The sequence below is a fragment of the Dendrobates tinctorius genome, unplaced genomic scaffold (assembly GCF_039654945.1).
Source record: "Dendrobates tinctorius isolate UK_male_01 unplaced genomic scaffold, ASM3965494v1 ptg000103l, whole genome shotgun sequence".
NCBI classification, from domain to species: Eukaryota; Metazoa; Chordata; class Amphibia; order Anura; family Dendrobatidae; genus Dendrobates; species Dendrobates tinctorius.
The window spans coordinates 8,664,931-8,953,288 of record NW_027361771.1 but is presented as its reverse complement, the minus strand read 5'-3'; the positions used below and the strand labels follow the sequence as shown (position 1 = coordinate 8,953,288).

At 44.6% G+C, this 288,358-nt stretch overlaps 2 protein-coding genes and 1 long non-coding RNA gene across 3 annotated transcripts; 2 read left to right on the top strand and 1 right to left on the bottom strand.

The window, feature by feature from the left end:
- The first annotated feature begins 53,451 nt into the window (after positions 1-53,451).
- LOC141100218 (uncharacterized) lies at positions 53,452-57,385 on the top strand. Its single transcript, XR_012234644.1, has 3 exons — positions 53,452-53,503; positions 53,590-53,671; positions 57,115-57,385. It is a non-coding gene; the product is annotated as an uncharacterized lncRNA (long non-coding RNA).
- A 36,268-nt stretch (positions 57,386-93,653) lies between these two features.
- ACSF2 (acyl-CoA synthetase family member 2) lies at positions 93,654-262,325 on the bottom strand. Its single transcript, XM_073588044.1, has 16 exons — positions 262,173-262,325; positions 221,911-222,106; positions 203,004-203,132; positions 192,975-193,028; positions 191,712-191,830; positions 171,254-171,416; positions 144,898-144,996; positions 144,665-144,813; positions 141,477-141,565; positions 131,959-132,035; positions 107,497-107,604; positions 104,438-104,589; positions 103,010-103,151; positions 102,825-102,935; positions 96,182-96,250; positions 93,654-94,138 (listed from the first exon to the last, which is right to left on the bottom strand). Exons 1-16 carry the CDS (start codon positions 262,262-262,264, stop codon positions 94,088-94,090), a joined length of 1,800 nt encoding a protein of 599 aa, XP_073444145.1. The 5' UTR covers positions 262,265-262,325; the 3' UTR covers positions 93,654-94,087.
- CHAD (chondroadherin) lies at positions 110,583-116,299 on the top strand. Its single transcript, XM_073588045.1, has 4 exons — positions 110,583-111,405; positions 112,357-112,520; positions 112,608-112,793; positions 115,759-116,299. The coding sequence occupies exons 1-3, from the start codon at positions 110,629-110,631 to the stop codon at positions 112,747-112,749; spliced, it is 1,083 nt and encodes a 360-aa protein (XP_073444146.1). The 5' UTR covers positions 110,583-110,628; the 3' UTR covers positions 112,750-112,793; positions 115,759-116,299.
- Positions 262,326-288,358: the final 26,033 nt, after the last annotated feature.

The window sequence follows — 288,358 nt, the reverse complement described above, 5'->3', positions numbered from 1 at the left end:
ATCCTGCAATGACCACTGCACATGTATATTATATATAGTCTATAACCACTGCACATGTGTGGTGTTCTATGTGTAATCCATATATCCTGCAATGACCACTGTACATGTATATTATATATAGTCTATAACCACTGCACATGTGTGGTGTTCTATGTGTAATCCATATATCCTGCAATGACCACTGCACATGTATATTATATATAGTCTATAACACTGCACATGTGTGGTGTTCTATGTGTAATCCATATATCCTGCAATGCCCACTGTACATGTATATTATATATAGTCTATAACCACTGCGCATGTGTGGTGTTCTATGTGTAATCCATATATCCTGCAATGCCCACTGCACATGTATATTATATATAGTCTATAACCACTGCGCATGTGTGGTGGTCTATGTGTAATCCATATATCCTGCAATGCCCACTGTACATGTATATTATATATAGTCTATAACCACTGCACATGTGTGGTGTTCTATGTGTAATCCATATATCCTGCAATGCCCACTGCACATGTATATTCCACTGCACATGTGTGGTGTTCTATGTGTAATCCACATATCCTGCAATGCCCACTGCACATGTATATTATATATAGTCTATAACCACTGCGCATGTGTGGTGTTCTATGTGTAATCCATATATCCTGCAGTGCCCACTGCACATGTATATTATATATAGTCTATAACCACTGCACATGTGTGGTGTTCTATGTGTAATCCATATATCCTGCAATGACCACTGCACATGTATATTATATATAGTCTATAACACTGCACATGTGTGGTGGTCTATGTGTAATCCATATATCCTGCAATGACCTCTGCACATGTATATTATATATAGTCTATAACCACTGCGCATGTGTGGTGTTCTATGTGTAATCCATATATCCTGCAATGACCACTGCACATGTATATTATATATAGTCTATAACCACTGCACATGTGTGGTGTTCTATGTGTAATCCATATATCCTGCAATGACCACTGTACATGTATATTATATATAGTCTATAACCACTGCACATGTGTGGTGTTCTATGTGTAATCCATATATCCTGCAATGACCACTGCACATGTATATTATATATAGTCTATAACACTGCACATGTGTGGTGTTCTATGTGTAATCCATATATCCTGCAATGCCCACTGCACATGTATATTATATATAGTCTATAACCACTGCACATGTGTGGTGTTCTATGTGTAATCCATATATCCTGCAATGCCCACTGCACATGTATATTATATATAGTCTATAACCACTGCACATGTGTGGTGTTCTATGTGTAATCCACATATCCTGCAATGCCCACTGCACATGTATATTATATATAGTCTATAACCACTGCGCATGTGTGGTGGTCTATGTGTAATCCATATATCCTGCAATGACCACTGCACATGTATATTATATATAGTCTATAACCACTGCACATGTGTGGTGGTCTATGTGTAATCCATATATCCTGCAATGACCACTGCACATGTATATTATATATAGTCTATAACCACTGCACATGTGTGGTGTTCTATGTGTAATCCATATATCCTGCAATGCCCACTGCACATGTATATTATATATAGTCTATAACCACTGCGCATGTGTGGTGGTCTATGTGTAATCCATATATCCTGCAATGCCCACTGCACATGTATATTATATATAGTCTATAACCACTGCACAAGTGTGGTGGTCTATGTGTAATCCATATATCCTGCAATGCCCACTGCACATGTATATTATATATAGTCTATAACCACTGCACAAGTGTGGTGTTCTATGTGTAATCCATATATCCTGCAATGCCCACTGCACATGTATATTATATATAGTCTATAACCACTGCGCATGTGTGGTGTTCTATGTGTAATCCATATATCCTGCAATGCCCACTGCACATGTATATTATATATAGTCTATAACCACTGCACATGTGTGGTGGTCTATGTGTAATCCATATATACTGCAATGACCACTGTACATGTATATTATATATAGTCTATAACCACTGCACATGTGTGGTGTTCTATGTGTAATCCATATATCCTGCAATGCCCACTGCACATGTGTGGTGGTCTATGTGTAATCCATATATCCTGCAATGACCACTGTACATGTATATTATATATAGTCTATAACCACTGCACATGTGTGGTGTTCTATGTGTAATCCATATATCCTGCAATGACCACTGTACATGTATATTATATATAGTCTATAACCACTGCACATGTGTGGTGTTCTATGTGTAATCCATATATCCTGCAATGACCACTGCACATGTACACTCACTGGCCACTTTATTAGGTACACCTGTCCAACTGTGTGTTAAGACTTAATTTCTAATCAGCCAATCACATGGCGGCAACTCAGTGCATTTAGGCATGTAGACATGGTCAAGACAATCTCCTGCAGTTCAAACCGAGCATCAGTATGGGGAAGAAAGGTGATTTGAGTGCCTTTGAACGTGGCATGATTGTTGGTGCCAGAAGGGCTGGTCTGAGAATTTCAGAAACTGCTGATCTACTGGGATTTTCACGCACAACCATCTCTAGGGTTTACAGAGAATGGTCCGAAAAAGAAAAAAAAACCAGTGAGCGGCAGTTCTGTGGCCGGAAATGCCTTGTTGATGCCAGAGGTCAGAGGAGAATGGGCAGACTGGTTCGAGCTGATAGAAAGGCAACAGTGACTCAAATTGCCACCCGTTACAACCAAGGTAGGCAGAAGGGCATCTCTGAACGCACAGTGCGTCGAACTTTGAGGCAGATGGGCTACAGCAGCAGAAGACCACACTGGGTACCACTCCTCTCAGCTAAGAACAGGAAACTGAGGCTACAATTTGCACAAGCTCATCGAAATTGGACAGTAGAAGATTGGAAAAACGTTGCCTGGTCTGATGAGTCTCGATTTCTGCTGCGACATTCGGATGGTAGGGTCAGAATTTGGCGTAAACAACATGAAAGCATGGATCCATCCTGCCTTGTATCAACGGTTCAGGCTGGTGGTGGTGGTGTCATGGTGTGGGGAATTTTTTCTTGGCACTCTTTGGGCCCCTTGGTACCAATTGAGCATCGTTGCAACGCCACAGCCTACCTGAGTATTGTTGCTGACCATGTCCATCCCTTTATGACCACAATGTACCCAACATCTGATGGCTACTTTCAGCAGGATAATGCTCCATGTCATAAAGCTCGAATCATCTCAGATTGGTTTCTTGAACATGACAATGAGTTCACTGTACTCAAATGGCCTCCTCAGTCACCAGATCTCAATCCAATAGAGCATCTTTGGGATGAGGTGGAACGGGAGATTCGCATCAGGGATGTGCAGCCGACAAATCTGCGCCAACTGTGTGATGCCATCATGTCAATATGGTCCAAAATCTCTGAGGAATGCTTCCAGCACCTTGTTGAATCTCTGCCATGAAGAATTGAGGCAGTTCTGAAGGCAAAAGGGGGTCCAACCCCTTACTAGCATGGTGTACCTAATAAAGTGGCCAGTGAGTGTATATTATATATAGTCTATAACCACTGCACATGTGTGGTGTTCTATGTGTAATCCATATATCCTGCAATGACCACTGTACATGTATATTATATATAGTCTATAACCACTGCACATGTGTGGTGTTCTATGTGTAATCCATATATCCTGTAATGACCGCTGCACATGTATATTATATATAGTCTATAACCACTGCGCATGTGTGGTGGTCTATGTGTAATCCATATATCCTGCAATGACCACTGCACATGTATATTATATATAGTCTATAACCACTGCACATGTGCGGTGTTCTAATGTGTAATCCATATATCCTGTAATGACCGCTGCACATGTATATTATATATAGTCTATAACCACTGCACATGTGTGGTGTTCTATGTGTAATCCATATATCCTGCAATGACCGCTGCACATGTATATTATATATAGTCTATAACACTGCACATGTGTGGTGGTCTATGTGTAATCCATATATCCTGCAATGACCACTGCACATGTATATTATATATAGTCTATAACCACTGCGCATGTGTGGTGGTCTATGTGTAATCCATATATACTGCAATGACCGCTGCACATGTATATTATATATAGTCTATAACACTGCACATGTGTGGTGGTCTATGTGTAATCCATATATCCTGCAATGACCACTGCACATGTATATTATATATAGTCTATAACACTGCACATGTGTGGTGGTCTATGTGTAATCCATATATAATGCAATGATCACTGCACATGTATATTATATATAGTCTATAACCACTGCGCATGTGTGGTGGTCTATGTGTAATCCATATATCCTGCAATGACCACTGCACATGTATATTATATATAGTCTATAACCACTGCACATGTGCGGTGTTCTAATGTGTAATCCATATATCCTGCAATGACCGCTGCACATGTATATTATATATAGTCTATAACCACTGCACATGTGTGGTGTTCTATGTGTAATCCATATATCCTGCAATGACCGCTGCACATGTATATTATATATAGTCTATAACCACTGCACATGTGTGGTGTTCTATGTGTAATCCATATATCCTGCAATGACTGCTGCACATGTATATTATATATAGTCTATAACCACTGCGCATGTGTGGTGGTCTATGTGTAATCCATATATCCTGCAATGACCACTGCACATGTATATTATATATAGTCTATAACCACTGCACATGTGCGGTGTTCTAATGTGTAATCCATATATCCTGTAATGACCGCTGCACATGTATATTATATATAGTCTATAACCACTGCACATGTGTGGTGTTCTATGTGTAATCCATATATCCTGCAATGACCGCTGCACATGTATATTATATATAGTCTATAACACTGCACATGTGTGGTGGTCTATGTGTAATCCATATATCCTGCAATGACCACTGCACATGTATATTATATATAGTCTATAACCACTGCGCATGTGTGGTGGTCTATGTGTAATCCATATATACTGCAATGACCGCTGCACATGTATATTATATATAGTCTATAACACTGCACATGTGTGGTGGTCTATGTGTAATCCATATATCCTGCAATGACCACTGCACATGTATATTATATATAGTCTATAACACTGCACATGTGTGGTGGTCTATGTGTAATCCATATATAATGCAATGATCACTGCACATGTATATTATATATAGTCTATAACCACTGCGCATGTGTGGTGGTCTATGTGTAATCCATATATCCTGCAATGACCACTGCACATGTATATTATATATAGTCTATAACCACTGCACATGTGCGGTGTTCTAATGTGTAATCCATATATCCTGCAATGACCGCTGCACATGTATATTATATATAGTCTATAACCACTGCACATGTGTGGTGTTCTATGTGTAATCCATATATCCTGCAATGACCGCTGCACATGTATATTATATATAGTCTATAACCACTGCGCATGTGTGGTGTTCTATGTGTAATCCATATATCCTGCAATGACCACTGTACATGTATATTATATATAGTCTCTAACCACTGCACATGTGTGGTGGTCTATGTGTAATCCATATATCCTGCAATGACCACTGCACATGCATATTATATATAGTCTATAACCACTGCACATGTGTGGTGTTCTAATGTGTAATCCATATATCCTGCAATGCCCACTGTACATGTATATTATATATAGTCTATAACCACTGCACATGTGTGGTGGTCTATGTGTAATCCATATATCCTGCAATGACCACTGCACATGTGTATTATATATAGTCTATAACCACTGCACATGTGTGGTGTTCTATGTGTAATCCACATATCCTGCAATGACCACTGCACATGTATATTATATATAGTCTATAACCACTGCACATGTGTGGTGGTCTATGTTTAATCCATATATCCTGCAATGACCACTGCACATGTATATTATATATAGTCTATAACCACTGCACATGTGTGGTGGTCTATGTGTAATCCATATATCCTGCAATGACCACTGCACATGTATATTATATATAGTCTATAACCACTGCACATGTGTGGTGGTCTATGTGTAATCCATATATCCTGCAATGACCACTGCACATGTATATTATATATAGGCTATAACCACTGCGCATGTGTGGTGTTCTATGTGTAATCCATATATCCTGCAATGACCACTGCACATGTATATTATATATAGTCTATAACACTGCACATGTGTGGTGGTCTGTGTAATCCATATATCCTGCAATGACCGCTGCACATGTATATTATATATAGTCTATAACCACTGCACATGTGTGGTGTTCTATGTGTAATCCATATATCCTGCAATGACCGCTGCACATGTATATTATATATAGTCTATAACCACTGCGCATGTGTGGTGTTCTATGTGTAATCCATATATCCTGCAATGACCACTGCACATGTATATTATATATAGTCTATAACACTGCACATGTGTGGTGGTCTATGTGTAATCCATATATCCTGCAATGCCGACTGCACATGTATATTATATATAGTCTATAACCACTGCACATGTGTGGTGTTCTATGTGTAATCCACATATCCTGCAATGACCACTGTACATGTATATTATATATAGTCTATAACCACTGCACATGTGTGGTGGTCTATGTGTAATCCATATATCCTGCAATGACCGCTGCACATGTATATTATATATAGTCTATAACACTGCACATGTGTGGTGGTCTATGTGTAATCCATATATCCTGCAATGCCGACTGCACATGTATATTATATATAGTCTATAACCACTGCACATGTTTGGTGTTCTATGTGTAATCCATATATCCTGCAATGACCGCTGCACATGTATATTATATATAGTCTATAACCACTGCACATGTGTGGTGTTCTATGTGTAATCCATATATCCTGCAATGACCACTGTACATGTATATTATATATAGTCTCTAACCACTGCACATGTGTGGTGTTCTATGTGTAATCCACATATCCTGCAATGACCACTGCACATGTATATTATATATAGTCTCTAACCACTGCACATGTGTGGTGTTCTATGTGTAATCCATATATCCTGCAATGACCACTGCACATGTACAGTGGGGCAAAAAAGTATTTAGTCAGTCAGCAATAGTGCAAGTTCCACCACTTAAAAAGATGAGAGGCGTCTGTAATTTACATCATAGGTAGACCTCAACTATGGGAGACAAACTGAGAAAAAAAAATCCAGAAAATCACATTGTCTGTTTTTTTTTCATTTTATTTGCATATTATGGTGGAAAATAAGTATTTAGTCAGAAACAAGCAATCAAGATTTCTGGCTCTCACAGACCTGTAACTTCTTCTTTAAGAGTCTCCTCTTTCCTCCACTCATTACCTGTAGTAATGGCACCTGTTTAAACTTGTTATCAGTATAAAAAGACACCTGTGCACACCCTCAAACAGTCTGACTCCAAACTCCACTATGGTGAAGACCAAAGAGCTGTCAAAGGACACCAGAAACAAAATTGTAGCCCTGCACCAGGCTGGGAAGACTGAATCTGCAATAGCCAACCAGCTTGGAGTGAAGAAATCAACTGTGGGAGCAATAATTAGAAAATGGAAGACATACAAGACCACTGATAATCTCCCTCGATCTGGTGCTCCACGCAAAATCCCACCCCGTGGGGTCAGAATGATCACAAGAACGGTGAGCAAAAATCCCAGAACCACGCGGGGGGACCTAGTGAATGAACTGCAGCGAGCTGGGACCAATGTAACAAGGTCTACCATAAGTAACACACTACGCCACCATAGACTCAGATCCTGCAGTGCCAGAAGTGTACCACTGCTTAAGCCTGTACATGTCCGGGCCCGTCTGAAGTTTGCTAGAGAGCATTTGGATGATCCAGAGGAGTTTTGGGAGAATGTCCTATGGTCTGATGAAACCAAACTGGAACTGTTTGGTAGAAACACAACTTGTCGTGTTTGGAGGAAAAAGAATACTGAGTTGCATCCATCAAACACCATACCTACTGTAAAGCATGGTGGTGGAAACATCATGCTTTGGGGCTGTTTCTCTGCAAAGGGGCCAGGACGACTGATCCGGGTACATGACAGAATGAATGGGGCCATGTATCGTGAGATTTTGAGTGCAAACCTCCTTCCATCAGCAAGGGCATTGAATATGAAACGTGGCTGGGTCTTTCAACATGACAATGATCCAAAGCACACCGCCAGGGCAACGAAGGAGTGGCTTCGTAAGAAGCATTTCAAGGTCCTGGAGTGGCCTAGCCAGTCTCCAGATCTCAACCCTAGAGAAAACCTTTGGAGGGAGTTGAAAGTCCGTGTTGCCAAGCGAAAAGCCAAAAACATCACTGCTCTAGAGGAGATCTGCATGGAGGAATGGGCCAACATACCAACAACAGTGTGTGGCAACCTTGTGAAGACTTACAGAAAACGTTTGACCTCTGTCATTGCCAACAAAGGATATATCACAAAGTATTGAGATGAAATTTTGTTTCTGACCAAATACTTATTTTCCACCATAATATGCAAATAAAATGAAAAAAAAACAGACAATGTGATTTTCTGGATTTTTTTTTCTCAGTTTGTCTCCCATAGTTGAGGTCTACCTATGATGTAAATTACAGACGCCTCTCATCTTTTTAAGTGGTGGAACTTGCACTATTGCTGACTGACTAAATACTTTTTTGCCCCACTGTATATTATATATAGTCTATAACCACTGCACATGTGTGGTGGTCTGTGTGTAATCCATATATCCTGCAATGCCCACTGCACATGTATATTATATATAGTCTATAACCACTGCACATGTGTGGTGGTCTATGTGTAATCCATATATCCTGCAATGACCACTGTACATGTATATTATATATAGTCTATAACCACTGCACATGTGTGGTGGTCTATGTGTAATCCATATATCCTGCAATGACCACTACACATGTATATTATATATAGTCTATAACCACTGCACATGTGTGGTGGTCTATGTGTAATCCATATATCCTGCAATGACCACTGCACATGTATATTATATATAGTCTATAACCACTGCACATGTGTGGTGGTCTATGTGTAATCCATATATCCTGCAATGACCACTGCACATGTATATTATATATAGTCTATAACCACTGCACAGTGGTCTGTGTAATCCATATATCCTGCAATGACCACTGCACATGTTTATTATATATAGTCTATAACCACTGCACATGTGTGGTGTTCTATGTGTAATCCATATATCCTGCAATGACCACTGTACATGTATATTATATATAGTCTATAACCACTGCGCATGTGTGGTGGTCTATGTGTAATCCATATATCCTGCAATGACCACTGTACATGTATATTATATATAGTCTATAACCACTGCACATGTGTGGTGGTCTATGTGTAATCCATATATCCTGCAATGACCGCTGATAGTGTAATACTGCATATTCTATTACATCTCCCCATATAATAGTGTCACACTGCACATTATATTACATCTCCCCATATAATAGTGTCACACTGCACATTACATTACATCTCCCCATATAATAGTGTGATACTGCACATTATATTACATCTCCCCATATAATAGTGTGATACTGCACATTATATTACATCTTCCCATATAATAGTGTCACACTGCACATATTACATCTCCCCATATAATAGTGTCACACTGCACATTATATTACATCTCCCATATAATAGTGTCACACTGCACATTATATTAAATCTCCCCATATAATAGTGTAATACTGCACATTATATTGCATTTCCCCATATAATAGTGTAATACTGCACATTATATTACATCTCCCCATATAATAGTGTCACACTGCACATTATATTACATCTCCCCATATAATAGTGTGATACTGCACATTATATTACATCTCCCCATATAATAGTGTGATACTGCACATTATATTACATCTCCCCATATAATAGTGTCACACTGCATATTATATTACATCTCCCCATATAATAGTGTAATACTGCACATTATATTACATCTCCCCATATAATAGTGTGATACTGCACATTATATTACATCTCCCCATATAATAGTGTAATACTGCACATTATATTACATCTCCCCATATAATAGTGTCACACTGCACATTATATTACATCTCCCCATATAATAGTGTCACACTGCACATTATATTACATCTCCCCATATAATAGAGTGATACTGCACATTATATTACATCTCCCCATATAATAGTGTAATACTGCACATTATATTACATCTCCCCATATAATAGTGTAATACTGCACATTATATTACATCTCCCCATATAATAGTGTCACACTGCACATTATATTACATCTCCCCATATAATAGTGTGATACTGCACATTATATTACATCTCCCCATATAATAGTGTGATACTGCACATTATATTACATCTCCCCATATAATAGTGTCACACTGCATATTATATTACATCTCCCCATATAATAGTGTAATACTGCACATTATATTACATCTCCCCATATAATAGTGTAATATTGCACATTATATTACATCTGTCCATATAATAGTGTAATACTGCACATTATATTACATCTCCCCACACAATAGTGTCACACTGCACATTATATTACATCTCCCCATATAATAGTGTGATACTGCACATTATATTACATCTCCCCATATAATAGTGTAATACTGCACATTATATTACATCTCCCCATATAATAGTATCACACTGCACATTATATTACATCTCCCCATATAATAGTGTGATACTGCACATTATATTACATCTCCCCATATAATAGTGTAATACTGCACATTATATTACATCTCTCCATATAATAGTGTAATACTGCACATTATATTACATCTCCCCATATAATAGTGTAATACTGCACATTATATTACATCTCCCCATATAATAGTGTAATACTGCACATTATATTACATCTCCCCATATAATAGTGTAATACTGCACATTCTATTACATCTCCCCATATAATAGTGTAATATTGCACATTATATTACATCTCCCCATATAATAGTGTGATACTGCACATTATATTACATCTCCCCATATAATAGTGTGATACTGCACATTATATTACATCTCCCCATATAATAGTGTGATACTGCACATTATATTACATCTCCCCATATAATAGTGTGATACTGCACATTATATTACATCTCCCCATATAATAGTGTCACACTGCACATTATATTACATCTCCCCATAGTGTCACACTGCACATTATTTTACATCTCCCCATATAATAGTGTGATACTGCACATTATATTACATCTCCCCATATAATAGTGTAATACTGCACATTATATTACATCTCCCCATATAATAGTGTAATACTCCATATTCTATTACATCTCCCCATATAATAGTGTTACACTGCACATTATATTACATCTCCCCATATAATAGTGTCACACTGCACATTACATTACATCTCCCCATATAATAGTGTGATACTGCACATTATATTACATCTCCCCATATAATAGTGTGATACTGCACATTATATTACATCTCCCCATATAATAGTGTCACACTGCACATTATATTACATCTCCCCATATAATAGTGTAATACTGCACATTATATTACATCTCCCCATATAATAGTGTAATACTGCACATTATATTACATCTCCCCATATAATAGTGTCACACTGCACATTATATTACATCTCCCCATATAATAGTGTGATACTGCACATTATATTACATCTCCCCATATAATAGTGTGATACTGCACATTATATTGCATCTCCCCATATAATAGTGTCACACTGCATATTATATTACATCTCCCCATATAATAGTGTAATACTGCACATTATATTACATCTCCCCATATAATAGTGTCACACTGCACATTATATTACATCTCCCTATATAATAGTGTAATACTGCACATTATATTACATCTCCCCATATAATAGTGTAATACTGCATATTCTATTACATCTTCCCATATAATAGTGTCACACTGCACATTACATTACATCTCCCCATATAATAGTGTGATACTGCACATTATATTACATCTCCCCATATAATAGTGTGATACTGCACATTATATTACATCTCCCCATATAATAGTGTCACACTGCACATATTACATCTCCCCATATAATAGTGTCACACTGCACATTATATTACATCTCCCATATAATAGTGTCACACTGCACATTATATTACATCTCCCCATATAATAGTGTAATACTGCACATTATATTACGTCTCCCCATATAATAGTGTAATACTGCACATTATATTACATCTCCCCATATAATAGTGTGATACTGCACATTATATTACATCTCCCCATATAATAGTGTGATACTGCACATTATATTACATCTCCCCATATAATAGTGTGATACTGCACATTATATTACATCTCCCCATATAATAGTGTAATACTGCACATTATATTACATCTCCCCTTATAATAGTGTAATACTGCACATTATATTACATCTCTCCATATAATAGTGTAATACTGCACATTATATTACATCTGTCCATTTAATAGTGTAATACTGCACATTATATTACATCTCCCCATATAATAGTGTAATACTGCACATTATATTACATCTCCCCATATAATAGTGTGATACTGCACATTATATTACATCTCCCCATATAATAGTGTAATACTGCACATTATATTACATCTCCCCATATAATAGTGTCACACTGCACTGCTCAGGTCACCCCCACTGTCCATACTTATAGAAACATACAGGCCATTAACACCCAGAAACTTATGAAGAACTTGCAGTCTTCATTGGCCCCTATCTCCTCCCTCTCCTGTCCTGATTCTGCATTGAAGCATTACAATGAAACACTTCAAAGTGCCCTGGATTAATTTGCACCCCCTATAAATAGAACACCACACACAGACGGCGACAACCCTGGCACACGGTGCAAACACGTTTCCTGCAGCGGTGCTCCAGGTGCGCCGAACGTCTGTGGAGAAAATCCAATCTACCCGAAGATTTCTTCCATTTTAAGTTTATGCTTAGAACATACAACACTGCCCTTCACCTCTCCAAACAAACCTATTTCAACACCCTCATCACCTCACTGTCCAATAACCCGAAACGTCTCTTTGACACTTTTCATTCTCTACTCAATCCAAGAGTACAGGCCCCAACCACGGAGCTCCGAGCTGACGATCTGGCCAATTACTTCAAAGAAAAAATTGACCAGATCCGACAGGAAATTATCTCCCAATCACCTCATACCATGCACTGTCCTCCCTCCCCCCTCTGCATCGAACTCACTCTCTGATTTTGAACCAGTCACAGAAGAAGAAGTAAGCAGGCTCCTTGCATCTTCTCGCCCAACTACTTGCACCAGTGACCCATTTCCGTCACAGCTCCTTCAGTCCCTTTCCCCTGCTGTCACCCCTCACCTAACTAAAATATTTAACCTCTCTCTCTCTCTTCTGGTATTTTTCCCTTCTCATTTAAGCATGCCATCATACATCCACTACTTAAAAAACCATCCCTCGACCAAAACTGTGCCGCTAACTATAGACCTGTCTCTAATCTTCCCTTCATCTCTAAACTCCTGGAACGCCTGGTCCACTCCCGTCTTATCCGCTATCTCTCAGAAAACTCTCTTCTCGACCCTCTCCAATCCGGTTTCCGCTCTTTACACTCCACTGAAACTGCCCTCACTAAAGTCTCTAATGATCTGCTAACAGCTAAATCAAATGGTCACTACTCCATGCTAATTCTCTTGGATCTCTCTGCAGCATTCGACACTGTGGATCATCAGTTCCTCCTCACTATGCCCCGTTCCATTGGCCTCAAGGATACCGTTCTCTCCTGGTTCTCCTCCTATCTCTCCGACCGCTCCTTTACTGTATCTTTTGCCAGTTCCTCCTCCTCTCATCTTCCCCTTACTGTTGGGGTCCCCCAAGGATCGGTTATAGGTCCCCTCCTCTTCTCCTTGTACACTGCCCCTATTGGTCAAACAATCAGTAGATTTGGTTTCCAGTACCATCTCTATGCTGATGACACCCAATTATACGCTTCTTCTCCTGACATCACGCCAGCCTTTCTAGAAAACACCGGCGATTGTCTAAACGCTGTGTCTAATATCATGTCCTCACTATATCTGAAACTGAACCTGTCAAAGACTGAACTCCTGGTGTTTCCTCCCTCTACTAATGTATCTATACCCAACATTGCCATTTCTGTGTGTGGTTCCACTATTACTCCCCAGCAACAGGCCCGCTGTCTTGGGGTCATACTTGATTCCGAGCTTTCCTTTGCCCCCCACATTCGATCACTGGCTCGCTCTTGTCATCTGCACCTCAAAAACATTTCTAGAATTCGACCTTTTCTTACCTTTGACTCTGCAAAAACTCTTACTGTTTCTCTTATTCATTCTCGTCTCGACTATTGTAACTCTCTTCTAATCGGTCTCCCTCTTACCAAACTCTCCCCCCTCCAATCTGTCTTGAATGCTGCAGCCAGGATCATATTCCTCACCAATCGTTACACCGATGCCTCTACCTTGTGCCAGTCATTACACTGGCTAACCATCCACTCCAGAATTCAGTATAAACTTATTACCCTCACTCACAAAGCCCTCCATGGCTCAGCACCACCCTACATCTCCTCCCTTGTTTCAGTATACCACCCTACCCGCGCCCTCCGTTCTGCTGATGACCTGAGATTAGCATCCTCTATAGTCAGAACCTCCCACTCCCGTCTCCAAGACTTTACACGTGCCGCGCCAATTCTTTGGAATGCACTTCCCAGGTCAATACGATTAGTCCCCAATCCCCACAATTTTAAGCGTGTCCTGAAAACGCATTTATTCAGACTGGCCTACCACCCCAACACATTAACCTAATCTATCCCTGTGTGGCAGAGCCAAAAGTTTTACCATAACCAGGTTCCCCGCATCATGTTCCCACATGCTTTATGCCTCCATTAGCCCTCTGTGTCTGTACTGTTACACACTTAACATTATGACTGGTCCATACAATCAGGGTAACTGTTACCACCCACCTTTCGTGTCTCCCTCTTTCCTCATAGACTTTAAGCTTGCGAGCAGGGCCCTCTTTCCTCTTGGTATTTGTTATAATCTACTGTATGTGATTATTGTTATGCTGTAATGTCTATTGTCTGTACAAATCCCCTCTGAAATGTAAAGTGCTGCGGAATATGTCGGCGCTATAAAAATAAAATTTATTATTATTATTATTATTATTATTATATTATATATAGTCTATAACCACTGCACATGTGTGGTGTTCTATGTGTAATCCATATATCCTGCAATGACCACTGTACATGTATATTATATATAGTCTATAACCACTGCGCATGTGTGGTGGTCTATGTGTAATCCATATATCCTGCAATGACCACTGTACATGTATATTATATATAGTCTATAACCACTGCACATGTGTGGTGTTCTATGTGTAATCCATATATCCTGCAATGACCACTGTACATGTATATTATATATAGTCTATAACCACTGCGCATGTGTGGTGGTCTATGTGTAATCCATATATCCTGCAATGCCCACTGCACATGTATATTATATATAGTCTATAACCACTGCACATGTGTGGTGTTCTATGTGTAATCCATATATCCTGCAATGCCCACTGCACATGTATATTATATATAGTCTATAACACTGCACATGTGTGGTGGTCTATGTGTAATCCATATATAATGCAATGACCACTGTACATGTATATTATATATAGTCTATAACCACTGCACATGTGTGGTGGTCTATGTGTAATCCATATATCCTGCAATGACCACTGCACATGTGTATTATATATAGTCTATAACCACTGCACATGTGTGGTGGTCTATGTGTAATCCATATATCCTGCAATGACCACTGCACATGTGTATTATATATAGTCTATAACCACTGCACATGTGTGGTGGTCTATGTGTAATCCATATATCCTGCAATGACCACTGTACATGTATATTATATATAGTCTATAACCACTGCACATGTGTGGTGGTCTATGTGTAATCCATATATTCTGTGATGACCACTGTACATGTATATTTTACACTGCTCAAAAAAGTAAAGGAAACAACAGAATATAAATCCAAGTAAATTAAACTTCTGTAAAATCAACCTGTCCACTTAGGAAGCCACACTGACTCACAATCAATTTCACATGCTGTTGTGCAAATGGAATAGACAACAGATGGAAATTATTGGCAATTATCAAGACACCCTCAATAAAGGAGTGGTTCTTCAGGTGGGGACCACAGACCACATCTCAGTACCAATGCTTTCTGGCTGATGTTTTGGTCACTTTTGAATGTTGGTTGTGCTTTCACACTCGTGGTCGCATGAGACGGACTCTACAACCCACACAAGTGGGTCAGGTAGTGCAGCTCATCCAGGATGGCACATCAATGCGAGCTGTGGCAAGAAGGTTTGCGGTGTCTGTCAGCGTAGTGTCCAGAGGCGCTACCAGGAGACAGGCCAGTACACCAGGAGACATGGAGGGGGCCGTAGGAGGGCAACAACCCAGCAGCAGGACCACTACCTCAGCCTTTGTGCAATGGGGAACAGGAGGAGCACTGCAAAATGACCTCCAGCAGGCCACAAATGTGAATGTGTCTGCACAAACGGTTAGAAACCGACTCCATGAGGATGGTCTGAGTGCCCAATGTCCACAGATGGGGTTTATTGAGGGTGTCTTGATAATTGCCAATAATTTCCATCTGTTGTCTATTCCATTTGCACAACAGCATGTGAAATTGATTGTCAGTCAGTGTTGCTTCCTAAGTGGACAGTTTGATTTACTTGGAGTTGTATTCTGTTGTTTAAGTGTTCCCTTTATTTTGTTGAGCAGTGTATATTAAATAGATAGAAGAAAAGTCAGCAATTCATCTTCCCTGTACTGTAAAATCACAACAGGAGCCGACAGGATAGAAGAGATGGATTACATACAGTAAATACATATAGAATATAAAGGTATACAGATGTTTGTGACAAATACAATTAGTACAGTGTGTGTGCAGCTTACAGCGCATGTATTTAATTAATAAAAGATTGTTTTTATGTTAAAAAAAAAAAAGGCGTGGGCTCCCGCGCAATTTTCGCAACCAGCAGAGGGAAAGCCGACGACTGGGGGTAGATGTTTATAGCCTGGGAATGGGGTAATACCCATGGAGCTTCCCAGGTTATTAATATCAGCTCATAGCTGTATAATTAGTCTTTACTGGCTATTAACCCCTTCATGACCCAGCCTATTTTGACCTGAATGACCTGGCCATTTTTTGCAATTCTGACCAGTGCTTTTTGAGGTAATAACTCAGGAACGCTTTAACGGATCCTAGCGATTCTGAGATTGTTCTTTCATGACATATTGGGCTTCATGTTAGTGGTAAATTTAGGTCGACAATTTTTGCATTTATTTGTGAAAAAAATGGAAATTTGGGGAAATTTTGAAAGTTTTTCAATTTTCAAATTTTGAATTTTTATTCTGTTAAACCAGAGAGTTATGTGACACAAAATAGTTAATAAATAACATTTCTCACATGTCTACTTTACATCAGCACAATTTTGAAACCAAAATTTTTCCGTTAGGAAGTTATAAGGGTTAAAAGTTGACCAGCAATTTCTCATTTTTACAACAAAATTTACAAAACCATTTTTTTAGGGATCACCTCACATTTGAACTCACTTTGAGGGGTCTATATGGTAGAAAATACCCAAAAGTGACACCATTCTAAAAACTGCACCCCTCAAGCTACTCAAAACTACATTCAAGAAGATTATTAACCCTTCAGGTGCTTCACAGGAACTAAAACAACGTGGAAGTAAAAAAAATGGACATTTTAATTTTTCCACCAAAAATGTTCTTCTAGCATCAATTTTTTCATTTTCACATGGGCAACAGGATAATATTTGTTGAGCAATTTCTCCTGAGTACACTGATACCTCATATGTGGTCATAAACCACTGTTTGGACACACGGCAGGGCTCAGAAGGGAAGGAGCGCCATTTGACTTTTTGAATGGAAAATATGCTCGAATATTTAGCGGTTGCCATGTCACGTTTGGAGAGCTCCTGTGTGCCTAAACATTGGAACTCCCCCACAAGTGACCCCATTTTGGAAACTAGACCCCCAAGGAACTTATCTATATGCATAGTGAGCACTTTGAACCCCCAGGGGCTTCACAAATTGATCCGTAAAAAAAAGTACTTTTTTTTCACAAAAGTTTTCTTTTAGCCTCCATTTTTTTTCATTTTTACATGGGCAACTCGATAAAATAGATCCTAAAATTTGTTGGGCAATTTCTCCTGAGTACACCGATACCTCATATGTGGTCATAAACCACTGTTTGGGTGCACGGCAGGGTTCGAAAGGGAAGGAGCGCCATTTGACTTTTTGAATGGAAAATTAGCTCCAATAGTTAGCGGACACCATGTCGCATATGGAGAGCCCCTGTGTGCCTAAACATTGGAGCTCCACCACAAGTGACACCATTTTGGAAACCAGACCCCCCCAAGGAACTTATCTAGATGTGTGGTGAGCACTCTGAACTCCCAAGTGCTTCACAGACGTTTATAACGCAGAGACGTGAAAATAAAAAAACTTTTTTTTTTCCAAAAAAAAAATTTTTTAGCCCGCAATTTTTTATTTTCACAAGGGTAACAGGAGAAATTGGACCCCAAAAGTTGTTGTTCAGTTTTTCCTGAGTACTTTGGTACCCCATATGTGGGGGGGAACCACTGTTTGGGTACACGTCGGGGCTCGGAAGGGAAGTAGTGACGTTTTGAAATGCCGACTTTGATGGAATGGTCTGCGGGCGTCATGTTACGTTTGCAGAGCCCCTGATGTGCCTAAACAGTAGAAACCTCCCACAAGTGACCCAATTTGGAAACTAGACCCCACAAGGAACTTATCTAGATGTGTGGTGAGCACTTTGAACCCCCAAGTGTTTCACAGAAGTTTATAACGCAGAGCTGTGAAAATAAAACATTTTTTTCCACAAAAATAATTTTTAGCCCCCAATTTTTTATTTTCCAAAGGGTAACAGGAGAAATTAGACCACCAAGCTTGTTGTGCAATTTTTTCTGAGTACCCCAATACCCTATATGTTGGGGTAAAACTACTGTTTGGGCACATGTTGGGGCTTGGAAGGGAGGGTGCACTGTTTGACTTTTTTAACACAAAATTGGCTGGAATCAATGGTGGTGCCATGTCGCGTTTGGAGAACCACTGATGTGCCTAAATAGTGGCAACCCCTCAATTTTAACTCCAACCCTAACCCCCAACACACCCCTAACCACAACCCCAACACACCCCTAACCCTATTCCCAACCCTAACCATAACCCTAATCAGAAGCCTAACCCTAATCCCAACCCTAACCCCAACATCCCCCGAACCCTAATCTTAAACCTAATCCCAACCCTTACCCTAATTCCAAACCTAAACCTAATTCTAACCCTAATAGAAAAATAAAAATATTTTGTTTATTTTATTACTTGTCCCTACCTATGGGGGTGATAAGGGGGTGTGATTTACTATTTTTTTTATTTTGATCACTGTGATAGGATCTATCACAGTGATCAAAATGTAATGAATGAATCTGCCGGCTGTCAGATTCGGCAGGCGCACTGCGCATGTGCCCACCATCTTGGAAGATGGCAGCACCCATGATCCATGGAGGAGAGACACCGGGAGCAACAGCGGGACTCGGAAGGTACCGGGAGGGGGGGAGGATGAGCAGATGCTGACGGCGGCAGAAGATTGCCTCCGTCAGTCCGTGGGGGGGTTCAGATAACTGTCTCCAGCCATGGCTGATGATATTTCAGCATCGGCCATGGCTGGATTGTAATATTTCATCAAATCTCATTGATGACATATTACTATCGCTCTGACTGGCTGTTTCACTTTCAACAGCCAATCAGAGCGATCATAGCCACGGGGGAGGGGCAAAGCCACCCCCCTGGGGTGAAGCACAAAGCCTCCTGTATCTGCAGGTCGGGTGACCATTCAGTGACCCCGGTCACCCGACCCGCAGGAACGCGATTTATACCATGATGCCTACGTAGGCGTTATGGGTCGTATTGGCACGACTTTTCATGATGCCTATGTAGGCGTCATGGGTCGGGAAGGGGTTAACACTCTAAAATAAATGACGTGGGGTCCCCCTACAATTAATAACCAGCAAATGCTATGCAGACAGCTGCGGGCTGATATTAATATCCTAGGAAGGGACCATGGATACTGCCCCCACTCTAAAAATATCAGCTCTCAGCCACCCCAGAAAAGGCGCATCTCTAAGATGCACCAATTCTGGCACTTAGCCTCGCTCTTCCCACTTGCCTTGTAACGGTGGCAAGTGGGGTGATAGTTGGGGGGGGGGTTGATGCCACCTTTGTCTTGCCAGATGACATCAAGCCGAAAAATTATCTTTTATTAAATACATGTACAGTAAGCTGCACACACACTTCACTAATTGTATTTGTCACTGACATCTAATATCTACCTATTTTATGTGTACTTACTGTATGCAATCCATCTTTTCTATCCTGTCGGCTTCTGCAGTGATATTACAATACGCTGCTGCTGAATTGCCGGCTTTTCTTCTATCTATATATCTATGTAATATATATATATATATATATATATATATATATATATATATATATATATATATATATATATATGTGTGTCACTGACATCTAATATATGTATTCTATGTGTATATATCTATTCTATCACTTCTATTCTAACCTGTCACGCTGTGATATTACTGTATGCGGCACATGAATTGCCGGCTTTTATTCTATTTTTCTATCTATTATTGTAGTGCTAAGATGTTAATGACATCAGGAATCCATATTGGTAGCCTGTCTTTAAAGACCCCTTTTAACATATAATCAGTAATAGTTTAGCTTTGTATTTTCTGTAATTTTCCCAACACAGGTTGACCCGGACCGTGGCCCTGGGTGTTCAATAAAAGAGGGATATTTACAAGGGATAAGAGTTTAGAAAGCTTGTAATAAAGTGTTCGTGACGCCACCTGTGGTTTCTGGTCAGAGGTGACTAGTGCTGCAGAGCAGATCCTCTGGGACTGATGATGATGCAGCAGAGTTGGTACAGCTCTCCACAGACAGAGCTTAGTCCCAGGGAAGATGTAATATATAGAAGATGGTAATTATGTAGTGTGGCTCCACTGAGGGTTCAGTCGCCACAGAGGTACTGCACCTCCTCCAGAGGTGTGGTACCCCACTATCCAGGTAAGGTGGAAACACCTGACCACACTCCAACACTTGCACTCCACACCACAAAGTAGTGTAGCAAAGCACCTTCGGCGGCTCCCTGCTTGGAGTGTAGCATAGCATCCCCTTGGTGGCTCCCTGCTTGAAACACGAAATGTGCTGGGAGGTGAGTGGAGTTTAGTTCACATAAAATAGCGGGAAGAGTTGAGTCAGTCTGTCAGTCTTTCATTATTCAGTGAGTGAGGATGTAGAAGCACAGAGAGTGAGACAGAGAAGATCCCCGGGAGAGGGATTGAAGAAGGAAGTGCTGCAGCAGGCCACAGTGATCTTGGTCTGCTGGCACAGGAAAGAGACAGAGAAAGGAAGCTTGAATCTCCATTGGGAAGAAGGATTAGCACGGAACGTAAGGAGAATAAGAGAACAAGGACCAGTGTTGTGAGTTCATTTTCCGGTCCACCAGTCATGAGTTCTCCTTCCAGGCTCCCTCTGGTGGTAATTGGAGGTAGTGAGGCTGATTTAATCAGTTGAAATCTGCCACCTGATAATGAGGATGACGATTGGACCTCAGGAATCTCAGACTGGATTTAAGACAGCCGACGCCCTAGTCTGGTGCTGGTGATTCCTTCTGGCTTGTCAGGTCTTGGTTTTCAGCTCTGTTCCAGTTATCTAAAGCTAAGTTTTTCTGCTAATGTTCACACTTGATTTTGTTGGTCTATTCAGTTTTTTGTGGTCAGCCAGCCCCGGCTGGGGCTGCGCTAAATTTCCACTCTTATTTATCTGTATTTGCCAATTTGCTTTTTGTCCCTTATTAGATTGGCCTCTTTTTGCTCTGTCTCAGAATATTTCAGAGTGCTGATATAGTGGGAGAAGTCTAGTGACTTCAGGGTTAATTTTGCTATCAGAAGTGTTGGACTTTATTTTTTAGGTTTTTTTTGCAGATTGCAGACAGTCATTCCTTTCCTATCCTTTCTAGTTAGTTTGGGCCCCATTGTTTGCTCAGCCTATTTTCCTGCCTGTGTTTGTGCTTTCATCTTGTTTCATCGTCAATACATGTGTGGGGGCTGTCTTTCCTTTGGGGTCTGCTCTGGGGCAGTTAGTTTTCCCCTTTTCTTGCTTCAGGCTAATTTAGTCCTCCGGCTGTGACGAAGCGTCTAGGACCATCGTAGGTACACTCCACAGCTGCTGCTAGTTGTGTGGTTAGGATCAGGGATCTGCAATCTGCATAGTTACCAACCTCTGGTTTTCTGTGACTTAGCTTGTTTTATATTTTTCTCCTCGGTGACCCATTCATAACAGACCAGGTTAGAGGAGAACCCTTTTCAAGTTCTAAGTGCAAGGCCGGGGTGCGGTCCCTGAGGTTGTACGGATACTAATGGTCCTGCAGCAGACACCGGAGGAATAGAAGTAGTGACCACTTTATTCCCACACAAGACTTCGGGTCACAACAGCAACATATTAGTGAGCCGGGACTTAGTAGCAAGGAGTCCCCGAAGCAGGCTACAGCTGTCTGCCGTACAAGTAGCGTTCATAGGAACATCTGACAGGAGGAACTCCAGTGTAACTCAGTACTAGGAGTACTTCATTCAAAGGCGCTATAAGAGGAGACGTTCAGAAAAGGTACATATGTTGGCAGAGTGTTGGAAAGGAGTACTTCATCTTGCCTGGAAGTTGGCTGGGCTCCTGACCCGGAGGAGTCAAAAATTCTTGAAAATTCTTGAAAATTCTTGGAGAACAGGAGAAGTGCCAGAAGACTGGAGAAGAGCAAATGTTGTTCCTATCTTCAAAAAGGGGAAGAAGGTGGACCCAGGCAACTATAGGCCGGTGAGTCTGACTTCTATACCAGGAAAGATCTTTGAACAAATTATTAAACAACATGTATGTCAATACCTGGATAAGAATGAAGTGATTAAACAGAGTCAGCATGGGTTTCTAACTAATAAGTCATGTCAGACTAACTTAATTTCCTTCTATGACGGTATCACTGATTGGGTGGATCAAGGAAATGCTGTAGATATAGTATATCTTGACTTCAGCAAAGCATTTGACAAAGTCTCTCATACAATCCTTATTGAAAAAATGACTAAGTATGGAATGGACAAGGCAACTGTTAGGTGGATTCATAACTGGCTTAGTGATCGGACCCAAAGAGTGGTCGTAAATGGCTGCACATCCAGTTGGAAGAATGTCTCAAGTGGGGTACCACAGGGCTCTGTCCTGGGCCCTGTATTGTTCAACATCTTTATCAACGATTTAGATGAAGGAATTGAGGGTAAACTGATTAAATTTGCTGATGACACAAAGCTAGGAGGGATAGCTAATACTAGAGAAGAGAGAGAGAGGATTCAAAAAGATTTAAATAAACTGGAGAAGTGGGCAGCAACTAACAGAATGGTTTTTAACAGGGAGAAATGCAAAGTACTACATCTGGGCAATAAAAATGAAAAAAGCATATATAGAATGGGAGGAATAGGGCTAAGTGACAGCACATGTGAAAAAGACTTGGGTATACTAATAGATCACAGACTGAATATGAGTCAACAGTGTGATGCAGCAGCAAAAAAGGCAAATGCAATTCTAGGATGTATTAACAGAAGCATACAGTCTAGATCACGTGAAGTCATTATTTCCCTCTACTCCTCTTTGGTCAGACCTCATCTGGAATATTGTGTCCAGTTTTGGGCACCACATTTTAAAAAAGACATCAACAAACTGGAGCAAGTTCAGAAAAGAGCGACCAGAATGGTGACCGGTCTGCAAACCCTGTCTTATGAGGAAAGGTTGCAGGATTTGGGAATGTTTAGTTTGCAAAAGAGAAGACTGAGAGGAGACTTAATAGCTGTCTACAAATATCTAAAGGGCTGTCACATTGTAGAAGGATCAACTTTATTCTCATTTGCACAAGGAAAGACTAGAAGCAATGGGATGAAACTGAATGGGAAGAGACACAGATTAGATATTAGAAAAAACTTTTTGACAGTTAGAGTGATCAATGAGTGGAACAGGCTGCCACGAGAAGTGGTGAGTTCTCCTTCAATGGAAGTCTTCAAACAGAGGCTGGACAGACATCTGACTGGGATGATTTAGCGAATCCTGCTTTGAGCAGGGGGTTGGACCAGATGGCCCAGGAGGTCCCTTCCAACTCTACGATTCTATGATTCTAGGACACGGCACGGATGCGGGCACCTGTACCTGCAACAGACTGTGAGTAAAGCTTTGGAACTACATGCCCTGGTGTCCTCCACTTATTCCTGCGCCAACCTGCCCAGCACGGCTACATCCCTCGCGCCTTACACTACACCATCTAAGTGTCACTTCACCTACACTGTCCTGGGACTACAGCCCTGCCTGTGGAGGGCTATAACATCACTGCTGCACCACACCATCTGTCCCAGAGGATCTGTCTGCAGCGTCAGCTTACATCTCTATTGCCGAACACCACAGGTGGCGTCACGAATCACTCATCATAAGCACACTGAACATTCCCCTTTTACAATGGGCGCCCAGGGCCACGGGCCGGGTCCCAGCTGCCGTGACATCACCCATTGAAGCTTATCGGGCCCGGTACCGAGTACCCCACAGCCCTGGGAGGGCGACCCAGTAGTATTTAGCAAAGGATGTAGCACGTGGCGCTTATTGCATATGGAGCGGGCATTCCAAAGTGCTCCAGAGAGAGGAAGCAGGGGGGTGGGGGTCAGTGACACAGATTTTAAGTGTGAGGGATTGCGGTAGTTTCTCTTAGTGTGAGAAAGGTGGGAGTGAGGATTAGTGGAATGTGGGTGGGGGGGCAGGATTGGGCGATATGTCGCCAGCAGTGAGAAATTCTGGATAGGATATTTAAGTTGCCGACAATTCCGCATTCCGCTCTCCTACAAAATCAGGCAAGGGAATCACAGAGTTCAGAAGAGTTGCATACTTTAGTTAGGGCTATAAACCTGTGGCCTGAAGGGGACGCCTGTGGGTACACACTGTGAATATCTCAGGAATTTCTCTGTCTTCACTGTTTGCTTCTCACAGCTGATGTTTCCGGACAGATGATGTGTACTATTGTTGGTGAAGTTTTTCCTGTGTAGCGTGTAATGTAAGTACTTTACTTTTGTAATTTATATTATGCAAAAGTGTACACAATATCACACTATTTCCTGTTTTCTGTAATCATTTAATTATTGTAATAAAATTAGTCACCTTTTTTAAAGCCGTATCCGAGCCCTTTAAGTAATTGGCAAAACAATTATTTATATGTGTGTGTGTGTGTGTGTTTTGACTAATATTTCCTTTGAAAATCATGTGTAAATGGCATAGAGAATTGCTCTATGTAAAAGCTCATGTTAAAATCACACTGCATTCAGATGTAAATCGGATGCTAGGTGTGGAGAATCGGATTGTACTCGCATGACACTCGTGCGACTCTCAACAGGGAGACTCGGACCGATTTTTCATACGTGTCACTCCGGCCTTATTACATCTGTGCCTGTACCTCAGCGAGACCCTTGTTAGGGTTTCCGTCCTAATGCTATGAAGGCCGTACCTCTGCGAGACCCCCGATGTGGTCCTCGCTCTTAATCCATTGCCTGCTGTCCACCTGCTTCCTGGAGAATGGCCAGCACATCCCATGGTATGAGATTAAGGCCGCGCACGTGTGTGCTCTCTAGGTCTCTTAAAGAGACAGCGCAGATTTTTCAAAAAGAGTAATTAGCCAATGGCAGCACACTGATTGCTATTTCTGGCCCCTCTGCCATAGGGAGGGCGCCGGTGCAACGAGTATCTACTCTTGCTAGTTATATTCTGTGTCTGCTCTTCTGCAGTATTCCGTCTAGTACTCTGCTTACACTGTTTCCACAGAATATCAGTGACCTGTTATTTGGCTATCCAGGATGACGTTTGTACCAGCTGCTTCAGTTCCGCCTCGTCCCACCACTTAGCCATCCGAATCTCTGCACTACGCCAGTTCCATTGGAGTCAGCTTCCACTTGCATACTTGAGATTATTCGGTCACCGTCAGTGCCAGCTTCTACCCGAATACCCGGCTCCCGCCGGTCAGCTCTACCATACTTATATATTCTGGTTACCCGTTTGTCCCACTGGGACAGCTGCCACGTGTCTAGGGTCTAACTGGAGGTGGTCCTCCCGGTACTCCATTCAGATCCTGTTCAAGGGGTCTTACTACGGATACCTGGGGCTCACTAGTCACACCCCCTTTGGAGCCCCCCGGACCGTGGTCCCAAGATTCCACTCAAAAAATAAACAAATGTGAACTTCACCACCTGTGCCTCCATTTCCATTCGTTACAAACCTAATCCATATATACTGCAATAGCCACTGCACATGTATATTATATACAATCTATAACCACTGCACATGTATATTATATACAGTCATGGCCAAAAGTTTTGAGAATGACACAAATATTATATTTTCACATGATCTGTTGGCCTCTGGTTTTTATGTGTGTTTGTCAGATGTTTTTATCACATACAGAAATATAATTGCAATCATATTATGAGTAGCAAAAGGTTATATTGACAGTTAGAATGAGTTAATGCAGCAAGTCAATATTTGCAGTGTTGACCCTTCTTCTTCAGGACCTCAGCAATTCTCCCTGGCATGCTCTCAATCAACTTCTGGATCAAATCCTGACTGATAGCAGTCCATTCTTGCAAAATCAATGCTTTTCTTTTGTCTGAATTTGAAGGATTTTGTTTGCCCACCCGTGTCTTGATGATTGACCACAAGTTCTCAATGGGATTAAGATCTGGGGAGTTTCCAGGCCATGGTCCCAAAATCTCTATGTTTTGTTCCCTGAGCCATTTAGTTATCACCTTTGCTTTATGGCAAGGTGCTCCATCATGTTGAAAAAGGCATTGTTGATCGCCAAACTGCTCTTGGAGGACATTCTGGTACCATTCTTTATTCATGGCTGTGTTTTTAGGCAAGACTGAGAGAGAGCCCATTCCCTTGGCTGAGAAGCAACCCCACACATGAATGGTTTCAGGATGCTTGACAGTTGGCATGAGACAAGACTGGTGGTAGCGCTCACCTGGTCTTCTCCAAATAAGCCGTTTTCCAGATGTCCCAAACAATCGAAAAGGGGATTCATCAGAGAAAATGACTTTATCCCAGTCCTCAGCAGTCCACTCCCTGTACCTCTTGCAGAATATCAGTCTGTCCATGATGTTTTTCCTGGAGAGAAGTGGCTTCTTTGCTGCCCTCCTTGAGACCAGGCCTTGCTCCAAGAGTCTCCGCCTCACAGTGCATGCAGATGCACTCACACCTGCCTGCTGCCATTCCTGAGCAAGCTCTGCACAGCTGGTAGCCCGATCCCACAGCTGAAACACTTTTAAGAGACGTTCCTGGCGCTTGCTGGTCTTTCTTGGGTGCCCTGGAGCCTTTTTGGCAACAAGGGAACCTCTCTCCTTGACGTTCTTGATGATGCGATAGATTGTTGACTGAGGTGCAATCTTTCTAGCTGCGATACTCTTCCCTGTTAGGTCATTTTTGTGCAGTGCAATGATGACTGCACGTGTTTCTTTAGAGATAACCATGGTTAACAGAAGAGAAACAATGATGCCAAGCACCAGCCTCCTTTTAAAGTGTCCAGTGGTGTCATTCTTACTTAATCATGACAGATTGATCTCCAGCCCTGTCCTCATCAACACCCACACCTGTGTTAATGGAGCAATCACTGAAACGATGTTAGCTGGTCCTTTTAATGCAGGGCTGCAATGATGTTGAAATGTGTTTTGGGGGATAAAGTTCATTTTCTAGGCAAATATTGACTTTGCAAGTAATTGCTGTTAAGCTGATCACTCTTTATAACATTCTGGAGTATATGCAAATTGCCATTAGAAAAAATGAAGCAGTAGACTTTGTAAAAATTAATATTTGTGTCATTCTCAAAACTTTTGGCCATGACTGTATATTTTATATAATCTATAACCACTGAACATGTATATTATATATAATCTATAACCACTGCACAGGTATATTAGATAAAATCCATAACGACTGCACGTGTATATTATATATAATCTGCTATCTCTCATATCATTCTCTTATTGACCCTCTACAATCTGGTTTCCGCTTTTTATACTCTACTGAACGTGCCATCATCAACAGCTAAATTTAATGGTCCCTGCTCCCTGCTGATTCCCCTGGATCTCTCTGCATTTGACACTATGAATCACCAGATCCTCCTCACTATGCTCATCTTTATCGGGCTCAAGGACACCATTCTCTCCTGGTTCTCCTCCTTTCCTTCTGACTGCTCCTTCACTCTATCTTTTGCCACCTCTTACTCCTCTCCTCGCCCCTTTACTGTTGGGGCTCCTCAGGGCTCAATCCTAGGTGCTTTCCTTTCTCTCTCTGTCCAATAGGGGCTGTGTATAAACAATCAGATTTGGGTCCCAGTAACATTTCTTTGCTGACAAGACCCAATTGTGCACTTCTTCATGTGACATCACCCCCAGCTTAATACAAAATACCAAGGATTGTTTGCTCGCTGTCTCTAAGGGCCCCGTCACACATAGCGACTCACCAGCAATCCCGACAATGATATCAACTTGTCAGGATCGCTGGTGTGTCGCTACATGATCGCTGGTGAGCTGTCAAACAGGCAGCTTCACCAGCGATCAGCGACGCCGAGCGCGCGGCGTCGCTGTGTACGTTAGTTACCAGTGTGCTGATGCAGGGAGCTGGTAACTAAGGTACATATCGGGTTTCTAAGCGGCGCACGTCACTTAGAAACCTGATGTGTACCTTGGTTACCAGCTCCCTGCATCAGCGCGCTGGTAACTAAGGTACACATCGGCTTTCTAAGCACTGCGCGCTGCTTAGAAACCCGACGCTTACCTTGGTTACCAGCGCGCTGATTGCTGGTCGTTGCTCTCCCGCCTGCCACACGCAGCAATGCGTGCTGGCCAGAGGGAGACCAACGACCCAAAAAAAGTCCTGACCTTTCCTGAACGATCAGCGATACCCGGCAGGGGGGCCGGTAGCTGATAGCTGTCACACACAGCGATCTCGCTGGTGATATCGCTGTTGCGTCACAAAACTTGTGACTCAGCAGCGATCTCGCTAATGAGATCGCTATGTGTGACGGGGGCTTAACTTTGTGTCTCCTCCTTCCACTAACCTTACTCTGCCTGACATTGAAATTACCTTGGAGGGTTCAACCATAGCTTCGAAGCAGCACGCCCACTGTCTTGGGGTTATATTTGACACTCATCTTTCCTTTGTTCCCTAATTCTGATCACTCACTAGCTCACGTCATCTTAAAAACATCTCCAAAATCTGACATTTTTTCACCTTTCAAACTGCTAAAACTCTTAGGTACCGTTACACTAAGCGACGCACCAGCGATCCTGACATCGATACGACCTGGTAAGGATCGCTGGTGTGTTGTTAAATGGTCGCTAATAAGCTGTCAAACAGGCAGATCTCTTCAACGATGCAGCAACGATCTGGCGATCCGTATAACGACCTCGGCAGTTGTTGGTACCTTGTCACACAGCAGCTGTCCTGACGATTCCCGCCTGCATCCCTGAGTTCTGAGTCGCCAACAAGGTCGCTCGTCGGCGTCAAACACAGCGATGCATGCTGGTCAGCAGGACGCCAACGATCAGAAAATGGCCCAGGACATTTGAGCACGATCAGCGAGATCGCAGCGGGGTTCCCGGTCGCCACTATGTGTCACACGTAGCGAGATCGCTGTTGTGTCACAAAATCGTGATGCAACAGTGATCTCGCTAACAATCTCGTTATGTGAGACGGGGCCTTTACTGTTGCTCTTATTCACTCTTATCTGAACTATTGTAACTCCCTTCTGATCGGTCTCCCTCTTACTAATCTCTCTTCTCTCCAATCCATCCTGAATTCGGCAGCTAGGGTCATATTTCTGTTCAGCTGCTTTACCGAAGCCTCCACTCTGTGTCAGTCATTGTAGGTGGTGTGCTGGGGGCTAATTTGTGCCCCGCATCCTGGGTACGTTTTGCATATAAAGTGTCATGTAATGTGATATTGTTTTACTGTGTTTTGGCAGGTCAAACAATGTACTTACGTTCGTGTACTGTATAAGTTATATACCTTTATGGGCTAGGGATAGAGATAGGGAAATATAATAATAAAGTAAGGTTCAGTATTAGTAAGGGGTAATATAGGATTTAGAACAGTGGGGAGCACTGTAGATTAGGAGATTAGATTGAGTTAGAATAAGAGCTAGTTAATAGAATAGGAGATCTCTAGTGAGAGGAGCTAGAGAAGGGTTAGGAGAGTGGGTTCCTGAGGTAGTTAGTAGTGAGTAGGATGGAGAACTGTTAAGTTGTGTAAAGAAACTGTGTTATGACAAGGGAAAACAAAACACATTCGATGAATATTACATTTTTAACTGATAAATATATGACTCAGACACCAGAATTATGGATTAATAATGGCCGCGATGTTTATTTAGGGTGACTTAAAAGGTTGATAATAAATACCAATCAAATACTTAAAAATACCCAGTACCAATAAATATGAACCACCAATCCACCAGTCCACCCAGACACCTGGGTGACTTTCCCCAAACGCCATACCTACTTAAGGTATGGCCCCCCCAAAACAACGCAGCCAACGCTCCACTATTGTTTGTAAATCCAAATTAAAGATATCTAATCCAATATCTGAAAGGTGAGTCATTCCTGTATAAACCAGGTATGAAACCTTCTAAATCAACATGCCTATAGGAAAAACTGTTAACCAGAAACATGAAACGTTCCATATTCTTATTGACCCTTTTTCTAATCTTTTCTAAGAAAGCTAGCTTAGGGCTAGACCATAAAAGCCTGGGTATAATGTCAGAAAAAACAAATGCAGTGTTGACAAATTTAAGTTTAAGAAATGAAATATCATTCCGCATTTCGGTCCATAAGGTCAAGAGACTTGGTTTTACCGAGATCATTACCACCGAGATGTATAATCACTATGTCAGGATGAGGTAACTTGCATGAAAGATCCAATAATACAGAAACTAAACTCTTCCATCTCATTCCTCTGACACTGTGCCAGAAAACACGGACTTCCAGGGGAAGAGTCTTGAGGAGATCATTTGCATATTCCCAGTGCCTTCTGGGATAAGCGAAGAGTCTCCGCGAGCTCAACGATCACTGGGTTTTGGCTCGCGAATTTTGGCTCATCTTTCATCGTTTTTAAGAAATCTCAAGATGGAAGAGGCCAGGAGCCATTTGGTGAGCTGCATTTCTTGCTACATGTTCACAGACTTACCAGTGGAAAAGCCAAACTTCACATGCCACAAATGCAAGCTTGTGTCCCTGTTGGAGGAAAAGTTGCAAAATCTCGAAGAGAGGTTAGCTACGTTGAAGATCATTAAGGAAGGTGAAGAGTTCTTGGACAGAGCAGAATTATCTCTTCATGTTACAGAAAGAGAAGAAATTCGAAGTGCACCTGAAGAAACAGAGGAATGGAGACATGTGACCCAGAGAAGCAGGAGGATCAGGAGGCAGTCAGCACCCATACTGCTCAGAAACCAGTACCAGGCTCTCACGCAGGAAAACAATGAAGAAATACATCAGGATAAGACTTTGCCAACAAACAGCAACCTTTTACGCCTTCAGAGTCCTCCTGGATAGAGAAAGAAAAATGTTGTGAAGAAGAAACGGAGAGTGGTGGTCATGGGGGATTCCCTGCTGAGAGGAACAGAGGCCGTAATCTGCAGACCGGATATAACTTCAAGAGAAATGTGCTGTCTTCCAGGTGCAAAAATTAAAGATGTGTCTGACAGGATATCAGGACTCTTCAGACCTACAGATGACTACCCATTCCTGCTACTACATGTGGGGACAAATGACACCGCAAGAAACGACCTGGAAACCATCTGCAGAGACTTTGAAGACTTAGGCAAGAAAGTGAAAGAACTGGGAGCGCAGGTGGTCTTCTCTTCCATCCTCCCAGTGGATGGCCATGGAACAAGGAGGTGGAATAAGATTCTGCAGGTGAACAACTGGCTACGTCGATGGTGCCGTCAGCAAAGATTTGGATTTCTGGATCACGGAGTGAATTACTTATACGATGGACTACTTGCTAGAGATGGGGTGCACCTTACGAAGACTGGAAAGCATGTATTTGGAAGTCGCCTTGCTACACTTGTAAGGAGAGCTTTAAACTAGAACAACATGGGAAGGGAAGAAAAAGACCAGAAAAAGCCATACACCTGACAAATGCTATTGAGAACTCTGCTATTAGAAGTGGAAAGGAAGAACAAAGACAAAAGAATCTAATTAATAAAAAAATTGGAGAAAGAGAAACCAATCACAAACTAAAATGTTTCTATACTAATGCACAAAGCATGGGCAACAAACAAGGAGAATTGGAACTACTAACACAGGAAAAGAAATATGATGTCATTGGAATCACTGAAACTTGGTGGGACGATACACATGATTGGAATACAAGACTAGAAGGATACAACTTATTTGCAAGAAACAGACTTGATAAACGAGGAGGAGGTGTTGCATTGTATGATAGAAACGCGTATATCTGCACTGAATTGCATTGAAGCTTCAGAGACTGGGAGTTCTGTGGAAACTGTTTGGGTAAGAATACAAGGACAGAACAATGGAAAGGACACCATTGTAGGCATTTACTACAGGCCGCCTGTGCAAGCGGAAGATATGGATGAACTCTTTATGCATCAAATGGCCAAGTTCTCCAAAAAATATGACATAGTTGTCATGGGAGATTTCAACTATCCAGACATTTGTTGGGAATCTCTCTCAGGCAAAACTAACAGGTCAAGGAAATTCTTATCCTCTCTTGCTGACAACTTTATCTTCCAAAAGGTAGGGGAGAAAACAAGGGGAACTGCTACCTTGGATCTAATCCTTATAAACAGGGAGGAAATGGTTGAGGAGGTAAAAGTGGCTGGGACCCTAGGAGGTAGGGACCATGCTATTTTAGAATTTTGGATAACTAGAGGAGGAAGACCTGTGAAGACTCAGACGTCAAGGTTAGATTTCAGAAAGGCAGATTTTAAGGGATTCAGAAAGAGAATTGGAGGGATCCAATGGCTGGATATCCTTAAAGACAAAAATGTCCAGGAAGGATGGGAAATCTTGAAAAGTGAAATTCTCAAAGCACAGTTGTTAACAATTCCGAAAAGAGGGAATAGGAAGCATTTAAGGAAACCAGGATGGATGAACACAGAACTTAAGCACATGCTAAAAAGGAAGAAAAAAATGTTTATAAAATGGAAAGAGGGAGGCATATCTAAAGAAGAATATAATGCTGTCTGCAGAACCTGCAGGGCACAAATCAGATTACTAAAGCTAAAAATGAATTGAGGCTTGCAAGAGATGTCAAAAGCAATAATAAATGATTTGGGGGATATGTCAAAAGTAAAAGAAAAGTCAAAGATGCTATAGGATTTTTACAGGATGAAAATGATGAAATGGTAAGACAGGATGTTGAGAAGGCCGAACTTTTAAATTCCTATTTTGCATCTGTTTTCTCTCAGAAAGGAAATGTAACATCAACTGTTCTTCACTGTCCTATTAAGGGAATAGAAGAATCCAGGATATCTATAAACAGAAAGATAGTGAGGAAACACTTAGCTAACCTAAATGAATTCAAGTCTCCAGGTCCAGATGAATTACACCCCAGAGTACTGAAGGAGATAGCAGAAGAAATTTTTGAACCCCTCTCCATAATCTTTGAAAATTCTTGGAGAACAGGAGAAGTCCCAGAAGACTGGAGAAGAGCAAATGTTGTTCCTATCTTCAAAAAGGGGAAGAAGGTGGACCCAGGCAACTATAGGCCGGTGAGTCTGACTTCTATACCAGGAAAGATCTTTGAACAGATTATTAAACAACATGTATGTCAGTACCTGGATAAGAATGAAGTGATTAAACAGAGTCAGCATGGGTTTGTAACTAATAAGTCATGTCAAACTAACTTAATTTCCTTCTATGACGGAATCACTGATTGGGTGGATCAAGGAAATGCTGTAGATATAGTATATCTTGACTTCAGCAAAGCATTTGACAAAGTATCTCATACAATCCTTATTGAAAAAATGACTAAGTATGGAATGGACAAGGCAACTGTTAGGTGGATTCATAACTGGCTTAGTGATCGGACCCAAAGAGTGGTCGTAAATGGCTGCACATCCAGTTGGAAGAATGTGTCAAGTGGGGTAACACAGGGCTCTGTCCTGGGCCCTGTATTGTTCAACATCTTTATCAATGATTTAGATGAAGGAATTGCAGGTAAACTGATTAAATTTGCTGATGACACAAAGCTAGGAGGGATAGCTAATACTAGAGAAGAGAGAGAGAGGATTCAAAAAGATATAAATAAACTGGAGAAGTGGGCAGCAACTAACAGAATGGTTTTTAACAGGGAAAAATGCAAAGTACTATATCTGGGAAATAAAAATGAAAAAAGCATATACAGAATGGGAGGAATAGGCCTAAGCAACAGCACATGTGAAAAAGACTTGGGTATACTAATAGATCACAGACTGAATATGAGTCAACAGTGTGATGCAGCAGCAAAAAAAGCAAATGCAATTCTAGGATGTATTAACAGAAGCATACAGTCTAGATCACGTGAAGTCATTATTTCCCTCTACTCCTCGTTGGTCAGACCTCATCTGGAATATTGTGTCCAGTTTTGGGCACCACATTTTAAAAAAGACATCAACAAACTGGAGCAAGTTCAGAAAAGAGCGACCAGAATGGTGACCGGTCTGCAAACCCTGTCTTATGAGGAAAGGTTGCAGGATTTGGGAATGTTTAGTTTGAAAAAGAGAAGACTGAGAGGAGACTTAATAGCTGTCTACAAATATCTCAAGGGCTGTCACATTGTAGAAGGATCAACTTTATTCTCATTTGCACAAGGAAAGACTAGAAGCAATGGGATGAAACTGAATGGGAGGAGACACAGATTAGATATTAGAAAAAACTTTTTGACAGTTAGAGTGATCAATGAGTGGAACAAGCTGCCACGAGAAGTGGTGAGTTCTCCTTCAATGGAAGTCTTCAAACAGAGGCTGGACAGACATCTGACTGGGATGATTTAGCGAATCCTGCTTTGAGCAGGGGGTTGGACCAGATGGCCCAGGAGGTCCTTTCCAACGCTACGATTCTATGATTCTAAAGGATAAATTCTCGGAGTGAGACCTCTGGCTGTCTCTCTTCCTAGCCCAGAAAATGAAAGAGTATCTCACTATCCAAACATAAACTGGCTCTGAAAGAGAGTAAATAGTTAACAATGATACAGATTTTGCCGAACATAAAACTTAAAGCGATTTGATTCCCATCTTCCTAAACGTTTGTCAGCCCCCCCCGTAATAAAGAATAAAATATAAAGGGGGGGTCCCATAGCCATACAGGCCGTAGATGGAGTATTAAAATTATTTATTTTAAGTCAGATTTTCTCCTCATAAAGTTATAATTTTGTCGTGGTAATCGGATTTTATGCAAGGTTTCTGAGAGGAATTCTTGGCGCCGTTTTTACGGGCCCTGATTGGTGGATTCAGATTTCAGGTGTATTTTCATTGGTTGATTTTGCTTTGACAGCTGTGGTGATAATACTGTATATAAATCCCTGTTTGGCAGTTTTTTCCTCACACAGCATTTCTCTGAAGAAAAAGAAGATTCCCTTCCCTCCCCTACTGTTTGAATCGAATGTCGTGAGGCTTATTTGTGGGAAAATCGCCCGCTAAGGGGCGGATTGTTTCTTCTGTGTAATTATTTTGGGTATTTAATATGGATTGGTTAATATTTATTTATTTAACCAAAAATAAACTCACGGCCATTTTTCATCCACTATTGTTGTTTCTGTGTTATTCATTTTAGTTATTTAATTAACTCGGTCTTGTATGGCCATGATCTTTTCTTCATTAAAACCAGATCTGGCTGCTTCGGTAGCAGCACTGATTCTAAATGAATGCGAAGATATCTTCAGATGACTTAAACCTAACTTAAATAAGCATTTCTTCAACAAAGAGTTAAATTGAAAGATGGTGACTGGTTCACCATTGGAATGAATAAACAAAGGGCCAGAATATGCTGGCCTTAACTTTAACCAATTTAAAACGTTGAAAACTGAGCATATGGAAGTATTGGGAATGGCATTAAGGCGAATAGAAGAACCTCTCCCAAGTTGGTCCGTTTTAGATTTACCAATGAATAAAATTATGTAGGAGTCCTCAAAAATGACATCTGAGCATAACAAACCAGAAGGCTCAGATTTCTTGGCCAAAACGACTTCAATCACTCTCAGCGCTGCAAAAAACGCTAAGCAAAAGGCTGTGGTAAAAAGAGAGCATTCAAAATAATTGAAACAGACAGACTTCAAAGCATTACATAAATCGATTAAAAGTTGAAAAGAAATTGGCCTCCTATCATCACTTTTGAATGTACCTTTTCTGAGACCCTTCAGAAATTGCTTTACCGGAAAATAATTGGATAACGGCTTCCCTCCGTATAATTTTAGAAAAAATGACACACCAGATATGTGCTTGGAAAGAGCTGAGTAAGAGAAACCTTTTTCCAACAAGTATTCAGCAAATTTAATAGCTGAACCAGAGGAAGTATTAATAAAAGAAAAACCAAAAGAGGTACATTTGCACAAGGAAAGACTAGAAGCAATGGGATGAAACTGAATGTGAGGAGACACAGATTAGATATTAGAAAAAACTTTTTGACAGAGTGATCAATGAGTGGAACAGGCTGCCATGAGAAGTGGTGAGTTCTCCTTCAATGGAAGTCTTCAGAGGCTGGACAGACATCTGACTGGGATGATTTAGCGAATCCTGCTTTGGAGCAAGGGGTTGAACCAGATGGCCCAGGAGGTCCCTTCCAACGCTACGATTCTATGATACAGAAAGAAAACCAGAGCTGCCATGCGGCTAAATAATTAGCCCATGTTCTATCCGCTAAAGACTGCCTTATAAAACAGGCTGACGGCCCTGGAAACAATCCCAGAGGGAAGGGGGGGTAAAACGTTGGTTCCAATTCCATCTCTGGAGCCAATTGTCGGAAGAGAGACCACTGTCGATGACAAATAGAAGTACAAATTAGTAAATTGTTACTAACTCCCAGCTTTGCTTTCAACCAGATATTATAATTTAAACAATGTAGGACCAGGTATCTGAGGATTTTAGCACAAAGCCTATTTTTGGAAGAAAGGGTATTAACCGCCAATAAAAACCCTTGACAATCTGAAACAATTAATAATCTTCTATTTTTTAAAAGGTGCCCCCATAAAATGATGCAAGAAAGCAGAGAAAACAGGTCCAAAAATAATTTGTCATCAGTTAGCCTGTGCAAAATCCAGTTATCAGGCCAAGACTGGAATACCCAATGTGAAAAGCAGATGGCGCTAAAGCCCAAATGTTTATCTGCGTGAAAAAGAAGGGGGACAGAATCAGCTGAATGAAAAAGAGACTGGAAAAAAGATCTACCGTTATACTTAGAAAGAAATTCTAACCAAATCTTAATGTCATCTTTCAAGTCAGAAGTAACCTTTAAATGAGAGGAGATTTTGACCCTTTCGTAGCGTCATACAATCTACGAGAAAAAACCATCGCCATTGGTAACACTCTCAGGGCAAAATTTAATAACTCTAACAGAGATTGAACCTCTTTCAAAGTAATTTTCTCTTTTTTGAGGACCATAACCATGGAATTTTGAAGTTTTGAGATTTTATCCAAAGATAACCTGCACTCCATAGCTGAAGAATTTATAGTAATACCTAGAAATTCTAGACACTTGGTGGGAGAAACCGTCTTATCTAAAGCTATGGGAATACCAAATTCACGACAAACATCAGTAAATGTATTAAGAAGACCCTGACATGTATCAAAGTTAGGAGTAGCTATAAAAAGGAAATCGTCCAGATAGTGTAGAACGCCTCCCGAAGGAAATTTAGATTGGACTACCCATTGTAAAAAAGAAGAAAATGACTCAAAATAAAAACATGAGAGGGAAAAACCCATGGGAAGACATTTGTCAAAGAAAAATTTATCGTTAAAGAAAAAACCTAATGAGTTGAAGCCGGAAGGGTTAACAGGCAGTAAGCGAAAAGCTGATTGGATGTCTGATTTTGGAAGAAAGGAATCTTTCCCATATAATCTCAAAAGATCCAGAGCATTGTCGAAAGACGTGTAATGAACAGAGACCAAAGATTTGTCAACTTCATCGTTTAGTGATGAGCCATGGGGATAAGAAAGGTGATGAATAAGTCTAAAAGAACCGGCCTCTTTTTGGGGACAACACCAAGAGGAGAAATGCGAAAATTAGAAAAAGAAGGGTGATCGAAAGGACCTGCAACCCTACCCAATTCAATTTCTTTAGATATTTTAGCTTCAGCTATTTCAGGGAGGGCACGAACAGATGGTAAATTATTAATTATAGAGCAACCAGTACCTTTGAAATGGGGGATGTGAAATCCGACAGAAAAACCTGATAAAAGTAGATCTTTACTCGCTGTGTCTGGGTATATGCTTAGCCACGGCAGTATTTTTTCCCTAATCACTGGAGTCGGGGCTCTTAAGAAAAATATCTTTGCCAGATGTTTGCTGAGAAATCTTATTCGCCTTCTTAAAACATTTGATTAGCGGGTGAGACCCACCACAAAATGAGCATTCATGTCTGTAGCGACAATTATGCATCCATTTGCAAGAAGATTCGTTAAATGCGAAGCAGAAGCCTTTCTTAGTTGAAGATGTAGTTTAACTGAAAATTGCCTCTGCGGGAGAATCATATTCAACCACAAACCTACGTCTTTAACCCCCCCATGAAACATTTGAATGAACTGCTAATTTCTGACGAAACGCTTCATCATATTTTAACCAAGCTAAGCCTCCAAAGTTCCTATAAGCCTCCAGTACAATGTCGATGTGTTGGAATAAACCACAACATAAATTAGGACTTTTCTCCCCAAGGACAGCGGCAAAAATTAAAAAGGCCTGCAGCCAATTGTTAAAAGATTTAATTACTGAAGGCTTCTTTTCATCACCCGAAACCCTATCATCCCGCTTGTTAACTTTCAGATGTTGGTCCTTATGAGAAGGAAGGAGAGAAAATAAATCAATATATTTCCCATTCCAAATTATCTCTTTGACGGAGGCGGGTAAATGGAACCCTAACGGTGAGAGTTCACAAATCATGGCCTCCTTCAAAAGAGACTGAGGAACACCTGAATGTAAGGGGTTAACAGAATGTGTCTGACTAGCCATATTAATGGGGTTGGATCTATTAATAGACACCAACGCTTCAGACACCACAGAACTGATTAGGGATTTTAGGTAATTCTGGGATACTGACAGGGGCACATGGAAGTTCTCACCCTGTCCAGAGATCGCTGTGTCCTGAGCTTGAGATGAGCTCCCGCTCAAGCCCGCTGGATGGGGCGAACGGAGCTGCAGAGGAACTTGGCCGGCAGCAATGTCTTTTTCTTCCGACTCAGAGGACCACCAGGCTTGTGAAGGAGCAGGGGCAGCAAGCGCATCTGTACGCCATGCGCTGGAGCTGCAGCCGGGAGTAGGAGCCGCTGCCCCCTCTGTGCTTTTACTGCTGAGGCGGGTCACAGCTGCGACAGCATGTCGATCAGCTGGAGGAGGTGTTGGCCCATGACGTCGCCGGGAGTCCCGCGATATACTGCGCGACACCCGGGCAGCTGGCGTCTTCTCATGGACTTCCCTCCTCCGGTTTCCGGGTAAATCAGACGCTGAGGGCGGAGAGTAGGGAATCTTCGGGTGACGCTTCCTCCTGGACCCAGAACGGCCAGAAGGTTCAGCTGAGGTAAGGCTTGACTGCAGATCCAGTGGCATCATGACAGGAGCAGGAGCAGAAAATTCACCCATTGCCTGGGCAGGATCTAAGGCTAGACAGCTCTGCATCCATTCGGCTCTGTCTTCATTGAATCAATTTCTGTAAAAGGCTCTCCATGACTGGTACGATGATGTAAATTTCTTTTTACCTCACAGAGTGAGGATAACTGACAAAACCTCTTTATTTATACTGAAAATTCTTGTCAACAACTTCCATTCCTCCAATCAGAAGGGAGGAAAAAGGCGCCAATAAAACAAGAAAAACTGGCTAGCAACAGCTCGTGAGTGACCCCACAGCTTAAAGTGAAAATTAACCTTTTTTAAACCAAATCAAGATAAAAGGGGATATGAAGTAAATAGCTAGAAATCTAAGTTAAAATAGTGTCTGTTTTCCCATGTGACCCCCCCCCTACATATGATTCGGGGGAGGGCAATCAGAAGCTGATCAATCCATGCCCTACGGGTGGAAAGACATGAGCAAGAGTGAATCAGAGCAGCATGAGGGAAATAGCTACTTACGGTCTGGAAAGGATTGGCAGCGGTATCTTTTGGTAATGGACTGGGAACACCAGGAAAAAGCAAGCTCGGCTACTCAGGAAGCTGCGGTACTGGAGGATACAGTACGGGAACACGTGGTATCAAGGAGGACCAGGGACAGCTTGGGGAAAGGAGTGTCCGTAACGTGTGAAGATTGCTGTTCGGTGTCTGTAACTAAACTGGATGAGCTAAGTAAAGTTGTTATGTTGAAAATGAACTTGGACTCTGATGATCATTGCGTGTCAGTGAAGAATATCTGAAAGCTGTTACCTGAGGAGGACTCTATTCCACAACGCACTACAGCACACATCAGAATGGACATTGTGTTTATGTTGCGCGGTCAACCACAAAGCCCTCCACAGTTCTGCACCACCCTATATCTCCTCCCTCATCTTTGTCTATCGCCCTACATGTGCCCTCCATTCTAAAACTGACCTAAGACTAGCATCCTCCATAATTCGAACCTCGCACCTCCGTCTTCAAGACTTCTCCCATGCTGACCCAGTCCTCTGGAATGCACTTGTAAGGAGGTGGGGGGACCCTCACGTGCCTCCTCTCCTCTGGTAGCTGCTCACAGGATTATGAGCGGCACCTCATTGATTATTAATGTGAAATGTAATGTTTATGTACTGTAATGTCATGTGTCTGTCAGGTACTGTGTATAGGCTTAGCATAGGACTGTAGGGGGATTAGAATAGAGGGGGGCTCATTAGAGATAGAAATTAGAATAGATAGGAGTGTTAGTTAGCATAGGGATTTAGCAGCTGGGAGGAGTTACAGGACAGGGAAGTGCAGAGTCAGGGATATAGGAATGGGACTTCCTGTATAGGCAGCAGAGCCTGGGCAGCCTTACCCAGGGCAAGGTGTGAGCAGCAGATGACGCAGACGGCCAGCCATGGGGATAAAGCTGCTATGGCAGTAAGGGGCCCCAGGCAAATAAGTGCCGATGGGCACCAGCCCAACTAGATCATCCTCAAGAGGGATCCAGGGTCTACGATCGGGGCAGGAGCAGCTGAGATGGCACTCCCGACACCTTTCCCAATCGGAACCGGACGAGGGGTTGACAGGGAGCTGGTGACGCTGGAGGTACGGTTGGGACACGGATTGTCCAAAGATACGGCAGAGATTGCCGGGAAAAGGGAGATGGAGCTGCTAGTAAGGATTGAGGCTGCCCGGATGGCAGGGAAAGATAAGAATATCTCTCTGTGTTTGACCTGTGCTGCCAGTGTAACAAATGCCCTTTTGATTTGTAAAGTTCAACTGTTGGAAAAGAACTGTGACTCTGAGGTGTTTTGTGCAACTTGGAAATACAGAACCGGAGTGACAGAGCTGGAAATGAATCTGACAGTGATAGTAAGTGTTCTCCTGCGAGCGCTACACATGCAGCAGAAGGGACATTGTGTTTTATCTGTGGGGCACCAGGGTGGGGGAACCATACAGCCTGTTACCACGACTACCACCCTGGCCGCCTTACACTACCCCAGACGATCCAACTGTTACTTAGACCCCACGTTTTAAGTGTGCTTTAAAAACACATCTCTTTAAACAAGCCTATCACCTCACCTCACTAACCTCACTCGTCCCCATCCTCCTTCTAAATATTATTCAGAACTTGCTCCCTCCTATTCATCTGTCTCCACGACCTCCATGCACTTGATAATTGTACCTGCTAATTGCACTTAAACACAATGGTTGATGACCGGATCATGCAGAAATATATGAAAATCCCTATTATAATTGCAGGATCTGAAATAACAAACATTTTTCACCTATGGTGCCCCCCTATGTTCTTGTAGAATGCAAGCTTGCGAGCAGGGCCCTCACTCCTAATGTAACTGTGTAACCTGTCTTACCTTGTATTGAATTTATTGTCTGTATGTCCCTGTTTAATTGTAAAGTGCTGCGGAATATGTTGGCACTATATAAAATAAAATTATTATTATTACTTAACCTAGTGCTTTGTTTACCTCCAAAAAATCATTCATTGCTGTACAAAAATGTATGCAAAAATGTACGTTTTTGCCACTGCATTTTTGATGCCAAGAGATGCAGAAATTTCTGCAAGCAAATACTCAATGTGCGAACATAGCCTTAGGCAGAATTAACTTTTAAGTAAGGCAAAAAGCCACCCAACCCTCACTTTTGCTTGGAAAATGTGTAGTTCTGGGGGGTAGTATAAGCGGGGGTCTATTTTACCAATACCGATCAAAATTGTGTATAGCAAATTGGTATGGAGATAAATGTATACTTATATTAAAACTTAGCTTTTAATGTTAAATTAAAATGAAAACTGTGTGTCAAATTAAGGTGCCAAATAAAATATAGTGATAGTGTCTGTGCAACCGTGCCCATAAAATAAATTGTATTAAGACGCCTCCTATTGTCCAGATATGAGCGGATTACAATCCTCTTTGTTGTCTATATAGGCCAGGTATTAATAATACCAAACACTAGCCAGAGAGCATCTCAATATAAACAACACAACACTTTTTAGAGGTTGTCTTAGGTACCTAAAACATCAGTCCTATACTCATTTCCAATATTTAAGGACAATTCTCATTAGAGTGCGAATCATATAAATAAGATATCTATTTCCCCAATATCAGATATCTATTACATTGACATATTTTTTAGGGTCAAAAGGAACAATATATCGCATCTATGGAGTCCAGTATAGTGTAGTGCCTATATTCCACCAAAATACTGCATATTAAATACTCTCATGATGCATTATTAATATGTCCTTATACTCATCTCATGTGTATTAGTCCTATACACTGATGCCTGTATATGCCCTCTTGTGGAAAAGGCCTCCAGTCTTTAAAAGAGCTTCATGTCTGTATTCATCTGGACCGCCTTAATCCAACGCCGTTCTCCCAACGCGTTTCATCTAATCAGGACTCATCAGGGGAGTTTGTGGAGTTCAAATAGACACATGGCGCGCAAATATCGCCCTCCTTTTATATAACTGAGCACCACATTGTATCCTAACCATTTCCGGACGCCGGGTACCTCATTTCCGGTCCCACCATATGCAAAGGCCCATCTCTATCTGCATGCCCCACTTCCTGGGCTCGGCTTACGGCCATTTACATCACTTCCGGTCTCGGAGGTGCAGCGTCATCATAACGTCGTTCACATGACAAATAGTATCCATGGTAACCCGACGCTGCATATCCTCCATCTGATCGCGCTCTCTGCCACTATCTCCCAATTGTATCAATAGATTTGTTGATCAATCATAATAGAGGCGGCTGCATCCAGATTAATATAAGAAATTATTCAGACTTTTTCAATTTGCTGAATACCCTATTAATGGATACTTTGCATGGATTCCATAACCATCTTTTCATTCACATTTATGATAGGGAAAAAGGACATATCTACAGTATCCCTCACCAGGAGAAAAATAATATGAGGAAATCAACTACAGGGAGTCATAATTCAATTGGTATATTGTTACAAAAATAGGGGTCAGTTAGTAGTCTGATCTAATGTTGTATGCTGGACGATGGACACCACGGATCTTCTTGTTATTAGAAGTATAGAGAGGGTGCTCACTAGGGCTCTCCCTGATAAGCCCTCTCTACCTCTTCCCTACCTCACGCGGAGGTTGGCACCCTATTAACCTGCGCAAGTGGCGCCCCCACTCAACGACGGCTCTCCCTAATATATCTCACCCTATTACTCCCTCCCTACAAGAAGGAAGAAAAGGAGAGTATATCGTTTAATCCTTTAGGGTGCATTGTCTGTAGGGTAAAGATCCAGAAAGTCTCTCTTTGGAGGATGTATTTATCCCAATCACCCCCTCTCTGATTTCTGGGTACCTTTTCGATACCTATAAAGCTAGCCATCTTGAGATCTCCCTTATGAGACTGATTAATATGGTTGGCTACCGGGGTATCACGTTTATTGATAGTATCCCTATGATGCTCTCCTACCCTTACCCTAAGCTCTCTCTTTGTTTTGCCAACATATTCTACACCACATCTGCACGTCATCTTATATATAACCCCTACAGATCTGCAGTTAATAAATTGATGTATGGGGTATATTTTTCTTGTATTATTACTGCAGAATTCGTTGTTTTTTTCAATTGAGGTGCAGTATTTACAGCAACCACATTTATAGCATCCTTTTGGTTGGGTGCCCAGCCATGTGGCGCTGTCAACATTTTTTGGGGTAAAATGGCTACGGACCAACCTATCCTTTAAGGAACGACCTTTCTTGTATGTAATCTGCGGGTGATTAGAGATAGCTCTTGTGAGGTCCTGATCCATACATAAAATCGGCCAGTGTCGGTCTATTATTTCTTTGATATCCTTGGCTCCGTTACAGTATTTTGTGATGAATCTTATAGTTCCATCATCCTCGGATTTCTGCCCAGGAGTGAGTAGGTCCTTCCTATCCCTAGCCAGGGATGTCCTATAAGCATTTCTTAGAATCCCATCCGGGTATCCCCGTTCTAAGAAACGAGATCTCAAATCATCAGCTTGCGTCTTATAGGTAACCTGATCCGAACAGTTCCTTCTCATTCGAAGGTACTGCCCCTTAGGGATACCTTTTTTCAAGGGAACTGGATGGTTAGATTCCCATCTCAGAAGTGAATTAGAAGATGTAGGTTTTCTATATGTCTTAGTCATAAGGCGTCCATTTTCACCCCGCTCAATCAGAACATCCAAAAATGGTAAACTACAAGCATTGACCTCACAGGTAAAACTAAGGCCTAGATCATTCTTATTAAGGCCTTTTACAAAATTACAAAAGCCCTTCTCATCACCCTTCCAGATTATAAAAACATCGTCCATGTAGCGAAGCCACAGGACAATGTTTTCTTCCGCCACTTCTGAGTGCTCTCCAAAGATGGCGTTTTCTTCCCACCAGCCCAGGAGCAAATTTGCATAAGATGGTGCACAAGGGCTACCCATCGCGGTGCCCCTGAGCTGGTGGAAGTACTTGCCATCAAATAGAAAAAAGTTCTTTGTTAAACAAAACTCGAGGGCCCTCATAACAAATGAATTGTGTTCCATATATTGTAAGCCTCTCGTTCTTAGATAGTAGTCCGTAGCCATTAAACCCTTCTCATGGGGGATCGAAGAGTACAAAGCCTCCACATCGATTGAACCCAATATCATATTGGTGTCCAACTCGATGTTGTCCAATTTCAATAGAAGATCAGTGGTGTCTCGTGTGTATGAGCTCAAAGAGATCACAAAGGGTCTCAATATTTTATCAACATATAGCCCTAAATTTTGGGTTAGACTTCCAATTCCAGAGACTATAGGCCTTCCTTTTAATGGTACCAGGCCCTTGTGAACCTTTGGCAGGGCATAAAAAGTCGCCACTACCGGGTGTGTCGGAATGAGAAAATCTCGTTCATTTTTATCAATCAATTTTGATTGAAAGGCCCCATCATCATATATAAAAGGAGGGCGATATTTGCGCGCCATGTGTCTATTTGAACTCCACAAACTCCCCTGATGAGTCCTGATTAGATGAAACGCGTTGGGAGAACGGCGTTGGATTAAGGCGGTCCAGATGAATACAGACATGAAGCTCTTTTAAAGACTGGAGGCCTTTTCCACAAGAGGGCATATACAGGCATCAGTGTATAGGACTAATACACATGAGATGAGTATAAGGACATATTAATAATGCATCATGAGAGTATTTAATATGCAGTATTTTGGTGGAATATAGGCACTACACTATACTGGACTCCATAGATGCGATATATTGTTCCTTTTGACCCTAAAAAATATGTCAATGTAATAGATATCTGATATTGGGGAAATAGATATCTTATTTATATGATTCGCACTCTAATGAGAATTGTCCTTAAATATTGGAAATGAGTATAGGACTGATGTTTTAGGTACCTAAGACAACCTCTAAAAAGTGTTGTGTTGTTTATATTGAGATGCTCTCTGGCTAGTGTTTGGTATTATTAATACCTGGCCTATATAGACAACAAAGAGGATTGTAATCCGCTCATATCTGGACAATAGGAGGCGTCTTAATACAATTTATTTTATGGGCACGGTTGCACAGACACTATCACTATATTTTATTTGGCACCTTAATTTGACACACAGTTTTCATTTTAATTTAACATTAAAAGCTAAGTTTTAATATAAGTATACATTTATCTCCATACCAATTTGCTATACACAATTTTGATCGGTATTGGTAAAATAGACCCCCGCTTATACTATTCGACTATTGGATATGGCAGGTTTCCTATCCACAGGGATAGACACAAATCAATGGATGAATGAGGCTAAGGACGTGTTTTCGGACGGTGCTTTCACACAGAAAAAATATATTCCATCATTCAGTGCAGCTTTTAAGGAACTTACTAAAATTTATAAAGAGCAAATTACGTCTTGGTGGGAGGTACAAAGTTTGGAAAACTACATAAAAGCAGGCATAGTACCTAGACACCTTAGAATATCTATTAATTTTGGCTATAGATACAAAAGCGCAACGTTGTCAGCTAAACTTGAAAAGGAAGCCACAGACAGCTCATTAAGATTGATGAGAATACTCCTAGATGAGGAAAAATCTATGTTAATTTCCATTAATGAACGCCTTAAAGAGCAAATAGAGGTTACAAAAAAATTTTCAGCAGAAACGGAATTCTCTGTAAAAGAAAATAGTTTACAGAATACTATTGAAAAATTTCAATACCATCTTAAAGAAAGAAAACATAAGTATTTTATTAGAGATCTACAAGAGTTTCGAGATAATAAAGCATATACGGTTGCTAATATTAAACCAAATAGACAACCTGAAACGGATATTTCATCTTCTGAGGCCGAATATTCTGACTCCGAGGGTAGATTTAAAAACAATAGGGGGAGAATAAGAGGCAGAGGAGGTATACGAGGAGGTAGAGGGGCAGGTCGGGGGTCACCACAGAGGGAACATTTTTTAGACTCAAATTACCCACTGAGAAGCCGATTCAATACCCGGAACCCCATTTGAATAACCAAATCGTTAATATTTCATCAAAACCCCTAAACAAAGAACAGATGGCGGTGTTAAGTAAGGGTATGTCATTTGTCCCAACCTCTGATTTTGTATGCTTTGAAGCCATCAAAGACCTTAATTTGTTCATACGTAAACTTAAATGGAAGAAATACTTCATTAATGCAGATAAAAAAAGCTGCACTGAATTAGGTATTGATGAGGACCTATTGGGTGATGTCAGATTTTTGTATCATTTGGGGGATGTGGACACTAATGAATATGGCGAAGGTCCTTTTACGGACTTTAAGAACAAAAGTAAACGGATGCCACCAATTAATAATGATATAAGTGCCATAGATGTTTTCTCTAATTTGGTCTCTAGGGACTTGATGGACTTAGAAAAATCGCAAAAACGAAGACCCCGTAATCTTACCAAAATTGAGATGGATGGTCTGCTTGAATTAGAGAGGGATACCACCAGGATAATTAAACCATCGGATAAAGGTGGTAACACAGTGGTGATGGATGTTACCCAATATAGATCTCTGTGTTACTCTTTACTGCAGAAATCCATGGGGTATGAGATACTCGAACGTAACCCCACAGAAATATATTTAAAAGAACTAAAAATGTTGGTTGATGGGGCCTTTCAATCAAAATTGATTGATAAAAATGAACGAGATTTTCTCATTCCGACACACCCGGTAGTGGCGACTTTTTATGCCCTGCCAAAGGTTCACAAGGGCCTGGTACCATTAAAAGGAAGGCCTATAGTCTCTGGAATTGGAAGTCTAACCCAAAATTTAGGGCTATATGTTGATAAAATATTGAGACCCTTTGTGATCTCTTTGAGCTCATACACACGAGACACCACTGATCTTCTATTGAAATTGGACAACATCGAGTTGGACACCAATATGATATTGGGTTCAATCGATGTGGAGGCTTTGTACTCTTCGATCCCCCATGAGAAGGGTTTAATGGCTACGGACTACTATCTAAGAACGAGAGGCTTACAATATATGGAACACAATTCATTTGTTATGAGGGCCCTCGAGTTTTGTTTAACAAAGAACTTTTTTCTATTTGATGGCAAGTACTTCCACCAGCTCAGGGGCACCGCGATGGGTAGCCCTTGTGCACCATCTTATGCAAATTTGCTCCTGGGCTGGTGGGAAGAAAACGCCATCTTTGGAGAGCACTCAGAAGTGGCGGAAGAAAACATTGTCCTGTGGCTTCGCTACATGGACGATGTTTTTATAATCTGGAAGGGTGATGAGAAGGGCTTTTGTAATTTTGTAAAAGGCCTTAATAAGAATGATCTAGGCCTTAGTTTTACCTGTGAGGTCAATGCTTGTAGTTTACCATTTTTGGATGTTCTGATTGAGCGGGGTGAAAATGGACGCCTTATGACTAAGACATATAGAAAACCTACATCTTCTAATTCACTTCTGAGATGGGAATCTAACCATCCAGTTCCCTTGAAAAAAGGTATCCCTAAGGGGCAGTACCTTCGAATGAGAAGGAACTGTTCGGATCAGGTTACCTATAAGACGCAAGCTGATGATTTGAGATCTCGTTTCTTAGAACGGGGATACCCGGATGGGATTCTAAGAAATGCTTATAGGACATCCCTGGCTAGGGATAGGAAGGACCTACTCACTCCTGGGCAGAAATCCGAGGATGATGGAACTATAAGATTCATCACAAAATACTGTAACGGAGCCAAGGATATCAAAGAAATAATAGACCGACACTGGCCGATTTTATGTATGGATCAGGACCTCACAAGAGCTATCTCTAATCACCCGCAGATTACATACAAGAAAGGTCGTTCCTTAAAGGATAGGTTGGTCCGTAGCCATTTTACCCCAAAAAATGTTGACAGCGCCACATGGCTGGGCACCCAACCAAAAGGATGCTATAAATGTGGTTGCTGTAAATACTGCACCTCAATTGAAAAAAACAACGAATTCTGCAGTAATAATACAAGAAAAATATACCCCATACATCAATTTATTAACTGCAGATCTGTAGGGGTTATATATAAGATGACGTGCAGATGTGGTGTAGAATATGTTGGCAAAACAAAGAGAGAGCTTAGGGTAAGGGTAGGAGAGCATCATAGGGATACTATCAATAAACGTGATACCCCGGTAGCCAACCATATTAATCAGTCTCATAAGGGAGATCTCAAGATGGCTAGCTTTATAGGTATCGAAAAGGTACCCAGAAATCAGAGAGGGGGTGATTGGGATAAATACATCCTCCAAAGAGAGACTTTCTGGATCTTTACCCTACAGACAATGCACCCTAAAGGATTAAACGATATACTCTCCTTTTCTTCCTTCTTGTAGGGAGGGAGTAATAGGGTGAGATATATTAGGGAGAGCCGTCGTTGAGTGGGGGCGCCACTTGCGCAGGTTAATAGGGTGCCAACCTCCGCGTGAGGTAGGGAAGAGGTAGAGAGGGCTTATCAGGGAGAGCCCTAGTGAGCACCCTCTCTATACTTCTAATAACAAGAAGATCCGTGGTGTCCATCGTCCAGCATACAACATTAGATCAGACTACTAACTGACCCCTATTTTTGTAACAATATACCAATTGAATTATGACTCCCTGTAGTTGATTTCCTCATATTATTTTTCTCCTGGTGAGGGATACTGTAGATATGTCCTTTTTCCCTATCATAAATGTGAATGAAAAGATGGTTATGGAATCCATGCAAAGTATCCATTAATAGGGTATTCAGCAAATTGAAAAAGTCTGAATAATTTCTTATATTAATCTGGATGCAGCCGCCTCTATTATGATTGATCAACAAATCTATTGATACAATTGGGAGATAGTGGCAGAGAGCGCGATCAGATGGAGGATATGCAGCGTCGGGTTACCATGGATACTATTTGTCATGTGAACGACGTTATGATGACGCTGCACCTCCGAGACCGGAAGTGATGTAAATGGCCGTAAGCCGAGCCCAGGAAGTGGGGCATGCAGATAGAGATGGGCCTTTGCATATGGTGGGACCGGAAATGAGGTACCCGGCGTCCGGAAATGGTTAGGATACAATGTGGTGCTCAGTTATATAAAAGGAGGGCGATATTTGCGCGCCATGTGTCTATTTGAACTCCACAAACTCCCCTGATGAGTCCTGATTAGATGAAACGCGTTGGGAGAACGGCGTTGGATTAAGGCGGTCCAGATGAATACAGACATGAAGCTCTTTTAAAGACTGGAGGCCTTTTCCACAAGAGGGCATATACAGGCATCAGTGTATAGGACTAATACACATGAGATGAGTATAAGGACATATTAATAATGCATCATGAGAGTATTTAATATGCAGTATTTTGGTGGAATATAGGCACTACACTATACTGGACTCCATAGATGCGATATATTGTTCCTTTTGACCCTAAAAAATATGTCAATGTAATAGATATCTGATATTGGGGAAATAGATATCTTATTTATATGATTCGCACTCTAATGAGAATTGTCCTTAAATATTGGAAATGAGTATAGGACTGATGTTTTAGGTACCTAAGACAACCTCTAAAAAGTGTTGTGTTGTTTATATTGAGATGCTCTCTGGCTAGTGTTTGGTATTATTAATACCTGGCCTATATAGACAACAAAGAGGATTGTAATCCGCTCATATCTGGACAATAGGAGGCGTCTTAATACAATTTATTTTATGGGCACGGTTGCACAGACACTATCACTATATTTTATTTGGCACCTTAATTTGACACACAGTTTTCATTTTAATTTAACATTAAAAGCTAAGTTTTAATATAAGTATACATTTATCTCCATACCAATTTGCTATACACAGTAGTTCTGGGGGGCCAGATCATGGAAGAGTGTTTCAAGGCTCTGTCCTGGCCTCAATGTTGTTCAACATTTCTATAAATTAACTAGATAAGGGAACTGAGGGTAAACTGATCAAATTTCCAGACAATGCAAAGCTAGGAGGGATAGCTAAAGGCCCTTTTACATTTAGCGATGCACCAGCGATCCCGACCACGATACGACCCGGTCAGGATCGCTGGTGCATCGCTAAATGATCGCTAGTGAGCTGCCACACAGGCAGATCTCACAGCGATGCAGCAGCGATACAGCGGACGATACTTTCCTTTCAGATGCGGTGATCCTGACGTCCTCCCGCCCGCCTCCACACGTCGCTCGTCAGCGCCACAGGAAGCCCAGCAGGAAGCGCCCGACGAGAAATGGAGCCGACCGATCTCGCGCGATCAGCGACAGACAGTGGGGGAGCCGGTCGAAGGTAAGTATCACACATAGCGATATCGCTAGCAATATCGCTATAACGTCACAAAATCGGTGACATTATAGCGATATTGCTAGAGATATCTCTATGTGTAAAACCCCGTTAACTCTAGAGAAGACAGAGAAAGGATTCAGAAGAATCTGGATAAGCTTTAACAATGGACATCAACTAATAGAATGGCATTTAATAGAGAGAAATGCAAGATTCTATATCTGGGCAAGAAAAACAAAAATTACACCTATAGAAGGGGAGGAATAGAACTAAGCAACAGCACGTGTGAAAAATACCTGAGTACACTAATAGATTACTGATTGCACATGAGTCAAAAGTGATGCAGCAGCAAAAAGGCAACCATAGTTTTGTGATGTATTAAGAGAAGCATACAGTCTAGATCACGTGAAGTAATTGTTTCCTTCTACTCCTCCTTGGTCAGACCTCATCTGGAATACTGTGTTCAGATCTGGGCACCACATTTTAAAAAATACATTGAAAAACTGGAGCAAATCCAGAAAAAAGCTGCCAGGATGGTGAGCGGACTGCAAAGTATGTCCTACGAGGAACGGTTAAAGGATCTGGGAATGTTTAGCTTGCAAAAAAGAAAAAAAAAGACTAAGAAGACTGAAGAGACTTAATAACGGTCTACAAACATCTGTAGGGCTGTCACAGTGTAGCGGGATCATCCTTATTCTCATTTGCACATGGAAATACGTGAAGCTATAGAATGACACTGAAAGGGAGAAGATACAGATTAGATATTAGAAAAAAACTTTTTGACAGTTAGGGTGATCAATGAGTGGAACAGGCTACCACAAGAAGTGGTGAGTTCTCCTTCAATGGAAGTCTTCAAACAGAGGCTGGACAGACATCTGTCTGGGATGATTTAGCTAATCCTGCATTGAGTAGGGGGTTGGACACGAGGTCCCTTTCATCTCTAACATTCTGTGATTCTATGGCACTGCACTCCAGATAAGAGTGCTTTTGTTGATGGACCATGGCTAGTTATATTCTGTTTTAAGGCAAGGCTGGACTAACATATAAGGGGTGCCTAGCTTACTCTAGGTCCCAAGGATATATAGGGTCTGGGAGACATAATGGTCACATGGAGTTTCCAGTCGTTGCAGGAGGAGGCAGAGCTGGCCCAGACCTAGAGAGCTGCAGCTGGCAGCACCCAGACCCAAGCTCAAGTAGTGCTATGTCATGATTGAGTCAGGCTTCCCTTATGATGCAAGTTGGTTAATTTGGTCATTTTTAATAAAATTGTCTAGAGTCATACTAAAGTAGATGTCAATGTGTTTAATTTGGCAATGGGTGGGGGGTGATGAGGATAGGAGAAGTATGTGAACACATTATGTGATGGCGTACATTTCAGGATGTCACTTTGCTCATGCAAAATGGTAAGTGCTGTGAATTCAGCTAATATAGATACAGTTAGAACTTCAAAATTAGGAAAAAGGAAGTATCAAAAATAGAAATTCCTGTCCGTCATTTCATGACTTAGCCATTTGCTTGTTTTATGGGGCGGTCCCTGGGATTTCCACGAGGAACTTGTCTTTGTATATAAGAGAAGCTAGGACCAAGAGGACAAACAGTTATGCGACTAAAGACAATGGAGGTGAGCTGCCTGACACCTTATCCAAACAGCTATATTATTACCCTATGCCTTGCTGGAGATAACAATATCCAAAATTTTATTTCCAGGATCCCTGGATTTTCCTGGGGAAAGTGCCTGCATATATTCATGGAAGTAAGAGAAGGATCACATGCGTCACATGGAATACAGGTGAGTGCTAGGACATTTTATGTGAACAGCTCAACTGTTGTGCGTAGTGGCACCAATATGGGGTGCTGTGCTTTATGCATTAGAAACAAACCTAGTGGCATGTGATTGGCTCCAAAATCTGTAATAAATGGAGTTGTCTTCTTCTGGATCGCTGGGGCACATTAATGAGTCTTAGCCCAATGTAAGATCCTTTCGTAGTCTTGAGGACTAGTCAAACTATCTGGGCCAAAATAATCCAAATCTACAGTGCGCATGCAAAGATTTTCTATTGGCTGATATTTCTCTGCAAGAAAATGGCCCAGATGTTCCACATGTGCATTGGTTGTACACACAGTTTATTGGGGGGCACTAAAGGTGGTCAAATGCAACATGCGCTCCTCTTGCCTATGACTCTGGCCACCAGGGTCGGCGTTAGGGGCAGGCAGACCAGGCAGCTGCCTAGGGCCCTTGCTCACCCAGGGGCCCCCACCTAGCGGGCCGAATCCCCCCGCCGCATTAAACTATACCGGCGTCTGCCGGTACAGTTCCATGCAATGATGGAGGAGAGAGCGTCAGCTGACACTCCCTCTCCCATCATTCCCCGCTCTGCCTCTGACACTACGGGTGCGCAATGATGTCATCGCGCACTCATGTGTGCCGGGAAGAGCAGCCGCTAAGGCAGAAGTAAGCCGGGAGCAGCGCGGGAACAAGTAGAGGTGAGGATTGTGGTTTTTTTGTTTTTTTTAACTATTGCTAACAGTGAGTACTAGACTGTAGGGCCATTTTCGGTGGGGGGGGGGAGATGTGGGCTGTGCTATATACTATGCGGGTTGTGTTTTATACTATGCGGGCTGTGCTATATACTATGAGGGCTGTGCTATATACTATGGGGGGTATATTATATTCTATGGGGGAGGTTGTGTTATATACTATGTGGCTGTGCTATATACTATGAGGGCTGTGCTATATACTATTGAGGGTATATTATATTCTATGGGGGAGTCTGTTTTATATACTATGGGGGAAGCTGTGTTATATACTATTGGGGGAGGCTGTGTTATATACTATTGGGGGTATATTATATTCTATGGGAGAGGCTGTGTTATATACTATGGGGGGTACAGTATGCATTATATTCTATGGGGAGGCTGTGTTATATACTATGGGGGTACATTATATTCTATGGGGGAGGCTGTGTTATATATTATGGGGGGCTGCATTATATTCTATGGGGGGCTGTATTAGATTTTATAAGGGAGGATTGCATCATACTCATTGATGTGGCTACATTATATTCTATGGGGAGATGGGCTGTATTCTATTCGGGGCTACATTATATTCTATGGGGGGCTGTATTATATTTATATTCTAAGAGGGGTGATTGCATCATACTCTATGAGGGGGCTACATTATACTATGAGGGGGGCTGCATTATATTCTATGGGGGTTACATTATACTCTGTAGGGTGGTTGCATAATACTCTGTGGGGTGGCTGCATTATACTATATGTGAGCTGCATTATACTGCATGGAGGACTATGTGGAATACATTATACTATATGAAGAACTATGGGGTGCATTATACTATGGGAAGTGAATTGTACTACATGGATGACAATGGGGGTACATTATACTATATGGAGCACTATGAGGAGTGTATTATACTATATGGAGGACTATGGGAAGTGTATTATACTATATGGAGGACTATGGGGTATATTATATTATATGGAGGACTATGGGGTGTGCATTTTACAATAGGGAGGACTGTGGTGCACATTATAATATATGGAGGACTATGGTGTATATTATACTAAACAAGCAAAATGCTGCCTATTCATCTAGTGATTAGATTGTTTATGCCGAAACAAAAATCATTGTTCTCAGCAGCACATCGCCGAAGTAAACTGTAGATATGCTGCTGATAACATGATACTGTCTGGGGACAGATTGATCCATTAGTGATCATTCTGTCCCCATCATTCTTTCTCAGATGGTGAAAAGAGGCCGGGAAACAAGTGTTGAATGATTTCAATATTGTCGATCACACTCATTTAGTGGCCTGAACTCAGCGCATGTAAATACAACCGAAATGCTTCTGTGTGATGTGCGATATGTCAGAATTTGGGGCCCCATTTTAAACTTTGTCTAGGGCGCCACATTGCCTAAAACCGGCCCTGCTGGCCACTTCTGATAGACTGCAGAGGTCGCCATTAACCTTAGAAACAATCTGTAAACAGAATTCTTGAGACTCGAGAGGAGAGGTATATTATAAAGTTTCTTGTTGTTACCCATTTAATAAGATTAGAAAACCCCTTTAAGTGCATACAGAGGCTCCAGTCCTCAATCTAGAATAGATCTATTGCTCTTAGTCATTAGGTTTTCTAATTTTTTATTGCAAAACCCTCCGCAAAAAGACTTCCAATGCATTCACTTTGCTATTTATATGAGGGGTTTTTGAGCTTTTTTTAATAACAGAAGAGGTTTTGAAAAATGACTGATGGGGGAAAAAAATGCATGTCACCTCTTTGAAATGGTTTTTATTCTTAAAGCAAAAATCTCCAAACCAATTGCTGTCAAATAAAAAAATTGCAAAAAATGTTTCAGGGAATAAAAATTTATTCTGACCCCCCCCCCCCAAACAAGGATGACGTCTTTTAGACACTGGAGTACCTGCCGAGTATTGCTAGAGGAAGATGCCAGTGCTGTTTTTCCTGAAACCTCTTCTTTAGCCTCTTTTCATAATTTTTTACGGTAGGTTTGCAATGTAACGTTATACTATGGAGCAGTGCCGACTAGCATGCATGCTGCAATTGGCAGCGTATCTCAGACGGTACACATCCATTCAAGTCTATGGGTGCATGCAAATATTGGACTGCATTCGGATGTCATCCGAGTGCAGTGCGATTCACACGGACGCGGGCAATGGAGGAGGTGGAGAAATTAATTTCTCCTTCTCCTCCACACCTGTACCGTGATTCTCTCATGCGAGAGCATCAGAGCACAGAGCACTGACACTTTCTGCAAAAAAAAAAAAAAAAAACACATCCCACAAAGGTCTATTGCCAGAAAACAATTTATGGCTCTTAGAATTTGGTGACACATTGCGGTGTTAAGAAGGTTCATTATAATGTTCTAAGGTAAGCTATGAGATTCTTTTTGGGGTGAGCTCAGATGCGGCTCTCCCATCATGGCCAGGTACAGCTGTGGCTTCCAAGTTGCAAAATTAAAACCGTATTTGATCTTACAGGGGAATTGCTCAATGTCTCACCTTCACAACCGTGCAGCTGACTGTTATGGCCGTGAGATTTTGCTGGTGAAAAAACTGTTCTTTGCGCAAAATCATATAATTGTTTAACCAGCAATGTGAAAACCACAGTATCACCGACCATTGGGTTCTTGGCCTCGAAGTGAAATGACGCTGGTTCTGTGTTTGCTGAGGAGGCCCTTATTCTTATTTTCAGAAGGATTTCGATATCTTGGAAGTAGCTACTCCCATGGGTAGACCTCCTTCGTGTGGACACTATGAAGATTTGGGCAAGGAAGCATACATTTTGGTGATCTTGTGTACCTCTAGTGTTGACAGTGAAGCAAGGACCTAGGTACAGTGTGAGGTGTCAGCCTTGTACTTTGCCATCATGGTTGGGATTGTGGCATCCTTACACTCCCGTGAAAATGAACAGGATTATTCATCAAGCTTGTTTCTTCTGATCAATAAATAATTTTCTGGTTTCAGTCCATGTTTTATGTCACATTGTTCAGAGTATATAATTTTTATAAGACATTGTCTTTAAAGGGAATCTCAATAGTTTTTTTTAATGTAATCTGAGAGCAGCATGATGTAGTGGCAGAGACAATGATTCCAGCGATGTTTCACAGAGACTAGTTTCACACTAGCGCTTTTGAGCGCAGCGACGGCCAGCGCACGGCCGCCGCTAAGCCCCGCCCCCTGCCTCGCCTCCGGCGGTAGCTCCGCCTACCGGCGCATGACGCTGCATGCGTCCTGCGTCCCCTATCTTTATCACTGGGGGCGCAGGCCGTGCGCAGTATGCGTTTGGCGGCGCATGCGTCCTTTTGACGGTGCGCCGACCTGCGCCAAACGCAACCTGCTGCAGTTTGGTTGCGCTCGGCGCACCGTCAAAAAGGCGCATGCGCCGCCAAACGCATACTGCGCACGGCCTGCGCCCCCAGTGATAAAGATAGGGGACGCATGCAGCGTCATGAGCCGGTAGGCGGAGCTACCGGCGGAGGCGCGGCAGGGGGCGGGGCTTAGCGGCGGCCGTGCGCAGGCTGTCGCTGCGCTCAAAAGCGCTAGTGTGAAACTAGCCTAACTAGGCTGCCGATTCAAAAAAATCAGTTTTTCATCAGCAGATTACTACAGGACTAGGTGTCTCGTGCCTCCTGGTCAACTGCTCTGTGTAACTCCGCCCCAACACAGCAGATTAGTAGTTTTCAGTCAATATATAGAGTACACAGAAAACAACTAATCCATGGTGTGGGCGGGATTATACAGAGCTCAGCATTCAAGAACTGCTAGATCTGCAGCAGAGCAGCTAGGGCTGTGTGCGATTATGAGAGCAAAGTGTCAGTCATTACATGTCTCATACTGGTAACTCCACCTTATATTTAAAATAAGCGCTGGAGGCAGATTTTCATGCAGATCAGTGTCCCACCCTTAGATCTTAACAGCTTACATATAACAAAAATGTGGATTTCTCTGGATTAAGACATCGGATCACAGGTATTAACCCCTTTACCCCCAAGGGTGGTTTGCACGATAATGACCGGACCAATTTTTTACAATTCTGACCACTGTCCCTTTATGAGGTCATAACTGTGGAACGCTTCCATGGATTCTGACATTGTTTTCTCGTGACATATTGTACTTCATGCTAGTGGTAAAATTCCATTCATATAACTTGCGTTTGCTTGTGAAAAAAATGGAAATTTGGCGAAAATTTTGAAAATTTTGCAATTTTCCAACTTTGAATTTTTATGCCCTTAAACCACAGAGATATGGAGCACAAAAAATTTAATAAGTAACATTTCCCACATGTTTACTTTACATCCGCACAATTTTGGAAGCAAATTTTTTTTCTTAGGAAGTTATAAGGGTTCAAAAAAAATTACTTCAGGTCCATTTTTTTTTTTTTTTTACCAAGGGTAACAGGAGAAATTGGACTGCAAAAGTTATTGTGCAATTTGTCCTGAGTACGCTGATACCTGATAAGTGGGGGAAACCACTGTTTCGGCGCATGGCAGAGCTCGGAAGGGAAGGAGCACCGTTTGACTTTTTCAATGCAAAATTGGCTGGAATTGAGATTGGACGCCATGTCACGTTTGGAGAGCCCCTGATGTGCCTAAACAGTGGAAACCCCCTACGAATGACCCCATTTTGGAAACTAGACCGCCAAAGGAACTTATCTAAATATGTGGTGAGAACTTTGAACCCCCAAGGGCTTCACTATAACGTACAGCCGTACAATTAAAAAATCATATTTTTTTCCACAAAAATGATGTTTTCACCCCCAATTTTTACTTTCCCAAGGGAAACAGGACCCTAAGTTATTGTGCAATTTGTCCTGAGTACGATGATACCCCATATGTGGGGGTAAACCACTGTTTGGGCGCATGGCAAAGCTCGAAAGGGAATGAGCGCCGTTTGACTTTTTCAGCGCAGAATTGGCTTGATGCCATATCGCACTTGGAGAGCCCCTGATGTTCCTAAACAGGGGAAACCCCCCAATTCTAACTCCAACCCCAACCCACCCCTAATGGGAAAATAGAAATAAATACATTTTTTTTAATTTTATTATTTTTCCCTAACTAAGGGGGTTTGATTTACTATTTATGGCGGGTTTTTAGGTTTGGCAGCTGTCACACGCTAAAAGACGCTTTTTATTGTAAAAATAGTTTTTGCATCACCACATTTTAAGAGCCATAATTTTTCCATATTTTGACACATGGAGTCATATGAGGTCTTATTTTTTGCGGGATGAGTTGATGTTTTTATTGGTACCATTTTCGAGCACGTGACTTTTTTGATCGCTTTTTATTCAGATTTTTGGGACGCAGAATGAACAAAAACCAGCATTTCATGAATTTCTTTTGGGGGAGGCATTTACACTGTTCTGCGTGCGGTAAAATTGATAAAGCGGTTTTATTCTTCAGGTCAGTACGGTTACAACGGTTATATAATTTTTTAATGTTTTGGCGCTTTTATGCAATAAAAACAATTTTATACAAAAAATAATAATTTTTGCATCGCTTTATTCTGCGAGCTATAACTTTTTTATTTTTTTTGCTGATGATGCTGTATGGCAGCTCGTTTTTTGTGGGACAAGATGATGTTTTCAGCGGTACCATGTTTATTTATATTTGTCTTTTTGATCGCGAGTTATTGCACTTTTTGATCGGCGGTATGATAAAGCATCGATTTTGTCTTGTTTTTTTTTTTTTTTTTAGAAGGGGTTCACTAAGTGGGGTTAATTAGTGGGACAGTTTTATAGGGCAGGTCGTTACGGATGCGGCAATACTAAATATGTGTACTTTTATTGTTTTTTTATTTATTTAGAAAAAAGTGAATTAGGGATTTTTTTAAAATTTCTTTAGGAATTTTTAAATTATTTTTACACTTTTTTTTAACTTTATTACTTTGTCCCAGTGTTGGACATCACTGTATAGTGTCAGATCGCTGATCTGACACTTTGCAGTGATCTGACAGGCACTGCAGGAGGTTCTCTCAGCAGGCACTGAAAAAGCCGCCTCCGTGCAGGACTCAGAAGGCCTTCGTGGCCATATTGGATCCGGGTGCCTGCAGAAAGGAGGCCCTCGGAACAACGCGAGCACATTGCGTTGTTCTGAGGGGCTCAGGGAAGCACGCAGTGAGCCCTCTCCCTGCGCGATTCTTCCCTATGCCCCGGTACACTGTGATCATGTTTGATCGCAGTGTGCCAGGGGTTAATGTGCCAGGGGCGGTCCGTGACTGCTGCTGTCACATAGTGCCGAATGTCAGCTGTGATAACCAGCTGACACCCGGCCGTGATCAGCTGCACTCCTCCCGTGAGCGCAGCTGATCGCAATGACGTACTATCCCGTCCATGGTCATACGGGCCTGGGTCACGTGGACAGGATAGTACGTCTAATGTCAGAAAGGGGTTAAAGGCATCCTTTTTTCAGCTTCTTATGACTTGCAGATTCCCTTTAAATGATTATAGCTGACCAGACACCTTAGCAATAGTAGTGCAGCTACAGGTCAAGCACCTAAGGATATGTTCACATGGTCAGGAACAGCTCAGTATTTGCTCAGGATTTGATGCAGGTGAAATCTGCACCAAATGTGCATTTGAGGTCACTGGCAGGTCGCCTGCGGCTTTTATGCATTTTTTACATGCCTTTTTTTGTCACTTGAAATATAGCTAATTGAAAGTTGGCTTCTGGGAAGGAAAAAAAAGTGATTCCCTGTTTGCAGATATATTGGGGGAAAGTAAACGCTGCCGGTTGGATGCTGCGTACATCTGCAGCATCAAACCCGCAGCGTCCATCTGTTACAGTATAGTGGATGGGATTTCAAGAAATTCCATGCCCACTATGTGTGTGTAAGGTTGTGAGCAGGAATGCGGGATGTAGTGACGAGACGTATGCAGAGCAAGGGTTAACAGGTTTATTTACAGGGGAATGTATTCAGGTGAAGGATTGTAGGATGTTGATAAGGAATGGGGGCAGAACTGGAAGAGTGGCAGGGTAGGTCAGGGATGAACAAAGTTCAGTAATAAAAAGGTGATACTTATCAGTCTGTAGTCTTCTTGGGTGCAGCTCCTCAGGGTTCCAACGGTGGCACCGACAACAGCGGCATGTGACGTCTCGGTTAGGTCTGTAACAGGCGGGGATCCAGCAGTGGCACCGACAACAGCAGCGCAGGGCGTCTCGGCGAAGCACTATCTAGCACGGCACGAAGTCTAGTGTGGGGAACCGCTGGAACGGGACTTCGCTCCGCGATGTACACAAGTCCTTGATAGCGAGGCTCTGTCCTAGCTGTCTGTCTCTCTCTGTGCATCACAATCACAGTGCAGCCTCTGCCTTCACTAGGGTCACCTCCTAGAGTGGAGGGTAGCAGGGAGCTGACAGTCAGTTGTCCACAAACGGTGGACCTGTATGCAGGGGTCTGTCAAGTATGCGGTCACTCTTGGGCAGAGCGTGTGCGGTACTATCACACCGGGTATGGCACTCGGATTTGCTCCGTTCTGCTGGCATGGCTCCACTCTGCAGGTGACAGGGGCTCCTTCCATGCAGCCCACCGCCAGACCGGTGCTTTCTGGTGGGGGAAGCAGAGCGTGCTGTCTTCTGCACTGCTCTGCGCCGGCACCAGACTGACCTTTTTGGCGCGCTTCTCCCTTTTACCCCTTGCTGCTGCGAGCGCTTTCCTGGGTGAGCAGGAAGCTCCGTCTCTCTCTCCTCCTTCCTTTCTGCAGCAGAGTAAGGTCCGCCTCTCTCAGACTTCCCCCAGACAGCAGGGGAAGTTTCGCCCCACTCGGGCTTCCCCCTGGGAACAAAGGATGCAGCCTTTCTAGTTCTGGACCCAGCATGCAGGTACCCATGGTCCGGTCTATCTCCTTACACATGTACAGACGCCAGCAGCCTCCCTGCAGAGACGGACATGCAATGCGCCTTTCCAGACCGCAGCATGTCAATTTATGTAGTGGAGTTGCTCCGTTTCCGCTGCTTAAATTACTCATAGACTTTCATTAGATGCCGTAAATCCGCATTATCTTCCTAGTCACATGTGTATTAAGTGCGGGAACGCAGCTTACTACACGTGTACCAATTTACATAATGGTGAATCTTGTGACACAGACGGAAGTACACGACACAGAAAGTGGAGGAAAGCACAGAGAGAGGTCCCTTCCTTTTTAATAAATTTTAATTTAAAAAAAATGGTGTGGGGTCCCCCCTATATATGTTAACCAGCCTGACTAAAGCAGACTACTGGGACTGGTATTTCAAGCTGGTAAGGATCCAATATCCATAAACTTTACCAGCCTGATAAGACCAGGCCACAGCAGTCTGCTTACTTTGGATGGTTTGCAAAAATAGTGGAATCCCCTCCAAAAAAAAACAAAATGGTGTGGGCTCCCCCTATATTTGTTAATCAGCCAAGGAAAAAAGCAGACACCTGTGGCCTGGCATTCTCAGGCTGGCGAGGCTCATGGATTTTGACCCTCACCAGGCTAAAAATAGCAGCCTGCAGCCACACCACAATTGGCGCATCCAAAGATGCGCTAATTGTGGCACTTTACCCGGCTCTTCCCACTTCCCCTGCAGCTGTGGCAAGTGGGGTAATATTTGTGGGGTTGATGTCACCTTTGAATTGTGCAGTGACATCAAGCTCATGACTTAGTAATGGAGAAGAGTCTATAAGACACCTCTCCATTATTAATCCTATAGTCACATTGTAAGAAAACACAGACACCCAGAAAAAAGTCCTTTAATTGAAATAATGACACAGACTCCTTTAATATTCTAAATTATACCATACTTTCTGCATCGCCTAATCCAAGCAAAGCCCTCAATCTCCTGTAATAAAAAAGATAAAAAAGCAACAGTATACCATAACTATCAGCAGAGAAGATATACAACCTGTACCACGACGAGTCAAGCTCTGCTACATCTGGATATCAGGTTGAACAGTGGCATTATGCCACCATTCAGCCTGACATCCAGACACAGCGGAGCTTGCAGCTGATCACCAGAGATAACTCTGTCCCCGGCGGTCACCTGCAATGCAGTTCACGATTAGCTGATGGTGAGAACTTGGCAAGTGACCGGAGATAAGCCAGTCCCCGGCAGTCACGTGCATGGCTGTTCTCGCTGTCAGCTCAGCTCTTCGCGAGAACTGCAGTGGACGTGAACTTCTGGCTATGGCAGAAGGTAAGACATTATTTAAATTAGTACACATGCGTAGTAAGCAGCGATCCCGCACTTAATACGCATGGGACTATAAAGATAATGCGGTATTACCGCATCTAATAGTCTATGGGTAATTTATGCTGTGTAGACGGAGAGTCCCCACAACATAAATAGACATGCTGCGGTCTGAAAAGACGCTCCGCATGTCCTTTTACGAAGGGATGCCGCGGGCATCTCTGAACGCATAGTGGAGATGCGATTTCTTGAAATCCTGCCTGCAACCAGGCATGACATCTGATGCTCGGAGGGAGCATTCATAATACATCATGGGCCTCCTGATGAACTCCTTTTACGGGAGGGAAACGCGTCGAGGCGATTTTTCATTGGCCATGATCTAAGTTCTTACATATTTGTCAATTTTGTTGATTTAATACTTGGGGATAGTGTAATTTGAGCCGGGTGATCAATGGCTTATTGTTTTTGGGCATGAAGCAATATGAAAATATGCTGTTATGGGGGATTAGAGGTAATAGCAGCGGTTGGTGATTTGAGAAATGTTTATTAATGCTGTTTAAGAATACTCAGATGGTTGTATATCTATTTTGATTGATACCTTACCCCCGTTATTTGAAACTGCCTTTGTCAAAGTACTATCACCCCGCCTACTATATATATTGAGGTGATTTTTCAGTGGCCATGAGCTAAGTTCTTACATATTTGTTAATTTGCTGATTTTTTTTTTTTTTTTTTTTTTTGGGACAGTGCAATTTTGAGCCAGAGCGATCAATGGCTCATTGTTTTGGGCATGATGCAATATGAAAAATGTGTTGTTGGGGATTAGAGGCAATAGCAGCGTTTTGTGATGTGAGAAATGTACATTAATGCTGCTTAAGAACATTTAAATGATTGTGTATCTGTTCTGATTGATATCTTACCCCCTTTACTTGCAACTGCCTTTGCTAATGCACTATTATCCCATACACTGTATACATCAGTTTGCAGATACATTTTTTTTTTATTATTATTATTATTATTATTATTATTAAAACATTTTTTGTCTTTGGGGGAGATTTTTTCAGGGATAATTCTAATTTATTACCCCTGTCTCCCTTGGCCATATGTTCTGACACCCTCTTTCCTCTTTCTGGGTGAGAAGTGTAGGGGTCAGTAAGGGTCAGCCCACGTGGAGCGGGGGCACCAGAGTAACGTAGGGTGTAAAAGCTCCGCTGTCAGGCAGGGAGACACCTAAATAGGGTTATTTAGACCCCTTTTCCTCCCAAAGCAAATGTTTACAAATCTGCCAAAAATTAGAGTTTTTTCCAGTTACTATTCCTTATATTTTTGTCTTGGTGGTTTGTGGCATGGGGTTATTATCTATTATATTTTTGTCCCCTGCCATCTGTTGTACTCCAAGCTGATGTCATTTAGATAGGAGTCAACAGGGTGATTAGGGAGAGCCGCTGAGGAGCGGGGGCGCCATTTGCGTATCAAGAGGGTGCCAACCTCCGCTGTCAGGTAGGAGAGAGATATAGGGCCCTATAGGGACAAATAGGTTTGTGACCCTCTACCTGACATTGGAACGACTCTCTAGTGTTTGTGGCTGGATTTTGAAAATCAGCAATAAGCCTATTTTTGTTTGCCTGTTTTTTGAAGTTTTGAAAACTTTTTAATGATTGGTTAATAAAGTATCTTTTAAGGATTGATTTTTTTGTATATGAGCCGTTGAATAATTAATCCAGAATTATATTTATTAAGAATTTTTGTCCCATCCACTATGCTGTAACATCTGGCCGCGGTGGGTTCGACGCTGCGGATGTACGCAGCGTCCAACCCGCAGCGTTTACTGACCATGGGAACATACCCTAACAGTCAGTGACAGCAAGGTCCCCAACTGAAAAGGCACAACTTTTTTTTTTTCTCAACTTCTTTTGTGTCAGAAAAGGGTTTTTCTACCTCAAAACCATGGTAGCCAATTACTGGCCACAGTAGCACGATAACAATGGCATGCTTTGAGGTACCGGTAGGGTCTGGTGGACACAGGAATAGTAGGTAGTTCTTATCCACTAGATGGCAGTAGTATACAATCTATAAGCATCACTCTCACCTTTACAACCATACCCAAGCAAGGAATCTCACTTTGCATGAGTCCTTCAGTGATACCCCTGTTCTGTATCAAACATCCCAGAAATGGCTCTTTTGATGGTTTCTTGTATAAACTTTCCATGTTCAGGTCTGGTTTGCGGGACAGTCTATTGTTAGTTTTTATGTACAAGCTGGTACAGACCAGAATCTTTGTCCATAACTAGTCAGACTACAGGGTCATAATTCCAATATAAGCTTAAAAAAAGTGACCAGACAGGTTTCTCTGGAATCTACTCCACCTTGTCCAGGCCGCAATGTGCTGTAGGTAAACGGAGATGTCACCTTCATAATCGTGAAGCCATTAACCCCTTCATGCAGAAGCTATGTCAGCCACATGCTGCCTAAACCTAATGAAAAGCTATATTACTATAAGATTAGGAAGACCTCATTGTAAATGGATTTATATGCATAGTTATCTGAAAAACCTGAGAAAAAAAATCACTTTTTCACACAGGGCCCTGTAGGTTTGGACTTCTTTTTCCCCTAATAATTATCTTTCAAATTAAATATACATACAGTGTGTGTATATATATGTGTGTATATATATATATATATATATATATATATATATATATATATATATAGTATATATACACATATATATATATATATATATATATATATATATATATATATATATATATATACATACACAGTACAGACCAAAAGTTTGGACACACCTTCTCATTCAAAGAGTTTTCTTTATTTTCATGACTATGAAAATTGTAGATTCACTCTGAAGGCAACAAAACTATGAATTAACACATGTGAAATTATATAATTAAGAAAAAAGTGTGAAACAACTGAAAATATGTCTCATATTCTAGGTTCTTCAAATTAGCCACCTTTTGCTTTGATTACTGCTTTGCACACTCTTGGCATTCTCTTGATGAGCTTCAAAAGGTAGTCACTGGAAATGGTTTTCACTTTACAGGTGTGCCCTGTCATGTTTAATAAGTGGGATTTCTTGCCTTATAAATGGGATTGGGACCATCAGTTGTGTTGTGCAGAAGTCTGGTGGATACACAGCTGATATTCCTACTGAATAGACTGTTAGCTGCTTTTTTCTTGCCATAATACAAATTCTAAGTAAAGAAAAATGAGTGGCCATCATTACTTTAAGAAATGAAGGTCAGTCAGTCTGAAAAATTGGGAAAACTTTGAAAGTGTCCTCAAGTGCAGTGGCAAAAACCATCAAGCGCTACAAAGAAACTGACTCACATGAGGACCGCCCCAGGAAAGAAAGACCAAGAGTCACCTCTGCTGAGGAGGATAAGTTCATCCGAGTCACCAGCCTCAGAAATCGCAGGTTAACATCAGCTCAGATTAGAGACCAGGTCAATGCCACACAGAGTTCTAGCAGCAGACACATCTCTACAACCATTGTTAAGAGGAGACTTTGTGCAGCAGGCCTTCGCTAAAGAACACAAGGAATGGACATTAGACCAGTGGAAATCTGTGTTTTGGTCTGATGAGTCCAAATTTGAGATCTTTGGTTCCAACCACCGTGTCTTTGTGCGACGCAGAAAAGGTGAACGGATGGACTCTACATGCCTGGTTCCCACCGTGAAGCATGGAGGAGGAGGTGTGATGGTGCTTTGCTAGTGACACTGTTGGGGATTTATTCAAAATTGAAGGCATACTGAACCAGCATGGCTACCACAGCATCTTGCAGCGGCATGCTATTCCATCCAGTTTGCGTTTAGTTGGACCATCATTTATTTTTCAATAGGACAATGACCCCAAACCTCCAGGCTGTGTAAAGGCTATTTGACCAAGAAGGAGAGTGATCGGGTGCTACGCCAGATGACCTGGCCTCCACAGTCACCAGACCTGAACACAATCGAGATGGTTTGGGGTGAGCTGGACCGCAGAGTGAAGGCAAAAGGGCCAACAAGTGCTAAGCATCTCTAGGAACTCCTTCAAGACTGTTGGAAGACCATTTCCGGTGACTACCTCTCGAAGCTCATCAAGAGAATGCCAAGAATGCGCAAAGCAGTAATCAAAGCAAAAGGTGGCTTGTTTGAAGAACTTAGAATATAAGATATATTTTCAGTTGTTTCACACTTTTTTGTTAATTATATAATTCCACCTGTGTTAATTCATAGCTTTGATGCCTTCAGAGTGAATCTACAATTTTCATAGTCATGAAAATAAAGAAAACTGTTTGAATGAGGTGTGTCCAAACTTTTGGTCTGTACTGTGTATATGTATGTGTGTATATATATATATATATATATATATATATATATATATATATAAAAACAAAAAGGAAATCCAGCAAGAACTCGGCAAACCAGGATCGGAGTAAAATGATGCTTTTCTTTATTTCTTGAACAAGGTTAAAAAGACGACCCACAAGGATCAGGAACCAGAGTGCATGGCAGAAATAAACGCAAATGGGACTACGCGTTTCGGCGACCTAATCCGCCTAAGGTTTGGACCGTGAAGAAGGCGGATTAGGTCGCCGAAACGAACTGATCGGCGAACATGTTTGGCGAACAGCGTGATGTTCGGCGAACCGAATCAAGCCTTGAAAGGTTCACTCATCTCTACTTGTATATGTCTAAAAACCTGTAAATAGTAGACCCACGCTCAAAAACATCAAGGTAAAAAGGCATGTATAATGATAGGTGTAACTAGGACCAAGAAAAGAAGCTATCAGTCTCTAATGAGCCCTACAAACCTGTTTTCCTACATAACTGCGGAGGCTGGCACCCTAACAAGATGCCTTGGCTCCCCTGTTCAACAATTACACACCTACACTAGATATTAGCAAGCACAAATGGTAGCTGCGCCAACATACCCATCAATAGTAGTTAAAATTCCATTAAATGATGAGAAAATAAAGGGCATTAGTTTATAAGGCAATAATCCTCATGACAATTCCACACAGAATATTAATATATTATAGAGAAGTGACATGTGTCCATCAATACATAACCATCACAAAATAGAAGTCCAGGAATATTATTAAATGCTTAGACTTAGATTAGTCTAAAGTCTTCATTGTTTTCACTTATTCCATGTCCCGACGCATCTCCATCCATTTTTGGGGGTTCATTAGGGGACCCAACTGAATAGAAGACCACAATAAATAGAAGGCAAAAGTATAGTCAGTCCATCAACAATGGTTTTACTTAGGTCTCCACCACAGGGAATTTTTCACATTGCTGGGCCCAATGAAACCTGTTCTGTCAATAAAGCAGAGGAGAATGGTAGGTAGCAAAACACACTGAGGAACTGCCATAGTGCACCAAGCATGTAATTTGTACTTTTCTGAAAAAGATCATTTTCTTGAAAGAAGCCCACAGATGTCGAAACCAAAAGTTTACTTCTTGTAAGAAAACACTGCCCTTGAAGGAGATAACTTACTTTAGCTTACCTTTGCTTTCATCAGCATCAAAATGCCTTTAGTGCCCATGACCCTGTTGCTGTTTTTCTTTATTGTCCCTTCGTAGACCCTTTTAATATCGCACGAAACAGGATTTGGGAATGTTTAGCTTGCAAAAAAGACTGAGAGGAGACTTAATAGCTGTCTACAAATATCTCAAGGGCTGTCACATTGTAGAAGGATCATTTTTATTCTCATTTTCACAAGGAAAGACTAGAAGCAATGAATGGGATTAGACACAGATTATTAGATTTTAGAAAAAACTTTTTGTCAGGGTGATCAATGAGTGGAACAGGCTGCCACGAGAAGTGGTGAGTTCTCCTTCAATGGAAGTCTTCAAACAGAGGCTGGACAGACATCTGTCTGGGAAGATTTAGTGAATCCTGCTTTGAGCAGGGGGTTGGACCAGATGACCCAGGAGGTCCCTTCCAACTCTACCATTCTATGATTCTATGAAATCTGCAGATATACAGACCAAGTGATCTTGCCCTCATCTGAGTCACTCACATCCTTGCTTATCTTCTGAGCATCACACCTCAACTTTAATCAATTGTATTAATGAATTATATCAGCAGCTGCAGTGACTTGATTGAGCAATGTACACTGGTTAAAAAAAATGGCGCAGATTTATAAACACCAATTTCTGGGGTACAGATCACCAATTCACAATTTTTTTCTTATACATACAGATGAGTTGTAAAAAGCTGAGGGTTTCAGAGTAAAAAAAATGTGACTCATTTTCATAGTTTTGTTTGCGACGTACTGTTCTTGAGAGCAGACTGGTGCACTACTTGTAGGGTGCATCAGCAGCAATAAAACTAGTCATTGAGTATAGGGGAACAGTAGGACATTAGTATTTACATTATTTACATTCTTCTATGTAAAGGTGATTACTAGTTTGGTAGAACAAGTTGAATGAAAGTGTATTGAACCTCACCCAGTTCATTTAAATTGTAATTAAGTTAGGAAGGAGGAGAACAGCAAGCCTCAGTTATAAATACAGCTCTGACTATGACCTGATGTCATTCCATGACTACGAGGTCCAAGTGCACAGCCTAAATCACATAAGGGCAACATACAGACGCCATGACCGGTGAGTGCAAGAGTGAGCTATCGTGAATTAAGTTACAAAGGTGACAACTTTTGATGTTAATTTTTGTATTGTTTGTATTGTGCGAGTAGAAACAACCGAGATATGACTTAATAAATAAATATCGAAGTTTGGGTGTAGATTTATTTTTCTTGCCACACACACCCATCATTAACTGTATAAAGCTTGCACATGATGCTTCTTTGGTTACATTTGTGCTGTTGGTTTTGTTTGACTGCTTTACTATTGAAATACTTCGTATTGATGCTGAACAGCTGGTTTCTGAGTAAGTATTGTGGATGATTCTTATGTGTACAATGAAAAAACAATATCCTAGCTTCTTCTGATTACTGTTGATGACCTTGTGAGTCAGTGATGTATAATTGAGGGCATCAAAGAAAAGTAGAGGCTTTATGGGTGTTGTGCTGTTTAGATCAGCAATGATAAAATCATCAAATCCGGCACCCAAAGATTTTGATCTTTTCTTTGATATCCTTAATATTATCCAGGCCGGTGGCAGAAGAGGGCCTCGTTGTATAGCCCCAACAACTTAGGTGAAAAGTGTTTTTTCTACAATGTATTTTTCCATTGTTTTTGTGGCTTTTAAGTTTCCAGCACTATCGGGTAGAATTATTGTTACCATGATACATTCGAGAAAAATTTGCATGGATGTGGGGGTCTCATGATAATTTCTGAATTGATGTTAAATTTATAATCTCATATGTATGACAATGACAGCACAAGTCTTTATCACGTAAACTGGAGTTATAGAGGGTTTGGTAAATCTGTGCTTTTTTACTTAACTACAACAACATAGTATACAACTGTTTTAGTATTAGTTACCTTTTGAGTGCATCATAATTGGCCAAATGCCAAAAATACAAAGTTAAGAAACAAACAGGCAAAATCTTTTTTTTTTTTAAAGCCTTTGGCTGAATCTCCATCCATAGTGTCTTGATGGATGAACTATCTGATGTAAATTAATCTTGTGCAAGCATAGATAGGCCCACCGTGGTCTTCTAAATTCTTATCATGATAGCATGAAGCCATTGAGTTACGGGTCTTCCTCTTAATCTTGTTCTTTTTATACTTCCAAGCATGATGTACTTCTCCAGTGAATGCGGTCTTCATATGATATGTTCAAAGCAGGCAAATTGTAGCTTAGTGATACTTGTTTTAGTTTACCTGTTTGTGACTGGCTTGATTTGTTTCAAAATTGATTTATGTGTTCTTCTTGCCATCCATTGCATTGATATCCTTCTCCAACACCAGATTTCGAAGGTGTCGATTCTTCTTCCACCTTGCTTATTTATCATCCACGTTTCATATAAATATGTTACCAACTAGAAGATCAAACTATGTACAGTGGGGAAAAAAAGTATTTAGTCAGTCAGCAATAGTGCAAGTTCCACCACTTAAAAAGATGAGAGGCGTCTGTAATTTACATCATAGGTAGACCTCAACTATGGGAGGCAAACTGAGAAAAAAAAATCCAGAAAATCACATTGTCTGTTTTTTTTTCATTTTATTTGCATATTATGGTGGAAAATAAGTATTTGGTCAGAAACAAGCAATCAAGATTTCTGGCTCTCACAAACCTGTAACTTCTTCTTTAAGAGTCTCCTCTTTCCTCCACTCATTACCTGTAGTAATGGCACCTGTTTAAACTTGTTATCAGTATAAAAAGACACCTGTGCACACCCTCAAACAGTCTGACTCCAAACTCCACTATGGTGAAGACCAAAGAGCTGTCAAAGGACACCAGAAACAAAATTGTAGCCCTGCACCAGGCTGGGAAGACTGAATCTGCAATAGCCAACCAGCTTGGAGTGAAGAAATCAACTGTGGGAGCAATAATTAGAAAATGGAAGACATACAAGACCACTGAAAATCTCCCTCGATCTGGTGCTCCACGCAAAATCCCACCCTGTGGGGTCAGAATGATCACAAGAACGGTGAGCAAAAATCCCAGAACCACGCGGGGGGACCTAGTGAATGAACTGCAGAGAGCTGGGACCAATGTAACAAGGCCTACCATAAGTAACACACTACGCCACCATGGACTCAGATCCTGCAGTGCCAGACGTGTCCCACTGCTTAAGCCTGTACATGTCCGGGCCCGTCTGAAGTTTGCTAGAGAGCATTTGGATGATCCAGAGGAGTTTTGGGAGAATGTCCTATGGTCTGATGAAACCAAACTGGAACTGTTTGGTAGAAACACAACTTGTCGTGTTTGGAGGAAAAAGAATACTGAGTTGCATCCATCAAACACCATACCTACTGTAAAGCATAGTGGTGGAAACATCATGCTTTGGGGCTGTTTCTCTGCAAAGGGGCCAGGACGACTGATCCGGGTACATGAAAGAATGAATGGGGCCATGTATCGTGAGATTTTGAGTGCAAACCTCCTTCCATAAGCAAGGACATTGAAGATGAAACGTGGCTGGGTCTTTCAACATGACAATGATCCAAAGCACACCGCCAGGGCAACGAAGGAGTGGCTTCGTAAGAAGCATTTCAAGGTCCTGGAGTGGCCTAGCCAGTCTCCAGATCTCAACCCTATAGAAAACCTTTGGAGGGAGTTGAAAGTCTGTGTTGCCAAGCGAAAAGCCAAAAACATCACTGCTGTAGAGGAGATCTGCATGGAGGAATGGGCCAACATACCAACAACAGTGTGTGGCAACCTTGTGAAGACTTACAGAAAACGTTTGACCTCTGTCATTGCCAACAAAGGATATATCACAAAGTATTGAGATGAAATTTTGTTTCTGACCAAATACTTATTTTCCACCATAATATGCAAATAAAATGAAAAAAAAACAGACAATGTGATTTTCTGGATTTTTTTATCTCAGTTTGTCTCCCATAGTTGAGGTCTACCTATGATGTAAATTACAGACGCCTCTCATCTTTTTAAGTGGTGGAACTTGCACTATTGCTGACTGACTAAATACTTTTTTTCCCCACTGTATGTGCTGTGTCTTCATCATCAGTGAAATATTCCTCGATTTGAAGACCTTGTCCAGTGACTTCATTGTTGATTTACCCATAGCTATTCTCATATTGACTTCCAATGTTGTCACTGCATCTTGAGTGATCATTGATCTGAGTAGTTTTATTGCTTTTCAACTTTCAATTTGTCGTCGTCCATCTCAAATGTGTCCTGGTCGAACTTGGCAGTAGTGACACACTTGTGACAATTGGCTAGAATCGAGAGTGGACACCATGTCTTTTGGAGAGCCGCTGATGTGCCCAAACAGCCGAAATCCCCCACAGGTGACTCCATTTTGAAAACATGACCTCTCAAGGACTGTATCTAGATGTGTTGCAAGCACTATGAGCCCCCAGGTGCTTCACAGAAATTTAAATCATTGAAAAAAAATCACATTTTTTCCATAGAAGTTCTTATAGCTCCAATTTTTTTTATTTTAGCAAGGGTAACAGGAAAAAAATGTACCACAAAAAAAAATTGTGCAATTTCTCCTGACTACGCCAATACCCCATATGTTGGAGAAAAATAGTTTAGTGTGCACGGCAGGGCTCGGAAGTGAAGGTCCACACCTTGACCATCTCAGAGCAGGACAAAGGCTTGCTTGCGATATAGAATCCTACTGAAGCTGCAGAGACCTTCTAGAACATTCCAGAAACATAATTCCATAAGGAGTTATGGAGATACTATATGTCCTAGCTGTGCATGTGTATATTTCCAAGAACCCCAAAACATGGCGAACGCCTGCTTGGGTCTTGACCCATTCTAGCACCCAGGGGTATGGAGATACATAGAACAGCTATTAGAAACTAGATAGCAAAGCTGTGTTTGGTCTTAACGCATATCAGGGGCCCGGTTAGATCCAATGGCGCCAAAACCGCCTCCCTAAGACCGTCCATTAGGGACTTAGGACACATCTTAGGTTGTGGAATTTTTAACTGCTAGAGGCTAGGAGGGGATTTAGGTTCAGCCCCCAGAGTGTAAAGCATGGCCTATTGCTTTTTTTCTACTAAAGTCGTGACAACATATTATGTGGGGAGAAGACAAGCAACAGATGGGACCACAAGCCACCCATATGGCAGCCCCTCCCCTAAAAGCCAGGCCTTTCATCTACTGGTAACTGACCCATATATTCTGCTTATATCTTTTGTCCAACCACTATTTGTATTTGCATATCTGACCATTACATATGTATAACCATATAGATTTATCCTCCTGTGAGATCTGGGATTAGGTGATCATTACGTATTGTGAATCACAGATCTTCCATTTAGCCTGTGTGCTTGGTTCCTCATATTAAATAAACTTTGTTTTCTCTGGTGCTGAACAGGTTAACAACTCTGTATGCTGGTTAGAGACATGCAGCTCCATCTCACAGCTGCTCCTGACTAGAGATGAGCGAATATGTTCGGAAAACGATCGCCAAACATAAATTTGGCACGAATATGGTACGTTTGGATTCGGGATCGGTAACACGAGCATCTTTATTAAAATCGGAACAAGTCGGTAACATTTAGTAAAAGTTACAGTGCCGGCAAAAAAAATCTTTACACTTGCGCATCAAAAAAAAACTTTACATATAAAATCCACATCATAATTTCACTTTTTAAAAGTGTACACAATGGGGGCGATAATAAAAAACTGTCTAATATTAAAGCTGGCTTTGTTGCAAATATCAACCAATCAACGCTCAGTTTTCACTTCTCTGGTAAAGCGAAAGCTGCACTCTGATTGGTTGTTATGTGAAGCTCAGCCAGTTTTGCTATTAGGCAGTCTTTTATTATCTCCCTCAGTTTTTTATTATCTCCCACAATGGGTCAAAAGAAGCTTAAAATGGAAGAGAAATCCCGTGCCTTGACTCTGCTCGAGAAGGGGGATTCGGTGATTGCTGTAGCTAGAGATCTGGGAGTGTCAAGAGAAGCAATTTATCAACTGAAGCGGTCGGCGGCATCATTGCCTCCTGGGATGGTACCACAGAGGAAGTCAGGCTCTGGTGCACCTAAGAAGACTTCACCAAGGACTGATAAGCTTCTGAAGTGTGAAGTGATGTCACATCTTTCTATAACTGCTGTTGAACTAAAAAACAAGTACCCTATGCTCCTCCAGAACATCGCAACTAGGACAATTCGTCACTGCCTGCAGAAGGACCTGGGTCTACCAAGTTGCCGTGCCGCAAAGAAGCCCCTGCTCACAGCAGCAATGAAGAAAAGGCTGGCCTTGTGTAAGAAATATCAAGATTGGACATCTGAAGAGTGGAGTAAAGTGATGTTTAGTGATGAGAGCACATTCAGGCTGGTCAGGGGAGGCTCAAAGGTTGTGCGTCGTCCGAGTACCGTGTCTCGTTATGACCCAAAATATACAGTTAAGACTGTTAAACACCCTGACAGTGTGATGGTGTGGGGTGCATTCAGTGGAAGCATGGGCAGGGCAGGTTTGTACTTCCTTCCCAAGAATGTAATTCTGAAAGCAAGCAATTATATTACTGTTTTGGAAGAACACAAGCTTACTTTTTGGGTCATACATCAGTGTGATTACTTTATGCATGATAGAGCCCCTGTCCACAAAGCCAAGGCCGTGAGAAAGTTTCTCAGTGACCATAACATTAACATTTTGGAGTGGCCAGGTAATTCCCCAGACCTTAACCCCATGGAAAATGCCTGGAATTTAATGAAAAACAAGGTTCAAGAGACACGACCCAGCAACATCAACAATCTAAAGGAGGTGATGAAGACACTGTGGGTAAACATGGTCTCCACATACTTAGCCAGCCTTGCTGAATCCATGCCTAAATGACTGCAGATGGTGATAAAATGTAAGGGTGACATGACAAAATACTAATAGTAATAAAATATCCACAATAAAACACTTGAATCCACTTGAATATTAAGATTTTGTGGTTTCATTGAACTTGTAAAGATTTTTTTTGCCGGCACTGTAGAATAAAAGACGACAATTCATGTGCCACGTTCAGTAAAATCACAGTGACAGGTTAGAATAGACTAGATATATACACATAAAATACATAGATCTATAGATGTTAGTGTCACATGTGAGCAGGTTGCGGGATGCAGTGACAGACCGAAGGCAGAGCAAGAGTTAATAACTTTACTTTAACGGAATACTCCACGCAGGGAGATAAACGGTTAACAGGGGGAGGAAACAGTTCAAAATGTAAATAGTATGTGTGGCGCCCCTGAGGCTCAGTCGCCACAGAGGTACTGCACCTCCTCCTGAGGTGTGGTGCCCCACCATCCAGGTAAGTTGGAGGCTCCTGACCACGCTCCAACACCTGCATCCCACACAACACGGTAGTTCAGCAAAGCCACATTGCGGCTCCCTGTTTGGAGTGTAGCAGAGCACCTTTGGTGGCTCCCTGCTTGGAACACGAAACGTGCTGGGAGGCGGGTGGAGTTAGAATACATAAAAGAGCGGGAAGGTTTAGGATTTGAGGTCAGTCGTTCAGTGAGTCAGAGGGAGTCACTTGGTGAGGAGTGAGGAAAGAAGATCCCTGAGAGAGGGATGGAGGAAGGAGGTGCTGCATCAGATCTCTGTGACCTGGGTCTGCTGGCACGGGAAAGGAAAGAAGGAGAAAGACATTGAACTGAAACCTGATCTTCCATAAGAAGGAAAGACTAGTACGGAACGTAGGAGTTAAAGGGAACAGAGGACATGGGTTAGGAGAGAACCCTGCCTAGAAGTTCAAAGCGCAAGGCCGGGGCCCGGTCCCGAGGTTGTATGGATACTAATGGTCCTACAGCAGACACCGGTGGAGTAGAGGGCTGTAAATGCACTACTCCCATCTAAGACTTGGGTGCACAACAGCAACCTTGATAGTGAGCCGGGACTCAGGAGTAAGGAGGCCCCGAAGCAGGCTACAGCTGTCTGCCGTACAAGTAGAGTTCTTGGGAACATCTGTCAGGAGGCACTCCAGTGTAACTCAGTACTGGGAGTACTTCAAACTTAAAGGCGCTATAAGAGGAGACGTTCAGAAAGGCACATGTTGGCGGAGCGTTGGAAGGGAGCATTCCATCTGGCCTTTAGGTTGATTGAGTCCCTGATCCGGAGGACACAGCACGGAGGCAGGCACCTGTATGTGTACTACAGACTGTGAGTAAAGCTTTGGAACTACAAGCCTGGTGTCCTCCATTGATTCTTGCGCCAATACACCCAGCACCGCTACATCTGGGTACCAGCTTCTACACCGCTTGTGCCTCTCCTCTACCCCTACATCTACACTGCCCTGGGGCTACAGGTCCACCTGTGGGGAGCTTCACCATCTTGGCTGCAACACACCACCAGCCCCAGAGGATCTGAACGCAGCGTCGGCTCAACATCTCACTTGCCGAACACCACAGGTGGCGTCACGAACTATTCCATTAATTACATTCCACCATTCAAACTTCCCCTGTTAATTGGGCGCCCAGGGCCACGGACCGGGTTACCGCTGCTGTGACACATCCCGCCGATGCCGGCCCGGTACCGAGTACCCCACGGCCCAAGGAAGGGCGACCCATATGCAGAGTTAAAAAGCAGTAGAAAGGGTATTAACAGTTCTTGTTGGGTCAACTTATCGTGTCAGTCGTTTCTCAGGACACGATGGATCCCAAAGCAGGTGATAACGCCAACAACGGCTGGTGTGGCGGTTGTCCGAGGAGGTTCTGACGGTAACGACGATCCTTCTTCTGGCGGCAGCGGTTGGTCTCCGGTACCTTCCACTGAGCCCCTAGTCCATATGCTGATGTGGCTGGGGGAGTGTGGGCCACCGCACTGTCTGAGCCCTCCGTTGTAAGGCAGATATGCACTGGGGAATCGGGGCGCAGATGGCAGTCCTGCACACGGTCTCTCAGACAGCACGCGCACAATACTCTCGAGCCTGGAGCATTTGGCACCTTTCGTCATGGCAACCAACGGACACACTGCACATCTCTCCTCACAGTCTCTGTCAGCGGCGGCAGCAATGCTCGGGCTTGCGCTGTACCAGTGCTCAAGGGCAGGAGCACTCACTTGTCCATGCTGCGCGCTGTCTGTTCCCACCAAATCTACCTGTTTCTGCACACGCTGAGGCTGTAAACCCTTAGCCCCACCCCCTGCTTCCGCATGCAAGGATGGGTCCGATTCCTTAAGCTTTCCCGCAGACAACAGAGGAGACAGCCCTGACAGTTTCGGAACCGTCACAGCACACACATATTATATATATATATATATATATATTATATATATATTTACGGTATATTACATAGAAGAAAAGCCAGCAATGCAGCAATTAGTAGAAAATTGCCCACAGCGCTCGCGCTGACGTCACATAGGTGAAGTCAGTTCATTGGCCGTGAACTCGCAGGACCTGTCTGACGGCACAACGAGCAGAACTTTCTCACGCTCGCGGTGCCCTCAGACAGGGAATAGTAGTTTACAGACAGACACTGAGCACAAGGTGCTTAGTGTCTACTAGATGACAAGCTGCATGGTTGAATGAATACACCCATCAGCCGCTCCTGCTCTCACTGTTATTAGTGGCAGCTGATGGGAGATGTAGTCCTATCAGCTGACACCAATGACTGGAGGTAAACTTTATATATCCGATCACAGCGGAGCGCTCATGCTAGGAACTGTGGCTCTCCGAGAGGCGGGGATATATTCACCGATCAGAAGTGCTATGCCAGTGTTTCCCACAATTATACAGCGTGGGAAACACCGGCTTTTGTGCTGTGTATGTTCAGCTATATTCGGTAATTAAATAGACGATTAAATCAGCGAATATTGCAAATTTGGCGATCGTGAGCCGAACCGAATATTGAAATATTTGCTCATCTCTACTCCTGATCTGCTCATTTTCTCTCTCTATAAAACTTGGCCAAACCTTCTAATTCCCACCTGTGAAAACTTTACTTCCTGGCTTTCTGGAGTTGGTGTGCTGAAGTTGGACTTCATAGTTGCTGCTGCAGACTGTTGTATGCTGGTTTTGGGTGTATGCTTTCTCCATTATATTATTCCCCTTTGTTTTGTACATTCCTACCCTTCCCTATATTCCGCTCTACCCTTAGTGTTTTTGTATGCAAGTTGTTTTTCGTTATGTTTGGTTTACATGTTTATTCACTAACATATCTGTCCCAGGCCTCCTGGTGGAGGAGACAGCTTAGGACATTAACAGGAGCATAGTAAGGTCGGAGACTTGGGACTCTCTACCTTCAAGAGTACCCCCCCGACAGGGATAATTAGGGTTCCAGTTCCAGGAACAGTTCGAGGCCCCCCTCCCTCAAAGACTGTCACAGCGACACCAATTTTGCATTCAAAAAGTCAAATGGTGCTCCTTCACTTCTGAACCCTGCCATGCGCCCAAACAGTAGTTTTACCCCAGATATGAAGTATCGGCGTACTCAGGAGAAATTGCACAACAAATTTTGGGGTCTATTTTCTCCTGTTACCCTTGTAAAAATAAAAAAATTGGGTATAAAGTAACATTTTTGTGAAAAAAGTTAAATGTTTATTTTTTTCTTCCATATTCCAAAGTTCCATAATTGTGAAGTACCTAATGGGTTAATAAACTTCTTAAATATCGTTTTGAGCACCTTCAGGGGTGCAGTTTTTAGAATGTCAAGTCTGGGTATTTTATATGGGCCCCCCAAAGTCACTTCAAATGTGATGCGGTCCCTAAAAACAATGGTTTTGTAAAATTTGTTGGGAAAATGAGAAATCGCTGATCAACTTTTAACCCTTCTTCATTTTTTTTTTGGTATGTTTCAAAAATTGTCCTGATGTAAAGTAGACATGTGGGAAATGTTATTTATTAACTATTTTGTGTGACATGACTATAGTTTAAGGGCATAAAAATGTAAAGTTTTAAATTGCAAAATGTTAAAAATTTTTGCTATATTTCTGATTATTTCACAACATATCGAACAAATTTTACCACTATCATGAAGTACAATATGTCACGAAAAACAATCTCAGAATAAGTGGGATGCATTCAGACCTATAACCTCAAAGTTGCACTGGTCAGAATGATAAAATTTGGCCTGGTCATGAAGGTGAAAACAGGCTTGGGTGGTAAAGGGGTTAATTGGATAGAAGTTTTGATGGGAGTGCTTCTTAATGTACAGTGGGTAGGGAAAGTAATCAGAGCCTTTTACATTTTTCACTCTTTGTTTCATTGCAGCAATTTGTTAAAGTCAAAAAAGTTCATTTTTTTCACATTAATGTGCACTCTGCACCCCATCTTGACTGAAAAAAAACAGAAATGTAGAAATTTTTGCTAAATTATTAAAAAAGAAAAACTGAAATATCACATGGTCATAAGTATTCAGATCCTTTGCTCAGTATTGAGTAAAAGCACCCTTTTGAGCTAGTACAGCCATGAGTCTTCTTGGGAATGATGCAACAAGTTTCTCACACCTGGATTTGGGGATCCTCTGCCATTCTTCCTTGCAGATCCTCTCAAGTTCTGTTAGGTTGGATGGTGAACAACCATTTTCAGGTCTATCCAGAGATGCTCAATTGGGTTTAGGTCAGGGCTCTGGCTGGGCCAGTCAAGAATGGTTACAGAGTTGTTCTGAAGCCACTCCTGTTATTTTAGCTGTGTGCTTAGGGTCATTGTCTTGTTGGAAGGTGAACTTTTGGCCAAGTCTGAGGTCCAGAGCATTCTGGAAGAGGTTTTCATCCAGGATATTTCTGTTCTTGGCCGCAGTCATGTTTCTTTCAATTGCAACCAGTCGTCCTGACCCTGCAGGTGAAAAACAGCCCCATAGCATGATGCTGCCACCACCATATTTCACTGTTGGGATTGTATTGGGCAGTACCTGGTTTTCTCCACACATACAGCTTAGAATTATCACCAAAAAGTTCTATCTTCGTCTCATCAGACCAGAGAATCTTATTTCTCATAGTTTGGGAGTCCTTCATGTGTTTTTTTTTTTTAGCAAACTCTATGCGGGCTTTCATATGTCTGACACTGAGAAGAAGCTTCCATCGGGCCACTCTGCCATAAAGGCTGATTGGTGATATTTCAGTTTTTCTTTTTTTAATAAATTTGCAGAAATTTCTACATTTCTGTTTTTTTTCCAGTCAAGATGGAGTGCACTCTGCACTGTACATTAATGAGAAAAAAAATGAACTTTTTTGAATTTACCAAATGGCTGCAATGAAAAAAAAAAAGAAAATGTAAAGGGGTCTGAATACTTTCCGTACCCACTGTAGTTGCTGCCGATTTGCAATGCATACTTATACCGTAACACTGACTACCCCATTTTAGACAGATTATGCATTATGCTTCATATCATCAGCCCTTGCATTTTTTCATATTGTTCTCCTTCCAGTATTCTTGTACAATTTTTGGGGGTTTTCTTTTTTTAGATGTTTTATAGCAAAGTCTATTCTGGCCTTTGTGATCTTGAGTGTTACCTCAGGATTTACATTCATGAAAGCGTCTCTTTATCAAGTATTAGGACAACGGTACATCCACCTCCTTGAGAGCGTTCCTAGATGTTGTAAAAGGGTTTTCTGCAATTATCCACTACCATACTCTTCCTGTATGATCTAAATTGTTTTACCCAAACCTAAAGTTTCTGTTATCACTCCAATAATCATTTTCTTTACGCTAATGATAAACACCTTCACTTGCATTGACCCCATTTGAACCAAATATTGAAAGTTCCCATAGACATCTGTTAAATGTAAACACATGGAATGAACTCCAGTTCCTATATCTCCATTTAATTGGTTCTCCAGCAGAGTTGAAAATGTACAGAACATTCAGTTACCAGTTCCTGGTCTGTGGTGTAAAGACTGATCTAAATAGCCGTCATAGCTGATGCAAGAGCAGCAGCAACACGAACCGCCCTGTTCCTCCCTCATCTACGGGGATTGGTTCTAGTACTAATCCGCTTAGTAAACCCCTTAGATTCTGCAGTCAATAGCATTCAAGGAATCTAGGTGGTTAGAACGAAAATACTCCATCTGTCACACATGGTCTCTCAGCGACATGATTGCTCATTCATTATAGGATCCAATTCAAAGTACTTGTTCTCACCCACAAAGCTCTCCACGGTGCGGCACCCCCCTTCATCTCCTCCCTCATTTCTGTCTATCGGCCTAGCCGATCGCTGCGCTCTGCAAACGACTTTCGACTAACCTCTGCACTAATCCGTACCTCCCACTCCCGACTCCAAGACTTCTCCCGTGCTGCTCCTATCCTCTGGAATGCTCTACCCCAAGAAATTAGGACTAACCACAATTTGCATAGTTTTAGGCGCTCCCTCAAAACACATTTGTTCAGAGCAGCCTATCACGTTCACTAATCAAAGTCATTCTATGTGTAAGTGTGCGTGTGTAGCCCATTCACTATCTCCATCCATCCATCCTTCACTCCCTCAAGATGGCTGGACCATCATTGTAAATACATCACTGTAAATACACACCTGTACTTTGTATCTCCCCCACCTCATTGTATATTGTAAGCTCTCACGAGCAGGGTCGTCTTATTTTGCTTTAATTATTGTATTGTTAACGTTGTTACTTATGACTTGTGTTTTGAAACTGTTAAACTGTAAAGCGCTGCGGAATATGTTGGCGCTATATAAATAAAGATTATTATTATTACCGATGAGTTGCTGTAGCAGTCAAGGCCCAATAACATTCCCCACAAATTGAATCTAACTTCTACAAAGGCATAGTTTATAAGGGAGCCAATAACCTCGACATGCTTAGCATGTTATTCTCCGCAAGGAGAAATGATACTTCTTGGATATCGGTCAGACGCCTCTCTCACAGCCAAACCAGATCTTCTCCCACTTTGCACTGATGAGGGGCAGTACCCCGAAACACAGTGTCTGCAAATGGAGATTCTGGCTTGGCTTTTATCCTAAGTCATGTAACTAGGCTCGTTAAAGGGTCAACATTGACTTTTAGGATTGCTACCTCCAATAGGTGGCACTAGAGTTCTAGTCCTCTTCCTCTCTGAAGAGACAATTTGCATAATTATCAGTTATTTACACACATGAATAAATAAGTAACAAAGCTTCTCCCATCCACTACAATGTTACTCAAGGACAGACACGGATTTGCACACTGATGTTATCCGTATGTGGTCTGTGATGTTCGTGTGTTTTCTTCCAAAATTATAGATAAAAATATTAGCCCATGTAAAAATTTTGCATGGACAAATGGTCTGAAAAGCCCCATAGACTAAAGGGTATGTGTTTTATCTGTCAAAAATCCAGAAAGAACACCGATGTGAAACACGGAAGTCTGAAAGAGGCCTAAGAGTGTGAGGGGACAAAATGGCAATTGTAATATTTGATTGTATAGCTATGATGTGTTTCCCTCCTCGTTACTTCAGTATTAGGACAATTACAGAATAGACATTGATAGATTACAATGGCCACAAACTAGAAGGAATGCTTGGCAATGAAGTAGAGACAATAAAAAGAATCTGTAAAAAAACTAAATAAACTGTAAATGAATCAATAAGAAATATCTGATCATGATCATGGAGTAAAATAGTACACATAAGATTAGTCAAAGATTTCACTGTCAAGCAGAACATTTATTAAAGACTGTACAAATCATTAAAAATGCTCGAAAAATAGTTTATTATTACTGATTGCTGCCAGATACAGATGGCTGTTCCTTCTCAGTTTGCCATCTCACTGGTATTCAACTTCCAGTCCAATAAAAATTTGACCTAATGCCAATAATAAGTCTATGGCAGGAAAAGGTATGTCTTTTTCCACAGTAGGCAGCAAGGGAATTTTCCTCTGTTTTGTGCATTTTGGAATTAGAAGTGTGAAATTATTTTCAGATGTCAATAGATTTGCTGCTAGAAGCCCAAGACATACTGTAAGCATAATGCAAGGGATTGCTCCTAGCCCAAAATATAGTGCCTCTAGCTTGCGTCTCTGATTTTGCGGGTTTTTGGTGTCCTTGCATTTTCTGCATAAGGCACTTAGTTGTACTTAAAGGGGTTGTCACCTGCAGCCGACGCCTAGCCATCCAAATCATTGGATGGCCCAAAGCCCGCCTTCTCTATCCCCTTCCCTTTTTATCTTTAATTGCAAATGGAAGCCACATCTGGCCATTTATGGTAACTAAAATATTAACAGTAAAAATGGTGATTAATGAACAGACCAAGTCAGCTACAGCAATAGAATCGAGAGGTTCATAGATATCCAAAGGTCAATTAAGCCCCATCATAAAACATGATTCACTCAACATTGAAATTGCAACACCAAGAAGGAAAAGTCATGGTATTCTGGAAATCACAAGATCAATGAACATGCTATATGCAAACGATGAAAAAAAAAATGGAAAGCACATGTCAAGAACACCTCAATTTATTCAGTATTGCATAAGAGTGGCACTTGCAGAAATCCCTGCACTTACATGACTTTGCTGCTATTAATGAGGCAATTAATGGTTGTCTGAGGTATCTTCTGCTAGGCAGTGTGCATTTGGGCACATAAGTCACCAAGATCTGCTGCTGGCAGCTACATTTGCAAAAGCTAAACATTGACATCCCATTGGTGGTGGGAAGAGGAGTCTTGATACACTGTGCAAGACATGGCAGTACATTTATGCCACGCAGACTGCTCACATAGCACCAGCAACATGCAGCCGTGCTGTCGAATAGAAAATCAGTTCCTGGGACACTGGCGCAATGGCCATACCACTGGTTACATGGCCAAATCATTGCAAAGCTGTGCTATTAGTGTACTTGGAAGGAAGACTATAGGGGTCCAGATACCGCACATTATACCACACCATAATCCCAGGAGTAGGTCCATTGTGTCGTTTCTTTCTGAAGGCCTCTTCATGGAGTTTTCACGTGATCACCAGATGGAGACAGGAGGCTGGAATAGGGCACTGGATGCTGGTATGGTGGTCTATCCTCTTGTGCAATGAGTTCCACATTTGCCTTGGATGCAATGATAGCCGAAGATTGGTTTGGAAACCACCTGGGCAAGGCTATGAAGAGGTCTTCACAAGGGAACATCACACTGGTAACTACTCATAGGATTGTGTGGCCTAGAGATGCTACCTTGGCCTGCAGCATCTCCAGACTTGTCTCCAATCGAGCACATCTGGGACGTCTTCAGTCAGCAATTGCAAAGGAAACAGCCACCAGCGCATCATGATGATTAGTACGCCCAAGTACATTCAACGTGGCAGAAAATTCCTCAGACAACCATTAATAACCTCACTAAGAGCAGCCAAGCCTGTGCATGGTGCTCATACTCTATGCTGAATAACTTAACATGTCTTAATGTTGTTCCTATTTTTTCATCATTTTCATATCATTAATAGACCATTTAGTGATCCTGCAAATTCTATAATTTCATGACTTTTCTTGGATATGCAAATTCCACATTGAAGCGTGTATGCCACACACTATCTGTGGAGTTTCTTCAGTTATTTATGGCTCTCGCTCTCTCTCTCAGGTGCTAACAGGGTGTCTTCGGCGTGCTCGCATACTATGTACTAGCGGCGGCTGCATGTTTCACATCTGTTCGACATCCTCAACACATGCAGGGATTACCTGCACAGTATTCGAGCACGCCGAAGATACTCTGTTAGCACCCAAGCATGCTCAGATAACACCTTATCCCAGCACATAAGCTCAACATTAAAAATAAATTATTGCATATTCACATGATAGATCACTCTGGCAGGCAGACGTGTTTCAGACCCCAGGTCATTGCAATGACTAAAGAAACTTGGCACACACTATATATAATTTCCAGTGAAAAGGTAGTTTTTAATGTACAGTACATACAGTATAGACGTTTTGGTCACGTTGACCTTCATCACAGTACTATGTATTGAACTGCTGTCATTTCCATTATGCTCAAAAGAAGGAGAGCCAAAAAAGGTAAGTGGTCCCCCCGGGAGTAGGGACAAAAGGCCCAATTATGCAGAGTCGGTCCGGTCAGGGTGCTGCATATGGGGCAATGACACAGCGCTTCTGACCCGCGGTGGACGCCGTGTCATTGCCCCATATGCTGCACCCTGACCGGACAGACTCTGCATAATTGTGCCTTTTGTCCCTACTCCCGGGGGGACCACTTACCTTAGAATCATAGAATCATAGAATCGTAGAGTTGGAAGGGACCTCCTGGGCCATCTGGTCCAACCCCCTGCTAAAAGCAGGATTCGCTAAATCATCCCAGTCAGATGTCTGTCCAGCCTCTGTTTGAAGACTTCCATTGAAGGAGAACTCACCACTTCTCGTGGCAGCCTGTTCCACTCATTGATCACTCTAACTGTCAAAAAGTTTTTTCTAATATCTAATCTGTGTCTCCTCCCATTCAGTTTCATCCCATTGCTTCTAGTCTTTCCTTGTGCAAATGAGAATAAAGTTGATCCTTCTGCAATGTGACAGCCCTTTAGATATTTGTAGACAGCTATTAAGTCTCCTCTCAGTCTTCTCTTTTGCAAACTAAACATTCCCAAATCCTGCAACCTTTCCTCATAAGACAGGGTTTGCAGACCGGTCACCATTCTGGTCGCTCTTTTCTGAACTTGCTCCAGTTTGTTGATGTCTTTTTTAAAATGTGGTGCCCAAAACTGGACACAATATTCCAGATGAGGTCTGACCAAAGAGGAGTAGAGGGAAATAATGACTTCACGTGATCTAGACTGTATGCTTCTGTTAATACATCCTAGAATTGCATTTGCCTTTTTTGCTGCTGCATCACACTGTTGACTCATATTCAGTCTGTGATCTATTAGTATACCCAAGTCTTTTTCACATGTGCTGTCACTTAGCCCTATTCCTCCCATTCTATATATGCTTTTTCCATTTTTATTGCCCAGATGTAGTACTTTGCATTTCTCCCTGTTAAAAACCATTCTGTTTGTTGCTGCCCACTTCTCCAGTTTATTTAAATCTTTTTGAATCCTCTCTCTCTCTTCTCTAGTATTAGCTATCCCTCCTAGCTTTGTGTCATCAGCAAATTTAATCAGTTTACCCTCAATGCCTTCATCTAAATCGTTGATAAAGATGTTGAACAATACAGGGCCCAGGACAGAGCCCTGTGGTACCCCACTTGAGACATTCTTCCAACTGGATGTGCAGCCATTTACGACCACTCTTTGGGTCCGATCACTAAGCCAGTTATGAATCCACCTAACAGTTGCCTTGTCCATTCCATACTTAATCATTTTTTCAATAAGGATTGTATGAGAGACTTTGTCAAATGCTTTGCTGAAGTCAAGATATACTATATCTACAGCATTTCCTTGATCCACCCAATCAGTGATACCGTCATAGAAGGAAATTAAGTTAGTCTGACATGACTTATTAGTTACAAACCCATGCTGACTCTGTTTAATCACTTCATTCTTATCCAGGTATTGACATACATGTTGTTTAATAATTTGTTCAAAGATCTTTCCTGGTATAGAAGTCAGACTCACCGGCCTATAGTTACCTGGGTCCACCTTCTTCCCCTTTTTGAAGATAGGAACAACATTTGCTCTTCTCCAGTCTTCTGGCACTTCTCCTGTTCTCCAAGAATTTTCAAAGATTATAGAGAGGGGTTCAAAAATTTCTTCTGCTATCTCCTTCAGTACTCTGGGGTGTAATTCATCTGGACCTGGAGACTTGAATTCATTTAGGCTAGCTAAGTGTTTCCTCACTATCTTTCTGTTTATAGATATCCTGGATTCTTCTATTCCCTTAATAGGACAGTGAATAACAGTTGATGTTACATTTCCTTTCTGAGAGAAAACAGATGCAAAATAGGAATTTAAAAGTTCAGCCTTCTCAACATCCTGTCTTACCATTTCATCATTTTCATCCTGTAAAAATCCTATAGCATCTTTGACTTTTCTTTTACTTTTGACATATCCCCAAAATCCTTTATTATTGCTTTTGACATCTCTTGCAAGCCTCAATTCATTTTCAGCTTTAGCTAATCTGATTTGTGCCCTGCAGGTTCTGCAGACAGCATTATATTCTTCTTTAGATATGCCTCCCTCTTTCCATTTTATAAACATTTTTTTCTTCCTTTTTAGCATGTGCTTAAGTTCTGTGTTCATCCATCCTGGTTTCCTTAACTGCTTCCTATTCTTCCCTCTTTTCGGAATTGTTAACAACTGTGCTTTGAGAATTTCATTTTTCAAGATTTCCCATCCTTCCTGGACATTTTTGTCTTTAAGGATATCCAGCCATTGGATCCCTCCAATTCTCTTTCTGAATCCCTTAAAATCTGCCTTTCTGAAATCTAACCTTGACGTCTGAGTCTTCACAGGTCTTCCGCCTCTAGTTATCCAAAATTCTAAAATAGCATGGTCGCTACCTCCTAGGGTCCCAGCCACTTTTACCTCCTCAACCATTTCCTCCCTGTTTATAAGGATTAGATCCAAGGTAGCAGTTCCCCTTGTTTTCTCCCTTACCTTTTGGAAGATAAAGTTGTCAGCAAGAGAGGATAAGAATTTCCTTGACCTGTTAGTTTTGCCTGAGAGAGATTCCCAACAAATGTCTGGATAGTTGAAATCTCCCATGACAACTATGTCATATTTTTTGGAGAACTTGGCCATTTGATGCATAAAGAGTTCATCCATAGCTTCAGCTTGCACAGGCGGCCTGTAGTAAATGCCTACAATGGTGTCCTTTCCATTGTTCTGTCCTTGTATTCTTACCCAAACAGTTTCCACAGAACTCCCAGTCTCTGAAGCTTCAATCTCTGTGCAGATATACGCGTTTCTAACATACAATGCGACACCTCCTCCTCGTTTATCAAGTCTGTTTCTTGCAAATAAATTGTATCCTTCTAGTCTTGTATTCCAATCATGTGTATTGTCCCACCAAGTTTCAGTGATTCCAATGACATCATATTTCTTTTCCTGTGTTAGTAGTTCCAATTCTCCTTGTTTGTTGCCCATGCTTTGTGCATTAGTATAGAAACATTTTAGTTTGTGATTGGTTTCTCTTTCTCCAATATTTTTATTAATTAGATTCTTTCGTCTTTGTTCTTCCTTTCCACTTCTAATAGCAGAGTTCTCAATAGCATTTGTCAGGTGTATGGCTTTTTCTGGTCTTTTGCTTCCCTTCCCATGTTGTTCTAGTTTAAAGCTCTCCTTACAAGTGTAGCAAGGCGACTTCCAAATACATGCTTACCAGTCTTCGTAAGGTGCACCCCATCTCTAGCAAGTAGTCCATCGTATAAGTAGTTCACTCCGTGATCCAGAAATCCAAATCGTTGCTGACGGCACCATCGACGTAGCCAGTTGTTCACCTGCAGAATCTTATTCCACCTCCTTGTTCCATGGCCATCCACTGGGAGGATGGAAGAGAAGACCACCTGCGCTCCCAGTTCTTTCACTTTCTTACCTAAGTCTTCAAAGTCTCTGCAGATGGTTTCCAGGTCGTTTCTTGCAGTGTCATTTGTCCCCACATGTAGTAGCAGGAATGGGTAGTCATCTGTAGGTCTGAAGAGTCCTGATATCCTGTCAGACACATCTTTAATTTTTGCACCTGGAAGACAACACATTTCTCTTGAAGTTATATCCGGTCTGCAGATAGCGGCCTCAGTTCCTCTCAACAGGGAATCCCCCATGACCACCACTCTCCGTTTCTTCTTCACAACATTTTTCTTTCTCCATCCAGGAGGACTCTGAAGGCGTACAAGGTTGCTGCTTGTTGGCAAAGTCTTATCCTGATGTATTTCTTCATTGTTTTCCTGCGTGAGAGCCTGGTACTGGTTTCTGAGCAGTATGGGTGCTGACTGCCTCCTGATCCTCCTGCTTCTCTGGGTCACATGTCTCCATTCCTCTGTTTCTTCAGGTGCACTTCGAATTTCTTCTCTTTCTGTAACATGAAGAGATAATTCTGCTCTGTCCAAGAACTCTTCACCTTCCTTAATGATCTTCAACGTAGCTAACCTCTCTTCGAGATTTTGCAACTTTTCCTCCAACAGGGACACAAGCTTGCATTTGTGGCATGTGAAGTTTGGCTTTTCCACTGGTAAGTCTGTGAACATGTAGCAAGAAATGCAGCTCACCAAATGGCTCCTGGCCTCTTCCATCTTGAGATTTCTTAAAAACGATGAAAGATGAGCCCAAATTCGTTGAGCTCGCGGAGACTCTTCACTTATCCCAGAAGGCACTGGGAATATGCAAATGATCTCCTCAAGACTCTTCCCCTGGTTTTCCGATTTCCTCTTTTCAGCTGCAACGGCCAAAACCCAGTGATCGTTGAGCTCGCGGAGACTCTTCACTTATCCCAGAAGGCACTGGGAATATGCAAATGATCTCCTCAAGACTCTTCCCCTGGTTTTCCGATTTCCTCTTTTCAGCTGCAACGGCCAAAACCCAGTGATCGTTGAGCTCGCGGAGACTCTTCACTTATCCCAGAAGGCACTGGGAATATGCAAATGATCTCCTCAAGACTCTTCCCCTGGTTTTCCGATTTCCTCTTTTCAGCTGCAACGGCCAAAACCCAGTGATCGTTGAGCTCGCGGAGACTCTTCACTTATCCCAGAAGGCACTGGGAATATGCAAATGATCTCCTCAAGACTCTTCCCCTGGTTTTCCGATTTCCTCTTTTCAGCTGCAACGGCCAAAACCCAGTGATCGTTGAGCTCGCGGAGACTCTTCACTTATCCCAGAAGGCACTGGGAATATGCAAATGATCTCCTCAAGACTCTTCCCCTGGTTTTCCGATTTCCTCTTTTCAGCTGCAACGGCCAAAACCCAGTGATCGTTGAGCTCGCGGAGACTCTTCACTTATCCCAGAAGGCACTGGGAATATGCAAATGATCTCCTCAAGACTCTTCCCCTGGTTTTCCGATTTCCTCTTTTCAGCTGCAACGGCCAAAACCCAGTGATCGTTGAGCTCGCGGAGACTCTTCACTTATCCCAGAAGGCACTGGGAATATGCAAATGATCTCCTCAAGACTCTTCCCCTGGTTTTGGCTCTCCTTCTTTTGAGCATAATGCAAATGACAGCAGTACAATACATAGTACTGTGATGAAGGTCAACGTGACCGAAACATCTATACTGTATGTACTGTACATTAAAAACTACCTTTTCACTGGAAATTATATATAGTGTGTGCAAAAGTTCTATATTCATATGATTACGGACTAGGATCCTACTTGCTGCACCACCACTTATATAGCTGTGCTAAACGGTTTTTGTATTGCAATGACTAAAGACCTGCGCCTGCCAGAGTGATTTCTCCCCCTTTGGAGTTGTGACTATTATGCTGTTCGTGATTATTTTTAAGATTTTTCAATAAAATTCAATTTTTATGGGATTTCTGAAGCTGAACTTTTTCTACCATTGATTGTTTATGGATATGCTGGAAGAAGCTGAGCACAGTATTTGTCAGCCCCCCAAAGAGAATGAATGAACCGACTGTCAAGCATGCACACTGCCGCTCCATTCTATCAAGGATAACAGTTACCTGCTGTGCAGATCAGTGATGGCCTGAGTGGTCAGACCCCACCGATCTATAAGTTATCACCTATCAAGTGGAAAGGGGATAACTTGTTTTCACCAAGCAAACCCTTTAAGGTTGGTTTCAGTCTGTTACTGCCAGCCCACAGGCTGCTGTTACAGAGCTTTACGGATGATTCACATGAACTATTTCTGGTGCATTCATTCTCGCTGTAAAAGTAAAAAAAAGCTGTCCAAATAATGTGACTAAAGACTACAGAGTTAAGAATAAGTTGCAGTGGGTTAAAAGCCACAACCTGGCCTATTTCTAAAAGTAAACTGGAAAGGGGAAAATATGACATCCAAAACTGCATGGAAAAACACTGTTGTAATAATGTAATTACATTTTTTTTTAATTAAAGATGCAATTCTTAAAGCTTTTCTGTAAAAATTCTGTAGTTAAAAAAGCAGCAGCACTAGTAATGGTACATGTGAATAATGCCATAACAGATCTATAAGTGGCCACTTCTCCAGTAGCTGGACTCCCTAAATAATCAGAGGTTTAGGTCATGTCTTATTAAAATACATATGAGAGAAAGAGAAGTGTGTAAAATAGTCAGGATCGCCAATTATAAAAATCAACCAATCTTTCTTAATATAACAGACAAGAATAGTAATATCATGCACGGGGGGGGGACCAAGCGTATCGCCACAGCACATGGCTTCCTCGGGGGTGATGCATTAAGTGTAAGGCTGTTACTTTTTCCAGGGTATTGCATTACAATTCCTCAACAACAGATATTTCATTATTTCTTTGTGGGTTACCTCAGCGAGCATATTAGAATTGCTTCATTAGACCGTACATGGGCATTTCTGAAGTTTGTTTTTTTTTTTTAACCTTTTTAATTTATTATGTCTTGTCACAGTTCCAACCCTCAGTGTCTGGTATACAGTTATTGACAGCTCAGCCATCCAATCTGGTACAGGTACAGTGAGGGGAAAAAAAGTATTTAGTCAGCCACCAATTGTGCAACTTCTCCCACTTAAAAAGATGAGAGAGGCCTGTAATTGACATCATAGGTAGACCACAACTATGTTACAAGTCTGTGAGAGCCAGAAGTCTTGCATGTGTTTAGATGATCAAATACTTATTTTCCACCATAATTTGCTAAATAAATCTTGCCAAATCAGACAAGGTGATTTTCTGGATTTGCGTTCTCATTTTGACTCTCATAGTTGTGGTCTACCTATGATGTCAATTACAGGACTCTCTCATCTTTTTAAGTGGGAGAACTTGCACAATTGGTGGCTGACTAAATACTTTTTTCCCCACTGTACGTGCTGAGCTGTCAGTGTGTTGATAGACAGCTCAACTATCCAATCTGAGACTGGGAGACAGTGGCTGTCTCCAAGTGTTCTTTATCCCAGGTGATTACCAGTCTGCTTAACTGAGACTAGACTTACAACCAGCTAAATGTGGTTTGTTTCCTCTGTGCCTTAAGTTCTGTATGTTGATCTTTCGTTGCCTGACTTTGGACCTCTGACCATCAGTCTGTATAACCCCCCTTCTGAAATGATCCGCTATCCTCCTGGTAATCTGACCCCGGAATGTTACCGGACTACGTTTTTGTCTGTTCCTACTCTTTATGACGTACCCGCCTGGCTTCTGACCTAGGACTCCTTGACTATCCTGACTCATGGGTTTGCCGTGAGAAGTGACTAGCGCCTCACTTGTCTGTTGTATTAATAAAGATTGGTTGATTTTTTTTATAATTGGTAATGCTATCTATTTTACACACTTCTCTTTCTTTCAAATGTACATACAATTAAGGTGTGTGGTTGGTGATCCCAATGTATGCTTGTTGTGCACTCAGTTGATCTTATCTATTACGTCAGATTAAAATGTACATATGTCCCCAGTGAGAAAGTCCAGCACCCCTGGCTAAACTGATGCACTGTGTTGCTCCTCACGCAGGGACAATAAAGCGAGAACTCATACATTGTCCTTCAGTATGACTATGCATAAACTTTGCCAAGGTTGATCCTTTATAAAATGACAAGGCAAACCGTAATCTGTAATTTGGTACATGATAAACTACATGATACCTGTGCAAGGAAATGCATGGCTTTGTTTTGAAATGTTCAATATCGAAATTCAAATACAAAATATTTGACTAAAAATCATTTAAAAAAAGAAGTAATCCGTATCAGGGACATTCATTTGATTCAGGCTTTGGGATGCAGTAGGCTGTGGGATGTGGCTAACTACACCACATTCAATCTTATTGTACTACCGCTTCATGTCTAGAGTTTAGTAGCGGATTTGTGTGTGAATGAGCCTGAGGTAATGGACGACACTACTAACTTCTCATAGCTGAGCACCTGATTGAGGCCATATCCTACTTTCGACAAGCCTACAAAAAGGGAGGAAAAGAGAAAGTATGGCATGATATGCGTGTGGTCATATAAGCATCTATAGGGAAAGACAGCGGCAGAAGAGGACGGCTGCGTGTAGCTCATGATTCCAGCTCCTTTTCCAATTCTCATCGTTTCAGCTGTTTCTCCATTATCTCTTTCAATTTAAACTTTTGGATCTAAAAGTGAAAGCAGACAGAACAGAAAAACCATTACAGGAGATGGACAGAAAGAAATGACAGAGCGCTATTGTTAAAACAGGTAAAAAATGGCTGTTGAGGGCTGAGCTGTGCACACACCATCATGTACCACTGTAAGGGTCTGTGCACACAACGTTACTTAGATGCCAGCCTTCCCTCATCAGTTTGCTATAGGCCAGCAGTGCCTATTCCTGAAGCATCTTCCTTGACGTTTTATGTGTCGTTTTTGTAGATGCATTGCCAGTGACTTTTTTTTTTTAATTTATTTCATATACAAGACAGTGGTAGCTTTCAGTGTATGCACTTACCCTACAGGAGTTATTTGACCATGACATTCCCACCTATATGCCATATGGACACCATAGACCGGGGATCCCCACTATGAACGCTTCTTTATGAGCCAGAAAGGAGAGCTGCTCTACAAGACTAGCTCCCACTCTACCAGATCTGGCATATCCGTACATTGTATGAAAAGCCATATTATATTATATTATATATATATATATATATATATATATATATATATATACACACTCACTGGCCACTTTATTAGGTACACCATGCTAGTAACGGGTTGGACCCCCTTTTGCCTTCAGAACTGCCTCAATTCTTCGTGGCAGAGATTCAACAAGGTGCTGGAAGCATTCCTCAGAGATTTTGGACCATATTGACATGATGGCATCACACAGTTGGCGCAGATTTGTCGGCTGCACATCCCTGATGCGAATCTCCCGTTCCACCACATCCCAAAGATGCTCTATTGGATTGAGATCTGGTGACTGAGGAGGCCATTTGAGTACAGTGAACTCATTGTCATGTTCAAGAAACCAATCTGAGATGATTCGAGCTTTATGACATGGCGCATTATCCTGCTGAAAGTAGCCATCAGATGCCTGTTCTTAGCTGAGAGGAGTGGTACCCAGTGTGGTCTTCTGCTGCTGTAGCCCATCTGCCTCAAAGTTCGACGCACTGTGCGTTCAGAGATGCTCTTCTGCCTACCTTGGTTGTAACGGGTGGCAATTTGAGTCACTGTTGCCTTTCTATCAGCTCGAACCAGTCTGCCCATTCTCCTCTGACCTCTGGCATCAACAAGGCATTTCCAGCCACAGAACTGCCGCTCACTGGATTTTTTTTCATTTTCGGACCATTCTCTGTAAACCCTAGAGATGGTTGTGCGTGAAAATCCCAGTAGATCAGCAGTTTCTGAAATACTCAGACCAGCCCTTCTGGCACCAACAATCATGCCACGTTCAAAGGCACTCAAATCACCTTTCTTCCCCATACTGATGCTCGGTTTGAACTGCAGGAGATTGTCTTGACCATGTCTACATGCCTAAATGCACTGAGTTGCCGCCATGTGATTGGCTGATTAGAAATTAAGTCTTAACACACAGTTGGACAGGTGTACCTAATAAAGTGGCCAGTGAGTGTGTATATATATATATATATATATTTTTTAGAAGAAATGCTATATTATTCCTGAAGTGGCTTTCTCTGAAAATAGCTGGGAAAAAGATAAGCCAGACATATGTAAAGAGATTGCATTCATGAGGTGACTCCATTAAAGGGGTTGTTTGGCCTTAGGGTATAGGTTTGCAGTCATTCTATGTGATTGCAGACTTGTGAATCCTCAAAGCAAACACTATACATTGTGAGGATTCTTCGGTGCTGGGGCCAGGAGTGGAAGGCATGTAACCGGAAGTATGCAATTTACATACAGGTGATCACATGCAAACTAGACATGAGTATTGAGCAAGGCTGGACAAGTCTAGTCAGAATGTGGTCAGAAGTACGCAAATTACATACTTGCGGTCATATCATCTCCCACTAGAGGCGCTGGCACAAGAGAGTCCTCACAGCGCACGAGATGTGACCATTCACATTTGTACCATTACGTCAGACAACCTCTTTAAGGACTTCCCAAAGAACAGTGGAGACATCCAGCTGTTAACTGGGGAATGTATCCATTTTCCTTTTTTGTAATTTTAAAAATTCAAAAAATGACAATATATAACAGCTTACCTTCCCAGAAACGGTAAGAGGATAGTCATTTACAAAAACAATGTAACGAGGAATCTTGAAATGAGAGATCTGTTGAGTAGAAAATAATTAAGCAGATGTATTATATTATACATACACAAACCAGTGCATACACAGTTAGGACCTGTTCGTGTGTTAAGGGCCTGTCACACTAAGCGATATCGCTAGCAATATCGCTGTAACGTTACTGGTTTTTGTGACGTTATAGCGATATTGCTAGCGATATCGCTATGTCTGATTCTTACCAGCGACCGGCTCCCCAGCTGCTTATCGCTGATCGCGCGAGAACCTCCTGGGCCGTTTCTCGTCGTCAGCTTCCTGCTGGGGCTTCCTGCTCTGGAGACGAGCGACGCGTGGACGCGGGCGGGAGGACGTCAGGATCGCCTCGTCTGACAGGTAAGTAGCGACCCCCGACCCCTGCGATGTCGCTGGTGAGATCTGCTTGTGTGGCAGCTCACTAGCGACCACTTAGCGATGCACCAGCGATCCTGACCGCGTCATATCGCTGATCGGGATCGCTGGTGCATCGCTAAGTGTGACAGTACCTTTACTCTTACAGGAGCTGTGCAGTGATAGCAAACACAGATTTAAGAAGATCTGTCACTTGTCATAAATATGCATAACTAGCGGAAGAGCCCGGCGCTGTTCGGGCATAGTAACTAACTACGGTTAGTTATAACAAGTTATAATGATTATCTCTATATATATATATATATATATATATATATGGCTGAGTGTAGAGCCCCGCCCACTCCACATAGCTACATTCACTATAATATCCCACATCATCCCGTCAGCCAGAGCCACCGGACTACTTTCCCTAATATCCCGCATCATCCCGTCAGCCAGAGCCACCGGACTACTACCCCTAATATCCCACATCATCCCGTCAGCCTGGGGTCAGAACCAGAGCGCTGAGTGGAACAGTCCTAACTTCCATACCAGGGATCCCTTTAAGAGAGGCCTGGGGTCAGTACCAAAGTGCAGAGTGGATTTGCCCTCACTTCCATACCGGGGATCCCTTTAAGAGGGAACATGTGCCTACGGGATGGAGGATGTGTGTTGGGTATATGGGCAGGGAGGGGGCGATTCATATCTGTCAGGTGCTTTCTGATCCTTTCTGGGGGGGGCAGACAATGGCTGGAGCTTATGTTTCCGGGGATGCTAGATTTCTCCCACCCGGTCAGTGTCTGCTGAGGTGTTGTCAAGTGGGAAAGCTTGCTCATAGCAACCAATCACAGCTCAGCTTCTTTTAACCCCTTCACGACCTTTGACGCCACGTAGGCGTCATGAAAAGTCGTGCCAGAACGACCCATGACGCCTATGTGGCGTCATGACTTTAAAGCCCCCCTGCGGGTCGGGTGACCTGGGTCACTGAAAGGTCACCCAACCCGCAGATACAGGGGGCTTTGTTCTTCGCCACAGGGGGTGTGGCTTCGCCCCCACGTGGCTACGATCGCTCTGATTGGCTGTTTCACTTTTAACAGCCAATCAGAGCGATAGTAATATTTCATCAATGAAAATTGATGAAATATTACAATCCAGCCATGGCCGATGCTGCTGTAGCATCGGACATGGCTGGAGACACCGATTCCACCCCCCCCACCGGCGATCGCCCCCCCGCAACTGAATGACAGCGGCGATCTGCCGCCGTTGTCATCATCTGCCCCCCTCCCATTCCCTCTGCTCCCCGCCAGCTTCCGATAACCCCCTCACCCCCTCTCACCTCCCCCGACACCTTCTAAGTCCCCCTGTCGCTCCCGGTGTCCGGCGGGTCCGGTTCATGGGCGCCGCCATCTTAGAAAATGGCGGGCGCATGCGCAGTGCGCCCGCCCGAATCTGCCGGCTGCAGATTCCATTCTTTCATTTTGATCACTCTCACAGTGATCAAAATGAAAGAAAAAGTAAATAAACCCCCCGATTATCACCCCCATAGGTAGGCACAACTAATAAAGTAAAGAAAATATTTTTATTTTTATTTTTCCATTAGGGTTAGGGTTGAAAAGAGGGTTAGGGTTGAAAAGAGGGTTAGGGTTGAAAAGAGGGTTAGGGTTAGGGTTGGAAAGAGGGTTAGGGTTAGGGTTGGAAAGAGGGTTAGGGTTAGGGTTGGAAAGAGGGTTAGGGTTAGGATTGGAAAGAGGGTTAGGATTGGAAAGAGGGTTAGGGTTGGAAAGAGGGTTAGGGTTGGAAAGAGGGTTAGGGTTGAATTAGGGTTAGGGTTGGAATTAGGGTTAGAATTAGGGTTAGCGTTGGAATTAGGGTTAGGCTTGTGGTTAGGGATGTGTTAGGGCTGTGGTTAGGGGTGTGTTGGGGTTAGGGTTGGAGTTAGAATTGAGGGGTTTCCACTGTTTAGGCACATCAGGGGGTCTCCAAACGCGACATGGTGCAACCATTGATTCCAGCCAATTTTGTGTTCAAAAAGTCAAACGGTGCACCTTCCCTTCCAAGCCCTGACATGTGCCCAAACAGTGGTTTACCCCAACATATGGGGTATCAGCGTACTCAGGAGAAATTGCACAACAACTTTTGGGGACTAATTTCTCGTGTTACCCTTGGGAAAATAAAAAATTGGGGGCTAAAAAATTATTTTTGTGGAAAAAAATGATTTTTTCATTTTCACGTCTCTGCATTATAAACTTCTGTGAAGCACTTGGGGGTTCAAAGTGCTCACAACACATCTTACATACGTTCCTTGGAAGGTCTAGTTTCAAAAATGGGGTCACTTGTGGGGGGTTTCCACAGTTTAAGCACATCAGGGGCTCTGCAAACGTAATGACGACCGCAGACTATTCCATCAAAGTCTGCATTTCAAAACGTCACTGCTTCCATTCCGAGCCCTGACGTGTGCCCAAACAATGGTTCCCCCCACATATGGGGTACCAGCGTACTCAGGACAAACTGGACAACAACTTTTGGGGTCCAATTTCTCCTGTTACCCTTGTGAAAATAAAAAATTGCGAGCTAAAAAATCATTTTTTGAGGAAAAAAAAATTACTTTTTCTTTTCATGGCTCTGCGTTATAATCTTCTGTGAAGCACTTGGGGGTTCAGTGTGCTCACTACACATCTAGGCAACTTCCTTATGGGGTCTAGTTTCCAAAATGGGGTCACTTGTGGGGGGTTTCCACAGTTTAGGTACATCAAGGGCTCTGCAAATGTAACATGACGCCCACAGACCATGCCATCAAAGTCAGCATTTCAAAATGTCACTACTTCCCTTTCGAGCCCTGACGTGTGCCCATACAGTGGTTTCCCCCCCACATATGGGGTATCAGCGTACTCAGGACAAACTGTACAACAACTTTCGGGGTCCAATTTCTCCTGTTACCCTTGTGAAAATAAAAAATTGCGAGCTAAAAATCTTTTTTTTTTTGAGGAAAAAAAATGATTTTTTATTTTCACGGCTCTGCGTTATAAACTTCTGTGAAGCACTTGGGGGTTCAAGGTGCTCACCACACATCTAGATAAGTTCCTTGGGGGGTCTAGTTTCCAAAATGAGGTCATATGCGGGGGGTTTCTACTGTTTAGGCACACAGGGGCTCTGCAAATTTAACATGACACCCTCAGACCATGCTATCAAAGTCAGCATTTCAAAATGTCACTACCTTCCTGCTGAGCCCCGACGTGTGCCCAAACTGTGGTCCCCCCCCACATATGGGGTAGCAGTGTACTCAGGACTAACTGTACAACAACTTTTGGGGTCCAATTTATCCTGGTACCCCTGTGAAAATAAAAAATTGCGGACTAAAAATATTTTTTTTAAGAAAAAAAAATATTTTTTATTTTCACGGCTCTACGTTATAAACTTCTGTGAAGCACCTGGGGGTTCAAAGTGCTCACTATGCATCTAGATAAGTTCCTTAGGGGGTCTAGTTTCCATAATGGGGTCATTTGTGGGGGAGCTCCAAACTTTAGGCACACAGGGGCTCTCCAAACACGACATGGTGTCCGCCATCGATTGGAGCTAATTTTCATTTCAAAAAGTCAAATGGCACTCCTTCCCTTCTGAGCCCTGCCGTGCGCCCAAACAGTGGTTCCCCCCCACATATGGGGTACCAGCGTACTCAGGACAAACTGGACAACAACTTTTGTGGTCCAATTTCTCCTGTTTCCCTTGTGAAAATAAAAAATAGCGTGCTAAAAAATCATTTTTGAGGAAAAAAAATGATTTTTTATTTTCACTGCTCTACGTTATAAACTTTTGTGAAGCACTTGGGGGTTCAAAGTGCTCCCTACACATCTAGATAAGTTCCTTAAGGGGTCTAGTTTCCAAAATGGTGTCACTTGTGGGGGAGCTCCAATGTTTAGGTACACAGGGGCTCTCCAAACGCGACATGGTGTCCTATAACGATTGGAGCAAATTTTCCATTCAAAAAGTCAAATGGTGCTCCTTCCCTTCCGGGCCCTGCCGTGCGCCCAAACAGTGGTTTATGACCACATATGAGGTATTGGAGTACTCAGGAGAAATTGTCCAACAAATTTTAGGATCCATTTTATCCTGTTGCCCATGTGAAAATGAAAAAACTGAGGCTAAAAGATAATTTTTGTGAAAAAAAAGTACTTTTTTTTTTTACGGATCAATTTGTGAAGCACCTGGGGGTTCAAAGTGATCACTATGCATCTAGATAAGTTTCTTGGGGGGTCTAGTTTCCAAAATGGGGTCACTTGTGGGGAAGCTCCAGTGCTTAGGCGCACAGCGACTCTCCAAACGCGACATGGCAAGCGCTAAATATTCCAGCATATTTTCCATTCAAAAAGTCAAATGTGCTCCTTCCCTTCCGAGCCCTGCCGTGCGCCCAAACAGTGGTTTATGACCACATATGAGGTATCGGTGTACTCAGGAGAAATTGCCCAACAAATTTTAGGATACATTTTATCCTGTAGCCCATGTGAAAATGAAAAAAATTAATGATAAAAGAAAATTTGTGGTGCAAAAAATAAAATGTCCATTTTTTCCTTCCACGTTGCTTTAGTTCCTGTGAAGCACCTGAAGGGTTAATAATCTCCTAGAATGTAGTTTTGAGTAGCTTGAGGGGTGCAGTTTTTAGAATGGTGTCACTTTTGGGTATTTTCTGCCATATAGACCCATCAAAGTGACTTCAAATGTGAGGTGGTCCCTAAAAAAAATGGTTTTGTAAATATTGTTGTAAAAATGAGAAATCGCTGGTCAACTTTTAACCCTTATAACTTCCTAACAAAAAAAAAAATTGTTTCCAAAATTGTGCTGATGTAAAGTAGACATGTGGGAAATGTTATTTAGTAACTATTTTGTGTCACATCACTCTCTGGTTTAACAGAATAAAAATGCAAAATTTGAAAATTGCGAAATTTTCAAAATTTTCGCCAAATTTCTGTTTTTTTCACAAATAAACGCAAAAATTATCGACCTAAGTTTACCACTAACATGAAGCCCAATATGTCACGAAAAAACAATCTCAGAATCGCTAAGATGCGTTGAAGCGTTCCAGAGTTATTACCTCATAAAGGGACACTGGTCAGAATTGCAAAAAATGGCCAGGTCATTAAGGTCAAAATAGGCTGGGTCATGAAGGGGTTAACCAGCTCTGGTGAAATGAGAGATGCTTAGTGATTGGTTGAAAGGAAAACTGTTGCTCGTAGCAACCAATCACAGCTCAGCTCCTTTTGAACAGCTCTGGTGAAATGAAAGATGCTTCCTGATTGGTTGGTGATACACACACACACATTCAGTTTTATATATATAGAGAGATGTTTTACCCAGTATAAATGATCTTCTGAATCTGGGTTCCTGGGATTTGCCCCTTCTTCCCTGTATTGAAATCAAATCTTGTTATCCAAGTGGGTATGGCTATCTCCTCTTCTCCATGGGTGTCTTTATGAGTATTACAAACCGTTGGCTAACAAGATTAGATTTGCATATAAAGGAGGGGTGGGGGCATATTTTAGGATCAAAAACGGAACGCCAAATTCAGGAGAACAGCAACATTTTGACCAGCTAAAACAATATATTGGCAAGTGGCAGGTCCACTTTAAAATGTTGTTCTATCCCACTTTTAATTGAAAAACAAAAACTATATACGACTATCTGCAGAGGAGAAGATCACACTGCTTTAAATAAAAGGGAAAAAAAAGAAAAGGGTAGACAACATCTTTAATATCAGTTACAATAACATGGACTACCATGACATGTAACCATCCGGTTTGGTTAATATAGCAAAGTTGCAAGAATACTTTGGACTTGGAGTCCATTGGATTCATGAGGGTGGGCACTCAATCCCACCTTTCCCTGCCTTCCACTCAACTGACCCATGGGTTATTGCATGGACAGCTGTCAGACATCAGTCAATGTTCCAAGCTCATTGTATTCTTTAATAGCTACTTTTGGCTAAACAGGAAGGTGACCTGTTCCTAAATAGGGCAAAACCACAGTGCCCAACTATTTGGGGCTTTTCTAGCGTAAAAAAAACCCAACTGGACGCTACAGTGGTCTGGCTTTAGAAGTTTGTCTAGTCTATGGTTACAAAGCTCAGTTCTATCTTATCTAAAAATGTTCCAGATCCGATCATTGGTCACAATATGATATAGTATCGTGTAGTATATGAAGCTGTACATTTGTGTTTCCTGTATGAGTTCATGCGTGCGCTCACCTTTCCTTTGCAAAATTCTTTGATTTCTTCTGCAGAACAATTCACATTGGGATGGATTCTGATAGCAGCACATATCTCCTCGCCCATCCTTTCATCTTCTATTCCAACCACCTACAACACAATAATTAACTGTGAATATTTAGAACAACCCGATGACCATTACTTGTCCATTTCCCACTATTTACCTGAGCTTCCCAGATTTTGGGATGAGTGTGCAAGAACTGCTCTATTTCAGCTGGGTATATATTCTCACCCCCTCGGATAATCATATCTTTACAGCGCCCAACAATTCGACAGTATCCAAATTCGTCCATTGTAGCTACATCACTGATAGAGAGAACACAGCATTGGTTTAGACCTTCAGTTGCAACACGGCCGGATTTCATGCCACTCATGTATTCCTCTCTTTCTGCCTAATATTTCCTAATGAGAATGTCCTGTATTCTCATCCAGATATTTGTGATGTACATTCACAGCCCTTAATAGGTGCTGGCAAGCAGGGTTGCCAACCTACTGTTTCACTGGACAACTCTCTTACTTTTTTTTTCTTGACAACTGAAGTTAAAAATCACGGACGGTCCTGAATTTTTATGGCCATAAGTCACACCCCTTTATAAAATACACGTCTTTATTACACCCTCAACATAATGCAAAAAAAAAAAAAAAAAGCCCAAATCCAGACTAAAAAAAACAGAGCAGACATAGTGTATATAGCATTAAGACAAAACATTAAATGTTGTGAAATTGTACATAGACATTGTGAATGCAGCTCTGGATGTGACTGGAGTATAAGATATGATGTAACTGCAGAACAGTGACTGCAGCATGATGTAAAAGAAAAAAAAATAAGTTTATATTTTTACAAATTTCTGATTTTTTTTCACTACCTAAATAAACAAAAACTATACATGTTTGGAATCTCCATACACACTCTGACCTGAGAATTATTTTGCCGGGTCAGCTTTACTATATAGTGAACATGGCAAATTAAATAAGAAAAAAAAAAAACAAAAAAAAAAAAACAATTGTGGAACTGCAGTTTGCAATTTCAACACACTTGGAATTTTTTTCACATTTTCCATTATACCCAATGCTAAAATGAATGGTGTTGCTCAAAAGTACAACTCTTTCTGGAGAAAAAAAAAACACGCCCTCATATGGCTAAAATTAAAAAAAGTTATGGCTCATAGATAAAGGGGAAAAAAAGGAAAATCATCAGGTAATGAAGCAGTTAATAGCCCTTAGAATACAAATAAGTTCCACAATTGGATTTGTTAAAAAAGTAGCTGTAGTATGATCAGACCTTGTCCCTGTACGGTCATACACAGCCAGTACACAGTACACAGCAGGGGCACATTTATAAGATTATCTCAGCACAGGGACATTGTCATTTACCACATCCAATTGTGGAACTATATAATAATTCCAAGATCTATTGATTAGAGTGTACTTGGTTCCTGGGGCAACCCCTTTATTAAAACTTCCAACTGCAGACAAGATGTATAGCAGAATAAACTTGATTTACGAGTTACACTTGGGCATTTCTATACTGTGCAATGTCCATAAGTCAAACTGGTGTCCTTTTCTCCAACAGTAATCTCACTGTCACTTACCCAGTCTTGTACCACCTCCCTTGGGTAAATACATCTTGGGTTTTTTCTTCATCTGCCCAGTAGCCCAGCATCACACAGTATCCTTTAATCTGCAGCTCGCCTGGGGTGTTCAGTGGGACTATTTGGCCTGTGTTGGTGTCTACAATTCTTGCCTGAAAGGAACAATCAGCATAAGTGTAGTGAAGGCTTCTTTGAAGAAAGCATGTTAAAGGGACGGTGTCAGCACAAAATGACTGCCCAATCCAAGTACAGGCACTTCGTGCACTCATGGCGGGACCAATCATTTGCCGTATTTTTCAGACTAGAAGATGCACCGGACCATAAGATTCACACAGGTTTTAGAGGAGGAAATTACAAAAAAAAAAATTTGAAGAAAAAAATGTGGTCAATTCTATACTAATATCCCCTATCCTGGTATATATGGTCCTCTCATCCCTATCCTGGTATGCATGGCCTCCTCTTCCCTATCCTGGTATGCATGGCCCTCATCCCTATCCTGGTATGCAGGGCTCCCTCATCCCTATCCTGGTATGCAGGGCTCCCTCATCCCTATCCTGGTATGCAGGGCTCCCTCTTCCCTATCCTGGTATGCATGGCTCCCTCTTCCCTATCCTGGTATGCATGGCCCCCTCATCCCTATTCTGGAATGAATGGCCCCCTTATCCCTATCCTGGTATGCATGGCTCCCTCATCCCTATGCTGGTATGCATGGCCCCCTCATCCCCATCCTGGTGTGCATGGCCCCCTCATCCCCATCCTGGTGTGCATGGCCCCCTCATCCCCATCCTGGTGTGCATGGCCCCCTCATCCCTATCCTGGTATGCATGGCCTCCTCTTCCCTATCCTGGTATGCAGGGCTCCCTCATCCCTATCCTGGTATGCATGGCTCCCTCTTCCCTATCCTGGTAGGCATGGCTCCCTCTTCCCTATCATGGTAGGCATGGCCCCCTCTTCCCTATTCTGGAATGAATGGCCCCCTTATCCCTATCCTGGTATGCATGGCTCCCTCATCCATATGCTGGTATGCATGGCTCCTCATCCCTACCCTGGTATGCATGGCTCCTCATCCCTATCCTGATATGCATGGCACCCTCATCTCTATCCTGGTATGATTGACCCCCCATCAGAAAAACATAAAAAAAAACCCAAAAACATAAACCATTATACTTACATTCCTGTGCTCCCTCGCAGCTTCCTGTTCCGATACTAGTAGCTGCTTTATGATTGTAAGCAGTGAATGGCAGTGACGTCATGCGCTGCTGACAAGCCGAGGACAGCTGCCGAAATACACACTGCTCTCCATGCAGGGACTATGTGTGTGGAGAGCAGCGAGTATTCATTTCTCTTTAATAGCGGACACACTGCTAGTCGCAGTCGCTGGCTTCCTGCAGCTGCCGGGCTTTCACATGTCCCCACTACTAAAAGGAATGAATATTCACTGTATTCCACGCCTATGGGAGTGGCGACCAGTTAATATTCATTCCTTTAAGTAGCGGGGACTTACAAAAGCCCGGCAGCTGCAGGAACCCAGCAGCTGCGGTTAACAGCGTGTCCGCTATTAAAGAGAATGGGCATGGAATGCAGTGAATATTCATTTTTCTTTAATATCGGGCAAAGGAGTTAACCGCAGCTGCCGGCTTCTTCCTCCTGTGACCCGCTTCTTCGCCGTTGCCACGCCCCCACCTCCAATTCCATAGCCTGTGCGGGTACATCCAGACTATAAGAAGCACCCCCCATTTTCCTCCACATTTTGAGAGGAAAAAAGTGCGTCTTATTGTCCGCATCTTTTAGGAACATGACAGCTGAATTGATCAGCTGTCATGGGCACCTAACAGCTGGGGATGGAATTGCGATCCACCTGCGACTGTTAACATGTTAAATGCTGCTGTCAATCTCTGACAGCGGAATTTAACTCGTGCTTACCGGAAGCGTATCACACACCCCACCTATGTCACATCATCGCAGGGTGCAGATGGGTTGGCATGACAGCCGGGAATCTGCAGAAGACTCTAGTGCCTTTCATTGCAGATCTCCTATGGTCGCCGGCCATCAAAAAATCGTATCTACCCCAAAATGGTAGTAATAAAAACGTCAGCTTGTCGAACAAAAAATAAGCCCTCACACAACCCCATATCCCGAGAAATGGACATGCTACGGGTCACGGAAAATGCTTTTTTTTATTTGCAAACTTTGGATTTTTTTTTTTTCACCACTTAAAGAAAAAAAGTACCTAGACATGTTTGGCGTCTATGAACTGGTAAAGAACTGTAGAATCACAATTGCAGGTCAGTTTTAGCATTTAGTGAACATGGTAAAAAAAAAAAAAAAAAAATTGTGGAATTGCACTATTTTGCGATTTCACCACTTGGAATTTTACCGTTTTTTTTGTACACTATTTAGTAAAAACAACGGTGTTGTTAAAAAGTACAACTTGTCCCACAAAAAACAAGCTCTCACAGCCATATTAACGGAAAAATAAAAAAGCTAAAAGGTTCTGGGAAGAAGGGGAGCGAAAAATGAAAACGCAAAAATTGAAAATCCCAATGTCATGAAGGGGTTAAAGAGTTCAGTGATTCATGGAGAGAGGAGTGTATCAGAAGAGAAACACTATGCGTAATGAGTCGATGTGGGGACCCTGGTTAGATACTCCTGGTTTTCCTTCCTACATACTAATAAGAGGTAGAGCGATCCTTTCTAGTCTCCATCCTCTTACACTTAGGCCTTGAGAAAACTTTGAAAAGAAGGAATAATCGAAATTATAAACCTATGGCGAACAGTCAATGAGAATCAGCTCTTGGTTAGATGGATGGATATTGTCTCTACTCATAGACGAATACCAATTCCTGTTGTTATACTGTTTTTGATTCTTTAACATTCATTTATATATATATATATATATATATATATATATATATATATATATACACAAATACCAAGATTGCCTTGAACTAATCTATAATAATAACTAATATGGTTTCAAGAAAGAAAAGGGAAAACTGTATGTAAAGTAATTTTATTTTTTTAATTATTTTTATTAAAGAGTTCAAAGACAACCTCACCTCTGTATGGGGCATAACATGACCGACAGTATCACATCTTCGAGTCAGATCATCAAAGGGAAAGCCAGCAAACGTCACCGGGCTGTTTTCTGTTGTGCCATATCCGATCTGTAACATAAAGACGTCACTGTGGTCTGGTGAACATGAAAGTCAGAAGAAAGGACAGTTGTGCGGCCCGAGCCCTGACTTGCAGGGGTTAAAGGTCTGTCCTGGGCCAGTGTTTGTGCACATTTCAGGGGCTGCTCTTTCACTCCCAATACATATTCCTGGATGCTTTCCAGATGCCCCTCCTTTGTCTCATAAGCAAGAGACATGTGGCAGCTTCATGAGAGGTCTGGGGGATTTTCTAGAACACTTCTGCAGCCAGATTGTAAGATGAGCAGGTCTTATGCGAGATCTTTTGGGTCAATCAAGAGGCTGTTGGGTGTTAAAGCGCGTAAACCTACAGAAATGCTGTCCTTTAGGGGACCATCGACAGGTAGACGTTGTGAAGTAATGCAACAAGTCAACGTTAAAAAAAGAGAATAACTGAACCAGTCATCTAAACGCCTTGAACCAGACAGTTAGCCCACAAACTGCCATTAATAGAGAATATAAATACTAATTTTGCCAAGAAAGTGTCTCCTGCTGGCCGAGCATTGGCTATACCCAGCTCCTACATAAACAGCATGAAGAATTCTTGCCAGACGGCAATGCATCAGGTCCTGCTGACTGCCATCTGTCCAGAGTGCCACCTCTAGAAAAACACAATTCTTTCTTATTAGGATGGGTATATGAACTGGGGTGCTAGACTTCAGCTTTCACACTGAAACCATTAAAGGCATTGTTCACACAGAACAGCTGCATTTTGATGGGGGTGATCCTCCCCTGGAAACCTGCCAAAAGAAATCAGATCTAGCGAAAACCCAGTCTGTGAACAAGTTCCAAGGGGAATCAACCCCAAACCAATGGAAGGCACTTACAGACTTTTTCGAGGGTCGTTAATACACATACTGTAGTTGATGGATGTAATTATACATTTCACTTTTTACTATATAATAGGACAGCAACTAATGTAACACATTTCTAGAATTTAATACGCACATCTCTAAAAACTATTAAAATGACATACAATCTGTAAAAACTGTGAATACTTTTACAACTCTTTGTATAGTTCCAATTCAAATGAAATTAAAACAGGAAAGAACTTTGCAAATAGTCATTCAAAGAATAACAGCACTGGGTCTACAGCTGCCAATGCCTTACTCCACTTACCCTCTATACAGTCCTGGTGTTTATTTGTGGTCTACAGCAGGGTAAACTTATGGGTCCGATTAAAACCTATGAAGCCCCAAATTGTTTTATTTTCTGTTTTTTAAATCAAGATTGGCTGCAAATTACTTTGTTATTTAATTTGAAAATCAATTTAACCAATAGAAACAAAGTGTTTGATTCATCAATTTTCACGAGAATTCAAGAGTAGAAAACTTCAAAATTGTGCAAAAATTCTGGCAAATTTTGCCGATTTTACAATACTTCAGGCCAAATCTGACAATTTTTAGAAAAGTGAGAGGTTCTGGGGCATGACCAAAACAAACCCGGCTTCACGACGTTCCTCAGTCCTTGATTGAAGTGACATTTCTGGCGGTGGCGCATGGCACTTGTAGGATGCACTAAATTCATTAACAGATGTGAGGTTCTTAAAGCACCAATGCTGTGAATTTTTTTTATTGCAGCGCTAGAGTGGTGAAGCCCCTGCACGTAGTCTTATACTTACCATATGCGGTCTTCTGCCGTTATCGGAACCGCTCGAGTTGGTCGGTCTTCAGTACTTTGTCAACTGCCGGATCCTAAGTGTTTGCTGGAGGGAATTGAAGGCTACTTATCAATGCAAGATTATGAGAGCCTCATTCTCACAGACTTGCATTGAAAGCCTATGCTGGTTACCTCTGACGTAAGGTCAGTCAGAACTTGTGGGCAGAAGATGGGAACGCGAGAACCGAGCAGTCACAGGAAGGACTGAAGAGAAGGCAGGTGGCGAGTATAATATTAGGTACAGGTATCTTATGTTAGCAGCACCACTTCAGTACTTTACGGAATTTTGCACATCTTACTGCAACACACAGCTGATTACGGTTAGTGTACAAAATGATGATCTTGATTACCCTTTAACAATAAATAGTAAAAATGTAACGTGAAAAATGGCTGTCAATCCTTTTACAACTGGAGACCCCAATATGTAAAATCTAAATAATCTGGTTTGTAAAGGTTGAATGACCAAGTATGACTTTCAAGAAGGGTTGTGGAGTTGTAGTTGTGGAGTCTGCGTCCATTTTGATGGAGTCAAGAGTCTGTATAAAATGGACCGGCTCCTAAAATATATATTAAATTGGGCACAGTCGTACAATGCAGTATGAGCTGTAAATGTTTCTATAACAATTTGGGAAAGTTATGAAATGTCCTATATATGTCTGTTCTGTTCCTGAGCTAAGGATCTGGGATTTAGCTTAGATGAATCTGTGCCACACTTTATGTTCATGCTCAGTAGTGACCAGTGATGTGGAGTCGTGGTCAGGGAAACTGGGGAGTCCACAGCCATGCTTTAAAGAGAATATTTTAGTTTTTTTGGAACTAATTATCAAAACTGTTCATGAAAAAAAACATTGGGAATAAAGTGACAGGTCTAAAAAGCAAAAGTGCACCAATGCCTGTATTTCTTAATCACACACAACTAATACTCTAGTATCTGTATGCTAAGAATACAAGAAAACATAGAAAAATGTCTGGTTGTATATTTAATCTAAAATACGGTATGTTTGAGGTTAAAACCAGACCTGAGATCAGATATTGAGAGGAAAGGGTGGGAAGGAACAAATTCTGAAAGCCGCTAGCTCTCCAATGCTAAAATTCTTCAAACACTTTCTGCCTCATGAAGAAAACTACTTTTAACAGGTACTTCTTAGTTCACCACCATGGGATTTATAAGATTCACATTCTGCTTCTCATAGTGGGTTAACTTCACACTCACCTCCCAAAATCTGCCTCCTCCACATCGCTGTTTGGCGCGGTCTGCCTTTTTTTTTTAATTTAATATGATATAAATAGGCCTGTGTGTGAAGGGTTCGCTCACATTGCCAGTACTCCCTGCTCGCTATGGAACATCTCAGTTTCTTGCTCATCCTTAGCGTGCTCGCTACTGTCTGCCCCATCCTGGAGGCATGTCCCACAAACTGTCACTGTCATGGAGGAGACCTGCAGCATGTCATCTGCTACAGCTCAGGGTTAACTAAGCTTCCAAAGATATCGGAGCAAACGCGTCTGTTAAACCTACAGAAAAATTTATTTCCAGTTCTAGCTCCTAATTCGTTCAAAGAAATGAAAGGTCTGGTGTCCCTGCACATGCAGTACTGTCAAATTCGAGAGGTTTCAAATGGGGCATTTCGAGGTCTGAAGAAACTGGTCTATCTGTATTTATCACACAATGAGATCAGTGTGATCGGTGCCGGGGCCTTTGATGAACTGACTGAGCTTACTTACTTATACATGGATCACAACAAAATCCTGGAGATTCCTAAGGGGCTGCTGTCACCACTTTTCAACCTATTCATCTTCCAAATGAACAACAACAAGGTGCGTGAACTGAAAGCAGGGACCTTCACTGGTGCCAAGGATCTGCGGTGGCTGTACCTGTCTGAGAATGACATCACTACACTGCAACCGGGATCTCTGGATGAAGTGGAAAACCTGGCCATCTTCCACATAGAGGGAAACCAGCTGAGCACTTACCCACTAGCTGCCGTTAGCAAGCTGAGGGTAGTAGAGGACTTTAAAATATCCCGAAACCCAATCAAAGTCATCCCAGACTATGCCTTCCAGTCCTTTGGTCGATACATGGAGTCTCTGTCATTGGACAACATGGGTCTGGAGAAGGTGGGTACTTAGCATTAAAAGGTTATTGCAGAATTCATTGTTATAAAAAGGGATCTGCTACCAGATTTTACAGTGTACTATGCATGCATTGTTCAATAGCATCCTTTTGAGGCTGGTGTACTTTCTTTGAAAATATTTGTAGAAATGGCTGTTTAATCCCCTTATCAATATTTGCCCACCTGATATTAGAATGCACAGCTAGATCTGGATTTATAAAATGCTCATTTAAGAAAACGTTCAAAATTAATTATACACTCATTCTGACAGACATATTTGAAGTATACCAGCCTCATCAGGTCCATTTAGATCTTCTTTATAAAATATGTCAGCATCTTTTTATTCCAAGCACATTACGTTAGATACAAATAACATACAAATGCCGGAATCAGCAGACATCTTAAGGTATCATGATAGAGTTAACTGCGAACCATCATACTCTAAACTTTCCTTCATACTGCTAAGGTTAGGGTATGTCTTTACCCTCAATAACAGTCTGTTTATTGACAAGATGTCTCATAAGCAGTCTCTCAGCGATTCACAAAGCAATCCTTGTCTGTGTCTCCATGGCCAGGAGGAGGGGACCTGCTGTGCTCATTGCAGACTAGTAAAAAAATGAAGGGAACATAGAGCAGCTCTCTGTAGAAGGTACTGAATTCCACAACATGCTATGTCAAGGAAAGCGAGAGCCACCAATTATGAATGGGCAGGTTGGTGTATGACTTTTTCCTTTTCGGAGTATGCCAGAGATTCTCTTCTACATAATGTCACAGGACAACCCACTATCAAAAGGTGGAAATTTCCAGTGAGATTCCTGTCGAAGGTAAGAGAAGGGTGGGAGTCCAAGGAGTGGGTGAGAGTTGGAGTGAAGGATGTGGACAATTGTAATGAGCGGGCAAGAGGCGGAATGTTTGTTCCTCAACTAGTAGCCAACTCCACATATTTTTGGTTTAGTTTTCAGAAAAAGCTTTTGTTGGCGTAACAACCTTGAAAAAGCTTAATATTGACGGAAACAAGCTGAGCCAGCTTCCTGCCAACGCCCCATTTTCTACCCTGCAAAATTTGACATTGGCAAATAATCCTTGGCATTGTGCCTGCCAACTGGCAGCTGTGAGAAGGTGGGTCTGCTCAACTTGCTTAGTTTATTAAAATACCATGATTCCCAAAACTCTAATCCAAACCTAACACTATTTGTTTGGAAACAGATGGATGGACAGTAGCCGCTCCCGCCCAGATGCCACTTGTGCAAGCCCAGCCCAGTACCGTGGGCAACAGATAAGAGACGTGGGAGCTTTTCGTGGCTGTAAACAACCAACAAAGAAAACTCGAAAGGGAGACCGTCATTAAGGGGGTATCCTGACTGCATGACTAGAAGACAGCTACATGAAATGGTAAGTGGTATGGTATACTTAGTCTTAGTTATAGATGCAATTTACATGCAAATGCAATCTGATTGCAATGCGATTTTAACATGAGCTTTTACATTTCTCTATGTAATTTGCACATAGTTTTCCAAGGAAATATTCTTCAAGATTCTGTCTCTATATGAGAAAGAGATTAGAGATATATACACATAGATGGGTGGATACATAAAGCTACATATAAATATGAGAGTGAGATATACTTTCTTTTTAATAAATAAATTCCTTTCAGAAAGAAAAAGGCTTGGGATCCCAGACATTTTATTAACCAGTAGAGGGAAAGCGGATAGCTGGGGGAAAATGTTTACACACGTGGTCAAAATTGTTGGTACCCCTCAATTAATGACAGAAAAACCCACAATGGTGACAGAAACTTGAATCAGACAAAAGTATTAATAAATCAAAAATCTATGAAAATGAATAAAAGAAAGTCAGACATTGCTTTTCAACCATGTTTCCACAGAATTTTTTAAAAAAAATAAAACTCATGAAATAGGCCTGGAGAGAAATGATGGTACCCTTAACTTAATATTTTGTTGCACAACCTTTTGAGGCAATCACTGCAATTAAACGAATCCTGTAACTGTCCATGAGATTTCTGTACCTCTCGACAGGTATTTTGGCCCACTCCTCAAGAGCAAACTGCTCCAGTTGTTTCGTGTTTAAAGGTTGCCTTATTAAGACGGCATGTTTCAGCTCTTTACAAAGATGCTCAATAGGATTTAGGCCAGGGCTCATAGAAGGCCATTTCAGAATAGTCAAATGTTTTCCTCTTAGCCTTTCTTGGGTGTTTTTAGCTGTGTGTTTTTGGTCATTATCCTATTGCAAGACCCATGACCAGCGACTGAGACCAAGCTTTCTGACACTGGTCAGCACATTTTTCTCTAGAATCTCTTGATAGTCTTGAGATTTAATTGTTCCCTGCACAGATTCTAGACACCCTGTGCAAGTTGCAGCAAAGCAGCCCCAGGACATAACAGAGCTTCCTCCATGTTTCAAAGTAGGGACAGTGTTCTTTTCTTGATATGCTTCAGTTTTCCATCTGTGAACATATTGCTGATATGCCTTGCCAAAAAGTTCAATTTTTGTCTCATCTGTTCATAGGACATTCTCCCAGAAGCTTTGTGGCTTGTCAAAATGTAGTTTGGCAAATTCCAGTCTGGCTTTTTTATGATTTTTTTTCAAAAACGGTGCCCTCCTTGGTCCACTTTGGCTCATACGATGGATGGTGCGATCTGACACTGATGTTCCCTGAGCTTGAAGTTCACCTTTAATCTGTTTAGAAGTTTTTCTGGACTGTTTTGTTACCATTCGTATTATCCGTCTCTTTGATTTGTCATCAATTTTCCTCCTGCGGCCACGTCCAGGTAGGTTGGCCACAGTCCCATGGAGCTTAAATTTCTGAATACTATTTGCAACTGTAGTCACAGGAACACCAAGCTGCTTGGAGATGGTCTTATAACTTTTACCTTTTAACATGTTTGTCTATAATTTTCTTTCTAATCTCTTGAGACAACTCTTTCCTTTGCTTCCTCTCGTCCATGTTGAGTGTTATACACAACATGTCACCAAACTGCACAGTAAATATCTGTAGCCCTCTATACAGGCCCACTCACTGATTCCAAGATTGTAGACACCTGTGATACTAATTAGTGGACACACCTTGTTTTAACATTTCCATTTTGTCACATTATTTTCGGAGGTACCATCATTTCCATCCAGGCCTATTTCATGAGTTTTATTTTTTTTAAAAATTCTGTGAAAGCATGGTTGAAAAGCAAAGTCTGACTTCCATTTTTTCATTTTCATAGATTTTTTATTTATTATTACTTTTGCCAGATTCAAGTCATTTCTGTGACCATTGTGGGTTTTTCTGTCATTAAACGAGGGGTACCAACAATTTTGACCGTGTGTATATAGCCTGGGAAAGAGGTAATACCCATGAAGCTTCCAAGGCTATTAATATCAGCTCACAGCTGTATACTTAGCCTTTTCTAGTTATTAAATAGGGGACCCTCCAAAAAATGACGTAGTGTCCCCTTATAATTACCAGCAAAGGCTAGGCAGACAGCTGTGGGCTGATGTTAACCTAGGAAGGGCCATGGATATTGTCCCCTTCCCAGACTAAAAACATCAGCTCACCGCCACCTCAGAAATGCCGCATCCATAATATGCGCCAATTCTGGCACTTAGCCTCGCTCTTCCCACTTGCCCTGGTGCGGTGGCAAGTGGGGTGATACTATTGGGGTTGATGTCACCTTTGTATTGTCAGGTGAACATACCCTGTTTCTTTTTCAAAAGGTATGTTCACTGCCCTTGCTACCTGCCAGTCTATTTCTGAGACTATAAGTTCTAGACCTTGTCTGCACAGTGTTCACATCATCAAGCAGGGAGACAAAACTAATCACTACACTCAAATATCCTTCTGCTACTACAATTGGGACACCAACCTTAGTTGGGCAGTTGTGGTGAAAAACTTACAACTCATCAGCCGTATTAGAGGCCGGCTCTTTACAAGAGGGAAGAGCTTACAGGGTAATGCGAGCAGCTTAAGGTCAAGCCCCCGAAGAACCCTGTGAGTACCACCCACATGGTAAAGACCGTAAAATTAGCGCTAAAATAAAAGGCCCATGTCCGTGGAACCATATGGTAGAATTAAAAAAAACAGACACCGAAATACTCATGGAATCAGTGGGAATAATTTAATATATAAACTGGCCACTTTTGACCTGGTGATAGGTCCTCTTTAAGGCTTTATAAGGATGCTAAACAAGCACAGTGTGAACGTTGCCAGAGTTTTTGGGCCACTTTCTTAAATTTAAATTACATGTGCAATGCACACTAAACCATGTTCAGTGGTACCAAGTAATATACACTTTATAAATAGCAAAGCTAACAAATTTCTGTAGTTACTACATATCTAATACCTCTACAGGTTAAACAGGCTCCTAATGGACCGTCTTGGTAACTGTGATGCTGTTGAACTACTGACCTGTAGGACGTTCCAGAAGAGCTTTCCACTTTGTCTCGATCCATCTCATATGTCTACATCTGCCGTTCAGACTCTGCATTTACCAAGCTACACCATTCTGTATGCAAGTACTAATGTGATCAGCTAAAAGCCATTGCACTGCTAATTGAGTGGCCTATGGGTATGTATATGTACAGCGGACATGCTATGCAACATATGAATATTTAGGCATATATTACAGATAAATGATACATTAAAGTTGATAATTCTATGTGTTAATAATGATATATAGGGAGAACGCAATAGTGCTGACACATGCGTGCCATATATACTTCAAATACACTATAACACAATCGTAAGTAACTATTATTGATTGTCAATATTCCTAATTATGATCTAAATACTGACTTGAGAACCCGTAAACGGAGGGTGCTCCACAGTTATGATGTACAGCGAGATATCTATAACAAATGACAAATAAATTAAATATAACAGAAAACAAAAACCCTGAGTGAACCGAAAGTAAGTTATTTTTGTTGTCTTAATAAAAAAAAAATGTCTGTATTATCGGAGGCAGGTGTATTTAGAACGGTTCTGCTTTCTCTACTATTAGGACATAGAAGATAAATCTACTGTAAGTTGCTCTCAGTGCCATCCTATCTTTTACAACACTCCAATAAAAACAAAGGAGCTCACATCTGGCCAAGTATTAGAAGGTTCTCTTGAAGATGAGCGACTCTTAAAACTTGAATTTTCCAGCTCCCTAAATTTTCCCACATGGCCCTCCATCCACTGCCATTTTGTTGGCAGTATAGCTCTGCAGACCGGGGTGCTGCTAAGTGCAAGGAGAGAAACCTGGAATACATCTATATTAGCAAGTGTCAATATATCATGTCCCCAACCTATTTGTGAAATAAGCATGGCATGGGCAACCCGGACTGCCATTTTCTGAAGAATTGCACTGTGAGCAGTCTCAAGGGTCACAGAGAGTGCATAAAAGCAAGAGTAACACCTAGATGGCAAATATTGGCACAGCAATGTGTGACCAAGTATCATTTATGCCTCGCTCAATCCTCCAGGCCGGCCAATAAATGCTATTTAGACTAAAGTCATACCACGTTATAAAAAAAAAAAAAATAATAATAATTTACATTTACATCCAGAAAAGTGGTACAATTTTTTTCTCACTTGCCATCCGTACACAATCCATTTTTTACAGCAGCTATTAATCATTTACATTTTCCGGTGTTACAGAAATGCAATGTATCCGTAAGAAATCAGACACTTTAATGTGGCTCCGTATGGCATCCGATTTATTTCTCACACCGATAGACTTAATGGGTGAGTCTCATCCGATTGTCGGAGGAAAATCATGCATGCTGCAATACTTTTCAGATTCAGACAGTTAAAAAAAAAGTGTTCATCTGCCCTACCCTATTGAATAACATTGCTTGTTGGAAGAAGTTGATCTTGGAAGATGTTTAGATTCCATTTTTTATTCATGGCAGTGTTCTTAGGCAAAGAACGTGAATGAGCCCACGCCACTGGATGAAACCCAACCGCACCCATGAATGGTCTTAGGAGGCTATACTGGTGGCATGACACAGGAAACATGGTACCACTTATCATCCTGAGACCAATTCATGAGTGGGGTTCATTTTTATCCAAAGTTGGCTCACCCACACTTTTGCCTAAAAATATTGTTGAGAATAAAGAATCTAAATATCCTTTAAGGGCAACTTCTCCCAATGATGCAGGAGCAATTTGGTGATGAACAATGCTTTGTCTGACATGATGGAGCACAATGTCACAGGGCAAAGTAATACCCAATTGACTCAGTGATCAAAGCATTGAAATTTTGGGTCCATGTCAAAGAAACTCCCCAGATCTAAATCAGATTGAGAACATGTAGTAAAATCTCAAAAAGTGGATGGACAAACAAAATTACAGAAATTGTGATAAACAAATTTTTGTCAGTCTCAAATGCTTTGACAACAACTATATACTAAGACTTTAAAAAGTTTTGAGCAGTTGACAAAAAAAAAAAAAAATATTCGGATAGAAAGCCTTAGTTAATTTTGGAGACGAGCGTTTCTGTTTTCAAGACCATTATCTTTTAGCCACACTGAGCATTTGCTCAGGAGGAGTAGATGTGTCAATGAATGATAGCAGTTTTACAAAAAAAATTTTTTTCAAGTGCCAGTATTTTTTTTTTTTTAATGGATTTAGGGCATTTTGAAGGTGCTAAATTCCAAAGAGGATGACAAAAAGTACCTTTGGTCTGTAAGAAGCTTGAATAATTACATACAGTTAGGTCCATATATATTTGGACAGAGACAACATTTTTATAATTTTGGTTCTAGACATTACCACAATGAATTTTAAACAAAACAATTCAGATGCAGTTGAAGTTCAGACTTTCAGCTTTCATTTGAGGGTATCTACATTAAAATTGGATGAAGGGTTTAGGAGTTTCAGCTCCCTAACATGTGCCACCCTGTTTTTAAAGGGACCAAAAGTAATTGGACAATTGACTCCAAGGCTATTTCATGGACAGGTGTGGGCAATCCCTTCGTTATGTCATTCTCAATTAAGCAGATAAAAGGCCTGGAGTTGATTTGAGGTGGTTGCATTTGGAAGGTTTTGCTGTGAAGGAAACATGCGGTCAAAGGAGCTCTCCATGCAGGTGAAACAAGCCATCCTTAAGCTGCAAAAACAGAAAAATCCCATCCGAGAAATTGCTACAACATTAGGAGTGGCAAAATCTACAGTTTGGTACATCCTGAGAAAGAAAGCAAGCACTGGTGAACTCATCAATGCAAAAAGACCTGGGCGCCCACGGAAGACAACAGTGGTGGATGATCGCAGAATAATCTCCATGGTGACGAGAAACCCCTTCACAACAGCCAACCAAGTGAACAACACTCTCCAGGAGGTAGGCGTATCAATATCCAAATCTACCATAAAGAGAAGACTACATGAAAGTAAATACAGAGGGTTCACTGCACGGTGCAAGCAACTCATAAGCATCAAGAATCAAAAGGCTAGACTGGACTTTGCTAAAAAACATCTAAAAAAGCCAGCACAGTTCTGGAAGAACATTCTTTGGACAGATGAAACCAAGATCAACCTCTACCAGAATGATGGAAAGAGGTAAGTATGGTGAAGACGTGGTACAGCTCATGATCCAAAGCATACCACATCATCTGTAAAACACGGTGGAGGCAATGTGATGGCTTGGGCATGCATGGCTGCCAGTGGCACTGGGTCACTAGTGTTTATTGATGATATGACACAGGACAGAAGCAGCCAAATGAATTCTGAGGTATTCAGAGCCATACTGTGTGCTCAGATCCAGTCAAATGCAGCCAAACTGATTGGTCGTCGTTTCATACTACAAATGGACAATGACCCAAAACATAAAGCCAAAGCAACTCAGGAGTTTATTAAAGCAAAGAAGTGGAATATTCTTGAATGGCCAAGTCAGTCACCTGATCTCAACCCAATTGAGCATGCATTTCACTTGTTAAAGACTAAACTTCAGACAGAAAGGCCCACAAACAAACAGCAACTGAAAACCACCGCAGTGAAGGCCTGGCAGAGCATCAAAAAGGAGGAAACACAGCGTCTGGTGGTGTCCATGAGTTCAAGACTTCAGGCAGTCATTGCCAACAAAGGGTTTTCAACCAAGTACTAGAAATGAACATTTTATTTACAATTATTTAATCTGTCCAATTACTTTTGGTCCCTTTAAAAACAGGGTGGCACATGTTAAGGAGCTGAAGCTCCTAAACCCTTCATCCAATTTTAATGTGGATACCCTCAAATGAAAGCTGAAAGTCTGAACTTCAACTGCATCTGAATTGTTTTGTTTAAAATTCATTGTGGTAATGTCTAGAACCAAAATTAGAAAAATGTTGTCTCTGTCCAAATATATATGGACCTAACTGTATTGTGTGTGGATATACTTGTGTAGATCATAGAATGTTAGAGCTGGAAGGAACCTCCAGGGTCATCGTGTCCAACCTCCTGCTCAATGCACTACTACAGCCGATAAGGCAGAGCCTGAAGGGCTACTCTTCTCCTGTGAATACGACAAACTCTGAACTGTTGGAAAACAACTTGATGACAAGATAGCAACACTTGAAATGTGATAATTATCAACAATTTGGATGGCTTCAACATTTAATTACAACATGTTGTAGTTAAAAGCTACACAAAAGGACGAACTATGGAAAGTTTTATTAAAAAACTGAATTAGTATGAATTACGCATTGCATTCATAGTCACAATTGTGCTTTTGTTCTTGCCTAGAGGAACACTGCAAATCACTTACACTTTCGTTAGACATGATACTGAACAGCTTCGATTGATCTCAGCAAGTCACCTGAACCACAGACTATGCCGTAGACATCACAAAGAAGAAAAAAGGCTTTTACAACTAATTCTGTACCCTTTTTAGACAACATTCAAGTGAATAGGACAGTGATTCTATATAATGCACCACCACCACTAGAAGTATAGTGGAGGGAAATGTGGACCAGACCAAAACCTGATGCAAATGTTGAAGAGTCTGTAGTGCTCACACATTACCACAGTCAATTCAAATGCCTTGACTTGTGAGGATGCCAACTGTAAATCTGTAAAAACCCCACAATCCAATATTAATGGCTTATCCTAAGGACAGGTCATACATTTATAAAGGCTGGGCAAACCCTTCAAGCTAATTTTGATTATCTCAGATCTTTTTACAGCTGAATGCTTAAACCCAGAAATGATAACAGTCTAGACCGATGCTCTAGAATTTAGAAAGTATTCAGCAATGTAATAATTCCCATAATGTTCTACATATGGAGCAAAAAACAGCTATAATTATAGGGATTGGTGGAGCATCTGTCATGAAGCAAAATACACTCATCAAAATTGTAACATCAAAGGAAAAGTGGTAGGAATGTGAAAATCACAGGATGGATAGACATGTTAATGATATGTAAATAATAAAAAAATTGAAACAAAACTTCTCAATTTCTTTATGCATCAAGTCTGAGCACCACTTAGAAATACACGAATTTTAATGACTCTGTATGCAATCAATGAGATTACCATCAAGATCCACTGCTGGCAGCATCCTTTGCAATTGCCGACCAATGACATCTAAGAGGTGCTTGATCAGAGACAAATCCATAGATGCTGCAGGCAAGCTAAAGTCATGTACGCTGCTCACAGTAGCACAATTAACATGTGACCTAGTATTGTCATGTTGAGAAATTGCTCCTGGGACACTTTCATGTTCCATAGTGAAGGCCTCTTCATGGAGTTGCCTATCACGACAACTGTCGGGTGACCGAGGCCCAGGGGTTCCTTCCCTATCCCTAACACTAGGGAGCACCCTAGCTTGCCCTACTCCCCGGGATACTTCTGAAGGTGAAGATGCCAGGGCCTCCACCTTTGCCTTATCTCCTGAGTTAGCCCTTCGTCTGTTCTCTTCTCCCACCCAGGGAAGAGGGGCACTACTGTGCACAGTAGTACACCAACCTGACAAACAAGGCAACACAAACAAGGATTAACAGAAAACTCCAGGCATACAAAATATTCACTCACATATAACAGAAGAATGCATCGGGGCGTGGAGGTATGAGAATAAACCAAAATAGAGAAGGATAAGGAATTACCACGCATTCAAACCAAGCAACAGTCACAGATAACGCCTCCAACTCTCCTTCTCATATGTATTCCTCTCCCTCCATTAGCCATGCAGCAAATACTAGCTCTGATGAGGATTAGTAACAGAGCCCAGATTATAAAGGGGAAAAGAGTGGCTAACAGAGCTCAACTTTTACCAAAGGGATTTCCAACATGGCTGATTAATCCCTGCTCTGCTAAAAGAAATAAACACATTTAAAATGAAAGAGAAGTGCTTCTTCTCAGTGACGGAGTAGGAGCAATCAGGTGCTGCGGTCTTCTGACTCCACACTGTCGTGGTATCCGTGTGACATTGCCCATGTGGTATCCAGACCAATCTTAGGCTATCATTGTATCCAAGAAAAATGAAGAGGAAAGATTTTCATTCTAGCTTCTACTGCAGTCTTGCCCTGTACAATGATAACCTTTGAGAGCAGTGGTGGGAGGTCAATGCAACACCTGAAGCTGGACACCTGACTAGCAGCACAAAAGGTGTGCAAATGCCTACTGATGTTTTGAATTGACACAGTTTGACACCTTAGGCTGGAGTCACACACAACGAATAAAAAAATCGGTCCCATTTTAACGGTCCGAAATCGCACAAAGGTATCTTAACCAGTGATGCGTTTTTGATGCGATTTATCTTCATTGATGCGATTTTAATCGCATGTAAGCATCCTTTTGACATCCTTCTGGCGAGATTTTCTCGCAGGAAAGCAAAATGGACATATAATGGAGCCCAATGACAGGTTTCCCCACACAAACTAATTAATAGATATAGACACAAATAAATATTATATATATATATATATATATATATATATATATATATATATATATATATATTTTATACATGTTATAGAGACACATTAATATATATATTTCTAGTTCATATAGTTCTTAATTGCAGAATAGCCGCTGACACATTAGCCGGCTTTTGTATAATTATGTTCCTGCCCGACATGAAATGACACATGGTTTACATATAGTTAACCATTTCATTTCATGTTTTTTATTTTATGTCTCTCACTATTAATTATATGAGGGCTTGTGGGTTAAATTTTGGGCTTGTAGGGGTTCATTTAAGGGGTTAATTCATTGTATTAAATTGCGGAGACTCCCGCTGACGTCACTGAGGCTGCAGGGTCCCCGTAATTTAATACAACGAATTAACCCCTTAAATGAACCCCTACAAGCCCAAAATTTAACCCACAAGCCCTCATATAATAGTGAGAGACATAAAATAAAAAACATGAAATGGTTAACTATATGTAAACCATGTGTCATTTCATGTCGGGCAGGAGAATGTTATACAAAAGCCGGCTAATGTGTCAGCGGCTATTCTGCAATTAAGAACTGTATGAATTAGAAATATACAGTGCCTACAAGTAGTATTCAACCCCCTGCAGATTTAGCAGGTTTGATAAGATGCAAATAAGTTAGAGCCTTCAAACTTCACACAAGAGCAGGATTTATTAACAGATGCATAAATCTTACAAACCAAAAAGTTATGTTGCTCAGTTAAATTTTAATAAATTTTAAACATACAAGTGTGGGTCAATTATTATTCAACCCCTAGGTTTAATATTTTGTGGAATAACCCTTGTTTGCAATTACAGCTAATAATCGTCTTTTATAAGACTTGATCAGGCCGGCACAGGTCTCTGGAGTTATCTTGGCCCACTCCTCCATGCAGATCTTCTCCAAGTTATCTAGATTCTTTGGGTGTCTCATGTGGACTTTAATCTTGAGCTCCTTCCTCAAGTTTTCAATTGGGTTAAGGTCAGGAGACTGACTAGGCCACTCCAACACCTTGATTTTTTGCCTCTTGAACCAGGCCTTGGTTTTCTTGGCTGTGTGCTTTGGGTCGTTGTCTTGTTGAAAGATGAAATGACGACCCATCTTAAGATCCTTGATGGAGGAGCGGAGGTTCTTGGCCAAAATCTCCAGGTAGGCCGTGCTATCCATCTTCCCTTGGATGCGGACCAGATGGCCAGGCCCCTTGGCTGAGAAACAGCCCCACAGCATGATGCTGCCACCACCATGCTTGACTGTAGGGATGGTATTCTTGGGGTCGTATGCAGTGCCATCCAGTCTCCAAACGTCACGTGTGTGGTTGGCACCAAAGATCTCGATCTTGGTCTCATCAGACCAGAGAACCTTGAACCAGTCTGTCTCAGAGTCCTCCAAGTGATCATGAGCAAACTGTAGACGAGCCTTGACATGACGCTTTGAAAGTAAAGGTACCTTACGGGCTAGTCTGGAACGGAGACCGTTTTTACTCCCATTTTTTCTCGCCCCCATAGACATGCATTGTCGAGTTCGATCCGAAAATCGGTGACAATCGCAGCATGCTGCGATTGTCTCGGTCAGAGGATCGGATGCGATAAAAAAAATCGCATGATGGGAGCTGCCCCATAGAATAACATGGGTTCGAATGCAATGCGATTTTTTATCGCATTGCATTCGTCCGTTTTATTCGCCAGTGTGACCCCGGCCTTAGGCTTGTTATGTGATTTCCAATTTCAGCTGTCAGACGACAGTAGTGATCATTATGTGCCATTCTTCCAATCGGATGAAACCAGGTTGGCAACACCACAGAGAGGCCTTCACTAGGTAATGTCACTCTCAGGGGCAGACATACCATTGGTGCAACCTGTGCAACGCCTCAGGGGGCCAAGATGTAAGGGGGCCCACTTATACCTTCAAAACAGGTGGAATTCTGCATTATGATGAGCTGTAAAACTGCACAGGGCCAATATGTTGTTCTTGCACAGAGGCCCATTTTTGTTTGCGTACAGTTTTGGGCACACTGGTCCTACTACCAGGATTATCATGTAAGGTGGCATAATGTTCAGAAGCCGATCTCTTGAAGTCTTCATTTGAACCACGCTAACAGCTCTGCATTACACAGACCTGGTTGTGCAACCAGTAATTTGACCATTTCTTCAAATTGTCCCAGGAGCCACATTTCGACACCACAATTCTGGGGCTGCATCTTGTTCGCACTATTGTCAGCAGCCTACATGGCCTCAACGTGCTATCATGACCTGCAGAATCTAAAGACTTGGCTCCCATCAAGCATCTCTGGGAATTCATTGGTCAGCAATTGCTAAGGGAGCTGCTAGAAGCGGATCTTGACGATTTGTGTGCCCAAGTGCATTAAATGCAGCAGACCTTTCTTCAACCATTAATTACCTCACTGATAGTAGCAAAGACAGGCAAGTCTGTAAATTTCTGCTCATGGTGCTCATACTCAATACTGAATAAATAGAGATGTTTTGAAAATGTTGCTTCCATTTTTTTCATCATTTGCATAATATTAAAATATCTATACATCCTGAGTTTTCCATAATTCTAAGACTTTTCCTTCATGGTGTAGCAATTTCAATGTTGCAGTGTGTAGTAAGTTGAAGCAATACAAGTGGTCCCTCAAATCACAATATTTAAGAGGCTTTTTCCTCTCAGAAAATCTTGGTCCCAGCCTCAATGGGTACAGATATATATATATATATATATATATATATATATATATATATATATATATATTCTGCAGCACTTGAGTCATGTAAATACACTACTGGCTGCAGCCAAACAGTGAGCTCAGCGGCTTTGAGCAGGGCATTCCACATACATGGGCAGAGCCGCTGAGCTCCTTACCTGGTTGCTGCATTGTTGACATGTCACCAACGCAGCCAATACTGGACACCAGGAGCAGCGGGAAAGACAAGGCTGGACCTGGAGATGGTGAGAAAATCTCATTTTATTATTTTATGACAAACTGTCGGGGTGCAAGATGTTCATTTTTTTTCTGGATGACCAGAAAGACTAGAAGCAATGGGATGAAACTGAATGGGAGGAGACACAGATTAGATATTAGAAAAAACTTTTTGACAGAGTGATCAATGAGTGGAACAGGCTGCCACGAGAAGTGGTGAGTTCTCCTTCAATGGAAGTCTTCAAACAGAGGCTAGACAGACATCTGACTGGGATGATTTAGCGAATCTTGCTTTGAGCAGGGGGTTGGACCAGATGGCCCAGGAGGTCCCTTCCAACTCTACCATTCTATGATTCTATGTATAAGTTGATATACAATGTAACGCTACGGAAAGCTGTTCTTCCTGAAACCACCAAGATGTCAAGTTCTTATCAAAAATTGGAAAATCACTCCTGAAATCACTGTTTATAATGAGGATAGGACCTTCTTCAGGGTCCTGGACAATACACACAATGTATCAGAAAAAGGACTTGTGTCCAAATGAGCAGCTGCTCCTGGTAAAGAGGACATGTAATACCGCACTACACTGTAAATGGCCAATTACTGTGTGAACTTCAATACTACAAGTGTTTTTACAAGTGAAATTCCTGTGAAGGCTGAAGAAATCCTCCAGCCAATAACCTGTGTGACAGATTACTCCTAACTCTGGCATCTTAAGTCCAGTGTGGTTTTATGTTATAGCCCATGAAAGACCAATGTATGTTGGAAATGTTGTAACCTGAAGGTTTGTACATTCAATTGTAAAGTAAACTGCTTGTGGACCGCCCAATGCCTTTAAAAGCAAACTTCTCAGCGGGTTTTTAGACCATAAACTAACATCATTTATATAAAGCAGCTGAAAACGTTCCTACCTTTGATTTATATATCCGTTTCTCCATTTTCTAGAAATCCATTGGTGAATGTTTATGTAACTGAGCTTGCAAATGCAGGGGCTTGGGCTGTACATACAGCGCTACGGCCTCTCTCCCATCCCGTGGCCAGCCTCCTGTCAATCACCGACAGGTCACCATGTGTGGCCTACTCCCCCGTCCAAGATCTTGCTCCAACACTGTAATTCCCGGTGGCATCCCATGTGTTGTAAGGTCCTGATGGTCTTGCGAAAGCAGGACTATATCTGCACATGCGCAGTCCTCGGGATTAACAGTGCCTGCACAAAATCTGTGGCAGAGGAGCAAGTCATGACGTAGACCCGTCAGTCATTGACAGGAAGTGAAATATGGAGGCGGGAGTGCTGGACAGATCAAGCCCCTGCGCTTGTGAGGTCATTTGAATAATCATTAGCTTATGGATATCTAGAAAAAGGAGAAAGATTTTATAAAACAAAGATGTGGACATCATTAACATTTCAGATTCTTTACGTAGATTACAATTGTTTAAGGTCTAAAAAACTGCTGACAGTGTCCCTTTAAATATTAGCCTGGTTTGTATAAAACTAAGAAAATACAGCAGATACAGAAAGTATTCAGACCCCTTTAAATTGTAGCAAGGCAGAGTGTACACTAATGAGAAAAAGATGAACAAAAAAAAACAAAAAAGAGAAATAAGAATATAAAGAATATACACATAACTGAACGAAAAGAAAAACATTACATTTAAGGCCTCTCTCACACTTCAGTTTTTTAGCATCGCTCATAATACGCCAAAAAAGGGGCGGATCCATTTTCTTCCCCCCCATAGACTTGCATTATTGTTGGATCTTGACTGACGGTCGTCTGTCACCCCCGTTTTTTGACGGATCCGCCAAAATTTTCCTGGCTGCCGGGCGGATGAGACGGACACTGCAACGTTTTTCTTCTTGACGGACCGCTATTTTCATGTGCGCATGCCCGGAAGCTTTGCTCCGGGATCATTTTTAACCCAGTAATGCCGTTCCGTTCTGTCTCTCTCTCGCTCTCTTTCTCTCTCTCGTTCCTTTAAAATTCAACCTTCGCCGGACCCGTCAAAACAACGGTCCGGTGCCCCACATTGCTGTCAATCCGCCGACGGATCCGTTTTCCGCCATTTTCTCGGATTACAACTGATCTGAAAAGCGGACGTGTGAAACAGGCCTAAACCCTAATGTGCTTTATTTCTTTTTTAACTATAAATGGCTTTGTCTTGGACAAAATCACAACATTTCAAGGGTTTGTCCACTTCTCACTCTGAACGTTTATCCTCTTAAACCAAAGACATCTTTACTCACCTCCTGCGTCGGCGCTGTTGCAGTGGTGACGGCACTCGCGATCCCGGGGCTCGGACGAGGTTGTTGCGACACGAGCCCTATGCCCCAGTCAGCACTGGCGTCACTGCCCCCACTTTGGAATGTATAAGTAACCAAGAGGGAGGAGTCAGAGCTGCGCCTGGCCGCTCACTTCCCCTTGATTGCTTATACATCCAAAGGCAGGGACAGTGCTCTGGCACCATTGTGCAGACTTCACACTCCACGGAGCCACCAATAATACAGTGGCATATTTACCAGTCCACCACCTCTTCAAGGAACAGGATTTAGCGGCAACTTTGAATATGCTATCAACTCATTTATGCCTAGCAGTGACACTATCGATTTGGTGAAAACAGACCCTACATTCAATTGAAAAGGCGACTTTGTGATAAAGGCCGATGTGGCCGAAACGTCGTTTGATGTCGCTTCCTCACTGTCAAGCAATAAATTTACTTCACATTAAGTACAATCAGCGTGTGCAGTGACTATACATTGTTTATGCCATTGTTGATTGGGCGTAGGGCTCGCATGTCATAAGCACTAGTGTTAAGCGAACATGCTCAGATAACGTCTTATTATACATGCTCGGGTGTTATCCAAGTATACTGGGTGTTCTTGTATATTATGTTCGAGTCCTTGCGGCTGCATGTCTCGCGGCTGTTAAGCAATCCCCGCATGTGCTCAGACTGTCTAACAGTCAGCATCGGTTCAGCTATTGCCTTAAATCATTCGTGTACTAAGAAATGATATTTATATTGGTCGCACCAGAACACCACCTTCTGGACATCTGCACAATTGTATTGAGCCTTTTAACAAATGTGACATTCCTTCATTATATTCTGCTCTGATACTGCCAGGTGAGTTAAGTGTCTGGCTTTAGAGTCCATTTTATGCAATGTAATACCATTTTTAGTGGTGGGCAAACACCTGTAGTGCTTCTCACATAATGATTTACTCTCCAGATTCAGTGATTATATAGTCTCGAGAACCTGAAATAACATTCAGCTTACAGCGCCTGCAATAATGCCATCCGCATACGTGAAGTCCCAGGTGGACTCTGTACTGGAAATTTAAGGAGCAGTTCCCTGCATGATTGTTTTCTGTTCTCCATGTGAAAACAGTCGGAGTGGCATGGCGTCTTCTAAATCGTGGGTCGCCAGTTGCAATGTGTTTGCAGGGAATGAGAACTGCAAACAGCCCCAAGACTGACAATATGTAGGCACATGGCACCAATAGTGCAGAACACAAAAAGCAAGTTCACAGTGATAATGAGGATTTACCACTAATTTAAATTTATTGTCGCAGTTGATCATTTAATCCATTTCAGAAAATGACCACAATTATTTTACATCCTATTTGTCCTGGCTCATATTATATTTAGAAGGACAGTTGGTTCTGATCTCTCCCTCCCCTTACATATATGAGCCATTTTTTCCAGGGCTTGCACACGCCAGCTGCCCCCCAGGATTCCAGACACCTGCTGACATGGGGCTGCTGGCAATATTCCTTGCACTGACTCAGGCATGTATCCAGCCACTGATTTACATCATGCCAGTGGTGCACGGTGACACCTTTCCGCAGGGCCGGACTGGGACTAAAATTCAGCGCTGGCATTTGAAGTTACACAGGCCCACTAGTCACATGGTGACTATATAATATCTTTGTACACTTGTAGGTTACAAGAAATGAGAGGAGATTAACACGACTATATAACATGTAGTCACAGCTGTGCACAGTATTTCAGCTCAGTCCTATTTATTGCTTTTAGGTACAGTACTCCTCCCAAAGCTCTGTCCCCTTTTGTACGTACAGTGACAGAATTCCTGGCAGAACTGCTATCCATTGGGCAACCAGACCCCCTGGTCATAGCCGCCCCTATCATACCTCCCAACTTTTGAAGGGAAAGAGGGAGAAAGACAGCGGCGCGTGCAGCTGCAAATTTTAGGCCACGCCCCGGCCACATCCATTTTGCAACTAGTCACACCCAACCGCACCCATTTAGCACTGCTGATCACACTGACTGGTACTGAGGGCACAGTGGCTGGCATTATGGGCACACTGACTGGCACTAAGAAAGAGAGAAAACAGAGAGAGAGAGAGAAAAAAGAAAACAGAGAAAGAAAGGAGAGCGAGAGAGAAAGAAAGAACAGAGAGAGAAAGAAGAAAGAACAGAGAGAAAGAAAGAGGGGAAAGAAAGAACAGAGAGAGACAGAGAAAGAACAGAGAAAGAGAGAAGTAAAGAAAAGAAAGAAAGAACAGAGAGAGAAAGAAAGAGGGGAAAGAAAGAACAGAGAGAGAAAGAAAAAAGAAAGATTAGAGAGAAAGAAAGAACAGAGAAAGAGAAAGAAAATGAGGGAAAGACAGAACAGAGAATGAGAAAGAAAGAACAGAGAAAGAAAGAAAAAGAGAGAAAGAAATAAAGAAAGATTCTATAAAGATACTATAGAAGCCCGGCTCCCATTGTAGTGCCCACCTGAGCCTCCCGATGCAGGACATATCATGATCCGCTCACATGGCCGGCATCCCCGATTCCAAGGTGATCCTGCTGTCTGCGCTGTCGGAGGACATGGTGATGGAACTGAAGCATTTCTAGTTCCGTCACAATCTCCTCTTGAAATTATCTAATTTCTGGTCAGCTTCCAGCATATCACTTCCGGTGGAACGTCATTTGTGAGTTTTAAAATGCTCCTCGGGGCTCCGCCGTGTACTCCTGTGTCCGTGGGAAAAGCCCGCTTTGTATGCTTCGTACATCCCATACACATATGGCTCTGCTCCATACACCTCGTACACGCGCGGCTCCGCTCTGTACACCTCGTACACGTGCGGCTTCGCTACATCTACCCTGTAAACCTCTCCTGACCCCACACATACTTACCTCATCCAGCACCATGACAACCAGCACAGCAGAGTCTGGCAGACACCAAGAGGCAGGGCTGTGCACACAGGACCTGTGATGAGGTCACATGAGGGGCGGGGTCAGGGGGGTCACATGATCAGGGGTATGACAAAGGCTCCTGATCATGTGACCCCTGACTCCTCCCCTCTTGTAACCTCATCGCAGGTCCTGTGTACAGAGAAGAGAGCAGGCAAGCAACACTGTGAGTGGCTGTGAGTGGCTGCCAGGGGGGGGGGGATGTGCGTGGCGGCTTATCTCCCTGCAGTGCGGGATTGAAAAATCCCAGGAGGGTTAGAAACTATAACCACCGTGCCCGCAGAGGGCCGGCGGCAGGAACAACAGCCAGGCCAGTGGCCGCATCAGCTGGCAAGCGGCCCACATGACAGCGGCCCAGCGGGAAAATGCCCGGTTAGGCATATTAACAATCTGGGCCTGCCTGTCAGCCCCTTACAGAACATAGACAGAAAGGCTTATAGCCGAGATACTTGGGGTAAGTAATGCCTCCTTTATATAAATAGGAGACAGTCAGCATGGAGAATAACCTGAATCCATAGCAGGTATGGCAAACTTTTACTCTTTACATGAGATCTTTTTCATATTCTGAATTACGGTACCAGATGCCCTGGAAAACACAGCAAGGCCAGAGTTTGGACACATTTCACCAAGACACCATGCAAGTGAGCAGATTCCATGGGGCAAGAAGAAGAATATATAGGATGTATTACCTTACATCATTTCTGTATTTTACATGATTGAGGGGAAACCCACTTTATAAACTAATATAAGGGTATGCATACACCGCGTATTAAAGATAATGGCAGTACTGCAAAGTTCTCCAAAGCGAAAACGCTTCAGGAAAATGCTGGTGGTCATTTTACTAAAGCGTCATTTCAGTAATTTTTGGCTCTTTGCTCTGTACTTAAAATTGTGTAGAGAGGGTGGCTTTCAACTGAAACCACCAGAAGAATGAACATGTCATTTGTTTTAACTTCCTCAGGATTTCCAACACGGCTGTGGAGTCGGTGTCCATTTTCGTGGAATCAGAGTCAATATAAAATGGATAGAGTCCTAAAATATATAATGACTTGGGTACAATAGTACAATGCAGGATGTGCGGTAAATGTTTTCCTAAGAATTTGGGAAAGTTATGAAATGTCCTATAAAATGTCTGTTCTGTTCCTGATCTAAGGATCTGGGCTTTTAGTGGAGATGAATCTGTGCTGCACTTTATGTGCATGCTCAGTAGGGACGAGTGCTGTGGAGTCAAAGTTGAGATGAATCTGTGCTGCACTTTCTGTGCATGCTCAGTAGTGAGGCAGGGTTGTGGAGTCAGGGAAAATGAGGAGTCGGAGATTTGGCTTACCGACTCCACAGCCTTGATTTCCAAACCCTGAATTGGCTAAGCAAAGTGATCCAAGATGGAACATGTACACAGCAATGTCATTTTGATATAGCTGTGCATTATGTCTATATAAATTTGGGAAAACCCAGTCAAGAGCTCCACATATACCTTACGTGTTCTCAGCTTGCAGTGCACTATACATTTACACTGGTATGAAAGTAAGCCATTCGGAAGTTTTATATTAGCAATATGAGATGGTAACTCACCAAAACATTTTTCATCACAGTCTCGGTGGCAAATTTCCTCACAATCTCCGGAGGGGCAATGGACCCAGCAATCACTCCTGCAATTATGATTAATGACAATTTATCACAATCTAGCTTTGTTGTAGACCTCATTCTTTTTTATAATAAACCATATTAAAAAGGAAAAGAAGATTTATTACAGCTTCATTTCGACTGAAAACAATCAACATAAAGGAAGTGGAAGAATATCATAAATATGCAGTTCATCCAGGATCTAAAGCCTATTACATTTCTTTTACATGGATTTCCAAGCAAATAATATGATTGATTAGACCACTGTGAGCACTCCAGATTACATTACATTGCCCTGGTTACATTTCCTGATAATGACATTAGCATTCTATTACATAAAGAGGACAAAATGCAGAGTAGGATGGGAATCAAGGAACTGGGTGCAGAGGAAATGGAAACATATTGGACGCACAGTGAGCCGAGGAAAAGAAGACTCACACGAAAGCAAAGCCATAAGCCATTTGTTGTGCCAAATACCAAGCTGTGAGGCTGAAGCAAGGTCTAATGTCTCTTTAACATGTGGTGGTATAGTAATAAATCTTTGCCGTAATTTTTTCTACAAAATGATTCTATACAATCCACTTACTGACTTGACTGGGTGAATACAAAGGTGGAGCGGTACCTATCCACCATTCCAAGATGGCTTTTCGTGCATCTGAGACTTCAATTCTAGTTCTGTAAAATCTTGAAACGCAACCATGTAACAGAAAATCTTAGTATGGTCTGTCCAGTATATTCAGACAGAAGTAATTTGACAAAGGTCACTCGCAGCTTTCTGCCACGGCAGACAAGCAAATGTCTGAAAAGGTTCTAACGGACCTGCAGCTCCATCATCCATGGAGAGGTCAACCTTCTCTAGGCTTCTTTCTCTTCATGGATGGTGATGGCATGCTTCTCTCAGCTATCTCCTAATCCTGGCTAGTAAAGGCACAATTCTCTCCTCCACAACTCACCCTCCTTGCTAGTGATGACAGACTACTCTCCTGTGGCTGTCTCCACTCCCTAATTTATTATTGTGCCACTAGTTCCTGCTACTTAAGCCACCACGTCCTGGTTGCCTGCTCGCTCCTCATTATAGGTACTTATAATATGCCTCAGACCACAATGGTCCCCTAGTGTGACAATAGGCCTGTGTGGGGATTTGTAGGCTTTTATGCTTTATGTAATGGCATATATCACTAGTTTGTGTATCACCGAAATTAACATGACATGCACACACTTAGTTTAGAATGTATGCACGTCAATTTAGATGATACAATAATTTTGATTTCCAGGATTAGGAAAAAAGTAGCTAATTTTTCCCTAAATTCCAGAAGACTTTAGTCCAGGAGCTGAGTATAGTAGATACATCTCATGGTACACATCTTATGCACTGAAGAAAGGCTGCTTTTTTCTTAAATTCTTGAAATTTGATTTAGACTGAATTTTCACCTTGAAGACATTGGCCATGGGTCTCCTGACTTGAACTTGAAAACCTCATATAAGGCCAAGAGGCTGTTGAATGTGGGTCGGGAAACTCGTGGCCGGTCCATGAATCACAGACTGTGATGCAAGTATGGGTAAGGCCAAATTCAGTCGAGTGGGTCTCATGCTCAGTATGGCATCTGTACGGCACCTACTGTTAGTCGGTATCCTAAACTGAACTACCAGCCTCCTATATGATGCGCAAGTCGTAGAAAATGCTTTTGATTTTTTGTTACTTGTGCGTAACAGTAACATGTGGTTTGCCTGGCAAACCCATGTTAGTAGATTAAATTTTGCTTACATGAAATGTGACTCGTGACCGTCATCTCTCAGAGCTGAATTTGCCTCTCAAGGTTAGACATGTTGGGGCCACAGCAATAAAAGAACTTCTGGTGACCAATGTTCTGGCAGGATTGAAGGTTCAGCCAAATAGGGAATGTACCATAAAGTAATTCTTGGATAATCACTACACAATTTAATTCACAGATTCCCTTTAATAAAGATTAAAAGGTTATGTGATATCAAAAAATAACCAACTGTTTAAATCAGGTTTTTATATAAAATTATTTTTTATATATTTTTTTTTCTCAACATTCCATATCACTATATGAAAACAAAAACTTCAGAACTCTTGCAATTTTCACACGTTACTAGAAATTACACTAGACTAACACTTCCTGTTCTGTAACTTTTCAGCAGTCTCATTATCATCCTGGACAGGATTACAATGAGAGCCAACATCTCCATAAGCAGCAGATATCACATAATAGCCTGACGCAGCACTATCCGACCTGACAACCATACTGTACAATAATACTCTACTAAAACAGGTCACAAACAACAAACCTGATTGACAGGTTTTGCTTCAGATTAAAGTAAACCTCTCGCTTGCTCAGGTAAACTGAGATAAATATCTTGTAAGTATCTGGGAGCTACCCCCATTCTGCTGTTTTTTCAGTCTTGTGCTGTGCTACGGCATTGCAGAGATATTCAAATTTGTTTCTTCTGGAGCACAGTATGTGAAATCTCTGCTTTTCAATTCAACTGGGTGTTTGTTCACAGTCTTCTCTGTAGTCGTACGCTTTCATCCCTTTTTTTTCAGATGCTGCCAAACACAACTCGACAGCACCTGAAACTACTAAATCAGCTGCTGAGCTTTGATTGGTAGCATTTAAAAGGAAGGGATGAAAATGCATGCCCCCAGAGAAGACTGTAAGCAGAGATTTCACATGGAGCACTCCAAAAGCAACAAATGTGAATCTCTGGACCGGATTGAATACCCTCCAAATAAATAATTGGGAATTTTATCAATGAACGGTTATTAAAATGCACATGTGTTATATGCCTCAAGGCCTCCATACACATTAGATAAAAATCTGCCAGACCAGTCAGATACTGTGGGAATGGCCAACCATCTAGTGTGTTACAATGACTAATCGTTTTCAGATAGGCTACCACCAGAGGTATCTGGCAGAAAACACAAGCATGTTTGGCAAAACTGAGTGTGCATGTAAATGGGTGTCACGCCTCCCTGCCGGCGCCGTTAATTACCTGCGCGATCCCGGCGTGTCCCCGCTCCACGGCGCGCTCCTGCTCCTGACGTTCGGTGTCCCCGGCGTCGGCTCAGTGCGCCTGCGTCCACCCGGTGCTCTGACTCCTGGGATCTGTGATGCGGTTGGCCCCGCCCCCAATATGGCGGCGCTCCCACCGTCTATTTCTTCTCGGCGTCTTCCCAGGTAAGACGCCTGTTTATCCGGTGCGGTGACGCTGTCCTCTCGGCCAGCGTTCACTCTTCCTGGAGGCCCCTCTCAGCTACCTTGTTTACTGTCTGCGCTACCTCTGGCAGCTTTCATGTGCTCCTTCTCTTGCTTGCTCTGTGTCCTAGTCTCTGGCCCTGCTCCTGTGTCTCCCTCCATACCACCATCTCTGGTAGCCTCTTTGTACCTCTTGTCTGTGGGTCTCCTTGTCTGTCCACTCTGAAGGTACTGTCCGCGCTGTTACTACATATCTCTCTCTCTCTTACAGCCTCCGTCTTCCCCTGGTCTCTACGTCTCCCTCGCTCCATTGTCTCCGCAACTTCCAGTCCTGCTACTGCCCAGACTCTCTACCTCTGTCTCCCTGTTACCTACCCCAGTCGCCCCTTTGGCTCCGGCTGTCACTGTTCCATCCCCTGTGGGCCTGCCCCTAACACTCCCTGTAAAGGGGGTGGCTCCACCTGGTCCACTCGTCCGCGGGGGCTCTGGAGCCGTGACCCAGAGGGTCCACTTCCGGGTTGTTTCAGTATCCTTTCCCATCATAGCACAACCGTAACAGATAAACAGGCCATGGACCCCGCTGGAGTCACAGCTACTCAGAAAGAGTTAGTTTTTTTTACGGGAGAATCATAATCATAATGTCCTTTATGAAATCTATGGACGCGCGGCTCTCCGCTCTCCAATCCTCTGACCCGGGTAACGCTGCTCAGCTGGCTGGCCTACAACAGGAGCTGGCGCAGCAGCGTGACACTCAGAATCATATCCTCAGCTACAAGGCCTCGGTGGATGGACGTTTACTTTCGCTACAGGCAGCAGTGTCGGCTACTCCTCCAGCCGCTGGTCCTCAACCTCTACCGCGATTGGCCAAACCACCCCGGTATAACGGTGACGCAAAACTATGCCGGGGTTTCCAGAACCAATGTTGCCTCCATTTTGAACTTTTGCCCCAGCAATACCCCACGGACCGGTCCAAGGTGGCCTTCATAATCTCCCATCTTGCAGGGGATGCTTTGGCATGGGTGAACCCTCTCTGGGAGTGCGATGATCCGCTGGTTACCCACTTGTTGTTTTTTTTGGATACCTTTCATTGGGTATTCGACAAGCCAGGCCGCTTAGCCTCTACTACCGAGTCCCTGTTCAGTCTGTGCCAGGGTTCTCAAACTGTGGGCCAATACGCCATCCAATTTCGGACTCTGTGGTCCGACTTGGGCTGGTATAACGAAGCGTTGGTGGGGGCCTTTTGGCGGGGCCTTTCGGGTCGTATAAACGAGCTCGCCGGTCGCGACACCCCCACTGCCTTTGAGGATCTAATCTCTCTGGCTACTCGAATCGATCTCCGGTTCCAGGAGCGAGCTCGTGAGAGACGGCTTGCGCGCCCAGGGCCACTAGCTCGCAGACCACCCAGTCCTCAACCCAGGGCTCTCACTTCTGCTTCCGCACCCGAGCCCATGCAAGTGGATCGCCTGATGCTCTCCGAACAGCGTCGCAAGGAGAGAAGTTCTCATGGCCTCTGTTTCTATTGCGGCAGTGGGTCCCATTTGCTCCGAACCTGTCTGGAAAACTTCTCCGCCTAGGTCAGGTAAGCGAGGCCTCCCTAGGTGTGCATGATACCTCTCAACCCCTTTCTTTGTCTGTACTCCTGCATGTTGGTGATAAGCGGGTCTCTTTGGCGGCTTACGTGGACTCAGGCGCCGCCGGAAATTTTATTAGGCTCGATGTAGTCACCAAATTTTCTGTCCCCGTGAAGACTCTTGAGAATCCGCAGGTCCTTGCATCTGTGGACAGTAACCCTTTGCAAGAGACCGTTACATTAGTTACGCATGAGATTGAGCTGCAGATTGGGGCCCTGCACAGAGAATTATGTTCTATGTTCTAGCTGGTATCTCTCATCCTATCCTTCTCGGTCTTCCCTGGTTGCGGCTTCACGAACCCACCTAGGATTGGCGTAATGGCAATATTCTGCGCTGGGGGGAGTCCTGTCGGGCTCGGTGTCTGCTGCCGATGCGTCCTGTAGGTGTTCCCCGTTCTCTCCCTGTCCCCTCCGGTCTGCCGCCTGCATATAGTGCCTTCTCGGATGTCTTCGGCAAGAGAGAAGCGGAGGTCCTTCCGCCACATCGACCCTATGACTGCCCCATCGAGCTCATTCCTGGTACCACTCCTCCCCGCGGGAGGATTTAGCCTCTCTCTCTCTATCTGAGACGCAAGCTATGTCCGAGTACATTCAAGACAACTTGGCCAGGGGTTTCATTCGGAAATCATCCTCCTCCTCGGCGGGAGCGGGCTTCTTTTTTGTGAAGAAGAAGGATGGGTCCCTTCGTCCGTGCATTGATTATCGTGGCCTGAACCGCATCACGGTGAAGAGCAAATACCCGCTTCCGCTCATTTCTGAGCTCTTTAATCGCCTGAGGGGAGCACGAGTGTTAACCAAGCTAGACCTGCGAGGAGCCTACAACCTTGTTCGCATACGGTCCGGGGATGAGTGGAAGACTGCATTCAACACATGGGACGGCCATTACGAGTATTTAGTCATGCCATTTGGCCTCTGCAACGCTCCGGCAGTTTTCCAGGAACTCGTCAATGACATCTTCCGAGATCTCCTCTATGTCTGTGTTGTGGTCTACTTAGACGACATCTTGATCTTCTCCCCCGACTTGTCTACCCACCGTCGAGACGTCCGCCAAGTCCTCCAGCGCCTCAGGGAGAATCACCTTTTTGTCAAGTTCGAGAAATACCTCTTTGAGAGAACTTTGTTGCCATTCCTTGGATACATCGTTCCGAGTTCAGGCTTGGAAATGGACCCAGAAAAAGTCTCTGCCGTCCGCAATTGGCCACGTCCTCTTGGTTTAAAGGCAATCCAGCATTTTTTGGGCTTCGCCAATTATTACAGGCAGTTTATTCCCCATTTTTCTTCGCTGACCAAGCCTATTTCGGCTTTCATCCGCAAAGGGGCCAACCCCAACTCGTGGTCCTCTGACGCTGAAGCCGCCTTCGAGGCTCTGAAGCAAGAATTCGCCAAGTCTCCAGTGCTCCACCGTCCAGATGCCGATAGGCCATTCGTCCTTGAGGTTGATGCATTCTCAGTGGGCGCAGATGCAGTCCTTCTGCAGAAATCCTCCTCTGGTCACTTGCGGATTCTTTTCTAAAACTTTCTCCGCTCCTGATCGAAATTACTCCATCGGAGACAGAGAACTACTGGCCATAAAGCTTCCCCTCGAGGAGTGGCGCCATCTTCCCGAAGGAGCCGTCCATCCAATCATAAGAATTTGGCCTATGTTCAGTCTGCCCAAAGGCTCAACCCACGGCAAGTCAGATGGTCTTTGTTTTTCGGGCGCTTTGATTTTGAACTCCACTTTCGGCCAGGGAATAAGAACATCAAAGCTGACGCCCTGTCTTGTTCATTTTTGCAGGTGGACAACGAGGATGGTCCTGCACATATCATCAATCCGGCCAAAATCCTTACTGTGTCTCTGCTAAGCGTGCTCTCTCCACCTCTGGGTAAAACCTTTGTCCAAAGTGGAGATGTCATGATCCAGGACGGGGTTTCACTTTGGCCCGTCCTGATCAGACTGGGGGTTAATTGTTCCGCCTCTCTCTGGCAGAAGGCGGGTATTTAATGCTCACTGGACCTAGGTCCGGTGTCAGTTATACTCCTGCCCTCGGCTGAGTTAGTTGACCTTGTGCGTACGTGTGCCTTGTGCCTGATATCTTGCTTGCTTGTTTGGTTTTGATCCGGTTCTGTCCCTGTTACGAGTTCTGCCTGTCCCTCTTGTACTGCGATACCTCTTCTCGTGTATGACTCTCTGCTTGTGACCCGACTTCTCTCTGCTCGTCCCCTTGGTACCACGTCGCCCTCTTGTGTATGACCTTTGGCTTTGTCTGACCACCCGTCTGTTAGTCTCTCCTGTGCCTCATTTGCCCGTACCGTGTGTGACCTCCGTTTTACCTGACTCTGAGTTGTTATATGGTGTCCTGTCATCTCAGTAAGCAGGACGCTAAGCCCCTCCCCCTTGCAGTCACATGACCATAGGTCCTGTGCCAGCTTGCTAACTTCAGTGTCCTCAGGTCCTGTGCATCTTTACTTTCCGGTGCTGACAGGATCCTGACACCGATAGTTTGAAGCACGCATTGTCACCTCTGTTGCCCTGCTCCACAGGTATCTTTTAGCACTGTTTCTGTACTCAGGACACGCGCACTGGCTCAGTGAGCAAGTGTAGTGCGGTGTTCCTGACAGGAGACAGGCCGAAGGTCCTGCGTTGGGGTCATTCGTCTAAATTTTCTGGACATGCAGGAGTCAAGAAAACTCTCTCTCTTGTCTCCCGCCACTTATTCGTGGCCTTCGCTTCACCAGGACGTGTTGGACTTCATCGCTTCTTGTCACTCGTGTGCCAGGAACAAAGTCCCCAGACATATTCCCTCCGGGCTCTTACTTCCGTTGCCCGTACCTACGACTCCGTGGACCCACATCGCTATGGACTTCGTCACCGATCTGCCACCCTTCTCCAGATGTACTGTCATCTTGGTGGTCGTTGATCGATTTTCCAAAATGGCCCACTTCGTTCCATTGCCTAGTCTGCCTTCTGCTCCTGAGTTGGCAAAGATTTTCTTGCTCCATGTCTTCCGACTCCATGGCTTCCCTCAGCATATTGTCTCAGATCGAGGAGTTCAATTTACCTCCCGATTTTGGCGAGCTCTCTGCGGATTGATGAAGATAACCCTCGATTTTTCTTCAGCTTATCATCCCCAGTCGAACGGGCAAGTTGAATGGGTAAACAAGGTCCTACCTACCTCCGGCATTTTTCCAACGCTCACCAGGATGACTGGGTTTCTCTCCTACCGTGGGCTGAATTCACGTACAATAATCATCCCAGTGAAGCTTCTGCCAAGTCTCCCTTTTTTGTGGTTTTTGGACAACATCCCGGCATTCCCCTTCCCGTTTCCCCCACTTCGGGTGTACCGGCGGCGGACTCAGAGTCTGTGGACTTCTCTCAGATTTGGAGGGACACCAAAGAGGCTCTAGAGAGAGTTAGTCGCAGAATGAAACGCTATTCCGACAAAAAACGTTTAGATCCCCCTCCGTATCTCCCCGGGGAGAAAGTCTGGTTATCCTCTTGGTATATCAGGTTAAAGATTGCCTCCTATAAGTTGGGTTCACGTTACATTGGCCCCTTTGAAATCTTAAGGCGTGTCAATGAAGTGGCCTACAAGTAGAAATTGCCCACCTCGCTGAGAATTCCCAATGTCTTCCATGTATCTCTCCTCAAACCTGCGGTATTTAACCTCTTCCACTCTGCTTCTTCTTCAAATCCCCAACCTAGCAGTTTTGAGAATGTAGCAAACTTAAGAATAAAACACACTTCACTGCGCTTATCCTAAAGAAGTAACAGTTGAATAAAGGCCAAAAAACGCAACAACCAAGGTTATAATTGAAATATAGCCTTTAACTGATGTGGCACACAGTTACAGATAAACAGCGGTGATGCTAAATTTACACAAACATTGTGTGAGTTAAGCTCATTGGCCCCTAGAAACTTCAGATGAATAAAGGTCAAAAATCACACACAAGGCAGAGATTACAATGGCACACACTAGCTGACAGATGGTGGTGAGGAAGTAGTTAAACAACGCTCATTGCACTTTAACCCACATCAATGGGGGACGACAATTTTGGACACTTACTTACAGTGATAAGGTGCCGGGTTGCCGAGTTCAGCTTTCAGGCAAGTAAGTACGGTAAGTGTCCAAAATTGCCGTCCCCAAGCACCTCGCTGATCGCTCTCTGAGTTGTATGGGCACATTAAAGGTAGGTTACTACAATGAGTTTTTGATGCTGCATATTTTTGCTGCACAAAAATGTAGAGTCTTACAGTTTCAGCAAAGTGGAAGGGATTTATGGAAATCTGGAAATGTGCTTCCTTGAAAAATGTCTGGTTAAAATTAACAACAGCTGAGAATGTAATGGTTAATGAAACTATATGGAGATTGTGTGTTTTGGATGGAGTTGAGAGCTTAAAGCTTAGAATGAGGGCATGCCACGAAGAGGAGTTTGCATTTATTTTTTTCCCAAAGAAAGCATATAGGAAATACCAGGCACTGGTCCACAGACACGGACCCCACAAATATCTGAGAGATAAATAATCGGCAAAACTTCTGGAAACTTTTGTCCTGGAATTTTATGTGAATGGTAAAGAAATTTACTCTCTAGTAACAAAATGAAATCCATAACCTGTTTATCATATTTGAGCCACATACCTGAGGTTAGAGTAGTAGCATGAGAAGCATAGTCTGGCTGTCCCAAAAGGTCTATATACATTGTAGGAGTCCCGTACATAAATGTGCATCTGTAAGAGATTAGGAGAACCACTCATGGAAATTCAGAACACACAGGCAGCCTTCATATTAACATTACATACTTACTGACATTTATGCATAGACGGTTCCACAGAAACATATTATATGTGCTACATCGTATGACTATAGTTAATTTGTATTCAGACAGATAAGTAATAAGACTATTAGGAATTAAATTAAACACAAAAAGGCAGTAATGTTTTAAGTCACTCCCGCCTACTAATATGCCGGTGGCGGAATGGTATCTCTCCCTATATTCCCTGGCTGGCTTCTCAAACTATGTTTTTTACGAAATGCTGGAGCAGTTCAAAGGACATCATACCTGGTAGCAATCATGCAGCCAGGCTCTGATCCATCCTGTCCGAGGTTTGAGCACCATGAATCAAGTGACAGGTAGTCTTTAACCCCTTCACGACCCTCGCCGTACCAGTACTGCTTCGCGGGAACTGCATTTCTGCCCGCAGCAGTACTAGTACGGCGGCACAATCACCGCGGCCTCACGCTGAGCGCCGCGGTGATCAGGTGTGGGTGTCAGCTGTAGGTGACAGCTGACACCCCGCAGCAATGCCCACGATCGGTGCTTGCACCAATCATGGGCATTTAACCCCTCTGATGATGCTGTCAGTAGTGACAGCAGCACAGAGAAGAATCGCGCAGGGATGGGGCTCCCTGCTCATTTCCATCAGAATAAAGCGATGCAATTGCGTTATTCTGACGGTCTCCATGGAGACCCCCGGCACCAAGATAGCAGCGGGGCCCTTCCGGGTCCTGCAGGGAGGTGGCTTCTCAGAGCAGGACCTGAGAAGCCTTCTTCCCCGCCTGTCTGATCACTGATCTGATACTTAGCAGTGGTTAAGTGTCAGATCAGCGATCTGACATTATATAGTAATGTCCCATACTGGGACAATGTAATAAAGTAAAAAAAAAAAACGGTAAAAATATATTTTTTAAAAAATCCCCAAAAAAGAAAAAAATTTTTTTACCAATAAATACATTTATGTAAATATAAAAAAAAGTACACATGTGGTACCACCGCGTCTGTAACGACCCGCACTATAAGGCCGGGGTCACACTAACCGACGCAAAATACGGTCAGTATTTTACATGCGTAATACGGATGAATGGCCCCTAAACAGTGCTCCGTATGTCATCCGTAATCAAGGTGTGGTCGCGTATTTTGCGCATGTAAGCATCCGTATTGAAGAAATTTTACTGCTATCATAAAGTACTATATTTTGTCTCGAGAAAATGTCAGAATCACCGGGATCCTTGAAGCGTTCCAGAGTTATTACCTCATAAAGGGACAGTGGTCAGAATTGTAAAAATTGGCCGGGTCAGAAAGGAGAAAACAGGCTGGGTCGAGAAGGGGTTAATGTAAAACATAATATTCTGGCTGCCTGCAGTCACCACCAGAGGGAGCAGAGAGCTTACTCTATTCTGTTAGGGCAGAGGTGTCCAACCTTTCTGACCTTGAGAGCCACAAGCACCAAGCTGGTAGACAGCCACGAGCCACACATCACGGACCCGCGAGCCACATGTGGCTCTCAAGCTACAGGTTGGGGACCCCTGTGTTAGAGTATCCAGCTGTTTACACATTAGATCATGACTCTGCATCGTCCGTAGAGTCCCATTTCATTCACTCATAGACATAAGTTCTACCACTCATATTGCTCTTTATTTTCTGAATTGGGTCTGAATCCTTTTAGCGGCCAATGAAGACGGCAAAATCTAGGCATTCTCCTCTTTCTCTTGCACCTCTTGTTTCTCTACCCTACCACTTGCTCTAGTAAGCCAGCCCCCTACCCGTCTAAAGGTACTGTCACACTTAGCGATGCACCAGCGATCCCGACAACGATATGGATCGCTGGTGCATCGCTAAGTGGTCGCTAGTGAGCTGCCACACAGGCAGATCTCACCAGCGACATAGCAGCGGTCGGGGGTCGCTACTTACCGGTCAGACGAGGCGATCCTGACGTCCTCCCGCCCGCGTCCACGCGTCGCTCGTCGGCGCCACAGGAAGCCCAGCAGGAAGCTGACGACGGTCTCGCGCGATCAGCGATAATCAGCGGGGGAGCCGGTCGGAGGCAAGTATCAGACATAGCGATATCGCTAGCAATATCGCTATAACGTCACAAAACCAGTGACGTTACAGCGATATCGCTATGTGTGACAGGGCCTTAACACTAATCGTTGATTTTGAGACGTCACCAATGATGTAACCACAGGGGGCTGGCAATCTTTGTTCAAACTTTCTGAGATCATTTGACCAGTGACAAGTTAACACAGACAGAAGGGGAGGCAGCCCTCATATGGCACTGTATTGTATTGTATGTCACTGCACAGGGACAAACTACAAAACCTGTGCCCGATAGGTGATGAAAAAAACAGAAATGCAAAACCAAATTATTAAGTGCCACAATTCCCAAGAAACACCAAGGGGCAATCATATGTGCTCCCTAAATACCCCAGTACATGTGCTCAGTACAAGTAAACCAAGTTTCAATCGCATTAAGGTATAGTAAAGATATGGTAATTACTCAAAACCACATTTCCAAGCTATCTGAAAAAAAAAAAAAGTCTCAAAATCACCTGGATATTAGGACTTAATGTTGAAACTGCTGTGTCGTCACTTGCGGGGGCAGCGCTGGTCTCTGCACACCGGGTATTCTTTTTACAACGAATACTGACAGTGTGCTCTCCTGCCACCTCATCTATTCTGATCAGAGATGGCGATAGAGCGCACTGTCAGTGTGTATATTGCACACAAGAATATACTGCGCATACATCGGAATTGACAACCAACAAATGCTCAGTAGAGCAGGGTCTAGCCCAGCCTCTTTAAAGGATATGACTGATGACGCTTTGTTCCAGGGTGGGCGTAGAGGCTGCGGCAATCTTTGGCCCCTGATGAGTACTCATTTGAGTATCCCAGCATGCAATGGGATTCTCAAAGCGTCAGCAAAAAGGTAGTAGTATATATATATAAAAAATAAAAAAAACAACCAATAAAAGCAGATAGATGGTGTAGTGTGGGAATAGTTGGGACTGTTAAAGTATATTAGAAAATAAATTATATTAAAGATTTATACTTCTCCTGTGATATGGCTTTCAATAAAGCTCGAGCATCAAAGCTTGGAGATGGAAAAACAATAGTCAGTCCATACACGGCCATCACAAGACTGCCTAACACGGAGCCCATGCAGTGGAACATAGGCACAGGAAGTGCCACCCGGTCTCCCTGGGATGGAAAAGAAAAAACACCAGTAAGTCTGTAGAAGAGTCTAAACATAAGTATGTAACAACTGTACGTATCTACTCTCACCTTCCTCCAGGTGAAGCCCATCCTCATCCCTACCAATCTTGCATTGTTTACAATATTGTGATGGCTCAGCGTCGCCCCTTTGGGATATCCAGTTGTTCCCTAAAAAAAAAAAAAAAAAGATAACCAAGGCAACTAAGTAAGCAATAAGGTCCCTCAAAAAGATCAAGTTGGGCATGTTTAACAGGAATCTGTCACCCGGTTTTTGCCAACTAAGAGCAGTAAAATGTAGAAACAGAGACCCTTTTTCCAGCGATGTGTCACTTACTGGGTTGCTTAGTGTAGTTTTGATAAAATCAGTTTTATCAGCATGAGAATATTACTGGAGGACTAATAAACCAGCTGCTATTCAGTCCTCCACATTCATGACCTCTGTATAATCCCGCCCCCACCACTGACTGGCAGCTTTCTGTGTATACTGTGCAAGGGCAGAAAGCTGCCAATCAGTGGTAAGAGTGGCGCTGTAAAGCTCAACATTCAAATAACTACTAGATTTGTAGTAAATAATAAAATGATTTTATCAAAATGACAGTAAGCAGCCCAGTAAGTGACACATAGCTGGAATCGGGGTCTCTGTCTCCATATTATGCTGCCAACAGATAGGATGAAAAATTCCCTTTAAGATGTTGTGCAGAGAAGTTGAACACTAAAAAAGACAAAATTCTATTTATACAGTATATGAGATAAAGGCAAGTATACAGAATTAACTAGACACATATAATGGTGATTATATGGAGAAAATGATCCTTCAACTTCTAAATAGAACACATTAATAAGGCTGGTGTTAGGCTACTTTCACACTTGCGTTGCACAGACCTGCATCGGTCTGCGCACGGCCACCGCTAAGCTCGGTCCCCTGCCATGCATCCTCCTGTTAGCTCCGCCTATAGGCGCATGACGCTGCATGCGACCTGCGTACGCTATCTTTAGCACTGGGTACGCAGGCCGTGTGCAGGTATGCGTTTTCCGGCGCATGCGTCCTTTTGACGGTGCGCCGTACGCACCAAAATGCAACACGGTGTGTTTGGCGCAGGTCGGCGCACTGTCAAAAGGATGCATGCGCCGGAAAATGCATACCTGCGCACGGCCTGCGTACCCAATACTAAAGATAGGGTACGCAGGTCGCATGCAGTGTCATGCGCCCATAGACGAAGCTAACAGGCGGAGGCGCAGCAGGATGCGGAGCTTAGCAGCGGCCGTGCGCAGACCAATGCAGGTCTGTGCAACGCAAGTGTAAAAGTAGCCTTAGAAAGTTGTCCTGCATCTTCATTCTGAAAGTTTATGGTTGTTGCTCCATTGGCATAGTACAGTAAAGCTCTGCAGGACACAGGGGGGGGGGGGTTAAATTCCTGCAGAGTCTGGCTGTGCCTCTCTATAGTCAGGTGGAGACTCTCCAGCAACAGGAGGATGCAGCACTGCTGTGAATGCTGCAAGAGGCAGCTTAGCGAGATGATCTGACACTGGGAGGAGCAATGCGGCGAACGCAGTGTTTAGGAAGAAGTCCACTATAACTGTGCGAGTCACAGGCGTGACAAAGTGTAGAACAAGCAAATGAGGATGTCTTCCTCTGAAGAGGACAGGTTACTTGTGTAGCCAGATAAGCAGCGACCTGCACACCTCATTTCATCAAGTCCTATGGTAGAGCCTAGCTGCACTTCTAAAAGAAGAAACACAGCACTAAGTGGGATTAAGACCCACAAATTCTCACAATATAAAGTAGCAAATCAGCAACTGAGAAGAATCATAAAACATAACCTTTAATGAAAATAATAAAAGCTACCAAAAGATGTAGAGAAGATAAAACACACTAAATCAAATGCCACAGACTAGAAGAGAGAGTGTCTGTATATATCTCAAAAACTGATCACACAGAGTATATACATGTGACTATTCCAAGTCCAGAATGTGAAAGGACTGGACAGAAAAAATACTTGGTCTGAGACAATGTAAATAGAGACCAAAGTCAAACAATGAACGGTTTCCTTATCAGAGGTATAAAAAAACCTCTACCCTGTTTAGGTTATCAAGGAATATGCCTATTGATATGTATAGAGGAGACATCAAAATACAGAATCCACAAACATTATGAGAAAAGGAAAGATCTCAACCCATGCGTAAGGAAGATGTCCTCAGTCAGAGGAGATCTGGTGAGATCTGCCTGTGTGGCAGCTCACTAGCGACCACTTAGCGATGTACCAGCGATGGATCGCTGGTACATCGCTAAGTGTGACAGTACCTTAACCCTCACAATAAAGGCCCTACAATGTCCCTGTGCAGCCCGACGCGTTTCGTCACTTATTGACTCTTCAGGGGACCTACTAGCACGTATTGGGCATGATAAAGTATACGGGCTGCCTCCTAAGATGACAATGGTTTTTTTATACCTCTGATAAGGAAACCGTTCATTGTTTGACTTTGGTCTCAGACCAAGTATTTTTTCTGTCCAGTCCTTTCAAATTCTGGACTTGGAATAGAGCCTAGCTGCACTCCCAAAGTGCAGAGTATCATTTTCTATTCAAGTTTCTGATTTTACCAATAAGCTCAGTGTCAGCTGCCGGTGAAATTGAGAGCGATGTCATTGTGTGGAGAGGAGGAGATTTCAGTTTCCAGGAGGACATTGGTTGTAGAAGTGTGTAGCTAGCACTGACAGTATTACAGAGACTATGGGCCAGATTCATTATTGCACATGCTCGTGTTTTGCTGAGTTTTTCGTTTGCATCATAATCATCTTCTTTTTACCCCTCTTTTAGTTGCAAATTTTGTCACAAATGTTCTCCGGTCCCCCCTGGAGTGATTTTTTTTTTGTACACCAGAAAAACAAAAATAAAGAGAAATCAGGAACAGCATGCGTGATTTGATTAATTGGGAGCAAAAAACGTCAGCGAATACCACAAGTCTGCAAATCAGGGGTTCAAACAGACTTTTTAATGACTTTTTCTGATCCTTCTCTGGATAAACCAGTGACCAGAAAGTAAATCATTAAAAACAATTTTAACCATACACCATTTTTAGTAAAAATACGATCTTTCTTAACCTCGAGAAGCTGCAAGGGATCTGAGTAATGATTTAAAAGTAAAAGTCACATACATAGTCACTTATCAATTGCCGAGCTGCTGCCTGTCTGACCGGCAGTATAATATGACCATCGATCGTTAAACGTTTAAATACCGGTTTAGACAGGCAGACCAAAGCAAATGATGTGCAATGCCACTGAGCGATCTCTACTAGCTCTGTGATATACAGTTGTGTGAAAAAGTGTTTGCCAGCTTCCTGATTTCCTATTCTTCTGCATGTTCGTCATACAAATGTTTCAGATCACCAAACAAATTTAATATGAGACAAAGGTAACACAAGTGAACACACAATGCAGTTTTTAAATGAAGGTTTTTATTATTAAGGGAAAAAGAAATCTAAACCTACGGGGCCCTGTATAAAAAAGGGATTGTGCCCCCCCCATAAAACATGAATTAACCTTGGTTTATCACATCTTTGGGAAGCAGAGTTCAAATTCCCACGCCACACGAAGGCCTGATTACTGCCACACCTGTTATCAATCAAGAAATCACTTAAAGCGAACCTGTCAGCAGGATTTTGCTAAGTAGACTACAGGTATTGTCAGATTTGCAGTGTTAAACTGATTAAAATGATACATGGGGTGAACAAATCCATCTTGTAGTTCTTGTGTAATCAGCGTTAGAAGTTTTCAGTTAATGATATGTTCATGCTCTGGGATGGGACTGTAGGCAAACTTTTATCTTCCTGCTCTAAGCCAGAGAAACCAAGGAAAGACTTGCCCACAGGCCGCCCCGAAGCACAAACATGTTCCTCACCATAGAGACAGAGAGAGAGACACAGACACAGACTGTTTGTGTTCGGGACAGGCCTGTGGGCAGGTCTCTTCTTGGTTTCTCTGGCCTAGAGCATCAAGAAAAGACTTTGCCTACAGTCCCGCCCTGAAGCACGGGCATACCATTAACTGAAATCTTCAAACGCTGATTAGACAAAAACCACAAGACAGATTTCTTCACCTCAGGTATAATTTTAATCAGTTGAAAACACTGCCAACATGACAATGCCGGTAGTTCACCAAGCAAAAAACCTGCTGTCAGGTTCTCTTTAAATAGGACCTGCTTGACAAAGTGAAGCAGACCAAAAGTTCATCAAAAGCTAAACATGCCACAATCCAAAGAAATTCTGGAACAAATGAGAAACAAAGTAATTGAGATCTATCAGTCTGGAAAAGGTTCTAAAGCTTTGGTATTCCAGCAAACCACAGTGAGAGCCATTATCCACAAATGGTGAAAACATGGAACAGTTGTGAAACTTCCCAGGAGAGGCTGGCCAAAATTACCCCAAGAGCGCCGCTACGACTCATACAAGAGATCACAAAAGACCCTGCAACAACATCCAAAAAGCTACAGGCCTTACTTGCCTCAGTTAAGGTCAGTGTTCATGATTCCACCATAAAAAGAGACTGTGCAAAAATGGCCTGTATGACAGAGTTTCAAGATGAAAACCACTGCTGAGCAATAAGAACATAAGACTCATCTCAGTTTTGCCAGAAAACATATTGATGATCCCCAAGACTTTTGGGGAGAATACTCTGGGGACTGACAAGACAAAAGTTTAACTTTTTGGAAGATGCATGTCCTAATACATGTGGTGTAGAAGTAACAGCATTTCAGAAAAGGTTCATAGAATGTAGAATTTTAGGCCATTTGTTTGTGACCTCAAGCGCACTTGGGTTATGCAGCAGGACAATGATCCAAAACACACCAACAAGTCCACCTCTGAATGGCTTAATGAAAATAAAATTAAGAATTTGACTACTCCAAAGTCCTGACCTCAATCCAATTGAAATGCTGTGTCAAGACCCAAAAAATGCGGTTCATGCTCGGAAACCCTCCAATGTGGCTGAATTACAACAATTTTGCAAACATGAATGGGCTAAAATTCCTCCAGAGCATTGTAAAAGACTCATTGCCAGTTTACACAAATGCTTGTTTGCAGGTATTGCTATTAAGCGTGGCCCAATCAGTTATTAGGTTTAGGGGCAATAATTTTTTCACACAGGGCTCTGTAGGTTTGGATTTCTTTTTCCCTTAATAATACTTAATAAGACCTTCATTTAAAAACTTAATTTTGTGTTTAGTTATGTTATCTTTGTCTAATATTTAAATTTGTTTGGTGATCTGAAATATTTAAGTGTGGCAAATATGACAAATTCTGCACACCTGTACTAGATTGCTTTGTGCACATAAGCTGCCAATATTCTCAGCAGTGCGACTTGAAGTTACACAGGAAAATGCACTGCCAAAAACATTGATCTCTTATGATGCGTAAAAGATCATTTTACCCAATGAACGAGTGGTTTGCTCGCTCATCTGTTTACACGTCACGATAATCATGAAATGAGCATTATTAATTACACTCATTCTCGATTATCTTGCATTGTACATGGCACTGATCACTTAAGGGAAACCGGTCAGGTCGGATAATGCTATGAAAGGGCAGATATAGTGTAAATCTGCAGGTTACTGGCATTATGAAGGTGCCCGGACGCTGCACAGAAAGTGCAGCAAGTTATTTTTTTTAGAAATGCACTTGATACTTTCCAATGCAGAAAATTAACAGATTTGATAAATAATGAAGAAAAACATACACAGAAGGAAAGAGGACATAATAGGGAAGTTGGGTGGGCCCATGAGAACTAGATCATAAGGCCAAGTCCCCATGTAATGTAAAAGCTGCATTTTCACCACTGGTTTTTTTTCTTGTGCAGAAAATCCAATTTGTTTAAGGCTAAGTGCACACGTTAAAAACACATGTGACATGCACAAATATGAACAAGTCGGTAAGACAACGTTAACACCACCCACTAACTGAGACTATTTTTGCAAATCTGTTTTCTTGTTGTGTCTAAGTGCACACGTTGCAGAAAATTTCTGCTCAAAAACCTGACTCCCTTCCCAGAAACCGCACCTTTTTTGTCTACGCGGTTTTGATGCGTTTTTTTCCGCAGCGTTTTCAAAACGCATTGAACAAGCCAGAAACGCGGAAAAATCCGCCAAATTAATGAGCATGCTGCGTTTTTTACCGCGATGCTTTTTTTCGCAGTAAAAAACGCATCAATATGCACAAAAAGTGAAAAATGCACAGAAATTAATGGGAAGCTTATTTTTAGCGGTTTTATACACAAAACCGCGTTGAAAGACACAAAAAAAAACGCTGTGTGTGAACACAGCCTAACAGTTCAAGTAAAGTGAATGTGAATTTACAAACATTCATTCTCACTGTGCATGTAGGCGATGCTATGGAACAGTGTGTTTCGGGGTATTTCTTTCCCATTGATTTCAATAGGGAACCTGAAAAACGCATATAAAATCACAATTGTGTATTTACAGTGGGTACAGAAAGTATTCAGACTCCTTTAAATTTTTCACTCTTTGTTTCATTGCAGCCATTTAGTAAATTAAAAAAAAGTTCATTTTTTTTCTCATTCTGATTTTGTTGATGTGACCTTGAACCTTGGATATATGGGTTAGGTTAGGCCGGGATCACACATGCGAGAAACTCGGACAAGTCTCGCATGTTGATACCCGGCACTGCCGCCAGCACTCGGGACTGAGTGCTGAGTGCCGGCGGCAGTGCCGGGTATTAAGGCTACTTTCACATTAGCGTTGATTAGCGCAGCGCTTCGTGCGCAATAGAAATTAATGCAAAAAACGCATCATGTGTTTTGCACGCGTTTGTGTTTTTTTAGGCGCATGCGTTTTAACCAGTTTCTAGCCATGCTAACTCTTAAAACGCATGCGTTTTGTAACGCAGACGTGTGCATGTCCATGCATACGCCTGCGTTCCCACAGACTGTAATACGTTTTGTCGCATTCCGTGCGCAAGCGGTTTTTTTACACCGTTGGACGGACCCAAAAATGCAGCAGGTTGCGTCTGGCGCGCCTAGGCGCACACCTTAAAAAACGCATGTGAACGAAAACGCATACAAACGCGTGCAAACGCTAGACCATGTGCGCCCCATGTTAAACATAGGTGTGCATGACGCATGGACGCACACAATGCGCTGCGCAAAAAAAGCTAATGTGAAACCAGCCTAACTGCAAGACTCGTCTGAGTTTCTCGCATGTGTGATCCCAGCCTAAGGCCTGTTTCACACTTCAGTTTTTTGTGTCAGATAAAATCCGCCAAAAAGGCGGAAAGCAGATCCGTTCCTAACTGATGTGAACGGATGCCACCGGATCCATTTTTTTGACAGATCCGCCGAATGAAGACTTTTAAAGGAACCGCTTGCCCGGGAAGGAGAGAGAGAGGGAGAGAGAGATATTTTATTCTGGCTGCCAGAAATGATTTCAGGGTTAAATTTCCACCTGACATCATTCCTCCGGGCATGCGCTGTATAAAAATGCGGATCCTTCAGCACAAAAAACGTTACATCGTCCGTCCAGGCATCTCGGTGGACGCAAAAAAATTGACGGATCCGCAAAAAAACGGATCCAACGGATGGCCATCTGTAAAGATCCGCCGGTAATGCAAATCAATGGGGAAAAAAATGGCGGATCCGTTTTTTTTAAAAAACGGCGGATTTTGACTGATGGTCAAAAACGGAAGTGTGAAACAGGCCTTAGGGTGCAAAGCTAGGGGTTCCATGGTGAATAACTATAATAGGGTTGGGGGGGACAAGAAACACCCACTTCTAGTAGTGATATTTATGAGGAAAAGGAGAGGAACAACTCACTATAGGTATTATTGTAGGTTTACAGTAATATGTAAATATATGTAGATACTACAAAATACTGTAACAATGCATCTAAACCTACAATCTGTTCATATCTTTTTTTGGGGTGGGACATGGTGAGGGCTTGTGCACATGAACCTTTAACCCCTTAGTGACAGACAATTGTGACTTTAATGACCAGGCAAAATTTTACAATTCTGATCAGTGTTACTTTATGGGGTAATAACTCTGGAACGTTTCAACGGATCCCACTGATTCGGAGATTGTTTTTTGTGACATATTGTACTTCATAATAGTGGTAACATTTCTTCAATATGACTAGTGTTTATTTGTGATAATACTGGAAATTTGGCAAAAATTTTGAAAATTAAGCAATTTTCAAACTTTTTATTCTTATGTCCTTAAAACAAATGTGTCACACAAAATAAATAACATTTCCCACATGTCTTCTTTAGATCTCCATAATTTTTCAAGCATATTTTTTTTGTAATCAAGCTATAAGGGTTAAAAGTTGACCAGCGATTTGTAAATTTTGTTGGAAAAATGAGAAAACTTTTTTTTTTTAGAGACCACCTCCCATTTGAAGTGAGTTTGAGAGTCCTATATAAAATAAAATATCCAAAAGTGACACTATTCTAAAAACTGCACCCCTCAAAGTGCTCAAAACCACATTCAAGGAGTTATTAGCCCTTGAGGTGCTTCACAGGATCTAAGAATATAAGAAGAATATAATGCTGTCTGCAGAACCTGCAGGGCACAAATCAGATTATCTAAAGCTGAAAATGAATTGAGGCTTGCAAGAGATGTCAAAAGCAATAATAAAGGATTTTGGGGATATGTCAAAAGTAAAAGAAAAGTCAAAGATGCTATAGGATTTTTACAGGATGAAAATGATGAAATGGTAAGACAGGATGTTGAGAAGGCTGAACTTTTAAATTCCTATTTTGCATCTGTTTTCTCTCAGAAAGGAAATGTAACATCAACTGTTATTCACTGTCCTATTAAGGGAATAGAAGAATCCAGGATATCTATAAACAGAAAGATTGTGAGGAAACACTTAGCTAACCTAAATGAATTCAAGTCTCCAGGTCCAGATGAATTACACCCCAGAGTACTGAAGGAGATAGCAGAAGAAATTTTTGAACCCCTCTCCATAATCTTTGAAAATTCTTGGAGAACAGGAGAAGTGCCAGAAGACTGGAGAAGAGCAAATGTTGTTCCTATCTTCAAAAAGGGGAAGAAGGTGGACCCAGGCAACTATAGGCCGGTGAGTCTGACTTCTATACCAGGAAAGATCTTTGAACAAATTATTAAACAACATGTATGTCAATACCTGGATAAGAATGAAGTGATTAAACAGAGTCAGCATGGGTTTGTAACTAATAAGTCATGTCAGACTAACTTAATTTCCTTCTATGACGGTATCACTGATTGGGTGGATCAAGGAAATGCTGTAGATATAGTATATCTTGACTTCAGCAAAGCATTTGACAAAGTCTCTCATACAATGCTTATTGAAAAAATGACTAAGTATGGAATGGACAAGGCAACTGTTAGGTGGATTCATAACTGGCTTAGTGATCGGACCCAAAGAGTGGTCGTAAATGGCTGCACATCCAGTTGGAAGAATGTCTCAAGTGGGGTACCACAGGGCTCTGTCCTGGGCCCTGTATTGTTCAACATCTTTATCAACGATTTAGATGAAGGAATTGAGGGTAAACTGATTAAATTTGCTGATGACACAAAGCTAGGAGGGATAGCTAATACTAGAGAAGAGAGAGAGAGGATTCAAAAAGATATAAATAAACTGGAGAAGTGGGCAGCAACAAACAGAATGGTTTTTAACAGGGAAAAATGCAAAGTACTACATCTGGGCAATAAAAATGAAAAAAGCATATATAGAATGGGAGGAATAGGGCTAAGTGACAGCACATGTGAAAAAGACTTGGGTATACTAATAGATCACAGACTGAATATGAGTCAACAGTGTGATGCAGCAGCAAAAAAGGCAAATGCAATTCTAGGATGTATTAACAGAAGCATACAGTCTAGATCACGTGAAGTCATTATTTCCCTCTACTCCTCTTTGGTCAGACCTCATCTGGAATATTGTGTCCAGTTTTGGGCACCACATTTTAAAAAAGACATCAACAAACTGGAGCAAGTTCAGAAAAGAGCGACCAGAATGGTGACCGGTCTGCAAACCCTGTCTTATGAGGAAAGGTTGCAGGATTTGGGAATGTTTAGTTTGCAAAAGAGAAGACTGAGAGGAGACTTAATAGCTGTCTACAAATATCTAAAGGGCTGTCACATTGTAGAAGGATCAACCTTATTCTCATTTGCACAAGGAAAGACTAGAAGCAATGGGATGAAACTGAATGGGAGGAGACACAGATTAGATATTAGAAAAAACTTTTTGACAGTTAGAGTGATCAATGAGTGGAACAGGCTGCCACGAGAAGTGGTGAGTTCTCCTTCAATGGAAGTCTTCAAACAGAGGCTGGACAGACATCTGACTGGGATGATTTAGCGAATCCTGCTTTGAGCAGGGGGTTGGACCAGATGGCCCAGGAGGTCCCTTCCAACTCTACGATTCTAAGGCAATGTGAAAGGAAAAAAAATGACCATTTTACTTTTTTTTTTTTTTAACAAAAATTTTACTTTAGCCCCAATTTTTTTATTTTCACAAGGGTAACAAGAGAAAATGGACCGTAAAATTTGTTGTGCAAATTCTCCTGAGAACGACGATATCATATACAGTGGGGCAAAAAAGTATTTAGTCAGTCAGCAATAGTGCAAGTTCCACCACTTAAAAAGATGAGAGGCGTCTGTAATTTACATCATAGGTAGACCTCAACTATGGGAGACAAACTGAGAAAAAAAAATCCAGAAAATCACATTGTCTGTTTTTTTTTCATTTTATTTGCATATTATGGTGGAAAATAAGTATTTGGTCAGAAACAAGCAATCAAGATTTCTGGCTCTCACAGACCTGTAACTTCTTCTTTAAGAGTCTCCTCTTTCCTCCACTCATTACCTGTAGTAATGGCACCTGTTTAAACTTGTTATCAGTATAAAAAGACACCTGTGCACACCCTCAAACAGTCTGACTCCAAACTCCACTATGGTGAAGACCAAAGAGCTGTCAAAGGACACCAGAAACAAAATTGTAGCCCTGCACCAGGCTGGGAAGACTGAATCTGCAATAGCCAACCAGCTTGGAGTGAAGAAATCAACTATGGGAGCAATAATTAGAAAATGGAAGACATACAAGACCACTGATAATCTCCCTCGATCTGGTGCTCCACGCAAAATCCCACCCCGTGAGGTCAGAATGATCACAAGAACGGTGAGCAAAAATCCCAGAACCACGCGGGGGGACCTAGTGAATGAACTTCAGAGAGCTGGGACCAATGTAACAAGGCCTACCATAAGTAACACACTAGGCCACCATGGACTCAGATCCTGCAGTGCCAGACGTGTCCCACTGCTTAAGCCTGTACATGTCCGGGCCCATCTGAAGTTTGCTAGAGAGCATTTGGATGATCCAGAGGAGTTTTGGGAGAATGTCCTATGGTCTGATGAAACCAAACTGGAACTATTTGGTAGAAACACAACTTGTCGTGTTTGGAGGAAAAAGAATACTGAGTTGCATCCATCAAACACCATACCTACTGTAAAGCATGGTGGTGGAAACATCATGCTTTGGGGCTGTTTCTCTGCAAAGGGGCCAGGACGACTGATCCGGGTACATGAAAGAATGAATGGGGCCATGTATCGTGAGATTTTGAGTGCAAACCTCCTTCCATCAGCAAGGGCATTGAAGATGAAACGTGGCTGGGTCTTTCAACATGACAATGATCCAAAGCACACCGCCAGGGCAACGAAGGAGTGGCTTCGTAAGAAGCATTTCAAGGTCCTGGAGTGGCCTAGCCAGTCTCCAGATCTCAACCCTATAGAAAACCTTTGGAGGGAGTTGAAAGTCCGTGTTGCCAAGCGAAAAGCCAAAAACATCACTGCTCTAGAGGAGATCTGCATGGAGGAATGGGCCAACATACCAACAACAGTGTGTGGCAACCTTGTGAAGACTTACAGAAAACGTTTGACCTCTGTCATTGCCAATACCAATTATGTGTACTTTTTTCCTTTATTCACAAGCACTACGTTTTGTGTGGCAAAACGGCTTTTAGTCACTTGTGTGCACCTTTTTGTGTGTTTTTATTTCTTTCACTTTTTTACATATTTTATGTAACTTTTTCACTTTCTTACTCGGTTCTACTGTGGGACATGTATAGTTTCCAGTTTGATCACTGGTCTCATATACTGCAGTACTTGTGTGCTGCAGTGCATGAGACTGTCAGTGTTTCACGGACTGTGCCTGTGAGACCCAGTTTATAGCTGAATCTCACAGGCCACCGTTCCCTGGGGTCATCACATGACCACAGGGTACCATGGTAACCATCGGGACCTGCGAATCTCATCAATGGTTACTAAGGGGGTCTTGAACCCCCCCTTGTAACCAATTAAATACTGCTAATTATAACACAATTTAGTACAAGTTATTATTACCCATACCCATGAGTTAGGTTTAGTAAATCAATAACTGAATAACCATCACCAAATTTACCAATGATAAATTAATACTCAAGTAAAAAAGAAGTACTTAAAGTTCAAGTAAAGCATAATATTTTATAAAATTATAATTTGAAAGGTGCTTAGATAAATAAAGTGCTGTCATCTTGCCCTTAGTTCATCAATAGGCTGGGTTCTAAACCACTATATTTTGGCATGCATGTTTAGCAACCATTAAATACTGGCTTTATCAGATGTGTGTCATGCCCGCCATGTCCGTTATGCCGCATGACTCCTGGAGCGGTGTGCACGTGCACCGAACTATCACGCCCGCCATGTCTGGTGTGCCGCATGACTCCTGGAGCGGTGTGCACGTGTACTGAATTCTCATGCCCGTTATGTCTCATGCTGCAAGATGCCTGGAGCAGTGTGCACGCGCGCTTTACCTCATGGCTGCACGCCGTTGCTAGGTAACCATCCGTTTCTGCTCTGATTCTGCAATCCTCTGTATTCCTGGAGCCCCAGATCATGTGACCTTTCCTATGTTCCATCGCTGTCTGATTCTGCAATCCTCTATGTATTCCTAGACCCCCTGATCTTGTGACCTTTCCTATGTTCCAGCACTGTCTGATTCTGCAATCCTCTATGTATTCCTGGAGCCCTGATCATGTGACCTTCTCTATGGTTCTGCCCAGTCTGATTTAGCAACGCTCTCTATGATCCTGGAGGATCTGAACTGGAAGTCCTTCCCTGATCCTGACCAGGAACTGCAGGTGCTATGGTGCTATATCAGACTGCCCCTTCCTATGGTCGGGGCCTGAGTATCATGTTGCTTCCCTGCATGGCTGCTTGGCCGCTCCCTGTATTCTGTGCCCCTGCACTCTGCCCTGTAGTGCGTCTCTGCACACGCTCTGCGCTTGAACTCTGTCTCTAGTCTCGTGCCATGTCTTGTGTTGTCTCTCGTGCCATGTTTGTCCTTGCCTTGTAGTTCTTCCGCTGTTCTCTGCCTGAGCCTGTTTCGCTATGTCTTGCCTAAGCTCTTCCTTGCGTTGTTGTTCGTCCTATGTTCCGTGTCTAGTCTCAAGGCTCCGCCTTGACCCGGCTCTGGGCTTCGGCCAATGCTCCGCTGCTAGACTCTGTTCTCTGGTGCTCTCTTGCACATTTCCATGCTAGTCTCAAGGTTCTCCCTTGACCTGGCTCTGGGCTTCAGCCTACGCTCCGCTGCTAGCTCTGTTCTTGCTCTGACCTGGCTCTGTGTTTCTGCCTACGTTCCGCACCCTGCCTAGCTTTGCCTTGTTTCTTGCTTTGCCTTGCCGTGTGCCCTTTGCCTGCGCCTGGCCTTCCTAGCCTCCTGCTTGTGCATCAGCCGTGCTCGTCGGTCAGTGACAGCTGTGTCACCTGCTATGCCCCAGTTGGGTTCGCTGGAGATTTACCCGCCCGTTTGTGCTGCAGCCCGTCCAGCTAGCCAGTGCCCCAGCCATGCTCTCTGTGCTTCCTTGCACTCACGCGGTCTCTGCACTGTGCTCTCCATGCTTCTCTTAGCATGTGCAGTCCCTCACCTGCCCCGTGGCATACCTCCCCGTGCTTCTGTAAAAGTACACGCAGGTCTAGCCTGTCGTGCCCTCTAGCACGTACAGGTCCTAGTCTGTACCCTGACCCTGGCGTGCCTCTCTGCATGCACAGGACTCTGCCTTGAACCTTGACCCTGGCGTGCCCTCTGCACGTGCAGGACTCTGCCTTGTACCCTGACTCTGGTGTGCTCCTCTGCACGCGCAGGACTCTGCCTTGAACCTGACCCTGGCATGTCCCTCGGCACGCGCAGGACTCTGCCTTGTACCTTGTGCCTTGGCGTGTCTCTACACACGCACCCTGTCTTGTATGTTGAACTTTGAACCCTGGCGTGTCCCCTACACACACACCTTGCCTTGCACCTTGCTTTGAACCCTGGCGTGTCCCCTACACACGCACCTTGCCTTGCACCTTGCTCTGGACCCTGATGTGCCCCTAGAACGCACCATGCCTAGAATCTTGCCTTGGACCTCGGCGTGTTCCCTAACACGCACCATGTCTGGAGTTCTGTCGTGCCTCCTTGCCTGAACCCTGGTTTGCCTGTCGGATGCCCGGAACCTGCCGATCGCTGCCAGAGATCGTAAGCCTGATGACTGCGGCCTGATGTCCGGAGCTGATGTCCGCAGCCGGATGCCCTGTTCCTGTCGATCGTTGCCAGTTGTCCGGAGTCCAATGCCATTGAGCCCTTGCCTGTACCCAGGCGTGCCGCCTGGCACGTACCATGCTATGGACCTTGGCGTGCCCTCGCACGCACCTTGCTGTGTTTTGCTTATCACGTTTTTGCACTGAATGTTATCCTGAATTTGCCTTAATGAAGATACCTTGAACTTACGTCTTGTCTTGTCCTGTTTCCTGCACTCGTACCTAGTGTCTACTTGAGCCGGCCGTCTGGTGCCAGCAGTCATGGTGGCTCACCCCCTTGGTCTTGCCCCTGACACTCCCTGTATAGGGGGTGGTTCCTCACAAGGTCAGCTCGCCCTAGGTGGGTGGGTGCCACGACCCAGAGGGTCCACTCTAAAGAAAAAGTCAACTCAGTGTAAGCTGACCTCGTCACAATGTGTTCTCACTCTTTGACATTTTATGGACATGGACATTTTGCATTTTACACAACCAATTTTTTCCTACCTTTGACCGTTCGTGCATTTGATTATGGGTATAGTAATAGGCGGTTTTTGATCCAATTACTAAGGCACGCATTTTCTGCAGCACTTTATTTGGTACATATTTAATTAAAAATTATTGATTATTTTTTATTTTTCGCTGCCTTTTTTTTGCTAGAACACTTTTGCAACTTCTATTTTTGGCAGTGTTACAATTGCATGTGTACATCCAGCGAGATACTATGAATATAGTCCTGAGGTGAATAGATGGAACAGACATGTTCATAGTTTTACTTGTTACTAAGCAGTACAGCAATTTCAGGAACTTATTTCTTTAGCAAGAGTCTCCATTTGCGTAACTACAGGTGCTTGTGCACCTTTTTCTACCACACTTTTTCCTTCCACTAAACTTTCCATTAATATGCTTGGCTACATCACTCTGAACAGCCAGCTTCTTTAGCAATGACCTTTTGTGGCTTACGCTCCTTGTGGAGTGTGTCAGTGACTGCCGTCTGGACATCTGTCAAATCAGCAGTCTTCCCCATGATTGTGGAGCTACTGAAACAGACTAATGGACCTTTTCATAAGCTTGGGAAGCCTTTGCAGGTGTTTTAGTTACTTATTCTAATTCACTGACATAATGACTTTTGGGTTTTCATTGGCTGTAAGCCATAATCATCAATATTAACAGAAATAAACACTTGAAATAGATCCCTCTGTTTGTAATAACTCTATATGATATATGAGATTCACTTTTTGTATTGAAGAACTGAAATAAATTAATTTTTGGATGATATTCTAATTTTGCGAGAAGCAACTGTAAATCCTCTACTGATGATGGCATTGTCAAATATCGAATGAACCAGACCAGCCTGTTGCTCACTAGATCCTGCTGTCCACGTTAGAGCTTATTCACAAGCTGCATTTTTCTCATGTGTTTTTTAACGGTTAAAAATACTGCACTCTACAGTATCAGCAAAGTGAATGAGAATTCTAAATTCTCATGTATACGACGCTTATTTTTTCCTTGCGGATTTGAACCATCAAAGCATTTTTTTCAAATCTGCAGCATGTCATTTCTTTCAGTGTTTTTCGCACATTCAAATATATGGTTAGTATACATTAATAAAGACAATGGGTTTGCCATTTCGCTGACTATTAGATTATGTTTGTCCTGTAGTTTATAGAGTTAGAAATCTGACATGTACAGACAGTTCTAACCCATAGAAGCAGCCATCTGTCTAGGGTTGCTCTATGTAATATGCAATATACTTGTCAATACAGCTTTAAAGGGATCCTGTCAGCAGGACTGTGCACAGTAACCTACAGACAGTATCAGGTTGGTGCCGTTATGCTGATTATAATGATACCTGGGTGATGAAATCTGTCTTGTGGTTGTGTAATCTTTATTTTCAGTTAAATGATATGCTCGTGCTCCTCGGCGGGCTGTGAGAGGTGTTCATGTGGTGATCTGATTAGGTATTCATGTGTATGGCTTCTGACAGGTTATTGATCCCTCACTGACCTGCCTCCTAGTTTACATACTACATATACTATTGCGTGGTTAGAAAAAAAAATTACATTAAGCATAATGGCTTTATGTAAGACTTGTAATCGGGTCAGACTTTAAGTTAAGGCTTGGGCTACACCATCTCTTCCATACAGCCAACCTTTGCTCGGTGTCGCTGCTACATCACAGCACAATACAAGTGAAAGGAGTCACATTGCAAATCCAAGCATAATTGCACTGCGTCAAGCAAGTTGCAAAAAACGACATAGCTGAACTTTTTGCTACTTGATTTCCACAGTTGCAGATGTTCCACACGGTCTCTATAAGTAAGAAAGCCATCTGTGCTCACCCTGCACGGCTCCAGCACCGCTTCTCAGCTCTGCTTCTGACCACAGCACAGGAGACCTCTGCAGTCAATCGCTGGACTCGGTGGTGTCGTGACGACCACATCAGCACCATTAAAGGCCCTTGCCACTGACTGCAGCAGTGATGTGAGCGGCTGTTGTGATGCCACCACTGTTGCTAGTCTACAGGTTTCAGGAGCAGCAGTAGAGTGCCATTGCTGAAGCTGTAGAGGACGAGTACAGCTGTTTTTATTTTTTTTTTTTTACTAACAGCAAACAAAGAGTAAAAAAAAAAAATATGCATGGAAACCCATTTAATGAAAACAAAATCTCAAGATGAATCTGTAAGAAGCTTTTCCTATTATAGAATTTAGGTGGCGTTACATTAACAGTGTGTTACATTAACGATGCTGGCAGCATTTGGGTGTTCAACTTTTAGATCACTTTCCATACAGTTGTTTTTTCATGCAATGAGCTGGTAGGTAATTAGCTCTCTGGTGGGAGGCATAAGCAGGGTTCCCTTCTATATAAATCCCAGCAGACTGACTCTAGCTGCCAGTGATTAGTTAGTTTCAGCTAGGCCTGGTCTTTGTGTATCCTTTTATCTACCCGTTTGCCTCCTGACGTAACTTCCCAGTACTGACCCAGCATGTCAACCCCTCTCGCCTCTGAGGTGCACCTACGGCCAACAGCCCTTCCGTGAAAGCAATTCAGATAGCAAGTCCAGATGCCATAACGAGGGTTCAAAGTTGAAGGCCGGAGTTCCTCTGGAATCTGCCAGACGGAGTGGATTCTGCGTAGTCTGTCCGTGCTAGCCCTTTTGGAGCCTGTGGCCTTTGACAGACGTATCGAATATGAATGAAGGACGGCAATCTTAAATAAAGGGGATCTGGTCCTTTCACCAACTAAGACATATTCCTCTTCAATAAAGTCAATGGTATATGTAAAAGTTTAAGAAAACCATTTTTTTTTTTCAATCTTAACACCGTTCCTACATAATTTAAGTAATGAACCATAAGTATCTGCATGCAATTATTATATCCAACAGGACTGCCTAAACATAATCAATGATACATGTTATAAGGTCAAGTATGGTCTGATCCAAAAACTCAATTCAACCACATGTTTCAAAGTATAAAAGTCCTGATGAGGATTAATATATAACCTGAAAAAGCCACAGTGTTTGCTGTAGATAAGAAGTGTTTGAAGCTGGCGATATCTAAGTCTTGTATAAAGAAAACTTCACAACGAGTGCAGATCAGAGGAAACATCTGATCCAAATATCATTCTGATCAATGGAAACAGGGCAAGAATGTGCTGCTCAATATGGTCAGCAATAAGGGAATCAGAACTGTATTACAGTGGGTTCACTGTCAGTAGTACACATACTTCTCTGTCCAATACCATGGTCTTTATTAGACTGCATTCACACATCCGTGTGTCACACTTTGTGATTCATGGACTGGACACGGTTTTCCCAATCTAATGGGCATATATGAGGCTGTCAAGTTTGGGTCAGGAGATCTGCAGTCAGTACTTACATCGCAAGCCTAACTCATATGAGCCTACAGTACATGATCACCAAGTTCTCACATCTCACCCATGCTACTGATCCATGTAAGGGATCCATCAAAACACACTACCTTTTCAGAGCCATTCATATGGGAACACATATTATTGATGCAGTGAGTACATGTACCCCCATTACAGCCCCACCCAACCAATGTGAATTGATGTGAAGAACAGTTGCACATACAGTTGTGGCCAAAAGTATTGCCACCCCTGCAATTTTGTCAGATAATACTCAGTTTCTTCCTTAAAATGATTGCAAACACAAATTCTTTGGTATTATTATCTTCATTTAATTTGTCTTAAATGAAAAAACACAAAAAGAATTGTCCTAAAGCCAAATTGGATATAATTCCACACCAAACATAAAAAAGAGGGTGGACAAAAGTATTGGCACTGTTCGAAAAATCATGTGATGCTTCTCTAATTTGTGTAATTAACAGCACCTGTAACTTACCTGTGGCACCTAACAGGTGTTTGCAATAACTAAATCACACTTGCAGCCAATTGACATGGATTAAAGTTGACTCAACCTCTGTCCTGTGTCCTTGTGTATACCACATTGAGCATGGAGAAAAGAAAGAAGACCAAAGAACTGTCTGAGGACTTGAGAAACCAAATTGTGAGGAAGCATGAGGAATCTCAAGGCTACAAGTCCATCTCCAAAGACCTGAATGTTCCTGTGTCTACCGTGCGCAGTATCATCAAGAAGTTTAAAGCCCAATGGCACTGTGGCTAACCTCCCTAGATGTAGATGGAAAAGAAAAATTGACAAGAGATTTCAACGCAAGATTGTGCGGATGTTGGATAAAGAACCTCGACTAACATCCAAACAAGTTCAAGCTGCCCTGCAGTCCGAGGGTACAACAGTGTCAACCTGTACAATCCGTCGGCATCTGAATGAAAAGGGACTGTATGGTAGGAGACCCAGGAAGACCCCACTTCTTACCCCGAGACATAAAAAAGCCAGGCTGGAGTTTGCCAAAACTTACTTGAAAAAGCCTAAAACACTTTGGAAGAATGTTCTCTGGTCAGATGAGACAAAAGTAGAGCTTTTTGGGGAAAGGCATCAACAGAGTTTACAGGAGAAAAAAAGAGGCATTCAAAGAAAAAAAACACGGTCCCTACAGTCAAACATGGCGGAGGTTCCCTGATGTTTTGGGGTTGCTTTGCTGCCTCTGGCACTGGACTGCTTGACCGTGTGCATGGCATATGAAGTCTGAAGACTACCAACAAATTTTGCAGCATAATGTAGGGCCCAGTGTGAGAAAGCTGGGTCTCCCTCAGAGGTCATGGGTCTTCCAGCAGGACAATGACCCAAAATAGACTTCAAAAAGCACTAGAAAATGGTTTGAGAGTAAGCACTGGAGACTTCTAAGGTGGCCAGCAATGAGTCCAGACCTGAATCCCATAGAATACCTGTGGAGAGATCTAAAAATAGGTATTAGACCTACCGGTAATGATGTTTCCAGGAGTCCATCCTGACAGCACCATGGAGGACGTCTTCCTCCTCCTTACAGGGACAGGAAAAGCACACGAGAGGTTAAAAGGTCATGTCCCACCCCCTCTCCCTCAGTGATTTAACAAATACCACAAGGTGGATGATGCTAGTAACAGTTTAATGAAACAATCATATTACAGCATATGACATAACATAATACAACGTAGTATAACATAACAGGGAGGGAACTACCCGTGCTGTCAGGAGGGACTCCTGGAAACATCATTACCGGTAGGTCTAATACCTATTTTCCAGGACGTCCACCTGACAGCACCATGGAGAGTACCAAAGCACCTTCTCCGGGTGGGATTACCGCCTGTAGAACTTTTCTCCCAAATGCGGTCTGCTGACCAGCTAGCACATCAAGTTTGTAGTGCTTGCAGAATGTATTAAGATTGGCCCAGGTTGCTGCTCTACAGATTTGATCAACCGAGGCCCCTGCCCGTTTGGCCCATGAGGCCGATACCGCCCTTGTAGAGTGGGCCTTTATGGAATCTGGCAGGTTGGCGCCTTTGGCTTGGTAGGCGTAAGAGATTACTGAGGTAATCCAGCGCGCGATGGACGCCTTAGAGGCCTTTTTCCCATTATTTTTCCCCCCAAAAAGGATGAACAGGTTTGGGTCGATGCGCCAGCTATTGGTGGCCTCTAGATAGTCTAGAACTGCCCGCCTCACATCCAGTGAGTGAAGACGCTGTTCCTTTTTATTACGGGGATCACAGAAAGATGGTAACACTATCTCTTGGTTTAAATTTTTAGAAGAGGCTACCTTTGGGGTAAATGCCGGGTCTAACCTTAAGATTATACGGTCATCTCTTTTCTGGAGATATGGGTCCTTAGTGGACAGGGCCTGGATCTCCCCTATTCTTTTGGCCTTCGTAATGGCTACCAGGAAGGCCGTTTTACGAGTGAGAGCAGAGATGGTTATTTTCTCGCCGAGAGCGTAGGGGTCTGTACAGAGAAACCTGAGTACCAGGCCCAGGTACCAAGGCGTGGTGAGCTGCCTAATCGTGGGGCGCAGGCGCTGCGTGGCTCTTATAAATCTTATTACCCAGGGATGGGAAGCTAACTGGTAATCGAAGAAGGCGCTCAAGGCCGAAATCTGAACTTTTAGAGTGCTGGGCTTAAGGCCTTTATTAAACCCTGCCTGCAAAAAGCTTAGTATGCTAGGGAGGTCAGGGGTGCCTGCCACGAGATTGGACCTGCCACCCTCCAGACAGAATCTTTTCCATATCTTTCGATTGATTGCGGATGTCACCGGTTTCCTAATGGCCTGTAGGGTGGATATGACCTGATCCGACAACCCCTTTGCCTTCAGGATGTCCCTCTCAGGATCCAAGCCGATAAGTGGAGTCTTGCTGGGTTCGGGTGGTGGATCGGGCCCTGGTGGATGATGTCCTTCCACAGGGGTAGCTCGACTGGATTTCCTACAGTCATGGCTCCTAGAAGGGGAAACCAACTTCTCTTCGGCCAGTATGGAACGATCAACATCACTCTTGCGTGGTCCTCGCGTATCTTCCTGAGCACTGCCGGTATGAGAGACAGTGGTGGGAACGCATAAGAGAGGGATTCTCCCCAAGTCTAACTCAGGGCGTCTACGCCTTCCGGGTGCTCCGTCGGATTCAGGGAGTAGAATCTGGGGACCTTCGAGTTCTTTCGGCTTGCGAAAAGATCTATACTGGGGTCCCCCAACGCTGACCAAATGGTTGAAGATTTCCACGTTCAGTTCCCACTCTGTCGGGTGGATCTGCTGTCTGCTCAAGTAGTCTGCTACTTCATTCTGGGAACCTTCTAAGTGTACTGCGGTCACTGATTGGACTGTTCGTTCTGCCCAAGTGAATATTTTTCCCGCCAGGGCCTGTAGTGGTTGATGTCTGGGCCCTCCCTGGTGCTTCAGGAATGCCACTGCCATTATATTGTCGGATAATATGCGAACGTGACGATTCTTTAGTACCGACTGGTTTCGCTGCAACGCTTCCCAGACCGCGAAGAGCTCTCTGAAATTGGAGGATCTGGTCCTGATGTCTACTGGCCATTTTCCTTGGAAGATCTTTCCTTCTATGTGGGCTCCCCATCCCCACGCACTGGCGTCTGTGGTGACTACCACGTATGGAGAGGTTGTCCATAGTACGCCCACTTGAAGGTTTCTGGACTGTGTCCACCACCGAAGGGACTCCTTTACTCGTTCTGGCAGCCTTAGGGGTTTGTCTAGCGACGCCTGACTTCTGTCCCACTTTGCGAGGATCTCTCTCTGTAATGATCTTGAGTGGAATTGGGCCCATTGGACACACGGGATGCAGGCCGTCATGAGGCCCAAGACCTCCATTGCCTCTCTTATGGAGCATTGACGCCTCAACAGGTCTCTGATTCTGGCCTGAATAGTCCTCTGCTTCCGCTCGGGTAGCCAGGATATTCTCTCGGCTGAGTCTAGAAGGACTCCGAGAAATACTTTCCTGGTCTCTAGCCTGAGGTCCGACTTCTCCCAATTGATCACCCAGCCAAGGAACACCATTACGATAGTTGCTCGGTTCCTGTCTCGAATGAGCGCTTCTTTGGATCTTGCCACCAGTAGGAAGTCTTCTAGATATGGAATGATCACGATACCCTGATCTCTCAGGTAGGCCACCACCTCCACCACCAGCTTTGTAAAGATTCTGGGAGCTGAAGCCAACCCAAATGGAAGACACTGGAAGTGGAAGTGGCAGGTCCGGGCTGGTAAACTGACCGCAAACCTTAGTAGCCTCTGGGATGAGGGATGGATACGGACCTGGTAGTATGCCTTTTTCAGGTCTAGGGTGCACATGACGGCGTCCCTGTCTATTAGGAGGATTGCGGATCGGATCGATTCCATCCGGAATCTCTTGTACCTGACCCAGGCATTCAGTGGTTTCAAGTTTATGATAGTGCGGGCCTCGCCGGATGGTTTTGTGATCGAAAACAGGGAAGAGTAGTGCCCTCTTCCTCTTTCCGTCTGGGGAACTGGTACTATGACTTTTGAGTTGACCATTTCCTGTAGGTCCGTCCACATTGCAGAGTCCTCCTGGACGACACTGGGGGCAATATATCTGTCGGGGGGAGGTGAATAAAGCTCTATACTGTAGCCTTCCGCGATGGTTCTGAGGACCCACTAATTGTGGGTGACTCGAAACCAATTTGCTGCGAAGTCTCCCCCCAATACCTATGGTGTCATTGCCTCCTCGATCTAGATATTGATGTGAAGAGGGGACCCCTGTTCCTCCCACCTTGGCTGAAGGAGCTCCTATAGGAGCTTCTATTGGACCTTGCCCGACCCCTGAAGTCAGTCTGTCTCCTAGAGAAGGAGCCTCTCCGAAAGGGCTGGGGCCGTCTGGGTTTTTCCTCCGGGAATCCCTTATTTTTATCTGACACTAGCTCTAGAATGTTATCTAGGGCTGGACCAAATACCCTCAGGCCCGAGAAGGGGATGGCACATAGCTTTGTTTTAGAAGTGTTATCCCCAACCAGGATTTAAGCCAGACTGCTCTTCGGGCCGCATTAGAGAGGGAGCTGTTTCTGGCTGCAAACCTCACTGACTCAGCCGACATATCCGACAGGAACGCCGTGGCCGATATCATGAGAGGAAGTGATGCTAGGATCTCTGATCTAGGGGTCTTGTTGGTTAGGTGTTCCTCCAACTGCCCCATCCACAAAAACATAGACCTGGCCACCGAGGTGGCTGCTATGTTGGCCCTAATAAGAGCCGTCCAAGTCTCTCATGTTCTCTTTAACAAGACGTCCGCCTTCCTATCAATCGGGTCTCGGAGACCTGATGAGTCCTTAAATGGGATGGCCGTCTTCTTGGTAACCTTGGCGACTGGAATGTCTATTTTAGGGACTTCCTCCCATGCCCGTGTTTCCTCGGGATCAAAAGGCAGTCAATTTTTAAAGTCTCGGGAGAGTATCAACCGACGCTCTGCCTCTTTCCACTCCTCCTGGACCATTGTCTTGATGTGTTCACTTACAGGGAACACTACCTGTTTAAGGGCCACCAGTCCTCCAAACATTAAGTCCTGTCTGGACTGTGGTTTAGGGACTTCCTCTATTTGCATAGTATTTCTGACTGCCTGGACCAACTCGTCCGTGTCCTCCAGTCTGAACAGGTACTTCCTGCTCTGATCCTGTCTATCCCCCAGGATCTCGCCTTCTTCCTCCTGATCTGAATCCCGGAAGTCGGACTGCTCACTAGGGCTTGCTTCCGAAACTGGGTCTGCTTCCCACCTTGGACGCTTGCGACTCGGCCCTGGGCTAGGGGACTGACGTCGTGCGAGGCTGGCTGTAGAGGCCTGAACTTCCTTCCTTATCAGCGATCTCATTTCGGAAAGGAGGGATGGCTGTTCCTCGCCTATGACCCTTGAGGTACAGGGTCTGCATAGGGTCTTGTTATAGGTGTCTGGCAGCTTTATCCTACATACAGGGCATCGGACCGATTTGGAGGTGGCTTTTGCCGGGTCCTTCTGCCGGTGCCCGCTCGGCCTGCCGCCTGCGGGGAGCCGACCCCCGCCTGCTGTGGCGGTCTGTTGGAGCCGCCACTCCTTCCTCCCGGCGCCGACCGCGCCATCCTCCTGCCAGTGCCCGCTCGGCCTGCCGCCTGCGGGGAGCCGACCTCCGCCTGTTATGGCGGTCTGCTGGAGCCGCAGCTCCTTCCTCCCGGCGCCGACCGCGCCATCCTCCTGCCGGTGCCCGCTCGGCCAGCCACCTACGGGGAGCCGACCATCGCCTGCTATGGCGGTGAATCCTGGAGCCGAGAGCCTCCCATGGGGAGGAACGGCTCCCTCCAGGAGCGTCGTCCTGCTCCTGGCCTTTGGAGCAGAGGGACTCCCCCTCGGAGAGTTTCGGCCCCGGGACCTCTTGACGGGGAAGGATTGGACTGGCCGCACGAACCCCTGAGCCCCTCCGGTAAGTTCAGCGCAGTCTCTCGTGTGTCCCTCCATGCAGGGACAGGAAAAACACTGAGGGAGAGGGGGTGGGACATGACCTTTTAACCTCTCGTGTGCTTTTGCTGTCCCTGTAAGGAGGAGGATGACGTCCTCCATGGTGCTGGAAAATGTCCTGGAAAATGGCAGTTTGGAGAAGGCACCCTTCTAATATCAGGGACCTGGAGCAGTTTGCCAAAGAAGAATGGTCTAAAATTCCAGCAGAGCATTGTAAGAAACTCATTGATGGTTACCGGAAGCGGTTGGTCGCAGTTATTTTGGCTAACGGTTGTGCAACCAAGTATTAGGCTGAAAGTGCCAATACTTTTGTCTGGCCCATTTTTGGAGTTTGGTGTGAAATGATCAATGTTTTGCTTTTTGCTTCATTCTCTTTTGTGTTTTTTCATTTAAGACAAATTAAATGAAGATAATAATACCAAAGAATTTGTGTTTGCAATCATTTTCAGGAAGAAACTGAGTATTATCTGACAAAATTGCAGGGGTGTCAATACTTTTGGCCACAACTGTATATTACAATGCCTTACTCGGGTTTGCTAAGTTAACACAGAGGACTGTGGATGGTCATGGATTCCCAAGAAATTATTGAGCAGCCACAGATTTCAATGAGGACCATGTATGGGCAGCACAGTGGCTCAGTGGATAGCACTGCAGCCTTGCAGAGCTGGAGTTCGAATCCCACCAAGGACAACATCTGCAAGGAGTTTGTATGTTCTCCCCGTGTTTGCGTGGGTTTCCTCCCACATTCCAAAGACATACTGATAGGGAAATTAGATTGTGAGCCTCATCAGGGACAGTGGTGAAAATGTGTGCAAACTGGAAAGCGCTGCGGAATATGTTAGCGCTATATAAAAATAAAGATTATTATTATGTACTGCTTGTCTTTCCCTGTATAACACAATGGTGTTGGTGGTGTTACCAGCAGCAGGACTAATACAATAAGCCTGACTCTAGGGGAGCCCCCCCACTTTCAATACGAACCCAGTCAACCCATTTAAAGGGACTTGGTCAGGACAGAATGACTGTTCAAACGAAGGTGAGGCCAATCATTTACATACACCTGGTTGTTTCCCTCTATCTTCATCCCACTTTTGTTTGATTGACAGCACTTGAGTCAGAGAAGGGTGGAAATAGAAGGAAAACAAGCAGGTGGGAAGGTGCATATAAATGATTGGCCCCATCATGAAGCACTGAGTGCCCACACTTGGTTTGAACAGTCATTCTGTGCTGACAGTCCTTTTAAAAGAGTATTCCCATCTTAGAAAATGTATAGCATATCATTGTGCAGGGAAATCGTAAGGTATGCTCACAGCTTTTTTGCTGCGTGTTTTGTTGAGCAGAAACTCTTGACCCAAATGCTCCTTGTTCTTTTTGGAGAATTTCTGCTCCGAAAACTCAGCAAAGAACGCGCAGAGTGAACATACCCTTAAATGGGGACGACGTGCATTCCTATGTAACAGCCACTGTAGACTCCTTATAATGAAGAATATTCACTCACCGAAGTAAACTGAATGTTGACAGGATCCTCACAGGATATGGTCTTCTGTAAATCATGCACCTGCTTTACAAACTGAGTGCTCCCGGCATCCATCACATCTTGGAACAGAAAGGCACCCGGATACTTTTTGTCCAAGACTATAGCGATGCGCAAATCAGGGAGTCTGGAAAAAAAATTACAAGGCTTCTGAAATTCACGTATGTTAAAGCAGATTTTTATAAATGGTGTGACTGATAGCTCTTAAATCTAGCTAACAGACAAGTGGATCTGAGCAGTATAATAAATTACAATGCCGCAGAATGATACAACTGTAGTTATATTGAAAGATTTAGTGTGCGGATGCCAACAGATAGTACATTGCATCACATCCAAAAGAAAAAATCTCCACAAAACACAATGTAAGCATCTTTGATGGATATACTAATATATATGATGTGGATAGGCTGGAGAAAAAAATAGCGCAATAGGGTCTTATCCCATAAACATTAAGAAGAGCAGATAACGCTAACCTGATCCATACAATTTTGAGTCTTAGAATGTTGTTCATCTGCCGCAGATCCACGGGTCGCCAAACCACTTCCAACAGAAACCAGGAAGGATTTGTGGACTTGTTCTGCTGATTATTGAAGACGCCAATTTCAGAAAATTAGACATCTGCTTTTATTCTGAATTAAACCTCACGTCTAATTAATTTTCTGAAATTTGCCTCTTAAAGGAAAGGTGCCGCAATTTTATATAATTTGCAAAAAAAGAGTAAGTAACAAAACATGTTGCTTCAGCAAAAGTTGTACTAACTAGGATTTATGGTTTGTTTGTAATAATGTTTTAAATGTAGCCACTGGGCGCTGCCATCTTGATTTGCAGATCTGTGGAGGACTCATACAGTCTGCAAATATGGCCATCCCTGGACATAGGAGACCGCGTCGGCTCCCGACCCCACCATGCAGCCTCATTAGCAGTGAACTGGGCACGCCCCTGTGGGCTGCACCATTCACTGCTGTAGGTGTGGCTGGGCGCCATTTTACTGTAGCCCAGTGCTATCTGCTGAGCTCCACTTTCTGCACCGTGCTTCCTGCTCCAGCTCCACTGTCCTCCTGCTCTGTCTCCGCCTCCTCACTCACACACAGCCCCAGTGATCTCTAGTAATCTGATCTGACACCTTTGCTTTTATGAGAGCTTTTATAGGTGTCTGAGGAGGACAGTGACATATACAGCCCATAGTCTAGTGTATAATTGGGGGGGCTGGAAGTTTCACCAGTGTGGGCATATCTGTAATACTGTCTCCTGTGATACTGCCTGCTGAGCCATGTATCTAATCCTCTCCTGTGTGATACTGACTGCTGAGCCGTGTATCTAATCCTCTCCTGTGTGATACTGTCTTCTCTGCCGTGTGATACTGCTCTCCTGAAATACTCTGTGCTGCTGTCACCCTGCTCCCAGAATCCTTGCTGCCTGCCATCCTCGGTGACCGAAGACCCCATTTCTCTCCTCAGATCCTGTCCTGGCGATGTGTGAAAGCAAGGCGACAGGGGCCTGATATATGGAGGAAGGAGCAGGGTGACAGCAGCACAGAGTATTTCAGGAGAGCAGTGTGCTGGTCTATGGGGGGGTCACAGAGGGAGATGTATGGGGGAAGGAGCAGGGTGACAGCAGCACAGAGTATTTCAGGAGAACAGTGTGCTGGTCTGTGGGGGGCACAGAGGGAGATATATGGTGGAGGAGCAGGGTGACAGCAGCACAGAGTATTTCAGAAGAGCAGTGTGCTGGTCTATGGGGGGCGCCCTGTTCGGTGCCAGGGATTGTACATAGAGCGCTGTGTTTTATACACATGGATGGACCGTCTTCTTGTCTGCTCCACAGAAATCCAGGAAACATTTCTGCTGATTGGTGACCTGTTCTGATCCAGACTTTACATGAAAAGACAGTCAGTATAACTTTGCAGGCCCCATCAAAATGGCTGCTCACTGTGTTCCTAGATGTCATCCTCTCTTTTCCCTTAGCAAGCACCCAGTAGGGGAGGAGAGGAGTGACACCACACCCATGTCAGCAGATTCCGCCCATACAGTGTCCATTTTAGGGCATGATCATATATCAAAATCAAACATCATTGACACTATGCCCATAATTACTGCAGGACAGTAATGTGAGCTAGTTGTACAGTACACTAGGTTTTTGTGCCAAATTTCAGTATCTGCTCCCCCTAGTGTTAACAAGTGGAAATGCCAAACTTTTTAAAATTATTTTTCATATTTTACAAAATTAAAAACAAATGATAATATTTTTTAAGAAAATGTAAACATTAATTCTTTACATTTTTTCAATTGCTGAAAACATTTTTTTGGGATGGCACCTTCCCTTTAAATAATCAGCAGTGGGAATTCCACAAATCCTTCCTGATTTCTAATATCTGATGTGAACATGGGGAGATCCCCAGTACTACTCCTCCATCTGGTGTGCCTGCTGGGAGTTTCTCTACAGTACACTGGTTTCCAAAACTTTGACAATATATTTCGATATGGGAACTGTCAATTGTCCCAGTGTGGGCTCCACTTATAGGTATTAAGCTGCCATAATCAAAAAGGTCAGACAAACCCAGAGAACAAGTAAGGGATGAATAAGCAAATGTGGGAAAGTTCCAGAAATAGTCAAGTAATATATATAAAAGGGCAAATGAGGCGAATATCCTTAGCTACTTACCGGTAAGGGTATTTTTTGGAGCCCATGACAGCACCACGAGAGAGGGGATCCACCATTCAAGAACAGGAAACCTACAGACATAAAAGGGTGGCAAGTTTCCCATGGATCAGTTGGATATCAGAGCACGAGAGGACCTCCCATGGTTAATGTCAGAAGCATACAATACACCTTACTCCAGATGATTTCACAACTATGAAAACTTATAAGTAGAAGAAGTGCTCACCCACACGTGAAGGGGGGGAATATAAGGATGCTGTCATGGGCTCTGAAAAATACTGTTACCGGTAAGTAACTAAGACTTTATTCGGTCTCCCATAACAGTACCACGAGAGAATTACAGAGAGGTAAGAATTTTAGGGAGGGACTACAGCCTGAAGCACCCTTATTGCAAATGTGAGATTAGAAGAGACACCTATATCAAGCCTATAAGGATTATAAAAGGTGGAAGAAGACCATGTAGCTGCTTTACATATCTGCTCTATCGAGACCTCCGATCTTTCAACAAGGAGACTGCCATGGCCCTTGTGGTGAGCCCTTAGACCTTCTGGCACCATCTTGCCACTTGATATATAAGTTTATGCAATGGCCTACCTGATCCACCAAGCTAAAGTGCTTTTTGACATCCTAAGACCCTTTCTAGCCCCCTGGAAGTACAAAAATAGGAAATTATCCTTTTCCAAGGATTAGTGACTGACAAGTACATGGAGCGAGGAAATGGTTGAGGAGGTAAGAGTGGCTGGGACCCTAGGAGGTAGCGACCATGCTATTTTAGAATTCTGGATAACTAGACGAGGAAGACCTATGAACACTCACACTTCAAGGTTAGATTTCAGAAAGGCAGATTTTAAGGGATGCAGAAAGAGAATCGGAGGGATCCAAAGCCTGGATATCCTCATGGACAAAAATGTCCAGGAAGGATGGGAAATCTTGAAAAATGAAATTCTCAAAGCACAATCGTTAATTCCAAAAAGAGGGAAGAATACGAAGCATTTAAGGAAACCAGGATGGATGAACACAGAACTTAAACACATGCTCAAAAGGAAGAAAGGTTTATCAAATGGAAAGAGGGAGGCATATCTAAAGAAGAATATAATGCTGTTAGCAGAACCTGCAGGGCACGAATCATATTATCTAAAGCTGACAATGAATTAAGGCTTGAAACAGACGTCAAAAAGCAATAATAAAGGATTTTGGGGATATGTCAAAAGTAAAAGAAAAGTCAAAGATGCTATAGGATTTTTACAGGATGAAAATGATGAAATGGTAAGAAAGGATGTTGAGAAGGCTGAACTTTTAAATTCCTATTTTGTATCTGTTTTCTCTCAGAAAGGAAATGTAAGATCAACTGATGTTCACTGTCCTATTAAAGGAATAGAAGAATCCAGGATATCTATAAACAGAAAGATAGTGATGAAACACTTACCTAACATAAATGAATTCAAGTCTCCAGGTTCAGATGAATTACTCCCCAGAGTACTGAAGGAGATGGCAGAAGAAATTTTTGATCCACTCTCCATAATCTTAAATTCTTGGAGAACAGAAGTTCCAGAAGACTGGAGAAGAGCAAATGTTGTTCCTATCTTCAAAAAGGGGAAGAAAGCGGCCCCAGGGAACTATAAGTCTATACCAGGAAAGATCTTTGAACAAATTATTAAACATGTCTGTAAGTACCTGGATAAGAATGAAGTGATTAACCAGAGTCAGCATGGGTTTGTAACTATTAAGTCATAAGAGAAAACAAGGGCGGGGGCGCAGACATAGGGCTTCACCTGGTATAAATCAATTAAAATATAAAAGTACTCTGGAGTACTCACCCTTTATGGGTTGTGTTCAGACACAACCACTCTCAACGTTTGTTGCAGTCATATAGCTGCTGCAGAGCTCGTGCAGGTGGACAGCGTCCACTAGGTATCATAAGTTGAGGATCCAAGAAAAGCACTTCTGAGCATCCGCGCTGCTTTAGTGATAAGAATTCTTCAGAAATCCATATAAATCTTTCAAGTTCTTTATTATATGTACTATAGAAACTACGCGTTTCGAGGTGACAAACCGCACCTCTTCTTCAGGTTACAGTACAACTCTGTACTGTAACCTGAAGAAGAGGTGCGGTTTGTCACCTCGAAACGCGTAGTTTCTGTAGTACATATAATAAAGAACTTGAAAGATTTATATGGATTTCTGAAGAATTCTTATCACTAAAGCAGCGCGGATGCTCAGAAGTGCTTTTCTTGGATCCTCAACTTATGGAACTATTAAGTCATGTCAGACTAACTTACTTTCCTTCTATGACAGAATCACTGACTGGGTGGATCAGGGAAATGCTGTACATATAAGTATTTCTTGACTTTAGTAAAGCATTTGACAAAGTATCTCACACCATCCTTATTGAAAAAATGACTAAGTATGGAATGGATAAGGCAACTGTTAGGTGGATTCATAACTGGCTTCGTGATCAGACCCAAGAGTGGTCGTAAACGGCTGCACATCCAGTTGGAAGAATGTCTCAAGTGGGGTACCACAGGGCTCTGTCCTAGGCCCTGTATTGTTCAATATCTTTATCAATGATTTAGATTAAGGAATTGAGGGTACACTGATTAAATTTGCTGATGACACAAAGCTAGGAAGGATAGCTAATACTAGAGAAGAGAGAGAGAGGATTCAAAAAAATATAAATAAACTGGAGAAGTGGGCAGCAACTAACAGAATGGTTTTTAACAGGGAAAAATGCAAAGTACTACATCTGGGCAATAAAAATGAAAAAAGCATATAAAGAATGGGAGGAATAGGGCTAAGCAACAGCACATATGAAAAAGACTTGTTTATACTAATAGATCATAAACTGAACTTGAGTCAACTGTGTGATGCAGCAGCAAAAAAGGCAAATGCAATTCTGGGATGTATTAACCTGAAGCATACAGTTTAGATCTCGTGAAGTCATTATCCCCCTCTAATCCTCTTTGGTCAGACCTCATCTGGAATACTGTGTCCAGTTATTGGCACCACAATTTAAAAAAAGACATCAACAAACTGGAGCAAGTTCAGAGAAGAGCGACCAGAATGGTGACCGGTCTGCAAACCATGTCCTATGAGGAACAGTTACAGGATTTGGGAATGTTTAGCTTGCAAAAAAGAAGACTGAGAGGATACTTAATAGCTGTCTACAAATATCTCAAGGGCTGTCACATTGTAGAAGGAACATCTTTATTCTCATTTGCACAAGGAAAAACTAGAAGCAATGGGATGAAACTGAATTGGAGGAGACACAGATTAGATATTAGAAAAAACTTTTTGACAAATAGGGTGATCAATGAGTGAAGTGGAAAAGGCTGCCACGAGAGGTGGTAAGTTCTCCTTCAATGGAAGTCTTCAAACAGAGGCTGGACAGATATCTGTCTGGGATGATTTAGTGAATCCTGCTTTGAGAAGGGGGGTTGTACCAGATGACCCAGGAGGTCCTTTCCAACTCTACCATTCTATGATTCTATGAAGTACTCTAACAGGCACCTCCTGACATCAAGTGTATAAAGCTTCATTTCCTTCTGGTTCTTAAAATTGGGTTGGAAGAAACGGACAACTATTTCCTGCAACCAATGGCATTTGGACTCTACCTTCAATAAGTATGATGAATCTGGCTTTAGGATAACACTATCCTCCAGGAACTGAGTACATGGTGGAAACCTAGAAATAACCTAGGTATCACTCACCTTTCGGGCAGATACTAATGCGACCAGGAAGGCTACTTTAAGGGAAAGCACCTTTATTGGGCCAGACTCAATGGGTTCAATTGGGGAACCTGTCATAGCTGTTAGGACCAGAATCAGGTCCCACAGCATTATTCTCTCCTTAAGTATGGGCCTACATCTAGTTGACGCTTCAATAAATCTAGCTATCCAGTAATTCCCCGCGAGATCACAGCTAAACAGGGCCCCCATTGCTGATACCTGGACTTTGAGAGTACTAATGGATAGACCCATATCAAGCCTTTTATGACGGAACTCCAGAATTTGAACTACTGTGTGCGACGAGCGTCAGCTTACGCTGAGTCGTTTTTCCTTTTAGAGTGGACCCTCTGGGCCGTGGCACCCACCCACCTAGGGCGAGCGAACCTAGTGAGAACCCACCCCCTGTACAGGGAGTGTCAGGGGCAAGACCAAGGGGGTGAGCCACCACGGCAGCTGGACCAGACGGCCGGCTCAGGGAGACACTATTGAGTGTCAGGCAACAGGACGAACAGGATACGAAACATTAAGCGAAGTCACAGGATTTCTTCAGCAAACGTGGTTACACACTTTAATCAGATACAAGGCAAAAACAGAAAATCAGATGCAGGGCACCAACGGTGAAACACGGCATGGTGCGTACAAGGGCACGCCAAATGTTCCAGACATAACACGTGCAGATAACATACCAGAGTCCAGGGCTCGGTACGTGTTAGGGATCACACCAGAGTTCCTAAGAAGGATGCGTGCTAGAAGACACGCCAGGATCCAAGACAGGGTGCGATGGCATCGGACTCCGGACTACTGGCAACGACCGACAGGATCCAGGCATCAGGCTGCAGAAATCAGCTCCGGACATCAGGCCACAGTCATCTGGTTCCGGTCAGCAGGTTTTGGGAATCCGGCAGGCAAGCCAGGGTTCAAGGAAGGGTGCGTGCTTGGAGCCACGCCAGGGTTCAAGGAAGGGTGCGTGCTTGGAGACTCGCCAGGGTTCATTCAAGGACGGAGGCCTGCATGTGCAAAGAGCACGCCAGGGACAGGTTCAAGGACGGAGGCCTGCAAGTGTAGAGGGCACGCCAGGGACAGGTTCAAGGACAGAGGCCTGCGCGTGTAGAGGGACACGCCAGGGACAGGTACAACATACAAACAAGGTGCGTGTATAGAGACACGCCAAGGTCAAAGTTCAAGGCAGAGTCCTCTGCATGCAGAGAGGCATGCCAGGGTCAGGTTCCGAGACAGAGTGCATGCCAAGAGTCACGCCAGGGTTCAGACTAAGGAAAGAACCTGCGCGCGCAAGGGACACGCCAGGTTACATGGCAAAACCTGCGCATACCTTTACAGAAGCACGGGGAGGTATGCCAAGGAGCAGGCGAGGACCTACGCGTGCTATAGAGAGCACGTAGACCACAGTGCAGAAACAGTGTGAAGTGCAAGGAAGCACAGAGAGCACGGCTGGGGCACTGGCTAGCTGATCGGTCTGCAGCACTGACAGGCGGGCAAGACTCCAGCGAACCCGGCTGAGGCATAGCAGGCGACACAGCTGTCACTGACCGACGAGCACGGCTGAGGCACAAGCAGGCGGGCACGTCTGAGGCACAAGCAGGAGGCTAGGAAGGCCAGATGCATGCAAAGGGCACACAAAGCAACAAAGCAAAGCAAGACAAGAAACAAGGCAGAGCTAGGCAGGTACGGAACGGAAACTTAAGCAGAAACAGAGCCAGGTCAGAGCGAGAACAGAGCTAGCAGCGGAGCGTAGGCCAAAGCCCAGAGTCGGGCTAAGGCAGAGCCTTGGGACTAGCGTGGATATGTGCAAGAGAGCACGATATTACAGAGTCTAGCAGCTGAGCGTAGGCCGAAGCCCAGAGCCGGGTCAAGGAAGAACCTTGAGACTAGACATGGAAATGTGCAAGAGAGCACCAGAGGGCAGAGTACGGAAAACCAGGCAGAGACAAGAAACATGAGAAGTACTACAAGGCTCACAATAGCAAAGACCAAACATGGCGAAACAGGCTAAGGCAGAGAACAGCGGAAGTACTACAAGGCAAAGCAAGGCAAGGACAAACATGGCACGAGAGACAATACAAGACATGGCACGAGACAAGAGGCAGAGTACAAGCACAGAGATGCACTACAGAGCAGAGTGCAGGGGCACAGAATACAGAGAGTGACCGAGCAGACCAAGCAGCCATGCAGGGAAGCAACACGATACTCAGGCCCTGACCATAGGGAGGGGCGGTCTGATATAGCACCATAGTACCAGTACTTCCGGGACAGGACCAGGGAGGGACTTTGGGTTCAGATCCTCTAGGATGTCACGCTCGCGCCTTGGCTGAATGGCGCGAGTCGGGGGGCTGTGGCCCCACTGTGTCACAAACCAGACTACCCTGGAAGGGGCGTAACTACGGCAGCTACCTTGGTCTTCACTGGAGCCTCTGATGGTGAGGTCAGGCTTGTGCGGCAGGTAGCTGCCGGGTGCCACTCCAGGGTGGTGTCTGGCTGTGGCTGCTGATCCCACTCGGGAACAGGACACCTGGACAGATGCTTAGAGACACAGGACTGGCGGGCACGGCTTGGAGAGACAGGACTGGCGGGCACGGCTTGGAGAGACAGGACTGGCGGGCACGGCTTGGAGACACAGGACAGACTGGCGTGGTATGAGAAGGGGCAGGTAGGGACCTGTTCACACAGCAGGTGTAGGCAGGAGGGAGTGGTGTATGATGGAACAGGATTTGGACCTGTTCACACAGGAGGTGCAGGTATGGATATAGGCAGGAGTGTGGAGTAGGCTGGGCGGCACGAGAGCCGTGCAGGCAGAGCGGCTAAGTAGCCGAGCAGGCAGAGCGGCTAAGGAGCCGAGCAGGCAGAGCGGCTAAGGAGCCGTGCAGACAGAGCGGCTAGGGAGCCGTGCAGACAGAGCGGCTAGGGAGCCGTGCAGACAGAGCGGCTAGGGAGCCGTGCAGACAGAGCGGCTAGGCAGCCGTGCAGACAGAGCGGCTAGGCAGCCGTGCAGACAGAGCGGCTAGGGAGCCGTGCAGACAGAGCGGCTAGGGAGCCGTGCAGACAGAGCGGCTAGGGAGCCGTGCAGACAGAGCGGCTAGGGAGCCGTGCAGACAGAGCGGCTAGGGAGCCGTGCAGACAGAGCGGCTAGGGAGCCGTGCAGACAGAGCGGCTAGGGAGCCGTGCAGACAGATAAGGAGGACACAAGGAAAGACACGGCAGAGAAGGAACCACAGACAAGGAGACTGACAGACAGAGGTAAAACTGAGTTCAGACAGAGACTCAGGGACAAAGACACAAGGACCAGGATATTCTGCCTCCTGGCAGGCGGACAGAGTACAGACAAGGTACTGGGAACAAGACTCAAGGGCCAGGATATTCTGCCTCCTGGCAGGCGGACAAGGTACAAAGCGAGACAAAGAGTATTCCTACAGAGAAGGAGATACACAGAACAGGGCCTGGCTTCCTCAGCAGCAAGATACTAACTGAGTATAGACATTGCACAGGCAATGTTTCAGTGGGAGTGGCGAAACTAAATAGTCAAGGGCTCCAGGTGATTGGTAAAGGACATATTACACAGGTGCACCCTGACTGCATAAGAACCAGAGAGTTCAGGCGCCACCCCCCTATACACACAGTCTGGAAACATGGAGAGCAGAGGCACAGAGCTGGCAACAGACAGAATTCACAGCATGGCTTGAAGCAGAAAGTAAGTTGGTGTGCGGGGGATGGGAGGCCATGCAGTGATGCCAGCAGGGTTGTTACACAGGATCATAGAGAGCATTGCTAGAACAGCCTGGGTAGAACCATAGAGGAGGTCACATGATCAGGGGTTTCCAGGAATACAGCGGATTGCAGAATCAGAGCAGGGCTGGAACATAGGAAAGGTCACATGATCAGGGGTTTCAGGAATACAGCGGATTGCAGAATCAGAGCAGAACTGGAACATAGGAAGGGTCACATGATCAGGGGTTTCCAGGAATACAGCGGATTGCAGAGTCATACAGAGACGGATGGTTACCCAGCAACAGCATGCAGCCATGAGGTAAGGCGCACGTGCACACTGCTCCAGACATCTTTCGGCATGACAGACATGGCGGACATGACACAGTGACCTCCCGCTGATCTTAAAATTTGAGGTGGCCAAAAACCTTTTCCAGGTTCTGGTGTAGATTTTGGTTGTGAAAACTTTCCTTCTCTTTAGAAGAGTGACTATCAGATTAGGAGAAAATCCTCTTTCCCTTAAAGGGAATCTGTCACCCTTTTTTTGGACTATGAGCTGCCGGCATCGACATCAGGGGCTTATCTACAGCAGTCTGTAATGCTGTAGATAAGCCTCCGATGTAACCTGAAAGATACGAAAAATGAGTTATATTATACTCACCCGGCGTCCGGTCCAGTCCGATGGGTGTAGCCGTCCGGTCCGGCGCCTCCCATCTTCATACAATGCCATCCTCTTCTTCCCTTCCTGTCGTGGCTCTGGCGCAGGCACACTGTTCTGCCCTGTTGAGGGTAGAGCAGAGTCCTGCAGTGCTCAGGCGCCGGGACAGGTCCGGCGCCTGCGCACTGCAGTATTCTGCCCTGCCCTCAACAGGGCAGAGCAGTGCGCCTGCGTCGGAGACATGACAGGAAGGGAAGAAGAGGACAGCATCGCTGCAAGATGGGAGGCGCCGGACCGCAACACCCATCGAACCAAGACCGGACCACCCCCCCGGTGAGTATATTCTAACTCTTTTTTCTTATCTTTCAGGTTACATCGGGAGCTTATCTACAGCATTACAAAATGCTGTAGATAAGCCCCTGATGTCGATGCCGGCAGCTCATAGTCCAAAAAAAGGGTGACAGATTCCCTTTAACAATGACATTTCAAATTCCATGCCGTCAGGTGAAGCACGGCCACTCGCGGATGGCAGACTGGCACATGGGAGAGGAGATCCGGGAGCACCCTAAGCTTGGTGATCGACATGGTCCTCAGCCACGAAAACCATGCCCTTCTGGGCCAAAAGGGGGCAACAACAATAATTCTTGCCCTGTTTGTGCTAACCTTTCTCACTACCAGTGACAATAGTGCTAAGGGGGGGAAAGCAAAAGCTAGCTTGAAGTTCCACCTGATCAGGAAGGAATCCACCGCCAGTGGTTGTTCCCTGGGGTTGAGAAAACGGAACCGTTTCACCTTTCTGTTCCTATTGGTGGCGAAGAGGTCTATGTCCGGACAACCCCACATCTGCACAATCTGCTTGAAGATGGAACCATTCAGTATCCACTCTCCCTGCCTGGGTAGGTAGCAGCTTAAAAAGTCTGCTCTGATGTTTTCTCTTCTTCTCATGTGAAGAGCAGTCAGTGATAGAAAATGGGTCTCTGCTACATGAAACAATCAATCCACTACCTCCATTAACAGTCTGGACTGGGTTCCCCTTGGTGGTTGATGTAGGCCACCGTCAACTGATTGTTGGAGAGGATCCGGACACTGATCATCATGTAGGGAAATAAGGAGCCTTTTAATAGCTAGCTCCACCGCCATCAGTTCCTTCAAGTTAGATGAGCTATAGAGCTGTTCTCTCCAAATTCCCTGGACCGAGAAAGGGTTACCATGAACCTGTCCAGTGGGATCGAAAGAAACTCCAACGTCAACCCTGATGTTATCAGGCTACGAACTCAAACCACTATTGGATATTTCAATCCAGGCAGGGTAGAAGGCTGACAGCCTAAAGCCTACCTGGGCCGACAGTCACCTGTGGTGGTTTTTTATGTTCCCAAACAGGAACCTTTCCTTCTTCTATCATGCCAATTGGCTCGGTCCCTGGAAGGCTTTCCACGGCTAAATTTTCACCTACTGAAGGGACACCTGAAGGAGGGAACCAATAGACTGGGAAACTTCTTGTCGTCCCCAGCTTTCTCCAGAAGCTCGTGTAGGACCGGCCCAAACAGGTACTCCCCCTCGCATGGAATAGCACAAAGTTTAGACATGGCCTGAATATCCCCGGTCAAGCATTTCAGCAACAACGCTCTCAGGGCTGCATGTGAGAGGGCCGCAGCTTTTGCTGCCAACCTGACAGAGTCCGCTGAGGCATCTGATAAGAACGCTGCGGCACCCTGTATCATTGGTAATGACTAGGGACGATAGAATAGCTTCAGATAAAAGCTTATATGAAGAGCTATAGCACTATAATCAGTTGTTTGGCGCCACAGGTGCATATGTCGCGGCTCTGAGACAGTTACAACACATGCATGGAGAGCCCAACAAACAGGCTCGACATCGGGTCGTCAAAAGGATCCCTCCTTTTAGGAAACTTTCCTCTTTGGTCTTTTCCACTCTTGGCGTATGAGAGACTGGATTTTATTATTCAAGAGGAAGGACCTGCGCTTCCTCTGGTCCAGTCCCCCAAACATGACCTCCTGAACAGACTGCTCAGGCTTTGTCTCTACAATCCCCATAGTATTTCTTACAGCTTTCATCAATTTATCCACCTGGTCTATGGGGAAACAGAAGTGGCCAGAGTTGTCTTCTGAAGAAGAAGACGCTGATGAAGATCACCCGGAAGAATCCTCACCCCTGACAAAGTCACTGGAAGTGTCCAATCCCGGGAACCTAGTCTTCCTTCTTTTTTCCTTCCCCCTATGGGTCTCTCCTTGGGAAAAGGACATCATGGATGCCTTTACTTCAGTCCTAATAATTTCCCTTAGACTTTAAGCAAAATTAGGTGTCTACTGTATGCTGGATACATGACTGACACAACCTCTTTACATAAGAGTCCGGCAAGGGGGACCTACACAGTGCACACTCCTTAGGTATTGCTTTCACTGCACACTTCTTTCCCTGGCAGGATCAGGAGAAAAAACAAGGGGAAGACTACATCACCGAGTTAACTTTCACGAAGATCACTTACCAGTGAGAATGAAATGAATAGGTACCGAATTACGAGGGGGAAGCATCTCAGCTGAAGGATCTTCCCTGGAGGCTGCTGAATCGTCCACTCTGCTGGAGCTCTCTGACTGCACCTCTCTGCAGAATCCAGACTCTCATTTACACGGCCACTTCCCATACTGACAGAGGGTTGTCGCCTTGATGCCCAAGGCTTCTGACCGAGCTGCTGCTGTATAGGATGTACCTGTTCTTGCTGCTCGCATGACTTCATCCTTTCAGAAAAAGATCAGGCCAAGAAGCAAGGAGGTCTGTACAGGTGCCCTTTTTTAAACGCTGTGCACATCCCCAACCGATACCTCCGGATATCCGGGCCAGCAGGTCACCTGGTCTTTGGCGCCATCTTGGAGATCCCTTCCCCAGAGCTCACCAGCCACGCCCCCCCAAACCCATCACCAGAGCCCGTCCCAGACGCATCACCAGGACCGGATGCGTCAAGCGTCACAGCCCCGGAAACACCCCCAGGCATTCCCGAATAAGTCACCAGGAGTCCCCGGGCCGCCAGCATGTCATCCAGGCCACGCCACGCCGGAGACACCGCTGGCAAGCTCCAGGGCATACTCACCTGTCTTCCAGTGCTGACCATCCAGAGCTGGTAATCCTCCCCGGACTCCGCTCCACCTGCTCCGCTCACTACCGTGCGGTGCACCCTGGACCCACTGTGGCGCTTCCAGGGACCCTGTACTGACCGAGGCAGACCCGCTGGCTGAACCGACTGGCCTGGCCTGGGAATCCAACAAATTCTCACAGGTATGTCTGAAGAGGTTCACCCGTCAATGACTGGAAACCAACTGATGCGTGGGAGAGGTGCCGCTCTTTTATGTCTGTAGGTCTCCTATCCAGTGGCGTAGCAACTGTTTGTGGCGCCCGGGGCGGTCGAAAAATTTGCCGCCCCTTTGGTCGATGATAATCCGGAAGCATCAGGAGAGCCCACACTACACTCAAAGATCTAATTTTTAGTCTGCTACTAACTCTGCTGTTATTATTTCTACATTTCTAGACTTTCATCTTCTTGCAGTTCTCTCTCTATATATATATATGTATGTATTAGCTTGATGATGCTGGATGAAGACCTAATGGCTTTTTTTAATAATAATTTTTAATAATGTGACAGAAAAAAACAGAAAATATATGGGGAGGAGATGTACGAGGACACGTATATGGGGGGATGTACGAGGACACGTATAGGGGGGGGATGTACGAGGACACGTATAGGGGGGGGATGTACGAGGACACGTATAGGGGGAGATGTACGAGGACACGTATAGGGGGAGATGTACGAGGACACGTATATATGGATATGTGGGATGTACGAGGACACGTATATATGGGGGGGATGTACGAGGACACGTATAGGGGGATGTACGAGGACACGTATATATGGGGGGATGTACGAGAACACTTATATGGGGGATGATTATTGTATTAGGACACCTGTGGTGTGATGTCTATGTGGCATGTGACAGCTGTCTGTGGCTTCTCCCGTACAGATGTTGGTGGTGCATTCTCCGGTAATGGCCGCGGTGCACCCAGCAGCCTCTCCCACAAATCGCCCCCATACCATGCTCCCCAGTATCCCACCTCACCCCGTGCAGTACTGTCCTACCCTTTTCCTCTCGCTCCCAGCCGGGGCAGCAGCACCGCCATATTCTTTCCTCCTCCCGGGAGCATCAATAGGGCGGAGCCTCTGCAGCTGCTACGGTGCCAGGTCGGGACAGAAAACCTAGGAAAGCAGAGCTGCTGCTGTGCTGACACATGCGCAGAGTGTACACACACAGGTGTATACACACACACAGACACACACACACACAGGCATACACACACACAGGTGTATACACAGACACAGGCATACACACACACAGGTGTATACACAGACACACACACAGGCATACACACACACACATAGGTGTATATACACAGACACACACACACAGGCGTACACACACACAGGTGTATACACACACACACACAGACACACACACACAGGCATACACAAACACAGGTCTACACACACATAGGTGGATACACACACAGGTGTACACACACACAGGTGTATACATACACACACATAGGTGGATACACACACACAGGTGTACACACACACACATAGGTGTACATACACACACATAGGTGGATACACACACACGGGCGTACACACACACACACACAGGTGTATACACACACACACAGGCATACACACACACATAGGTGTATATACACAGACACACACACACAGGCGTACACACACACAGGTGTATACACACACACACACACAGACACAGACACACACACACAGGCGTACACACACACACACAGACACACACACACAGGCATACACAAACACAGGTGTACACACACATAGGTGGATACACACACAGGTGTATACATACACACACATAGGTGGATACACACACACATAGGTGTACATACACACACATAGGTGGATACACACACACGGGCGTACACACACACACACACACAGGTGTATACACACACACACACAGGTGTATACACACACACACACAGGCATACACAAACACAGGCATACACACACACATAGGTGTATATACACAGACACACACACAGGCGTACACACACACACACACAGACACACACACACACAGGTGTACACACACACACATAGGTGGATACACACACAGGTGTACACACACACACACACACAGGTGTACACACACACAGGTGTATACATACACAGGTGTATACATACACACACAGACATACACACAGGTGTACATACACACACACACACAGGTGTACATACACACACACATAAGTGTACATACACACACACACACAGGTGTACATACACACACACATAAGTGTACATACACACACACACATAAGTGTACATACACACACACACACGTGTACATACACACACACACACAGGTGTACATACACACACACATAAGTGTACATACACACACACACATAAGTGTACATACACACACACACACGTGTACATACACACACACACACAGGCGTACATACACACACACACACAGGTGTACATACACACACACACACAGGTGTACATACACACACACACACACACACACACACACATAAGTGTACATACACACACACACACATAAGTGTACATACACACACACACACAGGTGTACATACACACACACACAGGTGTACATACACACACACACACAGGTGTACATACACACACACACACACACATAAGTGTACATACACACACACACACATAGGTGTACATACACACACACACACATAAGTGTACATACACACACACACACAGTGTGGCTGCATGCACAGATCCTTTCGCTGCTGCACATGGTGAGACACAGGCAGCGGTGTTGGTGGCACATAACTGCACACAATGGAGGCAGACACACACCCAGCGCAGCCTGTGATGAGGATGACAGCTGCCTGCACACAGGGCCGCCGGGGGCAGCCGCAGACCACCTTACCCCAGCCCCGCACTCACCAGCTCACTGCTTGGCTCTTCCTAACATGGCTCCTTGTGTGCATCACATTCCTGGCAGTCGCGACCATCCCACCATGACAGTCCTCCAGTGCAGCGGGGCTGACGTTAGCACTGCCTCTGCCCAGCGCAGCGCTTCTCACTGAGGGTCCAGGCGGAGAGGAGGGAGAAGCTGCTAGGTAGCAGGGGTACAGAGACTCCCGATAGGCGGAGGAGAAGGATGGAGGAAGGGTGGGAAGAGGCTGCATTACATTACCCCCTCACTGCACAGCCCCGCAGGCCGAAATGTACAGTCAGTGAGTCCAGGCTCCGCGCTTCTCCCACAGAGAAGAGGAATTGCTTCTGCTGCCGCGCCGCCCCCACACACGTGCCGCCTGGGGCGGACCGCCCCCCCCACGCTACGCCACTGCTCCTATCCTTGAAGAGCGTCTCTCGTGGTGCTGTCATGGGAGACCGAATAAAAAAACTAATTATTCTAATCAGTCAAAACAATAAAACTACTACAGATAATATCTCACAAGGAAGCGAGTGAACAGACAGTTCCTAAAGTTGATGGGTTAAAAGTAGGAAAAATGGAAGCGTAAAGCCCCCTGTACACCTTAGATGGTTAGGCGTTTGGCAGACAGCAACCTCACCTCATTCTCTCATACATAGGAGCGCACACTCGGAGAAAGCACTATAAATCAATGTATTGATTTGGCCTCCAAATTCTCTAGATCAAGAATCTAGGGGGTGTACAAGCCCGATCCAAGCTGCACCTCACACATCACAGGACTAAAGATCTGCTACGAACGTCTTGGTGCCAGATAGGACATGACACTTACAGAGGTCTTGTGTCCATGCTTCAATTGATTAGAGTAGTTATGGTGGCATGAGGGGGACCTACAAAATATTAGGCAGTTTGTTTTTTATGTTATTACTGATCAGGGCATATATTACATGTATAAAAAAAAAAAAAAAAAACAGCATTCAGTATAAGATTTAGACTCAATTTCAACAATTTTTAAGATGTTACCCTGTACTGTTCAATTGCTGCACAGTTTTAGTGCACATAATTTTGGGAATTTATCTTGTGTATAGGGCACTCAGTTTTAGGGTAAGTTTTATGGCTACATGGACCAGATCAACCGGGTTTTCGTAAACTCTACTTAGACCCCAGCATTGTACCCTAAATAGTGCCTGCTCCCAGGGGTGAACACGAATGCATTTGCTGACCATTGTTATTCTATGGGGACATTCACATAAAAAAATCGTTGCATGCCCTAGTTTGATCTGATATTCGGATCGCACTAATCCCTTTAAGTCAATAGAAGTGGACTTCTATCAATTGAATCGCAAGTAAGGCTAGTTTCACACTAGCGCTTTTGAGCGCAGCGACGGCCTGCGCACGGCCGCCGCTAAGCCCCGCCGCGCCTCCACCGGTAGCTCCGCCTACCGGCGCATGACGCTGCATGCGTCCTGCGTCCCCTATCTTTATCACTGGGGGCGCAGGCCGTGCGCAGTATGCGTTTGGCGGCGCATGCGCCTTTTTGACGGTGCAACCAAACTGCAGCAGGTTGCGTTTGGCGCAGGTCAGCGCACCGTCAAAAAGGCGCATGCGCCGCCAAACGCATATTGCGCACGGCCTGCGCCCCCAGTGATAAAGATAGGGGACGCAGGACGCATGCAGCGTCATGCGCCGGTAGGCGGAGCTACCGGCGGAGGCACGACAGGGGACGGGGCTTAGCGGCGGCCGTGCGCAAGCCGTCGCTGCGCTCAAAAACGCTAGTGTGAAACTAGCCTTAGACAGCTGAACTTGATCACCTTGAGAAAGTGCAAAATTAAAACTGCAGATCATGGAAAGACTGGGCACCTGGACTACAAGGCCATTTGTGTACTATGACTGACAGTAAATATTTTAAGGATGCAGCTGGACTGGTACTGTATGGATGATATGTGTCACCAATTATTTAGACTCGGTGATGTGAACCCCGGAAAAGGAAGCTCCAGCACCATTAATGCTGAGAGGGTTCTTTAAGGAGCCGAATACTGGGTGGGGGTATTAGGAGAAGCTAGGAGAGTTGTGAGAGACTGGCTGCTCCTATATCTCCAATCAAAGCTTTGTAGCCCTTTTAAAAGGCAGCTGAGCTGTCTCAGATATTATCAGGGAAGTGAAGGTGGAAAAACCTATATTGTGTTGGCCAGTCTTGTTCTGAAGACTGACTAGGTACAAGTGTACCACGGCAGCTATTCTACAGGTGCGACACGGCAGCAATTCTACAGGTGCGACACGGCAGCAATTCTACAGGTGCGACACGGCAGCAATTCTACAGGTGCGACAAGGCAGCAATTCTACAGGTGCGACAAGGCAGCAATTCTACAGGTGCGACACGGCAGCAATTCTACAGGTGCGACACGGCAGCAATTCTACAGGTGCGACACGGCAGCAATTCTACAGGTGCGACACGGCAGCAATTCTACAGGTGCACCACGGCAGCAATTCTCCAAGTGCACCACGGCAGCAATTCTCCAAGTGCACCACGGCAGCAATTCTCCAAGTGCACCACGGCAGCAATTCTACAAGTGCACCACGGCAGCAATTCTCCAAGTGCACCACGGCAGCAATTCTACAAGTGCACCACGGCAGCAATTCTACAAGTGCACCACGGCAGCAATTCTACAAGTGCACCACGGCAGCAATTCTACAAGTGCACCACGGCAGCAATTCTACAAGTGCACCACGGCAGCAATTCTACAAGTGCACCACGGCAGCAATTCTACAAGTGCACCACGGCAGCAATTCTACAAGTGCACCACGGCAGCAATTCTACAAGTGCACCACGGCAGCAATTCTCCAAGTGCACCACGGCAGCAATTCTCCAAGTGCACCACGGCAGCAATTCTACAAGTGCACCACGGCAGCAATTCTACAAGTGCACCACGGCAGCAATTCTACAAGTGCACCACGGCAGCAATTCTACAAGTGCACCACGGCAGCAATTCTACAAGTGCACCACGGCAGCAATTCTACAAGTGCACCACGGCAGCAATTCTACAAGTGCACCACGGCAGCATATGTTTCACCTCTGAATATTTTTTTTTTTTTTTTTTAAATATGTTCAAAAATTTAATTTTGGTCTGAATGATGTCCATTTAAAAACCAGACCTCACATGAACTTACTCAGACCGATGTCAGCCTAGGTGCTAGTAACCTAAGGTCCGTGACAGAAATCGCAGCATACTCTAGTCTGGTTCAATTCAAATGTGTGCACAGAAATAGCAGGCAGCTCCTACACCCATCTACTATGCGACCAGGCACATGGAGCCAGTTATGTCTGCAATTTGCAGACGTGACAGGTCTAAAATTCTGCGGCTGCGTGAACGTAGCCTTTGGCCGGGATCACACGTGCGAGGAATACGGCCGAGTCTCGCATGGTAATACCCGGCACTGCTGTCAGCACACTGGAGCAGAGCGTGCGGCTCCATTTATTTCTATGCAGCCGCACGCTCCGCTCCTGAGTGCCGGCGCCAGAGCTTGGTTTTAACCTGCGAGACTCGGCCGTATCTCGCTGTGTGTGATCCCGGCCTTTCTGTGATAGTCTGAGGTTACACATACCAGGCAGAAGTGGCTCCTGGAGGACAGAAATGCACACTACGGCCACTTACGTCTTGCTCTTGATTCCTCCAGCTGGAGAATTTTCTATCTCTGGACAAATGTGTTTCAAAAGTTCATAATATCGCTGCGTTTTAAACTCTGATGGGAACACAAGGGCAGAACAGCCGACCTGCAGAGTCAGAATACATGGGCCATTTAGTACAATTATGTGATTCACTTAATAGTTTATTTTACCATTGCAAAGTTTTGATTAAATAATCAATTCTTTTTACATAGTAAACTACTAATAAACATAAATAAGAAGATACAAGAGAATACGGCATCCAGGCCGTTGTTGGTAAAAATGAACTCTATTGTAACTACCTGTTGCTGCCCTGCTTGGGGCAACCTCGCTCGGAGAAGTCCTACAAGAGGGACAAGCTGCCAGTCTTTCAGCTATGAACATACAAGGTACTTATAAAGTGTATGGAAACCTTGACGTACCATCACAAGCTTTTACATACCTCGCTTCATTTAATTGGCACAGGTCCAGGGTTGCAATGAATATACTGTATGTCTTAAAGAGCATCTGTCATCGGGTCAAGAGTGATCAGTTCTTGATGTTATTTTATTCCCGCTGTCCCTGCATTATTTTTGTTTTTATCATCTGCCATATGGTCCCAGAGATATGGGCATTTTTCTTTTAGTGTGGATTTTTATAGCTTTTTACCAAGGCGGTGTGGTTCACAGGGTAATAATGCAGAGTAAAGATCATAAAAAATTAGCACCAAATAAAAATAACACATTTCTGGACCCTTAAGAAAAATGAAGTACTCAGGAGTCTGGAACAGTGGGAATAACGTAGGAGCAAAGGCTGGTCATTTTTAACCCAGCGATAGGTCCTCCTTAAGCTACATTCATAGCCCTTTTGAATGTCAGTAGCTGAGCTCCAATACTGTGGGAAGGACATTTATTTTTTTTCCCAGTACAGTATTTGGTACAAGGATGACACTTGCCAAAATGTGAAGGACCAGTGCAGGCTCTATGCAGATATTGAGTAACAAAAAAATAAATGCTGGGGGACTTCAGCTCTGAGGTTTGCAGAACTGTGAATGCATTGCATGTCTATCTGTAAAATGGTGTCCAAACAATGCATACTGCATGCGGGCTTATCTTAAAAGTGGGAGGTGAAGAGTCCTCACAACAGCAAAAAAAAAATAAAAATGCTTTATGCTTATTAATTCAGTATGTGCACAATTACCAAAATCTGAAAAACTTCATGAACAATTTTGCACAAGTCCCTCAATTTTAAAGGGTTGTTCTATAAGGCCTACCTTCCTCATCACATACTCCAGCTCATTTGCTTGGTACGCTGGATTCACAGACACCTGGAAAAGGCAGAAAAAGGAGAGATACAGCTAAGGCATATGAATGGATTTCCATCAGTGTAATATTTAGTTCAGCTATTTACCTTCATTAACACAAATTTGTTTTTCAAAAAGAAGCACGCCATTCCTTTTAAAAGCCTTATAATATTATATATAGTATAATAGTATACATACCCCCGCCCATCATATGCTTCCTGACTGACCCCATACCAATTATGCCAGAATGCAGGACATTCGTTTCCTTCCTTAGCCAACTTATCTGCTTCTGTTCCGACCCCAACTGTAGAGATCGGCAAAGAAAGATGAAAGCTACATTTAATTGGGTATTCCCTGGCCTCTCACCTGTAAGTCCCATTTAGTGGAATTGGGAGCAGGACCATGGAGGAGAGAAGCATGTTGGATAATAGGAGCACTGTAGCTACACAGCGCTATGGCTGACACAGTGTTACCAAACTGGGAGATTTGTTTGGACACTTGTAGGAGTAATTCACTTTCTGGAATTATTTTATTGGATATACTGTATTATAGGAAATCCATTGTGCCGAGCAGTAATAGTGTGAGAATACTGTGCTTAGCTGGTTGTTTCTGTGGGTTAATCCCTTAAATAATAATGATACGGCCATACAGGTCTAGTACAAAGACAAAACTAATACCTGCTTTGTTTTAATCCAATGTGCCAAATGTGGAGAAATCAAGCTTTGATATCTGGAAATGCATTGGGGGCATGTCATTGTACTTGCAAGCTAATCTCCATATACAGTGGTGAAAGTAAGTATCTGATATGCTGCCGACTTTGCAACTTTTCCCACCTACAAATAATGGAGAGGTCTGTAATTGTTATTGTAGGTACACTTCAACTAGGAGCGACAAAATCCAAATAAAAAAAAAACAAAATCACATTATGTTATTTTTACGTAATTAATTAGTATTTTATTGCATGAAATAAGTATTTGATACAATAGAAAAACAGAACTTAATATCTGGTACAGAAACCTTTCTTTGCAATTACAGACATTTCCTGTTGTTCTTGACCAAGCTTGCACACACTGCAGCAGGGATTATGGCCCACTCCTCCATACAGATCTTCTCCAGAGTCCAGATCTTTCAGGTTTTGGAGCGGTTGCTGGGCAGCATGGAGTTTCTCCCTCCAAAGATTTTCTATTGGGTTCAGTTCTGGAGACTGACTAGGCCACTGCAGGAGCTTGAAAATAGAATTAGACTTACCGGTAATTCGGTTTCTAGGAACCTTCCACGACAGCCACCTTGGAGGTTGTCTCCCCGCCCCTATAGGGGACAGGAACACAAAGAGGTTAAATAGCCCTCCCCTTCCTGCTACCTCAGTGTTTTTTCTGACATACTAGCATGAATAGTTACCACCAGTAGAGCAGGAATCATCAGGCAAACATATCATATAGGGAGGGAAATTAGTGCTGTCGTGGAAGGTTCCTAGAAACCGAATTACCGGTAAGTGTAATTCTATTTTCTCTAGTCACCTTCCACGACAGCCATCTTGGAGTCATGCCAACGTTAATTTTTCTAGGGAGGGACTACGGCTTGCAAGACGCGTCTGCCGAACGTCAGATTGAAATCCAGTCTATAGTGCCTAGTAAAGGTGTGCACAGAGGACCAGGTGGCAGCTCTGCATATCTGCTCCGAAGATGTATTTCCCCTCGCTGATCGACTGATCGAGTGGAGTGGGCTGTTAACGACTCAGGAGGAGAGAGATGTCTTGCAGAATATGCCAGAGAGATGGACTGCTTGATCCAGCCCGCTATCGTGTTCTTTGCCGCTTTCTTCCCTTTGTTTCTTCCCGAATACTGGAGGAACAGGTTCTGATCGATTCTCCAATCCCTGGTTGCCTCGAGGTAGCGGAGAACTACCCTGCGAACGTCCAGGGTATGAAACCTTCCCTCCTTTGGATTAGAAGGATTTGGGCAAAATGAGGGCAACACGATATCCTGGCTTCTATGAAAGTCTGACACCACCTTGGGCAAAAAGGAGGGGTCTAGACGTAGTATTATACTGTCTGGATTGAGTAGGAGGTAAGGTTCCTGTACTGATAGGGCCTGTAGCTCCCCCACCTGTCTAGCCGATGTGATTGCCACCAGAAACAGTGTTTTGAGTGTAAGAATCTTTAATGAGATTTCTGACAGGGGCTCAAACGGGGCCTGTGTCAGGCTCTTGAGTACTAAATTAAGATCCCAGGGGGGAACCCGATTAGGGAGTGAAGGGCGAATCCTGCCTGCCGCTACCATGAATCGCTTGACCCAGCGATGTCTGGCTAGGTCTTGGTCAAAAAAGAACTAAGGGCAGATACCTGTACTTTCAATGTACTTGGAGTAAGGCCTAGATCTAACCCTTTCTGCAGGAAGTCAAGTATTTGGGCAATATTTTGATGGGAGGGGTCAGGGGCCCCAGGAGCAAAATTTTTTCCATATTTTGCCATAAATTGCATTCGTCACCGGCTTTCTGCTTTTTTGAAGGGTCCGAATTACCTCATCCGACAACCCTTTAGCCTTCAGAATATTGGCTTCAATAACCAAGCTGCCGGACGCAGCTTGGTCGGGTTCGGGTGTAGTAAGGGACCCTGAAACAGGAGGTCGGTCCTTTGGGGTAGAAGCAAGGGACCCTCTTGGGCCATGTCCAACAGAGCGCTGTACCAGCTCCACCCTGGCCACATGGGAGCCACTAGGATTGTTGTGACTCCGTCTGCTCTTATCTTTTGTAACGTTCTTGCCAGCATCGGGATTGGGGGAAAAGCATAGGCCAGTCTGAAGACCCATGGATGGGCAAATGCATCCGTCTCCTGGGCTCCGTACGTGGGACTGAGGGAGAAATAAGTCGCTGCTTTTGCATTCTGCGCATTCGCGAACAGGTCGACTTCTGGGTCTCCCCATCTTGATGCTAGGGTCTGGAAGACCTCCTGGTTCAGACACCATTCTCCTGGATGGACGTCCTTCCTGCTCAAGAAGTCTTCTTTGATGTTTTCCGACCCCTTCAGGTGTACTGCGAAAATGGATAACAGGTGCTTCTCTGCCCAGAGGAAGATTCTTGTTGCTACTTTAGACTGGCATACTTTGTGCCCCCTTGGTGTCTGAGATATGCCACCGTGGTCACGTTGTCGGAGTATATCCGAACATGATGGTTCTTGACCAGGGCTGATGCGGCTTTCAGTGACTCTTCCACCGCCGTCAACTCCCTTAGGTTTGAAGATCCGGATCTTATGTTCTGGGGCCACTGCCCCTGAAAGTACGAGTCCTCGACCACAGCTCCCCAGCCCCTCAGGCTGGCATCGGTACATAGCACTTTCAGAGGAAGTTGATCCCAACTTACTCCTCGTTTCAGGTTTCGGTAACTCAGCCACCACCAAAGAGATGCTTTTACATGTCCTGGAAGCAGAACCTTTTTTGATAGGTTGTTCGGATACTTCCTCGCGTTCATCAGGACATATGATTGGAGGACTCGTGTATGAGCTTGTGCCCAGGACACCACCTGAATGCACGCCGTCAGGGAACCCAGGATGGCCATGGCGTCCCTCAATGTTGGCGCCCTTTGGTCTCTGAACTCGATTATTTTTTGCCGAAGGTCTTTTTGCCGATCTTCGTTAAGAAAGGAGGTTCTTTTCTCCAAATCCAAGAGGATCCCCAGGAATTTCCTACTCGGGGAAGGATAGAGGGCCGCCTTCTGGAGATTCGGTATCCACCCTAGGCCTTCCAGTATCTGTAGGGTTCTTGATACATCCTGGTTCAGCCGGGTTACTGATGGTGCGACGATCAGCAGATCGTCTAGATACGGCACCATACATAGCTCCTGAAGCCGGATAGAGATGACTGCTTCCCTCATGATCTTTGTGAATACCCTTGGTGCTGGGGATACCCCAAACGGCAGTGCATTGAACTGGAGGTGGCTGATTCCTCGGTCGTGGGAGACTGCAAACCTCAGAAACTTCCGGTGGTCTGGATGAATGGGCACGTGGTAATAAGCGTCCCTTAGATCTATCGTAGCCATTTGCCAGTTTTGCCCAATGAGCGGGATCGCTGACTTCACCGATTCCATCTTGAACCTTCTGTACTTGATGAAGTGGTTCAGGGGCTTTAGGTTTATTATGAGCCTGTGTTTTCCTGAGGGTTTTTTTTTTTTTTTATCAGGAACAAGCGAGAATAATGTCCCCTGCCCTCTTCTTGTGGAGGTACATATGAGACCACTTCTTCCCATAGGAGTTCTTCTATCTGACGGACCACTATTTTCTGCAGACTTGGGGACTGTGTCGGGGTAATTCTTAGGGCGTTTGGAGGGGGGGTGTTCGAACTCCAGCTTCAGCCCATATTGTATAGTGTGCAGGACCCCCTGGTTCAAGGTCGTGGCCTGCCATTGGGCGAGAAACTGTGTGAGTCGACCCCCTACCCGGGAGTCACTGCTTCTCCGGGGGCTGCTGCTGTTGGGTAAAGGAAGAAACATCCTTGTGCCCCCCTTTCGGGTAGCTCCATCGACCCGTCTTGCCCTTTCCCCTGAATGGCCTCTGGGAGGTCTGCTTTCTTGAGGGATGAAAAAACCGCCTTTTGGTGGATTTCTGTTCGATTTATTCTTGTCTGAGGCCTTCTCCAGGATATCATCTAGGACCCGCCCAAACACATGGTGTCCCTGGAAGGGGATAGCACACAGTTTTGTCTTGGAGGTGATATCACCCCCCATGACTTCAGCCACAAGGCTCTCCTGGCCGAGTTTGAAAGGACAAGTGACCTTGCTGCTACCCGTACCGTTTCTCCTGAGGCATCAGCCAAATACCCTGCTGCCTTCTGGAGGATTGATAGGGAGTCTAGGATTTCCTCTCTTGGAGTGCCCCCCGATAGGTGATCTTCCAGCGTGCGTAGCCAGAAAAACAAAGATCTGGCTACGCAGGTGGATGCAATATTTGCTTTCAGCAGGTTCGTAGAGGCCTCCCAGGACTTTTTAAGATGGCTCTCTATTTTGCGATCCATTGGATCCTTCAATTGGGAGGCATCCTCAAAGGGTAAGGACGTCTTCTTCGTGACCCTAGACACTTGGACGTCTATTTTAGGGATCTCCCAAACAGAACTATCACCCTCTAGGGGAAAACGGTTTTTCAGCTCAGAGGGCACAGTAAGTGCCTTCTCGGGGGAGGACCACTCCTGAGCTATTAAATCCTTTATAACCTCATGAACTGGGAAACCATTTCTACCTCTGGGTTTCAACCATTTCTACCTCTGGGTTTCAACCCTCCAAACATCTCATCCTGGACTGAGAGCTTGATCTCCTCCTCCTTTAATCCCATGGTATTTCTCACCATGGATACTAACTTCTCCATATCCTCCGCGGAGAAATAATATTTTTTTGCATCATGACTGGAGGTGGACGTGGAGCCCTCATTTTCCCAAATATCCTCCGATCCGGAGGAACGGACCTCTCCCGAGTCTGAGTCAGCCTCCACGGGTGCCCTTTTCCTCTTTTTTGAGACAGGGCCTTGGGCCTCGGGGGTCTGGACTGCTATGGAGGCCTGAACCTCCTGCCTAATGAGAGTCTTTGTGCTGTCAAACAGGGAGGGTTGTTCGGTACGCAGGATATTTTGCGTACAGGGTTGCCATAACTTTTCTGTAGTCAGAAGGAAACCTGGCACCACAAATACCACACTTGCGGGGGTTTTTAGGGGTAGAGGCCTTGTATTCCTGCAAGAAGAAGAGAAGGCTTACTCAGACCTGTGCCACCGTATTTTGACAGCCAAGGGACCTGGCCCTGCTACTCACTGTAGGAGGGGGAACGCTGGGCTCCGCAGATGCTGCAGCTGAGGGCTTCTCACCATCCATGTCCGTACACACCACAGACACACTGCGCTTACCTGGAGCTGCTGCACCCTTTTTAAGGGTGTTGCTGGCGTTTGTTCTCTGGTGCTCCGCACTCCTCCTCTGTCCCTGGGGAGGGCGCTGGTTGACCCCCGCCGCTATTGGAGCCATTTCCCGGGTCCCCCGGGCTCCGGCGCGCGTTGACCCATTGCAGGACGCCAGAGGCCGCAAACCGGAAGTGCGCGTCATCGCTACTTCCGGTCTACTGCCCACCCCCTCTGCGCGCACGCCGGCTTCCCCATGCAGCGCTGGAAGGAGGTAGGACGCCGGGGAGCTGTGCAGGACCCCGGCAGGCACCATACCTCCCCGCTTTACCCCGGAGGGCGCGGGAGGGGCGAGTCACACCGGTGGTGGAGACGGGAGCAGCACATTGAGGAGGAGAGGAGAACCCCCCGACCTTGGCTGCCCAGCTTCTGGTAAGTATCTAGGGCTCCGCTCGCTGGCCACGGCAGCCCCTTGTGACCTCTTCATGCCCCGATAGGGGACAGGAAAAACACTGAGGTAGCAGGAAGGGGAGGGCTATTTAACCTCTTTGTGTTCCTGTCCCCTATTAGGGCGGGGAGACAACCTCCTTAGTTGCCCTGGCTGTGTGTTTTGGGTCATTGCCACGACCCATCTTCAATGCCCAGCCTCAAGCTGAGGCTAACACTGCCCGCATGTAAAGCCGGTGCTGCTGAATCGGGGCGCCAGAGGTAGGCCCTTAAAGGGCGGCGAACCCTGACTGCGATCTCTGCAGCTTGGGACCAGAGCGAAGCTGCAGGGATCCGATGCCGTCCTGCTTCCTGCCCAGCACTTCCTGTCTGACACAGTGCAGCTGGATGATGTCATCATTCAGCGCAGCTGTTTCAGAGAGGTAGCTGCCGGAATGTGCCTGCGTGTGTGTGTGTGTGTGTGTGTGTGTGTGTGTAAGTGGTGCGGTGTGGTCTGTGTCTGGTGCTGTGTATGTGTATTGGAGATTGGCAATGATGTGGGTGATGGAGAGAGCAGTGATGGGGGAGAAGGCAATGTTGTTGGTGGTGGAAAGGACGATGGGAGTGGTGGGGGAGGAAGCAATGATGGAGGTGGTGGAATGGGCAATAATGGGGTGGTGGGGGAGAAGGCAATGATGGTTGTGGTGGAAAGGACGATGGTGGTGGGGGGAGCCAATGATGGAGGTGTTGGAATGGGCAATGATGGGGGTGGTGGGGGAGAGAGCAATGATGGTTGTGGAGTAAAGGACAATGCTGGTAGTGGTGGAAAGAACAATGGTGGTGGGGAGGAGGCAATGATGGAGGTGGTGGGTGAGAAGGCAATGATGGAAGTGGAGAAGGGCTGCATTACAGCCTTTGAGGGAAGCTGCATTATACTGTGTGGGGGTGGCATTATTTTCTTAGGGGGCTACATCATACTATATGAGGGGAGCTGCATTATGCCCTATGGGGGGCTGCCTTATGAGGGGGTTGCATAATACTCTGAGGGGGCTACATTATATTGTTTGGGAGGCTGCATTATAACTTATGAGGGGGTTGCATTATATTTTGTGGGGTGCTGTATAATACCCTATGAGGGGGGCTGCATTATATTTCATGAGGGAGGCTACATTATATTCTATGATGGGGGACATCCCAACCCCTGCTACATAATTAAGACATCTACTACCTTATATTATACCCTGATGTTAGGGTGTTTTACCACACAATTGGTGATCTTGTATTTATCTCTATGTAGCTACATAGCGGGCCCCAAGAATGATTTTCTCTGGTGGGCCCAAGGTGCTCCAGTCCGACGCTGAATACAGGTAATGAGTGCAGAGTGGGAGAGCTTTAAAAAATAAAAAATTAGAAGTTCTGTGACAGCCAGAATTCTTGCTGGTTGGTAGGTGATCAAATACTTAAACTGTATCATATTGAATTAAATATTTAAAAAAAAATCACTCAATGTGATTGTCTGGTTTTTTATTTTATCTCTCACAGATGAAGTGTACCTACAATAAAAATTACAGACCTCTCCGTTCTTTGTAGGCGGGAAAACTTGCAAAATCGGCATTGTATCAAACACCTATTTTGCCCACTGTATGTATATGTGAAGTACAGTATTCAGATGTACGGGACATCTTGTTCTCCAGACTCCATTTTTGTGCTTGCGACGCCATTTTGTTGTTTACGGGTTAAATTTTGTAACTTAACTAGATGAAAGTTCACGGTTGTTATGAAACCAGACTGTTCCAGCTTGTACAAGATATAAGATATGAGACCCTGAAGAATGTGCTATTGTTCCATTTTCTATGTCACGCAGCTAGGGACATATTCCGATTTTCTTGCAATACTATTGGTTTATAAAGTGAATGTGTCACGACAATGTTATTGGTAGCTGAGTAATTTGCATAATTAAGCAAAATACTATAAAAAGAGGTGACAAAATAAATGGGCTTAGTGATCTGCCTTGATCCTCCCATACAGAGACCCCCGTCTCCGTCTAGTCATTCCCAGTTGCTAACAACGCCCCGTGGATTAATTTGGAAATCACTTGGCCAACTGTGAAGGGTTAATTTAGCCCTCCCTCAAAAGCTCCCTCAACATATATAGGGTGTACATTGACATGCCCCCAACGTATTTCAATTTGTATGTTGTGGCAAGCTTAATTTCTCAGTGCTGACACATCCGAATACTGATTTTCATGTGGTATTAAACTGATTTCTCAAAGTTGACACATTCAGCTTGTCCACAGATTACATAGCATTTCCAAATGGATGGTTTCCTTTTAACCCCTTTCCGACATCGGGCATAAATTTACGCCGATGTCAAACTCCTTTACTTTGATGTGGGCTCCAGCACATCTTTCCAAGCACATGTCAGCTGTTTGGAATCGCCATCCACCCGCGGTTATTAACCCGTTAAATGCCGCTGTCAAAGAGCAGCATTTAACATGCACTTCCGGCAATCGTGCCAGAAATCAACCCATCAGTGACCCCCATCACGTGATCTCGGGTCACCGATGGGTTGGCACAACAACCAGAGGTCTGGAGACCTCTCTGGTTGTCACTGCCGGATTGCTATGAGTGCCGCCCAGTGGTCAGAGCTCATAGCAAGTCAGCAATTCTGCTACATACAGGTGATCTGCTCATCGCCAATCGGGTTATCGCAGCTTCTACTATTGAAGCATAGCGAGAAAAAAAGTCAAACCGCCAGAATTACTTTTTTTGATCGCTGTGACATTGCATTAAAATGCATCAACAGGCGATCAAAAGATCGTATCTGCACCAAAATGGTATCAGTAACAACGTCAGCTCGGGGCGCAAAAAAATAAGCCCTCACCTAACCCGAGATTGCGAAAATGGGTATTGGAAAATTGTGCAATTTTTTTTTTTTTTTTTTTTTAAACAGGATTGGAATTTTCTTTCACTACTTAGGTAAAAAAGAACCTAGACATGTTTGGTGTCAATGAACTTGTAATGACCTGGAGAATCATAATGGCAGGTCAGTTTTAGCATTTAGTGAACCTAGTAAAAAAGCAAAACAAAAAAAAAAGTGTGGGATTGCACTTTTTTTGTAATTTCACCACACTTGGAATTTTTTCCAGTTTTCCAGTACACGATATGTTAAAACCAATGGAGTTGTTCAAAAGTACAGTTTGTCCCACAAAAAACAAGCCCTCACTTGGCCATATTGATGGAAAAATAAAAAAAAATTATGGCTCTGGGAAGAAGGGGAGCAAAAAACGAAATGGCAAAACTGAAAGGAATTTTTCTTGCAGGTGAAGAGGAGCTAAAGTAACATATATGCTTAAACCTTCCTCAACTCTAGCACTGACTATCCCATGATCCTTAAATTGTCTCAGTTTACATCACTGACCCACCATCATGTTAACAATGCAGCCAAGCACTTGGTGTAATGATCACATGCCATAAATATGGCCTTCCATGCTGCAGTCAGCAGCTGCAATGATGTAAGCAAAGACCATAGGAGACCATAGAGTTGTTGTTGCTGGAGCACAGGGGACGGTTGTTATTTTAGCCCATTTATGGCTGCCACGAAAAATGCTGAAAAAAAAAAAACAATTTAATTGTACATGATTATGGTTTACAAAAAGTCTATAAAAATAACACATACATAGTAAGGAGCGCAGAACTTTGTCTTACCAATATAAGCCCAGCTTGAGCTGTTGCATATTGCATAACGACCCATTCATAAGAATTTGGCCCCCACATTCCCAGGCGTTCGCCTTTCTTCAAACCAAGAGCCAAGAGGCCTGCAGCAACGGTCTCTACCTGATGAGAGAAAACATCCAGTGAGGTCACTATACAGACACTTGGCAATCCTCTTAAAAAGAACAGACAATTTTATTCTTGGTGGTACTCGATAGAGGGACCTATACCTATACTATATTATAACATTTTTATACTAATATATATATTTTTACATTGGTATAAAATGTTATAATAGTATAGGTCCTACTTTAATACTATCGAGTACCACCAAGAATATATAAATAATTATAATGTTATATCTATATAAAAATGATATATACAGCTCTGGCAAAAATTGAGAGACCACAGCAAATTTTTCAGTTTGTCTGATTTTTCTCTTTATAGGTATATTTGAGTAAAATGTAAATTGCTCTTTTATTCTATAAACTACTAACAACATGTCTTTGAATTTCCAAGCACTAAATTTTGTATTTATATTCAGAAAATGAGAAATGGTCAAAATAACAAAAAATGCAGTGCTTGCAGACCTCAAATAATGCTAAGAAAACAAGTTCATATCATTTAGAAACAGCAATACTAATGTTTTAACTCAGGAAGAGTTCAGAAATCAATATTTTGTGGAATAACCATGATTTTTAAAAACAGCTTTCATGCGTCTTGGCATGCTTTCACCAGTCTTTCACACAGGGATTCGATGTGGTGGTCTCTTAATTTTTGCCAGAGCTGTGTGTGCGTGCGCGCGCTCGCTATCTCATTGGGAGGCGGTAATGTCACGATGGGGGCAGGCTTTGCAGCATTGAGAATCTCTCTCCTCATGTGCTCACCCACTTATCCACTCTCTTTCCCCATGTGCTGACTTCTCCCGTCTGTGCTCTTCTTTGACCTGTCTACCCCATGTGCTATCCCCCTTGTCTGCTGTCTCTCTCCTTCCTGTGCTGTGTTCTCACCTCATGTGCTGTCCCGTTTGAGCCGTCTCACCCCTATGCGCTTTCTCTCTCCCCATCTGATGTCTTCTCCTCTCATGTCATCTCTTGTTTGATCTGTGTACCCCATCACTAAACAGTCAGTGCACAGCATGTCAGGAGGAATTTCTATTTAACCCCTTAGCGACAGAGCCAGTTTGCAGCTTAATGACCAGGCCAATTTTTACAATTCAATTTCTGACCACTGTCACTTTATGAGGTTATAACTCTGGAACGCTTTAATGGATCCCACTGATTCAGAGAATGTTTTTTCGTGACATATTGTACTTCATGTTAGTGGTAAAATTTCTTCGATAAGTCTTGTGTTTTTTTATGAAAAAAAACAGAAATATGGCGAAAATTATACAATTTTAAAACTTTAAATTTTTATGCCCTTAAATCAGAGAGATGTGTCACACAAATTTCTTAATAAATAACATTTCCCACATGTCTACTTTACATCAGCACAATTTTAGAACCAAATTTTTTTTTTTGTTAGGAAGCTATAAGAGTTAAAAGTTGACCAGCGATTTCTCATTTTTACAACAAAATTTACAAAACCATTTTTTTTTTTAGGGACCACATCATATTTAAAGTCATTTTGAGGGGTGTACATGACAGAAAATACCCAAAAGTGACACCATTCTAAAAACTAGACCCCTCAAGGTGCTCAAAACCACATTCAAGAAGTTTATTAACCCTTTACGTGCTTCACAGGAACTAAAGCAATGTGGAAGGAAAAAATTAACATTTAACTTTTTTTTTTGCAAAAATTTTTCTTCAGAACCAATTTTTTTTATTTTCACAAGCGTTAAGAGAAAATCAACCACAAAATTTGTTGTACAATTTCTCCTGAATACGCCGATACCCCATATGTGTGACTTTTTCAACGCAGAATTGGCTGGAATTGAGATCGGATGCCATGTTGCGTTCGGAGAGCCCTTAATGTGCCTAAACAGTGGAAACCTCCAACAAGTCACCCCATTTTGGAAACTAGACCCCTTAAGGAACTTATCTAGATGTGTGGTGAGCACTTTGAACCTTCAAGAGCTTCACAGAAGTTTATAACGTAGAGCCGTGAAAATAAAAAATCATTTTTTTTTTCCACAAAAATGATATTTTCGCCCCCAAATTTTTATTTTTCAAGGGTAACAGGAGAAATCATACCCCTACAGTTGTTGTGCGATTTGTCCTGAGTATGCGGATACCCCATATGTGGGGGGGGGGGACCACTGTTTAGGCGCATGGGAGAGCTTGGAAGGGAAGGAGTGCCATTTTGGAATGCAGACTTTGATGGAATGGTCTGCGGGCGTCATGTTGCGTTTGCAGAGCCCCTGATGGGTCTAAACAGTGGAAACCCCCCACAAGTGACCCCATTTTGGAAACTAGACCCCCCAAGGAGCTATCTAGATGTGTGGTGAGCACTTTGAACCCCCAAGCGTTTCACAGAAGTTTATAAACGCAGAGCCGTGAAAATAAAAAGTCTTTTATTTCCACAAAAGTGATTTTTTAGACCCCAATTTTTAGACCCCCAAAGTTGGTAAATAGTGGAAACCCCTCAATTCTTGCTCCAACCCTAACCCCAACACACCCCTAACCCTAATCCCAACCCTAATCATAATTCTAACCCTAATCCTAGTTCGCCCTAACCCTAATTCTAACCCTAGCCCTAGCGGAAAACTGAAAAAAAAATATTTTCTTTATTTCGTTATGTTGGCCTAACTAAGGGGGTGATAAACGGGGGGGTTATGTACTATTTTTTTTTATTTTGATCACTACGATAGTTTATTATAGTGATCAAAATGAATGAATGGAATCTGCCAGCCGGAGCCGGCAGAATCCCGGCGGGCACACTGCGCATGCGCCCGCCATTTTCTTCCGGATCCAAGATGGCAGCGCCCACCGGAGGACGCCAGCGGGACGCTGGACCACGGAGAGGTACCGGGGAGGGGGGGAAAATCAGGGACCCTAGTTCTCTCCTCTGACGTGCGATCGCATCAGAGGAAAGAGAAATTTAATGCAAAATCGCGGCTTTTTTTGCAGTCGCCGTTATAGGGTTAATAACGGTGATCACAAAAGCAGGGTCGGTAAAAACCTACCAATTCATGTTCTCTGGGGTCTCGGCTACCCCCGGCTGCCGAGACCCCGGAGAAAATCCGACACTGGGGGGCGCTATTCACTTTCTCCACAGCGCCGTGAATTAGCGGCGCTGTGGTTTATGTACACTTAATTTCCGCCATTAAAAGGCTGTGTCTGACCGTGTACAGAACGTACCAAAGCTCCTGGGCAGGGGAGGAAGCAAAAGACAATACTGACATTACAGCTGGGGATCACAGAGGATTCATTTTGAGAGATAAAATATTGTTTTAAAACAGTCAGTGAAATATTTTACCTCACAAAATAGTATATGGGAGGGGGAAAACTTTTCAAGATGGGTGGTGACCATGGCGGTCATTTTGAATTCGGCCATTTTGGATGCAACTTTATACATGGCCCATCCAGGTGTATCCTTATAAATGGTCCACCCTGTACATACATACACACACACACCCCCCCCATAGGCTCCCCATCATAGGTTTTAAAAGTACAGTTACAATTTGACGTGTACCTATTGCTTCATTAATTATTTTTTAACCTAAAAAAGGTCCCATATTCAATGTGGTTTAATTTCACAATATGGTTTTAAACGGTCGAATTAGAACTCCATGGTTTTTGTTACAGAGCTCTAAATCCCTCACATCTCTTCTCATAGCCATTTTGTTAAAAGATAAAAGTAGTTAACTGCAGCCACAACTTGAGGGGGAGGGCACCTTAAAGGGGTCTGTGGTTTGCAGAATCCATAGCTAGCATTCAATAAGCACACACTTAAAATAATCATGTTCTAATCACATTTTATTTCCACCATATGCACCTGCTACCTTACGCAACGGGCTTTCTTCTTCGATATCTTACTTGTGGGTGTGTCGTGGCTGCAGGACTCCGCTCCATCCAAACTATCCAAAGTACCAAAATGGCTGTTTTTTGGCCAGTTTACCCCAAAATATTGGTTGTCTGAACACACGTGGAGAGCGTCTATTTTGCCCGCATGTGCTTATTGACATGAATCACTAGACCTGGTCTCTTTAAGCTCCCTCATTAGTGATGACATGTGCATTGGGGTGACAGCTTGCAGGGAAAAATCACGTTAAATGATGAGATGTACAAAATAAAATAAATAAAAGTATTGATTCCATTAATAGTCCAAATTGCAAATTCATAATCCTCTGCATTTTGTAAATATTGGAAAAAAATCCTTTTAATCCAGGATTTATTATTTCATTCAATAAGAGCTGTATACCACATTAGAGTGGCTTCGCAGGAATCAGACCAAATCTGATAATGATGGGCTAATGTAATTTCTCTCTACTGCTGGCTACAAGTTGCCAGATCTGTTACAGTAATACACAGCTCTGATCCCCTCAAAACATATATTCTAAGTCATTCAAAAGATAAATTTTAACAACGTACTATAAAATGTATAGTACTGGTGAAATGTTTGGACACACTCACCTGTAATGGCTTCCAATGAACAGTTATGCATTGTCAAGAGTTCATTTGTGAGATCACTGGTCTTTCAAAAGTGTTTGCGACCGTAAGGTGTATTTTGCGGAGGCAGTGTTGGTACACAACTCCATACATGCTGAGCCCTAATTAACATTAGTTTAAAGCCTTAATACGGCAATAACCACTTTACTTTAAGACATGAAGTTCAGATAAGCCTTGAAGGTATCGTTAAAACCATCCATTGCTATGATTATACTAATTCTTATGAGGCATAACCCAGGAAAGGAAGACAAAGATTGTCCTTTGCTGCAGAGGATAAGTTTATCATAGTTACCATCCTCAAAACCCACAAATTGATCACACCTCGGATAACAGCTCTCATAAATGATGCACAAACATCAAGTAGCAGACACATCTCAACATCAACCATCTAAAGAAGACTTGTGAGAAGACGGTCTTTATGGTCAAATTCCTACAAAGAAGGCACTACTGAGGACTGCAAACAAGAAGGAGACACTTGTTAGGGCAAAACCAACACAAGGACTAGATATTAAACCAGTGAAAATCTGTACGGTGTTCTAATGAGTCAAAGTTTGAGAGTTTTGGTTCAAACTGTCACGTATTTGTTAGACACAGCTACATGAGAGGATACCCAGGGGATATAAAGCTGTCATCACAAATAAAAAGGGGAATGCTGGGGTGTGTGGCTATGCTGTGAGAGGGAGAGGAAGCCTGTGAAGAGAGCTCCGCAGCATCCTGGTAAATCCTGAGCCTGAGACCCCCTTCCTGTGGCTTACCTGCGCCTAGCTGGACCCTCTGAGACTCCGGGACCCCCGGAGTACCCCGCGGCAGGTCGGGAGGCAGCTTGTGAGAGCGGGCGGCGGGGGAGACGGGAGCAGGCGGCCGGCTTCCCAACGAGGTGGCGGCCATCTTGGGCGCACGGCTCAGACACAGAGGGCTGCAGCGCCGGGTCACGTGGCAGACAGCTGGAGAAATATGTCATTCTTTGTATTTATAATCCCCCTCCGGCCAATATATCTATTGTCCAGAAAGCATTGAGCTTTGCTTTAAATTATCTGGACGCACATGTCATCTGCATGGGAGATTTTAACTTGGTCATGAATGGCCATCTTGATAAATTGAGACTGGGCGATGGAATACAGGGTGGGGTCCCCCATCGGGCACATCCCAACTGTCACAGTTCATGGTGGGTGGTGGGTGGCTGGATCTATGGAGGGTGCGCCATCCAGAGACGAGGGAATATACTTGCCACTCCTCCACTAAACGCTCTTTGTCTCGCATAGACTACATTTTTGGGTCCATTAGTTTGGCAGCATGGGTGGATGATATTAAACATGGAAGTTGATAACATCCCCTGATAGAACGATAGATCAGTTATGTTGCTTTGTCTCGTCCCACCCCGAGCCCCGAAATATCAATTTATTTTGGGATGCTCTTAAAGCCCATTTACGTGGTTGTCTATCCTCTACGATTTCTCACATTAAGCGGGTGACATCAGAAGAGGATGGCGAGATGGAGCGACGTCTGAAAGACTCGGAGGCAGCCTATATATCGGATCAAACAGTAATAGGGTAGAATGGCTGACCGCTCAAAGGTTATATACTCAATACACTGACACCAAGACAAAACGTAAATTATTTTTTCCCCGGCAATCTTATTTTGAAATGGGGAATCAGGCAAGTAGATTTCTGGCCTACTTAGTACGACAGCATAATGAAACTAACACAATTCTGCAGATTCGTGAGTCGGGAGGTACTTTGGTTTCCTTAACCGAGGAGATACTGAGGTGCTTTTCTGACTATTATGGCTCACTATACAATTCTAAGACCGATGTGGGTGACCCGGAGTGTCTAAATTATTTGTTAGATATAGAGTTTCCTGTACTGAGTCCTTCCCAACGGGCCTTTATGGATGCTGAGTTTACTTTGGAGGAGGTGGAGGATGCCATAAAAAACATGGCCTCCGGGAAGGCCCCTGGGCCGGGTGGATTTCCTGTGGAGTTATATAGGAAATATCAGGATATACTGGCGCCCCTTTTGTTGGCAGTGTTTCGTGGGATTTGGGAGGGGTGATGCATGCCGGAATCCTTTTATGAGGCCAATATAATAGTTCTTAAAAAGGAGGGGAAGGACCAATTAGATTGTGGATCTTACAGGCCTATATCACTAGTAAATGTGGAGTATAAAATTTATACAAAAATTTTGGCCAAAAGAGTGAATTCATTTATATTAAATCTTGTACACCCTGATCAGACAGGTTTTATGCCGGGGAAGAGCACCTCCATAAACATCAGATGTGTCCAATCAGTGGTCCAATATAGCTCTCTGGGACCAGATAATGAATGGGCACTGGCATCGCTCGATGCGGCCAAGGCCTTTGACTCGCTTGAATGGCCTTTTCTCCGTGCATGTTTGCAGAGGTATGGATTTGGTGACAGATTTAAAAAAATGGGTTAATATTTTATACATGTGTAACAACCTTGCTGGCGTCACTGCATGGCCTCCCATCCCCGCACACCAACTTACTTTCTGCTTCAAGCCATGCTGTGAAATCTGTCTGTTGCCAGCCCTGAGCTCCATGTGCTATGCCTCTTGTTTTCCTGCTTGCTCTCCATGTTTCCTGACTGTGTATAGGGGGGCGGCGCCTGAACTCTCTGGTTCTTATGCAGTCTGGGTGCACCTGGGTAATCTGTCCCTGACCAATCACCTGGAGTCCTTGACTATTTAGTTTCGCCACTCCCACTGAAACATGGCCTGTGCAATGTCTAAAGTCAGTTAGCTCCTTGCTGCTGAACTAGCCAGGCCCTATTCTGTGTATCTCCCTCTCTGTAGGAATACTCTGTCTTGCTTTGTACCTTGTTCGCCTGCCAGGAGGCAGAATATCCTGGTCCTTGAGTCTTTGTCACTGTGTCTCTGTCTGAACTCAGTCTTACCTCTGTCTGTCAGTCTCCTTGTTTGTGGTTTCCTTCTCTGCCGTGTCTTTCCTTGTGTCCTCCCTGTCGGTGCATCTGCACCCTCGCAGCTTTATCTGTGTTCCGCACTCCTGCGGCTCTGCCTGCTCCGCACTCCTGCGGCTCTGCCTGCTCCGCACTCCTGCGGCTCTGCCTGCTCCGCACTCCTGCGGCTCTGCCTACCTGCACCTCCTGTGTGAACAGGTCCAAACCTGTTCTCTCATATACCACACCTTCCTGCCTATATTCATACCTGCATCTCCTGTGTGAACAGGTCCAAACCTGTTCTCTCATATACCACTCCTTCCTGCCTTTATCCATACCTGCATCTCCTGTGTGAACAGGTCCAAACCTGTTCTCTCATATACCACACCTTCCTGCCTATATCCATACCTGCATCTCCTGTGTGTACAGGTCCAAACCTGTCCTCTCATATACCACACCTTCCTGCCTATAGCCATACCTGCATCTCCTGTGTGAACAGGTCCCTACCTGTCCTGTGTCTCAAGCCGTGCCCGCCTGTCCTGTGTCCCAAGCCGTGCCCGCCTGTCCTGTGTCTCAAGCCGTGCCCGCCTGTCCTGTGTCTCAAGCCGTGCCCGCCTGTCCTGTGTCTCAAGCCGTGCCCGCCTGTCCTGTGTCCCAAGCCGTGCCCGCCTGTCCTGTGTCTCAAGCCGTGCCCGCCTGTCCTGTGTCTCAAGCCGTGCCCGCCTGTCCTGTGTCTCAAGCCGTGCCCGCCTGTCCTGTGTCTCAAGCCGTGCCCGCCTGTCCAGTGTCTCCAAGCCACGCCTGCTTGCCCTGTATCTGTCGTACCTTCTTGCCCTGTGTATCAGCCTGCTTGTCACTCGCACCTATCCAGGTGTCCTGTTCCCAAGTGGGATCAGCAGCCACAGCCAGACACCACCCTGGAGTGGCACCCGGCAGCTACCTGCCGCACAAGCCTGACCTCACCATCAGAGGCTCCAGTGAAGACCAAGGAAGCTGCCGTAGTTACGCCCCTTCCAGGGTAGTCTGGTTTGTGGCACAGTGGGGCCACAACCCCCCCCGGCTCGCGCCATTCAGCCAAGGCGCGAGCGTGACAGTTTGCACAGGCCATGGTCCCCGCTGAGTCCCATGTCCTTCCGCTTGCAGAGCATGATGAACTCTCTTCCTGCCAGTATGAGCCACCGGAAGAATTTGTTCCGCCTTGCGTGGTTCCAATTGTTGAGACGTCTGAACCACTCATTGTCTCCAGGGCTATGTATGAGCAACTTCTGGCCTATGAGGAGCACAACCCAGATGACCCGCCTAGGTTCTATGGGGACCCTAAAGAGTGCCAAGGGTTCCTGAAAAAGTGCCTGCACCAGATCCTGCAGAATGCAGCCTGGTTCCCCTCTGACCGGTTCAAGGTGGGATACATCATGTCCTACCTAGCAGGAGATGCTCTGATATGGATTACTCCCCTCTGGGAAGCAGGGGATCCTATTGTCATGAACCCAGGGGCCTTCCTGGTGGCCTTCCGTAAAGTCTTTGATGTGCCTCGTCCAGTTGCTCCTGTAAAGTCTTCCCCTCCAAGCTTCCAGAGACAGACCAGACAAGAGGAACCTGTGGGTGAAACGTCTCAACCACCTATGACTGTCCAGCCATCACCCGTTCCACAGTCTGCCGATGCGGCCTCCCATGCGAGATCCAAGAGGTCTAAGAAGAAGAAGCGGTCCAGGTTGCAGCCGGAATCTGGCCTCTGCCCTGTGAAGCTCGTACTCCAGAACCCTGGGCCAGTAGGAGAGGCTGCCCCTGGTGAGAGTCCTCCCTCTCCATTAAACTCTTTAACTGTTTCTCTGCCTTCAGGGAGCTTTGGTGTATTTGAGTCGCCAGTCTTACAGAGTCAGTGTGTGGTCTCTGTCATACAGCTCCCAAAGCCGGCGTGGGCGTTGTCTCGAGGTGGCCAAGCCCTATTGGAGAACAGTCTAGTCCTGCAAGGACAACTACAGCTCCAGGTCGGAGCTTTGTATACGAAGAAGTTCGTCTTCCATTTGCTGTCTGGTATGCCCATGGGTCATTCTGAACCAGAGATCCTGATGCCCATTTATGTTTGGAGACCCAGCAATGCACCACACTTGAAACAACCAAGTGACAAGAGGTGTCTGGTTCCCTTGTGTCGCATTCAGTCAGCAAAGTCGTCTTCTTTGCCTGGTTTGCTAGTCGCCGAGTCAAGGTGTCAGGATGCCTCTGAAGAGGGGGAGGCGGTCTCAGTCTCCTCATACATCCCCAGCGACTATACCAGTGTTCTGCCCCCAAGAGCACCCCTGCCTCTTGGTTGTCTTCCCCAGGATAAGGGGCTGAAGATGGATCCTGAGTGTATGCCTTCAGCTCCCCTGTGGCCCAGGGGTGAAGGTCCCAAGACAGAGCTTTACCCATTATCTAACCAGGAAGATGTGGTCCAGTTTTTTCAGGTTAACAGGCTGAAGTGGCTCCCTGTATGTATGCCTCCAGCTTCCATTTGGCAGGTGGGTAAAGATGTTGGAGCAGTGACCTACCTATCTCCATTTCTCACCAACCGGGAGGAGGAGGTCCAATTTTTCTGGCACATCGGGCGGAAGTCGGACTCGGTGATGGTGTCTTCTGTTTCTAGCTGGCCGGCTGATGTAGGGGGTCAAGTCTGAAGCTTCCAGGTCCCTGCCTTCTGCCAATCAGGAGGAAGAAGTCTTTGTACCCGCTATGTTGGAAACTGACTCCCTTGGGCACCAAGAAACCGGGCAATCTGGGATTCCTGATGGCACACATACTCCACCCTACCTAAAGGATGTCGTGTCAACCTGGACTGTGTGTGGTCCCATACTCCTTCTTCAGGCCTTTCTGGCAGGCTTAAGGAAGAGGGGCCGTAAAGGGGGGGTACTGTAACAACCTTGCTGGCGTCACTGCATGGCCTCCCATCCCCGCACACCAACTTACTTTCTGCTTCAAGCCATGCTGTGAAATCTGTCTGTTGCCAGCCCTGAGCTCCATGTGCTATGCCTCTTGTTTTCCTGCTTGCTCTCCATGTTTCCTGACTGTGTATAGGGGGGCGGCGCCTGAACTCTCTGGTTCTTATGCAGTCTGGGTGCACCTGGGTAATCTGTCCCTGACCAATCACCTGGAGCCCTTGACTATTTAGTTTCGCCACTCCCACTGAAACATGGCCTGTGCAATGTCTAAAGTCAGTTAGCTCCTTGCTGCTGAACTAGCCAGGCCCTGTTCTGTGTATCTCCCTCTCTGTAGGAATACTCCGTCTTGCTTTGTACCTTGTTCGCCTGCCAGGAGGCAGAATATCCTGGTCCTTGTGTCTTTGTCCCTGTGTCTCTGTCTGAACTCAGTCTTACCTCTGTCTGTCAGTCTCCTTGTTTGTGGTTTCCTTCTCTGCCGTGTCTTTCCTTGTGTCCTCCCTGTCGGTGCATCTGCACCCTCGCAGCTTTATCTGTGTTCCGCACTCCTGCGGCTCTGCCTGCTCCGCACTCCTGCGGCTCTGCCTACCTGCACCTCCTATGTGAACAGGTCCAAACCTGTTCTCTCATATACCACACCTTCCTGCCTATATTCATACCTGCATCTCCTGTGTGAACAGGTCCAAACCTGTTCTCTCATATACCACTCCTTCCTGCCTTTATCCATACCTGCATCTCCTGTGTGAACAGGTCCAAACCTGTTCTCTCATATACCACACCTTCCTGCCTATATCCATACCTGCATCTCCTGTGTGTACAGGTCCAAACCTGTCCTCTCATATACCACACCTTCCTGCCTATAGCCATACCTGCATCTCCTGTGTGAACAGGTCCCTACCTGTCCTGTGTCTCAAGCCGTGCCCGCCTGTCCTGTGTCTAAAGCCGTGCCCGCCTGTCCAGTGTCTCAAGCCGTGCCCGCCTGTCCAGTGTCTCAAGCCGTGCCCGCCTGTCCTGTGTCTCAAGCCGTGCCCGCCTGTCCTGTGTCTCAAGCCGTGCCCGCCTGTCCTGTGTCTCAAGCCGTGCCCGCCTGTCCAGTGTCTCAAGCCGTGCCCGCCTGTCCAGTGTCTCAAGCCGTGCCCGCCTGTCCAGTGTCTCAAGCCGTGCCCGCCTGTCCAGTGTCTCAAGCCGTGCCCGCCTGTCCAGTGTCTCCAAGCCACGCCTGCTTGCCCTGTATCTGTCATACCTTCTTGCCCTGTGTATCAGCCTGCTTGTCACTCGCACCTATCCAGGTGTCCTGTTCCCGAGTGGGATCAGCAGCCACAGCCAGACACCACCCTGGAGTGGCACCCGGCAGCTACCTGCCGCACAAGCCTGACCTCACCATCAGAGGCTCCAGTGAAGACCAAGGAAGCTGCCGTAGTTACGCCCCTTCCAGGGCAGTCTGGTTTGTGGCACAGTGGGGCCACAACCCCCCCCCCGGCTCGCGCCATTCAGCCAAGGCGCGAGCGTGACAACATGAAGCCCAAGGCTAGGGTCATCGTAAATAACTCCATATCTGAATCATTTTCACTGTACAGGGGAACTCGACAGGGGTGTCCCCTTTCCCCGGCCCTTTTTGCTCTTGCTATTGAGGCGCTGGCAATCCGTATAAGATCTTCCCCCAGTATTGCTGGTATAGAAATAGCGGTCGGACGGATAACATAGGCCCATATGCTGACGATATGGTGATATTTATGGACAAAGCGGAGGAGACCTTGACAAGAGTAATCACTACCATAGATAAATTCAGTAAATATTCTGGCCTATACATAAATTGGGAGAAGTCTGCTTTGATGCCTCTCTCCCATGCTCCGGTGCCACAACTTGAGACTCTCCTCACTGCCCATTGTAACCAATTTTATTTGGGTGTTCATATTTCTCAGGGTAGTAAATTTGATCTGCAGCTCAATATACAACCATTGCTGGAGACCGTCAAAGGTAAAGTAAACTTCCACTGTGTCTGTAGCCGGACGTATCAATCTAATTAAAATGATATTACTCCCTAAACTTAGTTACTCTCTTCAACATAGTGCGGTGGTGGTACCCAAATCCTTCTTTGCTAATTTGAATTCCCAAATCACATCCTTTATTTGGGGGAAAGCCAGGCCTAAACTTAAACTAGCCACTCTACAGAGGCCCAAGAGGGGAGGAGGGGCAGCGTTACCCAATTTCTTTTTACATTATTTAGCTGGACAGGCCAAGGCCATAAGTACATGGATGCCTGGAGGTCATCTCCCGAATTCTGAGAGTCATCTACTTCATGCTACAGGGATCGGTTGCCCACTGGGTTTTTTGGAAATGAGGAAAGTAAATGTCCCGAAGCTGCTGCCTCTGCTCCGTCTGGCATGATCGATATGGAGACAGATTAAGGGAGTGGTTAGATTTGGGGATGTTGTAGCTGAAATGCCTTTATGGGATAATGACTATCTCCCTGTATTACTCGAACATCCTTCCGCTGAGTTCTGAGTTCAGTATAGTGTCTCTGCGATAGGTGATATATATGACCATGGAACACTGGTATCCTTTGAGCAATTACAGATTAATCGTGGTGTCCCGAGATCCCAGTTTTTCCGTTATTTACCGTTACGATCAGCTTTTCAATCGCACATAAGATGTATGGGTATAGATAATGCCATTTCGTCTCTACCCCTGATAGGGATTCTCATATCACAGGGTCCTCAAGGTCTCATCTCCTCTCTATATACATACATGTTGTCAGTGGGGACAGAAAATGCCTTGAATTCTGTTAAGAAGAAATGGGAGAGACTCATCCCGGATACACAGGGTGAGGAATGGGAAGAAATCCTGGAGTCACCAATCTGGGTATCTCCGTCTGCCAACAACAGGATGATAGTTATATATTATTAATCAGTCATATTTGACTCCAATTCGACTCTTTAAGATGGGCCGATACCCGTCATCGGAATGGTTGAGATGTCACTCAATAGGTGCAGATTTTATTCATATGATCTGGAGCTGTCCTGTTGTTGCGCAATACTGGAGGGAGGTGACATCATTATTAACATCCTTGGTACAAACGCCTGTTCCCCTTGAGCCACTGATCTGTCTTTTTGGAGTGTGGGATGAGGAGGCCTGGGGTCATTATGTGGGGATTTTTTTTTACGGGAGACACTGTTCATGGCACGGAAGATACTTGCATTACGGTGGATGGGGGCTGCGCCTCCTTCTCTTGGGTCCTGGATCACTCTAGTAAATTCGATTATCCCATATGAACGTACACTGTATCAGAATAGAGGGTACCCGGGTAAATTCAAGAAGATTTGGGAGAGATGGAACTCCTCTCACCTTACTTTGCAGAGCGGAGATGTCGCACAGTAAACTACTCATTATATAGAAGTAGGCTGCGGAATAGTTTAGTTTGGTAGATGTAGGCAGAGTTTAGAAGCCAGGCAGGTTTTATCACTGGTATAATAAAATAACATAATACAATACTACTGTGATTCAGTTGATGTAATGTTAGCTTTATTTACACACAATTGATGCACATATTATGCTTCATGTTTTTTATGTTATCTGAACTTATATCCATTTTGTATCAAACTTAACATCTTGTACTGGATGTGTGTATTATATAACTGCTTATGGTTAATAAACGAATTTAAAAAAAACAAAACGGGGGAATGCTTTGAGGAATCTACAGTTGAACACATATTCTGATTTGTTTTACATGTTTCTTTACTCCTTGCTTCCTTATGTGATCCTTCGTGGTTTTGTGGCCTTCAGTCTGAATCTACAATGTGCATATCCCAATAAGAACAAAGAAAACCACTGCATGAAGAGGGGTGTCCAAACTTTTGAATCATACTGTAGATTTTAGTCTTATAACTTGAATATCGTGGATCATTTAATTGAGCACAAAGTACAAAACCATTTTAACGCCCACTATTGCAAGGTAACTGGCAAGGGAGATAACCCTGCAGTTTACTAGCTCATATATGCATTGCAGTCCTTGCAAGTGTGAAACCAGCTAGATCTTATTAGGTTCATATGTCAGAGAACTTCAGCGGAGTGCAATCTACTGTTCTCTACTGTCAGCTATTTCAAGCTGGGGACACAAAGGTTCAACGTAGGCCACCGCGATCACTGCTGTACTCAGTTATGAAAAGCTCCAGACACATTTATGAATGATAACGACAGTGACAGCAGCTCTCTTTATACACTCTACTTTTATTAGCTGTATATTCTGGTTTAACATTCCTTTTAAGTGGAGATTAGGCAAGGAGAAACAGCCTGCCAAAACAGACGGCTGGATGGATTTCAATTCTGCTGCTGATACTCAGTTGGCACAACCACAACTTTGCTTAAAGTGTAACTGCACTTTTAGAAAACTTTGACGTGTCATAGAAAAATGTCAGAAGTATTGGTCTCTTGAGGTCCATTTCCACTGACCGCTAAAAAAGGTCCAATTTTACAGAGCCCGTGTATTATCTTAGATGAGCGCAGCACTGCATTTCTGCCCCATCATTTTAGCAGATAGGGGTTTAAAAAACCCAGATTCCAACAAACCAAAATTTCTGACAAATCTCTATGACAAGTTAAACGTTTCCTATGAGTTCAGATAAACTTTACAAGGGGATGTCCGGAACTTTAACATTAAGGCTTATCCTTAGTATAGGTCATCAATGTATGATCAGCTGTTCCTGGTGTCGGTGGCGGCTGGAATTGCGCAGTTATGGAACTATACGGCGCAGTTCCATTGACGGTATAGTCGCTGCAGCCGGGTACTGCACATTGATTCCCTATTGATTTAGATAGGGACGGATGTGCAATATCCTGGTGCAGCCACTAGATAGTCAACGGAGTTATGCTGTGCAGCTCCATAACTGAGTAGCTCCAGCGGCCGCTAACACTGGTAATAGCTGATCAGCAGGGGTCTTGGGTGTCGCCATTTTTAGACAACCCCTGTAATATAAACCTTTTGCGTGCCAAATGTGACCTCATGTAATTGTAGATCAGGATTGTTTAAAAAAAAAAAAAAAAAAAAAAAAAAAAAAGCCTTTTAATACCTGCACATGTCATATGTAAATTCCTTTCTGGACTTAAAGTTGAATAAGCTGAAAAAAAGACATAGGTCCATCAAGTTAAACCTTCCAAATCTAGGAGGCACAGACTATCAGAAGATTTGTAGTAGTGCCCAAATCAACTTAATATTGATCCCGGAGAACTAGGTAAAACACCTCAAGCTGAAATCCTACACATGCAGCAAGTTCCGTTTCCAGCACATGCCCAGTCAAAGCTGGGTCTACATGTGATGCCCTCAGCGATGCACTGTGCATGGAAGCAGAACCCACCTGCGTGTCTGAAGAGGATTCCTGGTACACGTATACTAAGTTTCCCTACATATGCACCAGAACTAAAAGACAACAGCGCATGAGTAGGATTTCAGATGGGCTTGAGATTTTTTACTCTGGTCTCAGGGACAGGACATCAATCCAACCAGACTGGTTGGTTTGGGCCTTTCCATCCTTGCTTCTCTCAAGCGAGTCTAGCTTTTTGACACCACAAAGTTAATTTGTTTATGGCATTTGAAGGGATTGAATGGCTGTTTTAGTCATTCCTGATCCATACGAGAACACCTTTAACATACAGAAGATATGAAGACAGCGGTGGCAAGTGGTGGAAAACTAGGCGACAGGTTTTGATGTTACAGGGTACTGAATAGCTACGTTAGATATGGGAACCTGTGATTTAGGCTCAGTTCACGCATACTATAAATGTAAATTTACATCAGTGTAACAATATATGACTACTACCTGAAGAGCCTGGCGTTGCCCGGGCATAGTAACTAACTGTGGTTAGTTATAACAAATTATAATGATTACATTTTTTTGGACTATAAAAACGCACTTTTTTCACAAAAATTTTGGATGAGAACGGGGGTGCGTCTTATTGTCCGGATGTCCTTACCAGGAGTTTCATCCCAGAATGATGCGCGGCAATTTTGGATATGCTCAGTGGTGCGGGGGCTTCGCCGACACTTTGTGTGAGCCCGGAGTCCCCACACTTCCATTGCTGTAATATGCGCTGACCTCCAAGAAAATGGCTGCCTGAGGTGGCGCATGTGTAGATTGAGATCTCGGGAGACTAGATTGTAGTGCCGAGATCTCATTCTGTGCATGTTGCCGCCTCCGGTGGCCATTTTCCTGAAGACCACAGCATTACAGCAATGGAAGTGCGGGGACTCCAGCCTTACACAAAATGTTGGCGGAGCCCCCGCACCACGGAGCATCTGCGAAACTGCCGCACACCATTCTGGGATGGATGTGTAAGGGCTCTACGCTTTCACAAAATGGCGGAGCCCCCGCACCACCGAACCTGCCGCAGCAGCCTGGGACGAGTCAGATCATCGCCAGACCACCAAACACCTCCTGTGACCCCGCTCCACCAGAGCTCCCGATCACACCCTACCCCACGGTATATTACACATAAAAACATTTCACATCATATATTCAACACTACAAATTTGCAACACAAATTATCTAAATGATTGCACAAGTACTGATAGTATTTTATTTTCAACTCATTCAAGAGCCTTTTGATAAACATTTTTGGTTTTTCCTTTTCGTGCAAAAATGAACAGTTTTATGGCAGTTCCAACTCTTGAACAGACCACGAAAAGTTGACCATGAGAAAAGCATGGAGATTGCAAATCAATCCCTACTACTTTCAATGGACTGTCCCTGAGCATTGTCAATGGACATTGCAAATGCCAGTTGAACTGGAAACTGGAGGCGTTTAAAATCAAAAGGCAAATCAGTTGGAATGAGTAGAATTCTTGAAATGAAAATGTCCTCTCCTCTGGCACATCCTGTTGCTTAGCTGTGTATCTAATCCTATCCTGTGTGATACCGTCTCCTGAGTAGTGCATCTAATCCTATCCTGTATTTAATAAAAATAGCACTTCTTTGTACATTATTTTGGGCTCTGACTCCTTGTATTTGCTGTTTTAAGGTTCAGTTAGGAGTGTCCATTGGGGACTTCCCTGGTCCTACTGTTGAGGCTGAGGACCTTTTTGTAACTAAAATGTGATTATGTATTCTGTTCTGATTTTGTTGTTACCTCCTATCCTGTGTGATACTGTTTGCTGAGCGAGGCATCCAAGCATCTAATCCTATCCTGTGTGATACTGTCTTCTGAGCCATGTATCTAGTCCTATCATGTGTGATACTGACTGCTGAGCCGTGTATCTAATCATATCCTGTGTGATACTGTCTGCTGAGCCGTGTATCTAATCCTATCCGGTGTGATACTGACTGCTGAGCCGTGTATCTAATCATATCCTATGTGATACTGTGTGCTGAGCTGTGTATCTAATCCTATCCTGTGTAATACTGACTGCTGAGCTGTGTATCTAATCCTATCCTGTGTGATACTGACTGCTGAGCTGTGTATCTAATCCTACCCTGTGTGATACTGACTGCTGAGCCGTGTATCTAATCCTATCCTGTGTAATACTGACTGCTGAGCTGTGTATCTAATCCTATCCTGTGTGATACTGACTGCTGAGCTGTGTATCTAATCCTATCCTGTGTAATACTGACTGCTGAGCTGTGTATCTAATCCTATCCTGTGTGATACTGACTGCTGAGCTGTGTATCTAATCCTACCCTGTGTGATATTGACTGCTGAGCTGTGTATCTAATCCTATCCTGTGTGATAATGTCTGCTGACCTGTGTATGTAATCCTATCCTGTGTGATACTGTCTGCTGACCTGTGTATCTAATCCTATCCTGTGTGATACTGTCTGCTGACCTGTGTATCTAATCCTATCTTGTGTGATACTGTGTGCTGAGCCGTGTATCTAATCCTATCCTGTGTGATACTGGGCTCCCCCTTAAGTCTGTGTCAGAAGGTGGTCTGTGTCGGCACGGTAATAAATTGTGTTATTTCCAGCTTTACAGAAGGAAGATAACACCATAGAAATTATAATAATAATAGGCCTAAGCTACCACAACTGTCTACAAGGAAAACTGTTGCTCATAACAACCAATCACAGCTCAGCTTTCATCTTTTAAACAGCGTTGGTGAAATGAAAGATGCTTAGTGATTGGCTGCTATGTGGCGTGGGCTTGATACACACACATATATAAACTCAGTTTTAGATCTAGATATATGAGATGATAGACTGATACCATCTTCACGTCTTTCTACAACTGCATCTAAAGTAGAGCCGTGGACCAAAATTGTAGAATAATGGTTTACTGTAAATTCCATTGTGGTCCATGGCAGTATAAAAGTGAATATTAACCTTCCCCAGACAATCACTGGAAGAGTCAAAGTTTAATTTTAATTACTTATGGAAATCCAACCTCAAGGGAGCAAAGGTCTAGTTTGCTGCCCTCCAAAACATTCTTATATACCAATCATATATCCCTGGCACATTTTCTGTCTACTCTGCACATACATCTTTACTTAGCTGGCTGAAGCTTTTCCGTGTCCCATTGTAAGCAACTACAATGGCTTCTTGATCTGGTACACGCTGAGTTGTGTCCAGCAGACACTGCTGCATAGTCTTGCAGGAAAGTGGTACGTCAGATAATCCATGGACGTAACTAGTGGAAGTGACCGGTCGTGTAGGAGGAGTATCTCTCAGCAAGCGGCTGTGGATTGAATATTGAATAACAAGCATTAATCTGGGTGCATTTGAGTAAAGTAATTGACACAAAATTAGACAATTTTGTCTAGATGTATTTGTGCAAAGACACTATTACATAGAATAGATAGGTGATCAGGAAGCTGAGATGTGTAGAGCTTCTTGGACTGTTTTTGCGCTGAAGACCTTACCCGTAACATGTAGAGACGATGAAGTCACTCTTGATGCTTTCGTGCTATCCCAGTTTTGACAAAGTACATAGCACCAAATTCATTAAGAGGAGCAGGTCACTTAATAAATGTGTTATTTCTAGACAGCTGCGTGTGCCTTCATGCGCTGAGCCAGAAATGCTGGCCAGCTCTGCTCCTGTGCACATTACCTTATGAAGGTAACCAAGCAGGCACCTCTGATGTAATCCTCTAAGACCTTATAGCTCAACTCCCGTGGTGAAACGCCTCCTGAGTAACTCAGGTAGTTGGCATCCTCATTGCTACTACCTTGCAGTTCTCCATCATCTGCCATAGTAAAGCCTCCAGACAAACACAGGTATACTACTTCTGGACTCTGCTATTTTCTCCAAGTGAGTCATCTGATAAACCCAGATCTGCTACAACTGTTGGGCATCCCCCTAGACTGCTATATTCTCTAAGTCAGTCACCTGACAAATTTAGCCATGCTACAACGAGCTCTGCAATGGTACTCTAACTCTTGTCATGTGACTGTAGTTTGATATCCCGGGGTTAAAGGCTCCTTTCCTATACCCAACGCTAGGAGCGCCTTTGCTATCCCTGCTCCCCGGATTACTTCTAACGGTGAAGATGGCGGGGCATGTACCTTGATGAGCTGCTGAATCAGCCCTTATCTGTCCATTCCCTCACCCAGGGAAGTAGGAAGTAGTATATAATATATAAACCAGACTAACAAGAGAAGAGAGATAGGTATAAATGAAAATATCAGTCATACAAATATTCACTCACAAACAACAAAAGTGAAACACCGGGAATTAAAAGGAAGGAACCACAAAATAGGAGAGGATGAGGATATGAACACAGACGAATCACCAAGCTACAGTCTTTAGAACACCACTCCAAACGCTTCCTCAACAAACACCTCCAGCTCAACATCAGGCTGTATAAAACCAACGTTGGCAAATCCGATTGCCAGAGGAGAGTATATATAGAAGAGGGGAGTGGCCAACACTGAACAGCTGAAACAAAAGCAGGAAAACTTCAGAGACTCAACTGCACAGGTTTAAGCCCTGCACTGCTAGCAGAAACCTGAACCGTTTAATATGCTGGTGAAGTGTTTCTAATTAGTGCAGGAGTATGAAATCAGACACCGGGGTCTTCTGGCCCCGCTCTGTTGCGATAATCCCGTGACAACTCTGCTCCATTAAGTCATTTGTTCTTCCCAACTCTGCTTCATCGGATTACTCTACTGTGCGAATTAACCCAGCACAAGACCTCTACAGCTTTGGTTGCTTCATCTGGTGTACCAAGATGCATCAACGACATCAATCTATGCTGGGGGCTATCCGCTCATCCGGACAAGTGCCTTTAACGATCCACCTCACGAGGTGGGACATAACAGAAATAGTGTAAAGTTCCTCATACACAATAAAGAAATAAACATTGTCCAATTCAGCAGATATTAGGGAAAAGAAGGATCTGGCCTGTTGGTTTTCATCAAACTCAACCTGTTGTCCTTTTGGAGGATAAGCTGCTGTTAAGTGTCAAACTGTAGCTTATTTTCTTTTCCCACTCAGCCAAGTTTTCGTGTGTAAGAAGGGGTATTGGTCAAATCCTCACATGACTGCTATCTAAGGCGTGTGGCCAGCATAAGATTTTATTTATTAAAAGTCTACACTGCGCATGTATAAAATAATTCAAATTTCAACTTAATATGTATCTGCACTTTCAGGTGATTTTTCAGAAAAAGTTGTCGTGTGTGTACATGAGTAATAATACTATTTTTGGCAATTATACAGCTTCTGCATTTGTAGCAGTATTTTCTCTGCACTAAAAGTCTTAGTAATTTCTTGTACAATTCTACTTCCTACAGCTTCTTCAACCTTCACTCTCTATAGAATTGAAGGCAGCAGGTGATATTTCACTAAAGACAGATTTGTAGACAAATTAGAGTAGTTTTTAAGAGTGAATGATCAGTGCAAAAGTTGCATATATTTAACTAATAAGACATACAGTTGTGTGAATAAGTGTTTGCCCTCTTCCCGATTTCCTATTCTTTTGTCACACATAAATGCTTCAGATCAAACAAATTTAAATATGAATAACCCAAGTGCACTTCAGCTTGAGGTCATGAACAGACTGCCGGACATTTTGCTTCAGGATTTTTTGGTAGATAGCAGAATTTATAGTTCCATTTACCACAGAATTTATAGTTCCATTTACCACAGAAAGTCTTCCAGGTCCTGAAGCTGCAAAACAGCCCCAGATCAGCACACTACCACCACCATATTTTACTGTTGGTATGATGTTCCTTCACCACCAGATGTATTGGGATATACACATACACAAGAAAAAGACCTTTTATTATACTCACCTGTGGGGCAGTCTGGTTCGAGGGATTTCGCTGGTTTTGGCCCACCGCCCTGCAAGTGAATATAATAAAATGTCTTTTCTTGTCTTGCAGGTTGGGTTGGGAGAATATATACAGCATTATAGAATGCTGTATATCAGGCTTGAAAGGTGGTGGCTGCATCTCATATCGGTCAAACCTGGTGACAGGTTCGCTTGAAACTTTTAAGCATGACAAACATGCAAAAGAATAGGAAATCAGGAAGGGGGAAATCACTTTCACACAACTGTACTATGTTTATTATCTTTACTTGTACTGTTGATATAACAAAAAAAAATAGTATCTACGCTATTTTTTCTTAAAATAAAAGAAGGCAGAACAGTTACCACATCATCAAGTTTATGAAGACACAGATACCTCACTGCGGAGGGCCTGGGTACTATCAGTATTTCTGTGTCAGTGTATTTTTGGTTTCCAAGTGACAGTAATAACAAGGATTAGTTTGTCTTCTCCTCTCATTCATACAACATAACGCTATTAAAGGACTGTGCCAGAAAGAACAAAAAAAATATAACTACGGTATATTGAAAAAAATGAAATATTAGTTGAAATTTTTGTATTTTATTGCTCACACCAGGCTTCACAAGATTGGATGACAAGGCTACATACTTAAGCCTCATTCACACGTACATGTTTGCAGTAAGTGACATCTGTTTTTTTTTTTCACAGATATCACACATACTTAGTATATGACCTGTGCTGCTGTGCACATGTCTGTTTTTACACAGTCCATACGTCCATGTAAGGCTATGTGCCCACATAGCGATTTAATCCGGACAATGAAAAGCGGACTCCTTCCCAGAAATCGCGAGTTTTTTTCAGCGCGATTTCACCACGATTATGTTCGCGATTTTCGCGTGCGATATTCAAGCACTTTCCAAGCGATTTGAAGCATCGCTTGGAAAGTGATTGACAGGTTAGTCACACTTGTCAAACATAGTGTTTGACAAGTGTGACCAGCTTTTTACTATTGAGGCCGCATAGGTAAAAGATAGAATGTTAAAAATGATAAAAAAAATAAAAAAATCAGGGTAAATGTTAAACACGTATCGCATATGGATGGCACAATGATGCCATCCGTGTGCTGTATGTGTTTTACACGGACCCATAGATTTCTATTGGCTTTGTCAACCGTGCTGCCGGTAAAAAAGAGAGATACCTGTGTATGATTTAGGCTATAGGAGATCGCTATAGCAATGCGAGACCAACGTCATCACAGGTCTCGCAAGGCATTGCTGGGAACGGGAGCGCCGCTGACACTGCGCGGGACGTCGGAAAATTTTGGTTGGGCATAATCTCTATGTACAAATTCTAGATTTGATATGATTGCTCATGGTTATGGCTACACTTGTGCACATTAGGCCGACTCAGTCTTCTGATATTCATGGTCCGAGGACGAACAACATTTCCGTACTGCCGAGGGTCTCCGGACCTGAACTCAACAGCCTCATAAGTATATGTGAAGATGTTGAGTTTGGGTCATCAGACCCATGGCCTGTCTGGACATCACGGTCCATACTCTGACCATGGATATTGGAAGTGTGAAGAAGGGCTTAATGTCATTCCCCTATAGGCTCAGAATTTTTGTGAAAGATGGCCCTGCTGATAAAGCTTGAATATCGCTCACCCTGCGAGCTGATGTTAGTGCCAACAGAAGCACCGCTTTAAATGACAGGGCTCTAAGGGATGCCGAGTGAATGAGTTCGAACGGAGGGCCTGTCAGTGTGGACAGTACAAGATTCAGGTCCCATGACGGAATCCTTTGACTAGCTATTGGCCTGGATCTGTTGCGGCCTTAATAAATCGTGCCACCCAAGGGTTATCCGCCACATCGTGGTTATAAAGAGAGCCTAAAGCTGCTACTTGGACCTTTAATGTGTTGACTGCCAGACCCTGTTCTAGGCCCCTTTGTAGAAATTCTAAGATCTTATCGATCTGAACCCCGTCCTGAACCTTTACCCCAGAAGTGGATAAGAATTTTTTCCATGTTCTTCCATATGTTCTCATCGTAACCGGTTTTCTACTTTTTTGTAATGCAGTTATCAGGTTCTCTGAAAATCCTCTGACCCTCATCAGTGCCCTCTCAAATTCCATGCTGTTCAATGGAGATTCGCTGCCTGAGGGTGTAACACTGGGCCCTGGGATAGCAGGTTCGGGAGATCCGGTAGGATCCACTGGTCGGTTACCGAGAGCATTCTTAGCAAGGAGAACCAGGTTCTTTTGGGCCAGAAGGGGGCTATTAATATCATTCTTGCCCCATCCTCCCTGACTTTTCTTAGCACTGCCGGGATAAGCGTATGTTAGAGTCTGCGTCCATGGAAGCATAAATGCGTCCAGAGCTAGAGGATTCCCCCTGGGGTCTAGAGAGCAGAACGTTTCCACTTTTTTGTTTCTGAAGTCGGCAAACAGATTTATGTCCGGGGCCCCCCACCTTTTTACAATCTGCCGAAAAACGGACCGCTTTAGGACCCATTCCCCCTGCCGTAATTGGGTGCGGCTCAGGAAGTCTGCCCTTTGATTCTCCGTGCCTCGGATGTGTAGTGCTGACAGGGATAGCAGGTTTGTCTCTGCTAGTTTGAGGACTCTGGAAGATGTGTCCATTAGGGCCCGGGACCTGGTTCCCCCCCTGATGATTTATGTAGGCCACCGTGACTTGATTGTCCGAAAATATGCGGACATGATGATTCTGGAGCAGCGGTAGGAAGTGTGTTAACGCGTTGCCCACTGCTAAGAGTTCTTTCTGGTTTGAGGAGGCTTCTAGTTCTTGACCTCCCCACGCACCCTGAGCCACCTCGTTGTTCATGTGTGCTCCCCATCCCGTGGGACTGGCGTCCGTGGTAACTATGTGTGTTATTTTTGTTACCCAGGGGATCCCTTTAGAAAGTTTGTCTTGGTTTCTCCACCAGGCTAGGGAATGAATAGTCTTTGAATGTAGGGTAATACGATCCTCTAGGTGTCCCCCTACAGCTGACTGGTTGGCTAATATGTCCCACTGGAGCGCTCTCGTGTGTAACTGAGCCCATTGGACTGCTGGCAGGCAGGCGGATAGAGAACCCAGCAGTGACATAGCTTTCCTTAACGTCATGGAGGGATTTTGGATTGCTCTTGTTATAATTTGAGTGATTTTCTCTTTCTTGCAGTCTGGGAGGCGGCACTCTTGAATGTTTGAGTCCAGTGTTAGACCCAAGAATTCCTGTACTCTGCTGGGCTCCAATCTTGATTTTTTCAGATTTAGGAGCCAGCCTAGGCCTTGTAGAGTGTCCATCACCCTGTCCCTCTGTTCCCGGCATTTTCGGGCCGAGCTGCTTGCTATTAAAAAATCGTCCAGATACGGGACTATTATTATGCTCCCTTATATGGGCCATCATTTCCACTACTATTTTGGTAAACACCCGTGGGGCTACAGATATTCCGAACGGCAAGGCTCTGTACTGGAATTCTTTTATCTTCCCTTTATTGAGACGGCTAACCTGAGATATTTTCTGGATTTTTTGAGAATGGGGACGTGATAATAGGCATAACTGCATAAGTAGAGCAATGTATAGGTTCACACCGAGTTGAAGAATCTCAGACTGTGTGCCATGCCATTGTGTATAGTATAGGCTGTTGTTGTAGAAATTGTCAAAAATCATTGTGAGTGTGAATGATGGATGTAACACAGAAGTAACACATCGATTTAAAAGCAATGGATTTAATATAGACAATTTACGGCACTATAAGAGAGTGCTTGTTCTAAACAAATTTATACTAAGCGGATACTCTGAAGGAGTGCCTGTGTATTATTTGGACTACGACACTAAGAGTAAACCGGAAAGTTTCTGAAGTTTGGTCTTACCGCATTTAGCGGTTTTTTTGTTTGTGTTTGTGTTTTTGTACATGTGCATTTTTTAAAATGGACCAAGTCCCTTTTTAATCAATTTAAAATAAAGTTTATTAGTTTTAATTTCTAGTATTTGTCTAGCTTGCTGGTGAGGACCTGATCGACTCCATTTTGAAGCTTTGATTCCTGACGTATCTGTTTAATTTTTTTAAATTTATGATCGGCCGGAAAGTGCCATCTGGTTTGGTCACCAGGAAAAGAGGGGAGTAGAACCCACTGCCCATTTCCTGCAGGGGAACCTCCTGGAGGACTCCCTTTTTTATCAGGTTTAGGAACTCATTTTCTAGGGCTTCCTGCTCCTGCGTACTGGATCTTAGCGGAGTTATTACGTACTTTTGAGGTGGGAGAGAAAGTCTATTTTTAGGCCGTCCTGGATTAGGTTTATTATACACGGGTTGTTTGAGATTTTCTTCCAGGCTGGAAGGAAAAGGGTTAGCCTTCCCCCCACCCTGGGCAAACTGTCACTTAGAGGGCTTTTTGTCTCGGGACGAGTTACCAAAGAGGAACCCTCCATCTTCCCTTCTGTCATCCCACTTTTGTTCTCTCGGTGGTCTCCTCTGAAAAAAACTTTCTATTCCGAAAGGGCCTCTTAAATGCTGCAGTCCCCAAATTCGGGAACTCTTTCTTCTTGTCCCCTGCTTTCTGTAGGATTTCATCTAATGTCTCCCCAAAAAGGAATTTCCCTTCACAAGGGATTGAACACAATTTCATTTTTGTCTGTAGGTCCCCTGGTCAACTTTTGAGCCATAGTGTTCTTCGGGCTGCATTTGAGAACGCTGCTGCTTTGGACAATAATCGAACTGAATCGGCCGATGAGTCCGCTAAGGCTGTGTGCACACGCTGCGGAAAAGGTGCGGATTCATCCGCGCGGATTTTGTACAATCCGCAGGTGAAACCGCAGGTCAAAAGACCTGCGGTTTTACCTGCGGATTGCTCTGCGGTTTTGCCCTGCGGTTTTTCATCTCCTCAATGGAGGAGATGGCAAACCGCAGGAGAATCCGCAGAAAGAATTGACATGTCAATTCTTTCTGCGGATTGAAAACCGCAGATAATCCGCGCGGAAAATTCCGCACCGTCTGCACTGCGGTTTTTGATTCCCATAGGGAATCATTGTACTGTACACCGCAGCAAAAACTGCTGCGGGTCCGCAGCGGCCAAAACCGCTGCGGAACCGCAGCAAAATCCGCAGCGTGTGCACACAGCCTAAGAAGGCAGCCGCTCCCCTTATTACTGGGATAGAATCTAAGATCTTATCCCTTGGCGTCCCTTCCCTTAGTTGCTTATCAAGTTGGTCCACCCATACCATTAGGGCTCTTGAGGTACATGTCGCCGCTATGGCTGGTCCGAGATTACCTCCTGCTGACTCCCATGCCCCTTTAAGGAAAGTATCTGCCTTTTTATCTAGGGGATCCCTGAGGGTGCCCATGTCCTCGAAGGGGAGAGCGAATTTTTTTTGAGGCCTTTGCGACGGCTACGTCGAGCTTCGGGGCCTTATCCCAGGACGTGGACGCCTCTCCATCAAAAGGGATATTTTCTTTTAAGGGAAGTGGTGTTTTTCCTGTCCGGTTTGTCCCATTCTATTTTGATGAGCTCCTGAACATTTTCGTTTAGCGAGAACACTCTCCGCTTTTTCTGGCCTAGTCTCCCGAACATTATGTCCTGGACTGTTTTATCAGGCCTAAGGTCCAATACCCCCATGGTAGACCTTACAGCTTTCACTAGTTTGTCTACCTCTTCTAGGGGAAACCAGTGACACCCCCCCCCCCCCCTCGTCTGAGGAGCCGGATTCTGATGTTTTAGAGGTGATTCCTCCCGACGTTGAAGAATCCGACTGGGAAGTCACTATCGTATCTTTCTTTTTTGTTTTGTCCCTGCGCTTAAGGGATATAAGGGCACTCTGAACCTCCGATTTGATCGCAGCTCTTAGGTCAGAGGCGAAATCCGGGGTTTCCTGACAGAGGACTTCTTTCGTACAAGATTCACAGAGTTTTTTTCTCCCAAGATATAGGTAGGGGTCTAGTACAAGTGGGACATTCCCTGTTCTTCTTTTTCCCCTTCTTCTTTCCCTAATAAGGGAAGGGAATTCTATTACAATGGTGAACATTCACGAAGATCATTCACCCAAAAGTACACGGCTGCAGGTACCGATTTGGGAGACAGAGTTAGGTCCTGTACAGGCTGATCTCCTGGTGGCGATTTGCTCCTTGCAGCTGACGTGCTGCGCTGCGTGGAGTGACTGCTGGAACACCCATTGCTTCTGTTCCGTTCCTTCTGGCGATGATGGTGCTGCTGCTTAAGCTGCTGCCTGGCTTGCTGCTCCTGTTGCTGGTCGCTATCCCCCATTGCTCAGGACCACTTCCAGCCAGTAGTGTTTCCAGCCCCACCATTTTAAATTTCCTGGCATATGACGTCACCGCTCCCATCCTGCACGGCGTCTGCTGGGGAGAGCGCCGGTTCCCGGAAGCCGGTTTCTAATTCCAGGGCAGCGGCCATTTTGGTACACCTCTGTACCATGGCATTGCCCGCATGTTTTCCGGGTCCCCGCAAGCCCCGACCTGCTCTCCGGAGCGACGGCTCCCCCTCCCCCCCCCCCCGCTCACCTGGCACCACACCCGCCGTGACAGGGGCCTCCCCGCTGCCACCTTTCGGACAGGTCGGCCCCGGATCCAGACTCCCAAAAACACGCAGGTACTGCCGTCCTGTGGGTCACCCGTCAGGGACAGGAACCCAACTGAAGGCGGAGGAGAGGTACCGCCCTTTTTATCTGTAGGTTCCTGTCCCTGAAGGGCAGATCCCCTCTCTCCGTGGTGCTGTCATGGGTGAGAGAAAACCTGAATTTAGACAAAATCTCATCCAAACAGCCCCAGTGTACCCGGTCGAAAGCCTTTTCCGCACCAAACGACAAGAGGACACTAGGGTCTCCGGATAATTCAACAATTTTTATCAAGTCTTTTAAGTCTATTAATCTCCTTGTTCAATCTTTAGATTGTCACCCAGCAACAAAACCCACCTGATCTGGGGCAATCAAAGAGGGAAATACCAAATGGATTCTCGAATCAAGGAGTCTAGAAAATAATTTAACATCACAATTTAGTAAGGAGATGGGTCTAAAATTGGCAGTTGGGGCATGGTCAGACCAGGTTTCGTCTAAAATTGGCAGTTGGGGCATGGTGAGACCAGGTTTCGGAATAGTATTAATTATAGCCTCAAGACCTGTGGGGGCAATGGGTTTAGTGTTTACCAAAAGTTAAAGAATCTACACTAACGTTCAAAAGTTTGGGGTCACCCAGACAATTTTGTGTTTTCAATGAAAACTCTTACTTTTATTAATCAAAAGAGTTGCCAAATGAGTTTAAAATCTAGTGCAGACATTGACAAGGTTTGATAAAAAGATTTTTATTTGAAATAATTTTCTCCTTCAAACTTTGCTTTCGGCAAAGAATGCTCCCTTTGAAGCAATTACAGCATTGCATACATTTCGCATTCTAGCAGTTAATTTGCTGAGGTGGTCTGGAGAAATTTCACCCCATGCTTCCAGAAGCCCCTCCCACAAGTTGGTTTGGCTTGATGGGCACTTTTTGCGTACCAAAATGGTCAAGCTGCTCCCACAACAGCTCAATGGGGTTGAGATCTGGTCACTGCGCTGGCCACTCCATTACAGATAGAATACCAGCTGCCTACGTCTTCCCTAAATAGTTCTTGCATAATTTGGAGGTGTGCTTTGGGTCAATGTCCAGTTGTAGGATGAAATTGGCTCCAATCAAGTGCTGTCCACAGGGTACGGCATGGCGTTGCAAAATGGAGCGATAGCTTTCCTTATTCAAAATCCCTTTTACCTTGTACAAATCTCCTACTTACCAGCACCAAAGCAACCCCAGACCATCACATTACCTCCACCATGCTTGACAAATTGCATCAGGCACTCTTCCAACATCTTTTCAGTTGTTCTGCGTCTCAAAAATGTTCTTCTGTGTGATCCAAACACCTCAAACTTGGATTCGTCTGTCCATAACACTTTTTTCCAATCTTCCTCTGTCCAATGTCTGTGTTCTTTTACCCATATTAATATTTTCCTTTTATTAGCCAGTCTCAGATATGGCTTTTTATTTGCCACTCTGCCCTGAAGGCCAGCATCCCAGAGTTGCCTCTTCACTGTAGACGTTGACACTGGCGTTTTGCATATACTATTTAATGAAGCTGCCAGTTGAGGACCTGTGAGGTGTCGATTTCTCAAACTGCAGACTCTAATGTACTTGTCTTGTTGCTCGGTTGAGCAGCGGGGCATCCCACTTCTCTTTCTACTCTGGTTAGAGCCTGTTTGTGCTCTCCACTGAAGGGAGTAGTACACACCATTGTAGGAAATCTTCAGTTTCTTGGCAATTTCTCGCATGGAATAGTCTTCATTTCTAACATGAATAGACTGTCGAGTTTCACATGAAAGTTCTCTTTTTCTGGCTATTTTGAGCGTTTAATGGAACCAACAAATGTAATGCTCCAGATTCTCAACTAGCTCAAAGGAAGGTCAGGTTTATACCTTCTCTAATCAGCCAAACTGTTTTCAGCTGTGCTAACATACTTGCACAAGGGTTTTCAAGGGTATTCTAACCATCCATTAGCCTTCTTACACAGTTAGCAAACACAAAGTACCATAAGAACACTGGAGTGATGGTTGCTGGAATTGGGCCTCTATACACCTATGAAGATATTGCATTGCAAACCAGACGTTTGCAGCTAGAATAGTCATTTACATTGCATAGAGTGTATTTCTGAATCATTTAATGTTCGCTTCATTGTAAAAAACTGTGCTTTTCTTTAAAAAATAAGAAAATTTCTAAGTGACCCTAAACTTTTACACGGTAGTGTAAGTAAGTATGAGACAAGTATATTATTAAAGAGCTTATAATACTTATTTGGGAGTCTGTCTGGGGCCGAATTAGATTTAGGCTACATGAACACGTTGCGAATTCTGTTGTGTTTCCGCAGCGTTTTTGGCCCTGCGGAAACGCAGCAGTTCCGCAGACATGGTACAGTACCATGTTAGCCTATGGCATTTCAAATCAGCTGTGCTCACGCTGCGTTTTTTTCCGCATGGTTTTGCTGCGGTTTACAAACGGCAGCATATCAATTGTTTGTGCGGATTACGCAGCTGTTTCACACCTTTAACATAGTAGAGGTGTGAAACCGCAGGAAAATCGCAGGTCACTTTACCTGCGGATCCGCGCAGAAAAACCCGCAGGTGAATCCGCAGCATGTGCACATAGCCTTAGAGGTCTTAATGGAGTTTTGAATTTCCAGCAAGGTGAAGGGGCTATTAAGCTATGTGCACACGTAGCTTTTTTGGTGTGCGGATTTTGTAGAGAAAACCGCAGGTAGATCTGCAGGACAAAAGTCCTGCGGTTTATCTGCGGTTTTGCACCTCATAATGGATGAGGTGTAAAACTGCAGCATTTCTGCACCAAACAATTGACATGCTGCGGATTGTATACCACAGCAAAACCGCGCGGAAAAATCCGCAGCATGTGCACAGCTTTTTTTAATTTCCATAGGAAATAAAGGTACTGTACAACGCAGCAGAATCTGCTGCGGACCCGCAGCTGCAGAAACGCTGCAGAACCGCAGCAAAATCCGCACTGTGTGCACATACCCTTAAGGGTACGATGTCTATTAGAGAAGAAGGTATAGTCCCTTTCACCCACATGCAAATAACACCAAATATCATGAAGGTGGAATTCATCCACCAGGGGGCCAAGTTCCATCCTGCCGCACTGCGGCAGTCAAGCGATGTGGATCAGATAGAGTTAAAATACCCACATAAAACTTGAAAAACCCGAGAAGTAGCTGTCACATTTTGGAAAAACTTCCTATCGAAGGTGATCTGAGCTACCATTATTTTCCCTTCACCATTTGCAAAGAAAGAGAAGGGGAATTTTTTGTGATGGAGACGATTATCCTCTTTGCGGAGGTGAATTTTTTGAATGCAGGCTATAACACAGTGACTATTTATCAGCTCCTTCCATAATAGTGACCTCTTAAAGAGAGAGTTCAGTCCCTTAACATTCAAAGATACTATTTGAATACTCATCATCAAACCAGATAAATGAAAATATTGAAAATGAAAGCCAGAGCTAAGGAGGGGGGGGGGACAAAGCACATACAATAAAGATACAAAAAATTAACAACATTAGGCAGAAAGACTGCCTAAAAAGGCAAGTGTGGGGAGGTTGAGCTGGGTACGGTTCTGTCTGTAATATGGAGACAGAGAGATTGACTGAGGGTGTCATGTGGCAGACTGCCCATCAGAGGTCACTAGAGAGCACCAATGGCAGTGGTTATGTAACTGTCATCTGAGTGTTACATAGATGCCAGAGGTCAAGGTGATTGGGCGGAGGTGACTGTCAGGTGACAGAGGGTGGGGCTACCTGGACTGACTGAATAAATACTGAGGTAAGCTTCCAGAAGGTTCAGTCAGCCAGGGGAGCTCACAAGTGAGGAGGGGCTGCTTTTTTTCTCCTGTATAGTGTGCTTCCATACGTATCCATATACGTTGGTTGCAAACAATAAAGGAGTGGACAGTGGAGCCTTTCTGCAGCCTTTCAGTGCTATAGCCCATTTCTCTGCACTGTTGGCTGTCTGATAGGTCTCTCTGTGTGTGAGTGCAGCTCACGTTGCAGTGTGTTCTACAGCCACCGCTGGTTGTAGTCCGCTCAGCGTGCGTCACTGCCTCATACATAGTCCTTTTTTGCAGCTAATTTGTCCAGATTTTTGCTCCTATATTAGTGTGCTTCCATCCACATCCATTGTCATTGGTTGGTTGCAAACACTATATAGGATTAGATAGAGGAGCCTTTTTGCTGGCTTGTGCCCTTCAGGGCCAGCCAGACTAGTATCGCCCTATTTTTTGGAGCCTCATCAATTGCATTGTAGGTTAGCTTCCTGCATTGTAATCGTTCCAAAAAGTTTGTGATACTATAGCTTTCAAACTTTGGTCACATCCTTTTATTCCCCCCCCCCACAAAAAAAAAAAGGAAATAAAGTTCACCAAACACTCCACTTTAGAGTTGTGTAGGCCAATTTAGATCATATTAAAGTGTAGTACACACACTCTTAGCAAAATTAGTGTTTCTTATACTGGTTAGCAGGTGTTCAGGAATAAGAACACTAAGCCCCCCCTTTTTTCCTTTTCTGCCTATCTTTATCAGTCTACCAAGATGAAGAAGGCAGGGAGTAAGGCAAGTGGTCGTGGCTGTGGAGTTTCAGCAGGGAGAGCACGGGGGGGGGGGGGGGGGGATTCAGCAGGGAGAGGACGTGGGGATTCGGTGTCTGCTGCGGCCACCAGTGACCCGGCATCCCCCACTTTTACCAGGCAACAGTCCTTCATGCGCAGCTTTGTAGGACCTCGCCGTACCCCACTGCTGCGTGACGAACAAATTGAAGCCGTTGTCGGATGGATGGCAGCTAAAGCATCCACTTCAATGACTTCCGCATACTCTCAGGGCCAGAGCACTGAAGAGCAACCATCTGTCTCTTCACCACCTGCCAAATTGCCCAGGCAGTCTGAGAGCCCTGGACCGAGCCATCTCAATCTTTACTTCTGTTCTCAGAATCTGTTGGCTTGGAAAGAGGTGGCCAGCCAAGCAGCATTCTAGAGCGTGAAGAAGAGGGAGTATGCAGTGATGCGCAACTGCTTTGTCCCTCTGAATCTGAAGAGGCGGGTGGGCCAGTGCCTATTGTCAGCACACCTCAGTACTCATCTGATGATGATGAGACTCAGTTGCCAATTTCTGGTGCGTACGGTGCTGGCGAGACAACCCAGGACCAGCCGGTGCTTGAAGAGGGGAGTGGAGATGATGAGGTCCTTGACCCATCATGGCGTCAGCCACAGGAAGGTGGTGGGAGCAGCTCTGAGGAAGAGATTCCCCGAACGGCCAAAAGAGGAGGGAGAGGGCGGGGGCAGACTTGGTTGCCTGTAGCCTCCACTTTGGCACCCGTGAGGAGCAATCCTCTTCCAAAACACAAAACGGGCGCTCCCAGGACTTGCAGTGCGTGGTCTTTTTTTGACACAGTTGCAGATGACATTTGCTTTGTCAAATGCAAGCTGTGTCATCAGAAAGTTAAACGAGGGAAAAATGTGAGCAACCTCAATACCACAAATATGTGGAAACATGTGCGTACCAAGCACGAGGTGGAGTTACACAGACACACTGAAGATGTAGGCCAACCTTCAGCAGCACCTACCACCTCTTCAGCTCGTGTTCGGGCCTCTTCCTCCAGCTCACACACAGCTGGTTCGGCTTCCTCACTGGAACGCCATGGAAGAACCTCTACCACTGTTGTCCAAAGACCCAGTGAAATTCCACCCACTGAACCACGTTCTCAGTCATCAGCACACTCCCAGGCCTCTCACCAGCAATCGGTAGCACAGGCATGGGAGAAAAAGCGGCCATACTCGGCATGCCATCCCCGAGCACTTGCTCTGAATGCCGGCATTGCCAAACTACTGGCCCTTGAGATGCTGTCATTCAGGCTGGTGGAGACTGACACCTTCCGGAACTTGATGTCATTGGCAGTTCCACAATACAATGTGCCCAGCCGCTTTTATTTCAGCAAGCAAGCCGTCCCTGCCCTGCAAAAGCATGTGGAGGGAAAAATTAAAAATGCGCTACTAAACGCCGTCAGAAGCAAGGTCCACCTGACCACCGATGCGTGGACCAGTAGCCATGGACAGGGACGATACCTTTCCCTCACTGCCCATTGGGTCAATGTTGTAGAGCCGGGTACAGATCTGGAGAGTGGCTCTGTACGTATTCTGCCACCTCCAAGGATTGCAGGAATGCAGTCTGTACATATTGAGTCCTCCTCCTACTCTAGTTCCTCGGAATCAGCACTGCATGAGCCTGTTAGGCCAGATAGGAGCACAGGTGTGGCCAAACGTCAACAGGCCGTCCTTAAATTAATTTTTTTGGGGAATCGGAGCCACACAGCACAGGAGCTCTGGAATGCCATCAAGCAGGAGAGCGATGTGTGGTTTGTGCCAGCGAATCTCCAGCCAGGTTTGGTAGTGAGTGACAATGGCCGAAATCTAGTGGCAGCTCTGGGCCTAGGCAACCTCACTCACATACCATGTCTGGCACACGTACTCAATTTGGTGGTGCAGAGCTTTCTGAGGGACTATCCGGATCTGGATGCACTGCTGCACAAGGTTCGCCTAGAGTGTGCTCACTTGCGGCGTTCCAGCAATGGCAAGATCGCGCATTGCATCTCTGCAACGCCGATTCCGCCTGCCAGAACATCGCATCATATGTGACCTCCCCACCAGGTGGAATTCAACGTTACATATGTTGGAGCAGTTGTGTGAGCAGCAGGCAGCAGTAATGGAGTACCAGCTGCATCAGGCGCAAACAAGTCGCACTGTGCGCCAGACACACTTCACCACCACTGAGTGGGCCACTATGAGGGACATCTGCCAAGTTTTGCGTGCCTTCGATGACTCCACGCGGATGGCCAGTGCAGATGATGCACTAGTCAGCATGACTGTCCCCCTTATCTGTCTGCTTCAAAAAACCTTACAAGCACTAAGTGAGGAGGTTTTTGAAGAGGTCGAGAATGAGGAGTCAGAAATGCCATCTGCTTCTAGCAAGTCTGTGCAACGTGCTTCCACACAAAGGCCCAGGCAGGGGACACTTAGTGAGGAGGAACACATCTCTTCAGAGGAGGGAGGTACACAAGGCTCTAGTAGTCAGTGTGTACAGCGAGTGTGGGGTGATGCTGAGCAGGCTGAGATGCTGCCTCAAGCTGGGGACAGCATTTCCGGTCCAGTTGGCAGTCTGCAGCACATGGTTGATTTCATGCTGCAGTGCTTGTTAAATGACCGCCGCATCGCCAACATTCTCCACACGGCTGATTATTGGGTGTACACCCTCCTAGATCCTCTCTACCGGGACAACTTACAAAGCCTCATACCACAGTTGAACCGGGAGCGTAAAATGCGGGAGTACCAAGAAACACTTGTGCAGGCCATCATGTTCTCCATTCCCCCGCAAGTGTTGCTGGTGGTGCTTTTCAAAGCAGCCATGTGGGTAGAGGCAGTGGAGGAAGCTCTGCACAAAGAGGTAGCAGAGGCAGTGCCGCAGGACAAGGCAAGGCCAGTATGGCCCAAATGTGGAAAAGTTTTGTGGGACCACCACAAAGGGCTACACCATCACAGACTGCTCCAGTCAGCAGGAGGCAACGTTTCCGTCAGATGGTGACAGACTACTTGTCTTGCCCTGTTAGTGTACTCCCAGATGGCTCTTCCCAATTCAAGTTTTGGGTCTCTAAGCTGGATACATGGCCAGAGCTTAGCCAGTATGCATTGGAGGTGCTGGCTTGCCCTGCTGCCAGTGTATTATTGGAACGTGTCTTTAGTGCTGCAGGTGGTGTGGTAACAGACCGTCGCACGCGACTATCCGCCGATAATGTTGACCGGCTTACTTTTGTGAAAATGAACAAGGCCTGGTTCTCACCTGAATTTGCCAGTCCTCTTCCACAATAAATAATTGCCTGGCAACAGGATCCAGGTCTCCTGTTGTGTTCATGTTTCTATGACCTGAACTTTATTTCCTGGGCTACAGCAACGCCCGTTGTTGCTCAGAAGTGCTGTCCACACAGACAAAACACTCGCTCATGTGTAAGTGGGGTTTGGCAACATCAGCTGATCCCCTGCTGTGTGTATGGCAAAGTGTCCTGCTCCCTCCAAACTCAAAGTACCTCTGATTTACACCTGGCTCCAAGTAGGCCTCGGCCTACTACCTGATTTTCCCTGGGCTCCGACACCGCCAGTTGGTGCTCAGAAGTGCTGTCCACACAGAAAAAACACTTGTTCATGTGTAAGTGGGGTTCGGTAACGTCAGCTGATCCCCTGCTGTCTGTATGGCAAAGTGTCCTGCTCCCTCCACAGTCAAACAACCTCAGATTTACACCTGGCTCCAAGTTGGCCTCGGCCTACTACCTGATTTTCCCTGGGTTCCAACACCGCCAGTTGGTGCTCGGAAGTGCTGTCCACACAGAAAAAACACTTGTTCATGTGTAAGTGGGGTTCGGTAACGTCTGCTGATCCCCTGCTGTGTGTATGGCAAACTCTCCTGCTGCCTACAACTTCTGACTACCTCTGATTTAATATGCTCTCTGATTTGCCCCCTGTCTCCACTCTGTTTTGAGTATTTCCTCCGGCCTACAACACCGCCTGTTTCTGCTCTCAAGTGCCGTCTGCACAATCAACACTTGTTCCTGTCTTACCTGGGTCCTGTAACATCTGCTCATCTCCAGAGGTGAGTCCGGCAATGTCTCCTGCTTTGTCTACATTCCCACTACTTGTAGTGGAAAAGTGGACAGAGCAGGAGACATTGCCTGACTCACCTCTAGGGAGAAGCTGCTGTTACAGAACCCCAGTAACACAGGAACAAGTATTGGTTGTGCAGACGGCATTTCAGAGCAGCAACTGGCGTGGTTGGAAGCCAGAGGAAATACTCAAAACAGAGTGAAGACAGAGGCCTAATTGGAGTACGTTGACCGTTAGTAGTAGTGTAGAAACAATCTAAAACTGCCACCAAGTAGGCCTCGGCCTACTACCTGATTTTCCCTGGGCTCCGACACCGCCAGTTGGTGCTCAGAAGTGCTGTCCACACAGAAAAAAAAACACTCGTTCATGTGAAAGTGGGGATCGGTAACGTCAGCTGATCCCCTGCTGTGTGGAGGGCAAACTGCTGCCTCCAAATTGTAACTACTTCTGATTTAAACATTCTTTGATTTGGCCTCTGTCTCCAGTATTTCCCCTGACCTCCAACACCGCCAGTTCCTGCTCACAGTTGCCGTCCACGCATTCCACACTTGTTCCTGGTGTTCTGTTACGTGAGCTGATCCCCCAATGTGTGTCCGGCACTGTCTCCTGCGCTGTCCACCTTCCCACTACAGGTGGTGGGAATGTGGACAGAGCAGGAGACATTGCCAGACACACATCAGGGGATCTGCTGACATTACAGAACCCCAGTAACACAGGAACACGTGTGGATTGGGCAGACGGCTACTGTACGCATAAACTGGCGGTGTTGGTGGTCAGGTGAAATCCTGGAAACAGAGTGGAGACAGATGCCTAATTGGAGCACGTTGACAGTCTATTGTAGTCTACAACCTATATAATACTGCCACCAAGTAGGCCTCGCTTTGGATGGGTACCTTCTGCTACCCACCCGGGTTCCAGCACTGTCAGCTGGTTCTCGCCAGAGCCTTTGGCCTAGGTGCCTCCATCTCGGTATCCGAGGTCCAGCAACGTCAGCAGGTCCTTGGTAGTGCTTTCTAGCACAGGTACCTCCTGCCTAGTAACCGTGGTCCAGCACCATCAGCTGTTCCTCGGTAGTGCCATTGGCTCTTGTAGCTTTTGCTACCCATCTGGGTTCCAGCACTGTCAGCTGGTTCTCGGCAGTGTCTTTGGCACGGGTACTCCCTGTTGCCCAGCCTGTTTTCAGCACGCCAGCTGTTTCCGGGTAGTGTCAAGGTCACTTTGCCACCAATCCGTTGTCCTGTCATCTTGCGGCCGGGTTAGCCGACTCCACGGTGCCTGCAGTTTAGGTGACTCCTATGTGGACTGCGGGATCTGTCACTAAAGGCTGGATCCCTAGTGCCAATGGGACATGGACCCCCTGTAGGACTGTGGGTTTCGGTAACTGCGGCCGGCTTGTGGCCTGGCTACTTTGCTTTGGATGGGTACCTTCTGCTACCCATCCGGGTGCCAGCACTGTCAGCTGGTTCTCGCCAGAGCCTTTGGCCTAGGTGCCTCCATCTCGGTATCCGAGGTCCAGCACCGTCAGCTGGTCCTTGGTAGTGCTTTTTAGCACAGGTACCTTCTGCTTAGTAACCGTGGTCCAGCACCGTCAGTTGGTCCTCGGTAGTGCCATTGGCTCTTGTTCCTTCTGCTACCCATCCGGGTGCCAGCACTGTCAGCTGGTTCTCGCCAGAGCCTTTGGCCTAGGTGCCTCCATCTCGGTATCCGAGGTCCAGCAACGTCAGCAGGTCCTTGGTAGTGCTTTCTAGCACAGGTACCTCCTGCCTAGTAACCGTGGTCCAGCACGTCAGCTGTTCCTCGGTAGTGCCATTGGCTCTTGTAGCTTTTGCTACCCATCTGGGTTCTAGCACCGTCAGCTGGTTCTCGGCAGTGTCTTTGGCACGGGTACTCCCTGTTGCCCAGCCTGTTTTCAGCACGCCAGCTGTTTCCGGGTAGTGTCAAGGTCACTTTGCCACCAATCCGTTGTCCTGTCATCTTGCGGCCGGGTTAGCCGACTCCACGGTGCCTGCAGTTTAGGTGACTCCTATGTGGACTGCGGGATCTGTCACTAAAGGCTGGATCCCTTGTGCCAATGGGACATGGACCCCCTGTAGGACTGTGGGTTTCGGTAACTGCGGCCGGCTTGTGGCCTGGCTACTTTGCTTTGGATGGGTACCTTCTGCTACCCATCCGGGTGCCAGCACTGTCAGCTGGTTCTCGCCAGAGCCTTTGGCCTAGGTGCCTCCATCTCGGTATCCGAGGTCCAGCACCGTCAGCTGGTCCTTGGTAGTGCTTTTTAGCACAGGTACCTTCTGCTTAGTAACCGTGGTCCAGCAGCGTCAGTTGGTCCTCGGTAGTGCCATTGGCTCTTGTTCCTTCTGCTACCCATCAGGGTGCCAGCACTGTCAGCTGGTTCTCGCCAGAGCCTTTGGCCTAGGTGCCTCCATCTCGGTATCCGAGGTCCAGCACCGTCAGCTGGTCCTTGGTAGTGCTTTTTAGCACAGGTACCTTCTGCTTAGTAACCGTGGTCCAGCACCGTCAGTTGGTCCTCGGTAGTGCTATTGGCTCTTGTTCCTTCTGCTACCCATCCGGGTTCCAGCGCTGTCAGCTGGTTCTCGCCAGAGCCTTTGGCCTAGGTGCCTCCATCTCGGTATCCGAGGTCCAGCAACGTCAGCTGGTCCTTGGTAGTGGTTTCTAGCACAGGTATCTCATGCATAGTAACCGGGGTCCAGCACCGTCAGCTGTTCCTCAGTAGTGCCATTGGCTCTTGTTCCTTCTGCTGCCACTACGGGTTCCAGTACTGTCAGCTGATTCTCGCCAGTTTCTCAGCCTTCTTGTACCTTCTGCTACATTTCCAAGACCAAGCTTTTTGAAATTGTCTTTGGTAATCCTTATTGATCTCCATGACGACGACCCTGATGACGACGACCCTGAAGACCACACCAAAGAAGACCAGAAATATGACCCTAAATAATATGACCAAGAGGACAAAGAACATGAAGACAACCACCAAGATACAGAACAAAAGACAGAAGAACAAGAAGCAGAAGAAGCAAAAGCAGAAGAATATTAAGCATAAGACTAAAAATCAGCATAGAAGATATCAAAATTATAAGCAGAAGAAGACTAAGCAGTAAATGGGGGTGAGTCTGTTCCTCCTCGTGGTGCCCCTGGAAAATGCCTGCTGCTGCAGGCCAAACTGAACGCGGACAAATCCTGTTGTAAATCTTTTGTGACAGGCAGAACGTAAGGTGTAATCTTATAACTTTTATAGATAAGTACTACAGGAATGCCTGTCACCATAAGAAAATGAAGAAAAAGAAGAATAGGAAGAAGCTGAAGAAATAGCATATGAAAATTAATAATAGCTGAATAAGAAGAATATGAAGAATGGAAAAAAAAAAATAATGGGAAGAAGGTGAAGAAGAAGAAGAAGATGAATAAGGTGAAGAAAAAGTTGATGAAAAAAATGCTACTGCTGCAGATCATGAAGGAGAAAGTGTGGGAGAAGTACAAAAGAAGGTGAAGAGCATGTAAGTTGTGAAACATACATATCTGACAAAATATAAAAAAGTTAACATAGTCAATATCTTTTTAACTCCGAACGTCTTGAAAAAAAAAAATTGGAATTAATGCTATGCCATGTGATTTGAATAAACCACTATGCCTTTAATGTCTCCTCCACCTCCCACAATACATTCTACATGATTCTTATTTGTTTTCAATTATGTAGAATTAGCCAACAAGGAAATAAAGGGCTTTTTTAATTCCGATACCGGAAGTCCCATTGACTTGAATGGGACTTCCGGTATCGGAATCGGCGATACCCGATATTTTTTTCGTAACGGGCGATACCATCCGATACGATATTTTTGGGTATCGAACGGTATTGCTCAACACTACTCAGGACACACCTCATCTGTCACTGCAGACTCCAACTTTACGTAGTCACGGGCTACGGTCTATGCAGGTCTCAGTCTGTCCACGTGGGGGTCAGGGAGCAGCTCTGCTGTCTCCACAGTACACAGTCACACATACTCATGATCTGCTGTCCCTATGCGCGGTACCCCGGTCTTTACTCTGTGACCGGGGCTCTGGCTCTTCCCCAGTCTACGTCAGTGTCCTTCCCTGTCTCCTGCCCAGGCTGCTCTGAGGAAAGCCTGCACTTTTTTCCCCGCCCTGTGCTCTGCTGGCTTCCTGTGCTCAGCCCCTCCTCTGTCCCACGGGGAACCTGCTGCCCTGTTTAATGGTTCCAGGCATGGAGCAGAGGAGGCAGCCCTCTCCTGGCTCTTCTTGCACTTCATCCCATTACCAAGAGAGCAAGGAAAAGACTCCCGCTCAGTTTTAGTGTCTAAGGCTACTTTCACACTAGCGTCGTGCGACGCACGTCGCCCTGCGTCGTGGCGATGTAGCGTCGCACGTTGTGAAAGTTTTGCCCAACGGGGGCAGCGGATGCAGTTTTTCAACGCATCCGCTGCCCCATTATAATGTCTGGGGAGAAGGGGGCGGAGTTTCGGCCGCGCATACACGGTCGAAAATGGCGTGCACGACACACCAAAAAAGTTACATGTAACGTTTTTGTGTGCGTCGCGGCCGCCAAAACACGACGCATCCGTCGCACGACGGATGCGACGTGTTGTAATGCGTCGCTAATTTAAGTCTATGGAGAAAAAACGCATCCTGCGGGCAACTTTGCAGGATGCATTTTTTTGCCAAAACGACGCATTGCGACGTATGTCGGCCGACGCTAGTGTGAAAGTAGCCTTAAGCTTTCCTTGAAAAAAATGCCATGATGGATCCAAGCACACGGCAAGGAGAAAGGGCCAAATATACATGGCAGCAAATCAAGTCGTAGACCATTGCGGGGTTAACGACTGCAGGTCCCACAAATGCAGCAGCTTTTCCACTTGGGAGACCGTGAGGAAAATGCGAGCAGATCCCAAATGGTGGATTATCATTTTCACTGGGAATCGCCATCTGTATGGGATGTTATATCTCAAAATTTTGGCTACTCCTGCAAATTCTTCACTTTTGGCCAGAGTCACTGCAGACAAATCTAGAAAAACTGCAAGGTTTTGAAAAGGAACTAAGAGAGCAGGTTTCCCCCTCCAATTATGAAGAAAAATATCCTTAGTCTAATAAAAGTGGATGCTAGCTAAAGCATCCCGTGAGCCTGAGGGTTAAAGTTTTTTGGTTTAGAACTCTATGAATTCTGTCCACCAGGAGGTCTCTAGGGTCAGCGCCCGGAATCATCTCTTTTAAGAGCTCTTGGAAGAACCTTTGTACGTCTCCATCTTTTATTGACTCAGGGATGCCCCTCAATCTCACGTTATTACGTCTGGATCTGTCTTCCAAGTCATATACTTTAGCTTTTAGGAGGGAAACTTCATCCTCTAAAGGAGAGTTGGCGTCAATTAGGTTGTTATGAGAGGTGGCATATTCTGACATTTTAATTCAATGTGCGCTGTGCGTTCACCCAAAGCATCCATGTCTTTTTTAAGTACAGTCAACATGCTTTTAAGATCTTCCTTTAGTGAAGTCTCAAGAGAACTGAGGAGCTTTTCCATAGTTCTCTCTGTTAGAGGGATGTCTGCAGCTTCTATATTATCCCCTGCCGCAGCAGCGTCCGGCGCTCTGCGTGGGGACTGAGAGGAGGAGGAAGAAGGGGACGGCGCCATCTTGCCTGACTGAGCTGCGCATGCTTCCCGGGTAAAGAAATCCTTCCGCTTGGGCGGGGACTTGCGTTTCTGTGACCATACCCTCGGCATTCTTCTCACCAGGCACCATTTGGGATCAATTCAGCCTTAGGAGCCGTTGTGAGCTGCTTATAGAGCAGGAGCTAGACCGGACCTCTAGGTCTACACATCCGGCACCATTCGTAGTCTGGCCACTCCCCCCCACATCTTTTCATTACTAAGCCTAGGGCTAGGTGTCAATGACAGTTCCTGATACCAAGCCCTAATCCCATTACCCTGATGCCACTACATCAGCTCAAAAAAGGAGGTCCTGAACCAAATTACATTACAAAACTTTTTATTTTTAAAAATCTTTATTTAGCACAAAAAAGCCTTCATCGTTGTACAAATACGCATGCAAAAAACTTCCAGAAATTTCTGCAAGCAAATACTCAACGTACAGTGGGGCAAAAAAGTATTTAGTCAATCAGCAATAGTGCAAGTTCCACCACTTAAAAAGATGAGAGGCGTCTGTAATTTACATCATAGGTAGACCTCAACTATGGGAGACAAACGGAGAAAAAAAAAATCCAGAAAATCACATTGTCTGGTTTTTTTTTCATTTTATTTGCATATTATGGTGGAAAATAAGTATTTGGTCAGAAACAAAATTTCATCTCAATACTTTGTGATATATCCTTTGTTGGCAATGACAGAGGTCAAACGTTTTCTGTAAGTCTTCACAAGGTTGCCACACACTGTTGTTGGTATGTTGGCCCATTCCTCCATGCAGATCTCCTCTAGAGCAGTGATGTTTTTGGCTTTTCGCTTGGCAACATGGACTTTCAACTCCCTCCAAAGGTTTTCTATAGGGTTGAGATCTGGAGACTGGCTAGGCCACTCCAGGACCTTGAAATGCTTCTTACGAAGCCACTCCTTCGTTGCCCTGGCGGTGTGCTTTGGATCATTGTCATGTTGAAAGACCCAGCCACGTTTCATCTTCAATGCCCTTGCTGATGGAAGGAGGTTTGCACTCAAAATCTCACGATACATGGCCCCATTCATTCTTTCATGTACCCGGATCAGTCGTCCTGGCCCCTTTGCAGAGAAACAGCCCCAAAGCATGATGTTTCCACCACCATGCTTTACAGTAGGTATGGTGTTTGATGGATGCAACTCAGTATTCTTTTTCCTCCAAACACGACAAGTTGTGTTTCTACCAAACAGTTCCAGTTTGGTTTCATCAGACCATAGGACATTCTCCCAAAACTCCTCTGGATCATCCAAATGCTCTCTAGCAAACTTCAGACGGGCCCGGACATGTACAGGCTTAAGCAGTGGGACACGTCTGGCACTGCAGGATCTGAGTCCATGGTGGCGTAGTGTGTTACTTATGGTAGGCCTTGTTACATTGGTCCCAGCTCTCTGCAGTTCATTCACTAGGTCCCCCCGCGTGGTTCTGGGATTTTTGCTCACCGTTCTTGTGATCATTCTGACCCCACGGGGTGGGATTTTGCGTGGAGCACCAGATCGAGGGAGATTATCAGTGGTCTTGTATGTCTTCCATTTTCTAATTATTGCTCCCACAGTTGATTTCTTCACTCCAAGCTGGTTGGCTATTGCAGATTCAGTCTTCCCAGCCTGGTGCAGGGCTACAATTTTGTTTCTGGTGTCCTTTGACAGCTCTTTGGTCTTCACCATAGTGGAGTTTGGAGTCAGACTGTTTGAGGGTGTGCACAGGTGTCTTTTTATACTGATAACAAGTTTAAACAGGTGCCATTACTACAGGTAATGAGTGGAGGAAAGAGGAGACTCTTAAAGAAGAAGTTACAGGTCTGTGAGAGCCAGAAATCTTGATTGCTTGTTTCTGACCAAATACTTATTTTCCACCATAATATGCAAATAAAATGAAAAAAAAAAACAGACAATGTGATTTTCTGGATTTTTTTTTCTCAGTTTGTCTCCCATAGTTGAGGTCTACCTATGATGTAAATTACAGACGCCTCTCATCTTTTTAAGTGGTGGAACTTGCACTATTGCTGACTGACTAAATACTTTTTTGCCCCACTGTATGCTCATAGCCTTAGACTGCTTAGCCTAAGTTTACATCGCCTATTAGTTAGCAAACATTGTGCCAAAAATATTCACAGAAATCTTAGCAATCGGCTGGTGGGGTGGGGGGAACTGAGCACCTAGACCAGGGATGGAAAACTGTTTTTCTGCCAAGGACAGTTTGGATAATTAAACCATCCTTCAGGGGTCGTACAAAATGATCAACTTGAAAATTACCCTGTCCTATATTTGGTCAAATATTAAAATTACCTCACCCATATGCGATGACTAGAGCTGCTTCTTTTTGGTGTGGACGTGATGTGAGGTGGTATGGATGATGTTGCTAACTGCTTCTCCAAGTTTCAGTCTGGAGGACAGGCGACTCTGCGATGTTTTGTAGAGAACTCACAGCAGTAAGGCTGAGTTCACACGTTGCATTTTTTTCGCGTTTCCGCGGCGGTTTTAACCACGCGATTTTGCTGCGAAAAATAAGCATCCCAGGCATTCCTATGGGATTCCGCAATGCTGTGCTAATGCTGCAGTTTTTACCGCGGCGGAATTGCTTTGCGGTAAAAACCGCAGCATACTCATTAACTTTGCGGAATCGCGGCGATCCCGCACCCATAGGAATGCATTGTTCCGCTTACTTCCCACATGTGGCTGTGCACACCATGCGAAAAGTAAGCAGAACAATGGCGGATGGTACCCACTGTCCGGAGGAGAGGAGACTGTCCTCCGGGCTCTGGGTACCATATCCCTGTAAAAAATAGAATTTAAAATAAAAAAATATTGTTATTCTCACCTTCCGGCGTTCCGCACAGCCTTTCCCTCCTCTCTCCACGCTCCCGTTCCCAGTAATCCATTGCGAAAATTCCCGCGATGGCGTCCGTTCTCGCGGGATCGCGAAGTCTCGCGGTCATTTGCGCGACGTCATCGCGAATTACCGCGAGAACGTACGTCATCGCGGGCATTTTCGCAAAGGATTACTGGGAACAGCTGCGCGGGACGTCGGAAGGTAAGAATAACACCATTTTTTTTTTTTTTTTTTTTTTACATTTTATCTTTTACTACTGATGCTGCATAGGCGGCCTCAGTAGTAAAAAGTTGGTCACACTTGTCAAACACTGTGTTTGACGAGTGTGGCCAACCTGTCAATCAGTTCTCCAAGCGATACTACAGATCGCTTGGAAAACGCTAGCATTTTGCAAGCTAATTACGCTTGCAAAATGCTAGTTTTTCCGCGGGAATTTAAAATGCGATTTTCCCACGGAATGGAATTCCGGAATTCTCGCGGTAATTTCTGCGAGAGTTCCGCTACGTGTGAACTTAGCCTTAGGCTAAGTGCACATGTTGCAGAAAATTTCTGCACAAAAACCTGAATCCCTTCCCAGAAACCGCACCTATTTTTCCTCGGCGGTTTTTGCGCGTTTTTTGATGCGTTTTTTACCGTAGCGGTTTCTAAACGCATGGAAGAAGCCAAAACCGCAGAAAAATCCGCAAAATTAATGAGCATGCTGCGTTTTTTACCGCGATGCGTTTTTTTCACGGTAAAAAACGCATCAATGTGCACAAAAAGTGCAAAATGCATAGAAATGACTGTGCAGCTTATTTTTAGCGGTTTTATAGCGAAAACCGCGGTAAAAACCGCTAAAAAAAACGCTGTGTGTGAACACAGCCTTAGTCGTACCGAACACAGATGAATATTACACTGCAGGTCTCCTCATTCATCACTGCTCACGTTACATTTATAGAACCCAAGCACTGGGAGGTCTGCAGTATATACAGTGGCATGTAAAAGTGTGAGCACCTCTGGTAAAAATTACTGTTATTGTAAACAGTTAAGCAACTTGAAGATGAAATGATCTCTAAAATGGCTAAAATTAAAGATGACACATTTCCTTTGTATTTTAGGCAAAATATATACCGTATATACTCATGTACAAGCAGAGTTTTTCAGCACAACTTTTTGTGCTGAAAACGCCCCCCTCGGCTTATACATTGTCTCAGAAGCTGGCGGGGGAGGGGGAGCGGCGGGTCACAGGAGGCAGGAGCCGGCGGCTACGGCTGTAACTATGCCTGCTGCGGCTGTAACTGTGCCTGCTGCTAAAGAGAAACGAATATTCACTGCACTGGCAAAAGAATATTAATTTCTCTTATAGTGCACACAGTTACAGCCGCAGCCTCCGGCTTCCAGCAGCCGTAAAAAAACAAAAAAAAACAAACAAACTCCTACTTACCTTCCTGCACGCCCTCGCAGCATCTTGTTCCGCTGCCAGCAGATCCTGCGGCCAGGCGATCATGTGTCCCGACTGAGTGGAGAGGTGAATATTCATTACTCTTAATGAGCGGGGACACGATTGCTCATCAGCTCCGGAAGCAGGAGCTGCTGGAAGCCGGAACAACAAGATCCTGCGAGGGCATGCAGGGAAGGTAAGTAGGAGTTTGTTTTTTTTAAATTATTTTCTCATGGGGGGCCATGCGTACCAGGACGGGGATGAGGCGCCGTGCGTACCAGGACGGGGATGAGGCGCCGTGCGTACCAGGACGGGGATGAGGCACCGTGCGTACCAGGACGGGGATGAGGCGCCGTGCGTACCAGGACAGGGATGAGGAGCCGTGCGTACCAGGACGGGGATGAGGAGCCGTGCGTACCAGGACCATACTCGAGTATATACGGTATATATTTTTTCATCTTTTACATTTAAAAAATTACAAATAGGAAAATGGGCCGATTTTAGAGATAATTTCATCCAGGGCTGTGGAGTCGGTAAGCCAAACCTGCGACTCCGACTCCTCAATTTCCCTTACACCGACTCCGACTCCAACTCCGACTCCGACTCCCACACATATTGCTTATATTTAAGTGAAAAATTTATTGTAGTACAATGTGAACCTCAGACATTTAATCATTTTTATGATCCCATAATCAAGCTATTTAGATAGAACAGAATATATATTGGTGTACTACCCGGTTTTCATTCTTTTTGGTACAGATACGATATGGATAGACAGATATGGATAAATGGATAGATAGAGCAGATTTCTAATCTGCTTTTGCTATTGAAAACATTATCTATGAGCTCAAAAACCTTTCAGGTGATGCGGTTTTTTAAAAAGATGATCAGCTTTTGCAGCTGAAAAAAGTATCCTCAAAAAACACAGGAAAAACGCTGTGTGTGAATGTAGCCTTAGATCAGGAATAGAACAGCCATTTATAGGACATTTCATAACTTTCCCAAATTCCTATGAAAAAATATTCAGCACATTCTGCATTGAATTACTGTACCCAATTTATTATATATTTTAGGAGTCGGAGTCGGTCCATTTTATACCGACTCCAACTCCACCAAAATGAGCACCGACTCCGACTCCACGACTCCGACTCCACAGCCCTGATTTCATCTTCAACTCGCTTAACTGTTCACAATAACCGTAATTTTAACCAGGGGTGACCAGACTTTTACATGCCACTGAACATCACATAGGAGACACCAAGATTACTGTATACACATCACATAGGAGAAACAGAGAAAGCTGTATACAGCACCAAGACTGCCGTATTTACATTAGATAAGAGACACTACTCTGTATACATCACATAGGAGACACCAGGGCTGTAGTATGTACAACAAGTAGGATACACTAGGGATGTAGTATATAAATCACAGGAGGCATGGAGATGGGGGTGCGAAATATAAATCACAGGAGGCATGGAGATGGGGGTGCGAATTATACATCCACAGGAGGAGACATGGGCTTGCGGATTATACATCCACAGGAGGAGACATGGGCTTGCGGATTATACATCCACAGGAGGAGACATGGGCTTGCGGATTATACATCCACAGGAGGAGACATGGGCTTGCGGATTATACATCCACAGGAGGAGACATGGGGTTGCGGATTATACATCCACAGGAGGAGACATGGGGTTGCGGATTATACATCCACAGGAGGAGACATGGGGTTGCGGATTATACATCCACAGGAGGAGACATGGGGTTGCGGATTATACATCCACAGGAGGAGACATGGGGTTGCGGATTATACATCCACAGGAGGAGACATGGGGTTGCGGATTATACATCCACAGGAGGAGACATGGGGTTGCGGATTATACATCCACAGGAGGAGACATGGGGTTGCGGATTATACATCCACAGGAGGAGACATGGGGTTGCGGATTATACATCCACAGGAGGAGACATGGGGTTGCGGATTATACATCCACAGGAGGAGACATGGGGTTGCGGATTATACATCCACAGGAGGAGACATGGGGTTGCGGATTATACATCCACAGGAGGAGACATGGGGTTGCGGATTATACATCCACAGGAGGAGACATGGGGTTGCGGATTATACATCCACAGGAGGAGACATGGGGTTGCGGATTATACATCCACAGGAGGAGACATGGGGTTGCGGATTATACATCCACAGGAGGAGACATGGGGTTGCGGATTATACATCCACAGGAGGAGACATGGGGTTGCGGATTATACATCCACAGGAGGAGACATGGGGTTGCGGATTATACATCCACAGGAGGAGACATGGGGTTGCGGATTATACATCCACAGGAGGAGACATGGGGTTGCGGATTATACATCCACAGGAGGAGACATGGGGTTGCGGATTATACATCCACAGGAGGAGACATGGGGTTGCGGATTATACATCCACAGGAGGAGACATGGGGTTGCGGATTATACATCCACAGGAGGAGACATGGGGTTGCGGTTTATACATCCACAGGAGGAGACATGGGGTTGCGGTTTATACATCCACAGGAGGAGACATGGGGTTGCGGTTTATACATCCACAGGAGGAGACATGGGGTTGCGGTTTATACATCCACAGGAGGAGACATGGGGTTGCGGTTTATACATCCACAGGAGGAGACATGGGGTTGCGGTTTATACATCCACAGGAGGAGACATAGGGTTGCGGTTTATACATCCACAGGAGGAGACATGGGGTTGCGGTTTATACATCCACAGGAGGAGACATGGGGTTGCGGATTATACATCACAGGAGGAGACATGGGGTTGCGGATTGTACATCACAGGAAGAGACATTGGGTTGCGGATTATACATCACAGGAGGAGACATGGGGTTGTGCGATTATACATCACAGGAGGAGACATGGGGTTGTGCGATTATACATCACAGGAGGAGACATGGGGTTGTGCGATTATACATCACAGGAGGAGACATGGGGTTGCGGATTACACATCACAGGAGGAGACATGGGTTGCGGATTATACATCACAGGAGGAGACATGGGGTTGCGGATTATACATCACAGGAGGAGACATGGGGTTGCGGATTATACATCACAGGAGGAGACATGGGGTTGTGGATTATACATCACAGGAGGAGACATGGGGTTGTGGATTATACATCATAGGAGGAGACATGGGGTTGCGGATTATACATCACAGCAAGAGACATTGGGTTGCGGATTATACATCACAGCAGGAGACATGGGGTTGCAGATTACACATTGCAGGAGGAGACACGGGGGTGCAGATTATACATCACAGGAGGTGACATGGGGGTACGATTTATACATCACAGGAGGTGACACGGAGGCTGCCGCTGTGGTCTTTCGTGGGACGAAAGCGCACAGCGCTAACTCCGCCCATGAAGTATGTCCTGACGTTGGCACTGGCCAGGATGTAATCTTTACTTATACCTGCTGTAGTGTTCAGTAGTGTGCTCGCACTGGCAGAGAAAGATGAAATTAAAGGGGTGGCTGCCATCAAAAAGCAGTTGTCGACTCGAACACAGCTGTCGAACTGAGTGCAGGAGAAAAGGTCACCGCAGGCCTGAGATTCCCCATCACTGACCTAGACTCTCATAAATCAAGACTTTTGACATGTCCAAGCTTTTTTTTCTTCTTTTTTTAAAGTGAAGATACATATGCCACATCTCATGCCAGGGCAATGCTAAAAATACTAACACAAATAATCCCTGCTCCAGCGCTGGAGACCAGTGCGCTCACTGGTACCGAGAATGGCAGCTCTGTTCGCACATATCAATACCCACACCAAACCACATGGTACATGTCACCATAATGGCTTAACCTGAACATAATTGTGGCACTGCTTACCAAACAGGACATGTAAAATTATTCACCTGGGACTGAGACTGACACTCTAAAAGAATAGTTACAATGAAAAGATCAAGCCCCAGTTAAAGCGAATCTGTCACCTCATTTTTCGCATATAAACTGCAGCCACCGCCATCAGGGGCTTATCTACAGCATTCTGTAGATAAGAAGCCCCTGATGTAACCTGAAAGAGAAGAAAAACGAGTTAGAATATACTCACCGGGGGGTCCGGTCCGATGGGTGTCAAGGTCCAGTCCGGCGCCTCCCATCTTCTTACAATGACATCCTCTTCTTTGCTTCCCGTCGTGGCTCCGGCGCACAGCTCTGCCCAGGCGCCGGGAAAGGTCAGAGGGGTCCGGCGCCTGCGCACTAACAGGGCAGAGCAGTGCGCCTGCGTTGGAAAGCAAAGAAGAGGACACCGTCGCTAGAAGATGGGAGGCGCTGGACCAGAGCGCGACACCCATCGGACCCGGACCACCCCTGGATGAGTATAATCTAACTCGTTTTTCTTCTCTTTCAGGTTACATCTGGGGCTTATCTACAGTATTACAGAATGCTGTGGAAAATTCCCTGATGGCGGTGGCCGCAGCTTATAGTCGAAAAATAGGTGACAGATTCCCTTTAAAGGGAACCTGTGACATCCACAAACAATATTAACATGCAGAGTTGGGGTTAATCTGCAGGTTAAAGAGGGTATCCAGTTTTAAACTACAAGTCTGCAGTCACTCTGTGTGACTGCAGACTTGGAAATCCTCACATCGCCTAGCCGTTATGAAAATTCTCTGGTCCTGTGGCCGGAACGGTGGTCGATACGCATATTTCTGGGCCACATTACGACTAGATAGTGCGCAGCCATGCTCAATGGAAGTGTACTGATTGAGGCCTAAAACAGTCTAGTTGGACTGTGGCCAGCAGTATACATATTGCATACTTGCGGTCACATGACTGCAGTTCTTAGTGCCGACACTGGAGAAACCTCACAGCACACAGTGCCCATGATGTGAGGATTCACAAGTCTAAAGCCACGCAGAGTGACACAGAGCAACTGCAGGAATGTGGATCCTGATATTGTACAACCGTTTAATCAAAGTCATGCGGCCACAGCACTCAAAGTCCAGCTGCTGGGGGAGGAAATTAACTATATTCCTCCCGGCAGCCTCTTGCTTTCAGTCACAGGTGCGGCTTCAGTCACCGCTCAGTACATACAGAGTGGCGGCTTTAACCATGCGGAGAGTGACATGTTAAGCCTGCCATGCCAAGGTGAGGAGACGCTTCTCTGGAAATTAAATATGCAAATTGTCTCTTCAGAGAGGAAGAGGACCAGAACTCTAGTGTCACCTATTGGAAGTAGCAATCCTAAAAGTCAATGTCGACCCTCTAAAGAGCCTAGCCACATGTTTGCACTGACCAGGGGCATTATCCAAAAGTCACCTACTTCCAATAGGTGGCACTAGAGTGCTAGTCTTCATCCACTCTGAAGAATCGACGACAACAAACTCAATCCAAAAATGACAGATTTTGGAGCGAATGTTTCCAATTTTGTTAGTTGATCCCTCCATTTCTCAGCTCTATAAATGACATGTTGACACATGGGACCAGTAAAGCCTGTTCACGGCTGCAGCAGTCAAGTGTGAAAACATCGGACAGGAACAGATGACCTGACAGGACAAGGGGAGCCTCACCAAGGGCCTGAGGTGGCAGACGGGACCAGGGCAGCCTCGCCAAGGGCCTGCGGCGGCAGACGGGACCAGGGGAGCCTCACTAAGGGGAATGAGACTGCAGACGGGACTAGGGGAGCCTCGCTAAGGGGCAGCGGCGGCAGACGGGACCAGGGGAGCCTCGTTAAGGGGAATGAGGCTGCAGAAGGGACCAGGGGAGCCTGGCTAAAATGAATATGGCTACAAAAGGGACCAGGGGAGCCTCGCTAAGGGGCAGTGCCTGCAGATGGGAGCAGGAGAGCCTCGCTAAGGGGAATGAGGCTGCAGACGGAACCAGGGGAGCCTCGCTAAGGGGAAGCAGCTGCAGAAGGGACCAGGGGAGCCTGGCTAAAATGAATATGGCTACAAAAGGGACCAGGGGAGCCTCGCTAAGGGGCAGTGCCTGCAGATGGGAGCAGGAGAGCCTCGCTAAGGGGAATGAGGTTGCAGACTGGACCAGGGGAGCCTCGCTAAGGGGAAGCAGCTGCAGAAGGGACCAGGGGAGCTTTGCTAAGGGGCAGCGGCTGCAGACGGGACCAGGGGAGCCTCGCTAAGGGGAATGATACTGCAGAAGGGACCAGGGGAGCCTCGCAAAGGGGAAGCGGCTGCAGAATGGACCAGGGGAGCCTCGTTAAGGGGTAGCGGCTGCAGATGGGACCAGGAGAGCCTCGCTAAGGGGAATGAGGCTGTAGACGGGAGCAGGAGAGCCTCGCTAAGGGCAATGAGGCTGCAGACGTGAGCAGGAGAGCCTCGCTCAGGGGAATGAAGATGCAGGATGGACCAGGAGAGCCTCGCTAAAGAGAATGAGGTTGCAGACGGGACCAGGAGAGCCTTGCTAAGGGGAAGTGGCTGCAGATGGGAGCCTCGCTAAAGGGAATGAGGCTGCAGACTATACCAGGAGAGCCTGGCTAAGGGGAATGAGGTTGCAGAAGGGACCAGGAGAGCCTCACAAAGGGAATGAGGCTGCAGACGGGACCAGGGGAGCCTCGCTAAGGGGAATGAAGCTGCAGAATGGACCAGGAGAGCCTCGCTAAGGGGAATGAAGCTGCAGAATGGACCAGGAGAGCCTCGCTAAGGGGAAGTGGCTGCAGATGGGAGCAGGGGAGCCTCGCTAAGGGGAATGAGGCTGCAGACAGTACCAGGAGAGCCTGGCTAAGGTGAATGAGGCTGCAGAAGGGACCAGGAGAGCCTCACAAAGGGGAATGAGGCTGTAGACGGAACCAGGAGAGCCTCGGTAAGGGGAATGAGGCTGCAGACGGGACCAGGAGAGCCTCGCTAAGGGGAATGATGCTGCAGAAGGGACCAGGGGAGCCTCGATAAGGGGCAGTGGCTGCAGAAGGGACCAGGGGAGCCTCGCTAAGGGGAATGATGCTGCAGAAGGGACCAGGGGAGCCTCGCTAAGGGGCAGTGGTTGCACACGGGAGCCTCGCTAAGGGGAATGAGGCTGCAGAAGGGACCAGGGGAGCCTCGCTAAGGGGCAGCGGCTGCAGAAGGGACCAGGAGAGCCTCGCTAAGGAGAATCAAGTTGAAGAAGGGACCAGGAGAGTCTCGCTAAGGGGAATGAGACTGCAGACGGGACCAGGGGAGCCTCGCTAAGGGGCAGCAGCTGCAGATGGGAGCAGGAGAGCCTCGCTAAGGGGAATGAGGCCGCAGAATGGACCAGGGGAGCCTCGCAAAGGGATAGCGGCTGCAGATGGGACCAGGAGAGTCTCGCTAAGAGGAATGAGGCTGCAGACGGGACCAGGGGAGCCTTGCTAAGGGGCAGCGGCTGCAGAAGAGACCAGGGGAGCCTCGCTAAGGGGAATGATGCTGCAGAAGGGACCAGGGGAGCCTCACTAAAGGGGCAGCGGCGGCAGACGGGACCAGGGGAGCCTCGATAAGGGGCAGCGGCGGCAGACGGGACCTGGGGAGCCTCGCTAAGGGGAATGAGGCTGCAGAAAGGACCAGGAGAGCCTAGCTAAGATGAATGTGGCTGCAGAAGGGACCAGGGGAGCCTCGCTAAGGGGCAGCGCCTGCAGATGGGAGCAGGAGAGCCTCGCTAAGGGGAATGAGGCTGCACACGGAACCAGGGGAGCCTCGCTAAGGGGAATGAAGCTGCAGAATGGTCCAGGGGAGCCTCGCTAAGGGGAATGAAGCTGCAGACGGGACCAGGAAAGCCTCGCTAAGGGGAAGCGGCTGCAGACGGGACCAGGAGAGCCTCGCTAAGGGGAATGAGGCTGTAGACGGGAACAGGAGAGACTCGCTAAGGGGAGTAAGGCTGCAGACGGGAGCAGGAGAGCCTCGCTAAGGGGAATGAGGCTGTAGACGGGAGCAGGAGAGCCTCGCTAAGGGGAATGAGGCTGCAGATGGGAGCAGGAGAGCCTCGCTAAGGGGAATGAAGCTGCAGGATGGACCAGGAGAGCCTGGCTAAGGGGAATGAAGCTGCAGGATGGACCAGGAGAGCCTGGCTAAGGGGAATGAAGCTGCAGGATGGACCAGGAGAGCCTGGCTAAGGGGAATGAGGCTGCAGAAGGGACCAGGAGAGCCTCACAAAGGGAATGAGGCTGCAGATGGGACCAGGGGAACCTCACTAAGAGGCAGGAGCTGCAGAAGGGACCAGGGGAGCCTCGCTAAGGGGAATGAAGCTGCAGAATGGACCAGGAGAGCCTCGCTAAGGGGAAGTGGCTGCAGATGGGAGCCTCGATAAGGGGAATGAGGCTGCAGACAGTACCAGGAGAGCCTGGCTAAGGTGAATGAAGCTGAAGGATGGACCAGGAGAGCCTCACTAAGGGGAATGAGGTTGCAGACGGGACCAGGAGAGCCTTGCTAAGGGGAAGTGGCTGCAGATGGGAGCAGGGGAGCCTCGCTAAGGGGAAGTGGCTGCAGATGGGAGCAGGGGAGCCTCGCTAAAGGGAATGAGGCTGCAGACTATACCAGGAGAGCCTGGCTAAGGGGAATGAGGCTGCAGAAGGGACCAGGAGAGCCTCACAGAGGGAATGAGGCTGCAGACGGGACCAGGGGAACCTCACTAAGGGGCAGGAGCTGCAGAAGGGACCAGGGGAGCCTCGCTAAGGGGAATGAAGCTGCAGAAGGGACCAGGAGAGCCTCACAAAGGGGAATGAGGCTGCACACGGGACCAGGAGAGCCTCGCTAAGGGGCAGCGGCTGCAGATGGGAGCAGGAGAGCCTCGCTAAGGGGCAGTGGCTGCAGATGGGAGCAGGAAAGCCTCGCTAAGGGGAATGAGGCTGCAGACGGGACCAGGAGAGCCTCGCTAAGGGGAATGATGCTGCAGAAGGGACCAGGGGAGCCTCGATAAGGGGCAGTGGCTGCAGAAGGGACCAGGGGAGCCTCGCTAAGGGGAATGAGACTGCAGACGGGACCAGGGGAGCCTCGCTAAAGGGCAACGGCGGCAGACGGGACCAGGGGAGCCTCGCTAAAGGGCAACGGCGGCAGACAGGACCAGGGGAGCCTCGCTAAAGGGCAGCGGCGGCAGACGGGACCAGGGGAGCCTCGCTAAAGGGCAGCGGCGGCAGACGGGACCAGGGGAGCCTCGCTAAAGGGCAGCGGCGGCAGACGGGACCAGGGGAGCCTCGCTAAAGGGCAGCGGCTGCAGATGGGAGCAGGAGAGCCTCGCTAAGGGGCAGTGGCTGCAGATGGGAGCAGGAAAGCCTCGCTAAGGGGAATGAGGCTGCAGACGGGACCAGGAGAGCCTCGCTAAGGGGAATGATGCTGCAGAAGGGACCAGGGGAGCCTCGATAAGGGGCAGTGGCTGCAGAAGGGACCAGGGGAGCCTCGCTAAGGGGAATGAGACTGCAGACGGGACCAGGGGAGCCTCGCTAAAGGGCAGCGGCGGCAGACGGGACCAGGGGAGCCTCGCTAAAGGGCAGCGGCGGCAGACGGGACCAGGGGAGCCTCGCTAAAGGGCAGCGGCGGCAGACGGGACCAGGGGAGCCTCGCTAAGGGGCAGCGGCAGCAGACGAGACCAGGGGAGCCTCGATAAGGGGCAGCGGCGGCAGACGGGACCAGGGGAGCCTCGCTAAGGGGCAGCGGCAGCAGACGAGACCAGGGGAGCCTCGATAAGGGGCAGCGGCGGCAGACGGGACCAGGGGAGCCTCGCTAAAGGGCAGCGGCTGCAGATGGGAGCAGGAGAGCCTCGCTAAGGGGCAGTGGCTGCAGATGGGAGCAGGAAAGCCTCGCTAAGGGGAATGAGGCTGCAGACGGGACCAGGAGAGCCTCGCTAAGGGGAATGATGCTGCAGAAGGGACCAGGGGAGCCTCGATAAGGGGCAGTGGCTGCAGAAGGGACCAGGGGAGCCTCGCTAAGGGGAATGAGACTGCAGACGGGACCAGGGGAGCCTCGCTAAAGGGCAGCGGCGGCAGACGGGACCAGGGGAGCCTCGCTAAAGGGCAGCGGCGGCAGACGGGACCAGGGGAGCCTCGCTAAAGGGCAGCAGCGGCAGACGGGACCAGGGGAGCCTCGCTAAAGGGCAGCGGCGGCAGACGGGACCAGGGGAGCCTCGCTAAAGGGCAGCGGCGGCAGACGGGACCAGGGGAGCCTCGCTAAGGGGCAGCGGCAGCAGACGAGACCAGGGGAGCCTCGATAAGGGGCAGCGGCGGCAGACGGGACCAGGGGAGCCTCGATAAGGGGCAGCGGCGGCAGACGGGACCAGGGGAGCCTCGCTAAGGGGAATGAGGCTGCAGAAGGGACCAGAAGAGCCTAGCTAAGATGAATGTGGCTGCAGAAGGGACCAGGGGAGCCTTGCTAAGGGGCAGCGCCTGCAGATGGGAGCAGGAGAGCCTCGCTAAGGGGAATTAGGCTGCAGACGGAACCAGGGGAGCCTCGCTAAGGGGAATGAAGCTGCAGAATGGACCAGGGGAGCCTCGCTAAGGGGTAGCGGCTGCAGAATGGACCAGAGGAGCCTCGTTAAGGGGTAGCGGCTGCAGACGGGACCAGGAGAGCCTCGCTAAGGGGAATGAGGCTGCAGACGGGAGCAGGAGAGCCTCGCTAAGGGGAATGAGGCTGCAGACGGGAGCAGGAGAGCCACGCTAAGGGGAATGAAGCTGCAGGATGGACCAGGAGAGCCTCACTAAGGGAAATGAAGCTGCAGGATGGACCAAGAGAGCCTCGCTAAGGGGAATGAAGCTGCAGGATGGACCAGGAGCGCCTCGCTAAGGGGAATGAAGCTGCAGGATGGACCAGGAGAGCCTCGCTATGGGGAATGAGGTTGCAGACGGGACCAGGAGAGCCTTGCTAAGGGGACGTGGCTGCAGATGGGAGCAGGGGAGCCTCGCTAAAGGGAATGAGGCTGCAGACTATACCAGGAGAGCCTGGCTAAGGGGAATGAGGCTGCAGAAGGGACCAGGAGAGCCTCACAAAGGGAATGAGGCTGCAGACGGGACAAGGGGAACCTCGCTAAGGGGCAGCAGCTGCAGAAGGGACCAGGGGAGCCTTGCTAAGGGGAATGAAGCTGCAGAATGGACCAGGAGAGCCTCACTAAGGGGAAGTGGCTGCAGATGGGAGCAGGGGAACCTCGCTAAGGGGAATGAGGTTGCAGACGGGACCAGGGGAGCCTCGCTAAGGGGCAGCAGCTGCAGATGGGAGCAGGAGAGCCTCGCTAAGGGGAATGAGGCCGCAGAATGGACCAGGGGAGCCTCGCAAAGGGATAGCGGCTGCAGATGGGACCAGGAGAGTCTCGCTAAGAGGAATGAGGCTGCAAACAGTACCAGGAGAGCCTCGCTAAGGGGCAGCGGCTGCAGATGGGAGCAGGAGAGCCTCGCTAAGGGGAATGAGGCTTCAGAAGGGACCAGGAGAGCCTCGCTAAGGGGAATTAGGCTGCAGACGGGACCAGGAGAGCCTCACTAAGGGGAATGATGCTGCAGAAGGGACCAGGGGAGCCTCGCTAAGGGGAATGAGACTGCAGACGGGACCAGGAGAGCCTCGCTAAGGGGAATGAGGCTGCAGAAGGAACCAGGGGAGCCTCGATAAGGGGCAGTAGCTCCAGAAGGGACCAGGGGAGCCTCGCTAAGGGGAATGAGGCTGCAGAAGGGACCAGGGGAGCCTCGCTAAGGGGAATGAGGCTGCAGAAGGGACCAGGGGAGCCTCGCTAAGGGGAATGAGGCTACAGAAGGGACCAGGGGAGCCTCACTAAGGGGAATGAGACTGCAGATGGGACCAGGGGAGCCTCACTAAGGGGCATCAGCTGCAGAAGGGACCAGGGGAGCCTCGCTAAGGGCAATGATGCTGCAGAAGGGACCAGGGTAGCTTCACTAAGGGGCAGTGGCTGCAGATGGGACCAGGGGAGCCTCGCTAAGGGGCAGCGGCTGCAGACTCTCCAAATTGGAGGCAATGGACAAAATCCACAAACTTTTCCCGCTATCTCAGCAGCAGAAATGGAGATGACGCTGAATGGGAGATCTGTGCTACAGGACCATCTCCGTGTGGAACATTTGGCACGTTGGTGCTTGCTGCTGTCTTCCACTATGGAATTTTGGTCCCATGTGGACAGTGTCCTACTGTCCAGAGTGGAGCATCCGCCCTGGTTACCAGTGTGACAACCCCTAGTAGCAGCGATCCACACCTGAGCCGTCCATCAATCACACATGTCAGTGGTAGTTACCAGGGACTTTAGGGCAGTGTGCCCATTCCGTCACTGCACCGTGCTCTGATGCCAGCTGTCCGCTGCACTACATGTAAGGAGACGTCACGTCACATACTCCCTGATACAAGAGTAAAGCAATGCCTTATGGAGGAGAAGCACAGTGCCGGGGTGCGCTCTTACCTGCCGTGGTGGATGGCCCGAAACCACACCCTCTTCACCCCAATACTCAGAACCTTCCGAGTCAGAATCTGCACCAACGCTAGGGGCGCCATGGGACCAGTGTGCTGAGCTGAAGAACTTCTGCACAAAGAAACCGCCCGCCAGTGTCAGGGGGCCTTTAATGAAGCCACGCCTATAGCCAATAAACCCCGCCCTCTGTGGGAGTGACTTGGCCTGGGTCCTGTTCGCTCTGGGTTACAGTACAGTGAGAGGTCAATTAGGGGCCGTCTGAAAAGTGCTTACCCATGGTGTGGTGCAGGTTGGTGGCAGAACTTCTCGCTCCTGGCTGCGGTGCTTACTCTGCTCGTCATGTTTTGCACCGTATTAATGTCAGCCCCGGGACCGTGCAGCCACATTACACATGTTACAATACTTGCTGTTTTGCACAGATTTTTGCACATTTTACGGATTGCGCTCAGAAATTGCGCACTTGCTGCATTACTGCAGTGAAGTCCACCGTGGTTTTTGCCAGTGCAGTTTTTTGTTACCCAACCGTGCCTCGTGGCTGATGCCAGTGTAGATGGCATGAGCCGGCTGTGCCCGGTGACTGGCTGCAGCGGTCATGTCCTGGAGTCGTGATGTCACCGCTGCTACCACATACCGGAGTGTCGTCGCTGGAGCGGCGGGGGATAAATACGGCTGACTGAGATTTTTACATACAGCAAGCATTAGACATTAAAAAAAGGTATTAATACCAGGAAAAGGCTTAAAAAAATGTTGTAAGGAGGCTATGGGTGGTTTACATAAGGATTTGTGGTAGGACCCTCCTTTTGTCTTGCCTGACAAATAATCGGGGTTAAATTGTCCATTTTATCCCCTCAAATCAGTGTGTTTTCATCCACTGCACACGGTGGACCACACTTGGCAGGTCACACAGGACGGGCCACACGGCGGGTCACACAGGATGGGCCACACATGGCAGGTCATACAGGACGATGGCGGGTCACACAGGAAGGGCCACACATGGCAGGTCATACAGGACGATGGCGGGTCACACAGGACGGGCCACACACGGCAGGTCATACAGGACGATGACGGGTCACACAGGACGGGCCACACACGGCAGGTCATACAGGATGGGCCACACACAGCGAGTCATACAGGACGATGACGGGTCACACAGGACGGGCCACACATGGTGGGTCATACAGGACGATGGCGGGTCACACAGGAAGGGCCACACATGGCAGGTCATACAGGACGATGGCGGGTCACACAGGATGGGCCACACATGGCAGGTCATACAGGACGGGCCACACACAGCGAGTCATACAGGACGATGACGGGTCACACAGGACGGGCCACACATGGTGGGTCATACAGGACGATGGCGGGTCACACAGGAAGGGCCACACACGGCAGGTCATACAGGACGAGCCACACACAGCGGGTCATACAGGACGATGACGGGTCAAACAGGACGAGCCACACATGGCAGGTCATACAGGACGATGGCGGGTCACACAGGACAGGCCACACACAGCTGGTCATACAGGACGATGACGGGTCACACAGGACGAGCCACACACGGCAGGTCATACAGGACGAGCCACACACAGCGGGTCATACAGGACGATGACGGGTCACACAGGACGAGCCACACATGGCAGGTCATACAGGACAATGGCGGGTCACACAGGACGGGCCACACATGGCGGGTCATACAGGACGATGGCGGGTCACACAGGAAGGGCCACACACGGCAGGTCATACAGGACGAGCCACACACAGCGGGTCATACAGGACGATGACGGGTCACACAGGACGAGCCACACATGGCAGGTCATACAGGACGATGGCGGGTCACACAGGACAGGCCACACACAGCGGGTCATACAGGACGATGACGGGTCACACAGGACGAGCCACACACGGCAGGTCATACAGGACGAGCCACACACAGCGGGTCATACAGGACGATGACGGGTCACACAGGACGAGCCACACATGGCAGGTCATACAGGACAATGGCGGGTCACACAGGACGGGCCACACATGGCGGGTCATACAGGACGATGGCGGGTCACACAGGAAGGGCCACACACGGCAGGTCATACAGGACGAGCCACACACAGCGGGTCATACAGGACGATGACGGGTCACACAGGACGAGCCACACATGGCAGGTCATACAGGACAATGGCGGGTCACACAGGACGGGCCACACATGGCGGGTCATACAGGACGATGACGGGTCACACAGGACGAGCCACACATGGCAGGTCATACAGGTCAATGACGGGTCACACAGGACGAGCCACACATGGCAGGTCATACAGGACGATGACGGGTCACACAGGACGAGCCACACATGGCAGGTCATACAGGACAATGGCGGGTCACACAGGACGGGCCACACATGGCCGGTCATACAGGACGATGGCGGGTCACACAGGAAGGGCCACACACGGCGGGTCATACAGGACGATGGCGGGTCACACAGGACAAGCCACACACGGCAGGTCATACAGGACGAGCCACACAGCGGGTCATACAGGACGATGACGGGTCATACAGGATGGGCCACACAGCGGGTCATACAGGACGATGACAGGTCACACAGGACGGGCCACACATGGCAGGTCATACAGGACGATGGCGGGTCACACAGGAAGGGCCACACACGGCAGGTCATACAGGACGAGCCACACACAGCGGGTCATACAGGACGATGACGGGTTACACAGGACGGGCCACACACGGCAGGTCATACAGGACGGGCCACACACGGCAGGTCATACAGGACGAGCCACACACAGCGGGTCATACAGGACGATGACGGGTTACACAGGACGGGCCACACACGGCAGGTCATACAGGACGGGCCACACACAGCGGGTCATACAGGACATGACGGGTCACACAGGACGGGCCACACACGGCAGGTCAAACAGGACGGGCCACACACAGCGGGTCATACAGGACATGACGGGTCACACAGGACGGGCCACACACGGCAGGTCATACAGGACGGGCCACACACAGCGGGTCATACAGGACATGACGGGTCACACAGGACGGGCCACACACGGCAGGTCATACAGGACGGGCCACACACAGCGGGTCATACAGGACATGACGGGTCACACAGGACGGGCCACACACGGCAGGTAATACAGGACGATGACAGGTCACAAAGGAAGGGCCACACACAGCGGGCCATACAGGACGATGGCGGGTCACACAGGATGGGCCACACCGGACGGAGAACACAATGCAGGCCACACAGGATGGACCACACATGGCGGGCCACACAAGATGGACCATACACACTACAGTCCACACAGAACGGGCCACACAGGATGGACCACACATGACAGGCCACTCACAGTGGGCTACACACAGCCAGCAATGGCCCAGTTGTAGCCAATGTAATCGTGCACATGAGCATTTTTCTTCTAGAACCGATAGACCAAATGGAAAAAGTCCCGGTATGCCTTATTGGGGAAGATTTTACAGAGTAGGGTGGGTGACAGCAGGCAGTTCCTTCTCACAACCAGAATATGGACAAACACACAGGCTGGAGCAGTTTTGATACGGCCATCTGGACCCGATCTTAGGCCACAGTCACACGTTCAATATTTGGTCAGTATTTCACATCAGTATTTGTAAGCCAAAATCAGGAATGGGTGATAACTCCTAAATAGTTCTGTCTCAATGGTGTCATGTTAATGCAGGGGTCAGAAGAGCATATGAAAAATTGGCCAAGTTTCTCCCACATTGTCTTCCTTGTGACATCCGTTTAAATTGTACGTGATTAAATACAGATTCCTAGGTTAATAATGGCAATGTATCTGTAAAAATGCCGCACAGATGACTTGTATGGGATTCCTTTTTTTTTGCACTTTCTCTTTTTTTTCACACGGACACTCAGCCCATGTGAAAAACGCTGTCATTAACAGCCAAACTGAGTTACACTTGTCAGTGATCTGTCCGATATCTAATCTGTAATGGTGGATGCGTCCTTCTGTCCGAGGTCGGGATGGGTGGCGCCTGAGCAGTGTGGCGCCAAAGTCAGCACATTCGCATGCCGCTCTATGGTGCCACATTTTATTGAAGACACTGTGTTTGCAAATTCGCAGAAACAGTATTTTCAACAAAAAGAAAAGGTTGGCACTCACCGGTAAAAATCCAATGTTTATTATGAGGCTTAAAACATGTTCAGCAGGACGAGGGGGATGGAGTGTGAGGACGAGGGCCGTTTCGCACTCCTGTGTTTCTACCAGTCATGGAGGTGAAAGGAATGACGGGAGACTAAATACCTATCAGGGTTCAGTCCTTCCCCCATATCACACCCCCATAAATGCTGGCAAAGTACAAAGTGAAAATACTTATCAAGTGTAGCACAAATACATCCAAACATTAGGTAAAACATTTATGCAAAATCTTAAAAACAATGTAGATCAAGATGCTGTGACTACAAAAAACGGCCATATCCATGCTATCATTGAAGCCAATGGATTCCAGCGCTCTCGTGCGCATAATCCACTTTGCCTCTTTCCTAAGAGGGAGTTTATGGAGATCACCTCCTTGCGGAGGTAAACTGACTTTTTCCAGCTCTGTAAACCTCAGGAGCCAAGGATTCCCTTCATGTGACTTCTTGAAATGGTTAATTAACCGTGGAACTCCCTTGCCTGTGAGTAGAGAGTTGCAATGTTCCCTAAATCTAACAAATAAGGGTCTTGTTGTCTTACCAATATAGCAAAATTTACATGGACAAAATAATGCATCAACGACATAATTCGTCCTGCAAGAAATGAAATCATGTACATGATGTGAAATAGCTCCAATATTAAAATAACATCCCGTTAAATGTTGAGAACATGCATCTTTGACTCCGGCCTCATTTTAGTGAAGAATTGTACTACAACGTCAGCATAGCAGTGTGAATGCGCCAGCAGTCGCTATTATCCCTATGGCCAGAGTGTAATGTTGACGCTGTAGTAGAATTCTTCAATTAAATTTTGTCCTAGCCCCAAATTTTACATTTTCACATAAGTGAGTAAAAATGGCAACAAAATGTGTCCCACAATTTCTACTGAACGTGGCAATACCCCATATGTGGCTGTACAGTACTATTTAGCCTTCTGGAGAGAATCAGGAGGAACAGAGCGCTATTTGCCTCCTGGAGCGCAGATTTTCCTAGAACAGTTTGCAGACTCCATATATAAAGCCCCTAATTGCTAGAAGAGCAGAATCCCCCCTCAAGTGATCTTATTTGGGAAACTATACTCCTTCGGGAATTTATCTACAGATGTAGTGACGATTTTGACTCCATGGGTATTTTCCAGAAACAAGCAGCAAGGAATGTTGCTGAGTGAAAATTGCAAGCTGCCGATGTAGTTACCAGTACGCTGTAGTTCCCAGTACGCTGTAGTGACCAGTACATTATGCCCAGCCTCTGCTTCTGTTCTGGAGGCATTAACCCGCTTCAGAAATGCAAAATGTGGATGCAATATGTGGTTTAGATACACTGTGGGGCTCAGAAGGGAGGGGGATTTGGATTTGGAAGCACAGAATTTGCTGAATTTCTTTTGGCGGGTGAGGAGCCATTTCACTTTTCCAGAGCCTTTGTGCTACCGGTAATGTGGAAGCACCCTATATTTCCGTTAACAGATGATGGACCTGAGTGGGGACTTGCTTTTTTTGTGGATTGAGTTGAAGCTTTTATTGGGAACATTTTACATAACATTTGGGATCACATTTTTCCAGCGCTCTATGTTAAGCACTTTGGGGTTTCCATCTAAATCGCTGAGTGACGTGATTCAGATGAAAACCCTGAGGGATCCATTCACGTTAATGAGACAGCAGAATTACTCTGGACTCCGTATGGCCTCTGTTCAGCAGTGTCCTTCTTTTCAGAAGTGCACAAAACTGTGACCAAAGATACTTTTATGCAATCCTAAAAAGATAGACACCACCGAATCACAGGTCAGACGGCATTCACAATGCCTCTATTCATCTCATTATAGGGAATCTTCTGCCGGGGGTCCAGCTGATTCATGTGTTTCAGAGATTTACACGGAAACCCCGGTGTAAGCGCTCAGCTCAGAGCGCAGGATAAATGTGCGCCGAGCCTTCCTGCGATCTTTGGGAGGCAGAATGAAAAAAAATCAACATGTGAAGAATTAGTTTTATTTATTTTTTTACGCTGTTCTTCACACAGTATAAGTGATTAGGCAACTTCATTCTTTGGGTTGGTGCGATTACAGCAATACCAGATTTATATTGGGTTTTTATGTTTGGCAGCTGTCACACACAAGACACTTTTATTGCAAATATAGTTTTCACACCACAATTTGAGAGCTATAATTTTTGCTTATTTTGACCCACTGAGTCATATGAGGTCTTGTTTTTTGTGGGACGGAGTTGACATTTTTATTGGTACCATTTTCAGGCACATTACATTTTTTTTATAGCTTTCTATTCCAAATTTTGGGAGGCAGAATAAAAAAAAACAGCAATTCAGAAATTTCTTTTGGGGGTTTTATGCCGTTCCTTGAGCGGTATGAATGGTAAAGTTGATAAGGCAGTTTTATTCCTCGGGTCAGTACAATTACATCAATACCTTATTTACCGTATATAGTTTTTTTATGTTTTGGCGCTTTTATACAATAAAAACTATTTTATAGAAAAAATAATTATTTTTGCATCACTTTATTCTGAGTTCTATAACTTTTTATTTTTCCGATGATGGAGCTGTATGGCGGCTCGTTTTTTGCGGGACAAGATGACGTTTTCCATAGTACCATGTTTATTTATATTCATCTTTTTGATCGCGTATTATTTCACTTTTTGTTCAGCAGTATGATGATAAAGCATTGTTTTTTGCCTTTTTTTATGATGTTCCCTAAAGGGGTTGACTAGTGGGACAGTTTTATAGGTCAGGTCATTGTGGACGTGGCAATAACAAATACAGTATGTGTACTTTTAGTGTTTAGATTTATTTTTCATTCAAATATTTGTTTAGAGATTATTATTTATTATTATAGCGCCATTTATTCCATGGCGCTTTACAAGTGAGAAGGGATATACAGTTGTGGCCAAAAGTATTGACACCCCTGCAATTCTGTCAGATAATACTCAGTTTCTTCCTGAAAATGATTGCAAACACAAATTCTTTGGTATTATCTTCATTTAATTTGTCTTAAATGAAAAAACACAAAAAGAATTGTCCTAAAGTCAAATTGGATATAATTCCACACCAAACATAAAAAAGAGGGTGGACAAATGTATTGGCACAGTTCGAAAAATGTGATGCTTCTCTAATTTGTGTAATTAACAGCACCTGTAACTTACCTGTGGCACCTAACAGGTGTTGGCAATAACTAAGTCACACTTGCAGCCAGTTGACATGGATTAAAGTTGACTCAACCTCTGTCCTGTGTCCTTGTGTGTGCCACATTGAGCATGGAGAAAAGAAAAAAGACCAAAGAACTGTCTGAGGACTTGAGAAACCAAATTGTGAGGAAGCATGAGCAATCTCAAGGCTACAAGTCCATCTCCAAAGACCTGAATGTTCCTGTGTCTACCGTGCGCAGTGTCATCAAGAAGTTTAAAGCCCATGGCACTGTGGCTAACCTCCCTAGATGTGGACGGAAAAGAAAAATTGACAAGAGATTTCAACGCAAGATTGTGCGGATGTTGGATAAAGACCCTCGACTAACATCCAAACAAGTTCAAGCTGCCCTGCAGTCCGAGGGTACAACAGTGTCAACCCGTACTATCCGTCGGCGTCTGAATGAAAAGGGACTGTATGGTAGGAGACCCAGGAAGACCCCACTTCTTACCCCGAGACATAAAAAAGCCAGGCTGGAGTTTGCCAAAACTTACCTGAAAAAGCCTAAAACATTTTGGAAGAATGTTCTCTGGTCAGATGAGACAAAAGTAAAGCTTTTTGGGCAAAGGCATCAACATAGAGAGTTTACAGGAGAATAAAAGAGGCATTCAAAGAAAAGAACACGGTCCCTACAGTCAAACATGGCGGAGGTTCCCTGATGGTTTGGGGTTGCTTTGCTGCCTCTGGCACTCGACTGGTTGACCGTGTGCATGGCATTATGAAGTCTGAAGACTACCAACAAATTTTGCAGCATAATGTAGGGCCCAGTGTGAGAAAGCTGGGTCTCCCTCAGAGGTCATGGATCTTCCAGCAGGACAATGACCCAAAACACACTTCAAAAAGCAGTAGAAAATGGTTTGAGAGAAAGCACTGGAGACTTCTAAGGTGGCCAGCAATGAGTCCAGACCTGAATCCCATAGAACACCTGTGGAGAGATCTAAAAATGGCAGTTTGGAGAAGGCACCCTTCAAATATCAGGGACCTGGAGCAGTTTGCCAAAGAAGAATGGTCTAAAATTCCAGCAGAGCATTGTAAGAAACTCATTGATGGTTACTGGAAGCGGTTGGTCACAGTTATTTTGGCTAAAGGTTGTGCAACCAAGTATTAGGCTGAGGGTGCCAATACTTTTCTCTGGCCCATTTTTTGGAGTTTTGTGTGAAATGATCAATGTTTTGCTTTTTGCTTCATTCTCTTTTGTGTTTTTTCATTTAAGACAAATTAAATGAAGATAATAATATCAAAGAATTTGTGTTTGCAATCATTTTCAGAAAGAAACTGAGTATTACCTGACAGAATTGCAGGGGTGTCAATACTTTTGGCCACAACTGTACATAGTAAAAGCAAGTACAGTTTTCTTAAGCAATACAAGTCACAACTGGTACAGAAGGAGAGAGGACCCCTGCCCGAGAGGGCTCACAATCTACAAGGGATGGGCGAGGATACGGTAGGTGAGGGTAGAGCTGGTTGTGCAGCGGTTTGACCGATCAGTGATTACTGCAGGTTGTAGGCTTGTCGGAAGAGGTAGGTCTTCAGGTTCTTTTAGAAGGTTTCCATGGTAGGCGAGAGTCTGATACGTTGTGGTAGAGAGTTCCAGAGTAGGGGGGATGCGCGGGAGAAATCTTGTATGCGATTGTGGGAAGAGGAGATAAGAGGGGAGTAGAGAGGGAGATCTTGTGAGGATCAGAGGTTGCGTGCTGGTAAGTACCGGGAGACGAGGTCACAGATGTATGGAGGACACAGGTTGTGGATGGCTTTATATACCATGGTTAGGGTTTTGAACTGGAGTCTTTGGGCAATGGGGAGCCATTGCAGGGATTGACAGAGGGGAGAGGCTGTGGAATATGGGGGGACTAGGGTTTTTGTAGATTCTTGATTGAGGAATGTACGGATCCGGGAAATATTTTTGAGTTGAAGTCGGAAGGAAGTGGAGCCGGCTTGGATATGTGGTTTGAAGGAGAGATCAGTGTCAAGGATTACCCCAAGGCAGTGAGCTTGTGGGACTGGGGAGAGTGAGCAGCCATTTACTTTAATGGATAGGTCTTTTGGGGGGTTGAGTGAGATGGGGGAAGGATGATGAATTCTGTTTTGTCCATATTAAGTTTTAAAAATCTAGCGGAGAAGGAGGATGAAATAGCAGACAGACATTGTGGGATTCTGGTTAGTAAGGTGGTGATATCTGGTCCAGAGATGTAGATCTGTGTATCATCAGCATAGAGGTGATACTGAAAGCCGTGAGATTCTATGAGCTGTCCAAGGCTGAAGGTATAAATGGAGAACAGCAGGGGCCTTAGGACTGAACTTTGCTGGACTCTGACAGATAGGGAGTGAGGTGAGGAGGTGGTGTGCAATTTTTATATTATTTTTGATATATATATTTTTTTTTCCTACAATTATTTACATTTTTTTCTAACTTTTTTACTTTGTCCCACTATGGGACTATCATTTTTTGCAGGTTGATCGCTTCTACAGCATGGGGATGCAGCAGCATCCCCATGCTGTAGAAACGGTCAGTTCTGAATTGACATACAAGCTTGGGGTAATATGACCCTTTATGAAATACAGCACAGGCATTGATTAAGGTGTTAGTCTTAATTCAGACATGAAAAAAAACGGTGATTGATTGCCTTTAAAGTTATAGGTGAAAAGCAAGTTATAGCATTTTAAGTTGAAAAAGCTAAATCAAAATCATTTAGTAGTTAACACTGTTGGTTTGCAGCGCTGGGGTCCTGGGTTCAAATCCCATCAAGGCCAATATCTGCAAGGATTTTGTATGGTCTCCCCGTGTTTCTGTGATTTTCCTCAGGTTTCCTCACAAAGTCCAAAGACATACTGATTGGGAATTTAGATTATGAGCCCCAATGGGCACAGTGATGGTGATGTCTGTAAAGAGGATGAAAATGAATGGCGCTATATGAGTAAAGTAAATTTCCTGCTGCTACTACATGTAAATGTACGGAAGGTACTGATCTAATTTACCAACAGAGGAAGAATAAAGATTTGTCCAAATTAAACTAAAATGTGGTCAAAGGCAGAAAATGTTCTAAAATGAAAGAAAATACTCCTCAGTCCAATCCCGTGTTGTTGCAGCAGTGATATTCTGATATAACCCCTGCAGCCAAATTACTGGTCTTGTGCTGTGTACTAAGCTAAAGTGCACAAGCAATAGTACAATATACATTCCCACACTATACCACCATTCATTATCTGCATACAAAACTACATGTACAACCTCCTAGAACTGGCAGTATAGGCATTTGGGGTCTATGTGAGTGCAACATTTCTCTTGGTGTCTAATTGATGGCCTAACCTTAGGCTAGATCGTCAGTGTGTGATATTGACCCCCGACACCCTTTAGGCTGTGTACCCACGTTGTGGATTGTATGCGTTTTTGCCACGTTTTTCGCCGCGAAAACACATACAACGCACCCCATGCATTTGTATGGCATTCCACACATGCTGTGCTAATGCTGCATTTTATTCCGCGGCGGAATCGCATCGGATTAAGGAATAGGAATGCATTCATCCACTTACTTTCCACTACAGTTTCACGAGACCGCTATGTCATCAAAAGTCTCACAAGGCATCGCTGGGAACAGGAGCATTGCGAGGATTGGGAACGCTGCGCGGGACGCTGGAAGGTGAGAATATCACGATTTTTTATTTTTTTTTATTATTTTTAACATTCTATCTTTTACTATTGATGCCATATAGGCAGCCTTAATAGTATAAAGTTGGTCACACTCGTCAAACACTATGTTTGACGAGTGTGACCAACCTGTAAATCACATTCCAAGCGATGCTTCAAATCGCTTGGAATGCGCTTGAATTCCGCACGCAAAAATCACGTTAAAAACGCATGTTTTCCGTGGGAATTCGCATGCGTTTTTCCCGCGGCGGAAGTTACGGAAATGCTGCGGAAATTTCAGCAGCATCTCTGCAACGTGGGTACATAGCCTTAGTTCTCCAGGAGATTAGTCCGGCAGTGGCTTTCTCTGCTCTTCCCATTGAAATTACCTGAATGTTCAATCAAGCTGAACATTCCTGTACATGGCGGCACAGAAAAGTTAGTATTTGTCTGATAGCTCCCTATGGTGTATGGCCAGTGTAAGGAAAATTTACTTTTTACCGAATTGTAAAGTGTTGTTAATTTATACATTTGTAATAAATGTTATCAAAGCTATAAATTAACTAAATCACAAAAAAATAACAGTCAGATAGGTATTTTTTTAAAGATCATATTCCAATTGAGATACTTTTCATATGCCTCTCGTGTAAACTGTAGCTTATCAACTCTGTCTATTGTGTACATTCCCTAATGGATGCTGACTAGCTATTTCTGTGGGGATAACCTAGTGCGAAGGGGGCGGACTGGCAAATTCCTCTGAAATTCTTCTAGTGACTTATTTCTGAAATGAGGCTGTGTGTGTGAGGCTATGTACCCACGTTGCAGAGATGCTGCGGAAATTTCCGCAGCATTTCCGCAACTCCTGCCGCGGGAAAAACGCATGCGAATTTGCATGTGTTTTCCCGTGGAAAACATGGGTTTTTCCCCCGATTTTCGCATGCGGAATTCAAGCACATTCCAAGCGATTTGAAGCATCGCTTGGAATGTGATTGACAGGTTGGTCACACTCGTCAAACATAGTGTTTGACGAGTGTGACCAACTTTTTACTATTGAGGCTGCCTATGCGGCATCAATAGTAAAAGATAGAATGTTAAAAATAATAAAAAAATAAAGAAAGTCGTGATATTCTCACCTTCCGGCGTCCCGCGCAGTGTTCCCGATCCTCGGAATGCTCCCGTTCCCAACGATGCCTTGCGAGACCTTTGATGATGTAGCGGTCTCGCGATACTGTAGCGGTCTCGTGAGACCGCTACGTCATCACAGGCACTTGCCGCAAGGCATTACTGGAAACGGGAGTTGGCGGGAGCATCGGTAAGGCTGCGCGGGACGGCGGAAGGTGAGTATAAGCCGATTTTTTATTTTAATTCTTTTTTTTTGACAGGGTTATGGTACCAAGGGCCCGGAGGACAATCTCCTCTCCTCCGGACCGTGGGTACCATCCGCACATGATCCGCTCACTTTGCCCATGATGGGCACAGCCACATGTGGAAAGTAAGTGGATCAATGCATTCCTATGGGTGAGGAATCGCCGCAATTCTGCAAAAAGAATGAGCATGCTGCGTTTTTTCCGCAATGTGATTCCGCCGCGGAAAAAAACCGCAGCAGTAGCACAGCATGTGCAGAATGCCATGGGAATACGTTCTGTATGTGTTTTTGCGGCGAAAAACGCGGCAAAAGCGCATACAATCCGCAACGTGGGTATACAGCCTAAAGTTTCTAATTTCTTCAGTAAAGCCAAATAATTGTATTGTTTTGTATAGTATCTGTATAGTTGCATGGTTGGAATGCCGCCATACAATCCAAAATCACATGCAGTAAATACTTCATATTAAGTTATCATATACTATTTCCTACCTACTGTGTGATGAATGAGTAAGACACTGTACGTCTGTACGTCAGATGACTCACTCTGGCACCTCAGACCCACAGGCCGACAAACTCATAGATACATGTTCACTATAATATCTTACTAATGTTCATGTGCATGGTGCATTTTTACGAATATATACACTCACTGGCCACTTTATTAGGTACACCATGCTAGTAAGGGGTTGGACCCCCTTTTGCCTTCAGAACTGCCTCAATTCTTCGTGGCAGAGATTCAACAAGGTGCTGGAAGCATTCCTCAGAGATTTTGGACCATATTGACATGATGGCATCACACAGTTGGCGCAGATTTGTCGGCTGCACATCCCTGATGCGAATCTCCCGTTCCACCACATCCCAAAGATGCTCTATTGGATTGAGATCTGGTGACTGAGGAGGCCATTTGAGTACAGTGAACTCATTGTCATGTTCAAGAAACCAATCTGAGATGATTCGAGCTTTATGACATGGCGCATTATCCTGCTGAAAGTAGCCATCAGATGTTGGGTACATTGTGGTCATAAAGGGATGGACATGGTCAGCAACAATACTCAGGTAGGCTGTGGCGTTGCAACGATGCTCAATTGGTACCAAGGGGCCCAAAGAGTGCCCACAAAAAATTCCCCACACCATGACACCACCACCACCAGCCTGAACCGTTGATACAAGGCAGGATGGATCCATGCTTTCATGTTGTTTACGCCAAATTCTGACCCTACCATCCGAATGTCGCAGCAGAAATCGAGACTCATCAGACCAGGCAACGTTTTTCCAATCTTCTACTGTCCAATTTCGATGAGCTTGTGCAAATTGTAGCCTCAGTTTCCTGTTCTTAGCTGAGAGGAGTGGTACCCAGTGTGGTCTTCTGCTGCTGTAGCCCATCTGCCTCAAAGTTCGACGCACTGTGCGTTCAGAGATGCTCTTCTGCCTACCTTGGTTGTAACGGGTGGCAATTTGAGTCACTGTTGCCTTTCTATCAGCTCGAACCAGTCTGCCCATTCTCCTCTGACCTCTGGCATCAACATGGCATTTCCGGCCACAGAACTGCCGCTCACTGGATTTTTTTTCTTTTTCGGACCATTCTCTGTAAACCCTAGAGATGGTTGTGCGTGAAAATCCCAGTAGATTATTATTATTATTATTATTATTTATTGTTATAGCGCCATTTATTCCATGGCGCTTTACATGTGAGTAGATCAGCAGTTTCTGAAATTCTCAGACCAGCCCTTCTGGCACCAACAATCATGCCACGTTCAAAGGCACTCAAATCACCTTTCTTCCCCATACTGATGCTCGGTTTGAACTGCAGGAGATTGTCTTGACCATGTCTACATGCCTAAATGCACTGAGTTGCCGCCATGTGATTGGCTGATTAGAAATTAAGTCTTAACACACAGTTGGACAGGTGTACCTAATAAAGTGGCCAGTGAGTGTATATGTTATATATATTCTATAGACCTTAAAGAGATTGTACACTACAAGGACAACCCCTTTTTAATCTGAATGTTCTGTCCCGATAAAATAAAAAGCCTTTACTCACCTCCCGTGCGGACGCCATTCCAACGGTGTCGGCACTCGCGGTCCTGGGGTTGTGATGCAATGGAAGGACACGTGATGCCCTGCGCCCAATCAGTGCTAAGTTGGCGTCAATGTTGCCGCCTTCCGACAAACTGAAGGTGAAGAGGAAGCCAGAGATCAGCTGCAGCCCGGACTTCCTCTTCATGTTCAGTTGGTCCAAAAAGAGTCGGAGACAGTGAAGTGATGCTGATAGGGCACGTGTCACAACACCGCATCACTTCCTTGGGGAGAGCAAGTTCCGAGACAGCGGGAATGACGTCGGCACGGGGGGGGTTGGCCTAGTAATGGACAACTCCTTTAATATGTATAGGCCATATATAATGTATGGCCTTTTTGTGCTGCTGTTTGAAAGAGTAGGTTTATAGGGATATGCTGTGTACTTGAGCCCTAAGCAACATTCTATGCAGAGCAGACCTCGTTAAAGTGGAACTTTAACCAAATTTTCATGTTAAACTGGACACACAATATAATAGTGGCTTAGAGCGGAATAAGATGTTTCGGATTTTTAAAAAAAAATATTTTGTCTTTTTGTTGCCGAAATATAAGCAATATAATATTTGGCGCACAGTGAGTTAACTTTATTTAAGTCCAAGTGCTTGTTATTAGATTGTTTTCAATGGGTCATGTACTGCTGCCTCCTATATGATGCTAACGCTGTATGATGCTGTATGTACTGCTGCCTCTTGTATGACGCTGACCAATCATAAGCAGGCAGAACCATAGAAGGCAAACTGACCTGTGATGAAATCGCCAAGATCATATGACTTGAATCTAAAGGTCCTGCCATCTGAAGTGTGCAACCTAAATAAGCACTGAAGATATAATACACAGCACAAAAGTACTGGAAATATTAACTGTTAATAGCACCACCCTTCTGAGCTTATTTAGGTTGCACACTTCAGCTGGCAGGACCTTTGGACTCAAGTCATATGATCTTGGTTATTTCATCACAGGTCCTTTTGCACTTCTATGTTTCTTCCTGCTTATGATTGGTCAGCATTATACAGGAAGTGGAAGTACATGTCAACAGTGATAACCATCTTGTAACAGCAACTTGAGCTTAACTAAAATCAACTTAATTATTTGGTTGCTATATCTCCATAACGGAGAAGTGAAATTAAAATAATAACCTTTTTATTCAGCTTTTCAGCCCCTATGACAAAGTGTGTCCAGTTCAACATAAAAAATGTCTTTGATGAAACGTCCTCTTTTTTTCAAACATTTTTTTATTGGATTTTAGTAAATAACAAGGGTTGGGAAAAGGGGAGGGAAAGAAGGGAAAGAAGGGGAATTAACAAAGGGAAAAGGGTGGGAAAGAGGATTAAGGGAATAAAAAGTAGAGAACTCTTTTTAACAATGCCATACAATTACATGAATATACATAAGTAATGTATCAAAACCCATACAATGCACATATATATGAAGCCAAGTTAGCGAATTCAAACCGCACCAAGTATAATTAAGTGTTACAGAATTTAGTGTTCCAAACCTTCCATTTGTTGGAATATCTGATTAATCCATCATTAACGGTTGCAAATCTCTTTTCTATGGAACTATGCTGATGAAGTCTGTCCAAAATTTCACAAAATAATGGTGGGTCAGATTTTTTCCACCAGTAAGCAATTGTATTCTTTACTACTAGAAAGATATGTATGATAACAAATTTAACTGACGTGTCAACAAGTTCCAAGTCTATAGACAGCAAAGCTCTTTGGGGAGTGATTTTGAAATTTTGGAAAAAGGAATTGATATGCAGTGACACTCTGTTCCAAAGATCTTTAATCTTCGGGCAGCCCCAGAACAGGTGAAAAAGGTTTCCTTGTTGACCACAGTTCCTCCAACAAAGTGGAGAATGCTCCTGGTTTATATGCGATAATCTAATAGGGGTGAAATACCACCTGGTTAGAATCTTGAAATATGATTCGTGAAGAGTCATTGAAATATTAGACTGGTAGGTATATTTGATGGCGCTATCCCATTGCCCGTCTGCTATGGCCACATTCAATTCAGACTCCCACCTCCTCATGTATGCATTTTTGGAGCTAACCACATCACCATTGAAGAAGTTATATAAATTTTTTAAACTCCAAATATTTTTGTTATTAGCATTGCACAGCAATGATACCAATATCTCCAGGTTAATATTTTTGATTTTTTTAAGTTTCTGAATGTACTCCTTTAGGATTAAAAAGGGCACTAAGGGTGGTTTCACATTAGCGCTTTTTAAGCGCACGCACGGCCGGGGGTAGCTCCGACCCGAGCCGGCTCTCTGCCCGGCGTGCCCGCCCCTTGCTTGTAGCGCCGCCTCCTAGCGCACAGCGGCGCCTGCGATCGGCGCACCCTATCTTTAGCAGCAGCGAAAGCCAGCGGAGCAGCAGCGGGTGTCAGGAGGCAGGAGCCCCTGTCCCCGCTGCTAAAGAGAAATGAATATTCACTGCGAAGCAGTGAATATCATTTCAGGTCTCCACACCCCCAGAGGCCCCGCCCCCAGCCCAGTAAGCCGCTCTGCAGACTACAGCTGTAAATCAGGGCCGGCGCCGCCCTCAGTCCTCTCTGCTCCTGGCTCACAGCCAGTGCGCGATGACGTCACTACATCGCGCACCCGCTGTGTGTCTGGCAGAGGGGGCAGCTCCTGACACTGAAGCCGGGATCAGCGTGGGAGCGAGGAGGAGAGGTGAGTATTGTGTTTTGTTTTGTTTTTTATATCTCTCTCGCTCTCTCTAGCTGTCTCTCTCTCTCTATCTATCTATCTCTATATATCTCTCTCTCTATCTTATATCTATCTATCTTTCTATCTCTATCTATTATCTATATCTATCTATCTCTATATCTATCTCTATCTATTATCTATATCTATCTATTTCTATATCTATCGCTCTATCTTTATATCTATCTTTCTATCTCTACATCTATCTCTATATCTATCTATCTCTATATCTTTCTATATATATATCTCTATATCTATCTATTATGTCTATCTATCTATCTCTATATCTATCTATCTTACTCTATCTATCTCTATATCTATTATCTCTATATTTATTATCTATCTAGCTGCCATCTATATCTATCTATCTTTATCTATATATATCTCTATCTAATATCTATATCTATCTATCTCTATACCTATCTATCTATTTATCTATCCGTTATCTATCTCTATATCTTTTCTCTGTATCTATCTATCTCTATATCTATATCTCTCGCTATCTATCGCTCTATATCTATCTCTATATCTATCTTTATATCTATATCTATATATCTATCTCTATCTATCTCTATATATATCTTTATATCTATATCTATATATCTATCTCTATCTATCTCTATATCTATCTCTATATCTATATCTATTTCTCTCTATCTCTATATCTCTATAGCTATCTATATATCTCTATCTATCTCTATATCTATCTCTCTGTATATCTATCTTTCTATCTCTATATCTATATATCTATCTATCTTTCTCTATCTATTTATCTCTATATCTTTTCTCTGTATCTATCTCTCTCTATATCTATATCTATCTATCTATTTATCTCTATCTCTATATCTATCTCTATGTATATCTATCTATCTATCTTTCTATATCTATATCTATCTCTATATCTATCTATCTTTCTCTATCTATCTATCTATTTATCTCTATCTATTATCTATATCTATCTCTATCTATCTATCACTCTATCTCTATATCTATCTTTCTATCTCTACATCTATCTCTATATCTATCTATATCTATCTATTATGTCTATCTATCTAGCTATCTCTATTATCTATATCTACCTATCTCTATATCTTTCTATCTTACGCTCTCTATATCTATCTGTTATCTTTATATTTATTATCTATCTATCTCTATCTATTATCTATATCTATATCTATCTATTTATCGATCTCTGTATCTATCTCTCTCTATATCTATCTCTCTCTCTATCTACCGCTCTCTCTATCTCTATCTATCTTTATATCTATATCTATCTATCTCTATATCTATCTATTATCTCTATATCTACCTATCTATCTCTATATCTATCTCTATATCTATATCTGTTTCTCTCTATATCTATCTCTATATCTATATCTGTTTCTCTCTATATCTATCTCTATATCTCTCTCTCTATAGCTATCTATATATTATCTCTATATCTATCTATCTCTCTATATCTATCTATCTCTATATCTATCTATCTATCTCTATATCTATCTATCTATATCTATCTCTATATCTATTTGTTATCTCTATATCCATATCTATCTCTATATCTATCTCTATATCTATCTTTCTATCTAACACTATATCTCTATATCTATCTCTATATCTCATTATCTATCTATCTCTATCTCTATCTCTCTCTCTTTATCTATCTATCTATTGATCTATCCATCTATCTCTATATCTATCTCTATATCTATCTATTATATCTATCTATTATCTCTATTATCTATATCTATCTATCCATCTATCTATCTAGCTATCTCTATCTATCTCTATATCTCTCTCTATATCTATCTATCTTTCTAACTATATCTATCTATCTCTATACATATCTCTATATCTAGCTATTATCTCTATATCTATCTCTATATCTATCTTTCTATATCTATCTGTCTCTATATCTATCTCTATATCTATCTATCTATCTCTATATCTATTATCTCTATATCTATCTATCTCTATATATATCTCTATATCTATTTTTATTTATAGCCATCTATCTATATATATTTATCTCTATATCTATCTATATATGTCTATATTATTATTATTATTATTATTATTATTATATCTGTATATCTCTATCTATTATCTATCTCTATCTATTATCTATCTCTATCTATTATCTATCTCTATCTATATATCTATCTATCTCTATATCTTTCTATCTATAGCTATCTATCTCTATATCTATCTATCTATCTATCTATTATCTATTTTCTATCTATCGCTATATCTATCTACCTATCGATCTATCTATCTATATTTCTTTCTATATCTATCTTTATATCTATCTCTATCTATCTCTATGAATCTTTCTATCTATATCTATCCATTATCTACTTTCTATCCATTATCTACTATCTATCTCTATATCTATCTATTTCTACATCTATCTTTCTATCTATATCTATCTAACTCTATATCTATATAGCATTATACCCTATGAGGGGGTGCATTATTCCCTATGAGGGGGGCAGTATTATACCCTATGAGGGGGCAGCATTATACCCTATGAGGAGGCAGCATTATACCCTATGAGGAGGCAGCATTATACCCTATGAGGAGGGCAGCATTATTCCCTATGACGGGGTGCATTATTCCCTATGAGGGGGGCAGTATTATACCCTATGAGGGGGGCAGTATTATACCCTATGAGGGGGCAGCATTATACCCTATGAGGGGTGCATTATTCCCTATGAGGGGGGCAGTATTATACCCTATGAGGGGGTGCATTATTATACCCTATGAGGGGGTGCATTATACCCTATGAGGGGGTGCATTATACCCTATGAGGGGGGCAGTATTATACCCTATGAGGGGGGCAGTATTATACCCTATGAGGGGGGCAGTATTATACCCTATGAGGGGGTGCATTATACCCTATGAGGGGGGCAGTATTATACCCTATGAGGGGGGCAGTATTATACCCTATGAGGGGGGCAGTATTATACCCTATGAGGGGGTGCATTATACCCTATGAGGGGGTGCATTACACCCTATGAGGGGGGCAGTATTATATTCTATGAGATGGCTGCATTATATTCTATGAGATGGCTGCATTATATTCTATGAGGGGGCTACATTATATTCTATGAGGGGGCTGCTTTATATTCTATGAGGGGGCTACCCCAACTCCTGCTACATAATTAAGACATGTACAACCTTATATTATACCCGGATATTAGCGTGTTTTACCGCACAATTGGTGGTCTGGTATTTAACTCTATGCAGCTACATAGTGGGCCCCAAGAATGATTTTCTCTGGTGGGCCCAAGGTGTTCCAGTCCGACGCTGATTTTACCCCTTTTTCCTCCCAGGTGAACTCATTCTCCTTCCTAAGCTCTTCAATCTCCAGGTTGTCCAAATTAAAAGTCAGATAATTAGATTTATTTTTGTTGACCCTAAAATAGGAGGCCTTAGTAAAGAGCTCCAATTCCAAAGTCAATGCAGCGATGGATTTTCCAGGATCGAGTAGAGTCAAAAACAGGTCATCCGCAAATAAACCAATTTTATACTCACGATGTTGAGTTCTAAAGCCCTGAATATCAGTATTAGATCTGATTCTCTCAGCAAGGGGTTCAATGGCCAGGACGAACAGAAGAGGTGACAAAGGGCAGCCCTGCCTTGTGCCGTTAGAAATGGCAAATTTTACAGACAGGAAATTATTGGCGTATATTCTTGCACTGGGCGCCGAATAAAGTGCAAAAATTGAAGACAGAAACCTATGGTCGAAACCGAATTTTTCAAGGGTGGCTTTGAGATATGACCAATTCAGCCTGTCAAATGCTTTTTCAGCGTCCAGTGTCAAAAAAACCGCTTGAGAGCCAGATAACTCAATTTTATTTATCAGATTTATCACTCTCCTTGTCCCATCCGAAGCCTGACGCCCCTTTATGAAGCCGATCTGATCATCTGAAAGTAAAGATGGTAAGATATTCTTTAAACGGTCTGCTAAAATTTTAGAGTAAATTTTGACATCGCTATTGATCAATGATATTGGCCTATAACTCTGAATCCTCTCAGGATCTCCCCCCCCCTTGGGAATCATGATAATTGTCGCTTCCAACATTTCTTTTGGGAACGAGCCCCGAGAAGATGCAGCTTCAAAGACCGACACCAAATGGGGAGTGAGAAGACCTGAAAATGTCCTAAAATATTCATTAGAAAAACCATCTGGTCCTGGAGCTTTCTGGGTCTTGAGTCTGTTAATGGTGTCAATCACTTCTTTTTCATTAAAAGAGCCATTAACAAAGACTTGATGAAACGTCCTCTTTAACCCCTTTCCGACATTTGCAGTAATAACACGTCTATGTGTCCTGGTACTTATTGACGCGTGACGGATAATTACATCTACGCAATTGTGTGTGCACACAGGCTGTGAGTCCACAATCGCTGCCGGGTGTCAGCTGATTCTGACACCTGACAAAAAGGGTGAGGAACGGTCCCGCATGGCTCTCGGCACTTTAATCCCGTAAATGCTGCGATCGAACACGATTGCAGGGTTGCGGCGCAGGCAGTGGGATAACAGCCCCTCTGCCCTTGGATCAGAGACCCTGCGGCGTGATGCGGGGCCCTGACCATTGCCATGGTGACCCAATGTCATCATGACAACATCCGGGTCACCAGAGCTAGTAAAGTTGCTAGTGTCATGGTTTACTGAGGCTCCAGGTTAAGCGGTGCAGAGGTTAATCTGGGAAGCCTCTCTATGGAGCTGGGGAGGGTTCTTATAGCCTCATGGAGGTGCCGTCCCCTGTCGTTTATACTCCTAGCTGAGTGTGCCTGACCCTGTTCTGTCTGTGCTTCATGGCTGTCTTCGTATGCTTGCTTGGTGTTTGATTCGGTCCTGTCTCGGTTAACGTCTCTTGTATCTTGTATTCTGACTCTGTACCTCTATGCCCGCTCTGTGTATGACCCCTGGCTACGTATTGACCTTTGTGTGATTATCCCTCCTGTACCTCGCTGTCCGCTCTGTGTATGACCCCTGGCTACGTATTGACCTTTATGTGATTATCCCTCCTGTACCTCGCTGCCCGCCCTGTGTATGTCCTCCTGGCTTGCTTGACCTGCCCTGCCTGAGTTCCCCTCTCCTCTACTTCTGTTTTCCTGTAGCGAGTATACTACATCATCTGCAGTAGTAGGACACTAAGCCCCGCCCCCTGCGGTCATATGATCGTAGGTCCTGTGCGCACCTGGCTCTTCGTCGTTGCTCCACCTCCCGCAGGTCCTCAAGCTGCTCTGCTCCTACCCACGTTAGACGCCAGGACTCCCGTGGCTGCGGGTTATGTACAATGTTCCCAATAAAAGTATCAACTCAATCCACAAAAAAGCAAGTCCCCACTCAGGTCTGTCATCTGTTAATGGAAATATAGGGGGCTTCCACGTTACTGGTAGTACAAAGGCTTTAGAAAAGCAAAATGGCTACTCACCATCCAAATAAAATTCAGCAAATTCTCCTCTCCCAAATCCAAATGCCCCCTCCCTTCTGAGCCCCACAGTGTACCTAAACCACATATAGCATCCGCATGTTGGGCATTTCTGAAGCAATGAGAGCCCACCTAACTTATGGGTGCATGTCTCCAGAAGCACAGGCTGGGCATAACATACTGCTGACTGCAACGTACTGGTGACTACAACTAATTATGCAAATTGTCTCTTCAGAGAGGAAGAGGACTAAAACTCTAGTGCCACCTATTAATAGGAGGTAGCAATCCTAAAAGTCAATGTTGACCCTTTGATGAGCCTAGTTGACTTAGGATAAAAGCCAAGCCAGAATCTCCATTTGCAGACACTGTGTTTCGGGGTACTGCCCCTCATCAGTGCAAAGTGGGAGATCTGGTATGGCTGTGAGAGAGGCGTCTGACCGATATCCAAGAAGTATCATTTCTCCTTGCGGAGAATAACATGCTAAGGCCTCTTTCACACATCAGGTTTTCGCCGTCAGGCGCGATCCGGCGCTTTTGACAGAAACCGGATCCGGCGAAATGCAATGCCGGATCCAGTTTCCCCCCCATTGACTTGCATTTGCGCCGGATCGCGCCGGATGGCCATGCGTTTCATCCGGTTTTCGCCGGATCCGGCAATGTGTCGCGATCCGGCGTCTGGAAAAAACGGTGACTGTAACGTTTTTTGTCTCCGGTGAAAAAGCCGGACACGCCGGATCCGGCGCGTCCGGCTTTTTCACACAATGAAAGCCTATGAGCGCCGCAATGCGCCGGATCCGGCGAAAGCCGGATCCGGCGGCCGGATCCGGTTTTTTGGTCTGAGCATGCTCAGTAGCTCTGCCCACAAGACATATATAAAAGCAAGACAGTGGGACCCACAGCCACACCCAACATGCCACCCAAGAAAGCAACCAAGCGAAGCAGGAGAAGGCAGGAGACCACTGCAGCACCATCCGCACCACCACCACCCCAAATGGAGCAGCAAATAGAACATGCTGAGGAGGGGAGGCCAGCAGCAGATGAGAGACGGTAATTATCAAATAACCCATTCCTCCAAACTAGGGCTATTGAATATCAAGATATTCATTGGCCCTTTGTTTCTCTTTATTCAACAGCCGCCCAATAGATGCAGCAGCAGCAGCAGCAATGGCAGCAGCTGGAACACCACCCACAGGCATGGAGTGTGGCCACCAGGAAGACAGCACATCATCTTCTGGGAGCCCTCCCTCGCATCGTCAGCGTTTGACGGTAAGTTTTTATTTCCAAAATCCATCTTCTCTGTAATATATGTCTATTCATTGCCTTTTATTTCAAAACAGGAATCACAAGATGAAGAGGAGCTCCCAGAAGAAGAAGGAAGGGGTGGACAGACACCTGGAGTGGGCTCACAATTGGTAAGTTTTTTGCATCAAACGCAGAAACACAACATCACACTACACACAACACATAGAAAACAATGTTCTGCAGACCACACACAGCAAACAAATGCCTACATCCAAAGACATAACATTTTTTGTTTTCTTCTCTAGTCTTCCCAATCTGGTGCTTGGCCAAGAGGTCCTCGCAGTGCCTCCCAGGGTCGTCGGCGACAGCAACGCGGCGGTCACCAGCGTGTAAGTATAAATATTTTTGCTTTGTTTTTTTGCACTTTTTATTTCATTTCTTTTGTGGAGGCTAATTATGTTATTTTTGTCTTTTTCTTTAACAGCCTTCACAGCGTGCTCCCGACTCTGATGGTGAGGATGGAGGGATTGATGTGGACCGCCTCATCGATCTCGTCAGAGAAAGGGAGCCGCTCTGGAATATGGCTGACCGCCGCCACGCTGACCTGATCGTTACCCGACGACTCTGGGAGGAAATCTGTTCGCTCCTTGTGGGCCGCTGGGAGGACCTCGAAGCTCGGGCCCAGATTAAAGAGCGTAAGTATATACAGTACCGGTTGCTTGATGTAAACCAGTGTTTCCCGAACTCCAGTCCTCGTGGTCCCCACGGATCATGTGTTCAGGATTTCTATTTACTATGGAAATCCTGAAAACATGACCCCTGGGGACCATGAGGACTGGAGTTTGGGAAACACTGATGTTGTATACTAACCACTCCTTTCTCGTTTCAGGGAACAGAATTGTGAATCGGTGGCGGTCTGTGAGAGATCGTTTCAAGAAGGAGTTCAATAAAGAGATGCGGGCCCCGAGTGGATCTGGAGGACGCAGGAGCAAGTACAAGTACGCAGAAGCCCTGTCGTTCCTCCGGGAAACAATGGTCACCAGAAGGTAAATATTACACACCACATGTGAAAAAAAATGTTATATGTAAATTTTTTTTTCAGCCAGGGCCATACCATGTCAGTATTTTAATTGTTTTTTTTTCTCTTTATTCCACAGCACGGTGAGCAGCACTCGGGAGCCGGCACGATTGGACCCTTCTGAGGCGATCCCTGAGGAGACCGGCACCGAGGGACACTTCGACCGCCCCGGTACATCTGCACCTTCCCAGCCTTCCCACACATTCGACCCATCTGTCCCATCCACCAGCACAGGAGCATCGTGGCCGCCTACATTACATGAAGCTGCTGGTGAGGAGATCGCTTTCCCTTTACCCCACCCTTCTGCCCCTGCCACCTCTAGTACACCTGCGGGTACTGGGCGGCAGCGGCAGAGGGGTCAGGAAAAGACTTATGCGCCAGAGTTCTTGCATCTGAATGCATCTTTCCAGAACTGTCTAAAAGTCTTGTCAGAGCAAATCTCCGCAGGCTATCAGCAGATCAACTCCAGCATTCTGGAGGTGAAGACACTTCTGCAAACCATGCATTCAGAAGCAAGATCTTCGCCAAACCACACCTTTTTCAGGTCTGTTGTGGAGCGCATGGAAACGCTCTCTCCTGCCCAGCAGATGCATGTAATGCATTCATGCCACGCTGCTCTCCAGCAAGTTACCTCCCAACCTCCTCCTCCCACCACAGTAGTTCCTCCACCTGCACCCCCTCCAGCCACTTTCCATCCTCCCCCTCCTATTACATCTACACCCCCTACAGCCACTTTCCATCCTCCCCCTCCTATTACATACCATCCACCTCCAGCCACTTTCCATCCTCCCCCTCCTATTACATACCATCCACCTCCCCAGCACCATCCACCTCCCCAGCACCATCCACCTCCCCAGCACCAGCAACCTCCCCAGCACCAGCAACCTCCCCAGTACCAGCAACCTCCACAGTACCTGCAAACTCCCCAGTACCAGCAACCTCCCCAGTACCAGACATCTCCCCACTTCCAGCAACCTGCCCCGTACCAGACATCTCCCCACTTCCAGCAACCTGCCCCGTACCAGACATCTCCCCACTTCCAGCAACCTGCCCCGTACCAGACATCTCCCCACTTCCAGCAACCTGCCCCGTACCAAACTCCTTCCCCATACAACTTGCCATCAACATCATCTGCTCCTACAGTCCCTGCCCAACCCTCCACTCCACCACCCACCACCTCTTCTGCTTCCCACATGTCCACCCATTCTGTAGTTTTTTCCACACCTTCACCTCTAACTGTTCCTTCCCCACCACGATCCCAGTCCTCTCTCCA

Bases quoted from the DNA above. Each gene is read 5' to 3' on its own strand.
- CHAD (XM_073588045.1), top strand. From the start codon at position 110,629: ATGGAACATCTCAGTTTCTTGCTCATCCTTAGCGTGCTCGCTACTGTC. The intron at 111,406-112,356 runs GTGGGTACTTAG...TTTTTGGTTTAG, and splicing joins ACAACATGGGTCTGGAGAAG to TTTTCAGAAAAAGCTTTTGT. The intron at 112,521-112,607 runs GTGGGTCTGCTC...GTTTGGAAACAG, and splicing joins CAACTGGCAGCTGTGAGAAG to ATGGATGGACAGTAGCCGCT.
- ACSF2 (XM_073588044.1), bottom strand. From the start codon at position 262,264: ATGGCGCCCCTAGCGTTGGTGCAGATTCTGACTCGGAAGGTTCTGAGT. The intron at 107,605-131,958 runs GTGAGTTACCAT...TTTATGTTACAG, and splicing joins CTGTGATGAAAAATGTTTTG to ATCGGATATGGCACAACAGA. The intron at 103,152-104,437 runs GTAAGTGACAGT...TCTCTCTATCAG, and splicing joins GGGAGGTGGTACAAGACTGG to TGATGTAGCTACAATGGACG.